Source organism: Martes martes (assembly GCF_963455335.1).
Source record: "Martes martes genome assembly, chromosome: 2".
NCBI lineage: Eukaryota > Metazoa > Chordata > Mammalia > Carnivora > Mustelidae > Martes > Martes martes.
The window spans coordinates 80,184,373-80,450,880 of record NC_137889.1 but is presented as its reverse complement, the minus strand read 5'-3'; the positions used below and the strand labels follow the sequence as shown (position 1 = coordinate 80,450,880).

The window sequence follows — 266,508 nt, the reverse complement described above, 5'->3', positions numbered from 1 at the left end:
TTTTAGTGCAAGATAGTTACGATTAAGTTGAAATTTTATATTAAGTGCTAATATGTATTGCATGTTTACTATATGTCATGAGTTTTCTATATACCGTATGTTGATTTATTTCTTTTTAATTTTTTTAAAAGTTTTTATTTCTTTTTAAAAGGTTTTATTTACTTATTTGAGAGAGAGAGAGTGAGTGAAAGAGAGAAAGAACTAATGGGAGGAGGGGGAGCAGAGGGAGAGGGAGAAGCAGACTCCCAGCTGAGCAGGCTGCCCAATGCAAGGCTTGATTCAGGACTTATACTATTTAGAATAAAACTTCATTAAGCCCAGAATGCTGTGTTACAAAACATACTTGATGTATAAAAGGTAGCATAAGGATTAGGATTACAATAGCAGTTTTCTTCTCCACAGTTCAAAGTGACTCGCAAATATTAAGTTCTGGTTTTCCTCACATACTGAACAAACAACCAAAAACCATGTGACTATTTCCTGCCACCTTTCGGCATTATTGGAAAGAATGTGGGTGGGGTGGAGGAACTAACTATATGAGAATCATGTGCTCACAACATTTCAAGCTACAATTTGAAGATATTATGTATGCGCTTACTGGGTGTGGGCTTTCAGCATGCTACAGGTTCGACCTGTTTGCAGAGCTCAGTGGCAAGTCTGAGGTCTCTGCCTACCAGCAGAGGTTTCACAAAGAGAACACAGTGTTACATCAACCTAAGCTCATGGCCAGTAAAATGTGCCTAAGAATCTCCTGAGTGGCATTTCTTGTCAATGGAGAAAACAGAGCATTCAATAAATGGTGCTGGGACAAATGGTTGGCCATCTGGAAAAACAATAAAATTGGAAGTATATCTCACATCCTGTACTAAAATGAATTCCAGATGGATAAAAGATTTAAACGTTAAAAAAAAAAGTATGACAAAAAAAATTCTCTCAGGTGGGAGATATGGTAGGTAGGGCCTTTCGTGGTATGATACTATACTCAGAATCCACACAAGAAAATACTGATGAATTAGACTGCAATTTTTAAAAATCCTGCATAGAAGAACCCACCATAAATAAAGTCAAAGACAAATGACAAACTGGGAAAATTTTATTCTAACTCATATGACAGACTAGGTATTCACTTCCATAGCATATAAAGAGCTTCTACAAATAAATGAGAGACCAACATTGTTAGAAAAGTGGACAAAGGATATGAACTTCCAATTTTCAGAAGTGGAAATACAAATTGCTCTTAAATTGGTACTTAAACTCTCTCATAAGAGAAGAAATGAAAATTAAAACTACACTGTGATTGTCAAAAATTCAAAAGTTGCTAACGGCCTCAGTTGGCCAGGTTATGGGGGAAACTTGTATACTCATACATAATTGGTGAAAGTAATGCGGTAATATTTTAATATTTATCAAAACACAAATGCTTATGCTCTTTGACTCCTCAATTTTACCTCTAGAGAAATGTAATTTTAAAGAGGGTGGTGAGGAAAGGGCTCATTGAAAAGGTAGAACATTTTACATTTTGAAGGTGTGAGCCACACTGATATTGTGAGAAAAACATACCAAGCAAAACACCAAATGCTAAGGTAAGTTGAGAGAAGGTATGTGAAAGAAATAAGAAGGCCAGCATGGCCTGAGTAGGGGGGTAGAATATTGGGAGAAATGTCAGAGAAGTATTAGAACAAGATACATAGGGTCTTGTGGGTCATTTTAAGAGCTTCAACTTTGACTGTAAGGAAATAGGGAAATCAATGGAAAATTTTGAGCAGAGGAGTGACCTGATGTGGCCCACATTTAAAAAAAAAAAAAAGATCATTCTCACTGTTGTGGTAAGAACAAAGGGGTAGGTCAGAGATCAGTTAGGAGGCTATGGTAAGAGGCAAGAGATAACAATGGACTGAATCAAGATGACAACTGTATAGGTGGGATTTGCTGACAGAGTCTATCTGGGGTGGAGAGAAAGAAAGTGTCCAAAATGATTCTAATATTTTTGACCTGAACCACTGGAAAGATGGACTTCCTATCAAATGGGATAGAGAAGTCTAAGAGAGGAACAGATTTAGAGGAAGGTCAGGTGTCAAATTATGGACATAATCAAGTTGAGGTGCTTGTTAGACACTCAAATGGTTATGTCGAATAAAGAGTTGGCTATATGAATTTGGATTTCTTGTAAGAGATTCAGGCTAACGCTATAAATTGGAAAGTTAGCACGTATAAAATGGTACTTAAAGTCAGAGAATTGGATGAGATCACCAATGGACTTTGTGCAGATAGAGAACCAAAAAATAATCCTATAGCATTCTAGCTTTTAGAGGTAACAATGGCAACTAGGAGCCAGCAAAAGAAACTGAAAAGGAGCAACAAGTAAGTCAAGGTAATACCATGACAGTGTGGTGTCCTATAAGCCAAATAAAGGAAATGCATCAAGGAGGATGAAGTGATCAATTCAAATACTGCCAATGGATCAAGGAAGAAGAGGGTTGAGAATGGGCCATTAGATTTAGCGATATGGGTTATCAATGAACTTGACAACACACACATAGTAGTAGTAGGGGGAATGTGTGACTGGAATGGATTGAAAAAAGGAGAGAATCAAGCCTCAAGATATGACTACTAGTTTCTAGGAAATAGGGGAGAGAAGAACATGCTAGATGACATCATGAGGATGCAAACAGCCAACAACAGAATGTGGAAACTTACGGCAGGAGAAAAGGGTAGACAGGAAACTGTTAGAGATGAAGAAAGACTTAAAAGACATACCAGCCAAATATAATGTGTTTAGAGCCTGATTTGAGAAAATCTGTTATAAAAAGATGCTTCTGAGACAATATAGGAAATTTAAACTCTGATCATTCATTTAGATTTGTTGGATATTAAATTGGTGTTGTGACTGTAATTTTTTTAGTCATTATCTGTTAAAAATATATGCTAGAGTATTTACAGATGAAATGATGTCTGGAACTTTCTCTAAAATAGGCCAAAAGAGAAGGTGTATCACTATGTTGTACACCTGAAACTAATGGAACATTATGTGTCAACAATACTCAAATTTTAAAAAAGAGAAAAAACAGTACAGACAATTTAGGGAATGAGGATGGATGACATAAAATTGGCAAAATGTTTATACTATTTAAACTGAGTAATAATATATGGAGGTCTCATTCTCCTGTGCCTCTGCCCTTGAATATGCTTGAAATTTTTCAAAATAATTTTTTTAAAAAGAAAGTAAGATGAAAGTTAAATTCAAGAAATATAGATATCTCTTTTGGGCTTTCTTGCTTTAAACAGGAACAGAAATGAAGTGATAGCTGGAAGAGAAGGAAGCTTGAAAAGTTGTGTTTGTTTTTTTTAAATTTCAAGATGGAGGGCCACTTGGGAGGCTCAGTAAGTTAAGCATCAGCCTTTGGCTCAGGTCATGATCCCAGGGTCCTGGGATGGAGCCCTGCATCAGGCTCCTTGCTCAGCAGGGAGCCTTCTTCTCCCTCTGCCCTCTGCCTGCCACTCCCCCTGCTTGTGCTCTCTCTCTCTCACTCTCTCTCACTCCCTCCCATCTCTCTCTCTCTCTGACAAATAAATAAATGAAAATCTTTTTTAAAAATTTCAAGGAAGAAATACAGGTGTATTTGTATGCTGTGGTACAGATGGAACAGAGAGAGAACATTGGATAATGCAGGAGAGAAAGGAGAACCACTGGGGCAAAGTCTTTGAACAGGGAGGAGGGATGAGATGTGGTGCAAACGCAGAAGCATTGGTCTTAAATACAAGTATGGATAGTAGTGTCATTTGCAAATACCTTCTCCCATTCTGTGGGTTGCCTCTTTGTTTTGTTGACTTTTTCCTTTTTATCTTTTTATCTTGATGAAGTCCCAAAAGTTCATTTTCACTTTTGTTTCCCTTCCCTTTGGAGATGTGTCTTGAAAGAAGTTGCTGTGGCCAATGTCAAAGAGGTTACTGCTTATGTTCTCCTCTAGGATTTTGATGGATTCCTGTCTCACATTGAGGTCTTTCATCCATTTAGAGTTTATCTTTGTGTACGGCGTAAGAGAATAAGGGCTGATATCCAAGATCTATAAAGAACTCTAACTCAACACCCAAAAAATAGATAATCAAGTCAAAAAATGGACAGAAGACATGAACAGACACTTCTCCAAAGAAGACATACAAATGGCTAACAGACACATGAAAAAGTGTTCATCATCATTAGCCATCAGGGAAATTCAAATCAAAACCACACTGAGATACCACCTTACACCAGTTAGAATAGTGAAAATCGACAACGTAAGAAACAACAAATGTTGGAGTTGTGGAGAAAGAGGAACCTTCTTACACTGTTGGTGGGAATGCAAATTGGTGCAGCCATTATGGAAAAGAGTGTGGATGTTCCTCAAAAAATTAAAAATAGAGCTGCCCTATGACCCAGCAATTGCACTACTGGGTATTTACCCAAAAGATACAGATGTAGTAAAAAGAAGGGCCATATGCACCCCAATGTTCATAGCAGCAATGTCCACAATAGCCAAACTATGGAAAGAGCCAAGATGCCCTTTAACAGATGAATGGATAAGGATGTGGTCCATATATTCAATGGAATATTACTCAGCCATCAGAAAGGACGAATACCCATCTTTTGCATCAACATGGATGGGACTGGAGATTTTGCTGAGTAAAAGAAGTCAAGAAGTAAAAGTCAATTATCATATGGTTTCACTTATTTGTGGAACATAAGGAATAGCATGGAGAACATTAGGAGAAGAGAAAAATGAAGGGGGGGAAATAGGAGTGGAAGGTGAACCATGAGAGACTATGGACTCTGGGAAACAAATAGAGGGTTTTAGGAGGGAGAGGGGGTGGGGGAATGGGTAAGCCTGGTGATGGGTATTAAGGAGAGCATGTATAGCACGGATCACTGCATGTTATATGCAAATAATGAATCATGGAGCACCACATCAAAAACTAATGATGTACTTTATGGTGACTAACATAACACAATAAAAAATTAATTAAAAAAAGGAGTATGGATAATTTACCCATAGTAACAGAAGGCAGAGCAAGACAGAGCAGGTGGGTACAGATGTGAGAAGATAGGAAGAAGAGATAGGAGGTTGTTGAAACTCTCTTCTGAAGCCTCAAACAGAATGCAGGGTTATTAGGTGAGAGTGAGGATGGGAAGAAAGTGTTGGATGTTTGAGAAAGGAGAATCCTTTATCTAGAAGAGTGGGAGACTGAGTGTACCTAGGAGATATGATATGATTGCCACGCAGCATTAAAAGCTGAATGCAATTCAGTGTCCAAGATTTGAAAGTAAGTACGACTAAGCAGCAGGGTTTTCTCTGCGCAGCGTCCATGAATGGTTTTGCCAGGTGAGTATGAGCAAATGATAGATCACCAAGGGAGTGGCGAGTTGTGTTGTTTAGAATAGAGCTAGGTTACTGTAACAAGCAAACCAACATTAATTCTGTGACTTAAAGCAGATTTTATTTCAATTTTAAGCAGAAATGCCATTCCAGGCCATTGAGTCTCAGCTTCAAATGATCATTTAGGGTCTGAGGGGCCTTCTACCTTATTTCTCTTTCATGACCTAGGGCTTTTTTTCCTCAGTTAAATCCTAGAAACTGGGTAGCAGGCACACTTTTTACCAGTTATCCAGAGGGGGAAAGAGAGTGTAAGGAAAAAGCATTGCCCTTGTTTTAAGGGTCCAGCCTGCAGGTACCACATATTACTTAGGCTCATATTCTATTAGCAAAATTTTTGTCCTATGACTACAATTAAATGCAAGGAAGCCTGAGAAATGTGGTGTGTATGGTCAGCTCTCTGCTTAGCTACAGTGCTCTGATTTTGGAACAAGGCTAGATTTTAGCAAATAATTAGAACTCCCTGCAAGGAAGTGATTCTAATAACTGACCAAGGGATTTAATGCTAGGGAATGAGTCTATGAGAGGATCTGAGGAGAATGAGGTATAACCCATAACTGAAAGGTGGTAAAGTCAAGGGACTGCAGATGAGAGGGCTATTGGAGTTGGGGCTCTGAAGAAGAGTAGTAGTACAAGAGGGATGCCCAACATTGAGACCCTGAAGGAATTACTGTTACAGATAATGCCAAGGTCTACAGTATGATTTCACAGTGAGTGACTGATACACGGGGAAAGGCAAATTTATAGGAAGAAGAGGTCAAGGAATGCAGTATATCTGAAAGCTGACCAAACGGATATTGAAATTCCCTAGATTATGTTAGGAGTACAGCTGGAGAAAGCGACCATGTGTCAGCTGCTAAACTCTTTGAGAAATAAGGGCAAGTGACAATAAGGGACAGGAGGTGGTATATCTGATGACATGAGGTTCAAAGCTGGGATTTGGGGGGAGGAAGAGTTTGAAAATGGCAATGAGGAGCAAGGAGTACCCTCACTCTGTGGTTGGGTAGGATGTAGTAGAGAGAATAGAGATAAAGGCCACCACTAGAGAGGGCTACAGGGGAGGGAGTAATCTCCTGGGGAGCTTCACATTTCAGCTAGAGCAGGACAGTGAAAGAGGACCTTCACAGAGCAGGTTGAGAGTTTTAGGAAATTTGCTGCTGACAGACTGAGCATCACAGTGAGCACAGGGAATGCATTTTGAGAGTAGGGGAGAATGGGAGAAGGGAGGAGAATGAGATTAAGAGCTGCACGGGGATTGGAGTAAAGAAGGTGGAGGGTGACCTGGGTGTCCACTGGCTTCTTGCAGTGATGATGTCAATGGGGATAAAGGGATAATGTGACTAATCCTGATGGTTTCAGGGTAGATTATGTTAGCAAGGCTCTGCCTGTTGTTGGGTAGGGAGGACTGAGGTCTTTCTAGAAAGACCACCTCTTTGCTCCCACCACGCCACTGCACACAAAGACGGGGGAAGGAGCAGAGTGAATTCCTTCAAAGACTAAGAAAAATACCTGCCATGTTAAAGGACCCCCTCCCCCTCTCTGGAGGAAGGGCAGGGCCTCAGGCTTCTGGATGAAAGCTTCTGAGGTTTTCTGGTGGCTCCTCAGCTTCACTTTGGGACCACACAGCACCAGGGGAGCCTGCAGGAGAAGCAGCAACAAGATCAGTTCTATCCCCACACTCCCCAGGCTCTGTTCATGAAGCTGTGGCTGAAGTCTTGGGGTCAGGGGAACTTTGCTGTCAGAATGAATTCCTGCTGCCTAAGAAGTTTTATTAACTTTAAATTTCTTACTCCGGAACACAGAGGGTCTCTTCTGGTGCAACCTCTCTAGAGCCTCAAATACGTATGCCTTGCCCCGCCCGAAGTGCAGTTGCCCTGAGCCCTTTTTCTTTTCCAAACCCATGGCAGTGTCTAACTGAGCTCCATGGCTCTGTCTACAAGGAAACAGGTAGGCAAAGGAGGATGGGAGCAGTTTGCAGTGATGATATTTTTCAGGCAACAGACTGAATGTGAGTGGTTGAAGTGACAGACAAAATGTACAGAAGGGCTCCCCTCAAAAATCCCTTCTCCGCCCTGATGTCACTTAGTCTTTGGGTTTAAAATGTTCCTTATTTAAAAGACCAGTTAAGTCTGTGACATTTAGGCAGCAGACATCCTTCTTAAAAAAAAAAAAAAAGTTTAAATTATCCTTGATATTCAATACTGTTTCAGAAAACCTCACAGCTAGAAAAACTTTAGCATTTTTCTTAAAGTCCGAGAAAGTCAGAAACATATATTTATCTCCTCTGGATCTCTAATGAATCCACAATAGCAGAATTTATCTACTATCTAGGTCATTTTGTCTCTTTAATTAAAATAAATAAATTAATAAATAATAAATCTTTATTTTATATATGTATGTTATTTATATATTTATATATTATATATTATTTTTATATATTATATATGATAAGTCTTTATTATATATATGTTATTTATATATTTATATATTATATATTATTTATATATACTATATATGATAAATATTTATTATATATGTTTATTTATTTTAATTAGAGAGACAAAAATGACCTAGATAGTAGATAAATTCTGCTATTGTGGATTCATTCATATAATTCATATAATATATTATATATATATAAATATATATAAATATATGTATAAAATAGCTTGTCAAATCTGTCCTATGATATAGCCAAGCCATAATTTGTCATCTATTTTAAAGAATAATTCTATTGAGGTCTTTCCTGGAATATCCCCCAGATTCTTCCTGTTGCATTTCTAGTTTATGAATCAAGCCTTTCATTCATTTATTTATTCAACAAGTATTTCTCTCCTTAGCAACCATCCTAGCGAAGCTTTAACCACTTAGGAGGTTAGAAGAGTAATCCATTCCCAATCCTGTCCGAGTTTCCAATTTATTCAGAATAGCAAGAGAAAAAGACAAGGAAAGAAAAAAGAAAGGGAGGACAAAGAAAGAAGAAATGCATTTAAAAAGGTCAAAATGTTTGTGTTATCCTAAATTCAGGAAGAAATATATGAAACCCATGAAAAGAAAACTACAAAACCTTACTGTGGGATGTGAAACAAGGCTTGCATAAATGGAGAGATTTGTTGAGGTCCTAGATGGGAAAACTGGGTATTGGAACAATATCAAATATGTCCAAGTTAATCTAAAATTCAGTGCACTTCAATAAATACACTAACCCCAAATTTTAAAACTTGATAAGCTGATCATAAAAACCTTTGGGAACAGTAAATATGAGCCAAAATAATTTGAAGAAGTGAGGGACTGGCCCTTGACAGATACCAAAATATTCTCTAAATCAATAATGATTACAGAGTATGATAATTAACTGGAAAGAAAAGATAAATTGAAGAGAATAAAAAGTTCATTAAAAACAGTTGAGACTTAATGCTAATCTCCAACAGAGGGTTTTTCACATGCTGAACACCAGTCTAATTTATTATGAGAGCACACAATGATTTTTAAAATAAGACTTGGATGGAAAAAATGATAATGTTGTAACAAAGCTCCTTTAATTCTCATCTCCTTATTTATGTAAATAAAGTTTCTCAGCATTTGTAACTATAAAAACAAACAAAAAGCATAAATTAATGTTGAACCTGTCTCATTCTCATGATGAGTAATCTTTATCCATAAAATTGAATTTAGCTCCATCTGTCACTGAGAAAATGCATTTACAGCACAGTTTAATTTCTTGTTTAAGAATTGCAAATTTGTTGGGGCTCCTGGGTGGCTCAGTTGATTGAGCATCTGACTGTGGCTCAGGTCATGGTCTCAGGGTCCTGGGATCCAGCCCTGAGTCAGGCTCAACACTTGTTGTGGGGGAATGGGGGGAGTCTGCTTCTCTCTCTGACCCTTCCCCCATTCGTGCTTTCTCTCTCTCAAATAAATAAATAAAATCTTTTAAAAAAGAATTACAAATTTGCTATATTGATAAATTTTGTACTACTAATAATTAAACTGATAGAGCATTTTAATATTTAGAGCTTTAATTAATCCAGAAAATCAATTAATACTTTTATAGAGTATAACAATCAAATAATCAATGATTTTCAAACAGAAATGTTGTTTTAATTTAAGATAAAATCACGTGGGATGGGGCACCCAGGTGGCTAGGTCAGGAGAGCCACCGACTCTTGGCGGCTCAGCTCCTGATCTCAGGGTCCTGGGTTCGAGTACAGGGAGTCTGCTAGAGATTCTCTCTCTCCTTCTGTCTCTCCCCCAGCATGCTGGCTCTCTCTCTAAAATAAATAAGTCCTTAAAAAAATAAATAAATAAAATCACACGGAAGAACTGAAGTAGAAATATTAGTTCAAGAATATCAAACAATGATGCAAAAATTTCTGGCTATTAAAGAAAAGCTACCACTTTCTTAGGACGCTTAGATTTCGTATGATGTAAGTTCGTTGCACTGATGTAATATGGTTTAACATTTTTTTTTCCAAAAAATGAAATGTAGTGATATTTAGCTCTCATTTGCACCTTGACTGGAAAACAACTGAGAAATGTAGCTCAAAGAATAAGCATTTATTGGGGATGGGGAGGAGGGGGGGTGAAATGGAAAGTGCAGGCATGTTAAGTAAGCATTTGGTAGAGGAAGAGTTGCCTGAAGGTGTCTTCCTACCACATCTTGAAAAAGAAGCTCAGGGGAGGCAAGTAAATTCGGAAGGCACTGAGAGAAGGACCCAGCGGAAAAGGAACGACGGAAATGAAAATTTCCAACCAATTCTTAGGTCATCGTTTCAGAAAATGTGTTCCCTGAAACATGAGGTTTCAAGATGTCAGTTGCTAGTTGTTTGGTGAAAACAATGAAAAACATTTTTTTGCATGGTGATATTTTTCTTTTAAGATGCATCTTTTAAAAAATCTATATATGAGCAGTTACTATATATATTGGTGTAATTGTTTATGTGATTGTTTTACATTAATATGCCTGAGGGGAGTATAGCAGATGCACTGCCAGGTTGTTGAGTTCAGATCACATCTCATCTGTTTACTGACTCTGTACAGCTGCGTAACTTTGTGAATCAATTTTCTCTTTTTTGTACACTTGGATTTTATTTTTTAAAGATTTTATTTATTTATTTGTCAGAGAAAGAGAGACGGAGAGATCACAAGCAGGGGGAGTGGCAGGCAGAGGGAGAGGACACAGACTCCCCTCTGAGGAGGGAGCTGGAGGAAGGAAGGCCCAGAGCGCTGGGATCATGAGGGGAGCTGAAGTCAGATGCCTAACTGACTGAGCCACCCAGGCTTCCCAAATATCAGTTTTCTTATCTGAAAATGGGAATAATAATAACACTTCCCTCATAGTGCTGCTGTCAGAGTTAAATGAAAAACCACAACAAAAATGCTTAAAACAAGGTCTGGGACACAGTAAATGCTATGGATGACCCTGCTATTATTTTTAAGAATGGTGTGCCACCTCTAAGAATATCAGAGATGACTAGATATATGGAGAAGGGACATTTGATATGCAAATTGGTGCATAATCACCTCAAATAACTAATAATGGTCATCCTGTATGTTATTGTTTGTACAACAAATATTAACTTGTTAGCTACTGGTTTGTGATGGTTTTTATGATTTATCTTTTAAAATATTTTATACCTTTTATAGTCTGTAAAATTAAAAAATTCATTTCTCTTATTGTATTAACTTTAAAGAAAAACATAAAATAAAGTCAATTCCTTCCAGCAATTAATCTGAAATCATATTTTGTTGTCTAGTTTAATCGAAATCATATCTCATGAATTCTTGTAATATTTTATAGAGAAAAATCCATTTTTAAAAGGCTGAAAGCCTAAGTTCGAGGAAAATTGAACCATAAAATTACTAAACTTGTTAAAAATACAAGATTGCCAAAATACCTGCATTAAATTTTCTATTTGGGACTCTGGTACCATTTATATGGCACTATTATAGCACTGTTGTAGTTATTATAATTATATAATAACTGTATAATATATAATATTCTTAATATATAACATAATAATTATATTATTATAACTATGGTTATTATAGCAATGTTATAGGTAACATTAAATGACCATATACAAACATTTTTTTTAGCTGCATAAATTTAACTATAGATTTGGTCAACACCACTGGTAGGTACTAATGGATTTGTATTAACTTTTTCAAGCTGCTAGATTTATATTCAATTCACTGCAGTAGTAATGCACTGGTATTTACTTTGGTAGTATACTAAGCCATTAACTAAGAATTTTGCCAATGCTTTCAATACATATGCTTATGTAATGAGCTTTATGAAGTGTTTAATTCACTTTAACAATAATTAGCTATGCTTTGACCTTAAATAATTAATGGAATCTCAATTATTCTTAGAAGGCAGACATAGAATAGCAATTTTCTAACTTTTTTGGGTTTGAGGAATCAAAGAGAATCTAAAAATTATGGACTTCTTCCAAAACACTGCACCTTCTTTTTTTTTTTTTTCAACATATAATGTATTATTTGTTTCAGGGGTACAGGTCTATGCATCATTACTCTTACACAATTCACAGCACTCACCAAACACATACCCTCCCCAGTGTCCATCATCCAGTCACCCCATTCCTCCCACCCTTCTCCCCTCCAGCAACCCTCAGTTTGTTTCCTGAGATTATGAAACTTTATATATAATTTCAGGGGATCTGGGTGAGATTTCTCAAAGAATCATTCATGAATGATCTGCATCCAAATTTCTAGTTAAAAGTTCAGATTCCTGAGTCCCAGTGCAGACTCACTGGATTGGACTCTCATAGGATCAAGCCCAGAAATAAGATTTTTAACAATGTCCACAGGTGAGACTTTTAAAAAATAACCTCTTTTTTAAAGATTTATTTATTTGAAAGAGAGAGGAGGGTTGGAGGGAGAGGAAGAGAGAAACTTTAGCAGACTCCTCACTGAGCTCCGAGCCCCCATGTAGGACTTGATCTCAAGACCCGGAGATCTGGACCTGAGTGGAAGCCGAGAGTCGACACTCAACCAACTCTGCCACTCGGAGGTTTTTAAACTGTTGTTGTTGTTTTTTTTTTAAAGACTTTATTTTTAAGTAATCGCACCTGATGTGGGACTCAAACTCACAATGCCAAGATCAAGAGTCACATGCTCTACCAACTGAGCCAGCCAGGCGCCACACAAAATAAACTATTTTTTGTCAAAGGAAACACACACACACACACACACACACACACACAAGCACATTACATGTGTATCATTTTAAAAGTCAAATAGTATTGCAAGGCTTATGATATAAACCAGCAGTCTCCTACCCCACCCTTCCCCATGCCCACTCCCAACATGACAGGTTAACACCCTCAACCTTTCTAGCTAGTTCCACTGATAATTTTCCTCCATATCTTTATATGCTTATGTCACTGTTCCTTGATTTGCCTGATAACTTCCTGCTATTGTGAATAAATACGGAATATTGGTTCCCAACTCCATTTTTCTTCTTCTATCCCCCAATATAATTACATACAATTTTTTGTGAAATCAATAGTCAGCATTACCTCATTGAAACTATATAAATATTGTTCACTGAGCCAAGTAATGCATTGCAATCACACCTCTTTTCCTGTATGAGCTTTCCATTTTTCTGAAGTTAATAATTGCCTCATTTTATCATTTGTTTGGTTTTCCATCTACCTATTGTTAATTTTCCCCCAATGTTCTGGCATCTCTGCCATATACTTATTAATAATATGTTCTTCGTGCTCAAAAACTTCAATTCCATTTTTCTGAGTTGTTCTGGGAGCCTTCTTCCCTCCTCCTCCTCTCTGACCTGGCTGATTTCTAGAAGCCCTGTGACATTCCTTCCTACCACCTTACAACTTTCCCTGCTGCTTTTCTTTCTAAGATCTTCTCTATCTTCTGTTTTCATATTTTAATCCCCTATTTTGCTAAAATACATCTTCCAGCTTCCCAAGAAAGGAGGTAATGTTTGAGACCTTGTATATATGAAAATTGTGTGTATTCTATGTTACTTGAGTTACAGTTTAGTTTTGTAGAGGATTCTAGGCTAAAAATAGTTTTTCCTCTGAATTTTTAAGGTAGTGCTTTATTGTCTTCTACCATCAAGAATGGTTAGTAGAAATTCCAATGTTGCTCTGAGTCTTTCCATTTTTTGTGATCATCTTTTTTTCTCTGAAAGGTTCTAGAATTCTTTTCCTTATCCAAGGTGTCTGAAATGTAACGATGATACGCCTCGAAGTGGGTCTTTAAAAAAATTCATTGTTCTGGGTGAGTCCTATCTGGTAAATTTCCTTCTATTATTTCTGATTTGTTCCCCTCTGTTTTCTCTGATCCTTCTTCCCCCCCCCCACCCCAAGATTTTATTTATTTATTTGACAGAGAAAGAGAGAGAGAGAGATGGAAAGAGAGAGCACAAGTTGGGGCGGGGGGCAGCGGGGCAGGAGTGGCAGGCCGAGGGAGAAGCAGACTCCCCGCAGAGCAAGAAGCCCAATGCAGGCCTGGATCCCAGGATCCTGGGTTCATGACCTGATCTGAAAGCAGATGCTTAACCAACTGAGCCACCCAGGTGCCCCTGATTTCTCTTTTTGAAACTCTTATTAGTAAGTCACTGAATAGATTCTATAATGTTCTCATCTCTCCTCTTCTGTTTTCCATCTTTCCCAAATCTATCCTCCAGTGTTTGTATTGAATATTTAATTTACACTGCTATAGATTTTATTTTTAAGAGCTCTGTATGTGTTTTCCTTTCTTTTTTTTTTAATCACTTTTTATTTTTGTTTTAGAAATATATATTCCTTTGTCTCTTTGGTGATAATAATCAAGTATAGTTTTTTGAAGTCCTTTTCTCCTTGCATTGTTTCTATTCTCTCCAGATCCCTTTCACTTTCTTGTGTACTTTTCTTACTATGTTGGAGGCATTCATCAAATTTCTAGTGATTCTTCAGTTGCCATTCATATTTAAGAATGAGACTCAAATTTTATTAGAATTCCCTGTGTAGAGTACTGATCTGGGAAATTCACAAGTAGATGCTCTAGTAATGAACCAGCTTTTTATTGGACCCCCCAATTGTAAATGTCTGGAGAGTTTTTTTCTGTTCTCCATCATCATTCTTTTTCTCTGGGAACTGAGCATTCACTTAATGCCCCATTTCTGAGCCACTGACCAAAAGTTGTCTGCCTGGGCAGGGTAAGTATAGAAAGGAACCTGGGGGTCTCTTTCATATGTAGACTTTAACCTATCCCTCCTATTTTCAGCCTGTACCTGATCTCCCCTTCAGGGACCTTGCAGGTCCCAAATGCTGAGGTTTTACAGATCTTCTGAAGGAAACTGGCCCCCATCTTCATTCTTAGGTTTTGAATTCTTCGTCCCTGTTCAACTACTACTACTCCATCTACTTTCCATCTACCAAACACTTATCTTTGGCCAAACACTTAATAAAATCTGTAATCATTATCTCACCCTCTTCTTACCATTGTTCCTTGTAAGCTAATGCCTTTTTTAATTCATTTGCTGTCATTTTAGAGAGATTTGAAGCAGTGGTGGGGGGACAGCTAGAAGCCAAATACTCACAGACAAATCACTGTTTTAAGCAGAATTCTAAAGTATATCTTGGGCAACACACACTTGAGGGCCACTGGCTAGAACTTAGTTGGAATACTGGATGACTGTTGACTTAAATACATGAACTGATGAATTTATGCAAAATTAATGATTTATGAAAAACAATGATGTATGTTGAATTATCAACCTGGGGGAATCAATAGATCCTGAAACAAAAATTCTTGTCAAACAAATGAATAAGAAAGAAAAAAAAAGGAAAGAAGGAAGAAAAATCACAAACATGTTAACTGTAGCTATTTAAAAAAAAAAAAGAGATCTTACATTATTATTTTTTTAAGTAATCTCTACTCCCAACATGAGGCTCAAACTCACACCTTTGAGACAAAGCCTCTCATGCTCCACCGACTGAGCCAGTTAAGCATCCCTAACTGTAGCTATTTCTGTCTATCTATGGACACATTATTATATTCATCTTCGTACTTTTCTATGTTTTCTAAATTTTATGCACTGTAGATCATTACTTTTAGGGTGTGAATGAGTGTATGGGAGAAAATTTCTGTACCTTTCCCAATACCTCAACTATGGAGGTGAAATAAAGTCCACAGATTAACTGAACAAGCTTTTACTGCGTGCTTAGACCAAATTTACATACCTCAGAGGCAATAATAAATAGGTAAGTATTTTCTGAATCATGATCTGAAAAGAAACTGTTTTCAAAAAGTTTAGAAGAAGGAAGTATCTTGTGGGCAATTTTTTAAACTGAAAAACAATAGTGTCTTCCACAATTTTACATGTAATTTGTTTAAAAACAAAAAACACGTATCTGGTGCCTATCATCTCACAGATTCCATGCATGGAGTTGGAGATCAAGAATTCATAATCTGGGTGCCTGGGTGGCTCAGTGGGTTAGGCTTTTGCCTTTGGCTCAGGTCATGATCTCAGGGTCCTGGGATCGAGTCCTGCATCGGGCTCTCGGCTTGGCAGGGAGCCTGCTTCCTCCTCTCTCTCTGACTGCCTCTCTGCCTACTTGTGATCTCTCTCTGTCAAATAAATAAATAAAATCTTAAAAAAAAAAAAAGAATTTATAATCTAGTGAGGCCTGGGTAGATCAGTCAGTTAAGCATCTGCTTTCAGCCCAGGTCATGATCCCAAGGTCATGGGACTTAGCTCTGCTTCGGGCTCTTTGCTCAGCAGGGAGCCGGCTTTTCTCTCTGCCTGCCTCTCTTTCTCCCTGACAAATAAATAAGTAAAATCTTAAAAAAAAAAAAAAAATCCATGGGCTAGACTAAGAATCCATAGTGATGGTGTGGTGGGTTCTTGAAAAACACTCAGAAAATACACCTGCCTGCATTTTATGATGTATAAATGAATGCGTATGTGGCTGATTCTCTTGGTTTTCTACCCAACAGTCACTTTTCCACTCTGCATTTCTCTTTGTTAGAGCCTTGATTTTGTTCCAGTGACAACCCTCCCCATATGTGACTTAGGAAATCTCCCCATTAGTAAAAGCTAATCATGGTAATGCCATATTTCCCTTGCCAATGATTAAAATCTGTAGAGCTTTTGAGAAACTAAGACACATGGGAAGAGACCACCCCCATCTTTTGTTGGACTTTGTTGCATCTGCACATAATCCCAGGAGCTGAGGGGACCATACTGCTATCAGCCTGAAGAAGAATCCAACACACAGAGGAAAACAGAGCCAAAAGAATCCTAGAGAAGCAGAATCAGAACTCTGATGTACCATGCTTGGACCCTGACCTACCTTTGGATCTTTGTTTTCTGAGAAAAAACATCCCTTTATTGTTTATTCCAATTTAGGTTGGAGTTTCTGTTACTTGCAGCAAAAGGCATCCTAACTGATACAATACGCTTTGTCTCAGGAAGGGGCTTTGGTGCAAGGGGCTGATGAGAGAAAAAGCAGTTGGTACTATTAAATGTTAGGCAAATTAGACACACAAAACTGACACCTGGGGCAGGATTCTTTGCTGATGCTCAAGCAAAAAGGCTTTGTTAAACCAGGAAATTAGGAACAAAAGTGTGAGCCCCATAAATGATCAGTTTCCTAATGGGGTCTTAAAAGTGGCCAGCACTGATCTTTTTTCCAACCAAAGCAAGTAAATGGGAAAAGTTCAGGAAGTTTTCCTCATTCAGTGATTATTTTTTTTTAAAGATTTTATTTATTTATTTGAGAGAGAGACAGCGAGAGAGAGCATGAGAGGGGAGAAGGTCAGAGGGAGCAGACTCCCCATGGAGCAGGGAGCCCAATGCGGGACTCGATCCCAGGACCCTGGGATCACGACCTGAGCTGAAGGCAGTCGCCCAACCAACTGAGCCACCCAGGCGCCCTCATTTAGTGATTATTACAGAGAATTCTTTTGTGAGGGTCTAGAGCTTACATGCAGTAGAGACTATGAACTTCATTCATTCATTGGCTCACACATTCATTCATTTAGTCAACAAATGTACTTTTGAGAAGACACCAAGTGCCAGGCATATTAGTCAACAGGACATAGTCCTCTGACCTAAGGAATTATTTGTCTAGTGGGAAACAAAGGTGTTATATATTTATTTATTGGTTAATTATAAATTGTGATAAATGCTTTAAGTTTTTATTTATTTATTTGACAGAGAGAGACAGAGAGCATAAGCAGAGAGGGGGAGCAGAGGGATGAGGCAGAGGCAGGCAGAGGGGGAGTGAGAAGCAGGCTCCCCGCTGAGCAGGGAGCTCAATGTGGGGCTCCATCCTAGGACTCCAGGATCATTACCTGAGCTGAAGGCAGATGCTTAACTGACTGAGCCACTCAGGTGCTCCTGAGAAGGGCTTTAAAGGAACAGAAAAGGGTGCTATAACAAACATAGGAGGGAAAAAGTATCCTTAACTGAGAATGGAGACTGAGTGAGTCAGACAGTCAATATGAGTAAGTGACATTAAATTGAGAACTGAAAGATAATTATTCAGAGGGAATTGTGAGCTAGGGGTGGAAGCATTCCTGGCAGAGGAGACCTGGTAGAAGAAATGGAAATACACCAGTGTGACAGGAGGTTAGTAAATGAGTGGGAGGGGGATGTAAGGTAAGTTTGGAGAGGGAGGGAAGGACCTAATTATATGGAAGGTTATGTGAAGAATTTTGGATTTTACTAAGTGCAATGGGAAGCTACTAAAAAGTTCTAATCAAAGAAGTGACAACAAACAATTTATATTTTTAAATGATCCCTATGGCAGCTGCATGTTGAATATATTTGAGATGGGGCAAGAAAGTAACCAATTACAACAATTGTAGGCAGGAGATAATGCTGACTTAGACTAGGGTTGTAACAATGGACAGGGAGAAAAATGGAAGTGAGAAATATTTTGGATGAGGAGAGAGAGCAAAAGGTTAAGGATGCTTCCTAGGTTTCTGTTGTAAACAAATATGTAAAGGCAGGTATTATAAACGTGTAAAGAGGGAAAAGGCAAGAGAAGTAGGCTTTGGAACAAGAAATGGTTGAGTGTTCAATGTGGGATGCCTGTCAGTTATCCAACTGGACATATCAATTAGATAGTCGGTTATAAAGATCTAGAATGGAGGTTAGGATTGGAGGTAAAAGGTTAGGTATCATCAATATAGAGATGGCATTTAAAGTCACAGGAATGGATTAGTTTACCTAGGAGAGGGAGAGTATGAATGAGAGGAGAAGAGAAGCCCTGAGAAGTTTCATATTTTAAAGGGTGGGGAGCAGAGGACCCTCCAGAAGAGGCTGAGGGAGGAGCTGGTCAGGTTGTTTCAAACTAGTAGAGGTCTATAGTACTAAAAATGAGGGTTTCAAAAAGGAGGAAGTGGTCAGTTATATAGATTGCAAAGAAAACAGGAAAATGTCCCCTGGTTTTGGCATCATGGAGGTCACTGATTGCTATAGCAAGATTATCAAGTGTATTGAGTTCTGCTGCAAATATCAGAGAATCAGTTTACTGTGAATTAACCTTTGCACATCAGAGTCCATTGGATCCAATTTTAGAGTTTGAGTTTCTTTTCTGAGAGGTTCTAACTATTTATAAGGATGGATATTTCATGAGTTTACTTAAACTGCTATTTTTTCCAAAAAACAAGAAGAAATGTACTTAAAAAATGTAATAACTCATTCTGTTTTACAATTACCATTTGGGTACATTGAAATCTTTCATAATTAGCAGGATCTTAGTGATCTTAATTTTCCTTAGCTTTATCCATTTTGCTATATTATCACTCTAGGAACTATTTCAACATTACTCAACAGCTATTCCCAACTATGCTAGAGAAGACAAAATAATAATAAAACAATTTGGAATTGCCTAGAAGGTTGATTCAATAGTAAAATAAATCATCATTATTACATCATTTTTCTACTATTTTATTGTATTGTTCAAAGCACTGCATCATCTTGTAAGAAGGTATAAAAAAATCTGGAGATATGATTTTCATAGTTTTTTATTAAACCTTTTATTAATCACTGGTGAAAATTCAGAAATTTCATATTTTGTTCCATAATGGCAAAGAAAAGAAAACTGATAGAAGAAAACACTTCAAAAGTATTAGAAAAATCAAAAAAATAAATGCAAAAAGACACTAGACTTTAATGATGATGGTGAAATTTATCACACAAGTGGAATACCAGATGATGAGCATTTATTTATTTATTTATTAGAGATTTTATTTGTTGTTTTTTAAGTAATCTGTACACCCAATGTGGAGCTTGAATTCAAAACTGTGAGATCAAAAGTCGCATGCTCTACCAACTGAGCCAGCGAGGCAGCCCCAAATGAGTCTTTAGATGATGATATCCTAACTTTTCTCACACTCAAGAATTGATAATTCAACAATATATATTCAAAGACAAAAAGGAAATATGGTATTCCTATCTATTCAACAGGAATGACTTTATTATTCAATATTTTACAACAAGAACCCAAGTCATCCAAAACACATGTCATGCATTTTGTCATCTTTTTTGATATTTGCATCATTTATAGTTGATATAGTTTGAAGTCAACAAATGCTAAAGGCAATGTATATGCAAAGATGACTGGAAGGAAATCATGGTGTAGGAGGAAAAACTGATTGAATTGCTAGATCTTTTTTCCTCCAGTTTTACTGAAATACAGTTGACATACATTATATAAGTTTAGGAAGTCCAATGTGTTTAAATTGCTAGTTCTAATTGTTGTTTATAAATCTAAATATGAAAATATTTTATAGCTAAGAAGATGGTTATCTTCTTTTCAACAAGATTTCAAGCCACCTATATTTTCAAAAGTATTTTTGTTGATTCAAGGGCAAGAAGCAACAAAAGTAAGAATAAACTAGAACAATAGAGATGTATTTTTAATTTGGAATCAATATTTATGAGATGATTTTATTCCTGGTTCATACACATTGATCAGTAGTTGTATGTAAAGGATATGGTTTGGGGTATGTAGCCTCAGTTGGTAGAGCATGAGACTCTTGATCTCAGGGTTGAGCCCCATGATGGGCATAGAGATTACTTAAAAAAAATGGCCCACTTTCCGCCCATGGACGCCGCTGAGTAAGCATCATTAAAGTCTCCCCTCCCACCAACGTCATGTCTAAGTCAGAGTCTCCCAAAGAGCCTGAACAGCTGCGGAAGCTCTTCCACGGAGGTCTGAGCTTTGAAACAACCGATGAGAGTCTGAGGAGCCATTTTGAGCAATGGGGAACACTTACGGACTCTGTGGTAATGAGAGATCCAAACACCAAGCACTCCAGAGACTTTGGGTTTGTCACATATGCCACTGTGGAGGAGGTGGATGCAGCCACGAATGCAAGGCTACACAAGGTGGATGGAAGAGTTGTGGAACCAAAGAGGGCTGTCTCAAGAGAAGATTCTCAAAGACCTGGTGCCCACTTAACTGTGAAAAAGATTTTTGTTGGTGGCATTAAAGAAGACACTGAAGAACATCATCTAAGAGATTATTTCGAACAGTATGGGAAAATCGAAGTGATTGAGATCATGATTGACCGAGGCAGTGGCAAAAAGAGGGGTTTTGCTTTTGTAACATCTGATGACCACGATTCTGTAGACAAGATTGTCATTCAAAAATACCATACTGTAGGGGCGCCTGGGTGGCTCAGGGGGTTAAGCCTCTGCCTTCGGAAGCTCAGGTCATGGTCTCGGGGTCCTGGGATCGAGCCCCGCGTCGGGCTCTCTGCTCGGCGGGGAGCCTGCTTCCTCCTCTCTCTGTCTCTCTGCCTACCTGTGATCTCTGTCTGTCAGATAAGTGAATAAAATCTTTAAAAAAATTAAAAGAAAAAAAAAGAAAAAGGAAAAGAAAAATACCATACTGTGAATGGCCACAACTGTGAAGTAAGGAAAGCACTCTCTAAGCAAGAGATGGCTAGTGCTTCATTCAGCCAAAGAGGTCGAAGTGGTTCTGGAAACTTTGGTGGTGGTAGTGGAGGTGGTTTTGGTGGGAATGACAACTTTGGTCACGGAGGAAACTTCGTGGTTGAGGTGGCTTTGGTGGCAGTCGAGGTGGTGGAGGATATGGTGGCGGTGGGGATGGCTATAACGGATTTGGTAATGATAGAAGCAACTTTGGAGGTGGCGGAAGCTATAATGATTTTGGCAATTACAACAATCAATCCTCAAATTTTGGACCCATGAAAGGAGGCAATTTTGGAGGCAGAAGCTATGCCCCTTATGGTGGTGGAGGCCAATACTTCACCAAACCACGAAACCAAGGTAGCTCTGGTGGTTCCAGCAGCAGCAGCAGCTACGGCAGTGGCAGAAGGTTTTAATTACTGCCAGGAAACAAAGCTTATTAGCAGGAGAGGAGAGCCAGAGAAGTGACAGGGAAGCTACAGGTTACAACAGATTTGTGAACTCAGCCAAGCACAGTGGTGGCAGGGCCTAGCTGCTACAAAGAAGACATGTTTTAGACAATACTCATGTGTATGGGCAAAAAAACTCGAGGACTGTATTTGTGACTAATTGTATAACAGGTTATTTTAGTTTCTGTTCTGTGGAAAGTGTAAGGCATTCCAACAAAGGGTTTTAATGTAGATTTTTTCTTTGCACCCATGTTGTTGATTGCTAAATGTAATAGTCTGATCATGATGCTGAATAAATGTGTCTTTTAAAAAAAAACAAAAAACCAACCAACCAACCAAACAAACAAAAAACCAAAACAAAAATGGCCCATTTAGGATAATGTTTCTATAATTGCAGAAAAATATAAGATAAAAACTTGAATTTGCTATATTTAAATTCTTTTTTAAAAAATTTATTTATTTATTTATTTATTTATTTATTTATTTATTTATTTGACAGAGAGAGAGAGAGAGAGAACACAAGCAGGGGAAGCAGCAGGCAAAGAGAGGGAGAAGCAGCTCCCAGCTGAGCAATGAGCTTGGGACCCTAGGATCACGACCTGAGCTGAAGGCAGATACTTAACCAACTGAGCCACTCAGGCACCCCACACTGTTTAAATTATTAAAATTTATTTTAAAATTGTTTCACTACCATCCTTTATTTTTGCTTCTTATAAATGATTTGCAAAATGACTTAAAAACATGAAAAAAATAGGGTCCCTGAGTGGCTCAGTTGGTTAAGCGTCTGCCTTCGGCTCAGGTCATGATCCCAGGGACCTAGGACCGAGTCCCACATTGGAGTCCCTACTCCGCAAGGAGTCTGCTTCTCCCTCTGCCCGCTCCCACTCATTCTTTCTCAAATAAATAAAATCCAAAGACAATTTTAAAAATATATGAAAAGATAAAGCAGGTCCATTGGTGATTATTGGTATACTGAGGGTTCAACAAGCAGGAGTTTATTTATTTCACATAACAAGCAATAGAGAACACAAAACAGGACCCTCTTATAGACTGCTTTTGGCTTCATATAACAGAAATATTATCTCATCAAATGTGGAATGTCAGCTTAGGGTAGATGTTTTATGGCTCAACAGTATTATTAAGACACAGCTTGTTTCCGCCTCTCTGCCCTGCCATCTCCAGAACTAACTGGTTTCACACCCAGGCTGCTAGTAAGATAGCTGTAGAATTTCATGTAGACAAACAACATTCAAAGGAAGAAACAACAACAACCCACAACTCTCCTTATAGTTCTCGATTAAGAGTGAGAAATCACTCCTTCTCTGGCTCCTTTTCTTCTTTCCTCCTTAGCTAGATTTGCCTCACGGGCTTATTCCTGAACCAGTACCTTGCAAATGTGTTGGAATTACCCTCAGATCATTCAGCTGCTTTGGGGATAATGTCAGTTTACCTGAGGCCTGCTGGCCTAGGGGAGAGATGGACACCTGAACAAAACTGGAGTTCTGTTCGGAAGAAGGGGTAATAGATATTAGGTAGGCTACAGAGTACAAGGCAGTCTAATGGTACAAGCGAAAACTCCTAAACCAACTTCCAGAACATACATTGACTAACTGGAGAGAACTGTCACCAGGACTCAGAACAGAACAGGGTAAGTACGTAAGCCCTTTTACAATTCCTCCTTTCCTGTATTAAATGTTATTCTGTCATCTCCCAAGAATTCTGGATATTGCTTTACTCCCTTCTCTTGATAGCTACATACAGGAACAGCCAACCAATAGATTTTCTAAGATGGAGTGAGTGGGATGAGGCAAATGAGATGTATGGAATTGGGAGACAAGCCACACGACTGAGCTGGAGACTGGGAGTATGACAAACTTATGGGATGAGGCAGTGACCAATGGATGACAGGCAAAAGACGGGGTTTTTGAAGAGGCCTTGAACAGACAAAAAGAGAAATAATGAAACTGGGATAGGAAAGCTGGCTACAGCAATCTCCCCACATTTTGCTGGTCAGGATTTTTGTATGCTTTTAAAATTAAGAGCGAGAGGTGTGGCCAGAACCAGAATGAGGAAGAATGTGGTGTTGAGAGGAAGCAAAGGGAGAAAAAGAGAGGGAAGGGAAAGGGAACCATTTCAGTTCCTTTTTTTCTCACCTAACTGAAGTCTGTTCTTAATAGTTTCAGATGCACACACCCCCTTTAGAGTTGCCCAGTGAAGATCAAAATTGAGGGTGATGTCTGGGGCAGGCTGATCTTTGAATTGCCTCTTTTGGGTAATTCTGCACACTTGGACTGGGGCTGGAACTGAAATAGTCCTTGCAGGTGGGGGGGGGGGGAAGGGACACAATGCCGAATTCCTCTTCAGTGTCCAGTTACAAAAGCTGTAGGCATAAGAGAATATACTTGAGTTGGGGGAATAAAGGACATTTTCTGAGCAAGTATGGGGGAAGGGAGGGTGGTCAAGTGCCAGCCAAAACATGACCTGGGACCATGTCTTAATAAACTCACAACAGATGAAGCCACTACCTGTTAGATAGGATACTGACCAATACTGCCAGTTCCATGAGGTAGATGCTTCCAGTAAATAGAGAGAGATATAGAAGTTGCACATCAGGATTCTGTATATACTCCATTGTGCAAAACAAGGATTGCTTACTGGCATGAACACTTAATCCAACCATTTTAATAGTAGAAATCTGAAAGGATTTCTTTCCGTTACCTTTGTGAAATTTCAGCACATCATTATTCACAGTTTCCTACCAAAGCCAGAAAGAGGTATTTTTGATTACTTATGTTCATGGAAATACATTTGCCTTTTTGAGTTTCCAAGGGTCCTCCTCTGAACAAGTCTAAGAGAATCCAGGTGAGTCACTGTTCACTGCTCATGAGAGAAAGCTAGGAGAGGCAGGGTTGGAATCTTAACTTTTATCTCTATTACTCCTCATCAGAAAAACTGGAGCTAAAGCTATAAGGCAGATTAAGAAGCTGCTTTGAGTCTGGCAGTTCCTTCACCACCAGAGGCTGTTTCGAGAGTTCTACACCAGAGGCTGAAGTTCTCATGGTGGCTGGGTGGGACTGGGTAGGAAAACCAACTCAAATACGATTAACTCCTCCCTTCCCCAAATCAAATAATATCTATCTGCTGTTGCCATCAGATTATTATGTGCCTTGACTGTTAAATACGTATTAGGAAAGCATTCTCTTTTTATGAAATAGCTTCTCAATTTTCTAAATCAATGTAGTAAATTCCATGTGTTTTTTAATTTCACAAGCAACTTTTTATATAACTATAGTATAGTGACCCAAGATGCTAAAGAGCAAATAATTCGACTAAACAGTTTAAATTAAAAAACAAAAACAAAAAACGGAGAGCTCTAATCTGGATATGGTAGAAACATGCCAATACCTTGGGTGTCGTGAGATTCGAATCAGTCCTGTGAAACAGCAACCTCATGTTTTTAAACCCCCCCCCCCCTCCGCCATGGGCTTACTATACACGAGCACTTGCACCTGCACAAAGCGAGGACCCAAGTTCAGGGCTTTGTCTCAAAAGAACAAAGATCGGCCCCGCTGCGCCCTCGCTTTGGAAAGAACGCAGCCATCTCCGGCACCTCTCGCCGCTAGCTGAGCTGAGCCCCTCCGGCAGCCCACCCCGGCCGCGCGGCGCCCGCCCCCGCCTCTCGGGCCTCTTTAAGCCCCGCGCCCGCCCCGCCTCCGCTCCCCGCGTGCCGGGAGCACAGGACCGCCTGATCCGGGCCTCGCCTCCCGCCGGGGTTACGTGAGCCCGGGGCGGGCGGCCGCCGGGCCAATGGCCGCCGCCCGGGAGGCCGCGCTCCTCCCGCGCCGCCGCCACCGCCGCCGCCGTGGGGCTGCGGGCTCCTCCCGCAGGAGATAACTGTCAGCGCGCGAGGCGGCGGCGGCGGCGGGCCGGCTCTGTCATATGACCGGCCTCCGGCGGCCCCGACGCGGAGCAGAGTTACTCAGCCGCAGCGGCCCCGCGCTCCCACAAGGCTGGGCGGCCGCGCCGCCGCCGCCGCGATGGCCCCGCCGCCGCGGCCGCCGCCCCCGGCCGCGCGCTGAGCTGCCGGCCCCCCGAGCGCCACGGCCGGAGCTGCAGCGGCGGCGGCAGCATCATGGCCCCGACCCTGCTCCAGAAGCTCTTTAACAAAAAGGGCAGCGGCAGCGGCGGTAGCACCGCGTCGGCGTCTGCCCAGGGCAGGGCTTCCAAGGAAGGACCCGCGTTTAGGTGAGGGGGCGCTGGGAGGCGAGACTGGAGCGGGAACGGAGTTGGCTTCGGTGCCCGCCGGGAGAGGGAAGGATCCGGAGTGGGCCGCTCGGGACGCCGCAGCCCATCGCCGGCACCGGGTCCCGGGCTTGTCATCGTGGACGCGCCTGATCCGAGTGTGGCTCCGAAACCCCTTTGACCGGGAGGGTTCTTTCCTCTCTTACTCCCCTTCTTCCCTCCCTCTCTTTCCCCACTACTCAGGGTCCCTTCCTCCTTGCCGAGAGTTCTCTTGTGCTCCTTGGGATTCCCAGGCGTGCGCTTCCTTCGCTGTGGAGGTGGGAGATTGGCGGTGAAATGGGGTGAACCCCTTCCCGGCAGAGCCGCCTGGGCGCCTCTGCAGGCGCTGCAAAGCTGTGAGCTGTCATTTTGAGGGCAGCTTCAACCTATTGTGTACGTGACAGTATTTTGAAGTTAGGAAGGAGCAACAGTCAAGAAAAAGGCATCTTCCTTCTTTCTTGCTGTATATGACAGGCTTTCAGACGGATGAGTGAAAGTATGTAATTTCCACATCATTTTGAAGGTTGATGCCGCCTGATGTATGGAAAAGGGGAGTAAGCTGCTTTTATGAAACGGTTCAGTGTTTAATTTAACAACGCTGATGCATATATTTAATAGATCCGACCTTGTGAACACACACCTTTGAATAATAATTTCTAGTATTTATTGAGCGTTTACCAACTTAAATGGTTTATGCTGATTTCTTTCATTTATTTCTTTAACAACCCTGTGAGGTAGGTGCTATTACAACTCCCATTTTACAGATGAGGAAACTTAAAGTCACAGGGAACTTAAACAGCATGCCTAAGATCCACTGCAGTAGTGGCAGAGCCTGCCTTTGACCCAGGCAGTCTGACCACGGAATCCAGTCTTTAAAATCCCAATGTTATTCTGCTTTCAAGAGCAAACTTTTAGAAGGTGACTTAAAATGTCCTGTGTTGCCTTTCAGCCCACATATGTAATAGGTTTTGTTTATGTACTTTTAACAGTTTTATTCAGTGAATTTTTTAAATTATCTGCTTCCAGCTGTGACACAATGCTACACGTTTTCTGACCAAAATGTCTTGCAAAATTAGTTTATGGAACAAGTCCAGAACCGGTAGAATAAACCTTTTAAAAGTTTGAAGTGAAACTTTGAATACATTTTGGGTTAAGTTTTATATTCTAGATTTTGCTTATCTTGAATCCCATTCATTTAGAACATAGCCCCTCTTGCAGTTATGTGAATATTAATTATCAGTATTTTGTTGTGTGTGGGTGTGATTTTGTTTGGAAGGTAAATTGTGAGGACTTTCAACTACCCTAGTTAAATTCTCATGTTTCCTTTAGACTAACTGGATCCTTATAATTTGAGTAGGGAATCCTATTCCTTTCACTGCTTTGAGTACTAGTGATGTTGTGTCCCTTCTCAGAATGGTAGAATTACTTCAGACCCAGGGTATGGAATTTCTTTTCTTCCCTCCCAGTAACCCAGACTTGATCAAGGGAACAAAGCCTGGAGAAAAAAGGGCATGTGTGTTACTAGTGTCTTTACTTTGGCAGCCCTTGTCAAGGACATTTAAAGCCATTTTAATGCTGGTGGAGATAGTGGAGTTACACTGTCATTGTTTCCTGTGCTCTCTGCCCAGTTGCCCACCACCATTTCCTCCATCCACAAGTTTAATTGAGTGTATTTGAACAAAAAATTTGTGGCTATATTTAGGGCTTGGCCATATTAGGGCAATTGATTCCCGCTTTGTGGGAACATTTTCAGTATAATGTTCTGACATCCCATTGGTGTATAATGAAGAACACAAAAGTATGCCAAGGACTGTTTTGTTTTTTTTTTTCCTTGACCTCCTTAAGATTTCCTGCAAGTTTTTTGAGGTAGATTTTTGAGGTAGATTGGGAGAATTGGAGCAGTCAGTTGAACATTTCACTCCTGAGGCCCTTTAGCTGTGTCCCTGCTAGGGGTCACCATGGAAAAAGAAGTGAACTAACACATGTCTGGAAAGACGCAGGAAGGTGGGGACAAAGCAACCAGTGCACACCAGATCAACTAAGGATACCCAAGCAAGTCTTTCCTCCTGCTCTCTCCACCTTGTCTCACTCTTAGATATATATAATATATTATGTATAAATAATTATGTGTAGCCCTCCTGGGAAAAGTCTCTTGGAAAATTTCCTTTTCTTTCCCTTGTGCTTCAATTTATCCATTTTATCCATATTACCAGACAGAAGCTGGCATGTGCTTTTTGGGGAAGTGGATGTCTTATACAGGGGATTAGCTGCCCTTAGGAACCCACTTCATAGTTGAATAGATTTTCAGAAGTTAAAGGAAAAACCCTTAGGTTAAAAGTCTAGTATTCCTAACGTGAATTTTTATTTTTCAGTGCATTTAAATATAGCATGTAACTTGTGGATCTTGGGAATGAAAGCCTTCTGAGAAATCAGATAGACTTTTTGGGCAGTTTTGTAGCATATATTAACATATATTTTGGAGAAAAGCCCAAGTAAAAATAAGATCAACTTTATATATTTTTTATAAATATATATATTATATATATATTGTATATATAAAGGCATACATATACACACACACATATGTATATTTGTTCTAGAGTTTTTAAAAACCTTTTTATATCTCTTCTGTTCCCGCGATGGGCTTTCACTAGTTATTTTAAACTTTTCTCCAATTCTCTGAAGTTTAGCCTTTCCGCAAGTTTTGCCCTCTGTTTTGCTCTGTGTACTCTTGTGCATTTCCTGGGCATTTCCCTCGGCTTCTTACTGTTTCTTCTCACTCCACCGGTTTTCACATACTATAATTGATTAGAGAGGACATTTTTTGTCCAGTATAAGTAGCTTATCTCATAGGTCATTTTCACATCTTCATGCTTTCTGGTGTTCCATCTAAATAGAGGAACATCACAGTCAAGATTTCTTCTTAAGTGTGTTTCGTTTGGGATCTCAGCAAAAGCCCTTTCATTGCTTTGAGGAAAGAGCCTTCTAGGAAAACAAAAGAAATCAAAAGAGATTGACTTTATATGTTTAGGAGAAGATATGATTATGGTATTGTGAAATGTAAGCTCTATTTAAAGTTATACAATTCATGGTAAAGTTATAAAAATCATGGTCTTGAAATTTGAGAATAATCTTTATTTGCTTGCTTTCAGAATACTTTCACTTTTAATTAGTTGATACATAAATATGTATTTGAACAACCCTTTGTTCTAGAAGGGTAAAGTAGAACAAAAAGAGGTACTTTGTCTAGTGGCTCAAGTCAGAAGTAAAATTAGGTTCCTTGTTACCTTGGATTTGAGGTCAGCATATTCACATAGGAATTTTTAAAAGCCAAGGTACGCCCATTGACTTGCATGTCTGGTTCAAGTTTGAGGTTTTATCTTATGGTGGTTTTTTTTTTTTTTTAATGTCTCTGTTAAATTAGTGGACGGTTCTTCTTCTAAAATATATATGGAACAGGTAGGTGAAAGGATCATGGGTAATCAGCTGTTTTATTTTGGACCAGTTAAATGAGGTAAGTTGATATATCACCTGGGACCTGAGGAGTAAGTAGAAGCATTTCAGCTGCCTGGTAGCCAGCGGTGTAAAGGCTAGAAGTAGATTCCATTCCTTCTCCCCTCCAGTCCTGAATATCTAAGGCCAAGTGGCCTAGTTAGTACTAATCCACATTGTTCTGTAAGAATGAATTTAAGTACTCTGTTACAGGGTTAGTATAATTTAATCTACTTATCGTCATTATCAAATAGCATCTGATGCCCATGTACTTGTGGCCTTGTACTCCACCTGTACAAATCAAGGTAGAACACTCATGGTCCTGCCTACTGCAGTTTGCAATCTAAAGGATAACAGATTATTTACCAAGATGAATAAACAGCAAAGTACTCATTGGAAGCTATAACAAGAAGATAACTGAAACAGTGATAAAGAGTAAATCTTTATATTAAGTACAGCATTAAGATCTGACTGTTCTTAGACTAAGTGTGACTGAGGGTAGGAATATAAATTCCCTCCTTGGACAGAAGGAAATTACACAGAAGTGCTTCTTCCCCTCCCACTGCCAGCTCCCAGGACATACACGTTTCTAATGAGATTTTTTTGAAGTAGAATGTTCTGGAGAAAAAAAAACAGTGTAGTTTCATTATACTCATTTTTAATTCCTATAACGTCAGACCTGTGACACATGTGGCATTAATAGTAGTTTTGATTTCTTTTTTTCTACTTTCTAAAAGACTTCCTGGAGGTTTCCTTGCCTGCGGTTTTGGATTTATTGGTGTACTCATTACATCATACCTCCTTGTCCTGAAACATGCCGTACACTGTGGGGGGTTATTAGAGTTTTTTGGCAGAGGTAAAGAAGGGACTGTTCCAGCTAATGCAATGGGTTCTGTTAAAAGCACTTAGAAGACAAATTGAGCAGACCATTGATTTAGTCCTTCCTCAGTCACTGTGTCAACATGGGCCTGGACAAGTGTCTTCATTTCTCTGGTTCTCTGTTTTGTCATTTGTAAAGTCACAGCACCATCCTATGTTATAGGGTTACATAGGTGGTAAGGAGGTAATACAATAGTTTGAAAATCTTTTGAAAAGGATCTAGTGCAGTGCAACATGATTTTAAGTATTACCCAGAGACTTTTAAGTCATGGAGTTCGGTATTATTCACATTGAGGCTTTATTAATAATTGAACCATTTTTCAGAGGCTTGAGACAGAACTGAAGTGACATGTTTTTATTTACCTTTTTTTTTTTTTTTACTTTGATGTTGTCAGTGGTGAAATAAAGAACTTAAGTTTTTAGAGTGTATTAAGACACCCAACAGGCTGTAACTCAGACCTGGATAGAGGTGACTAGGAGTTCAGGAAAATTTTTAGGAGTGTGGTGTATTTGTTTTTCAGAATTATGTTTTTTTTTTCTTATCAAGAAAAAAGTCTTATTTAGCTGATGAGAGAACTACTGTTAAGCAAAATAATACCCATCGCACCATGGATGATACTCTGCAGCAGCCAAATCAGTATTTTATGTGTTTGTGTGTGTGTGCGCATACATGTGTATATATATGAATATATATATGCGTATATTCACACATATATACACACACATATACGTGCACACATGGGCATATACATACACAGAGGTATGTATATACCCACACAGAAAGGAGTTCTGGATAGAAAAAGTGAAAACAAGGGCGCTGGGGTGGCTCAGTCAGTTAAGTGTCTGCTTTCGGCTCAGGTCATGAACCCAGGGTCCTGGGATAGAGTCCTGCATCAGACTCCCTGCTCAGTGGGGAGCTTGCATCTCCCTTGCCTGCCACTCCCCCTGCTTGTGCTCCTGCTCTGTCTCTGACAAATTAATAAATAAAATCTTTTTTTAAGGTAAAAACAAGATATAAACTTACATGATTAGTTTTAAAATATGTGTGACTATGCATATATGGAAGAGAGATAGCAGCATTGTACACCAGCCAGGGGCAGCCAAGGGGTGGCTGAAAATTTAATTTTACTCTTTTGTATATTGTTTTTTGTTGGTATTTTGGATTTTGCTCTGATGAATTTGTGTGGCTTTTGTGGTTTAAATTATTTTAAATGTTAAATAGTCTTTGGACTACTCTACCGCTGTGAGATGGAGGTGGATGGGTTAAGGATAATATTTGTGGAGAAACCTGATTTGAATGAAAACTCTTCATAGAAATTTTCCTCTTCATTAAAATAACTGGTAGTTCCTGTTATTAAAAGTAATATGCTGTGAATTTTAATGTGCTTAACACCTAAGTTCATTACGAGACTTAGGAGGCCAATTTAATTGGTGATACTGATAATTGTTGGCAATGTACATATGCACAATTTTTACTGGTTGGGTAGAGTCAGGGCTTCCCCCACACTTCGGACTCCACTGTAATCCTTACCATGGCTCAGAGCACAGGTTAGGAGCCATGTGCAGCTCTTCAGCTGGTGACAGAGAGAGAGAGATCAAATTAAGATTTATTTGAAATACGTTTAGAAAGTGACACAGCCTTTTAGATTTTGGGAGAACTTGGAGAAATGAAGGGGCTTGAAATAGATATTTTTATTTTTTATTTTTTTTTTATTTTTTTTTTTATTTTTTGAAATAGATATTTTTAAAGCTAAGATATGTATGATAATTTTGAGTTCTGAAATGCGGGCTGGTCATGTTAACACATTGTGATTTGGCTTAGTAGGTGGTATCAAGAGATGGGTCAGGCGTGTGGTGTTTTAATGCACAGTCTATAGATCTAAAGAGAGCATTGATTTTTGTCATTGTGGCTGTAGGTTGTGTTTCTCATGGTTTAATTGTGAGGTCAGCTTAAGGAAGCCACTTTGCTGTTTTGTTTCCTAGGCAAAGGAAGTTGTAAAAGATTGTCTTTGCACTCACGAAATGCTTTGGCTGTCTGTGTGAACTCCTGGTGGGTGAATCTGATTTGGGAACTGGCACTGTGCTTATTTCTCCAGCCACTGTTTTTCTTGGTGTGGGCGAAAGGAACAAATGTTTTATCCTGATTGTACAAGTCCCTTGCCTAGTGTGAATTGTTAGGCCTGCACTATGAGGTCATGTCCTTGGCTGTAAAAGTTAAGTCTTTCCCTTTTGCATCCGAGTGCTGAAATATTTGGTGAGTTCCTACTTACTGAGTATTCTTTATCTCAGGTTTGTGAAAAATGATTATTATGTAAAAGAGGAAAAACAGGATGGACTTTTCCAGCTAACTGGGCATGTAATAGTGATTTCCCTCAACTCCACCCCATCTGTAAATGGAACATCCATGACTCACTTCTTAGGGCCACACAGGCACTTTTGTAACCAGTGCTTGAATGGGAGGGTGGGATGGGGATGGAAGGAGATGGGCTGGCATCCCACTTGTGTTTAGCCAGAATCTGTCCAGCTGCCTTTATAATGGACTTCTGAAAAGGACAATGTGCCTTCTCACACACCATGCTACATATTTTTTTTCTTATTGCGCTGTTTGTGCCAAAATAATGCAATGTATGAAATGTAATAAATGTCGCCATTAATACGGTAACGTTGTGGGTAAGTGTTGTATAGCGGAGTGTTCCTTCTGTTACATAAGATTTTAGTATTAGCATGGATAATCTAGATTCCTGACTATCACATTACTCTTTTTTTTTTTTTAAAGATTTTATTTATTTATTTGACAGACAGATCACAAGTAGGCAGAGACGCAGGCAGAGAGAGAGGAAGAAGCAGGCTCCCTGCTGAGCAGAGAGCCCAATGCAGGGCTTGATCCCAGGATCCTGATCTCATGACCTGAGCTGAAGGCAGAGGCTTTAACCCACTGAGCCACCCAGGTGCCCCACACATTACTCTTTTTAACTGTATGACTTTCATTTATATATATTTAGAATATTTTTCTAGTTATTTGTCCCTGTACTCTTATTTCATTTATAGATTATACTCTAGAATTTGTGCCCAGCATAGTGTTATAAATATGTATACTGCTTTATGAAGATGATTTTATCACTACACCTGACTTTTTAAAATCATAAATAAGAGCACTTCTGTATTTGTTATAATATATCTGTAAATAAGTGATCACTGGTGTTTGATTATCCACTGTTTTCTAATTGAAAATGACTACCAAGTCATGCAAGGTCCCGATGTGAGAGTAGGCATAGGTGCAGTAGAAATTTATTCCCCAAAACTGTGGGGGGACAGATTGAGAAACCACATATCTGGTGGGACTTCAGTTTCCGTAAGGTTAGTTTGCATGTTGGAAGTTAATGATTATGCAGCATATGTAAACAGCCTAAACTCTGTGTGTTTATGATGGAAATGTTTTTTCTAAAAAAAATTGACAGTTCATGTATTTGAATATTCCCTAGATTGTGTTGTGTAATAGCTATAAGTAGAAATTAAACATGTACATGAATTTACCTGATAATTTAACATAACAAGAAGTAAACTTACAAGTGTCTGCTTTTTCTTGATTTAGGACTACTTGAGACCTTGTAATACTAAATGCAGCACTGCCAAGATTTAATAGTCAAATGGTTATTGCCCAATTTTATTTATTTGTGGCTGATTCTAACAAAAAGATGTATGTATATGTTTAATATTTTATCCATGAAACTTTCCAGAGAATAGGTTAACATTTACTTTAATAGTTTGACAAACAGAAAAATAGAATTTGCTTAAAAGTACACATGTATCAGTTAAATGGCATTGAGTGGATTTTTGCATTTCATTTGAGAAATTCTTCTAACTAAACTTTTCATTCAGTTGTCATGGCAACTCTATTTCTTCACAAGTTGAAGACAAGTTAGATGTTAACCTGCACGTTCCTCGAGAGATGAAACAGGTGTTGATTTAAGATGTGTTAGGAAGAAGCAACAGAATCACCAATCTAATCTATTCTGCCTTTAACACCTTATAAATACTTCATACTGCCAACTCTATCTCCCTGGTATATCCAGAAGATTGGACATTTTCTTTTTTCTTACATGTGAAACGGGTTAGGGTTATAGAAAAAAAATGTGTGTTACCAGTTAGCTCTTAATTATCCTCATTTTCTCAAGGTCTTTTTATAAAATATGATTGAGAAATAGTAATAAGAATGTCTTTTAAATTTCCCACTTTAAAGCATATATTTGAAAATAATTGAATGAAACAAGGAAACATACATGCTGTGGTTAGAGCGTTGATGTGGGATTTCTTCTAAATCCTAACCATGTCATTGTGTCTATAGTGCTTAATGCAGTGCTTGGCAGGAAGTTGCATTTAATAAATACCTGTTGAATGAGTGAATGAATGAATGAATGAATGCATTTTAGAGTTTTAAAGACCGACAGTCCTTAAAGATTCTCTGGTATTCCAGAATCTGATCTCTTGAAATATTAATGCTTTTTTTTTGTAGGGAACTTCTTTTCTTGATGTTTCTGGTATGCATTGTGGCATTGCTTAAAGGTATCTCATTTTACACAACTCAGTTTCTTCTTTCTTTCCATTAATTATAATGAAAAATTTTCTGGTATCAAAATCATAGGATAAATAGTCTAAAGGGACCTGTCTCCTCTTCAAAAACAAAACAAAACAAAAGAAACCACACAACTAAACTAAAAAAGACACCTAAGTAATATTTCTGAACCCAGTTATAAAATCTCACAGCTGCTGAAAATAACCTGTGGAAAAAGTATTTAAACAATGTGAACCTTTCAAATTATTAGCTGTATTGATAAATGTAAAACTCTGTTCTATACTGTTTAGATTTGTTTTAATTCTTGTGTGGCTTGGTAAACCTGAAATACGTTTTACAATAACATTGGCTCATTGGTTTTTTCAAATTTAAGATAATAGCACACTTAAGTATAAAAACAATATTGGTCTCCTGAACCTGCAGAGACCATGTTTGCATGTTACATGAAGTGGGTATTTCAGAGAAGAGATGGAATCATGTCTGCCTTCCATTTGAGAAACTAACTTAAACGTGGGTTACAAATCTGGCATGTTCTTTAAGAAGTGTATAACCCAGACTAACATACAAAGATGACCTACACTGTGTGAGGAAGTGAGCTATGAGTAAACATTTTGACCAAGCATAATAGGCAATGACTATTTGCTTTAGAATGGTACACTGAGTAAGTTAGTTGCTAGGGCAGAAGGAGGTAGCAGAGCAGGAACTACTGTCTCTGCCCAAAGGGCAAAGAAGTACCCCTGGTAGCCACTTGGTTCTTTCCAAGTATTGTGGGTCTTTACGGAGACCCTATGAACATTGCTTCCTGGCCCTTGCTGTGGGATACTGTACATTTTTTAGTGGCATATGTTCTTGAAAATTTTTTCTATAAATTATGATTTTATTTTGTTCAAGATTATTTGAATTTTTGAATGAATTTGAATTATTTGAATTTTTTTGAAAATTTAAATGCACCTGATTAAAAAATGAAACAATATAAAATGATATACATTGAAATAGAAACCTTCAGTTCACAGGCCAGTCTCTCTTCCTAAAGGCTACCATTATTATAATAGTTTCTTTTATATCCTTCCAGAAATATTCTATGCAAACACAAGGAAAAAATGTTCTTTTGTTCGCGCAGAGTGGTAGTTGCCTGTGTACTGTCTTTTGCTTATAATTACCTAATATTCCGTTGAATAAATGCATGTATGAATACTTAAACCCCCGTGGTTCTTAAATCTGGTTGGACGTTAAAGTCACGTAGAGAGGTTTAAATACCCAAACTGCTCACTCTCTCAGAGATCCATATTTAATTGGTCCGGGTTAGGGCCCTATGTGTCTGTCTTTATGAAACCCTTCCCAGGTAACTTTAGTGTGCAGCCAAGCACAATAATATCAACTAGTCCCCCATTGAGGGATATTTCGATTGTTTCCAGGCTGTTTGGTTGCAGATAGTGAACTGCTGGTCAGAGGTCTTATGCATAAGCTGAAGTATGTTTCTAGGATAAGAACCTGGAATGGAATTTCTGCTACGTTGCTCTTCAGAGATGTTGCCCCTATTTATACTCCTACCAGTAACGTACAACAGTGGCTGCTTAGTGGCTTCAGGTACCCTAAAGAAACAATGCTGACTGGTGGGGTGGTGGCGCAACTGGAGCCTTAGCTTGCTCTTGGTAGTTGTTGATCGCTTCTCTAGTCCAGGGTCCTGCCTATTGTTTTAAGCTCCTTTGTAATTCAGTTCAGCAGTGCTAGCTAGACATGATAGTGCTTGCCCTTTTTTGACCCTAGTGATTTACAAAAAAAGTTCTCTGTATGAACATGTTTAAAAAAGCAAAGTAACTTTAGTGCATAGAGATGCTCTTTAGACATTATCATTACAATCATAAAATCTAAAAAGAATCTTAATAGCTGTCTAACAGCAGAAGAGCGGGTAAATATGATGTTAGTTTCATAGGATATTATATGATAGTTAAATGATTAGGATGACTTATTAATATAATCAAGTCACAAATATTTTAATATAGTTAATGTTATACTAATGTTTTGATATATGATCATTAATACATAATTAACATATTAATTTGTAATATAACAGTAATATAATAAGGGAAAAACGCTGATGATATGATGGGGTAATGAGCTTGTGGGTAAATGCCCTTACATTTTTAAGGATAATTTAAAAAATTATCCTTCACCATAATAAAATTGGGTAAAAGATAAAAATTAGGGAAAACATCAAATTCTTTTATAAGGCAAATAGCCATTTATGGTTATAAAGATGTATTTTCATATTGTGAACATCATTAATTAGTGGAGACATATTATAGAATATGTATGTAAATGGCTTATTTGAAATCTTTTAAGATGCCTGTAAATATCTCCTTCTCAAGAATTTTAAGAGATCCATTCTCAAATATTAGTCGAAAATAAAACTTTACTATGTACTGGGTACTGTGCTGAGTTGCTTCTACTTATATCCTCTCACCCATGTCTCATAGTTCTCCTTTGAGGATAGGTATTTTTATTAGCTAATTTCCAGATTATAAAGTCATAATATTTTATAGGTGAAAATGTTGAGGCTTGCTTGGGATTACTGAGTGGTTAACTAGTGATGCTGGGAATTCAAACCCATGCCTGTGAATTCTTTACTAATACATGATCTGTATCCCCACTTTGCAGATTATTATTTGAGATACCTGAGAGATTAAGATTCTGGTACATTCTGTCAGGTTTATAAAGAAGCATGTAGTCTTAAGTGTTATTTTTAGGGAACTTCCCATTTTAGTTGTGCAAGAAATAGATAATAAGTGTAAAAAGCTAAGTGGTAATACAGAGCGGTGGACTCCAAGGCCACAGATCCAGTGCCAGATTAAGATGAAAGCAAGTAGTAAGGGCTCTTTAGTCTGAGCTGGTTAGGGGAGGCTTTACAGAGGGGATCAGATCTGATTGGAGAATATCTATAGAGAGATGAAGAGGGTGAAGATGTTTTATCTTACGTGTGTTCTTGGGGTAATGAGTGGACTGGTGTTTTGGAAATAAGAATGCTCTAGTGAGGCAAGATCCATTGGGATGAGATTGTGCAGAGCCTTGAAAGCATTATTAATTTTAAGTTTTTTTGTTTGTTTGTTTTAAAGATTTTATTTATCTGACAGACAGAGATAGCGAGAGAGCACAAGCAGCGGGGGCAGCAGGCAGAGGAAGAAGCAAGCTTCCCACTGAGCAGGGAGCTCGATGTGGGACTCTCAGGACCCTGGAATCATGACCTGAGCCAAATGCAGACACTTAACCTACTGAGCCACCTGGGTGCCCCTAATTTTAAGTTTTAATTTAGGTGACCCCAAAGAGTCAATGAGAGGTCTTCAATCTATGCTACTTTGAGGATCAATAGAAAGAGTAGGAACTTTGTTGTGGGTTTGCATTTCTTGAATTCAAACCTGGCTCCCCCACTTACGATGTATGCCATGTTACCCTCCCTGAGTTTTTTTCATCTGTAAAATGAATGTAAAATCTCTTTTCTTGCAAGGTTGTTCTGAAGACTAAAGATAATATATGTCATTTGTGCCACACAGCCCTTGGCACTTAGACGTTTGAAAAATGGTAAGTCTTGTAACACTCAGAAACTGAAATACTCTTCTAGCTTCTCCAGCTACTTCCCTGTCTTAATCACATCTCTTGGCCGTCTCCAAATTGTAGGGAAATGGCAAGTAGCTGTCTTCATCAAAAAGTGGAGTTCCTTCTCTGAAGGCATTGGGGAGCCACTACGATTTTGGGTAACGGATTGGTGAAACAGCTTGCTCAGCACCGGTGCCTTGACCTAAATTTTGGTGCTGGGATCCAAGATAGTACAGTTTTACTATATATGATATCTGCAAGCAGAATGTGTCTGTATTTCTTAGTCTTCCTGCTTTTCCCCAACCCTAGGCCTCTCTCTCCAAGGGGAAAAGCCACAAATCATCACAAGCCAGTAACATTATATTCCTACCTTTTTGGCTTTCTTCCTAGCCTATGGCAGAATCCATACTTGGTAAACAGAGTTATCTGTTTTTTTGTTGTTTTGTTTTGTCTTTTTTATTTTCTTTCAATAAGTACCTTAGTTATTTAGAGCAGTTTTAGGTTTAAATAAAATTGAGGAGAAGGTATAGGGATTTCTCATACAGCCCTGCCCCGACACATGTAGAGCCTCCCTCATTATCATCGTCACTCACCGAAGTGGTACCTTTTTACCAAGGATGAACCTACATCGACACATTATATTCACCCAAAGTCTATAGTACACCTTAGGGGTTCACTCTTGTATTTTACATTCTATGAGTTTGGGCAAATGTAAAATGGCATATATCCATCCTTATAATATCACAGAGAGTATTTTTCACTGCCCTAAAAATCCTCTGTGCTCGGCCTAGTCATCTCCCCCCCCCCCCATGCCCAGATATCTCTTTTTATATCTCAGGACATCTTTTTTTCTCTAAGTAGTCTCCTGATAGTTCTGCTTTGTGTATTGATTAGTTTCCCAAACATTTGTGAAGAGCCCATTTTGGCTGTGTCGTAAAATTCCAGACTTACACCAGAGAGAGGAGTTTGCGTTTGAGGACTAGCTCAGTTACTCATGATAGTCAATTTTTTTTTTTTTTAAACAAATGGAAAGTGGGGGAAAGGGGAAGAGAGAGAGGGGCATTTGCCTCAGAAACTAGAGAAAGGAAAAGCTTTTAATTGTCCAGTAATCTTACCTTATTGAAGTGCTGCCTGACCCTGAGAATTACTTGGATTATCAGTCTAGATAATGTGCCATGAGAAGTGTGCAACCTCTGTGTGTTCCCAGTAAAGCTGTTAAAAAGCAGTCTAGGGGCGCCTGGGTGGCTCAGTCGTTAAGTGTCTGCCTTCAGCTCGGGTCGTGATCTTGCGGTCTTGGGATTGAGCCCCGCATTGGGCTCCCTGCCCAGCGGGAAGCCTGCTTCTCCCTCTCCCACTCCCTCTCCTTGTTTTCCCTCTCATGCCGTGTCTCTCTCTATCAAATAAATAAATAAAATCTTTTTAAAAATTTTTTATTTATTTATTTGACAGAGATCACAGGTAGGCAGAGAGGTAGGCAGAGAGAGAGGGGGGAAACCATGCTCCCTGCTGAGCAGAGAGCCCAACGCAGGGCTCTATCTCAGAACCCTGGGATCACGACCCAAGCCGAAGGCAGAGTCTTTAACCCACTGAGCCACCCAGGCGCCCCAATAAATAAAATCTTAAAAAGCAGTCTAGTTGCCACACTTTATAATTTGTTCGTCATTGTGTCTTCCTTCTTTCAGTCTTCTTTCCTTCAAGTCCAGGGTTGTGTTGGACTTTGATCTTGCAGCTGATTACTGTGTTATGTGGCTCTTCAGATTATTCCAGTGAGTACTGAGTTTTATAGCTTGGACCCTAAGAGTCAATATTGTGTGTAACACAGCAGTAGCAATGTGAGTTCTCCTGAGCTTGCCTAGACCCACTAGCATGTTAAGTAGCTGCTTAAGAGGAAGCTTCTTTTCAGAACTGTGTTATAACTAGCACTTGATGATTGTCAGAATTGCTGTGGTCCAATCAGCAGACCATAGTAGGTATCTTCCCTGGGATTAAAGTATTGCTGTAATGTGAGACCTGTGCTCTTTATTTTAGAAACCTTTATGTGCAAGGCACTTGGTCTCCAGTACCCCAGAGATATTTTTAGTCGGGGAGCGACAATTATCCTCAAGGAGAAAATAACAGGGTCTCTCCTCTCCTTCCAAACAAATCCTGAATTATTGTTAATCTATCAGTTATCATCCCTCTGTTTAGAAGACTCCCTTTGTCTTCCTATCCTAGAAATATTTGGAATATGGGGCCTTGACCAACTCTGCCTTATGTGTTGGGGCAAGTAGTGTCCAAATTTCTCTTCTTTTCTTCTTTTCTTTTTCTTGGCTGGCTGGGATTCCCAACAAGGGTTTTTCCTCACTATCAGATTAGGTCCTCTGTGACCTTTTGAGGGCAGAGGAGGAGGTCCTCTGACCTATGTTGGTTTAGGCTCTGGGTGGCCTAAAATCCTCACAGCTGGAATTCTCCATCTGGTCCCATCCACTTCCAGAGCCTGGCCCAGTCCAGCTTACTGAGACCTGAGTCTGAGATTGGGCATCAAAGCTTAGCAAGTAATTAAGGGTTTATAGATCTTCCATTGCTTTCTCTGAATGTAGTTTCCTTGGGGACCTAACTGGTATGCATGGAGTTATGTGAGGTATATTTTAGAGGAAAAACTGGATGGGATATTAAAGAGAGTGAATTGTAAACAAAAAGAATAAATAATTTTTTAAAAGTATAATAATTGGGGTACCTGGCTGGCTCAGTCAGAAGAGCATACAACCCTTTATCACCGGCTTGTGAGTTCAAGCCCAATGTTGAGTGTAGAAGTTACTTAAAACAAAACAAAACCCTTAAAGTAGTAATATAAAAAATAATTTCAAGGTTTTGAGCCTGAGTAACCTGGGAGAATAGTAGCATAAATAATGGAACTAGGACAGCTATACGAATAAATTTACTTTAAAAAAAAAAAAGGCTCCACACCTACCATGAAGCCTAACAGTGAGCTCGAACTCATGACCCTGAGATCAAGACCTGGGCTGAGATCAAGAGTTGGATGCCTAACCAACTGAGCCACCCAGGTGCCCCTATACTCACTTTTTCAAAAGTAATTTCTCCTGAGGGGCCTGGGTGGCTCAGTTGGTTAAGCATCCGACTCTTGAACTTAGCCCAGCTCTTGATCTCAGGGTCATGAGTTCAGGCCCAAGTTGGGCTCCACGCTGGGTGTGGAACCTACTTAAAAATACAGGTAATAAGAAAGAGAGTACATATGTTTGGTTTTGCACATACTGAATTTAAGTGCTCCACAAATAGTGCTCTTCATGAGGCAGTGGTTATCAGAGCAGGTAGTAAGCCGGTATTTGCCAGAGGGCTCAGGAGATCCATATTTTGCTCTTAAGACTTTTCTTTTTCTGTTCCCTTCCCCAAAATAACTTTTGTCACAGTTCTGTTTGTACTTCCAAACTCTGTCCAGATGCCACTTCTGATTGTCTTTGCAGATTGCCCTGAATGTACATGCCTCTGAACTCCTGAATTTGGTGCTTTTCTTTTTTTATGGCACTGACAGCCATCTACTAGCTATTTTTATTTTATTTTTTTGATTATCCAAGCATTACCAGCTTATACCTTAAGTGCAAGGAACATTGTATGTATGTCCCTGTAGTACATAGCATAGCACTGAGTCCATTAATAGGAGCTCAGCAAATATTTAAATATATTTATTTAAACCTGTTTATTTTCAGCCAATACCACTACTTAAGAGAAATATAATTTATTGTTATTTAGAATTCTTTTTTAAACTTTTATATAAATTTTCCTCTTTGAAACTTTTGGAACATTTCTTAGAATTTAACCAGCAAATATGTTTATCCTGTCCATACCTCTCACTGTGTTTACCCCCTTTTTATAATTTGTTTTCAGTTACCAGGTGATGTAATTTTTTTAAACCCCAGAGACTCTTCTCAATAAATCATTTCATTTTTTCTATACCAGTTTCAGTTTATGTTTCTGAGGTTTACTGCCAAGAAATGTATGACGTATTCTAGTAAGAATATACTTTTTTTAGAGCTTTGGTCTGTCGTAAGAATAGCTTGACCACCATCTTTACCTCAACTGACCAGACTTTTGCTCAAACCAAAATTCATTTGGCACTTACTTATCTTTTTTCAAAGAACCCTGAAAGATCTGTTGAGTGTTCCCTTTAGTTGGGCATTTTCCTGGTGAAAATGTTTAGTGCCTTTTATAAAGATGGCCCTATCCCTGGCCACTCTGTCACTCATATCAGTTATAAAAATGTTAAGTTTAGGGGCGCCTGGGTGGCTCAGTGGGTTAAAGCCTCTGCCTTCAGCTCAGGTCATGATCTCAGGGTCCTGGGATTGAGCCCTGCATCGGGCTCTCTGCTCAGCGGGGAGCCTGCTTCCTCCTCTTTCTCTGCCTCCCTCTCTACTTGTGATCTCTGTCAAATAAATAAATAAAATATTAAAAAAAAATGTTAAGTTCAGTCTTCACAACAATCACTAAAAGTTCACTGTTTATATTTCTTTTTCCAGAGAAATGTTTGTTTATTCCTACTTTTGCTTTCTGGTCTGAATCCAATTCTCTGTCCAAGATAAATATTTTACTGGCTTCACACTATTTTATCCTCATAAAAACAAGTGGCCAAATACCTGTGTACTAATACAGTTCACATAATGAAAACATTAATGGCAAATGAGATTTAGGTGAATAAAGGAATATTTGTTTTGGTTTCTCATGGACATAGTTAAAAAAAAAACCAAACTAAACCTAAGTTTACTAGTACATAAATCATTTACTATTACAACTTCAGTGGGCTATCAGAAGTTCATTTCTCCTATTTGAATTTTGTAGGTATCAGTTTTGAAATAAGTGGACGAACCAGAGCTTGAAAGTATTTATTTTATCCCTAAATTGCAGCTGTTCTCAAATGGTAATGAGTTGACAGTGATTTTTATCATATTCCAAAGAATGCAGCTTAGGGAAGAGGAGAGGTTCTGATAGTTATCCTCTGCAACCTTTATTCTGCGAGATCTCTTGCTCCCTGTTTCCTAAAAAAGTAGTGACAAATTAAGTAAATAAAATCTTTAAAAAAAAAAAAAAGTAGTGACAAATTAACCAGAGTCAAAGGTATTACAATTTTGATCTCCTGGGGTTTCCTTTTCCTTATGATTCTTTGTGATTTCTTCTTTATGATGCTATTCCTTTAATTTGCCACTTTAATTTACTTAGATAAGGTAATGTCTTCGTGGGATAGGGATAGGAAACACCAGAGGGAGAGATTATTTTCTGAGTGTTGCTTTTCAAGGCCTTAAAATTCGTTCCCATCCCCAAGTCTTTGAATTGAATTTTACCCCTGAGATAGAAGCACCTGTGTCTCGAGGTGGAGGCTGTCATCTCCTAGTAGTCTGGGAGGGGGGCCATCAGGAGTTGGAGGATCTTGTACTTAGATGTTGTTGAGAAAGTGAGGAATGCTCCCTGCCCCCTGTGAGTGGGATTAGCCAGAGATCCTCTTAATTGAATCATTTCTTTTCCTAGGCAAAGACAAAGAAAGATCTATTTATCCTATGCAGTGTTGTGGTGATGGTTTCAAAGCAGAAAGAAGCCACGCTGTAGTTTTAGGATGCCAAAGTTACGCATCCTAGCCAATTTTCCCTATGATTTTCTTGTCTAAAAATTGTGGAGGAAAGATGCATATTGGTTAAATGTGCAGCTATGTATTAAAGATCAGTATTTCAGAGAAAGGGTAATTACTTAGTTGGGCTTACCTGTATTAGTTCACATTTACGTGAGTTTTATTTTCCAAAGCAGTTGTGTTTATTTTATAGAATAGAATACAGGCTCGATGGCCAAGGCCACAGAGGTAGTTGCGCATATGGGTAGGGCCAGATCTGGAACACAGACCTGAGGCATTGGCCTTAGCCAATTTTTAGTCTTAAAAGTGTGGCAAGTTCCCTTGTTTTGGACTTAATAAAAGCTGCTAGGAATTTGTAGCTAAAATGTATCTTTTTTACTTTTACTTTTTTTTTTTTTAAGATTTTATATATTTATTTGTCAGAGAGAGAGCGAGAAAGAGCATGCACATGTAGGGGGAGCAACAGGCAGAGGGAGAAGCAGGCTCCCCATTGAGCAAGGAGCCAGATGCAGGACTTAGCCCCAGGACTCTGGGATCATGACCTGAGCTGAAGGCAGCCGCTTAACCGACTGAGCCACCCAGGCATCACACATCTTTTTTATTTTTAATGATCATAATTCTGCCTTCTTCTGTGTGCTGAACCTTTGTGTTGTTTTCATTAGATTTGTGCCATTTTCTGGTATTGAGGTGCTCAGAACTGTGACATGTTAAGTCTTAAAAATCAACTCCAAACTCCTTTACATGCCTGGCCCTGTCTCATTTCTCTTTGCTCTTCCTTCCCCTCACACTTAACACCAGTCAAAGTGAACTTGTCTCAGTTCCTCAAACAACTTTGAGCTTTCCCTTTATAAGGATTGCTTTGCGTGGAACTCGCTTCCTCTCTTCCATCTTAACCTACTGACTCCTACCTACTGTGGTGGTTAGGAGTGGGTGTGGACTCTGGAACCAGACTTCATGTTTCCAGTCCTGACACCATCACGTAATAGCTGCAAGATCTTTTTTTTTTATTATTATTATTATTTAAGATTTTATTTTATTTACTTATTTATTTTTAAAAGTTTTGTTGTTGTTGTTGTTGTTGTTGTTTAAAGTAATCTCCACAACCAACTGAGCCAGCCAGGTGCCCCAATAGGTGTAAGATCTTGAACAGGTTACCGAGCAGCTCTGTACTATGCTGCTGTTTTCTCCTTGGTACACTGAGAATAACAGTAACCACCTCAGGGTGGTTATGAGATTTAAATGGGTTGGCTTTTGCGATGTTAGAACAGTGCCTGGGACTTGGTAAGTGCTGATAGCTAGAAGCTGGTACTGATAGTGTCCTGACCCTCCAGTGCTCTTTCTTATACCCAGCATTGTGCTTTGTACCCTACCCCATTGGACTGGAATTGCCTGTGCATGACTCCCCCACTCTAAAGACCAGGGATGACCAGGCCGTTTTCGTGTTGTTCACTTTGGGATGCAGCCCCCGTCACATATATAGGCACTTGGGAAATGTTTGTATAAATGAATAAGCAAGGCTCTGTTAACTCTTGTGGTATGCTTAATGTCTTTGACCTCAGTTTTCCTTTCCTCTGCTTTTGTGAAGACCTTTAAGCTTTTATTTGAAGCTTGACAGTTTTATTAATTTTCAGATTTTTTTAAGTAGGCGCCACACCCAACGTGGGGCTTGAACTCATGACCCTGAGATTAAGAGTCCTGTGCTCTACTCACTGAGCTGGCTTTACGCTCCTATTTGGAGTTCTTGATAAGGGGTAATTTTAGGACAGGGGAGATGATAGTTTAGCCACAGTTTCTTTATGGGTTTTGGAAGTTAACACTTCATTGCTTAGTGTGGTTCATTCTGTTAGAGAAGAGGCTGTACATAAGGGTAGGGCTCTTGAAAAGCTGCTGTGTTTTTTAGGAAGAGTTAAAGTGGGTTCCACATAGAACAGACTAGACTCATGAGAACACCTGATTCATGTTGAGCACAGTCTGGATTTAATCTAATAATTGTCACAGCCTCCCTGGAAATCACAGGATTTCCCGGCATTCAGCCTTTGTTGGCAATCAGGTGTGCCTATGGCTATCACATAGCAGTAAAAGCTGCTTGACTTTTCCCTCCTACTAGCTCTGTCTTTATAGTCAAGAATAAAAACAAGGTAAAAGGATAAGCTTATGTAAGAGTAAAATAGTTTCCGGCTGAAAGTAACAGACTTTTTTTTCCTACTCTAGAGGTAGTAGTCATCTGGTATAGTCGTGGCAGGTCCCCTGATGGTGGGTTGTTCCAGGTGAAAATAATGTCTTACTTGGGGAAAAGGAAGAAGGAGGAAGGGGTTTGCTCTGCTGCCAGGATTCTTTTGATTAAAGGCATTAAAGATTTGAAGTACTAGAAGAATGAGACAATTAATTGCTGTAAACTTTACCGGATTTTCAAGGGGCAGTAGTAAAAAGCAAAGGGTAAATCCAGACTGGACTTTCACAGCAGTATAATTTGAAAAACAAGTTCCGTTTCTTGAGCTTGTTCTGCCTTCCTGCATCTAATCTGCCCTAATAGAATAAGGAAAATAATAAAATTTAGTGAGCACAGCTTATGTACAGGCAATGTTCTAAATACTTTCTATATATAGCCAATGTATATATGTTCAGTATTCACGGTATTTTATTATTATTTATTTATTTATTTATTATTTTACTATTTCCAAAGAAAGCAAAGCAGGATGTGTAGCAGTTAAGAATGTGTATATGTGTGTCTTCTGCCTACTAGCTGTGCAATTTTGGGCAAATTACTTTCCATCTCACTTTTCAGATCTAAAAACAAATAAAGTCCCTATTAGATGAGGTAGTAAGAGGTAGTAAGAGCAAAGTTCTGTGCTAGACAAGGCTCAAAGTAAGCAGCTGAGTTGTGTTAGCCAAGTAATTAACCATTTGTTATATTGTCTTCTACTGGGAGTAACCTTTGATTTGATTGGTGTCCAGGGAAATTTATGAAAATTTTCAGAGCATTTCTACTGTGACTCTGACTTGGAAGTTCATTAGGTGCATTTATATGTGCTTCTGATGGTGTTACCATTGTCTACCAATAAGAGATGAGAGCACTGTAACCTCTGCTTTTCTGACTTTACAAAGAAATAAAGAACCAATGACAAGGGTCTTTCTCGATCTCCAGTGATCCCTTGTCATTGGTTCTTTATTTATTTGTAAAGTCAGAAAAAAATTGAGCAGTGTGTTTCTTTACACCAGGAAGTGATGGTCTCTCACTGAACCACCCAGAGCAAGAGGGGACCATGATGTATTCACAGGTCTAAACCACTTCCGATTACTCTTCTTAAAGCTGTACTTGTCCAACAACTACTTCTTAACCTCTTGGTATTTGAGCAGTCTCCTGCCATCCTCTTCTATACTCAGAGCCCGTAAAAGAGCAGGATTGGTGTGTGTATTTGGGGGTGTGTGTGTGTCTATGTGTGTGTCTATGTGTGTCTATCTATGTGTCTGTGTGAAATAGTAGGCTATTACCGCTTGGAAGACATTTTCCCATAGTTAAGATGTTAAAGATGTTATTGTTATGAAGAGCAGTTAGTTCACTTATTCATGAGGATAATGGCTGTAGTTAATTTGGTTTTTGTAGGATAGCCAGGAATTCTGGCCACCCTTTATCATGATGTTTCTGATACTCTGAACTCTAAAATTATGAATGAACTTGTAGACCCTATACAATAAATCTTCATTCAAAAACACCTACTTATGGGGCGCCTGGGTGGCTCAGTGGGTTAAACCTCTGCCTTCAGCTCAGGTCATGATCTCAGGGTCCTGGGATTGAGCCCCACATCAGGCTCTCTGCTCAGTGGGGAGCCTGCTTCCCCATCTCTCTCTGCCTGTTGCTCTGCCTACTTGTGATCTCTTTCTGTCAAATAAATAAATAAAATCTCCAAAAAAAAAAAAAAACACCTACTAATTATCTTTGGCATTTCAGATATAATGAGTTGGTAGAATATGAGAATGAATAAGACACATCCGTGCCCTGAGCAGTTCAGTTCCTGAAGCTTTGCTGCATACTGTTCCATTGTAATGTGTGTACTAGGACTAAAAGGTCAAGGCAGGGAGGCTTACAAAAGTGCTCAATAGATGGCTGACTAGAGTGTCCAAGCTTGGTAGATTTCTTTTTCAGTTCTTTTTTTCACTTAGCACTTTCTTAGCTTTTATCCTTCCATATGGAGAATTAAATACTAAATATGTGTAAGTCATTCTCATTCATTTGAGCTCAGAATTTTCTTTATTCTTGTTGTCTTTCCATTTTACCTGCAGATGATTTTCTAAACATCAAAACTAGGTTATCATGATCAGAATTTGTTTATTATTGAAAGTCTTACTATGGAATGGTGAGCGGTGAGGGTGATGGGTGTGTCTACAGGAGCAAGCAGCAATAAAGGAGAAGGTGGGCTTTTCTTTTTTTTTAAAAGATTTTATTTATTTATTTGACAGAGAGAGACATAGCGGGAAAGGGAACTTAAGTAGCGGGAGGGGGAGAGGGAGAAAGCATGCTTCTTGTGGAGCAGGGAGCCTGGCTCTATCCCAGGACCTTGGGATCATGACCTAAGCTGAAGGCAAATGCTTACCGACTGAGCCAGGCACCCGAAGGTGGGCTTTTCTGATCGGAGTTTATCTTCATTCTTTCTTTCTTTTTTTTTTTTTTTAAACTAATTGGCTTTATTTATTTATTTTTAAGATTTTATTTATTTATTTGAGGAAGAGAGAAAATGAGAGAGCAAGCATGAGACAAGAAAGATCAGAGGGAGAAGCAGATCCCCTGCTGAGCAGGGAGCCCCATGTGGGTGGGACTCAATCCCAGGACTCCAGGATCATGACCTGAGCTGAAAGCAGTTGCTCAACCAACTGAGCCACCCAGGTGCCCACTTTCTTTTACTCTTCATAAATACTCTAGGCTTTAGATGGGTTTGTTTTTTGTTTTGTTTTGTTTTTGCATTGTGAACATTTAAGGAGTTTTCATGTTGGTGTGTTTGTGGTACTAGGAATTTTACCAGTCACAGCTGGCCACTTTACGTTCAGGAAATTCTGTTTTGGAATGTCATTGCTTTCCACAGGCTCGCAGAGGGTAATGCCTCCTCAGCTGTCAACATACGCCGTCAGTAATGACCCTGTGTCTTTCATTTCCCAAACTATGCAAAGTTTCAAATGAGTGGCAAGGTTTTTTCCTGCACAGAGTACAACATACACCGTCAGTAATGACCCTGTGTCTTTCATTTCCCACACGTTCTCTGCATCGTGTAGAATAAGAAATGAAGGTTACATAAATTGATGATTTTGAGCGCATTATTAAGGGCTGAAAAGAGGCAAGAGATGGTGGTGGTGGGGTGGTGGAACTGATAGAGCAGTGTCCCTGAGCAGGTCAGAGACAATGAGACTCCGCGATCAGGGTCTATCTAGTCTTGTTCTTAGACTAGAAAAATGAAGGTTTTTCTCATAGGAAGCAAAGGTGAATGTGGGTAAGTGGTTTCTGTATGCCAAGCACTGTGCTAGTTTCTGGGAAGACATGAAGGACTGAGACATGATCTGCTTTCAGGAAGGTTACAGTTCAGCAGAGGAGATGGTCAAAAAAGCCCTATCAGGTACTAAGTACAGTCCATCTTCATTATTCGTGGATTCCAGGTCTGTGTATTCTCCTACTAACTAAAATTTATTTATAATCACCAAAGTCAATACTTGTGATGCTTTTATGGTCATTCAGGGACATCCACAGAGCAGTAACATATTGAAGTCACCTAATATGCATGTTCCTAGCACAGGTCAGGCAGCACAGCCGTCTTCTGTCAGCTCTCATACTGTAAACAAGTATTGTTGTTGTTGTTGTTTTCAGTCTATTTAGTGTTGAGTTTGGGGTTTTTTTGTTTGGTTGGTTGGTTTTTGTTTTGCATCTTTGTGCTTGTCATTGGTGTTTTTGCTGTTTGAAAGGGCCACAAAGCATAGGGCTGAAGTGCTGTCTAGTCTCCCTAAGGGAAGAAGGCTGTGATGAATTGTGCTTACAGAGACCATCTGTGTGTTAGGTAGGCTTCATTCAGTGATGAGTTATAGTGCTATTGACTATGATTCCAATGTTAATGAAGCAACTATATCTATTAAAGTGTCTTTAAGTAGAAACCCACATAAAACAATATTAAGTATTAATCAATTGATTAATTAAAAACATTGTGGCTACAAGGCTTGTAGGAACCTAACCCTCTATTTCCCCTAAGAGCAATGGTTTATTATTCAGTAATTCAGTTGTCACAGAGACTTCATAGAACATAAGTATTGCAAATAGTGAGAATCGATCGTACAGTGGAAGTACTATACAGCATTCATCAACTTTAGAGTGGAAAAGGTAAATGGACAACTGATTCTGAGTTTTAGGGGCTGTTCTAACTGAGGGAATGGTGGCAGGGGGGCATCAAAGTGTTGATTTGTAGGGTTGAATGGTCGAGAAGTAAGCCAGAATGGGCTTGATACAGGAAGAAACTGGAAGATTATGTAGAGTCAGAGTTGAGGCTCAGAGGGAGTAAGATAGCTGTAAGAATAGTAGGTTGTAGTCAATATTAGAAAATGGGTAGGGGTATAAACCAAGGCTGTTTTTAAGGAAGGCAGAAAACAGCACATTTGTTGTTGGATCGACCATTCATGGGAAGGAATGTTGAGTTCCCAAGGGATGATGTAGTGATCAAAGAGCCCAGAGAGCTAACAAAGATAATTTCAGTGCCCAGGGGGTGTAACCATGTGCATGTTTCCAGAGGTCCCAAGAGTCCTGAGACATAATTCAGGAATCTTAAAAGGCCAGGTGTAAAAGCAGATATAAAGAGGCGTATGCAAAGTTTCAAATGAGTGGCAAGGTTTTTTCCTGCACAGAGTACAATACATTTCTTTAGTTTACAAGCCCCACCCTCTTTGTACCATGGGAAGGACATGAGGAAAAATCAACAAGATCGTTTGTTGATTAGATTCAGGGAGAGGAGGAGACAGATGGGGTGAATGGTCAAGAGTTGCTCCAAAGAGTTGACTAATTGTCATGAGATCCTTTTTCTTCTATAGAGGAGATAGGTTGATGTTATACTTCCAGAGTGTTCTTTGTTATCTCTTGGTGCCCCAAATTCTTCAATTTTCATTTCCCTTGTCCTGTGATTTTCATTATTACGGCATTTGAGATTGGCGAATGCGTGTACTTACTGTTTGGTAAATAGAGGTAATGATTCCTCTCAGTTCTGTTTGCGTGGGGGTTGGGAGTGAGCCCGCTTCCCCTTGACTGTCTGTAAGGTTTCACTGACAACTGTGGACGCTCTGACTCTGACACTAGTCTTCCAAATTTTCCCACCAGCCACCAGCTTAGGTTTGTCTTTTTTCACTTTGGTCATTTTGATGGGGTTTAGAAATGAAGGAGAGGCAAATTATATACATATACCACCACTGTAATTCTTCTCAAGAGTTTTCTAGAGCTGTGCTGCTCATCTCAGTAGCCACATGTGGCTCATGGACTCTTGAAATGTGGCTAATCGAGGTGTTCTTTTTTTTTTTTTTTTAAGATTTCATTTATTTATTTGACAGAGATCACAGGTAGGCAGAGAGGCAGGCAGAGAGAGAGAGAGAGAGAGAGGAGGAAGCCGGCTCCCCACTGGGCAGAGATCCCGAAGTGGGGCTTGATCCCAGGACCCTGGGATCATGACCTGAGCAGAAGGCAGAGGATTTAACCCACTGAGCCACCCAGGTGCCCCTGAATTGAGATGTTCTTGAAGTATAAAGTTCACATTGGCTTTCAAAGACTTAGCATGAAAAATAGAATGGAAAATAGCTCATTAATTTTTACACTGATTACATGTTGAGATAGGATTGTGTATATGTTGGCTAAATAAAATAAATTGTTAAAACTCGCTTCACCTGTTTCTTTTTCCTTTTTTAAAATGTGGGTACCAGAGGGGTGCTTGGCTGGCTCAGTTGATAGAGCATGTGATTCTTGATCTCAGGGTTGTGAGTTTGAGCCTCACGTTGGGTGTAGCAATTACTTAAGAATAAAACCTTAGTATCTGAGAAACAGGACAGAGGATCATGAAGGAAGGGAAAAATGAAATAAGACAAAACCAGAGAGGGAGACAAACCATAAGAGACTCAATCTCAGGAAACAAACTGAGGGTTGCTGGAGAGGTAGGGGGTGGGAGGGCTGGGGTGACTGGGTGATGGACATTGGGGAGGGTATGTGCTATGGTGAGTGCTGTGGATTGTGTAAGACTGATGAATCACAGACCCGTACCCCTGAAACAAATAATACATTATATGTTAATTTTAAAAATGAATAAAATAGTTCTACAGATTTGAATTTAAAAAAAGAATAAAACCTTAAAAATGTGGGTACTAGAAAATTTTAAATTATACATGGGGATTGCAACATATTTCTTTTTTTTTTTTTTAAGATTTTTTATTTATTTGATTGGCAGAGAGAGAGATCACAAGTAGGCAGAGAGGTAGGCAGAGAGAGAGGGGGAAGCAGGCTCCCACTGAGCAGAGAGCCCGATGTGGGGCTCGATCCCAGGACCCTGAGACCATGACCTGAGCCAAAGGCAGAGGCCCAACCCACTGAGCGACCTAGGCGCCCCTTGCAATATATTTCTGATGGACAGTGTTTCATTGCACCCTTTAAATTTCCAGGGAATAATTTGAAAATGACTGTTTGATGGTACTACTTTTAAAGGCCAAAACTTTGGGTCCACTTGTATTTGTAATGCTATTGAAGTTGTTGATGTACCTGAACGTAGCTCTTGTAAACAAAACAGTACTGTCATGAATACTAGAAATTCTCCCTGCTAAGAAAACTTCCCCCTAAGAAGTTTTTTCTTTTTCTTTGGAAACTCTCCTGTTATAAATAAAGTCAGTGTTCATGACAGTTCTACTGGATGGAAGATAACTAAATCTCTTTAAGAAATGATAGGAGGATTACCATTGGATTGTGTTTTGGACTAATTAAATACAGTCAGATTTTTAAATGCATAACTATTTTTCAAAGGAACATTTGAATCTGTGTCACCTTGAGCTATAGTGTAAGAGTTTTGTTTTCCCTGAGAGAGTCACTGTTTCCATAATTTAGGTGAACAGCTATTTTGTGAGGCAGCATTAGTAAATATGACAGAAAAGAGGTTAGTTCTTTTTTTATTTTTAAAAAAATTTTTAAAAAGATTTTATTTATTTGAGAGAGAGATCACAAGTAGGCAGAGAGGCAGGCAGAGAGAGAGGGGGAAGCAGGCTCCCCACTGAGCAGAGAGCCCGATGCGGGGCTCTATCCCAAAACCCTGAGATCATGACCTGAGCAGAAGGCAGGCACCTAACATACTGAGCCACCCAGGAGCCCTGAAAAGAGATTAGTTCTAACTTAAGCATCGCTTACTAGTTGCCTTCTCTCTGCTCGGTGTTAGCTGAGCTACACAAGTCAAACACAAAAGAAAGTAAAGATGTGGTGTGTGTGTCCTCAAGAAGTCCATCAATTGGTTTAGAAGTTCCTAACAGACATTCTAACATTCTGTATGTGATGAGGTATGAGGAGAGATTTATATGTTACAGTAGTGACAAAGTATTAAAATCTGGAAATTTTTTATTATAAGAATGCAGATTCGTGGCTACTTTGGATAAACACCACTTACACATGTGTTCTTTTGTGGGAATTGTACATGGCCTGTAGCTGTTCTTTTTTACACCATAACCATGGCAGTGTATAAGGGACAGGGACTGTCATTCTAAGGTATAGCCAATGGAAAGGCTGAACCATGGTTTTTGGGAGATTCTGTACTCTAAGAAACACATAGAGAATCCTTCAGAAGCATTGTGTATAGAGTCCATTTTATCTTCCCTTTATAGATACTGAAACATCTTCAGAAAAGGGTCATTGTGGTAAGTTTTTATGGCGTAGACGGCCCTTGGCTTGGGTCCTGAAAAAATTTTGAGGATTTGACTTGGAGAATTAGAGGAAAGGTATTTTAGGAGGGAACTGGTATGATTGAAAGTACACAGGGGGTGTAAAAGAAATTTATCAGTGGAAGAAAGAATGCCTTATGTTAATCTGAAAGCTAATTATTTTGTAGATGTAATTTTCTAGCTGTTGCATTAATTTGTTCTAGAGTTTATTTCTCCCAAGGCACTTTGCAATGAGTCTATTTTAGAGGGCTTAATTGCCTGGAGCTTCCAGAGAATTGGCCATGCTTCGGGATAGGGGAATGGAGAGGTGACTGAGTTTCTTGGATAAAATTATTTGCCAGATGTCACTGTGGCCAAAGTTATTTATCTTGGCTTCATGTTGTATAAATAGTCATCTATGAGAGTAGCAACTCAAATAGGACAGTGAGTATTTTCAGACATGTGCATTAAAAAAACTGCATTTGCTTAAAGCTGTACAGTTTTTCAGAGGGACTTTCACATGCTCATATTTAATATTTTTAACATCCTTCTAAGATAGGTGGAATACATATCACCATCACCCATTTATTTCCAGCTGGGGAAACTGAGGCTTAGCGAGGCTGGATATCTTTCCTCAGAGTCATGTGGCTAGTGAATGACTGTGCCAGAACTAGATATAGCTCTCTCCTTCTAGTCCAGGGTTCTTTTCCCTTGTATGACTCCCTCTCAGCAGAGACACATCTGACAGTGACTGCTCATCTGGTTGCTGGCATCTCCTGAGTTCCTAGTACTCAGCCTTGTCATGAGGAACTGACTCAGAGAAATGAGAGTCTGCTGATTCAGAGCTGAATATCTTTTCCCAGCCTCTCATTTCCCAGCTTTCTCTTCCCTTAAATTGATTTTGATCCACTCCTAAGCAACCGTTTTTTAGTATGTGTCGCTACCAGGGTGGTAGTGGTGGAGGTTGTGGTGTAGGCTGCCATCTCTTTAGGCAGGGGTCACCACGGAGCCAGAAGCACCACAGGCTCCTTTTCCGAGCTTTCCTGTCCCCAGTGGTGAGTGGAGAGATAGGCCTCAGTGCTTCGGGTACTTCTAATAAGTACCCCCAAGCCCACAGCACTGTAGTCCTGTTACACCATCACTGCATCTTGCCATGAGACTGTTAGCGCACCAATACCATTTTTCTTGTATCATCAGCATCTTGAGCAGGGCCCACCTGGCACATCCAATATTTGAAAGGATAAGTAAATGGAGTCCTTAGTCTTTAGATAGCATATACTGAAGGCAAGTTGGTAAATTATTCTGTAAAAGTAATGAAATATCTTTATAAATTGTAGAAGACTGTAATAAGCTTTTTATTTTGTTTAATCCCATTTGCTGTTTTATTTAATTACAGCACAGATTAACGAATAACTCATAGTAATTGTAGAATTATCCCAGTGGCTATGATCGTTATAATAATAATAGTATTGTTTGTGTAATGCCATTTATAGTAATTTAATTGACTGATTTATTCTTCTATTAGATAGTTGTATCCTGCTGTTGAAAAATTACAAATGGTTTAAAAATATTTTTTTGAAATGTTATAAATATAAGAGAGAGGGAGAGAAAGGCCTTTCTTTCTTTAAAGATTTTATTTATTATTTGACAGAGAGAGACTCAGCGAGAAAGGGAACACAAGCAGGGGGAGTGGGAGAGGGAGAAGCAGGCTTCCCTGTGAGCAGGGAGCCTTATGTGGGGCTTGATCCCAGGACCCTGGGATTATGACCCAAGCCGAAGGGAGACACTTAACAACTGAGCCACCCAGGCACCCTGAGAAAGGCCTTTTTACAATAAAACTCTTCTGCAGGAAGACTCAGAGAGCGGTCTAGTGTGGGACACAGGTTAGTTTGCCTGAATGGAACAAAGCATAGAAGAAGGTACGGAACTGGGGTGCCTGCCTGGCCCAGTTGGTAGAGCATGCAACTCTTGATCTCTGGGTTGTGAGTTTGGGCCCCATTTGGGCATGGAGATTACTTAAAAATTAAAAGAAAATCTTTAAAAAAAATTTAAAAAGTACATGCAGAACAATGAGAAGGCTTATCGCAGAGGGTCTTAATGCTCAGCCAGAGTGGCTGAACCTTTAGCTGTGGCTTGGGCATGTGAGCTGCTGTGTCTCAATACTGACAGCATTTTAGGACTTGGTTTTGGAGTAATCCAGGCTGATTTTGTTTGAAATCATCAACAGAAAAGTTTCCTTAGGTTATAAATATACATCCAAACGGAAGAGGGATGGAGATATCTGAGAGTTCTCCACTAGGTATTTTTTCCTAGTATGCTTCTCATGAATTATACAATTTGGTAAGAATAGTGACAGTTTTGATGGGGAGAGTGGGAACACTGAACACTGGCAATAACAGAGCCATTTTTGGTCAGATAGGTAGAGTGAGCCAATATGCTGAATTGGAATTTCTGCAACAGTTCTTCAAAGTAACTTTTTCAAAAAAAAAAAAGGAATTCATATTTAATAATTACAGGTTCCATGCCCCACCCCTCCTCTTGCCCAGGCCGCAGCAGAGGTGGTACAAGGAGTGGAGCCTATGCCCTCAGCAGCGAGGACAGCAGTCTCATGAGTGATTTTCCAGAAAATAAAAAAGGATCCCAGGGGCAGGCAGCGGTGCCCCCTCAAAAGACCCACTAGATTTCAAGACTTTATATATAATTTCTGTGCCCCAGGGGGTGGAGAGGGACTCCTGGCAGCATCCTGGAGGCGGGGCCCAGGGAGGCCCGCGCTCTCTTGCCTCTTCAGCCATTTTATTAGCTCAGACACATTGCACTACAGGCAACCACTGCCACTGCGGCCAGCGCCGCCCCCTCTGCAGTCTGGCTGACTGGCCGGGCCATCCCAGTGTCCCTGGAACTCACAAGTCCCTGGCCCCATCCGCCCTCAGTTGTGGTCAGACTCCTGTTCTTCTTTTCTTTGTAACTGGGTGCCCTGCTCACATGCTTTGCAGAGAATCAGAGACCTGTGAATGTTTTCAGAGACGATGGCCCCAGCCCAGTAGCTTGGTTTCCAGCATCTTAAGCAGGTTTGGACTGCTGATACTTATGCTAAGGTCCAAATGCTAGTGACAACCCAGCTGGACATCAGAGTTAAACTTTAACAGTTGTGTAATATTTTGTTGCTAATATGTTTCTAACTTAGGAAATCTTAAAAGAAGTTGTGTGGTTGTTATTAATTTCAGTGAAACATGGGGAGGAGTTGCAAGAATCATGCATGAGGAGAAAGGATTGTAGATTGAGGTCTGATACTGACCCTTAAAAAAAAGAAGTGATGAAAGTTTGTAAGTTTTTATCTAAATGGCTGGTTATCTAGCTGATTCCACAAGGGGTGAATCATTTTACTGAGACGAAAGGACAAGCAGTGACCCTTCTCGTGGGCGGGGAGTTGACACAACAGAGCCTTACAACCTTGAATTAGTAGGCCTGGCCGCCTCTTTTTCACATTAAAGTTTAGATATGAAATTGGTACAGCTGCAGTTTATTCTAACTCTCATCCTCAGAGCCACTGTTTCATTTATTAGGTTGAGGAGCTCCCGGAATCTCGTCTTTCTTTTCCTTATCTATGTTGTAAGCATGCTGGTACTTGGTTAGATAGCCTTTTGAATAGCACTTAAAAAAAAAAAAAAGTGCAATGTGTGTAGCTTAAAAACCTGTCATTGTTATGTATATTGTATTGCTGCTAGGTACTAAAACTAAGTCTCCAAATAAAGGGAAATTGGGGAGTTTTGTTTTTGGTTAGATATTGTAAAAGAGCATATAGCTAGAGCTATATACATTTTGCTGGCCTATATAAATCTTAATGATAGCAATTACGTTGAAGGACAAATAGTGTGAGTAGAACTGCATTCTTACAGGGTGACTGCTTTGCTTTTCCTTTCAGCTGTCTGAAATTGTTTTGACTCTGATAATTTCCTTACAATAAAGCCTGCAGAATTGTTATAGAATAAAGAAATCAAATTGTTTTGATCGTTACTGGTTTGGCAGCAAGGATTTAAAAAATAAAATAGGTTTACCCATTGTTTGTAAATAATACCTACCCAAAAAAATGCAAAGTAGAGAAGAATAAAAGGAAAAGCCTTCTTAGTCTTGCCATTCAAAGACTTCTGATATTACTTTCTTGTTCTTTTTTCTAGGTTTGCTTTTTTAAAGGCACACTTGTTATCAAAAGTACATATATAATTTTGTATCTCATTCTTTTTATTTAACTTTGTAATAGAATTTTCTGGGGGCCCCTGGGTGGCTTAGTCCGTTAAGCGTCTAGCTTCAGCTCAAGTCATGATCCCAGGGTCCTGGGATAGAGTCCCATATCAGGCTTTCTGCTCAGTGGGGAGCCTGCTTCTCCCTGTACCTGTTACTCCCCCTGCTCATGCTCCCTCTTCCTCTTGCTCTCTTTCAAATAAGGAAATAAAGTCTTTAAAAAAAAAAAAGAATTTTTCTGTGTTTCACAGATTTCTTGAAGATATGCCACTCATTCACTCATTCTGTCAGTTGCTTTTGGGTGCTGGGTAACAGATGCTTTGTTTTTCAAAGTATGGTATATAGGAATGGAAAATAATCTGGGATCATAATTATGTACTGTAAGATCATCCTGAATTGTCATGTAACTTTTATCTAAATCTGAAAGCTAAATTGTCTCCCAGGTAGTTCCTCATTTTAAGTCAAAGAAGTAATACTGTTTGATTTTATTGTACATTTGAGCTAACTTTGTATGGATCAAAAAAATCACTCTGCTTAGGAGTCTGTCTCTCAGCCAAAGTATTGCACTGGACAGGGTCAAGAGAGGAGGGCAGAGTGGGCATCCTGTGGGATGGCTGGTGTGCTTGGCTCCGGGACAGGGATTGTTTACCAGAGAGCAGGGCAGGGTTCATGGCAAGGTGTCTGACAAGAGACTTAGTCACCCACAGTGCACATGACAGGCCTTGTCCTCACAGAGAACTGAGTTAGTGAGAATCTAAACATTGTAAGTGGCGTGGGACTCAAGATGTAGAAGATAGAATTTGACTTAATTTGTCAGTTGGTGATATTCAACTGCTTCCTCCCTCACCTCTTCCTAAATCAGTCCTCAGATGTTCAGGTGCAGTTGTGCCCTCCCTTCCTCCAGGATAGTGGGAGAAGGAGCGGTGGGGCTCGCTTGTGAGCAGGAATTCCTGGACTTCCATCCTGGCTCTGTCTCTGACAAGCTGCGTACTTTGGACCAGTTCCTTAACCTTTCTGTGCTCCCTTCTCTTCCTCTGTTAAAAGAAGGTATTAGTGCTACCAGCTTCCTGTGATCAGATGAAACATTGTGAGAACAATGCCTCGCATGTAGAATAAGCACTTAATAAACCTAGCTGGTTATTATCTACCTTGCGTGACTGAGATTGTGCATTTTGCCAAATTTCCTGGGTACTGAGCTTGTCATTTAAGTTTAGATGGCATCAGGGCAGGTATAGTATTTTCTGATTGCATACCAAACTGGTGTTGTGAGGATGGGCTGCTGCTTAGGTTTTGGGAGCTGTTCATGATCACATATCTGAAAACAACCAAATATTGACAGACTTGGTCTTAATCCCCGGATATGTTTATCTGTTTCTAAAGCCCATTCCCCAAAAGCACACTGCTTCAAGAAAGCTATCTCGTCCCCTTGCCTTAGTCCATTTGTGCTAGCGTGGCATGAGTGACTTTTAATAAAAAAACTAAACTTTGGGGCACCTGGGTGGCCGAGTTGGTTAAGCATCCACTTTGAGCTCAGGTCATGATCTCGGGGTCCTGTGTCAATCCCCAGTTTGGGTTCCCTGCTTAGCTGGGAATCTGCTTCTCCCTCTTACTCTGCCCCCCACCCCCCAACAACTTGTGCATGCACTATTTCTCTCAAATTAACAAATCTTAAAAAAAAAAAACTTCAAATTGAGCTATAATATACAGACAGAAAAGTATACATATTTTGCTTGCTACATATTCACAGCATCAGCACTCAAATAAGAAACAGTATTTGCCAGCATCTCATAACCTTTTTGTGTCTCTTTCTGGGGATCTTGCTTTGAAAACTACTGGTAAAAAGGCTTGTGATCAGTTGTTTGTGGATGTGGAGAAGGTTTAATGGAAGAGAGGGAATTACCCTAATAAAAGGAGGGTTGGTTATAATAGTTGTGGTTATAAGAGCTGTCTCACTCCCTCCCCTCAATTTACTGTTCTTTTTTTCTCATTAAGGTAATGTGAATAGGCAGTGAAAGATTCCTTTTTTTTTTTTTTCTTAAAAAAAAAAAAAGAAAAGATTTTATTTATTTATTTTAGAGATATAGAGCGAGAGAGTGTGTGGGTCAGGGGGGAGGACAGGAGCAGAGGGAGGACAAGCCAACTCCGCACTGAACTCAGAGCCTGATGCAGGGCTGCAGGCCTCCATCCCTGGACACTGAGATCATGACCTGAGCGGAAATCAGAAGTGGGATGCTTAACTGACTGAGCCACCCAGGCACCCCAGAGAAAGATTCTTTATAGAAAGGTACATTAGATAAGAAAAATTAAATTGGACTTTCTGGGAACTATGTTAGGCCTTCACTTTTCTTTTTAAAAGATTTTATTTATTTATTTGGCAGACAGAGATTACTAGTAGGCAGAGAGGCAGGTGTAGTTGGGGGGGGGCGGGGCGCGTGGAGAAGCAGGCTCCCTGCTGAGCAGAGAGAGCCTGATGCAGGACTTGGTCCCTAGACCCTGAGATCATGACCTGAGCCGAATGCAGAGGCTTAACCCACTGAGCCACCCAGGCGCCCCAGGCCTTCATTTTTTCTTTTTTCTCTCTTTAAACCCATCTCTCTCAGTTGTGGCTTTTGAGTTAATTTTTCATTACATACAGTAATCACCGTTTTTATCACCTGGAGAGTGTGAAGTCAAGGGAATGCAGAAATGCCTTCCTGACTTTAATGAAACCTTCCTGACTTTAATTGTCCCAACACTAAACAGGCATGGGAATGGATTTTTCCTCAATAACCAGATCTTTTGGGTTGCAGTGGGTCCCAGCATTGAAGGATTTGCAGAGGAGTCTGGGCACAACAGGAAATAGCATTCTGGTTGATTAGAGATTGGCCAATGGCAAAAAAAAAAAAAAGGATTGGACTAGTATCCTTATTACCAGGTATTGGCCTTTTATGATCTGAGTGATACTTATACCATCTCTGGACTCCTAAACTTAGCGCTCTTCTCTCAGACTACTTAGTGGTGACTATGAGATTGGAAGAAATACATATAAAGTTTAAAAAGTTGAACCAGGGCCACCTGCTTGCTCTGTCAGGAGAGCACATGACTCTTCACCTCCGGGTTGTGAGTCCGAGTCCTAAGTTGAGGGGGGGAAAAAAAATTGAACCAGTAGTCTTCCTTCCTTACATCTGTCATGTGACCTCACATACTTCCCTAATCCTCCCCTCTAACATCTGATGAAGTTCATGTGTATTGTGAAAGTATCTGTGGTGACAGCAGCAGTTCCAGTCAGTGTACTGAACTGCAGGTGGAGTGTGGGAGGCTCGGCAGGGACTGTAGATACTTTCCTAAATGTGGAAACATGGCTGAACTGTGTGAAGGAAATAGAGAACTCTACCATGAGTAGCACTGCAACTAGGGATGATGATAAATTTTGTATGTTAGTTAGTACTTAAGACCAGGATATCCAGCATGATAATGAGTCAGAGTATGGATACCTACATGAGTATGATTCCATTTCAGGAAGCAGAAGATTGAGAAGAAAGGAAGATCAGATTGAGGTACAAACAGAATTTGAGGCACCAAAGATCTGAAGATACCTTTCTCTCAGCTACTATATAAGCTGTTCTAATTATTGTTGAAAGCCAACCTCCATGCTTTGGAGCCAAATATAACATGAAGACAGAGTTTGGGATAAAGAGGAACAATAGCTTTATTGCTTTACGGGGCTAAGGAGGCTGCTGCAGACTGCGACCTTCCAAAAGTGCAAGCCTGCCCCAAGGAAGGGGCTGAGGGGTTTTGTAGGGAAATACAGGCTCTAGCTGGTTTTGGCAGGAACTGTGCCCACTTTGTCCTGTCTTTAGGGTAGGACTGGGTTCCTGAAACAAAAGGATAAGAAGGGAAGAGGGGAGGTTTGCAGAAGAGACAGAAAAGATTACTGCAAAACCAAGCTTTGCTGAAACATTAATGCAGCCATTTTGATTTTTGTTTAACTTTATGCTTTTAAGTGGTTTCATAATGCCTCAGAAGAATGGTTGTGATGATACAATTAGTAGTTGTTTTTTCATTTACTGAAGAAGTTTTAAAACTCCCATTTTTACATGTAAGGAAATTTGGAGTCATATAGAGACATCTCTCTTAAGTACAGTGGTTGTGGTTTTGATATACATCTCTGTTACATTTTATCATATTTTGAGCTGTGGAATTAAGGATTATCAAGGGGAGGGACAGAGGAAATGGCTTTTTCACTTTTAAAGAGTTTTATATTTCTTTCTGTTACCATATGGCGTGAGTCCCATTGATTGGACTGAACACAAAATGTTAAAGGTTCTGAAGGAACTTCTGCCATAATAAATGAAAGGAAGAGAGTGTGTGTGTTTAAGCACAAGCACCCTCTTGGGCAGAAAATAAGCATCAGATTGTTAAAGGAGTTCACTGCTTGGTATAGGTAGGTTCTTATATAGGTTTAATACCACTGAATATATATATTAAAATTGTCAAAAAGTTATCTGTTGAGCATGTACCAAATGTAAGACCTGTATGAGGTGCAAAGATGTATGTTAAAATCCAGTTTTTACACTGAGAGAATTTATGATCTAGTTAGGATCATATGATATGCATGCTACTCTGTTGCAAAGCAGTTATGTGTTAAGTGTTAAAAGTGTGGTTTAGGGGCGCCTGGGTGGCTCAGTGGGTTAAAGCCTCTGCCTTTGGCTCAGGTCATGATCCCAGGGTTCTGGGATCGAGCCCCGCGTCCGGCTCTCTGCTCAGCAGGGAGCCTGTTTCTTCCACTCTTTCTCTCTGCCTGGCTCTCTGCCTACTTGTGATCTGTCTGTCAAATAAATTAAAAAAAAAAAAAAAAAAAAAAAAGTGTGGTTTAAAACAAATTATAGAGGGGGATGCCTGGGTGGCTTAGTTGGTTAAACATGCGACTCTTGATTTCGGCTCAGGTCATGGTCTCAGGGTCCTGGGATTGAACCCGTTATTGGGCTTCTTGCTCAGCGGGGAGTCTGCTTGAGGGTTCTCCCTCTGACCACCCTTCCCCCCCAACATGCTCTTTTTCTAAAATAAGTACATCTTTTAAAAAAAAACTCATAGAAGAATTCAAGGGAGAAAAAGATCTTCCAGCCTAGGAAGTCATTAGGGGGAAGACGAAATTTTTACCAAAGAAGTATTTCTCAAATGTGTGGTTCCCAGACAAGCAGCAACAGCATCCTTAGAACTTGTTAGAAATGTACATTCTCAGACTCCACCTCAGAACTGCTGAATCAGAAATCCTGGGGGGTAGGTCCAGCAATCTGTGTTTATTAGCATACTGTATGTGAGCACCACTGAGCCAAGGAAGTAGTGGACGAAAGGTATGCTGACTGATTTTAGGGAGAAACAGTGACTGGTGTGTAGTGTTTAGTTAAGGATGGCTGGCTGAACATGGATGGAACTAGAGAGTATTACGCTGAGCGAAATAAGTCAATCAGAGAAAGATAATTATCATGATCTCTCTGATATGAGGAATTTGAGAAGCAGGGCAGGGGGTTTAGGGTGCAGGTAAGGAAAAAAGGAAATAAGATGGGATCGGGAGGGAGACAAACCATAGAGATTCTTAATCTCACAAAACAAACTGAGGGTTGGGGGGGAGGGTAGGGAGGGATAGGGAGAGGGTGGTTGGGTTATTGGGACATTGGGGAGGGTATATGCTATGGTAAGCGCTGTGAGATGTATAAGCCCGATGAGTCACAGACCTGTACCCCTGGGGCAAATTATACATTATATGGTAATAAAAATAATAAATTTAAAAAAAAGATGGCTGGCTGAATGAAAGAAGCATGCAGGAGGGGTTTAGCTACTGTTTAAGGGAATTCCTTCTCAATGCAGTTTGACCCTTATTTCATCCAATTATTCTTTGTAACTATGTTGTCATTTTCGTATTTTATTATTCTGATCATTTAAAATGTTTACATCATCTGGATAGGGGATAACATTTGCATTTTATAACAGTATTTGAAGCCTTTAGAAATGTAAAATATCAGGATAATTGAACAGCTTTGTGGCTAACTACTAGGTTAAATATTTGTTCAGAATACCTATTTTAAAAAAGGGTTTCATGGGGTACCTGGCTGGCTCAGTCTGATAAGTGTCCAGCTCTTGATTTAGGCTCAGATCATTACTTCAAGGTTGTGAGATGAAGCTCTGCCTTGGGCTCTGCACTGGGCATGGAGCCTGCTTAAGAGTCTCTCTCTCCCTCTCTTTCTGTGCCTCTACCCCGCTAACCCCACTGAAGAAAAAATAAAAATAAAAAGGATTTCATGTCCTTTTATTAGTTCCTAAATAAATATTTTTTAGAGATTGCAGTTTTAAAACTTTATTTTTTACATATAAAAAATGGGATATATTCCCTGAGCATTTCTACACATTTTATAAAATTCAGCTATTTTGGCATTTTTACAGATCCTACCCCATCAACATTGAACATGTTAAAAGGTAAAATTCAACAAAGTAAATTTGAAGATCTAATTGGCTTTATTAATGACTCATGAATCAAGCAGTATCCCACCTTGCAAATGGAGAGGGGTATTCCGAGGAGCTGTACAAAATGGAAAGTTTTTATAGGAAGGAGAGTGGAGCAAGAAAGGTATAAGTATAAGAAAAGAAAAGAAAGGAAGGGCAGGGGACTTACTGAGCAAATTACCTCGACTTCCTTTGTGGTGGAGGGGACCCGTTTGATAGATTTCCTCATTGGTGCTTATCTGAAAATTCCTGATTGACAGGTTGAGACAGAATGCTCGGGAAGGTTGAAACTGCAGTTAAGTTAGTTATTAAGCTCCTGTTTGATGATTTGGACTGGCCGGAGAAACACATTTTGAGGCATGTGGTTTTCTTTTTGACAAACTATACTTTCATTTCTCCTGTGATTTTAGAGGAGGTAAACCCTAGGTGAATAAGAGACACTGATTTGGGGTCTCACTTGGGTCGCTTATGAAGTGGGCATGATGATGGCGAAAGGAGGCTTTCCTTTCAGCTCACCCGGCTGCCCTGTGCCTAAAATGTGGAAGAGTTACTGTGCTTGCATAAGTGAGCTTCTGATTCTCTGTTAAAAAGAGAAAGTGATTTTAAAGACAGGGGAAAAGGAAGAACGCATGATCACATGGTGGCCATACAGTTAAGCTTTAAGGTCAAAATGTGTTCCCCTTCCTGGAAAAATGAATTCATTTTCTACTAATCTGGTTTTATCTTGGCTCTATCAGTTTATTACGTGCACAGAGAAGTGCAGTCTTTGTTGTAGGTGTGTTGCAATCTATTTCTCAGGGGAGGGTGTATTTAAGATCTTTTTTTGGTTTGCTATAAAGGAACTTTAGGGTCACATAGAGAATAATGTCTTAAGGTAATTGAGGCCTCTGCCCCAATATCAGTAGATTTTTTTCACGGTTGTGGGGTGAAATATTTGGCTGCCATGTATAAAGACATTTTTAAATCCTCCTGACACTAGAGACCCAGCCAACGGTTCGTCAGATTTTGGGGATCTATTAATATTTTCTTCAGCCAAATTCAGGGTAAGGAAGAGGAATAGGAATTGAGACAATCCCTTATAGTTTTTAAGATCTGCCTATATTTTAGGGACCTATGCTTTTTATTTCTTCTTAAAGAAAAATAAAAATTACTTTTCCCATGAACTCAGTACTATAGAAGAATCATGTTGATTCTATAGCTGTATTTCATTTTACAGATAAAGTACATTAGTGTCAGAATTAAAATCTGAACTGCTTTTGTCCTTGTGTGCTGGTTCAGGGCTTTCTTATCCTGAATATGTCCAGGAATTGGGAATTCAGTGCAAGAATTGTGAGAGAGTTTATGGCTTCTCATTTATTTATATTTATTTCTTTTTCTCATTTATTTTTCTTATGTATGTATGTGTGTGTGTGTTTGTGTATTTATGGCTTCTCACTTATTATTATTTTTCTTACATATGTGTATATGTAAATTTTTTCTTACATATCTACATATGGGTATTTGGTGGTAAAGCAAGGACGTGTCCATACTCTCCCTTCCCCACATCACCTCCTGTACATTGAGCCCTACCATCTCCCTCACTTGCTATGGGCAGAGTTTTGCAAGGTTGCAGAGTAAGATCTGTCAGCTGACACTTGCTCACATGAGAGCCATTAAAGAGGGTGGTGTGGCCAATGTCAGAGCAACCTTGCAGCTGAGGGCAAGTCACCGCATTTGCCCAGAGCCATATGAATAGGTCTTATGACCAATTAATTGACTACTACATAATCTCCAACAGGGGAGCCCAGATGGAATGAGTCAGACCAAGCTGCTCAACCTGTTGAGTGTTTTGTCTTTTGCTGACCAGAGTACAAGCTTAGGAACAAAAGTAGGAAGTGGGATTTAGATTTGTCTGTTTATAGTGGTCCTGCTGAGAGCGTGTTTTATAACATGATGGATACATTTGACTTCCTAATACTTTGGCAGGCTTAATTTACGTAACAAATGAATGTTCCTTTTTCTCTCTCTTTTTTTTTTAAATTTTGAAAGAGGAAATTAGTAGGCTGCTGCCAAGTAGCTCGCCTCACCTACCGTATACGCAGTACAGTGATTAATTAGGACGGCTGGTCAGTGTGGAATATCCCTCCAACAACAGAGAATCTTCAACCTTTTTGTCCCAGGTCCATGTTGATAGTCAGGATAAACCAGAAGCAAGCTCATCCACTCAGGAAATGTGTGGCGGCTCGTCGAAGACTGCAAATCGGCCAGGGGTCTGGCAGGAGTCAGCCAGATGTGTGTGTAATGGCGGTTCTGGTGCTGGGAGGAATTACAAGGCACTTTTATGCACAAAGATTCGAAAACGTGCCAGGGTAGGAGGGGGCGCTGATCACACGGAACTCAGCAACAGGTTTGAAACTTTAGTTCTGTTTTAAAGTCTCAGAGAAATTTTTATTTAAATCACTGAGTACCAAACAGATGAAATTATATTGATCTGCAAGTTGTTTTTCAAGAGTACTTTTAGTAGGACATGGGGTGGTTGGTGGGTGTGTAGAAACAAGTCCGTTTCTGTGTAGAAAAGGTTATAGGTATGGTTATTTTTTTTCTAAGATTTTATTTATTCATGTGTTTGTGTGTGTGAGAGCGAGAGAGAGCACAAGCAGGGAGAGCGGCAGTCAGAGGGAGAAGCAGTCTACCAGCTGGGCAGGGAGCCCGATGCGGGATTAAATCCCAGGATTCTGGTATCATCCGAAGGCAGATGCTTAACCACCTGAGCCACTCAGGTGTCCCAGCAAGGTTATTTTTTTTGACTGTTTCAATTCTACTACTCATATGGGTTTCTTTCTTAAATTTCATTACTTCTGCTGGAGCCAGCTTGTAAGAAATGGTTATATCCTTGTCCTGTGTTGAAGATTGAACAGTACTATTCACAGAGATTATCAGGAAAAAGAGTTGCTGTCCTGAAGTACCACCGCAGCTGGTAGATGGGGCACAGGGCTGGAAGTTCTCACTTCGTAGTTTGAAGGGTAGGTGGAGGCAGGGTGGTCGGAGAGAGTCCAGTCTTCTGGAAAATTATCTCCATAAGGATGGTACTGTGCTGAACTAATTTTAATAATGGAGCTTACATAAAGAGAATAACATTACGTTTGCTGTATTGTTTAAGGGTGATGGAAGAATTTATTAATTTAATTAGGAATAGCTCTTAATTGAAATATACTTGTAAAGAATTTTATTGCATATCAAGGAAAAGGAAAACTCTTTTGAGAATTGCATTTCATTCCAAAATCTAATGTAGATAGGTAGAGAAGAACCAAAGTTAAAAGATAAACTTGATTCCCATGGTTAGTCTAAAAGTAAATTTCTAAATTCACTTAAATATTATTTTTTCTTTATAGAAGTTTTGTTACAATTATAGTGTTATAAACGTTACCCATCAATACATTTCTTGATTAAAAATCAGGATATTGTTTCTGTCATATAAAAATCATTGTCTTTCTGTAGTAGAAACTTAACAAAATGGTGTATAATCTATTCCAGTATAAGAGCCCAGCTGATTGAAGGGTTAGGGGAGAAATGTAGAAATCATTGTATAGGTGCTGGGTCACTTGCCCGTCCACTCAATTGAAGAGAGATATATAGAGAGGAAGTGGTAGTGAATGATGTGGTACATTAGAGAAATACATTTGAGTGTTCAGATAAGAATTTCCCTTTTATAGTATCCTTTTTTTATCTCTTATCAAGAAAGTACATTTGAGTGATAGGAAAGAGTAATGGATTGGTACTCAGTTGATCTGGATCTGGGTTCTGATCCTGATCCCCGGCTCTGCTGCCCAAGAGCCTTGTAACCATGTGGGAATCTCCTGGCTTTTCTGGTCTCACTTTCAACTCCAGGCTATGAAGTTGGTTCAGATTGTTTAAAAAAATCCTTTCCTCCTCTGAAATTCTAAGATGTAGCATCAGGACCTTTTGTAGGCCCTATTTTTGTTATTCATACAGTACTGTATGTCCAAAATAGGTATTCAGAGTGAGGGGGACAGCATCTATGTAAGAAAATATTATGCAGGGTATGCAGGGCCACACAGATTTTTTTTTTTAACTTCAAAACATTTTGGTATGAGCTTCTGCTTATCACTTTCAATGAACTTTATATTCTTCAGTGGATTTTAATCATTTTTAACTAAACGACAATTTAACACAAAATTTTCATATCCATTATTGCCCTTTCCAATTTTGACTTCCTTTAGATGTAGTTCTTTGGTGCTGAGGTGTTTTTTTTTTTTTTTTAATTCTGTATGGTGATGACATACACTTGTCATCAATTAACTGGAATTATTTTCTAGGCAAACCAATTGTCTTGGTAGATCTTATACACTTTCTATTCCCCTTCCTAAGGTCTTGAAAACATATTTGTTATTTGCAGTGTTTTATTTGGTTTCCTGAATTGCTTTAGGACTTGGGCCAGTCTCAAGGGTAGAGTGAATTATTGACAGGAGTTTACACTATAAGGATCTGGCTCCAAAGTGTTCACGAGTTATCTGTTTGTCCAAGTCAGGTGGCAGTCAGTTAAGTATGACTTCCAACTCCCTCTTTGCTCTTGGTTATCTTAAATCAATAATTTTAGGTGGTCTTAGCTGACTACACTGTTAAGTAGGTTTTTGTTTTGGTTTTTTTGTTTGTTTGTTTTTCTTCTATCCTTTCTCATGATTTTCTAGTTACTGTAAAGGTGAAGAGAAAGATTTCCACAAACACAGAGGAGTCATGTTGGATACCTAACAGTGACTGGCCACAGTGTAAAACTGACACAGTCCAGTGCAGAAAGAAACATTTTGATCTTTCCCATTACAGTTCATGTGGAATGAAACATTTCAGGATATAAATCTGTCCTTCTTAACTTCACTTCTTTTCTCCTTAATCTCTAGAATGACAGATACTGGAGTTTCATTTATTTCACAAAATTTCAGAACCAATCAAAACCTGCAGAGTTTGATGAAACATTTTAAGTGGTTTATCACTTCAAATTCTTCGCTAAAACTCACCTCAAATCCAGTAACTGACAAGATGCTGGGTGTATGGTATAGTCTTCCATAATCAGTTCCTTCTTTCCTAAGCTGCCAACCATAGCAAAGCTGTTAATGACTTGGTTTTTCTCACTTTGCCAGCAAATTAGATGACCACAGGGCTGTTTATGTGAGAAATCTGGAATTATTTGTCAAGCTTATCAGAGAACCACTGTTTCTCTGATGGCAAGAGAAAATTTGATGTAACCTTGTCTTAAGAAGTATACGTTACCCACACAGAAGAGGAACTGAAACAAAGCACTTCAGAGTCAATGGTGCTTTAAGTTTTATATCTTGGAATTTAGATTCAACAGAGACTCTTTGTACTGCTTTAGAATCACCAGGCTAGGAAGGGCTGGAGGATTAATGAGTGTATATATCCGGTTTGTCTACAATTTAGATGAACCAACTCTATCAAAAAAGAAAGAGACTCAGATTATTTGTGGTAATTGCTGAACAAGAAAAGAAGTACAGAAACGAAGGTTTATTTTCTTTTCCCTGGTTAACTGCTTCACAGAGATAAGCCAACCACAATTTTACTACCAGTCTTTATTTATAGCAGTTAGAACAACTGAGTAGGAAATACAAAGATAGTCGCAGATTTAGAGAGAGATATGCTAAGGCAACAGACCAAAGCATTCTATTCTGAAGAATTTAATGAAAAAGGGCTAAAGTCTAATGCAGGTTGTAGAGAAGGGGAGAGAGTTTTTCATTGTGTTCTTCACTTAGAAACACTGTGAAAGCTGTTCTTCCTTGATACTATGTAGAAAATGTAGCTGTTAGGTTGAATGAAGTGGGTAGAGGAAAAAAAAAGAAAAACCCAAACCCTAGTCAGCTGATGGTCTTGTGCTTTGCTTCACAGAGAGGTTGAAATTGCTGGGTGTGACTCTTTCAGACGCATGGAGTATTGCTGTCACAAGTTCTTCTGCCCTTTCTGCATTCCTTCCCTTTTCACTGGTTTTATGTGCCAGTAGGAATTTTCGTTGACTTGCTGAGTTTATTTCCACTGGCTGATGTTTGGGATTCAGAGCTGTAATTTGAGAATGAGTGAATGAATGAAGGAATGCAGTGGTAACTTGGTATTGCTGCAAAGTTATGTCTGATTTAGGTTTTAAAAAACATTCATCTTTTCCCTCTGAGGCCACATCTCTTCTTGGGAATGAATCAGAGCAGTCTTGGTATAGAGGATTGTGTGTGTGTGTGTGTGTGTGTGTGTGTGTGTGTGTGTGTGTCTGTGTGTGGTATGTTAAAGATTTTATTTATTTATTAGAGAGGGAGAGATAGTGAGAGAGAGCACAACCAGGAGGAGGAGTAGAGGGAGAGGGAGAAGCAGCCTCCCCCCTGAGCAGAGAGCCAGATGTGGGGCTCAGTCCCAGGAACCTGGGATCATAACCTGACCTGAAGGCAGATGCTTAACTGACTGAGCCACCCAGGCACCCCTTGCTAAAGCCCCTGTGTAGAGAGGTTTTGAAGGAAGTGTGAACTTGCTTCATGTAGACCAACAACTCATGTAAACTTTTGTCTGAGTCTCATTTTGCTAAGTGTTGATGACCTAATAGGGTAGAGTCCTTATTGTTAGTTTCCATAACTAATTATGTCCAGAATGACTGTGTTTCAGACAGAAGACAAGGATACTCCAGCTTTGGGGTCTGCAGGCCAAGTCATTGGGCAGCTTCCAAAGCCTTTTCCCTCGACTACCACTCAGCTATAAGCTGAGCTGGAATACTTGGCTACACATGTCCGTGATTCCTGGTTCTGCTGTTATGACTCCTGTTGTGAGTCAGGCTGTGGCTTAGCCCTGTCCTTTTATTGTTACAGTAACAAAAGCTGAATAACTGCTGAATAATGGTGTAGCAAGCCTTGGTGGGAATTGGTGAGAGCAGTAACCTGTGACCCATCTAAGATATAGTTAAACTCCCCATCACAATTCACCAAAGCAGGGACGCCTGGGTAGCTGAGTCGGTTAAGTGTCTGCCTTTGGCTCAGGTCATGAACCCAGGGTCCTGAGATTGAATCCTGCATCAGGCTCTTTGCTCATCACGGAGCCTGCTTTTCCCTCTGCCTAACGCTCCCCCTGCTTGTGCTTGCTCGTTCTCTCTATCTGACAAATAAATTAAAAAAAAAAAAAATTCAACAAAGGGAATCCAGTCTGTGGGTTCTAGAAACACCAAGGTTCCTGGCAATTCTCTTCCCCTTTTATGGGATCCCAAGTTTATAAGGTTATTGGGTATTAGACATATGTCCGTCCATCAGTGTTTGTATCTCAAAGAGTTTTATCCTTTTCTTACTAGTTTAGAAAGATTAAAACAACAACAACAACAACAAACCACAAGCTACTCTCACGTCTTTATAGAACAGATGTGAATTAAGATGCTCTTTTTTTTCTTGATGTGCTCTTTCCTTTCACTTGCATGCCTCACCCTGCCCAAAGGCAAAAAACAAAAAATTTAGTAATGCTAAGCTAGTTTTTTCACTTACTAATTTTTTAAAAAAATCTGGTTCTAAAATGTGAAAATCTAGACTGTAGTACCACGTATAGTGGAAGCATCTTTGATCTGGGGACCTTCTCTACACTCTACTCAGATCTTAAGATCTGAGGGTTCATCTCTGCCTTGAATTCACTGTGTCTTTCAGAGCATCATCTCATCCCTCTGTGCTTCTACTTTCTCTTCTACAAAAAAATAATAGAAGTGGGGGCACCTGGGTGGCTTATTTGGTTAAATGTCTCCCTTCACCTCCGGTCATGATCTCAGGTCCTGGCATCGAGCCCCGCCTCAGGCCCTGCACTGGGCTCCCTGCTCAGAGGGGAGTCTTCTTCTCCCTTTCCCACTGATCCTCCTCCCTGCTTGTGTACTCTGTTTCTCTGTCTCAAATAAATAAATAAAATCTTATTTATTTGTAATTATGTGGTAGGTCAGTGATCACTAAATATGTGACCTGTTTTTAAAAATGTAGCTTCCTGATCACCGTTTCAGACCAAATTTGTAGAAGTGGAACTGGTGAAGTTTTGTTGATTAAAAAACAAACCAATACCAAGAATTTCTGGGGTAATTCTAATGATGAGTCAAGTCTAGGAACCATCACATAGGTAGTGTCTAAGGTCCCTTTCAGCTCTAACATTCTGATTATCTGTGATAATCAGTGACCCTTGAGTAACAAGGATGTTGGAGAAATGTGAAGACCTTGGGTAATCAAGGAAACTAAAACTATCTTCAGTGGTCATCTTTTCCACATGAGGGAGCAAACCATGTGGATATTTGAAGAAGTATATTCTCAACAGAGAGACAAATAAGGACAGTGATCTTGAGACAGGATCATGCTTGCTGTGCACCCTAAAAAGAAAAATGTTGCCTAGGGGCAAAACTGAGGGCTGCTGGAGGGAGGGGTAGGGTGACTGGGTTGTGAACATTGGGAGGTTATGTGCTATGGTGAGCGCTGTGAATTGTGTAAGACTGATGATTCACAGATCTGTACCCCTGAAACAAATTATACATTATATATTAATAAAAAATTTTAAAAAAGAAAGTAAGTAAATGGTCCTTCCAGGGAGTGTGAATGGGCCCAAGGTGGGCTGCTAGATAGGGCTAGTGGCTGTATGGTGCGATATGAGGCAGGTGGGAGGTTGTCTGCTCCTTGTTTTCTCTCCCATTGACCCTTGCTTGATAACAACAATTCCTATTATTAGAACCTCATTTCTTTGTATTTAAACATTCTCTCAGAGCAGAAAGTGATACCTTAGTGTGAACTATTATGAGAACTTGTTCCTCTGTCATGCAGAACAAGATCATGTGAAAGGATTGGGCGTATTCTGTAGAGCAGCGTACGAGGGCTGACCTTCTCCTTTCCAGCTGAGTGGACAAGCTGAGGAGAGACAGCCTGTAACTCAGCTGAACAGACACACAGATTTTTGATGGCCATATCCAAAGCTTAAATAGTATGTCCTTGGTTTTCATCTTCACAGGAAATTCTGTAGCTGACTGTAACAGACCAAAATGACCTTCAGAGAATAATCCTATCCCAAACTTTAAAAACTAGTGCTCATTACTGAAAGTTCCTATATTTTGAAAGTTCCCTTGACAGTTGAAAAAGTTTTTTCCTTTTAAATAGACTTTATTTTTTAGGCAGCTTTAGGTTCACATTAGAATTGACAGCAAGAACAGAGAGTTCCTCTGTACTCTCTGCCCCACTTCACACGTGTGCAGCCTCCCCTACTATCAGTATCCTGCATCAGAGTGGTACGTTTGTTACAGCGATGAACCTACACTGAGACATTGTTGTCACTCCACACCACGGTTTAGATTAAGGTTCACTCTTGGTGTTATACATCCTGTGGGTTTTAACAATTGTATGATGGAATGTGCCCATCATTGTAGTATCAATACTGATTAGTTTCACTGCCCTAAAAATCCTGTGTTCTGCCTATTCATTTCTCCCTAACCCCCCGCAACGACTTATCTTTTCACTGTCTCCATACTTTTACCTTTTCTAGAATGTCATTTGGTTGGAATCATACAGTGTGTAGCCTTTTTAGATTGGCTTCTTTCACATAGTAGTATGTGTTAAAGCTTCCTCCGTGTCCTTTTCATGGCTTGATAGCTCATTTCTCTTTACCGCTGACTAGAAGAATTCTGTTGTCTGGAGGTGGCAGTTTATTTATCCATTCACCTACTGAGGGATAGCTTGGTTGTTTCCAAGTTTTGGCAGTTAGGAATAAAGCTGCTATAAACGTCTCTGTGTGGGTTTTTGTATGGACTGAAGTTTTACTCCTTTGTAAACATCAAGGAGTGCAATTGCTGCATTGTAAGATAAGAGTTTGTTCAGTTCTGTAAGAAATCACCATACTTCCATAGTTGTCGTACCATTTTGCATTCCCACCAGCAGTGAATGATGGTTCATGTTATTCCACATGCTTCTCAGTATTTGGTTTTGTCAGTGTTCTGCGTTTTGGTCATCCTAGTAGGAGTGTAGTGGTATCTCACTATTGTCTTAATTGTATTTCTCTAATGACATATGATGTGGAGCATCATTCATATGTTCATCTGCCATCTATATATATATATATTTTTTATGGGGCATTTGTTCAGATCTTTGCCCATTTTTTAATTGGGTGGTTCATTTTCCTGTCGAGTTTTGTGAGTCCTTTGTATATTTTGGATAACAGACCTCTATCAAATATGTCTTTTGTAAATATTTTCTCCCAATCCGTGGCTTATCCTCTCATTTTCTTGTTTTGTCCTCCACAGTTGAGAAGTTTTACATTTTAATAAAGTCCAGCTTATCAATGATTTCTTTAATCATGTGTGCCCATGGTCATCTTGGTTTTTCTCCTATGTTGTCTTCTAAGAGTTTTATAGTCTTTCATTTTACATTTAGGTCTGAGATTCATTTTGAATTACATTTGTGTGAAGGATTTAAGGTCTGTGTCAAGATTCATTTTTTTGCATGTCGATGTCCATTTGTTCCAGCACCATTTTTGGAAAGGCCGTCTTTTCTCCATTGTATTACCTGTGCTTTTTTTCAGTCAAAGATCAGTTGACTGTATTTGTGTGAATCTTTTTTTGGGCTCTCTATTCTTTTCTACTGATCTATTTGTCTCTTTATGCATCAGTACCATCCTGTGTTGGTTACTGTAATTTTATAGTAGGTCTTAAAGTTAGGTAGTTGTAGTCTTCCAGTTTTGCTATTGTCCTTTAATATTGTGCTGGCTATTCTGGGTACTTTAGCTCCACATATAAGCTTTAGAATGAATTTGTTTATATCCACAGAATAACTTGATAGAATTTTGATTGGGATTGTATTGAATCTGTAGATCAAGTTGGGAAGAACTGGCATCTTGAGTCTCCTATCCATGACAGTGGAATATCTTTCCATTTATTTAGTTCTCTCATTTCTTTTATCATAGTTTTATAGTTTTCCTCTTACAGATTTTGTATATATTGGAGGAGTGTGCTAATATAAATGATGTTGTGTTTTTAATTTTAAATTCCACTTGTTAATTGCAAGTATATGAAATATTGTAAAAAATATTTTAACAGGTGTATTTTCCAGAGCATGACTGCATTTATGTCAAGCTAACTACTTTCCCCTTTTCTTTTTATTTTATTTGGTTTTTTAAAAAGTTTTATTTATTTAAGTAGTCTCTACACCCAACATAGGACTTGAACTAACAACCTGAGATCAGGAGTCACATGTTCTTCCAACTGAGCCAGCCAGGAATCCTCTCACCTTTTCTTTTTAAATTCCTCCAACTTTTTCTTTTATATTGTTACTAAAATTATTTTGACTTTTCTTAAATATTTTTTCTGATTATCAAAATGATATATTTTTATTATAGAAGTTGGAAAGGTATAAGCATATATAAAAATGAGAATTCAAGTTACTCATAATGCTATCACACAAATTTTAGTACTAACACTTTTATTTTCTTGGAGTCCTTTTTTTTTTAGATTTTATTTATTTTTTTAGAGAATGAGCAAGTGAGCAAGGGGAGGGGCAAAGGGAGAGAGGAAGAGAATCTCAAGCAGACTCTCTGCTCAGCACGGAGCCCAGCGTAGGGCTCAAACTCATAACCCTGACATCGTGACTTGAACTGAAATCAAGAGTCAGAAGCTTAACTGACTGAGCCACCCAGGAGCCCCTTGTGCAGTCCTTTTTTGGTACATGGATATAAGCTGTACTATATTAACTGAATCATATTGTATCTATCAATCAGATTATATATAATCTGCTTTTTTACCCACTATAACATTTCCCCCATGTTATTTTTTTTTTAAGATTTTATTTATTTATTTGACAGAGATCACAAGTAGGCAGAAAGGCAGGCAGAGAGAGAGGGGAAGCAGGCTCCCCGCTGAGCTGAGAGCCCAATGCCCAGGACCCTGAGATCATGACCCGAACTGAAGGCAGAGGCTTAACCCATTGAGCCACCCAGGCGCCCCTCCCCCATGTTATTAAAATGTTTTTGTGAACAAATTTTAATTACTTCATAGTATGTTCTTAAATAGATGGCCTCAAAGACTTAGTATGTTCTGCTAGTGGATGTTTAGGTTTCCAGTTTTTGACTGCTAACAAAGCATAGAAAGAAACTTATTTTTATTCACATTTCTGACATTCTCCTTGGGAGATAATTTTCCTTGTAGGAAATTTGAGGGAGACCCTTTTTCTGTTCTCAATAGAATTTCAAAATTGAAAGATAGAAATTGGTCAGATAGATAGAAACCAAAATATATCTACATTTGGAAAATGGTTAGGGTGTATAACAACAAGGATCCGCCTAATAACCTCAAAATTAGATTTATTCACTCACCTTGTCATAAGCAGCCTAGGACACATATAAGCATTGTCACAAAGGGTTCACCCCTGTAAAACTTGATGTTGAGTAGTTGAGGATCAGATTGGCTTGTGTGTGCTGTGCAGGCAGATACATACCAAAGGATAAAAGAAAATGTATTAATCAGAAATCATTCTTTTTGTCCTGGGAAGGGCAGATGGAGTGAAGATAGTCAGGAGTGTTACCCTAATTGGGATTGTTGAGCCTCTACTTGGAAACCTGAAGCAAAGCTAAAGAGACCCTTCCAGCTCTAGTATCTTTTGTAGTTTGAATCGCCTTTTTTTTTTTTTTTTTTTTTGAGATCGATTGACTTAAGAAAGAGAGGGAGAGAGAGAGTGAGCAGACAGGAGAGAGGGAGAGGGGGAAGCAGATTCCCCGCTGAGTGGGCAGCCTGACACAGGGCTCCATCCCAGGACCCCAGAACCATAACCTGAGCCAAAGGAGACTAAGCATCTTTAGGTTGAATCACCTTTTAAAGAGTATGAGTGCAGTTTTTTTTCCTTAATGTTTTAAAAACAATTTGTCTATATGTCTTCAGAGATAGTACATTCACTTGGTACAACAATAAAAATATGTATTTGAAATATATTGTTCCCACCTCTTTATTTTTCCCCATCCCTTTAGGTAGTCAGTTTTGCTCATTTTTTACAAATCCTTTTTTTGTTTTTGTTTTTGCTCATTAGAAACCCATTTAGCATTTCCTTTTTTACTCCAGCATTCTCCCCTTTCCTGATTGCTCCATTTTGATCTTTTCTGAGTCCTCTTTTTATCTAGACCTGTTAATGTTGGTGTGCTTGAAGGATCAGTCCTTGGGCCTTTTTTCTACCCACACTCAGCTTCCTTAGTGATCTCATTCAGCCCTTGGCCTTAAAAACCATCTATATTCCAACAACTCCCACTTTTATAATGCCAGCCCAGACTTTTTCCCCTGACCTCCAGATTTGTATATCCAACAATTTGCCTCACCTGCTGCCTTCTCCATCTTGATGGTCCTAATTATGGGACTTGACTTCCCCCACCCCCTTCCTTACCTACTGTATCCAATCCATAGCATCTCCAAGTGGCTCTACCTGCAAATGCTACCCAGAATCTGGCTACTTCTTACCACCTCCACTATTACAGCCTAGTCTGTGCCAGCATCATCTCTCCTCCTCCTCCTCTTCTTCTTCTTCTTTCCCTCAATTTAACCGTTTATTTTATTTTATTTTTTCATCATGATAAATGTACTCTTTAATGTCCATCCCCTATTTCTCCCATCTCCCTCCTCCCCTCTGGTAACCATCAGTCTGTTCTCTAGAGTTCAGAGTCTGTTTCTTGGTTTGTCTATCTCCTTTTTTTTCTTTGCTAATTTGTTTCATTTCTTAAATTCCACGTATGAGTGAGATCATATGGTATTTGTCTTTCTCTGACTGACTTATTTCAGTCAGCATTATACTCCTTAGCTATGTTGTTGCAAATGGCAAGATTTCATTCTTTTTTATGACTGAATAATATTCAGTTGTATATGTACATACCACATCTTCATTCATCTATCAGTGGACACTGTGGCTACTTCGGTAGTTTGGCTATTGTAAATAATGCTGCAGTAAACATAGGGATGCATGTATCCCTTCACATTTTTTTTTTTTTTTTTGTAATTTTGGGGTAAATACCCAGTAGTGTGATTCCTGGATCATAGGGTAGTTCTATTTTTAGCTTTCTGAAGAACATCAAAGGGATTGCATTTTCGTTTTCTTATGAATTATTTCAACCTACAGAAGATGCAGAACATGTTACAATAATCCTATGTGTACCCACAACCCAGTTTTCTTAAATCTTAACATTTTGCCACTTTTCCTTCACATATATAATTAAGAACAAGAAAATTTAAAACACTAGAGGAACAGATGTTTCTTCCTGCCTAACCCTTGCTGGGCCTGGTTTTTTCCCTCTCTACCTCCCAGAAGTAACTACATTCTGAATATTTACCTCTGCATATTTTTAGTTTACTGGCCAAGATGTATTGAAAAAAAATACTTGGTCACACATATTTAACATTACAGAACAAATTTTGTACTGTACATACAGTACATAGAGAACTGTACATACTGTATATACAGAAGCTTATATATGTGTTTATATTTATGTTTTTGAGATTTATTTGTACTAATTCATTTAGTTCTAGTTCAGTACTTCTAAATTCAGTATAGCATGCTACAATTTATCCATTAGTCTATTGATGAACATTTTTTTAAACAGATTTTTACTATTATAAACAATGTTGCAGTGAATAGTATTACACTTGTCTTTTTCTGCATATCTCCACTCCACTGGGTGGAGTGGAATTGTTAGGAGGAATTTTTAGGTTTTAGAATATCTGCATATTGGGCTTTACTAGGTATTCCCCAAAGAAGTTGCCTCAAATCCTTTCCCAACAGTGGTGCAAGAGTGTTCCCACTGCTCATCATCCTTGGGTGGGATGGGGGAGGTGTGCAGAAAATGTATCTTGTTTTCTTTTGAAACAGCTTGCGGAGATGTAATTCACATACCACGCAATCCACCCATCTATGTATATGCTTGTATATGTGTATATGCTTGGGTGGATTTATGTGTATTCACAGATTGGTGCAGTCATCACCACTGTTCACTTCAGAACATTTTCATTACCCCCAGAAGATACCCCACACAAGATTTAACTGTAATTTACTATCTGTTTTGTGCACATTTGCCTATTCTGTACATTTTCTGTAAATGGACCCATACAACATACAGTTCTTTGTGACTGACTTCTTTCACTTACCATGCATTCAGGGTTCACCCATGTTCTAGCATATGTTAGTACTTTATTGCTTTTTATGACCAGGTAATACTCTATTGTATAGATGTGCCATGTTTTATTTATCCAGTGATGGACCTGTGACTCCCCCTCCCCCACCTTTTGGCTATAATGAATAATGCTGCATAAACATTCCTGTACAGGTTTTTATGTGGACAGTTTTTTGGATGAAGATATCACACTTTGGATGCCAGGAGCAATAGGCAGAAGTCACAGGTGTCTACCTGGTGCAGGTGGATGAGGAAGCAGCAGGAGTCTTTTCTCTAGCCCTCTTGGCTGCCATTGATCAGAACTTCCTCACAGTCCTCACCATCATGTGGAAGGTGTGACAGCATGTATACTTCCTAGCCTTGGCTACAGCCCCTCCCTGCAAGGGCCCGTGGCCACCCACTTGCCTTTTTGTGCATTAACAAATGTTCTGGCCTCCAACAGCATCTTTCCTCAACTATGGACTCCCAGACTGCCAGTGTCTCTCTCTAGGACAGCAGTCCAGTTGTCTTTTGAAAGACTTGTCTTCTCCACCCAACGAGGGAGAGCATTTTCAGGCAAATTTATCAACTATCTGGGCCATAAATTTAAAAACAATCTTAGGAAGTGCTGGGCAAGCTCCTGGCCTTATTTTGTCTGCTTTATCCCCACGCCTCTTCATGGCCAGGAGTAGACTATAAGATCTAGAAATTTATTTTAGAACTAATGGAAGGAACAATGATGTCTGATGAACTAATCTAGCTCTTTACCTGGGAGAACAGAATATTCTTGTGAGTTTTGCTTTCAGAAGTCAGAAATTTTCTCTCCTTTTCTACTTTTAAAATTCAATTTATGTAAACTAATTTTTTAATATTTCTTTTGTATAAAAATAAACAAATACAAATATGTATTCCTCCCTCTTACACAAAAGGTAGCATGCTATATACATGAATCTATTCTTTGCTGTTTGGACTTTCAATATCCTCTGGAGATCTAACAGGTTTTCTGTCATCCTTGCACACTCTCTATCACAGCTCCTTGGTATTTTGTTGTGTAAATTTAAAATAAATGATACAACTGGCCCCTACCAGTGTCTTCTCCAGTTGTTTCCAGCCTTCCACTCTTAGCAAACATGCCACAATCACATGTTTATATTTGCTTAGTTCCAGAAGTAGGATTGGTGGGTCCAAGGTTACAAATACTTGTAATTCTTATAGCTATGATGAATTGCTCCCCCAATGTAGTCATACCATTTTGTGCCTCTGCTTGTCTTAATCGAGTAAGGTGTCTTAATTTTTCGAATTTTGCCAATCTGATAAGTGTATGACTTTAATTTGCTTTTCTCTAAGAGTGAGATTTAACATCTTTTCCTATTTAAAAACCATCTTAATATATTTTTTTCTGTGAACTGTCTGTATCCATTGCTCAGGTTTCCATTGGTTTGTGAGTATCCTTCTTCAGTGATTTCTGGTCCTTTATATATTAGGGAGATTCATCTTTTGTCTGTGATATGAGCTACTAATTTTTGGTGAGCTTTTAAGACAGCTTTGATAGCAGGTTTTTTTTTTAACATATTAATGTTAACATATTAACATTCACAGTATTTCTGGGTTCTCCTTTCCAGTCTTAAGATTGTATCACCAGTATTCTTATTTTTCAAGTGTAATGGGGTTTTTATACCTCAGAAGGAAATGCAGAGGGATGTCCTGGAACATAGAGGCTGTGATCCTGACTTGTTTGCTACTGATAGGAAGGTGATGGTATCTCAGAGTTGGAAGAGCACAAAATTTCGAATCAGCAAACATTGGTTTGAGTCCTGTCTTTGCCACTTACTGGTTATATCTTTTTAATGGTCTCCTGATTTCTGTATAAAATATGAAATACAGGCTTTTACAGGGCATTTGTGAAGGTTAGCTCAGGTGAATTCTGTAAAGTATTTGGCAACCTCTCAAATGTTAGGCAATTATTTGTGTGTGTGCTGTGTAACTCTGATCACCAGCCCTCCCCCGCCTATATCCAAACATCAGACTTCTTGAAGTAGTATCTTTAGGCTCTGTGAGATTATGCAGTAAAAAAAGGGCAGTTATTGAATATAGTAGGAAACAATGTAATGCAGTACTAGAACAGTAATAAACTCAAAGGCCATAAATAGGTTTAATAAATGGAAAGAGGGATTACTTTTTAGAGAGAAACTTGTCCTATCCTTGGGAGAGGCAGGGGATGAAGAAGGGCAGGAAAATGTGATATATGAATGCTGACACGAAAGCTCAATAAATGTCATTGTCTAAAGCCAAACTACATATTTGAAACTGAATCTAAATGCCTTGAATTCATTAAGGTGGTTTCCCTGTAGGAGTTCACCCACAGCCTCATGCTTCAGCTACCAAGAAGCTTTTTAAAGCAAACAGTAATTAAGGTTGTTTGTCTTAAGGCAATAATAGACTATCTGATGGGTTAAAAAAATAGAATATTCTTATTGTATGCCTCAGTTTTGTAATTTATTTTTAATTTTTCAAGAGATAATACAGTTATATGGTTAAATATTCAAAAGATACAATGTCTTAGTACTTACAGCACACTTTCTGTGTGCTGGCTCTGCATTAATCCTCAAACACTTATGGAGTAGGCATTACTATTCCCATTTTTCAAGTGAGATACTGAGGAACAGTGAGGTTAGGTAACTTCCTGAATCACATAACTAGAAACAGGCAGAATGAGGACTTGAACTCGGCCTGCCTGGTTTCAGAGTCTATACTCTATGCTGTTTCGACCGCTGTGTATTAAATAGTCCTTGGGGTGCCTGGGTGGCTAAGTGGGTTGAATGTCTGACTTGGTTTCAGCTCAGGTCATGATCCCAGAGTTGTGGGATCAAGCCCTGCATTGGGCTCCGTGCCCAGAGAGGAGTCTGCTGGAGAGTCTCTGTCCCTCTCCCTCTCCCCCTGCTAGTGTGTGCAGTTGCTCTTTCTCTCTAAAAATAAATGAATAAATCTTAAAAAAAATAGTTCTAGACACAACCAGTCTTATAATCCATTATTCATCTTTCTAGAGATAGCCTGTGCATATATAATAAAATCCAGAATTTTTTATTTTTCTTTTTAAAAATACAGATGGTAACATTTTTTTTTTAAGATTTTATTTATTTATTTGACAGAGAGAAATCACAAGTAGGCAGAGAGGCAGGCAGAGAGAGAGGGGGAAGCAGGCTCCCTGCCGAGGAGAGAGCCCGATGTGGGACCCGATCCCAGGACCCTGAGATCATGACCTGAGCCCAAGGCAGAGGCTTAACCCACTGTGCCACGTAGGTGCCCCCATATGGTAACATTCTATGTGCAATATCTTGTACTTCTTCCTGAATGATGTCTTGGCTTATGATATAATTACGTAAGGTTCATCCTCATTTGTTGTTGTATCTGTATAGTACTCCATTGTATGGATGGACCATAATTTAACAATCTTGTGTTGACATTTTCAAGTCCTTTGCCATTCCAAACAGTGCTGCACTGAATACCTTTTTGTACATAATCATTTTGAACCCATGCAAATTGATCTGTAGGATTAATTCCTACAAATGAAATTGCCAGGTCAAAGAATATGTAAATTTGTGTGTTTGTACCCATGTCTTTCTTTTTTTCCCCCTTATTTTCATTCTTGCCTCTGCCCCATGGCCCGACCCTACAGTGCTGTGCTCTGACCACCCTCCACGTGCTCTCCTGTACCCGTTTCTTTTAGAGCTGATATTTTACAACCAAAGATAGGTCCCGTTTCTATTGATTTTGGCTTTGTCATTTTGCAAACAAAAAGCCTTATGGAGAAAAGCATGCTTTTGACCTTTGGAAACCTCTAGGAGAATAGAATTACCTTATCTGTGTATAATTTAAATGGGTCTGGAGTTAATATACAAACTAGTGTCTTAAATATTTATCTGTTATTAGTATATGATTTCCCTGGGTGGGTGGGTGAGGCAGGTGGGGGAAACCTTACTTTCAGGAAAAGATATGAAATCATGTTTTTGCAAGTTAGCTTTCAGCAGGGCCCTTGTGCATTTCAGTAATCCTGAAATATAGTAATGAATGTTGAGAGTGTTTTGGTTATGCTGACAAGAGTATGAAAGAATTAGCTCAGTGAATATTGACTTAAAGCATGCATGGAGATGAACAGCAAAGATTAAGATATATGTGTATATATATTTTATATATATATATATATATATTTTTTTAAACTAACCTCTATACCCAATGTGGGACTCAAACTCATGATTTTGAGATCAAAAGTCACTTGCGGGGCGCCTGGGTGGCTCAGTGGGTTAAAGCCTCCGCCTTCGGCTCAGGTCATGATCTCAGGGTCCTGGGATTGAGCCCCGCATCAGGCTCTGCTCAGTGGGGAGCCTGCTTCCCCCCCCCCCCCGCCTGCCTCTCTGCCTACTTGTAATCTCTGTCAAATAAATAAATAAAATCTTAAAAAAAAAAAAAAAGTCACTTGCTCTTCTGGAGGAACCAGCCCAGGCACGCCTGCCCCCTAACTTTTTTTTTTTTTTTTTAAGTAAAGGTAGCTTCTCATTTAAAGATACCGGAAAAGAACACATAGTACTCTTTCATGAATTACAGGAACTATTTTGGAAAATATGGACCATATTTAGAGATTCTGTGAATTCTTAAGGAGAAGAAAGGGGAAAACCTATTAATAATAACAGCAAAATCTGGCCGGGGTGGTATCCTAGTTGGTATAGTGGCATAGTCACCTGGCCCCTCAGAGTCCCTCTTGCCTCAAAAGAACTTGTACTTTTCCTCTGCAGATTTTGTTAGCATCTTTTGAAAGTTCTATCAATTAAAGATGTATTTATATTAAGAAGCACATTTGTTAAAGTATAGAGTACAGCTCGAAGAGGTGAGGGCTGACGTGCAGTAATGTGGATCAATTCATTACGATTGCTTTCCTCTTATTACCTTGCTGTGGTCATCTGTTCTAAATCACAGTGTGTATATTTTATAGATGATTTGGAATTCTTGTGTGTTAGATTTGGAAGGATAAGACCTTGAGGGATGATTTTTGCTCCAACCCATCATTTTTTAGAGGAAGGAATTCTGGATTACGAGATGAAGGGAATAGGCTATTGATCCTGCCTAGAACTCAGGCATTCTGATGCCCAGTACAGTGCTCTGTGGTTTAGTCAATGCCACGGGGGCTCTAGGATAGTGGGAGGGTGGGTATGATGGTGCCATGGGGCCATACATGAACTTTACCTGTTTCACAGTTTTACTTGATAGGACCCCTGAACTCAGGGAGAAAAAAAAAAAAAGGAAGAATTCTGTCTTTTCCTGCTCTGTACTTCATAGTTCATAGTACATCCTACCCAAACCTCAGGCTATTTTGTGACTCATAATGTTTTGTTATTGCTGTGTGAACACATAAAGACTTATATGGTTTTAGCTTGTGACCCTTGCAACCATTTATAGTACTGTTTCAGTGAGAGGGAGAAGCGAGTCCTGAGTTACAACTTACTTGCACATAAACTTTGATGGTTGTCTTTGTTAGGGATTGGTTATAGCTGGGATAAAGTTGGGGAACTTAATGTTACTTATTCCAGCCTTTTGACCTTCCCTAAGACATAGTAAGCATTACATTGGTCAATAACCTCTTATCCTACAATTCTAAAATCCTAAAATCTCTGAAAAGATTTTTGGAATTAACCTGAACTATTGTGAGGCTATGCATAGTTTCTGTCTGATCCACTCAGCATAAATATTCATAACTTGGCCTGATGTAATATTAATTTGTTTTATTTTGGGACTTGGTTATACCTGGAACCTGGGAGGAGGTATCACATAACATGTGGTATGAGATTCTTTCTAAAATATAAAAAATTCTGATTACTTAAACACCTGGCCCCAAAGATCTCAGTGAAAGGATTGTGTGTCTGAACTTATCTCTGATTTACACTTTGCAGGCCTAAGAGCACTTTCATTCTTAGTATCTGTTTTTCCCAACAACCTTGTGAGACAGATAAGGCAGATAGATACACTTTGGGAAGGTGACCCCTAGATAAGTGCTTTCCTAAAGTCACCTAGGTTGAAAGTGATAGAGCTAGAGTTAAAAGTTGTTTATCCTGGTGAATACCAATTCATGTCCCAAGGATCACATCCTCTGTGACATTCATCCATCCCTTACCCCTACAGTGTGGACTTGACATCTTCATCCTTTAAGTTCTATAAGCCATATGGACATTAATCTCAGTATCCATAACAGTGTAAGTAAGTGTTTGTATATTGGCCTTCCCATATCAGGTTGTAAGCCTTCTGAGGTAGGAACTGCATCCAATTAATTTCTATTCCTAGTATCTTCCATGGTACTTGGGTAAGCTGGATCCTAAAAGTGTGTGGAAGGAGTGAATGCATGAGTGTGCTTTGAGGTTCATGTTACTTATGGTGCTCTTTCCACGCCATACTGCTGATTATAGGGATTTATTCTTTCATTGCACACAGTTCTTCTACAAAAGAAGTAAAAAATTTATATATCACCTACTTTCTTAAAGACAGAGTTGCAGCCAATAACCAATAGGAATTTCTTTTGGTAAAGTAACGGTGCGATACATTTGTTTGGAATCATCTTAAAATTATATCTTTAGGCTAGCTTGATGTATTAAAGCTTCTGTTAAGAATTGGAATCTTTAAGTATTTTTAATAAATTATACGCTTGACCACAGAATAGCAATTCAATGGTAAATTTTTATGAGTGTCTCTGAAGTTAAATTTAGCAAGTTGTGCAGCAAAGATTTTTTCAGTATAAAATAAGAATGTCAACTAATTTGCAAATTACTTTTCCTGTTTGCTCTTTTCCTGAGAGTACTAACCCAGACCAAAAAAAAGGATTCCATATTTATTACTGCCACCCATTTTACATAATTTTTTCTTGAAATATACAGGGCTCTCTGTAAGTAGTCCTAAACTTTCTAGCCTCTTTTCCTGTGTGATTCTTCTGCCAAAGACATAATCCAGCCAACGAAGACTTTGTATCATTTGATATTTTGTGTTTATGCCATGCCCTTTTTCTGCAATGACTGACTCCCTTGTTTACGTGGAATCCTTGCCATCCTTCCTAACTTCATTGGTTCAAATATTGCTGCTTCTGGGAACTTTTTCCTGTTTTTTTTTTTTTTCCCCTCTTGCTTTCTATATTCTTCTTTGTCTTTTTATTTTCATGTAGTTTCCTATATAATTGTGTCTTCTAGATTTTAAATTCATTGAGGATAAGGACTTATCCAGTTCTTACCTACTGTATCCCATCTGAGTGCCAGCCTTCTTTGGCTTTCCTTGGCTTGTAGCAGCGTAACTCCACAATCTGTCTACCATCCATCACCTTCCCTCTGTGTCTGTGTCCAGATTTCCCTCCTCTTATGAGGACACCAGTTGTTGGATTAAAGCCCATCCTAATCTAGTTTGATTTCATCTTAACCTGATTACATCTTCAAAGACCCTGTTTCCAAACAACGTCATAGTCCCAGGTGTGAGAATGAGGAATTGAGGGGACAAGATTCAACCCACAACACGTGGTTATATGTATTTTATTTTATTTTATTTTTACTTTTTAAATTTAAATTCCATTAGCCAACATATAGTACATCATTAGTTTCAGATGGGTTATATATATTTTTTATTTTTTTTTATTTATTTGGGGGGGTTTATATATATTTTGAAGAGAATTCTGTTTTCTGTACTTAACTCCTTTGAACTGTTGCTTGTCACCTTTCAGGTTAAGTAATTTAGACTTTGGTCACTTTCTTCCTGCTCTTGAGTAGTTCCAAAAGTAAGATCTGGTTTCATTCCCTGGCAGATCTTAGCATCATGGAATCTTAAAACTGAAAAGGGTCCATCTAAGTCCTTTTGTTTAAGTTTTACAGTAAGAAAAGGTAGATAAACCATCTTATTTTGTTGTGCCTACAGTCCGACAGCTGCAATCACAGAGTAGACAAATTATACCAGGGACCAGTGTTCTCTCCTTGCTTTCAACCAAAGCAAAGAAATGAGGTAGTTCTGATTAGAATAAACATCTTTCAAATAGATATCTTAAGGCAAAAGCCCACGGCATATTTTTTCATACTTCTTGGAGTCATGCAGAGTTGCCCTCAGTGAAACACCAGGAACCGTGGTTGGTACTCACAGAAGCCCCACAGTAACTTTTGGTGGAGTGTTGAAGGAAAGGCGGACACGCAGAAGATAGATGTGGCATGTGATGATGACTAACCCAAGCCTCTATATATGGAGGATGGTAGGGGAAAGAGCTGACAGCGCGCTGGGAGATTTCCATAGATTATCTCCTTTAATCTTCACACCAGGCCCCGCTAGTGCTGCTTGGGGGGGGACTTGCCCAAGGCTGTCACACCAGTGGGAGGCAGAGCTGAGATTTGATCCTAGGCCTGTCTTACTTTGAAGCATTCAGTTATATCTCCTTTGTCCTGCCTGTATTTTCTTTGTCAAATTTCTCAACTGTAATTTTCTCCACTGATATTAATAATGACAGCTGACAAGAATTTAATTAGCTATTAAATAAAATATTCATATGGAAGGAGAGTGTAGTTTGCTTTACAGTTTATAAAACATACTTTTTTAAGGTATTTGGACAAAAAATTAGACAATCCAACATATGTACTTTCCCCTTCCATATCTTTATTTCCGTTCTTTTAAAATTTGAAAAATAGCATGAAACATTTAATAAGGTGTTATGATCATTATTTGATATTTGAGTCATGGTTACCCCTCAAAAAAAAAAAAGATTGAACAATTTCTTAAATTAGAAAGCTGTTTTGGCGAAGTGTAATTGCTGGGGCAAAACAGGTCAAACAAGAAAAAAGACAATTAAACCCTTTTTGTTTTCTCACTTTTAGTAACTTTAGCCTGTGTACTATTGGAGGCTATTTTTTTAAAGATTTTTTTTTTAAGTAGTCCCTACACCCAGCTTGAACTTACAACACCAAGATCAAGTGGTGCATGCTGTACTGACTGAGCCAGCCAGGCTCCCCACAGAGGCATTATTAATGACTTCGTGTAATTTTAAAATTTAGTGGTTTGGGGCACAGTCATCAGGACTGTTTGGGTTGTAAGTGATAGAAAACTAACTTCAGGAAGAGTGCTCACTCGGAAGCAGCTAGCTTCGACTGCCAACAAGAATCTGTCTCACTCCATTGCTCACCTCTCTTTCCTCCACACTGACTTCATTTTTAGAGATAGGTTCTCACCTCATAATGACAAAAAGCAGGCACCGTCAACTGTAGGGTATCATCCGCCAGCCAAGCAACGAAGTGTGGGGACTGGCTTTCACAGCCTAGCTGGGGTCTGATTGGCCAGACCTGGATCACAGAGGACTTGTGGACTGAGAAGAAAATGATTTCCAAAATAAACTTGGCCATGTTATCAAAATCAGGAGGAAGGGATGCTGGACATGGTAGTTTAGAACTTAGGTTGTTATAAGAACTTCATATTTTTTGGTGCTGGAATTTAAGAAAACTAATCTGCTACCTTGAAAGAATATATTCAATATTAACTATCACTGAAAAAGGGAAGAGCCAATAATGCACAATTTGTGGTTGGCTACCAGACACTGTATCAGTTTTTTTTTAAATTGTACCCATTAACAATTCTCTTAAGTAATTAGTAACATTTTGGAGCACTTACCATGTGTTTGCTTCCTCTACCTCAGTTGCTTCTCACCTTCCTGACAAGGGCTGAACTCATAAGAAATTCTGTCTGGCCTTCTTGCTTCCAGTCTTGATCTCCCTCACCTCTGTTTTCCTTAAAGGAGCTAGGTTGAATTTTTTTTTTTTTTTTTTTTTTTTTTTTTTTTTAAGTATAGACCTGAGCTTATCAGCGTTTGTTCATCTTGGCTTCTCATTGCACTTAGGGTATGATCTTGGCTCCTGCCTGTCCTCCCAGCCTACCTCTTGAGCTCTACTTCTCTGCTTTTTTTTTTTTTCTTTCTCTTCTATATCAGTGTTATAGTTTACCATAGTTTACCAGTCTTCCTACCCTGTTCTTCATTCTCACACTTTCTTTCTTTCTTTTTTTTTTTTAAGATTTTATTTATTTATTTGAGAGAGAGAGCGCGCGAGCAAAGGGAGGGGCAGAAGGAGAGGCAGACTTTCCGCTGAGCAGGGAGCCCAACTCGGGGCTCGATCCTAGAACCCTGGGATCATGACCTGAGCCAAAGGCAGATGCTTAACTGACTGAGCCATCTAGATGCCCCTCATGCTTTATTGCTTTAACTCTTACTCCTTCAAGCCCTGTTTAAATGTTAGTCCCTTAAATCCTCTGTTTTTTGTTTTTGTTTTTTTGCTTTCTTATTAGGCTCTACACCCAACATGTGCTTTAAACTCAAGACCCCAAGATCAAGAGTCACATGTTCTACCAAATGAGTTAGCCAGAACCCTGCTTCACTTCCTTAAATACTTAGGGATTTCCCTGCTTCTCAGATCTGAAAATATGAGACTCCTTCCCCTTTATGCACTTAGGACAATCTTTAATTGTCCTAATTGTAATTCATATATTATTAGCCCAGTATTCCCTGCTAAACCATGTTCTCTGTGAGAGCAGGGACCAGATCTGTTTAGTTAACTGCTGAATATCTAGCATCAGGACCACAGTGCCTGAATCATAGTAGGCACTCAAATATGTGTTAAGTGGATTAACAGTCTAATAACTGAAAATAATCCAAAGCAGTGCGTTTTATATTTACTCATTTTAAAAAATTTTTAAAAGTAAGCTCTGTGCCCAGCATGGGGCCTGCACTCACAACCTGGAGATCAAGAGTTGCAGACTCTACCACCTGAGCCAGCCAGGAGCCCCAAAGCAGTGCAGTTTAAATGATTACCCTTTATATAGTCTCACGTTCTCATTTCATTCATTACTCAAGAACAGACTTATGTTTAGAGCAGTTTTATCCCAGCAACTTTTGGTTTGCTAAGGAATGTTAAAGGACAAAATTAAACCAAGTAAATTTGAAGTTCTCATTGGCTCTATTAAGCAGTTCCTGAGTGGGGCAGCATCCCCTCCAGCAAGTACAGGGGTGCTCTGAGGAGTTGTACAGAATGGACGGTTTTTACAGCAAGGAGGATGGAGCAAGGAGTTAACAGCAAAAGAAAAGAAAGGATTGTTTCAGGCTAGGTCATTTTCCCTAAGGAGGAAGGACAAGGGTCTTATCAGGCACATAACTTCATCTTCTTTTAGGCCTGGAAAAGGCCCTAGTGATGGATTACCTCACATTGGCCAGAAAATTCCTGACAGGTTAACCTCTAGGGAAGGTTGAAACTGTTGTTAAGTTAGGTGTTAAGTCCTGGTTTAGTGACTTGGCTTAAATGACACCATTTTTGGTCTGTAGTTTTCTTTTTAAGAGGACTAAGCCATGCTTCCTTTATTGCTGATTATTATTGTTAGCAATTCAAATTCTCTACAGTGATGCACTTGACTTTTTTTTTTTTTAAGATTTTATTTATTTGAGAGAGAGAGAACATAAGCAGGGGGAGGGGTGGAGGGAGAAGCAGACTCCCCAGTTATCAGGGAGCCTGATATGGGACTTTATCCCAGCCTCGATCCTAGGATCATGACCTGAGCTGAAGGCAAATGCTTAACCGACTGAACCACCCAGGTGCCCCTGCACCTGGTTGTCAAAACTTATGTATCAGAGCCAGTTATAATAGAGGAAAATCCCACATTTTAGGATATGTAATTCCACTCAATTTTACTTGAGCCTGGGTGAGTGGGAGAGGAAGGGAAAAGGCCCCACTCACTCCAAATGGCTCCCTGGCTAGTAACACAGAAGCTTGAACACTCCTATACATCAGGTATGCCATCCCCAGAATGCAGGCATCCAAATTTAGCTTTCTCTCCACATCCTTGTGATTTTTTGGAAGGAGCTGCTTTTTCTCCAGTGATTTATTATTTACAGCAGTCTCCCCAACCTTTGTCATGTCCATTTGGCAATATTTGTAGGGCCCCTTTGAGGCCACAGGCGAGGCTGTCTGCCCCCTAAGTGTGAAGGGGTTATAATCTCTGCACCCTTGTGGCCCTCTGATGCCCTTAGACACATTGGCTGGGAAACTTACTCTCCGTGATCATTCTAAATGTTGTGGGTAATGTAACTCCTTTCTCCCTTTTGAATCCACAGCTGGTCATGTTCGGAGTTTGACCTGAATGAGATCCGCCTGATAGTTTACCAGGACTGTGAAAGGAGGGGCAGACAAGTCTTGTTTGATTCTAAAGCGGTTCACAAGATTGAAGAGGTGGCAACTCAGGTATGAAATGCAGATTTGCTTTCATCTTCTTTATTTATGTTATTAACCACCTCTCTGAGCAGTCATTTATTAATTCATTATCTTCTCTTTGGGCTGTATTGTACAGTACCAGTAATGGTTCAGAAGAAACATAAAGGCTCTGCGCCACCCTGCCCTGCTGCATTTGTATTCTTATTAATATACACAGGTGAGACTGTTAGCAAGGAATCATGACAGATGCTCAGTAGTGTACTATAAATGTTACTAGAGGTAAAGTTGCAATGCAGTAGGATTTGGATGCCAAACATGTGCTGTGTAATAGGAAAACTGAGAACTCTAAAATTCACAAAGTGTTAGCCTGAAGGGAAGTTAATAGATCATTCTGTCTAGTATTTCTCATAGATAATAAGAGGTATTACATTGCATGAGGTTAAACAAAATTAAATAGCTTTCCTTATCGTAGGGCTCTTCAGTATGCTAACATACACTTTTATCTTCAAAAGGGAGGGCTTCTCAAACCCATCTGACCAAGGAAGCTTTATTTATTTCCTGTTTTTAGTGGCGAGCAGGGTGGGGGTGATGGTGTTCTGGGATGGGGTGTGGGGAGATCTGGGATGGGTAAAGTGAGAACATTAGAGCCCTTGATCCCTTGTAGCCAGAACGGGAAAGGTAAGGTCATGTGTCCAGGTGAGGCATAGAGTCCAGACCTCCTGAGTCTTCTGGACATCAGCCCTGGGTACTTATACGTTGTCGCCTTTATTTAGACTTTTCATTCTTTTCATGTTCAATATCTTGCTATCTATACTGACCAAATTCTGGCAGTTCATAGAATGTGTAGCTAAGTAAATGAATAGTTTATTTCACTGTCTTTGTTTCATCAGGGCCCAGGGGCTGTTTTCCTGTTTTTGATAAAGATCATTTCTGCAGGAAGGACGTATTTGGTTAAAGGCAGTTGAGCTGGGTAGATTCCATAGTGCTCTAAAGTGGAAGTCTGCCAGGTAGCTAATCATTACAGTAGTTGTTGGGCTTGTTAGGTTGGGGGTCCGGGAAGGGGAGGGATCTCTCAGGTGATTCACCTGTAGGCTTTAATGGTAGATTTGTATCAAAGTTATAGTGAGCCAGCATTTGACCCTTTGATGGACAGGCCATGGTTTCCCCTTGATTTTCCACATCGTTTCCTGTTTCCCTGAAGCCCTGCACAGGTAGTTTGTTTAAAAAAAAAATATATATATATACACACACACACACACACACACACACACACACACACACACATATGTGTATATATATATATATTTCTTAAATATATATATATTTTAAAATATTTTATTTTATATTTTATATTTATTTATATTTTAAAAAATATATATATATATATTTATTTTAAGATTTTATTTATTTATTTGACAGGCAGAGATCACAAGTAGGCAGAGGGACAGGCAGAGAGAGAGGAGGAAGCAGGCTCCCCGCTGAGCAGAGAGCCCAATGTGGGGCTTGATCCCAGGACCCTGGGATCATGACCTGAGCCAAAGGCAGAGGCTTTAACCCACTGAGCCACCCAGGCGTTTAGTTGGAACACCTGCATGCCATCACTAGGGCACCTAATGGTGGTAACAGGTGGAAGGAAAAAATTCTCATTGGTTTTCAAAATGAACGGGAATTTTGGTATATTAGAGCAGTGATAACACTGGAGCCTGGACGTACTCATTTAATCAAAAAGGCACCTAGGTTCAGAGAGGTTTTGTAACTTGCCCAAGGCTACAGAGTCCCCCCCCCCAAAAAAAAAGAAAAAAGAAAAGTGCTCTATTCACTGTACCAGTTATTATCTCCAATTATAGATGCTCAGTATGTTGTACCCCAGCCACGGGGGTCGAACAGTGTGTGAGGCAGGTGTGGACTTAGTGCCACTTTAGGCTCTCTGAGGGGCTGTGTTTCTGGTATAAGTGGTATTAAGTAACAGCTAGAGCTGAAGAGGGTGTTGAAGGAGTGCCCGATACCTGAGAATAACCAAGTATGATTTTGAGTGCCATCACTGCTGGAGTGGCTGTTATGGACCAGCACAGTTTGTGTTTTCCTTACAGCCTTTTCCCATTTTCAGCCCCCCACTCCCTTGGCAAGCACAAAACGTCATGAGTTTGTATCAAGCACATGACTGCAGGCATTTGCATTAGACCACCAGTGTGACTGTCATATTGGAGATTAGATAAGCTGCAGTTGCATTCATGTTTTTCCAAGCAAAAGCTGCACACAAAAAAGCAAGTAAGATTCCAACAGAATAGAAACAACTTATCATAGATGGCACAGGACTCTTCTGTAGGGAGTAATATATTTTGGTGTAGGAGGAAGGGCAAAATTAATAAAGGTGTATCTTTATACCTATGTCACTGTCATAAAATTAGCAGTGAACTCTATTTAGGGACTATATAGTAGATAATCTTCTGTTACCCCTAATCTTTAGAGGCCACTTTTCCATCACATGATGTATAATTCACAGAAGCTCCTGTTTCAGAGTTTTGGTTCATCTTTCACAAATTTGACCTCATGATTTTCTCTCCTGTTACCTTTAAAGCAGTGCTAGAGAAGGTGTGTCATTAAAAATACAAACTCAGACTTTCCAAATTAGCAATTTTGCTTTCTTACTTAGTTCTGTTTGCCTGGTAACATTTTAAATTTGAAGCACTTTCTTTCTCCACGTCAATTTTATAGATTATGACTCTCCACAGTACTAACAGATCCTCAATAACCCGAACAGAGATGACTGGTTCAAGGTATGAATTGAAACAAATAACAGTTGAATTACTTGAGACTAGTCACACTACACACTACACCAGCCCTGTCTTCTGGCCAGTTTCCTCTCTTCATCATGCCTCCCTCCCAGGTATTACAGACTCTCAGGAACTACATTTTTGTACTCTGCAAGCAAGGGGAAAAAAGCCTCTGGTTTTCGTTGCAACTTAGGCACCACATAACAGAGTGATATAACAAAGAAATTCCCAGTGAAGCGCAGGCTGTGGGAGCCCGATACACTTAGCAGTACCTTATCTTGCCTGTCTGTCACCCCAGAAAACAGAGGATGTCCCTATTAAACTGTCAGCCAAGTGCTGTCAGGGCAGCGGCAGCAGTGGCGGTAGCAGCATCTCATCCCACAGTTCTTCCGGGGGATCACTACAGCACGCCAAGGAGCAGCTCCCAAAGTATCAGGTAAAACTGTCCCTACCGTGCCTGATAGCCCTGGGGCTGAGGCCACTTACTGTCACTTTCCACAGGGAAGAATACCTGCTTGAGGTTGCTTCTCCAGGAACATGAGCATAAGTGTTCAAAAACGTGCCCTTAGAGGTTTCATGTCCATGCTGTTTTCACACTTTGGTTTTAGTCTCTTGATAAAAACTATAATTGAGTGGAGGTGACCCAGTATAATACATACTGAGTGAGGACGAAATATTGCTAACGAGGTAAACCCTTTTGTTTTGCTTCCTTTGTTGCCAGAACCTGATAAAGAAGCACAGATTTTCCAGTTTTGTTATGAGAATTTCAAGGATTCTGGGAATGTATATGGGCATCCTAAGAAAATAGCACTTGCCGGTAGGAGGAAGAGAACCCGTTTTTGGATGTAACTTGAGTGTGAGAGATTCAGGGCTGGTAGCGCACATGTGTGTATGTGTGGTTGTGTGTGTGTAAGGAAGTAGAGGATAGGGATTAGGGTTATTGAAAAATACTGGTGTACTAGACATAAGGGAATAAATGTTCCGTGAATACTGAAGAGCGAGAGGGTGTAAACTGTTGGAGGATGTATCACATTTGGTTTTTACTCGTGGAATTTTCCATGTTGCTGGAAAAGCTAAGCCAGGTAAATTGCCAGCAGCAATTTGGTTAATTTCATGTTCAGGATTTGGGCCATGCATTTGCCCTTATTTCACAGTGCTCCTGGGTCTCGAGGCAGTTTGTGTTTTAAAAAGTATACAGTGAAATTTTCAGTTCGTTAAGAATTACAATTGTCATGTAGACCTTGTACCCCAGGAACAAGCAGATTATAAAATGGAGGTGGTGGGTAGAAGTTATTAATAAAAAATGTGAAAGACAGTTGGTTTCTGTCTGGATGGAGTGAGAAGAGGTTGGCGTGAGCCATAACCAAACAGAGAGGAGCCTAGTTAAACAAGGCTGATAGATGTATGTTTTTCTTTCCTTCTCTGCAAACATGTCTAAGTAGGTGTGCATATGTGCATTTGTGTGTGCATGTACTTGTGTGTATATATGTGTGTGTATGGATTTGTAGTTTAAAAAAGAGATTGAGAAGAGAATGTTAAGAACAATTCCCAGGAGAGAGGAGTCAAGATGGAGGAGAAGTAGCAGGCTGAGACTACATCAGGTAGCAGGAGATCAGCTAGATAGCTTATCAAACCATTTCAAACACCTACAAATCCAACGGGAGATCGAAGAGAAGAAGAACAGCAATTCTAGAAACAGAAAATCGACCACTTTCTGAAAGGTAGGGCCGGTGGAGAAGTGAATCCAAAGCGACGGGAAGATAGACCCCTGGGGGGAGGGGCCGACTCCCGGCAAGCGGCGGAGCAACAGAGCACTAAATCAGGACTTTTAAAAGTCTGCTCACTGAGGGACATCGCTCCAGAGGCTAAACCGGGGTGAAGCCCACGTGGGGTCAGCGTGGCCCCAGGTCCTGCAAGGTCACAGAAGGATCGGGGGTGTCTGAGTGTCATAGAGCTTGCAGGTATTAGACCGGGGAAGCCGGCTACAGAGACAGAGCCGAGGAGTGAGCTCTCAGCTTGGGGTTACCTTGAACTGGTCACAGGCTGGATGAGCTCAGAGCACGGCCAGAGGCCAGGGAGATGGGAGTGATTGGGCTCTTTTCTCTGAGGGTGCACTGAGGAGTGGGGCCCCAAGCTCTCGGCTCCTCTGGGCCGGGACTGGGAGGCTGCCATTTTCATTCCCGTCCACTGGAACTCTACGGAAAGCATTCAGGGGACAAAACTCCCAAAAGCGAACCTGAGCAGATTACTTAGCCCGGCCCCTGGTAAGGGCAGTGCAATTCTGCCTTGGGCACAGACACTTGAGAATCACTACAACAGGCCCCTCCCCCAGAAGATCGACAAGAAATCCAGCCAAGACCAAGTTCACCTACCAAGGAGAGCAGCATAATTCCAAAGGAAGAGAAAGCAAAGCACGGAACTCATGGCTTTCTCCCCATGATTCTTTAGTCTTACGGTTAATTTAAATTTTTTTTAATTTAATTTTTTTCCTTCTACTAAATTTTTTTTAACTTTTACCCTTTTCTTTTTTAACGTTTTTAAACTAGTTTATCTAATATATATATATTTTTTTCTTTTTTATATTTTTTCTTTATTTTCTTTTTTTAATTTTTTTTTCTTTTTTCTGAACTTCTTTTTATCCCCTTTCTCCCCTCCACGATTTGGGGTATCTTCTGATTTGGTTAAAGCGCATTTTCCTGGGGTCTTTGCCACCCTTTTAGTATTTTATTTGCTCCTTCCTCTACTCTTATCTGGACAAAATGACAAGGCGGAAAAACTCACCACAAATAAAAGAACAAGAGGCAGAACCGAAGGCTAGGGACCTAATCAATACAGACATTGGTAATATGTCAGATCTAGAGTTCAGAATGACGATTCTCAAGGTTCTAGCCGGGCTCAAAAAAGGCATGGAAGATATTAGAGAAACCCTCTCTGGAGAGATAAAAGCCCTTTCTGGAGAAGTAAAAGAACTAAAATCTAACCAAGTTGAAATCAAAAAAGCTATTAATGAGGTGCAATCCAAAATGGAGACTCTTACTGCTAGGATAAATGAGGCCGAAGAAAGAATTAGTGATATAGAAGAACAAATGACAGAGAGTAAAGAAGCTGAGCAAAAGAGGGACAAACAGCTACTGGACCACGAGGGGAGAATTCGAGAGATAAGTGACACCATAAGACGACACAATATTAGAATAATTGGGATTCCAGAAGAAGAAGAAAGAGAGGGGAGCAGAAGGTATATTGGAGAGAATTATTGGAGAGAATTTCCCTAATCTGGCAAAGGGAACAAACATCAAAATCCAGGAGATGCTAAGAACGCCCCTCAAAATCAATAAAAATAGGTCCACACCTCATCACCTGATAGTAAAATTTACAAAGCTTAGCGACGAAGAGAAAATCCTAAAAGCAGCCCGGGAAAAGAAGTCTGTAACATACAAGGGTAAAAACATTAGATTGGCAGCGGACCTATCCACAGAGACCTGGCAGGCCAGAAAGAACTGGCATGATATATTCAGAGCACTAAACGAGAAAAACATGAATACTATATCCAAGAATACTATATCCAGCTAGGCTATCATTGAAAATAGAAGGAAAGATAAAAAGCTTCCAGGACAAACAAAAACTGAAAGAATTTGCAAACACCAAACCAGCCCTACAGGAAATATTGAAAAGGGTCCTCTAAGCAAAGAGAGAGCCCTAAAGTAGTAGATCAGAAAGGAACAGAGACAATACATGGTAACAGTCACCTTACAGGCAATACAATGCACTAAATTCATATCTCTCAATAGTTACCCTGAATGTTAATGGGCTAAATGCCCCAATCAAAAGACACAGGGTATCAGAATGGATAAAAAAACAAAACCCATCAATATGTTGCCTACAAGAAACTCATTTTAGACCCGAAGACACCTCCAGATTTAAAGTGAGGGGGTGGAAAACAATGTACCATGCTAATGGACATCAGAAGAAAGCTGGGGTGGCAATCCTTATATCAGATCAATTAGATTTTCAGCCAAAGACTATAATAAGAGATGAGGAAGGACACTATATCATACTCAAAGGGTCTATCCAACAAGAAGTTCTAACAATTTTAAATATCTATGCCCCTAACGTGGGAGCAGCCAACTATATGAACCAATTAATATCAAAATCAAAGAAACACATCAACAATAATGCAATAACAGTAGGGGACTTTAACACTCCCCTCACTGAAATGGACAGATCATCTAAGCAAAAGATCAACAACGGAATAAAGGCCTTCAATGACACACAGGACCAGATGGACATCACGGATATATTCAGAACATTTCATCCCAAAGCAACAGAATACACATTCTTCTCTAGTGCACATGGAACATTCTCCAGAATAGACCACATCCTGGGTCATAAATCAGGTCTCAACCGGTATCAAAAGATTGGGGTCATCACCTAAAGGAGCTGGAGAGAGAACAACAAAGAAAGCCTAAACCCAGCAGGAGAAGAGAAATCCTAAAGATCAGAGCAGAAATCAATGAAATAGAAACCAAAAAAACAATAGAACAAATCAACGAAACTAGGAGCTGGTTCTTTGAAAGAATTAATAAGATTGATAAACCCCTGGCCAGACTTATCAAAAAGAAAAGAGAAAGGACCCAAATAAATAAAATCATGAATGAAAGAGGAGAGATCACAACCAACACCAAAGAGATACAAACAATTATAAGAACATACTATGAGCAACTTTACGCCAACAAATTTGACAGTCTGGAAGAAATGGATGCATTCCTAGAGACACATAAACTACCACAGCTGAACCAGGAAGAAATAGAAAACCTGAACAGACCCATAACCAGTAAGGAGATTGAAACAGTCATCAAAAATCTCCAAACAAACAAAAGCCCAGGGCCAGACGGCTTCGCAGGGAAATTCTACCAAACATTTAAAGAAGAACTAATTCCTATTCTCCTGAAACTGTTCCCAAAAATAGAAATGGAAGGAAAACTTCCAAACTCATTTTATGAGGCCAGCATCACCTTGATCCCAAAACCAGACAAGGATCCCATCAAAAAAAGAGAATTACAGACCAATATCCTTGATGAGCACAGATGCAAAAATTCTCACCAAAATACTGGCCAATAGGATTCAACAGTACATTAAAAGGATTATTCACCACGACCAAGTGGGATTTATTCCAGGGCTGCAAGGTTGGTTCAACATCCACAAGTCAATCAATGTGATACAACACATTAATAAAAGAAAGAAGAACCATATGATACTCTCAATAGATGCTGAAAAAGCATTTGACAAAGTACAGCATCCCTTCCTGATCAAAACTTTTCAAAGTGTAGGGATAGAGGACACATACCTCAATATTATCAAAGCCATCTATGAAAAACCCACTGCAAATATCATTCTCAATGGAGAAAAACTGAAAGCTTTTCCGCTAAGGTCAGGAACACGGCAGGGATGTCCATTATCACCACTGCTATTCAACATAGTACTAGAAGTCCTAGCCTCAGCAATCAGACAACAAAAAGAAATTAAAGGCATCCAAATCGGCAAAGAAGAAGTCAAACTATCACTCTTCGCAGATGATATGATACTATACGTGGAAAACCCAAAAGACTCCACTCCAAAACTGCTAGCACTTGTACAAGAATTTAGTTAAGTGTCAGGATATAAAATCAATGCACAGAAATCAGTTGTATTTCTCTACACCAACAACAAGACAGAAGAAAGAGAAATTAAGGAGTCAATCCCATTTACAATTGCACCCGAAACTATAAGATACCTAGGAATAAACCTAACCAAAGAGGCTAAGAATCTATACTCAGAAAACTATAAAGTACTCATGAAGGTAATTGAGGAAGACACAAAGAAATGGAAAAATGTTCCATGCTCCTGGATTGGAAGAACAAATATTGTGAAAATGTCTACACTACCTAAAGCAATTTACACATTTAATGCAATCCCTATCAAAATCCCACCCATTTTTTTCAAAGAAATGGAACAAATAATCCTAAAATTTATATGGAACCAGAAAAGACCTCGAATAGCCAAAGGAATATTGAAAAAGAAAGCCAAAGTTGGTGGCATCACAATTCCGGACTTCAAGCTCTATTACAAAACTGTCATCATCAAGACAGCATGGTACTGGCACAAAAACAGACACATAGATCAATGGAACAGAATAGAGAGCCCAGAAGTAGACCCTCAACTCTACAGTCAGCTAATTTTCGACAAAGCAGGAAAGAATGTCCAATGGAAAAAAGACAGCCTCTTCAATAAATGGTGTTGCTAAAATTGGATGGCCACATGCAGAAAAATGAAAGTGGACCACTTCCTTACACCACACACAAAAATAGACTCAAAATGGATGAAGGACCTCAATGTGAGAAAGGAATCCATCAAAATCCTTGAGGAGAACACAGGCAGCAACCTCTTCGACCTCAGCCGCAGCAACTTCTTCCTAGGAACATCGCCAAAGGCAATGGAAGCAAGGGCAAAAATCAACTATTGGGATTTCATAAAATCAAAAGCTTTTGCACAGCAAAGGAAACAGTCAACAAAACCAAAAGACAACTGATAGAATGGGAGAAGATATTTGCAAACGACTTAACAGATAAAGGGCTAGTGTCCAAAATCTATAAAGAACTTAGCAAACTCAACACCCAAAGAACAAATAATCCAATCAAGAAATGGTCAGAAGACATGAACAGACATTTCTGCCAAGAAGACATGCAGATGGCCAACAGACACATGAAAAAGTGCTCCACATCACTCGGCATCAGGGAAATACAAATCAAAACCACAACGAGATATCACCTCACACCAGTCAGAATGGCTAAAATTAACAAGTCAGGAAATGAATGATGCTGGTGAGGCTGCGGAGAAAGGGGAACCCCCCTACACTGTTGGTGGGAATGCAAGCTGCTGCAACCACTCTGGAAAACAGCATGGAGGTTCCTCAAAAAGTTGGAAATAGAGCTACCTTATGCCCCAGCAATTACACTACTGGGTATTTACCCTAAAGATACAAACGTAGTGATCCGAAGGGGCACATGCACCCAAATGTTTATAGCAGCAATGTCCACAATTGCCAAACTATGGAAGGAACCTAGCTGTCCATCAACAGATGAATGGATAAAGAAGGTGTGGTATATATACACAATGGAATACTATGCAGCCATCAAAAGAAATGAAATCTTGCCATCTGCGACGACGTGGATGGAACTAGAGGGTATTATGCTTAGCGAAATAAGTCAATCGGAGAAAGACAACTATCATATGATCTCCCTGATATGAGGAAGTGGAGATGCAACATGGGGGGTTGGGGGGTAGGAGAAGAATAAATGAAACAAGATGGGATTGGGAGGGAGACAAACCATAAGTGACTCTTAATCTCACAAAACAAACTGAGGGTTGCTGGCGGGAGGGGGGTCAGGAGAGCGGAGTGGGGTTATGGACATTGGGGAGGGTATGTACTATGGTGAGTGCTATGAAGTGTTTAAACCTTGCTATTCACAGACCTGTACCCCTGGGGATAAAAATACATTATATGTTTATTTAAAAAAATAAATAAATAAATTTTAAAAATAAATAAATAAAAGAGGAAAGGAAAAAAAAAGAACAATTCCCATGTTTCTGCTTAGGTGGACAGCGTATTAGCAGAGAATCTGGGGCTATGTGGGCTGGGTCAGAGAGAGATGCTTCTTTTGTCTTGGTCAAGCTGTGCTGGGGTGCCTGCAACTTATCATAGTTATACATTATCATTATACATATATGATAATATACATGTTACATATGACTTATTATATGTGATATGTAATAATATATTATGATATGTGAATGAATGCATTTGGATATAGGATTCTAGAGTTAAGGGATAGGTCTGGGCCTACAGATAAAGATGTGGGAGGTATTTCTATGTAAAGAATAACCAAAATTCCAAGAGTGGTTGAGAGTGCAGACGGTGAGTAGGAGTGCCCTCTGAGAAAAAACCCTGCTCAAGGGATGACCTAAGAAAGAAGAGATTCAAAAAAGGTGGGGTAGATGAAATCATCAGCTACTGTGAGAGATGCTTAAGAAGGCAAACTGGAAAGTGCACTGGATTTGACAGGAAGGCAGAGGCCATCCTAGGACAATTTGAGTAGATGAGGCAAATTTAGAGGTAGCTCAGGCCACCCTTTTGGATGACAAGAAAAACTTGTCAGAAGCTAGAGGGGTCAAATATTTTTGAAATATTTTTTGGTAAAACTTTCAAGGTATCAGACTGTCTGTTACCTTTTGGACCCTCACAAAACCCTGTGCCAACTGGCATTTTCGTTCAACACTGTTAATTATTTAGGTGAATAGTATTGAACTGTGTTTCTTTTCAGGATGTATTTTGGTACCAAGATAAGAGTTATCCTGTTTTCTTTTTTTTTTTTTTTCCAGAACTTAATCTTTCTCTTTATAGTTTATAAATAGAGATAATGCAAAATCTTTGTTTTTCATAACAAGGTTAAAAATGACCCCTGCTGAGACACTGGGATCCTGTATGGAGATATTGTGCGTAAAGATGAAATCATGAACATAAGTAGTAATTTGGGGAAAAATAGTCAATCGCTATTATGGAATAAAATGGTTAGTTTCTGCTTTGAGAAACAGTTTTAGTTACCTGCTACACTAAAAATGGACCTATAGATCAATAAACGTTATTTTCTGTTGCATTACACATCACATTGTGCCACGTACTAACTTTGATTTTGGTCTCTTTCGTGTGTGATAGTACACCAGACCAGCTTCTGATGTCAACATGCTAGGGGAAATGATGTTTGGCTCAGTCGCCATGAGTTACAAAGGCTCCACTTTAAAGATACACTATATACGGTGAGTTCAAGCGTCTTTTTCTACTAATTGTGAGAAGTGGAATGGTGTTACTGGCTTTTTAATTCAAAAATGCATTCCCTCCCTTTTTTTTGTTTTCTTCCAGTTCTCCTCCACAACTGATGATTAGTAAGGTTTTCTCTGCTAGAATGGGCAGCTTCTGTGGGAGTACAAATAAGTAAGTGTGGGGGTTTGTACCTGTCTTTCCCCCTTGCCTCCACTTTTTTAAGTGGCTATTTCTGGATAAAGTGCTTCTTCCAGGGCCATAAGTTCTTTTGAAATGAAGTGGGGAGAGGCCACATTAACAAAGGGATTTTAAAAGTGGCCCTTTTCCTGTACATAATGAGTATGAAAAGGCCTTTGACTTTATCAGATGGTCTTAAAGACAAATGACTGTTTATTTTCCAACATTATTTTATCTTAAAAAAAATAAACTTGTTGGTTACTTAGTTTGTTAACTTATTTCTAAATGAAGTACGTAATCAGTTTTTCCAGGCCCCTAGGCATGTGTATGACAGGATGGGTCTTATGTGCTCACCGTCTCTTCAGCCATCAGTGTAGCCTCTGGGATTCGTGGTTATTTGGGCCATGTTCTGTTCTGATCTTCACTCCTCTGAGTTTTTTCCTCCTCTAATTTTACACTTCTGAGTAGACTAAGAATACTGATGTGTCTAACTTAACTCTCATGCTGGTACATTTGTTCATATATTTCAAACTTTTCAAGCAGAAATAGTTCATATGCTTCATTTTTGAATAAAGCAAAACATTTGTTATACTTTGATAGGTTTTGGTTTTTTTTTAAGCTTTTATGTATTCATTTGCCAGAGAGAGAGAGCACAAGCAGGGTTGGTAGCAGGCAGAAGAAGAAGCAGGCTTCTCACTGAGCAAGGAGCCTGATGCTGGACTTGATCCCAGGACCTTGGGATCATGACCTGAGCCGATGGCAGACGCTTAACCCACTGAGCCACCCAGGCCCCCCTGAATTTACCTTGTTTGAGCATTTAACATTGGACTGGCATGACTCAAGCCAGTTATGGGAATTGATTTTTTTTTCTTGTGAGATATTCTTCTTTAGACTCTTTCAGTTATTACACTAGTTCCATATAATAGAATATTGAGCTCAAATTTAAGTAAAAAATGATTTTGACCTCACTATGCTGTATCTTCCTCAAAGTCTTGATATTTATTTTACTAGTTAATAAATAAGTAAATTATTAAAATCTGCTTCTCTCACATTTCTGTTTATGAGTAACTAACTTTTTAGATGTTGTGAAGTCAAATTCCTAAGGAATCCTAATTTCTGTACTATCGTCCTCCTGAAAAAAGTTGCCTAATTGCTTATAGATGTTAGCAAGAATGTTAACAAGACGTTAACAAGAACTAAGAGTTAAGATGAATTTTATTTTGAAGGTTTATGTGAAATTATCCTTGAAATGAATGGCAACATCTTGGGTATCAGTTACTAAAGCACAGTTCAGGGGCAAAGAGCAGTATCCTAGCTATCAGTCACCAGAGCAAAATTTGTAGAGTTCCATGCCCCATTACATCACGTGAAACTGTTAGGAAAGCATTGTTAGTTTTATAGTTTGGACTGCCTCCAGAAAGCTTTTCTTGTCTTTTCCTCCAGCAAATTCCCCTAAAGTTTGGTTTCCTTTGTTAGATGTGAGACTTTATTCATTTATAAAGAAAAGTCTGGGCAGCTGGTAAGTTGTCTATGTTTGAAAGTTTGTTAGAAAACAGCTTTATTTGTCTCTTGATTTTTTTTTTTCTCTCTCTCTCTCCCTTCCTTCCCCTCTCCGGATTTAGCTTGCAAGACAGCTTTGAATATATCCACCAAGATCCTAATTTGGGAAGACTGAACACAAATCAGAATAATTTGGGTCCTTGTCGTACTGGGAGTAACCTAGGTAAAATCTGCCACGTAACTGGGCTCTCTCTTTCTGAATACCAGTATTGTGGGTGTGTGTTTTGCTTTATATTGAGTTTGTTGTGCTGGTTTTTTTTTTTTTGCATTATCTTTAATCTGTGTTTATTTTTGTGTGTGTACTCTGTTTGCCCTCTTGTGTGTGTTTCTGTCTCCAGGTCTGCTGCAAGCATGCAGCAGCAAACTGCTGCAGGGCGTAGCTGAAGGAGGACCGCTCCGGCTCACCCGGAGTGCTTCTTTCTTTGCAGGTTTGTGTGGAATGCTGAGCACAGTGTGACCCACACACACATTAATAATAAATCCTGTGCAGGTTCTTAGAAAAAAAAAAAAATCCTATTTGGCACCTCTCTAGAAATCCAAGGGGCTCTTGAGATATTAGTTTCAAATGCAGCCAAGTTCATGGTGTTTTGAAAATTCCACCAAAGAACCTCTTTTGTAAATGTCTTTGCTAATACCCCGGTGTAAGCTGATTTTGATCTGAAATGAGCCCTTAGTGTTTCTAAGAGGATTATATTTTCTGATTTCCTGGGCCTCTTCTGCTGCTCTGAACGGTTTCCCTTTCTCATGGTATACCTTTGTCCATTTGTTCACCTGCATCCTTACCTGCACAGAGTTTCTTCAAAAGTCACCCTAATAAGAGCATGGAAGACCTCTTTCTCTTTTCTTCCTCGTTTCTCTCTCTCTCTCTCTCTAGCATTTAAGCAGTTTAAACACAGTTTCTAGGTTCTTTACAGGTATAATCATCTCGGTGTCTCTGAGTAGGTAAATTCTGAGATTTAACTGACCTTGCTAGCTAAAGCTGTGGAATGTCTGCTGTAGTCTGGCATGATTAACAAGTGTGGGGAATCTTCACTACTAATATGAAAGGTTACGTTTATGGCAAATGGTGTTCTTCATTCTGTTCTTCTTTGTAACCAGAAATATGCTAAGCACCATGAAACTGACACCATCCCACCTACTTAGAGTGAGGATAAGATGTTTATATGCTCTTTTTAAAACTGTGAAAATAAACATGCTTCAAAAATAGCTGGCAAGTATAATAATCAGGCAGGGCATTGGGCTTCTTATACATTGTAAAGCTTGCTATAGCAACATGCCATCTACCCCACAGCTCAGTGAGTGTATAGTTTAGGTGAATCTGAAGTCTATAGTACTTTAGTGTGTTTTCTAAAATTCATGCCAGGATATGAGTTTTTCTCAGTAACTACAGTAATGCTGGGCATATATGGAAAAGAAGTGGAGGAAGAAGTATTTGAAAATGGATATGTAGGGTTTTTTTTTTTTTTTAATCAGCCAGGAGAGTGGGTTATAAACAAAGAAATGTTTTTTAAATTTACAAAATGGTATTCAAGTATTTCTGTTCCCTCAAGTTGCCTACAGGCACTAATGAAACTGATTATAAAGCATTTTGAAAATACAGTGCTATTTAAGTATTACTGATAATGAGGAAAGGGGCTGAAAGTATCTGCCTGAGAATGTTTGTTCATTGTGTCAACTGCAAGAGTAGTTTATCATGGCAGTTTGTTTTAGAAATAAGCATCACTCCAAAAAGTGTTTGTGTTAACAACAGGATAAAAGCAGGTAGTTACCTGACTCTATCTTCTTTTCACTTATTTTCTACATATTTAATTTTGCTTTGTGGTTAATCTTTCTATGAACGTAGGCCAGTCATCAGCAGTAGCCTACCTTGAAATGTAAAAAGGACTACAGTCGCTTTTGAACAACTCATTCTTTGGGCATTTCAGTAGCATGTTTACCTTTTGCCTTTATCTCAGCACACAGCACTCCAGTTGACATGCCGAGCAGAGGACAGAATGAAGACCGGGACAGTGGCATTGCCAGATCAGGTACTTGTACTTCCCTTCATTGGTTTAGCTGGTAGGGTGAACTCTCATCCATGATGGGGAGGTAGGTGGGAAACAGAAGACAGGCCTCATCTTCCATCCATCTTCCAGGTTTTTTCCCTTCTCCACATTCTAAGGTTCTCTCACGTGTCTGAAGATCTAGAACTTTGATATACAGCATCTAAGAGTGTGCAAAATGGACTTGTTTTTTTCTAAACTCATTTTTTTCTAAGAGTCTCATAGGAGACTTTTGTACTTTGAGAAATTTCTTTCTTTTTTTTCAATTTAAATTTTTAAAATTTTTAATTAACATATAATGTATTATTAGCCCCAGGGGTACAGGTCTGTGAATCACCAGGTTTACACACTTCACAGCACTCACCATAGCACATACCTTCCCCAATGTAGAAATTTCTTTTTAAATTTTTTTTTTTTAAAGGGAGGCTTCCTTGAGCTAGTGTTACTGGGAGTTTGCCTGCTGAATATTTTTAAAGGGAGGCTTCCTTGAGCTAGTGTTACTGGGAGTTTGCCTGCTGAATATTGAATGTAAAATCAGAGGAGGAAGGGTGTCTGTGGAAGGAGGTCTATCCATGACTGGGGCAGGGCCTGCCAGTCACCCTCTCTCCTGTCCTAGAGTCAGGCTGATGATCTAGATTTTATTTTGGATACCCCTTGCTCTCATTCCTTCAACCCTGCAGCTTTTCTAATATTGCTTTTAAGGTCTCTTAGTTTCTGTTTTTGTACACAATTCTGCTATGATTTTTGATTTGTGGTTTAGATCTGAGGTAGATTCTGTGCTGTAGAAGAAGGGTAGTGAACCAGTGATCTGGAACCAGAGGCCTTGGTGGTGTTTGGGTTTTGCCTGATGAACATGTCATACATGCCACTTCTGCCTTCCACTAAAGACCAAGGGTACCCTGCTGTTTTTACCCGTGATACATGGCTCCATCACTGAATAAGCCAGCCGGTCGGTGCTTACGTGTGGCGGACTGGATCCAGCCCTCAGATGCCTTTCTTCCTGGCATTCCATTCATGTGAGCAGCCAGATCTGAATGTTTTCTTATGAGAGGAACTAGGGACTGACCAGATGTGGGAAAGAAAGACCAGTGTGAGCTTTATACCCCTGGTGGTGTTCAGCAGTTTGTTGATAAAATCCTCTTTATGTTCTTACTATAGTTAGTTCTCTTAGATCTCTTATACCCTCCTTACATTGCTGGAACCAAGGTCCTCATCCTGAAACAGAATAGGGACTCCAGGTGTTTGAACTGCCTTAGCAGAAGATGTAGAGAAATTAAAAACATGCTTATTCCTTTTTTCTATAATTTTTAACTTCATGTCTAAAGAGTTGAGAGTTGGGGAAATTTTTTTAAATCGATTTTATTTTTCAGAACAGATTTAGATTTACAAAAAAACCAGGATGAGTACAGAGAATTCCCATATAATCTGCACACAGTTTGCCCTATTAATAGCATCTTACATTAGTATGGTGAATTTGTTACAGTTCACAAATCAATATCAATGTATTATTATTACCTAAAGTCCATAGTCTTACTTATTTCCTTAGTTTTTATCTAATGTCTTTTTTCTGTTCGAGGACGATATTATATTTAGTTATCATGTGTCCTTAGGGCTCCTCTCAATTTTTTCAGACTTTATTTTTGATAACCTTGACAGTTTTGAGGGATAGTGTCCAGGTATTTTATAGAATGTTCCCTATTCAAATTTGTTTGATGTTTTTCACATGATTACTAGGGTTGTGGTTTTCCGAAGAAAGATCCCAGAGATAAAGGGCTGTTTCCATCACATCATACTAGGGTACATGTGTTTGTCCGGTTTCTCTGCTGTGATGTTACTCTTTATTTCCCCTTTACTGTAACTTAGGAAGGAAGTCCCTAGGTGTAGTCCACACCTAAGGAGTGGAGAGTTCTGTTCACCTTCCTTGAAGCAGGGTATCTGTATCTACATAAAGTATTTGGAATTCTTCTGCGTGAGAGATTCATCTCTTTCCCCTCATCTGTTCATTTTTTGATTCAGTCAGTCAGTAGTGCTGAAGCTGTTCCAGCTTTGGCCATGGAAACCCTGGAGCTCTTTTTGCTGGCTTCTGTGTTTCTCTAATATACCCCTATCGGCATGGTATGGATATATGTGCTTTTAATACTTCTTACTTTCTAATGCTATAAGATACTCCAGACTTGTACATTGTCTTATATATCTCCTACCAGTCATAGAATCAGCCATTGCTGAATGGAACCCTGTTCTTTCATTGGAGAATGAAATTAGATTCTAAGATCCAGACATTAGATATGCTCGTTACTGCTGGAATGTCATTTTTTTTATAGGTCCTGTCAGCTGACAAGCAAAAAATAAGAATTTATGCTAACTTTATATATATATAATAATATTGCTGGGTGTAATATTATGTATGTGTATGTTAGGTCAAAACATGAGTTTATACTGATATCTCCATTATCTGTAAGCCATTACCACATGGATCATTCCCTGGATGATGGAATTCATTCATGGATCATTCCTCCCCTTGGTGATGTGAAACTCCAAAATCCAGCAGTGAGACACCTGGGTCTCACTGTCTGCCATCCACTTACTTAATTGTGTACATTTCAGTATACGTGTGTAGTGATGTCCGAATTGTTAACCTGTACCCAGGAAGGAAACAACTTTATTAACTAGAGTGTAGTGCTTATATTCAGTTCCTTTTACCTTTAGTCTTAAAGATGTCTACTCATTTCCAGAGTTACTTAGGTCAGCTTTTTGGGGAAGATTTATTTATTTATTTTAGCGAGAGAGAGCATGGAGCAGAGGGGCAGAGGGAAAGGGAGAGAGAGTCTTAAGCAGACTCTGGGCTGATCACGGAGCCTGATGTGGGGATTGATCTCACCACCCTGAGATCATGACCTGAGCTGAAATCAAGAGTCAGATGCTTAACTGAATGTGCCACCCAGGCGCCCTGAGGTCAGCACCTCTTGAGATGGGGGAGTTTTTGTAGCTATATGTGCCAGTCCAGTAGAATCTCTGAAATTAGCGTTCACACCATTTCACCATATAAAGGCTTCATGAATTCTTCCCAGAATTCCGATTATCACAATTCAAGTCTGAAGAATAATTTAAGGTTCTTTTTTTTCCCCTCCCCCAGTAGTCCAGTAGAGAAGTAACTTGAGAAAAGCTTTTTTGTTTGTTTGTTTTTAAATCATTGTCTATACAGAGAAACTTGTTCCAGGATAAAAAGGAACTTTAAAAGAGAGTTTACAGTTCCCCATCGAAAAGAAACCTGGGGGTCTTTGTCCTATCCCACTAGTGCCTTCCTTATGCATCCCCTCCTGCAGGCAAACCTGAAAGGAGGGAATGGATATAGGAGCTTATTTCACATTCAGCAGCATACTTGTTCCATGCAGAGTATGCTCTGGGAATACAAAGAGCCATAGGGTTTTGAATTCCCAAGGGAGTTTACTCTGTTATTAGAAAACTGAATTATTTTGGTGGTTTTCACAGTAAGGCCAATTTGATACAGTTGAAATTAAGGGAAAGAGTTAGAAGGATAGCACTGATTCCTAACTAGCTGGTTATTAAGCTATATTTGTTTACTTATTGAATAGCAGTTTTTAGTCCCCTGTGTTGTCAGACTTTACCAGAATTTGGATGTTTTTGAAGAAGAGTAGAGTATAGCACGTGACCTCAGGAAGAGTTTGTGTAGACCAAGAGTTAAAATCCAGTGTGATAAGTACCACCTCATAAGATATTGTGGGAACAAAGAGGAACAGTAAGTCACTTCGCCTGGGAATTCAGGGTGATGGCCTCATGTAAGAGGTAATACTTGAGTGACACCTTGAAGGTAGAAAAGAGCTGCACCAGAGTTTAGGAAAAGAGCATTTCTGAAAATAGTTTGTGCAAGGGTGTAGATCCTTGAGAGTATACTGTTAGGATGTTTGAACAATGGCAGGACTAGAACGTGGGGTTGGGAATGTCAGCAGGTAAGTCTGGTTATGAAAGGCTAATTTTGAATGGCACCAGTCCCATGATAAAGAGTTTGGATTTAATCTTATAAGCAGGGACAGCTAAGGGATGTAACATAATTGACTCTATTTTTGAGGTCAAGGTGGTACGTCAAAACGGTGCTCCAGAAAAACCTGGACCAATGTATCTATTGCTAAAATACATGAATGGTGATGCTTTCTAATTTAGCAGGGCATGAAGGGGCTTAGGGTTTTTTTTCCCATTAACTTTTTTTCAAGATAGTTTTCTCAAACACTGGGACTTCCCACCACTGTGTATGTGTGTGTATGTGTGTGTGTGTGTGTGTGTGTGTGTGTGTGTGTGTGTGTAGCTAGTATAAAATGATTATCTGATTTAGCATAAAATTTTGAAAAACAGTCCATTGTTGTTGTTTTTTTCCTCTTCCCTTTTTTGGAATAGCATCTTTGAAAAATATACAACTTTTCTTTCTAAGTTACTCTTCATTTTAAATACTCTAGTGCCTTTTTACAAGCTTATAACACACAGAATAAGAAATAAAGCAATAACAAGAATAGCTAACTTTTTTAAAAAAGAAAAAAAGAGGGGCACCCACGTGGCTCAGTCAATTAGGTGTCTGACTCATGATTTCAGCTCAGGTCATGATCTCATGGGTCGTGAGATCAAGTCATAGACTATCTATGGAAGGGATACAAGCCTGGACAGATAAGAAGGGAAAATGCATTTTCATTGTATTCCCTTTTGGATATTTTTAAATGTGTGCTTTGCACATATGTTAATCTAGAAGATTATTTTTTGAGAGGTTGTTCTTTTAGTGGTTACCATTAAAAATTTTTGAGTAAGGTCTTGGGAGAAAGGAAGGGTGGATTTCAGCCATGCTAGGAGGTGGGATTGGCAAGGCTCGGTGACTAAGGGGGCACAGGATGTGGAGGACGCAGGAGGAAACAAGGGTGACTCTCCAGTTTCTAACTCAGGTAAATAAGCAGAGGATAATGGCATTAACTAGTACAGGGAAAGCAGGAGGCCAGTCCAGGGAGGTAGATATTCAGATAATTCTTTAGTTTAGAAGTGTCTAAGTTCCTTAGGTGTGTGAGTAGAAATTTAGGTGTGTGAGTAGAAATAGAAAGTAGAAATCTATAATTTAGAAATAGGAAACTGGCTCTGCAGAGATGGATTGGTGCAGAATTTGAAAGTCCGAGTACATGAGTAGAGTAAGGGTTGGAGGGCCAGGATTGAGACCAGAGCCACTGAGCCTTCTTAATCTATGACCTTAATTCAGGCTTTGATTCTCTTCTTCATCAGAATGTTCAAATCATTGACAAGAAAAATCATTTCCTCATTTACTGAACAATTGCATTTCCTCCATTCTTAAAAGTAGAATAAACAGAAGGTCAATATGAGAAAAACTTTGATAATAATGTACTTTCAAATACTTTTTTTTTCCAAAAATTTTAAATGTTTTTTAAGATATTATTTATTTGAAAGAGAGAGCAGGAGCTCATGCAAACAGTGGGGAGGGGCAGAGGGAGAGGGAGAAGCAGACTCCCCACTGAGCAGGGAGCCTGACTGTGGAACTCAATTCCAGGACTCTGGATCATAACCTGTGTCTAAGTCAGATGCTTAACTGACTGAGCCACCCAGGTGCCCCTTTATTCAGGTGTTTTAAAATGAACCTTCAGTGTAATCATAGTATTCAAATAGGACATGTGTTTTAGCCACTATACAGGTACAGAATGGACCCCCCCCCCAAAATACGGTTTCCATATCAAAACTGATGACACCACACACATGCCAAGATGATATGAAAATATTTACCATTCACATAATGATGCTTTCTGGTGAAAGCAGGGTGGGCTTCGCAAGCTGGTTAGCAAATGACTTGAGAGACAGGGAAAGGAGATGATCTTGGGGTTTTTTAATGGTGGTTAGGGGGTAGGGCCAGGGTAAGGGCTTCCACACATGGCAGAACTGCCCACTGGTTCCAAAGGAGAGGGCCCCTGGGCTTTCTCATCACCTTGCCCAGATTCGAGGCAGAAAGGGAAGGGGGTTGGGGGGAGAACCTGAAAAGGTATCAGCAGTCGGACGTGAAAAAATGGAGTCAAACTGTTGATTGCAACACAGGTCACCATTGAATGATGCAAACTGACATCCCATTTGTATCTGAATTCTTTATTGACTTAACTGCTGCAGTGCTTTGTAAAGAGGGGCAAGCGTCCAGGAGGGTCTTGCTCTGTTTGCTGTTGGGCCATGGCATCCTTGACCTTGCACGTGCACATACAGGCGAAGGCTTGAACTCGGCTTATCTGAGTCCTGGCAGTACAACTTGTACTCCTCAGGGAACACAAGAGAATGGGAGGCCTCCAAGGAGCTGCTGGGAGGTCATCCCCCACTCACTTCTCTCTCTCCGCTGGGAAGTTGTCATGAAACGTTTCTCATCACCTCCAAGGTTCAGATAAGATTTGGAGCTTTCTGCCCAGCCCACCTGAGACTCGAGGTCTAGTCTCCAGCTGGCTCCCCAGCACCAGGGTCTCCTAAAGATTGTGTGGCAGGCATCTGATCCCTTTTGTGTCAGTACTGTCCTTTGTGGTGTGTGGGGCAAGGATCACTAGGGACTAGCACTTTTGCTTTATTCTTCTTTCCACAGTCTGTGTAAGAAACTATCTCAATTTAAAAGTGTCTTGTTCTATCAGTACTGTCAAATCTTTACTCTGAGCTTTGCCTTGCCTTCTGTATATGAAGTTGTCAGTCTGTAATGTAGCTTGGACAGAACTCAGTTTTTTCATTTCATTATAATTCTCCTATTTCAAGTCAGACCTTTGATATTCTCCTGGAATGGATATGTTTCTTCTTCAGTTTCAGAAATTTGCTAACTTCTGCTTTAGCTTTTTACTTTCTACATTTGCATTCTTATTACCTGTTTAAGAAAAATTAGAATAAAAAAGTTATATATATATATATATATATATATATAAGATACAGTTATGGAGAGATATAAAAATTTGATTAAAAAAAGATAAGTGAAGGGGCGCCTGGGTGGCTCAGTTGGTTAAGCGGCTGCCTTCGGCTCAGGTCATGGTCCCAGCGTCCTGGGATCGAGTCCCGCATTGGGCTCCTTGCTCGGCAGGGAGCCTGCTTCTCCCTCTGCCTCTGCCTGCCACTCTGTCTGCCTGTGCTCACTCGCTCTCTCTCTCTCTCTCTCTGACAAATAAATAAATAAAATCTTAAAAAAAAAAAAAAGATAAGTGAAGTAAGTCAATCAGAGAAAGACAATTATCATATGATCTTACTCATATGTGGAATTTAAGAAACAAAACAGAGGATCATAGGGTAATAGAGGAGGAAAAAAAAACAAAACAAAACCAGACTAAACCAGAGAAGGAGATAAACCATAAGAGACTCTTAATCATAGGAAACAAACTGAGGATTGCTAGAGGGGAGAAGGGTGGGGGATGGGTGATGGACGTTAAGGATGGCATGTGATGTAATGAGCACTGAGTATTATATAAGACTGATGAGTCACAGGCCTGTACCTCTGAAACCAATAATATATTATAAATTAATTAACTGAAGTTAAATTTAAGAAAATGTTTAAAACAATAAAGTAAAAGAAACTATGTCTCAAAGAAAATAAATATGAATAGAGAAAGAGGTGAAGTTTCACAAATAAATATAAATTCAGTGTAATTTCAACTAAAATCCCCTGTGAAGCCAGACAAAATAACTCTTATTTATATGGAAGGGCAAAGAACCAAGAGAGTTTTTTTAGACTTCCCAAAAGTCTTTGCAGACACTTCAGTCTTAGACTGCAAATTATGGATTAAAAGACTTCGAAAGTTCAAATAATTTGGCAAATAAATGTGAAGAGTGAGCTATCACAAAGGCTGGGCTAGAGTTTATGTCTAGGTAAGGAATTAAAATTTAAGATGTTTTCAATGAAGTATAATTCAGTGCTGAAAAGTAATGAACTATCAAATCATGAAAAGATATGGAGGAAACTTAAAGGCACATCACTAAGTGAAAGGAGCCAATCTGAGAAGGCTACAGTCCTTCATGATTTCAGCTGTACGACATTCTAGAAAAGGTAACACTGTGGAAACAGTAAAAAAATCAGTGGTCCCTAGGAGCTGGGGACAGGGCAGGGAGGGATGAATAGTTGGAATATAGAGGATTTTTAGGGAACTGAAACTATTTTGATTGATACTGTAGTAGTGGGTACATGTCATTATATATTTGTCCAAACTCATAGAGAGTACAACACTAAGAGTGAACCCTAAGGTGAGGTATGGTCTCTGGGTGATAATTATGTTTCCGTGTAGGTTCATCAGTTGTAACAAGAATGAGGCTGATCACAGGGGAGTAGGGGCTCTATGGAGGGATATCTCCGGACCTTCCAATCATTTTTTTTTTTTCCAACCTAAAACTACTCTAAAAAATAAAGTCTATTTTAAAAAATTAAGGTGTTTGGAAATCATCATGGTGAGGATATTTTCTTTGTCTTTTCATTGAGGGGAGTTTGTGGGAATTTTATTAAAAGTTGAAGTTCCTGGGATGCCTTTAAGGACCCTTTATAGTCTTAAAATTACTCTGTGATTTGGTAACTACAATGTATCAACTTTTATTTGCCTAGTAATGTATTCGGTTTATTAAAAATGGCATTCTCAAAAAAATGGCATTCTCCTATCAGACAATAATCACAGCTCTATTAATTGACCTTTTTAAATGCTTCTATTCTTTTGTTGAGGAAGACAGCTGTTAAACTTTAAGGAACTTTATACTTCTTAAGTGTTTAAATAAGCAAAAACTCTAAGGGAAGTACTGTCAGTATTACAGTAAAAAACATCATTCCTGTCTTTTGGATGTAGAACCCTCTGTCATGCAGAGAAAGTGTTCAGGTTCAGAGCTACACCACTGCTGTCCACCACCACCATAAAACAAAACAAAAAAAGAATTTTTTAAAATGAAGGTAAGAGGAAAAGAGAAAATCCAAATGCTGTGTAGATAGCTTTGACCACTGGAAACTTTCCTCAAATTCAGACTTGGAATTCCTAGAAATTTGTTTTTCTAATGCTTTGTTTCTGTCATAATTATCGATCGAGACAGATGTCATTGTTCTTCACATAATCGTTGCTCACTCTTCATGCAGCAAAATTTCTTGAACATCTTATGTACCAGGCATTTTTGTAGGATATGGGGATAGATCAGTGATCAAATGGACATGATCCCTGATCTCGTGGAGTTTATATTCAATAAAGGAAACACAAATCATAGACAGTAAAATGTAGGTAAGCACTTATCACTGAGGAAAATAAAACATATGAGATGCTCATGGAAGGCCTCTTGAAGAAGGAGAAATATTCAGCTGGCTGGATTGCTGGTGGTAACAGGCTCCATGAAGATCAGAGCACAGAGCATTTTAGGCATGGGAACAGCTAGTGCAGAGACCCAGAGTGGAAACAGGTTTCGGAGCTTTGTGTATAAGGAATAGAGAGAAGGCTGGAATATAGTAAGGGGGGAGTGGTGTATGATGAGCTTGGAGAGGAAATAAGGGGCCTCATCACATTAGTATATTTTTTTGTTGTGATGGGATTGTTTCCAAATACACATAGTCTGGTGTCTGTTGAAGCTGCAGAAGAGACAGAAGAGTCTAGCCAACCATCAAATGCATTAAATGTTAATGGAACAGATAACTGAATCCACCCTTTTCTCATAAAAGTGACAATGAGTTAGAGGCCAAAATTAAGCCTGTTATTCCACTTGAGAGTTGCCAACTGTATTGCTTCCTAGAGTATATGACTGACAATGATATACCGTAGTATGTTAATGTAAAAATCATATTAAATAATGCTAAAATACTTTCAATAAGAAAGTGCTGGGTAGCCCTAAACCAGCACTTTAGCTTAGTATTTCATTTGTATACCTTACAAATTTTTATTCAGGATTTTACAATGAAAAAAGGAATATCGTCTCTGTTTTTTTGTTTGTTTGTTTGTTTGTTTTTTTAAGATTTTATTTATTTATTTGACAGACAGAGATCACAAGTAGGCAGAGAAGCAGGCAGAGAGAGAGGAGAAAGCAGGCTCCCTGCTGAGCAGAGAGCCTGATGCGGGGCTCCATCCCAGGACCCTGGAATCACGACCTGAGCCGAAGGCAGAGTCTTTAACCTACTGAGCCACCCAGGCGCCCCTCGTCTCTGTTTTTTTATTAATGTTTTCCCTTTCCCTTTCATGTGTCTATTACAAGTCCGAGGTTGTTTTCATGATTAACTAATCAGAACTAATAATGTTTTAGTACTCTGAAATGTCTTACTTAGTTTTCCTGTTCCAAGAATTTATCAGAGGGAGTCAATAGCCAGCATTTATTGTGTAGGCCACTGGGCTAAGTGTATTGATTTGTTTAATCCTCACAGGAACTTTATGAAATAGGTCAGTGCTTCTCAGACTTTTCTTTTGTCTGCAGTTCATGCTAATGCATTCTATATTATGATCCAGTAACAAACATCTTTATATATAACAAAAATTTCATCAATTAATATTAGCATTGCAATATACTCTTGTTTTCTTTTAAATGCTGGTGTTGGTTCACTAAATAATTCATAACTCACTAGCAGATAGCAGTTCTCATGAAAATCCTGAGGTGTGATGCTTTACTGTCCTCATTTTACAGATGAGAAAGCTGACAGGTTAAGTAAACTGCCCAGGTATTACAGCTGGTGAGTGGCAGAGCCAGGATTTGAATTGGGAGCCTGGGTTCTTACTCAGTTTACTAAACTGTGAATTATACAGAAATACATACAATTTCCAGAATAAATTTGGCCCTCAGAGTCATTTCCATCTTGCTTCTGTGACAGGGGAAAAGATGTTTATCATACAAGTACTACTACCCCTCAGCCCTGTCCTCCACCTGCCAAGAAGATGATTTGACCAGCATTAAGATAGGAAGAGAGACAGAGGACCCTAAAGATTTAGGAATAGGGAATGAAGAGCTTGTGTACCTCATGAGGGACTTTTAGAATTTGGGGGTGGGGCACAAATGTCTAGTTGGCATTTTTTATTAAGTAATTTTGTGTGGTTTTGAGGAAAAACTCTCTTTTGTCTCCCTTCAAAATTCTCAGTAAAATTACCCACCACTGATATTTCAAATGTGGATTTGATTTTTTGGAGATTTAATTCAGCTTCAGAGGGTGAAACCAGATCAGAACAAAGGCAGCCTGTTGGGGTCAGCCACCTCTGGGCAATACTTTAGTGAAGAAGTGCCATACATTCACTAAGTATTCATTAATTGCTTTATTAAGTTATCCAGGGAGCTGTCCTGGATACAAGGAGTACATAGATGATTTAGATCTTCCAAACAAATTTGTTATGGCTATGATTAGAAATATGTTATGGCTAGATTAGAAGAAAAGCATCTCAATATACCTCTGGTGTGGAAAGAACCTTGAGCCATTTTGCATCTAATTTGTAGCCTGGCAAGTTCACTGCTATTCACGGAGACTTGAAGCTCCATGCAGGCAAATATGCGTCTGTCTTGTCCACCATTGCATCCCAGTGGCCTGGCACAACACCTGGCACATTGTACACACTCCAGCATTTGCTTACTGAGAATTGAGTAACAGCCAAGTAACTCTTGTCATATTTACGAAATCAGGTCAGGGAGTCAGGTTGTTTACATCTGCCTATAAAAGTGTAAATTAAAATGTAACACTTCATATGGGGAAATGCCTTATCAAGTGATATCCATAAGCATAGTATACTATGTGTGCTCAATTCAATTTCCTTTGTCCTGTGGTTTGCTTCTGAAAACGTTGACCAGCATTCAGTTGGACCCCATTTCCTTTTCCACTGGACTGAGTGACATTTCAATATCTAATTCCTTAGCCTGAGGAAAGTAAAAGGAAAAAAGTCTGTCACCTTCTTTTATTCTTCCAAACTAGTAGACATCAGTCAAGCAGCTCTGATTTGTAAGAATCCCTTTGCCTACCATGAAAGGCACCAATCCCTCCCTGCCTGTTAGAGAAGTCTGGGCTGGCAGGTCAGCTCACACTGAGAGCCCAAGCATAGGCATCTAATACTATATAGCAGAGAGAAGCAGAGAGAGGCCCTGAGGCAAATAAGTAATCCAAGCAGAAAATATATTTAAGGCTAGAGGATGCTTTTTCACAGCCAAGGGAGTGGTGAAGGGTTAGTGAGGAAGCTGGTTGCTGGAGGGAAGGAAGGTCAGTATTGTATATTTAGAGATAGGGGATAGGAGGGAGGATACTCTGTGGAGGAACTACTTACTTGCCTAGATTTCACTTCAAAATAGGAGTGAAGAAGTAGTTAAGAGGAGAAAATAGTGTAAATAAACACTGTGTATGACATTGGTTATCAGGTAACAATATAAACAGTTATGCTATGTGGACCATTTTTATCAGAAATCTGCATTCTGGTTAAGTGAGTAATAATTATGCTGCCTTTGTGATGTAGGGCCTAATAATTGATGCATTTGATATGTCTGTAATCCCTATTTTTTTAAATTTATTTTCCTTTTTAAAGGATGTTTTCTTTGCAGTCCAAAAGTCTTAGTAAGAGAGGAGTTGTAGTCTCCCCCTGCTGGATATGGCTGGTAGAACCGGAAAATTTAGGTCACTTGGCACGCATGTTTTTGTGTGGCTACATGAGGGTTCATTTACCTCAACTTTCAACTTTCTACTTTTCTTCCTCACAGCCTCACTAAGCAGCCTTTTGATTACACCTTTTCCATCTCCAAGCTCCTCTACATCCTCTTCCAGCAGCTACCAGCGCCGCTGGCTTCGAAGTCAGACAACAAGTTTGGAAAATGGCATCATTCCAAGGAGGTGAGTTACAAGTTTGCTCTTGCTCAGAAAGGTGCTGGTTGTAGACTGCTTAAACAAACTGGCAAGACTCCCCTGTTTTCAGTGGGGAAAAAACCCAGACTGCTGGATTAGCTTCTGCTTAGGCTGAAAATGGGTAAATTAGAAGTTTTATAAATCAATAAATATAAAAGCTGAAAACCAGTCTGGTTTGGAAGACGCTGGGAACCATCTGGGTCATTGTGCCATGTACGAGCTAGATTTGGTGTTAATTTAAAAGGAGTTTCCTCGGGGCACCTGGGTGGCTCAGTGGGTTAAAGCCTCTGCCTTCGGCTCAGGTCATGATCTCAGGGTTCTGGGATCGAGCCCTGCGTCCGGCTCTCTGCTCAGTGGGGAGCCTGCTTCCCCCTTTCTCTCTGCCTGCCTCTCTGCCTACTTGTGATCTCTCTGTCAAATAAATAAATAAAATCTTTAAAAAAAAAAAAAAAGAGTTTCCTCTCTCTTTGAATTGGCTCCCTTCCAGATGTAGCTCTCGTGAGTTAGAGGGTTGAAATAAATCTCTTCCTCAGCTTACTGTGACACCAATGTGGTCTTTGAAAACATATAAACGCAAGGATTGTAACATGCATACTCTTCTCATAAAACTTAAATTCTTAAATGAAATGGTCATGAATCTGATTATGAAGACGGCATCGAGGTATATCCTGCCTTCATTGCAGTTGAATTTTAGATCTAAAGTTTGGTAGTTTTGCAAAATACTTAGTTTGGCTTATTATGATATTACATCAGTAGCTTCCACCTCCTCCCTATAACCCAAAACCTAAAAAGAGAATTAACATAGGTTGTACCTATAAAGATTCACATGTCAGTTGTTTGATTTAGTGTGTCGGCTGGTAATCACCGTGTGTAGGGGGTCTGTGAGGGTGTAAAGATGATTCAGATATACACCTGCATCTTGGGACCATTGATAGAGGCTATTGACTGGTGGGGTAGACCATACACACATAAATAATGGCAATAAGATGTTAAACTATAAATGCCGCAAGCCAGGGTTGGGGGGTCATCAAGTGCTTTGGGACTCAGTGGAGGGAGAGAACACTTGCGTTGTTAGGTGGGGAATTGGAGATTCTCTTTTTGGGAGAGGTGGTGCTTAAAGGACAAGCTGAGAGGCGAGGGTCAGGGCGTGTGTATAGCAAGTGTCAGGCTGCTTGCCTCTCTTCTGTTGTTCTCACAATCCTAGCAAGCTCGACCAAGAGAGAAAAATAGAGCTGCTTCACTCATCAAGGAACTGCTTTGTGGTTGATGGGCTTTGAGTGGAATGGTCAGGAGCTTGGAATTTGGTGTGAGAACAGGTGCTACTTCTGCCACTCACTAGGTGTACCGACAGTGAATTAATCTGTGTTCAAAGTGTTGCTTCCTCATCAGCATTATGATCATTGTACTAGTACCAGCCTCACAGTGTTGTTGGGAAAGTTAAATGAGATACAGCAAGTCAAGTCAAGCTAGGATAAGATAAGTAAAGAAAATATTGGTCAGTAGGACTTATTTACAATTATTATTGCCATCATTATCATTGCCATCACTGCAGTTGTCAGGAGAGGGCATCCCACCATCCTCACTGTCCTTACAACAGCTTCTGTGATTAAAGAGAATGATGAGTCATAGAAGCCTTCCCTTTAGACATTTCTTTACTAAAATGTTTTTCTATCCCTTCAAGGTTTTTGTTTTTAAAGATTATTTATTTGTTTATTTGACAGAGAGAAAGAGGCACAAGTAGGCAGAGCAGCAGGCAGAGGGAGAGAGAGAAGCAGATTCCCTGCTGAGCGGGGAGCCCGATGTGGGGCTCGATCCCAGGACTCTGGGATCATGACCTGAGCCAAAGCAGACGCTTAATCGACTGGGCCACCCGGGTGCCCCATCCCTTCAGGTTTAAATCCAAAGTTGAATAGCATTCTTCAATCCACTCCTCTGAAAATTCTTCAGAACTCTAATTTGAATTGAGATGTGGCTTTGGAAACTAAAGAATCTCTGCAAAACTTACACCTAAAATAAATATCTTTGGTTCAAAAATGAAAATGAACCCCTTTGTTCAAAAAGTGGGGAAGAGTGCTATTAAAGGTACTAAAATGTAAAGCTTTTCCTTTAAAAATATTTTACTTACAAAATGTAATAGAATAATAATGAAATATGAATAAAACATAAACTTATAAATTATAAGAAATAGTATTTTGGTATCATAACTTTATATAATATAATAAATAATGCTATATCTTGGTTCATCATAAGACTTTTCTGGCTTTCTTTTCTATCTTCATTTGTTAGGTTATCAAAATTTATAGTTTTTAGCAACTTTGCTTTCAATTGATAAAATTGAAAGCAGCATTAATCACATTAGCAAATGCAAGATGGCAAGTAATTTTTTTGACAATTTTGTGAGAAAGATCTTTCTGCTGATGTAACCTTTACTGGAACTTTATGGATTATGAAAACACTGGATTAAGTTTCTGATAAACTTTCAAAATATAAATTTCAGTACATCTAGATCTGATGATTCTTGTGGAACAGTTTTTCTAAAAAGATTTAATTCTTCACACAAATGCATTTTGTGTAAGGCTGAATTTAATTTTAAATGTAAATTTATACAAACTTATTTTAATGTCTCCTTTGACATTTTGAGTAACTCATAGAGGTCTTGCAAGCAACTGAAAGTGTCTTCACGAGTTGTATATAATTCAGAATGCCTGTGTTTGCATTCTATCACTGCATCTTCAATTACAAGGAAAATTAATTTTAGAATGGACTTCCTTATTAATAGTTTATCCGAAGCTTCATATGAAAATAGTAGGGTTTTTTTTTTTTGTCCAGTACAACAATCTTTACATTTAATTTGTTTCTATGCCTGTAGATATTTACTTTGCAATAGTTTTCAAAACTGGAGATGATAAACTGAAGAATTCTGGTTATTCCTGGATATGTTTTATTGCAATGTCCACTGTAGGCTCTTTGTGATAATTTACTGTCTTTGGGGCTTGGGTCAGAGAGTTAAATATTTGTGCATGCTCTATAGGGACAGATTCCAGTGATGGATGGTAAGCTAGCCTCACACCGTGGGTCACGCCACTACCCAAGTCCTTCCTCTCTCCCGTGGCTGTGGTCACTGCTCTTTCTGCTGCTGCTGTCCCAGCTACCAGTCTGGGCTCCAGTCCTGGCCTTGCCGCCTTGGGGCCTCCTGGCACCCTGGGCTTTTCAGACACGTGGGTGTGTGCCTAACTGCTCAGCCAGTTGCTCAGCCTCTGAGTTGCATGCCCTTAGGCCTGAGCCCACTGTGTACTCTGCAGCCTGGTGTCTTCACTGCTCACTCACATGCTTCATTGTCCCATCAGATTTCACTTCCAGAATACAGGCTGAAAGATAAAATTACTAAGAATCCGAGATGGTAACTGCAAAGCATTAAATCAAGCCTGGGGCCCATCTGGGAATGGGGCTCTGTGTGAGTGGGGTCTCATGCCCATGAAGCTGGCACACAGAGAATGTAAGTGCAGCTGATATTTTGAATTGATCACTATGCCTGTGAAGATCCCTTCATTTAAAGATGTTGCAGCTGATCTCTTACTTTTGGCAGGTATGCAGGTAGGAAAATTTTTGATGTGAGACAAAAGAATAGCACGTACCAGAAATATGATTACCTCTGGCTTTGAGAGAAAATCCACAGTAATCAGAAACTTCCTAAGAGAGTTGGAGGTAAAAAGGAAGATTTCACAGTCCTGAACATTTAGTCCCACACGGGATACTCCTGTCTCCAGGCCCCCTACTGTGCCGGGTGGTAAATTTTGGCTACTGGATGGGGAACCAGTTTGGGCATTTACCAGCTGGTGGGGAAGTATTGCCTATAATAGAAGAGAAACTGCAGAGATTTCATCCCTTAGTGAGGCGACAGAAACCCTAAAGGACCAAGGTATAAAGTACTCAGAGGAGCTTTTGATTTGAATTATTATATTGAACCAACCGTATAAAGTTGCTGCAGATTTGTTCTCTGACCTAGAAAAATGGCAATTTCCTATGTTCCAATATAATACATAGATTCAGATGAAGTTCAAAGCTGACAAAAACAATTAGACTAAGCCTGATATAAATTATAAGTCCTGATATCAATTATAAATTCTTGAGATTACTTAAATAATCACAGTTTTTGCTTTGCTTATGATCTTGAGGTAAAAGTAATGCATGTAAATGCTTATCCGTAAGTGTCAGCAAAATGCTATTTGATTTTTTTGTAAGGAGAAAGCTTAAGTGTGTAGCAGGGGTCTTTCCTTGACTTGAAGTCCTGCCAGCTGACGTGATCACTCCCAGCTATTTCTTCTGAGTGCTCCAGCTGGCAGGGTGCACCTGATGGTGTGAAGACCAGAAGACAGATCAGACACAGGGCACGGTCCCTGCTCGTTTCCAACATCCGGAAACAAGCCTAGCTTAGAAGACAGAAACCCTGGGTTCTAGCTCCAACATTGTTACTGAGAAGTTTTCTATTCCTGAGGCAAGTTAATGACTCACTCTGCCTCAGTTCCCACATTTGCAGAAAGGCCTATGTACCTTACATGGTGACTTGAGGGTGAAGAGATGATGATGTATTGGGTTGCATACTCAAGTGTTTTAAAACATTCTGAAACATTCTTTCATTGTGGAATGATTTTAAAAATATAATCGTAGTACTGTGTGAACTGATGTATTGTGAGACTATAGAATGAAGCTCAGTTGCTTTGGAATTCGGTAGAAAGATGCAGCGAAGTGAGGAAGAGCTATCCACGTTGTTGTAGCTGTGGAAGTTTTTCAGAAATGCAGTAGGTGGCACTCTCTGCTACATTAAGATAGAGTCAGCTATTGTTTATGAGAGTTGGTGCATAAACTTGCATAGGGTTGAGTGTTTATTACAATTTCATTATTAAGGACCACGTTGGCTGAAGATGAATGGACTGAAACAGTCATTTTACTTTCGAAAAAGAAGAAAAATAGATGCCAGACCAAAAAAAAAAAAAAAAAAAGTGTTGCAAGAAAATGTTGGCCATAAATAAGCTCAGAACTTCCTATATAAAATAGAAATAAACTGGTGCAAAAAACGAAGTTATACTACAGGTACTTTGGGGAAGATGAGTATTCACCATATGAAATTTCACTGTATGAAATTAAAATTCTAAGAGAGGCTCAAGATTTTTTTTCTGATGAGCAGATGATTAAGATCTAGGAATTTTTCATAAAAAACAGTTGATGGTTTACTAGAGTGCACAGCATTTACAACAGCACCTGAAGATCATGTCCAGCCCATGGCGTGTCTGTTAGTGAGAGCCTGTTACTGATTCATCATCCACATCTCCATCTCGGGAATCTTGCTTAAAGTTGAGAATAGAACAATAGCATGTCCTTTCTGAGCTTAGAACAAGATGTCTCTCTCCTTTCCTTCAAAAGTAAAATGGCTTTCCTGACCATAAAACATCTGATGTACGCGTGTTTTCAAAGCTATGGATATGTGAAAATCACAGTAACGTTATAGACTGTGAGTAGTAGAGCAGCAAATAAGTTTAAGATCAGGAGTATGGAGGCCTTGAGTCCTGCCAAGCATAAGTAATTTTTTTGTGGTAATTTGTGGTTAAGAAAACAGAGGAAGCAGTACCCTCCCATATTCAGTGGAGATCCGAGACTAAATGGTGAAAGTCTGTGAGAAAGAGAAAGTTAATTGTATACCTCCTGTGTGCCAGGCAAAGTACTTTCATGTGCGATGTATTATGGACTTTGCTTTTGGTATCTTTGTACAAAAAAAAAAATTATTTTCACTTTTGTTATTAGTAGCTATGTGGTAGTCAGTGCTGGTTTTTCAGAATAGTTCAGTAAGAGACAGGGTTAGACCGTATTTCTGAGTCTTACCCCTTAAGACAGATTGAGAACATACCCATAATTTACTGGTTTCATGATTCTCTTATCATAGAAGCAGAGTCTCCCAAAAGAATCTTAAGTTTTTTTGAGAAGTTGACTACCCGGCTGAGAGATATGTCTTTCTGCTTGGGGGATTTCCCAGAGAGCTAAATCAATTGAATGGCTTAATCTGAGCATTTACCAGACTTACTTCATCTAATGGTTTTAATAGCCTTGGGAAAGTAAGCCTCAACCATGAGTAAATTTCCAAACATGATGCACTGGTTAAACAGAAAACCACAGGATCATTTCCCTTCTAATGTTCCTATCTATTGGTATCTCTCAACCAAAACAAAGGGCCTGTGTTTTGAGTGACCAGATGTGTCTCCCTGCTCTCTAAATACCACCAGTCCGATGTGAAATAATCCAAGGGAAAAAAACTAAGAGCCTAACAGGAGGACATTCAAAGTTACTTTTAGGTTTTTTTTTTTTTTTAAGATTTTATTTATTTATCTGTCAGAGAGAGTGACCACAGGCAGACAGAGAGGCAGGCAGAGGCAGAGGGAGAAGCAGGCTCCCCGCTGAGCAAGGAGCCCGATGTGGGACTCGATCCCAGGACACTGGGATCATGACCTGAGCCGAAGGCAGCCGCTTAACCAACTGAGCCACCCAGGCGTCCCAGCTTTTAGGTTTTATTTAAACTTCTTTTCGCGTTAGAAAATACCGTGTTGTAAGTTGATGTTTTTCATTTATCATGACAGAGAATTAGAGAAGAGAATGAATTGGAAGCAGACAAACTCTTGGTTAAGACTCTGGGTGTTCTGGGTTCGCTTTCTGAATGTCATCCCCTGGCATTACAGTTTATCCTCAATGCGATTCTTGGAGGCATGGCAACTTTTCAAACTTATTTTTCCTTCAGGTCAACGGATGAGACATTCAGCCTAGCTGAAGAAACCTGCAGTTCTAATCCAGCCATAGTTCGGAGGAAGAAAATTGCCATAAGCATCATCTTTTCTCTGTGTGAGAAAGAAGAGGCACAAAGGAATTTCCAGGACTTCTTTTTTTCTCATTTTCCCTTGTTTGAATCTCACATGAACAGGTTGAAGAGTGCCATTGAAAAGGTAACAAGAATGTAGTTCTAGTGTCAAATAGAGACATGATCATGGCACTTTAAGGTGGTTAACATCTCATGGTTTATGTATCTGATCACTTTTTTAGAGAAGTTAAATTGTCTGCAACAGTAATGGACCCTTAGTCACGTTGATATCAGATATCAGATACTATAGTATTTTAGGAAAGGAGATCACTTCTTCGTGATGCCTGAAGTCATTACCACAGTGAATGTCTTGATTATAATATTATTTTATTAATAAAATCCCAGTAGTGGACAGTTATAAAGGAATCTCTTCTCAGAGAGCAATTTGGTTTGTTTTTTCTTCCATGTAGGCCATGATCTCCTGCAGAAAGATAGCAGAATCGAGTCTGCGTGTCCAGTTCTACGTCAGCCGTCTGATGGAAGCTCTGGGAGAGTTCAGGTGCGTTGACAACATCTGGCAAATCCCTGAAGATAGCTTGTAAGTGGCCATAGCCATGGCAGCCATGGATTTGGGGATACCCAGAGACCATTACTTGGAAGAATTGTGGGACTGGCAGTTAGTACTCACTTTGGTAGCTCCTTCCCCCAAGATGGAAATCCAGACCAACTGGAGCAAAAAGTTTGGGTCACTCCCCACTGTGTAATCCACACTGCTGCCTGTCATCCAGTCCTTGATTGCTTTTAACAGGATGAATAGAGAAAACTAATATTTAGGTGTCTCTTATAAGCCTGTTCATTATTTCATGTCCTCCTCACAAAAGCCCTAGGAGTAAGCACGATTAACTAGCCCCATGTTACAGATGTGGAAACCTGGGTTCAGGGCTGCTTATCCACAGGGTAGCTGGAGAGAGTGTCTATGTCAGGGATGTAGATCTTCCAGTCGGCCAGGACGATCTGTGTTTCTACCCAGTGTCCTCTCCTCAGTGTCCTGGTCTGAACCACAATTGTGTGTTTTCATTTTCAGTTTCTCATCCATGATCTTTGTACTCCGGAGACTGGTTTTCTATAGTCCTTGCTCCTAATATCTGGATAGGAAGGTGTAGTGTAGGGGGTGGGGTTCTCCTTCACCGTGCTGAGCTGGGATTCTCACACCATTTCTTTAAGCCAATTTCTTGATGGGGAGTGGAATCACACTCCAAATGGGTCATGAGCTAATGAGCCAAACTGTTATTCTGTAGCTGAAGGATAAAAATATTTTTTGTAGTTCTTAGAATTTTAGAACACTTTTTTGATGCTTAAGGTGAATTCTATAATGCTTCTTGGAGCAAAATCCCCAGTAGTTTTTGAATCCTGGGTTATATGTATAAAGTACTCAAATAACACATAAGTCATTATCTGGTGATTGTCAAGACCTAAGTCACAGAGTTGAGAAATAGGGTGAAGTTGTGCTAGTTTAATGAAAGTACTAATTTTTCAGAGGTCAAGAATCTGAAAGTACAGAACTAGAGAACCTCACTTGTTCATAGACCAGTCTTATTCTTACTTCAGTGATCTACCTCTCCAGAAATGGTGACAAAGAAAAGTGTTATCAGTTGGAGACCTTAGTTTTAGTAAAGAAATTCCTATTCCATGTGACTGTAACTTGTCCTTGCTACCTAACTCACCAAATGTTTTTTGGCCAAGGTGGAATTCTACTGTGTCTCAATTCTTTTAGGCACACAGCTAGACACTTGATCTTAGCCAAAAGGCCGAGAAGCAATAGGCACACAGCTAGAAAACCAAATCAAAATATGTCTCAGCTCTTTTCATTTGAAGTGGATGTATTCTACAGTGGAGATCCTAAGCTAAGTTAGTGTGTTCTTTGGAAAAACACTTGTGCATCATGACCTCACAATAGAGCCCTTGGCACCAGATGTTGGGAGACTTGAAGTCCTCCTGACCTTGTTGTTCATGCTTTTATGCAAGTAACTTAATTTCTCTAGGCCTGTTTCTGAATCTGTAAAGTGATAGAGCCATATTAGTCAGTTTTGGTGATAGCTTATAGTTCTAAGAATTTGATTCTGTTAGTGCTTATAAAAACTCGGCATACATTATAGTGAAGAAGAGCCACTTACATAATTTTTCCATTTGAAATGAATAGAGTGCTTTGGTTCAGAGAACTAAAGCACCAAATTGGGAGTGTTGAGTTGCCTTTAGTCACATTTTTGATGTAGTATATACTCCCTTTCTTCCTTTATTTCTTTACTATAAGAATAGCCGTCAGGACTCGTGGGTGGCTCAGTCAGTTAAGTGTCTGCCTTCGGCTTAAGTCATGATCCCAGAGTCCTAGGATCGAGTTCCGCCTTGGGCTCCCTGCTCAGTGGGGCATCTGCTTCTCCCTCTGCCTGCTGCTCCCCCTGCTTATGTGCACTCTTTCTCTTTCTCTGTGATGAACAAATAAATAAAATCTTTTTTAAAAAATGGTCGTAAAGTTCTATACTAGGTATCGTGAAAATAAATTGCTTTAAAAATGAATATTTTATATCACGGGTTAGTATACCTTTTCTGTAAAGTGCCTCTGTCGTAGCTACTCAACTTTGCCATTATGCAAAAGCAGGGACAGAGAATATGTAAATAGATGAGCATGGCTGTGTCCCAATAAAATGTTGTTTACAAGAAAGGTGGTGGTCAGATTTGGCTTGTAGATCACAGTTGGCTGATCCCTGACTTATATACTGCCTGAATCCCTTAAAGGCTGCATAGATTCACATTATTGTTTTCTTCTTTATTCCTTTATGAAGAGATTATGATCACCCAAAATGATAGCTGTGACAGTTTTGTGTATCCCTTTTCTCTTCTGTAGAGGAACGATCTGGAACTTGTATTCTGTTCCAAGGATAGCTGAACCTGTATGGCTTACCATGATGTCCAGCACTTTGGAAAAAACCCAGCTATGCCAGCGCTTTCTCAAGGAATTCACACTTCTGATAGAACAGATCAACAAAAACCAGTAAGTGTCAACTCTGGAGCCTCGGGTGCAGCTTCCATGGTCAGTGTATGTACTGCACGTGACATGCTTCTTCCTGCATGGGCTCATGTGGTAGTATTTTCTTCCATTTCTCCAAGGTTTTTTGCTGCCTTACTGACTGCAGTGTTAACCTACCACCTGGCCTGGGTACCGACCGTCATGCCTGTTGATCACCCTCCCATTAAAGCCTTCTCAGAGAAACGCACCTCTCAGTCCGTGAACACGCTGGCCAAGACACATCCATATAACCCTCTCTGGGCACAGCTGGGTTAGTACCTAATTTGACTATTCAGAGACTTGATGGGAGGGAATGGAGAAAATGCTCCAGTTTTTTTGTGAATATTGGCTCTCCATCCTGGCGATGCAGGAGATGTCATTGGGTGGACAGAAAATAGGAGATTGGCCCTCAGATTCTAGTTGTTTAAGTCTGTCTGTTCCTCTCCTTCCCACTGCTGGAGCTTTGTTGTGCTCTGCCAAAGCACAGTACAGGCAAATGGTTCTCCCAGACTACAGCGGCAGCTCACCCTGGAGCAGGGTTTCTTAAGCTTGGCCTCGCTGATGTTTGGACCAGATAATTCTTTTGGGGCAGGGTTGGGGGAGGAGGGATGGGAGGGGGTCTGTCTTGTGCATTGTAGGATGTTTAGCACTGTTCACTAGCTTCCAGTGAAAACCCCCCTTCAGAGTTATGACCATCAAAAGTTTCTCCAGACATCGTTCTTGGGCAGCAAGACACTCCTTGGCTGAGAACCACTGCTCTCAAGGATGGACTCGATAGGGGAAAAAAAAAATAGGAGAAAAAAGAAAGTAGTGCACTAAATTTTACTGCCTTTGTAAGTTTAGCTTAAGTTAGGAACCTTGTCTTTCTCTACACAGCTTCCTCACAATGAGTTAGTGGTGTTTATTTCCTTACAGCTTCATTCTTAAGCATGGTATAGGAACCTAATTCTTGGGCATATTTGGTTATAGAATTTGGGACTTGTGACATCAAAGTGGCCTCTCTGGGTTCATGTGCAGAACAGGTCTACCCTGGGACCTCTCACTCATCAAACATAGAGAATGACAAAGTTATACTTGCTACTCACTGTGGTCCAGATCTTATGCTAGATGCCAGGGATATGGAGTTAACACACGGCTTAGCGTTGGGAAGCTAGTAGCCTAATGGAGGTGGCAGATTTGTATTCAGACAATCTCACAACATCCTGATTACTCCTTTAATAGAAACGTGTAGAAGGATACAAGAGAGAGACAGTATAGTGCGAAGGTCAAGAGCAAGGGAGCCAGAGCCAGACTGCATAAATCAAATCCAGTCTCCATGAGCAAGTGACTTAACCTCTCTGTGCCTCAGTTTCTTCATCTGTAAAATGGGATGAAATGTTTGCTGTGGAAATTAGTTCTATATAGAGTACTTTTGTTATTTATGCTGCTGGTGAGAATATTGACTTAGACGAGAACCAGGAGACAGAGTTAGGGGATGGAGGGTATTTTCAAGGAAAGCACACTTAAGGAAATGTTTAAATGACATTTTCAGAAGTACAGACAAGGGAGGTGCACTCTAGTAGAAAATAGCATGTTGTAATAACAGTAATGAAAGCTGACCCTGTGAGCCAAACATTGTTTCTAGTGCTTTTTACATGTATTAATTAGTCAGATTCTCATTCCAAACCTATTATTATTGTCCTCACATTATAGATAATAAAGATGTCTTACTCTTGTATCCTGGATATAAGAAAAAGAAAATTTGTCTCACAGATAGGGGATAATAGGTACATGTTAAAAATGGATTTAACACAACCAGTAAGTACTGAGTTCAGAAAAGAACTCAGAGCGTGCCTCACTCTGGGTTATACAGTTCTGGGGAGGATGGAGCATTGTTGTTCTTGTTATGGAACAACAGTCTCTTCCCCCCTGCCCCGCAAAGATTTTATTCATTTATTTGAGAGAGTGTAAGAGAGAGCATGAGAGGGGAAAGGGTCAGAGAGAGAAGGAGACTCCCCGCTGAGCAGGAAGCCCAATGTGGGACTTGATCCTGGGACTCCAGGATTATGACCTGAGCCAGAGGCAGTCACTTAACCACATGAGCTACCCAGGTGCCCCTGGAACAATAGTCCTGAAAAAATGTAGTATCATTAAGTGGCAAAGGGAAGGGGGTTGATATTAAGGAAACATGGTGTTTCATGCTGCTGGGTCACCTATTTAAAAACAATGCTAATTAAGCAGTTTGCATTTAATTAGATAAATGTATTTATAATTAGACATGCATCTCATTTAAATTTAACTAATTGAGAGCCATTAATTCCCTGTGTTCAGTATAACAAGGCAAAGTCCCTTCCCGCGGTCTCACAGTCATGTAGTAGATCATGTATTATTTTTTTTAAAGATTTTATTTACTTATTGAGAGAGGGAGCATGAGTGCACTCACTCATGAGTGGGGGAAGTAGGGAGAGAGGGAGAGAGAGAATCCCAAGCAGACTCCCCACTGAGCTCCAAGCCCAACACAGAACTTGATCTCACGACCCTGAGATCATGACCTCAGCTGAAATCAAGAGTCAGACACTTAAGCAGCTGAGCCATAAGTCATGTATTATCGAAAGTTTCCAATCCTTCCCACCCCTAGACAATCCAGTTGGGGTTTGGCTGTTGTTGAGCGGTGTGAGAGGGGCTAAGACCCTAGCACAGAGTCATGTGGTAAAGCCAAATGTAAATGATGGTTGAGTTTCCATTATTACAGAAAATCAAGGGGCTTCAGTAATTTGACAGGAGAGCCCTTCCAATTATTATTATTTCCATTAAATAACAAGTCACAGTAAAGAAGAAAATATAAATTTCTGGGAATATACAATGATGTGGATATAATTTTAATCCAGGTTCTTAAGTAATAGAAAGGACTTTATCTTGAATTATTTCCAAGGCTTATCGGAGTGCTTGCCAGGACCGGTACCACTGCCGTGCCCACTTCTGCCTGGCTCCCTGGCAATCCCAGGGAAGGGAGGAGAAAAGCTGGAAGCAACCAGCGCTTGGGCCCTTTCACACCCTCCCTGGCTTATTCTCTGGGAGCTCCTCCCCACCTCTGCCTCATAGGAGCCCTCTGCCCATGGGCTTTCTAAAGGGATCACCAGCCATTGGTGGGTTGTAGAAGCAATTTAGTGTGTCAAAAAGCATTCAAAAGGGTCAATATAGTAGAACGTATCAGAGTGACACATATACTGTTTTGTAAAATGTTTCTTTCAGAGGGTGAGTGAGGCTTTGGTATAAATGCATTTCTCTCTTGGGATGGGTAGGCGTAGTTTGAAAGCCACTTTCTTTCACCACTGTTGAAGGAGTTCCATGCGGGTCTCTTTTATGATACTAATGACCTCAAGAATATGTGGAAATGAAAAGCAGCTTTTCTCCTCATAAAACATCTGGGATTGTTGTTTTAAATTAATGTAAGTAAAAATGTTTGAAATTTTTCATTTTCTGCTGAAGTTTAAGTTGTATTTTTCAGAATGCAGTGGAATTAGACTACAAATCAATATATATGATTTGTATATATGATAGGGAGAAAATTCCCACCTGCTCAGAAATTAAAACACCCATTTAAATAACCCAAAAGCCAAAGTATACTTCACGAGAGAAATTAGAAGATAGGTTGAACTAAATAATAATACCGGTACAGTAAATGACCACGTATGGGATTGGGGAAACTCTGTGTAAGGGGAACTCATATACACATTTATTAGAAGGTCATCTTGGAGTAAGTGGCCCTTTAAAAATTCTGTCTCAGTTTCTCCCCCCCCCCCCGCCACGTCTGTTTCTGCCTCCATATTCTCCACCTCTCCCACCCCCTCTCCATGTACCACCCTCTCTTTACAGCGCTCCTAAATTCTCAGTTTCTCGGCTTTCTAGTTTCTGTCTTTTCACCATCTCCTCGATACCTTTTCTTGTCACTCTTCATCCCCCCTCTGTAAGTGTCCCCCCTTCACTTAGTTGCATACCTCTTCCACCTCTTTCTGCTTCTCTCAGGTTCTCTGTTATTTGTACCTCTCCACTGCCCACCTCTTCTCTTTCTCCTTCTAACCCTTTTCTCTGTCTTGCCCTCCTCTTTCTGGACTTCCCTCTCTGTTCTCTGGGCCAGCTATGTCTCTTCCTCCACCTGCTCTTCTCTCCTCACTCCTTCCACTCCCTCCTGCTCCTTCCTGCTGGTGCCCTTTTGTGTCCTTCCCTTCCGGTCTCTCCTCTCCCAACCCAGTGCCCTTCCTGCTTCCCTGCACTCTCTGCCTTCAGCTTCTCTTTCACCTAAAGATACTCTTTTTTACCCCTTCCCCCCCCCTCTGTCTTACTCTCATTTTCTCTCTTTTTAAAAGTTCAATTTTCATTTTATTTTTTTATTTCTTTAAGATTTTATTCATTGGGGTGCCTAGGTGGCTCCGTCATTAATCATCTGCCTTCAGGTCATGATCTGAAGGTCCTGGGATGCGGCCCCATATCAGGCTCCCTGCTAAGGGGGAGACTACCTCTTCCTCTCCTCCTCTCCCTGCTTATATGTGTTCCCTCTCTTGCTGTGTCTCTCTCTGTAAAATAAATAAATAAAAATTAAAAAAAATTTTTTTTTTTAATTTGTGAAAGAGAGAGAGAGAGAACGCACAGGGCAGACAGAGGGAGAAGCAGGCTCCCTGCTGAGCAAGGAGCCCAATGTAGGGACTTGATCCCAGATCGTAGGACCCTGGGATCATGACCCAAGCAGAAGGCAGATGTTTAACCAACTGAGCCATCCAAGCACCCCTTAAATTTATATTTTAAATTGTGATTTTAAAAAAAGCCCAGAACAAGACATTTGCCATCTTAACCATTTCTAAGTTCAGTTGTGTTGTTTATTCTCACTGTTGTGCAGCTTCTTCATTTTACAGAATTATGCTCATGAAAACAAAGGAATCTACTTTGAAATTAGTAGCTTTGTCAGCCCAGGGACTCAAAAAGTTGTCTTCCAGTTCAGGATCCTGTAAATCTTTAATATTATAGGTCTATTATTTAAATGATGCATTATTTTATGAAAGTTGACCCTAAAATAAAAACACAGTTTCCACACAACATTGCTGTCATTACTTCATATAGTTTAAATTATTATAAATTCTATTTTAATAGCTTTCCTTGTTTTCTTTTTTTCATTTATGAGTTGTAATGTTAACTGCATTGCTAAAAAATAGTATTGTCATTCTTAGTGGCCTTTCTTTGTGATTCTTTTGTACCAGGTTTCAGATATATAATAGTTATCTTTTTTATTAACATGAGACTGATTTGGCAAGCATGCCCCATGCATTCCTGAGATGACTCTGACACCACGCAGCAATGAGCAGTCAGGAAAGTTTTCTCAAACAGAAGTACTCGTCCTAGCATCAGACTACAGTCTTGAGCTATTTTTTTAAATTCTTGAGTTGTCAGTTGCTGCAAAAGCCTCAAAGCTAAAACTCTGATAGCCTATAGTCTTTTTTATAGACAGGATCCTTTAAAGTCAGTTGTGTCCTGCCCTTTGCATGTGGTCAGGAGCAGTAACCTTACACTAGGGACCACTCTCCAGAGCAGGTACTTCCTAATGGTTCCCGTCACTTTTTCCTATCTTAGTCTATTGATTTAGTTAGTTTTATCTAGTATATGCCCTTATAAAAATGCATTCCCTCCTCTCTAGATGCATTCCTCAGATGAGTTTAACCTCCCGAGTTCTTATTTATACCTGTACCCATGTACATCCTTTCCTTTATTTAATGTCTTTTCAAGTTTTGATTTATTCCAGCCTTCTGATTATTCCCGTAACAGTTTCTAGCTCAGAACTGGTTATACAGAGGACAAACAAAATGAAACACTTAGCATTGTGCCTATGCAGTGAGTAAATGTTGGCTTTTTGTTATAATGGTCAATGTTATTATTAAAGCATCAAATGTACAATTTATCAAATGTAATAAGCAGATTATCAAATGCAACAATTTCAGTAGGCACTTAAATACTTTTGATGCAAAGCATATACTGCTGGGCTCATCGACACATTTGCCCTTATTTGGCCTTCTTCTACCTTTAAGCTAAATTTTTGAGGTTCATTAGGTAGTTTTTAATCAGCTTGTCAGGATATAACTTATGGGACATATTTTCGTCCAGTAGAATTGTCATGTGAAGTAATAGAAAATAGATTCATTTTTCATGACTAATTGATTTCTTGTTAATCAGATTGATTCTCCTTGGGTGGGGGTGTGTGTGTGTGTGGATGTGTGTGTGGTTGTGTGTGTATTGAGGGAATTTGGAGCTGTCCTTTTCATTAAGTATTTTGAATTGATTCACTGCACTTTTGTTCAGAGATCCCTGAATTTGGATTTTACCCCAAGGCCTATTGTCCTGGGATTCTTCTGGGAAAAAAAAGAAATCTCATCATTCTAGTTTCTACTTTACAGTATTTGATTTGGTCCCATGTTGAGGCTGCTGGCTTTAGAGGAAGCTGGCCAGTCCAGTGAGCTACTGGGAAGACCTGACAAGCACAGGGAGGGGCTGTGTATACCAGTGCTGTACCCATGCCCCGAGAGTGGTGGTCCTTAGCCTTTCCAGGCACACTTCCCATTAGAGAGGCAACATTGAAACATGGTCATTACCCAGTTTTTGCCTCAGTTTGTGGAGAAGCAACTCTAATTTGGGAGTGTAAGTTGTCTGTCCTTCTCTCGTAAAGGCTGACATATCTGTGACCTGCCTTGCCCCAGATGACTTTGACTTTGTGTCTGTTTTGCTCTATAGGTGATCTTTACGGAGCCATTGGCTCTCCAGTGAGGCTGACTCGCACCGTTGTGGTGGGGAAGCAGAAGGATTTGGTCCAACGCATACTTTATGTCCTGACCTACTTTCTCCGTTGCTCGGAGCTGCAAGAGAACCAGCTGACCTGGAGTGGAAATCACGGTGAAGGTGACCAGGTGTTAAACGGGAGCAACATCACCACAGCCTTGGAGAGGGGAGAGGTAGAGGAGTCTGAGTATGTGGTGGTCACGGTGAGAAGTGAGCCTGCTCTCCTTCCCCCTTTCCTGCCACTTACTATGGCTGAGGGAAGGAGCCCCAGGCCTGAGGGGCCGGGTGTATCCCCAGAGGGCACTGACATTAGAGACCTGTGTTCCAAACCTGACAAAGAAGGAAACAAAAGGCCAGAGCAGAGCTCTCAGGCCTGCAGCATGGGATTCCAAGAGCCAGCTTTGGACAGCTCTTGGGAACCTCAGGGCACATTTTGTGGGGAGGAAGAAAGTGAAAATGAGGCACCAGGAGATGGTTCTTCAAGACTGTCCAGCTGTGAAGGGCAAGGGGCAGGGGTGAAGATCATCCAGCAGACTGTCAGTGAGGAGTTGAGAAGGGAGATGCCTAAGAAACTCGCAGACCGGTCTGCAGCCTGGCCTTGCCCTGACAGACATTCCTGGGAGAAACCTCCCTTAGAAAAGGTCACTTTCCAGATTGGAAGCTCCGTATCTCCAGAGTCTGACTTGGAAAGCCGCACCAAAAAAATGGAGAAGAGGCTAACAGCCTGTAGACATTATCCAGAATTAGGCTGCCATTCCTTGGCTACGTCCGGGACGACCACTGACATGCCTCAGGACCCACCGGTTTCTAGGTGCTCCTTCACACCTGGCTTCCAGAAGAATTTCCACTGTTCTCAGAGTCCATCCTGTGAGAGGAATGAAGGTGAATTTGAGGGGGATTTTGCTGAGGACAGAGGCATGAAAACTGAGGTGGTAGCAGATGCTGCCGGGCCGCCCGGCCGGTCTGCTGACTCGCTGGCACCTGACGGCAGTGCGCCAGGAACTGGAACGAGGATGCTGGAGAAACCAAGACGTTTGCACTTGAAGGATACAGAAGGACCTTTGATACAGCCTGTTCCAAGCAAGTGTGCACAGCAGGACTCTGGCTTCTCGGGCACTGCAGATGTCCCCTGTGGGGATGCCGACAGGAAGGCCAACTTCAGGATGGAAGGAGACATTCCCAGAAACGAAAGCTCAGACAGCGCACTTGGAGACAGTGACGAGGAAGCGTGTGCTTCAGCCTCGCTGAATCTAGAGCACAACGATGACCGGACTGAAGGGTCCTTGGAAGTGGAGCTGCCTCTGCCAAGGTAACACCGGCAGGGGAAGCCGAGGGAACTGGGTTCTGATACTGTTTTCCTGACTTAACGTGCATGGGCACATGCGCTGCTAGCGGCTGTTTCACACATAACGGGTTTTTTCCCTCAGAGTATGAGCAGTGTCATCAACCCGATGCACACAGCTTCAAGCCCGCCTTTCTTCCAGGATGATCAGTGGCCTGGTGCATCTGAGCTTTCTGAGTGAGGAGGCAAGTTGTTGCCTTTACAACTGCTGTGACATTTGGGAAGCTAAAGGATGCAGTGGGGGTGAGGGTGGGGAGCAGGGATTTTAATTTTCTGTCAGCAGAGTAAAAGTGAGGTGGCTGGCAGCAGATGCCTTGCATCGGAGGTGGTGGATTACCCTCACCGTGTGGCTTCTCTCCTGCAGATCAGAGCAGCAGGAAGTGGTTGGGAAACAACACCTCTTCCTTAACACTCCATCAGGTTGATTATTTGGTCTGTGATGACTGAACGCAGTAATTAGAGGTTTCTTCTGTTCTTCTGCACTGTCGTGGGCACCACCCTGTGCAGATGTGTCGAGTTCCTAAAGCCAGGTTTTTGTCAACTTTCCCCCCTCAGTAGACTTTCTCTTTCTTCACTCGCTTGACACAGACTGCCTGGTAGATGTTTGATATGAACTTCAAGAACAAACTCATAACCAGCCATCAGAATACTGTTTTTCCTACCCCTCCAACCAAAAAAAAAAATTTTCTTTTTCTCTTCCAGCTCCCTTCCTTTTCCCACGTTGACGATCCGCTTCCTGGAGGACTGGTGAAATGGACCGCCCTGAATCTGTTTTTCTTAACTGTGTTACTAGAGTTTTTGTTCCAGTTGTGATGGAAGAAGGGAGTACATTTTTAATTGTGTATTCTATTGGACCAATGTTGTTTTAGGTCTCAGAGCATCAGCAACCCAAATGTAAGAAACTTTGGCCGCTCACTTCTGGCAGGTTATTGCCCCACGTACATGCCTGATCTGGTGCTTCATGGGACCAGCAGCGATGAGAAGCTGAAGCAGTGTCTGGTGGCTGATCTGGTCCACACAGTCCATGTAAGTGATCAGCTTGAAGCCCCTGGCTGCTAACCAGACGTCCACCAGGGTCTTGGCCAACAAAAGGTGTTTAGACTAAAGAGTGTATAATTACAGGATTGTTTCTAGAGGATGCAGGCAAGGGCTGGTGAAGCACCCAGGGGTTAGCAACAGCTGGAAGCTATGAGCACACCTGGGCCTGAAGGATAAGTGGGGTGCAGTGACACCAGAGCTGTAGAGACCTGGGGCTGGAGGAGGGGCCGGGCCACTTGGTGAGGTGAGCACTGAGGGAGGTGGAGGATAGCTCCCTGCCCTCTCTTCCCTTCAGCCTCTGAGCTCTTCTGTCCCTCCCATTGGTTGAGCCCAGCTGGAAGCCAGATAGCAAGGTCAAAACTGATGCTGCATTCCTGAAGTCCACAGAGGTCAGCCTCCTGGGGCCGGCACAGGACAGAGAAGGACAGGGAGTGGATCAAGAGGGCACACAGGCTGGGCAAAATAGAATAAACAGCACAGATGGTGGCAATTCTGTGTCATCATGGGAGGACTGAAGAGATATCACATATGGTTTACTTTTTATTTGATCCTTACAAGTTCCTGGGAGTAATTTATTTTAACTGATTTGTCATTAAGTTCACTTTGATGGCTACATGAGGATGACCGTATAAAGATTAACAAGTCTTACCGGAAAATTGTCTTGTGGCTGCTGTTAAGTGCTTTTCTGCTATCTGCAGCATGACAGGAACTGAGCAGTTAAGGAAACTATGGCAATCTGATGGGCCTGGTTTTAACTGAGCTGCTATTGGGCAGACGTGCAAAAATAGATGTTTTGCATTGGAAACATACTGTGTCTTGTGCAATAGGGAGAGTCCTCACTGCATTAAGAAAATTGGAATGTGGCCTGTTACCTACCTCCTTGCCCAGCAAGTATTTTTTGAGAGGTGGAGCAGAAGGCAATGTATGTTATCTTTGGCCTTGAGCATCTCCTCTGTGAAGACTAAACATACTTCAGACACAGGCTAAACACACTAAAGGTATTTTTGTGAAATGGGAAGAAGAGCTCAATAGTGAAGCAGGTGTCCTCATAAACCCTCCTGAATGAGGAGGGAGAAGAAATGGGGAACGGGTGATTGGAAGCTGGGAAGACCAGTCCAGCATACATTTATACCCAAACATTCCTAACCCCACCCTGCTTCGTGGTCGGATACCACCCCTCACCAGGATATTCTAGGAATGAGTCTATGAGGTTGCTTTCTTGTCTTGTAAAAAATGCCATAACATTTTATTTTCATGGTTGTAATGTACACTGTATCCTTGTTTATCATTTCAGAGGTCCCTAGGTCAGTGACATTAGAATAAGAACAGTGTCCTCATTGTGTGATGCTGTGGAGGTTCTTTTAAACCAGGGAAGTCTCAGTGATGTTAGAGACTCGAATATATTTTGTAGCATTTGGTAGCATTAAGGCAGGGAAGTAGAGGCTTTCCTTTTCTTTCTGTCAGCAATCTATGTGTTTATATCCATATATCTGAAACCTGTGGGTATTTTCTTTCTGTTCTGTTTCGGTTTGATTTGTAAGAACATTGGTGTTGTAGAGCACCTGGGTGGCTCTGTTGGTTGTGTCCCACTCTTGCTTTCAGCTCAGGTCGTGATCTCAGGGTCCTGGGATCGAGCCCTGCCCTGCTTTGGGCTCCACGCTGAGCGGGGAGCCTGCTTCCTCCTCCCCACCCCCCACCACCTCACACCCACTTGTGCTCGCACTCTCTCTTAAATAAATAAATAAAATCTTAAAAAGAAAAAGAAGAACATTGGTGTTCTTACTTGTGGGACCCTTCCTCCATGAAGCACTGTGCTCTGCTTCTGACAGACGCGCCAGGAGACCCAGTGTGAACTGGGGCGCCTTGTTTCAGTGCCATTGATCTTACCAGTTGGGGGAGGAGCGTGTTGCCCAAATGCCCCGGACTTGCTCACTTACCTCTATGGAAATGTCATTAATTGATTGATAACCCTCCTTGAACTTCTTTGTAAAACCATTTATGACTTTTTTTATAGTTTCCATAGGCTGACAGTTTCCAGTTTTTTGTATATTAGGTTTTAATTGTGACCATTGAGCTCTATAATTCTTATATTTGAAAAAAAAACAAATCCATGTTTCCTCTATTAGTACTCTTAAAGATTTTTCATATATCATTTTCCCTTCCTTTCAGAAGTAGTGTTTTCACACTGTAGGCTTTTTCATTTCCTTAGACTATGCAATCACCCTGAGAGATCGAAAGTTATTAAGCGTAATAACCTATATTGTGTCAAATTGTGGGTACATCCAAAGTGCAGCCATGCATGGGTGTTAATAGGAAATTGCAAAGGGTTCATAAAAATATCTTTGGAAATTTAATACATTCAGAATGTATCCAATTAGCATTAGTAGATTTCTAATTTCACTTGGCGCATTTATCATAATGAATTTTGCTTTTGAAGAGTAGTGTTCCATTTAAACTGCCTCTCAGATTGGGACTCTGGTCCGTGACAGTGTTTAAATAAAAATAACCTTACTTTCAACTGCCATTTACAAATATTTGTTGAAAAATAAATTGGTTTTTTTAAAAAACATTTTATTGAATTAGTGCTCTATAAAGTCTAGTAATTATTTAAATTCTTGAGTACGTTCCCAGAGAAAGAAGCCAAGATCCAAGAACAAAAATACATGACCACAGAGCTGAAATATAACTTGTTGAGTAAGAAGAGATTGGGATAAATTGCTTTACTTAACTTGCTTTCAGAAACCTATTTTTTGGACGTTAATAATTTTTAGTGTTCATGCAAGACTTCATTGGGCTTTGATATTCATAATCGTTTTAGTGAAGGATTTTTATTAACTGTTTAAAAACAGTTGACTTAAGTTATTGATCTATTTTCTAGACCTGTGCATGAGTGGATTGTAAAATCTGTCTTATGTAAATGTGCGCTTTTATAACCATGGTGGACAAATTCATGGAATTTCTTCTCTCATTGAGGGATTGCATTCTAGAGCTTCCAATACTAAGAATTTCTTTTTATGCATTTCCTTATTCTGGTCTCATTAAAGGAAAGATATATTAACTTTATTTCCATTTTTATTATTGGCTTTTCTATGTCAATATTGTGATGGTCTTTAAATATTTAAACATGTGTTCTTGTTTAATCCATATACTACCTCCTTTCTGTCATTTGAACTGTTTCTCTGTCTCCTAGCATGTAGATTATACAGCTGCCTTAAATTAGGCTAAAGTAATATTTAGTTTCACTGTTTTCCCCCTGTCATATCTAACTGTGCATTCTTTCTCTGTTTTCCTTTTGACTTTAAATGTTAAACTGGGAGAGAAAGAGTGAGAGAGTCTGCTTCCCGCTGTACCTATGACTCTCAAGTAACTTTTTCTCTCTTTTTTCCTCCTGTGTGCTTGTCTGGTATGAATACTGCTGCCCAGGGCAGTGTTAGGGGTATTAAGTTATGAAGTAGTGGGGGAGGAGCATTGATTCAGCATTGATGCCTTGGGTTCAAGTCTTAGTGTTACCACTCATTTGCTGGTAGTCAAGTAAATCAATTGGTATCACTAAGCCTCAAAAGAATATAGTTAGAGGAGCAGATGAGATTATAATCCACTGGTTAAGAGTTTGGCTTCTAAAGACAGACAAACCTGATTTGAATCATGGCTCACCCCTTAGTGGCTTTCCTGGCCTCGGCAGGTTTCTTTACTCTTCCAATCATCAGTTTCAGATTCTTTAAAATGAGCAGTATATATGGGTCTGGTTTGAAGACTCAGAGATAATGCATTTCATGTGTTCAGCACAGTGCCTGGCACATTACTAATGTTAGCTATTAAAATAATATATGTGCAAGTGCTTTGTAATTGAGTTTCCCAGGAAACTCCTGTTGGAAATCATGGAACAGAACCCGTATACACATCCATTCCGGGCTAAAAAGCATCCACTTCTCCTTGCTTGTGAAATCACAAAGAGCAGGCCAAGTGGCTAACTGCAGGGTAGGGTCATCAAACCCAAAATCAACATCACATTGTAATGCTCTTTAAAAAAACTGTGTTCCAGGGCTTCAGGCATTTTACAGAATAATCTATAAAGCAAAGTTAACAGTTGGATATTGCAGCCTCTTTCATTTAATTTTAAGAGGAGCGACAGATTGACTCCAGAAATACCATGCAGAAATCAGTCGCACAGATAAGAAGCTTTGCTAAAAGCTTGGCTGTGATATATGCTCATGAATACCTAATTAAACCATGCAGTGTAATCAACCAGGGAGACTACAAAAGAACAGCAAGTCACATCAAATGATAAATCATTTCTTAAGTAATGCAGACAGCATCAAGGTGCCTCAAGTCAACAACAACCTTAAAATCAATAGTGTTGCAAAGGAAGCATCCATGTAGGACAGATCAGCTATCTGAGAACACCTCTTGTCACTTTCATTTTCCTATAATGGAAAATGAGAATGGCAGTGCCATGGGCCTACAGCACTGTCTTACTGCTTTATAAAAATCTGTGTGTATATATGCATGTGTGTGTTTGTGGATGCACATGTTCACACATGTATAAGCATGTACATGGGGTTGTGATGGTTAAATGGATTTCTTATTGTGAATTGTGATTTTTTTTAAGTATTTGAAAAGAAATATTGATCTCTGGATATTGCCAACTCTAATCTGAAATCACTCCTTCTTCCAGTGACTACAATAAAGTCTTATTTAAGTTCCCCTTAACCTTCCCAACTAGAATTCTTTTTTTTTTTTTTTAAAGATTTTATTTATTTGACAGAGAGAAATCAGAGCTAGGCAGAGAGGCAGACAGAGAGAGGGGGAAGCAGGTTCCCGCCGAGCAGAGAGCCCGATGCGGGGCTCGATCCCAGGACCCTGAGATCATGACCTGAGCCGAAGGCAGAGGCTTAAACCACTGAGCCACCCAGGCGCCCCCCCAACTAGAATTCTTGCGTCCAGTTTTTCCTCTTCTAGTCATCTCGTACTGTGCCACAGAGGGCTCTTGCTAACCCCTGAATATGATCATTTACTCTTTTTGCTCTAATGGTTTACCATTCTTTTGAGATGTTAAAATATAAACTCCTTGGCTGGAGTTGCCCCCAAGTAGAACTTTACACCCGCAGGCTCCTTAGCACATTGTACCACATCTTTGTTCTGTTTCCAGTGTTTTTCTAGCACTAGGGCTGCCGGCCTCTGGAGCAGAGAAGGGAGACTTCCTTTCTTTCATACTTCCAGCTCCTCACTGTGCGCACCTACAACATGCTCAGTGATGTTAGCTGACTATTCCCTACAGACCTGGATTTAGGAATATGTGTTTATGGCTAAAACTGTGATGATTGGTTTATCTGTTTCTTCTAAAGAAAAGAGAAATGGCAGCTAGTCTTTTAAAAGTAGAAGGGAAGAGTAGTATGTTTAGACATGATTCCTTTGGCTCTGTGTTCATTTTCTTTACCTAAAGGAGAGTAAAAAGCTTGTTATAGGTCACTCAGGCTTCAGTGCTCTTGCATTTTGTAAATGTTAGACACATAGCTAATTTTCATGTTTTCTTAAATGTGTTCACTAGTGCGAAGTATTTGGACATCTATGCCATTCTTTGTACAAAAGCTATCAACCTTCTTGCATTTTATTTTGGAGTCCTGTGCATCATCACATGGCTTTAGTCTGATGACTCTCTTTGACCTTGAGCTCCTTTTCTGGACTTTAAATTGTTTCTTTTCTCAGCAAATGACAGGCCTGAAAATTAAATTGTGCCCAAGGTTGCATACTATATCTACAAGGTTGTAGGCTGAACTTGGGTGTCAGCCTGGTGAGCCTGGTGATGACAGCCACAGGCACAAACCCACAGAAGGTCAGATGTTTCCTTTGTAGCCCCTCCTAGATCACCTCACGAGACCCTCTCCTCCTTCGCTCTGCTAAATCTATGCAGATTTAGTCTTTAATCTTTAATCTTCCCTCTGCTAGATCCCTGTGTCTTCATGATGTCTTTGGGCTTCCCAGAGCCCTCACCTTGGTATACCTCTCAGGATCCCTCAGCAATGTCTCTGGTCCACAATGATTGATTTTTTTCTCTTCTTCTCCACCTCTTTACAACCCTTAAGCCTTCAGCAACTGGCATTGAACCTGTTTCCAAGAGAAAATAAATTCTGGTGGAGAAATGCTTACAGACTTAGCATAAGATCATGTAATTTTTACCTCTTCTGGTATTTTCATATGTTAACAGTCTGTTTGATATAAACTAGAAATCTCTGATGGTGGCATGTCAGGTGGTTTGGCTGACTTGTTTGGCCAAAAATGAGGCCAGGAGCCTGAACATGGGTTTTGGAGAAGAGAAGGACAGTCATGTCTTGGAAATTTACTTCCTATCAGAAAATACTGTGTGCTAGGTGCTGTGTTTACAGCCATGGACAAGGTCTGAGGTGGGAGAGTTCCAGCACCATGTTGTGCTGCTGCTAATGGTGCACCTCTCTCTAAAACTATAGACATGATGGGAAAGTATTACCATCCCCACCAGCCCAGTTGTTCTAATACCTGTGCATGAAGAAAAGTGGAAATCCTTTTGTGCCAGACACAAATCAAAATCAAAGCCAGAACAACCCCGGCCTTCTGGGGTTTCAATCTGGATACAGGTCCCTAGGAATTGGGTGCTGGGTTTCTAAGATCTACTCAGGATGAAAGATGTGGTCTCATATGCATATAAAGCTTGAGACCTGGAATTGAGCCCTTTATGTAAAGTCTGGAGCTCCAAACATTTATTCTTCCATGAAAAAGGGATTAGAAAACTTCAGCCATGAATAGTGAGGCAGCAAAGAAACAAGTTGGAAACTTGGGTGGAAGAAAATAAAGTCACCCGTGAGAAATCAAAGCCTAAGACCCATTCTATGAGTAGGTTGGAGGTCCAGATTTATTCTACCCAAGTGACTTGGGAATCCCTGCCCAAGAAATAAATGTAAAATTCAGAAGCATTGAAACCTCTAGGACTCTGGCGGAAGGAACCACACTGGACGCTTTCATAACCACCAGCTTATAAGACACTTTTCCTTATAAGATGCTTTCCCCCTTCTCCACTTTAAAATATTTAGTGACTGCCATTGAGCCTGTTTCCAAGTGACATACAGAGTACATAAAACAAATAACCACAATAAGATGGGCTCATGTGCAGAGATTACAAACCATGTATGAAGAAATCATGATGAGGAAGAGTAAGCCAATACAAGCTGGACAATTAGCACTCCCAGAACAATCTGAAATAACTATGAAGTCACTCTGTTTAAAACGGTTATGGTCATAAAAAAGAAGGAATTAGAACTTTAATAAAGAGATGGGATGAAGTGATAAGTGATATTTAGATTTGTAAAAGGACTAAAAAGAACTTCTAAAAGTGAAAATTATAGCCATTAGAATTTAATCCCACAAGGGTAGGTTGAAGAGCAGAGCAGATTAGAGAGAATTAGAATTTGTGGAGAGAATTAGAATTTGTGACATGAAGGCTAGGACAAGAAAATTTTATAGCATATTCAGAAAGTGAGAACAGAGAAGGCAAGGAAAAACAATATTTGAGGAAAGACTGACTGAGTTTTCAGATTAAATAAGCACGCTGACTCCCAAGTAAGTGTAAATACAAACAAATCCAGTCTTAAGCTATAGAGAACATCAAAGACAAAGAAAACTTGTAAGGTGCCCAAGAGAAGATACGGCACGTGTCCTCAAGGAGATTGAAATCTGTTACGGGAAGTACAAAGAAGTCAATAAGCAGTAAAAACAGTACAGTAGAGTCTCCTGTAGTGGGAGGCACAGGACAGGCATGGAAGGACTTCCTGGAAGGGGTGTCTATACCAGGAGGTCAGTAGGGGTGAGCATGTGGGGCCAGGGAGGGTTCAGGGAACCACTTGACTCTCTCAGGAAACCCAAGATTCTTCTGGCTGATCGTTGATGAGCATCTTCTTAGCCCGCAGGTGGAGCTGACCTCACCAGCACAGGAGTTTCTCTCTGTCCTGTTTCTTGGTAAAAGTGAGGTTAGGAAAGTCTAGATGCTGAGCAGTTAGCAAAAGACAGTATTCTGCATGATTTTATAGACGAGAAGAAGTGTTTAAGAATGGTGAGTGATAACCAGGCTCCTTTTCTCTGAATGAATGGTTTCTCTGAATTTCTCTGGATGAATGAAGGGTTTGTTTTTTTTTTTTTTTTTTTTGGTGTTTTGTTTGTTTGGTTGGTTTTACTAAAACCAAACAAAACTGGTCAGCAGTCCACACGTGGCTGCGGTCCTTATATGTGGCTCTCATCTATCCAGAGGTGGGGTGGGCTGGCCCAGAACTGTGTTACGTTGCTTAGGTCTTCAGCTCCAGGGCAGTGGAGGATATGGTGAAGCAGGTGGGCCTTCACTTCTAATGAGGTAGAAGAATAAAAAGGGGGCTCTGAGGACATTTACCCAAGAGCAGGTGCTGAGAAGTTGAATCTCACTGCATTAGTCATCCCGGTGTCTTCATAGGACTCCTGAAAGGCCTCACTTGAAGCTGTGTGAAAGCCAGTATTACTAAGTCATGGTGCTGTAACAGAATGGTGGAGAATCTTTTTGAAAGGCATTCTGTCATGTGGTATCCTCTTATTCAAGTTCAGTTTAATAAAGTTACAGAATGTACCAGAATTATCTTATATAGAATAAGGAATTGACACTCAAAATGATGCCAAGGAGTCTTATGTTTTATTCAGAATATTTCAGAGAAAAATAAGAGATACAGGGAGATGCTTCCAATCTCCTGAATCATAAATCACCTGCCCCTGTATGTTTGAAAGAGGCTGCTCAGTGGCTTGTCCCTGGTAATCAGACCCACCTCGCTATAACCAGTGTGCACATTTTGGAGCTGGTTATGAGTACAGAAGTCTGTCCACTCTCCTGCGGTCTGCAACACACATGTGAGCTGGACATCTCAGGACTGATAAAGTGTCAGCTCAGAGTATGTATCGCGCAATGCCAACAGTGTAAAGATGGGGAAGTTTCTTAACAAAATCTTAATAGAGGCAACTGTATTTTCTCCTATTTTGACATTAAGTTGAGACTGTCATTCACACTGTTTGCAGTCTTGTCTCCTGAGGGATTTCCACCCTGACAAGGTCCTAGGATTTCAAAGTAGAGGGCTTGGCAGACTCACTGAGCTAAAAGTTGGAAACGCTTGCATGAGTTACTAGTTTCTATTTCTGACATACCAAGATACTTAATAAGCTCTTACATTTTTTTGTCCTCAGTGTTTCTGTCTGTAGAGCAGTGCTATGTTCCTGGCCGTCCCACAGGAAAAATGGCATGATGAATTAATAAGTAGTTATAGGAAGCATATATGTGATAATGGTATTTTCCTGCCATTAAGTTAAAAATAGGTGATTACATGAAATGTTAGTCATTTAAATGTGGTACATGAAAAAGAAATAAATTAATAATTGTGCAGATGACTTAATAGGAACTAGTCTGAATCCAAAAATAAAGAAATCTGCATAGAGAATTATTCAACAGAGCCAGCACATGTTAGATACTTAGCACATGCCTAGCATTTTATTATGTTCATTTCAGAGGCTATAGAAGAAAAAGTAAATGTGATTTCCTTCCTTGAGTTACTTATATAATCACTGAGTATACAAGACAGATGTGAAATCAAGAACAAGTTAAGACAGTGTGATTAAATGTCAAAATGTAGATTGTAGGAGCACCTGGGTAGCTCAGTCAGTCAAGTGTCTGCCTTCGACTCAGGTCATGATCCCCAGGTCCTGGGATAAAGTCCCATGTTGGGCCAGGGAGCCTGCTTCTCCCTCTTTCCGCTCATGCTCTCTCTCAAATAAACTTTTTTTTTAAAGAATGTAGATTTGGGGGACCCTGGGTGGCCTGCTCTTTTAAGCGTCTGCCTTCGGCTCAGGTTATGGTCCCAAGGTCCTGGGATCAAGCCCCTCATCAGTCTCCCTGCTCAATGGGGAGCCTGCTTCTCCCTCTTCCGTTCCCCCTGCTTGTGTTCCCTCTCTCGCTGTGCCCTCTCCATTGTCCATCACTCAGACACCCCATCTCGCCCCCCTCTGCTTCAGCAACATTTATTTTTTTTTAAGATTTTATTTGTTTATTTGAGGGAGAGAGTGAGAGAGAGCATGAGAGCGGGGTGGGGGGCAGAGGGAGAAGGAGATCCCCTGCTGAGCAGGGAGCCTGATGTGGGGCTCAATCCCAGGACCCTGGGACCATGACCTGAGCCGAAGGCAGACGCTTAACCGACTGAGTCACCCAGATGACCCCAAAAAATTGAAAAAATTAGAAGGAAGTAGGGAAAATATTCCAGGCAAAGCCTGAGCTAAGAGGCAGGAGCCCTCCCAGACTGGAGAAGGGGATTCTTAGTCCTAGAAGTAAATACGTATAGGTGAATGTGGCCCACACTGTAAAGAGCTTTAAGTATGGAAAAGGAGAAGTTTGAATTGGGCACCTGAGTGTCTCAGTCGGTTAAGCATCTGCTTTCAGCTCAGGTCATGATCCCAGGGTCCTGGGATCGAGTCCCACATTGGGCTCCCTGCTCAGTGAGGGGGAGGGAAGTCTGCTTCTCCCTCTGCCCCTCCCTGCAGCTTGTGCACCCTCCCCTCTCTCTCGCAAAAATAAATAAAATAAAATCTTTTTTAAAAGAGAAAAAAAAGAAAAGTTAGAACTTAGGTGTTTGGGTGATAAGTGCTAGAGTAGGTTTTTGAGTTAGCAAGTTAGGCAGAAGTCTTGGGTATATAAGCCAAGGTAGTCTGTTTTGTGTACTCAGAGCTCTGATCCAGAACCCTGAAATTGGAATGTCCTGGACATCTAGAACTCCTGGAAAACAGACCCACAAATTCCTAGTGGTTGTGAATTTGTTGATGATTCAACAAAATACGGTAGCCAAAAGATATTTGAGAAACCTTTAAAGACCTCTAATACAAAGCCTTTCATTTGTCACTTTATCTTGAGAAATCTGTACAGGAAAGTAGATTGGATAAATGAGATATTGACAGAGTGGAACTAAAGAAATGACTGTTTCTAACTCCCATAGAGCAGAGCAAGGCAAAAAAGATAATTGGCTTATGGCGGAGACTTCATTCCTCTGACAGAGATTGGCTTCCACCCTGACAATCGCCTACAGCTCTCTATTGATCTCCAGGGTTCCCTCATCCTCCAGTCTCTGTCAGAAGTTTCTCAGTTGTCTGATCACGTCTCTGAGGGAGGCACAGACATGGAGGCTGCTGGCAGTCATGTGGAAGGGGTGGCAGGAGGGCCAGCAGGGGCAAGAGGGCTGGCAGCTCTGCCTTGCCACCCGGGTCGTGGGTGTGTGCTCACCGGGGTGTGGGCACTTGTAAGGGTGAGAATAGGGCAGCACTTTTGGAAGTCTCAGATTATGGAGAATGTAGAAACGTACTACAGACTCATTCTTTTTTATTTTCTTAAAGATTTTATTTATTATTTGTGAGACATTAAGAGGACGGTGGGAGGAGGGACAGAGGGAGAAACAGACTCCCTGTGGAGCAGGGAGCCTGACTTCGGACTTGATCCCAGGGTGCTGGGATCATGACCTGAGCCAAAGGCAGCCACTTAACTGACTGAGCCACCCAGGTGCCTCTGCAGACTCATTCTGATAAGAGAATTTAATGAACTCTGTGGACAAGAAACTTACCTTGAAATTAATTCTCTTCAGTTTGAGAGAGAAAAGGAAAATTGATAAATAACAGTGTCCCTAAAGTTGGTAAAGCTTTCAACCAAACAAGCATTTTAAGGGAAGTGACTTTTAATATTTCCTTCAGATTTTCATTCCAAACTCAAACATCAGAGGTCCTGTTTAATCTCAGACACTAATGGTTGGGAGGAGAACTTTTAAAGGGGTAAATATATGATGGGGCCTTTTTTGGTTTTCTGACATTTAGTCAAACTAACAAAGTGCCCCCCACCCCTTAAGGTTTGTTTGTTTGTTTGTTTGTTTTTAAAGATTTGTTTATTTGACAGAGAGAGACACAGCAAGAGAGAGAACACAAACGGGGGGGGGGTCCGGGGGGGGAGTGGAAGAGGGAGAAACAGGCTTCCTGCTGAGCCTGATTGCGGGGCTTGATCCCCATGACCTGAGTTGGAGGCAGACACCCAAGTCTGATTCACCCAGGCGCCCCTAGGGTTTTTTAACATTAAGAAGAGGAATCTTACTAAGTAAAATTAATGCCCAGCCGGTAGCTATCCATACTGTATCTTGATTTTCTTAAGATCCACAGGAGGCCAAAGTCTCCACCAGGATGTTGCCATGCCCTGCCTCTCCTGCCCATTTCTTTTTTTCTAGTTTCTACACCCAAACTCCAAGCCCTAAGGATAGCAGATCAGGCTTTTAATAGGTGTTTGAATCATTCAGTCTTAGGTTTTACAGCATTTCTTAAAGTACTTAATTTCTCAAAGGTACTGTTCCATGTGTGTTACTACTGCTGCTCAGTGTATATGTTTGTGTGGATCCTGGTATACATGTGGACTTGATAAAATTGTGATCTTAAAAAATCACCCTGACAGGGGCACCTGTGTGGCTCAGTGGGTTAAAGCTGCTGCCTTCGGCTCGGGTCATGATCCCAGGGTCCTGGGATCAAGCCCACATCAGGCTCTCTGCTCAGCAGGGAGCCTGCTTCCCCCTCTCTCTTCCTGCCTCTCTGCCTGCTTGTGATCTCTGTCCGTCAAGTAAATAAATAAAATCTTTTAAAAAAAAAAAATCACCCTGACAGATCCCACTGTTAATTACTTCTGTAATTAAGATATAGCTAATAAGAAAAAGTCAGTATTAAAAAGAAACCTACATGCAAATTTTTTGTATATTGTAGTTCTGCATGTGCCTTAAAAGTAGAACCTTTCCAAAGAGGAATTTTAAATTGAATACCAGGGCATAGGGTGCTTATGGGTGTGTGTTTCTATGATGAATCCAAACATGGTCTTCTGGATCTTAGAGTTCTTTAAATTGTAAAAGCTTGTAGACTGACTAATAGACCAAATCATAAGCCAAATCTTTTTAGTGGGGTTTGCATTTTCTTTGCAAAGATATACGTTAGAAATCTCCAGAATCATTGGAACTTAATTGAGCTTCAACTCTCTGACCCCGTAGAAGTTTAGACCAGGTCAGGGATGGACTACCAGTAGCCCCGGCACCCCTTAAATTGTAACTAAAGTAGTTGCTCATGATATTTTTATATCTTTTTTTGCCTTGACTAATTTACATTTTCCTTTACTTCCATCTTCTTTTAGAAAGTGTTTGTTCTTGGGGCGCCTGGGTGGCTCAGTCAGTTAAGCATCTGCCTTCAGCTCAGGTCATGATTCCAGGGTCCTGGGATCCAGCCTTCTTTTCTCCTCTCACTCTGTCTGCTGCTCCCCCAGCAGACACGGTTAAATCGTTATTTAAAGAAAAAAGAGTGTTTATTCTTCAGTAAACAAGTAAGTAGCTACTAAATGACATGGTTAGATGGAGACATTGGGTTTGCCCCGAGGATATATTCAGGGAGTTATGTGTTAGCTATGTAGTAGTCTGAGACTGTGTCTCATGCTTCAGGTATTTCTTTTAAGGTACTCTTCTGTAAATGTTTGGCTGGTTCTTCTCTGTTCTAGAATCTGCAAACATAGAAGTCAGCAATACTATGCTGTGTTAGGGAATGCAGGGTGCTCATCATCTCTGTCATTTGCTTGTACTTAACCTGTCTCATTTTAATTTAGTAACATTTTTCAAATGCCAGGTCCTGTGCTAGGAGCTAAGAATTCAGGCAGAAAAGATTCAGGTCCCTCCTTCAAGGAACAGGCTCACAGATTCCCCACGGTTTGTCTCAGCCCTTGACCCCTTTGTCTTGAGTCTTTTCTCTTTGATCCAGTGACTTAAAAATGACTCATTCTCATTTTTCACGTTTGATTTTTTTTTTTAACATTTCTTATACCCATTAAGTTTCTCCTTTTCAAATAATTGAGCCAACATCTCTGTCCCTTTTTGTTATCATATCTGGATCTGCAGCCTTCTAAAGTAACTCATGTTTGGAGAATCCTCCATCCATGACCTCCCCAGTGAGCCACAGTGCCCTTATTCCAGGTGCTGGTGATAAAGTAGTTACACTTGGATCAGTTTGAGGACATTAATATTTGTTTGTTTGTTTGTTTGTTTGTTTTTTAAGGCCTTTTTCTTGATCCCGTCAGTGTTTACCCCGTTTGCCCTATGTCACAATTCACTGGTGCTCAACCTGCTCTATCTGTAACTACAGAGTTACTGAGAATTTTGTATTTTAAATTACTCCTCAGTAGCCATCGTTTGACCTTTTGGACTCCTCTAGATAAATTAGTCCCCCATCTGATTTTAGTTGGTTGTTTAGAGTTGATTTATGTATGTAACACATGGTCACTAAGTAAATAGTGCTCAGTGATTAAAGCTATAACTTTAAGGGAATATTAAGTTGCTCAGACTAAGCTTGTTTTGGAGAAATGGCAATAGAATCCTACAGCTTATTCTAATTTTCTCCATTTTAAAAGGAGAGTGCAGTCTTTCAAAAGGAATTTTACTATCCTGGAATGTAGGGAGGGCATGTATCTTTTCACTTTTCTGTGAACATTAACAACATTTATAGTGTACTTCCTGGGCGGAAGGAAAAAAATACCACTTAAATGCAATTTTTATCACATGAATTTCAAATGACAATTTGATGACACTCCTATTTTAGTCCCTGTAACACTCGCAATTTCTGTAGCTCCTGCTGGCAGCTTATGAACTGTTAGGGTAATGTTAAATTACAGAAACATTCTGGACATTCTGAGTGCCACTTGGCAGTGCTGTGGAGAGTTGACCCCCTGTGTTTGTCTTCCAGCATCCAGTGCTCGACGAGCCAATCGCTGAAGCAGTCTGTATTATCGCAGACACGGACAAGTGGAGTGTCCAGGTAGCCACAAGTCAGAGGAAGGTGACGGACAGCATGAAACTGGGCCAGGATGTCTTGGTCTCGAGTCAGGTGTCCAGTTTGCTTCACTCCATTTTACAGCTCTACAAGCTTCACCTCCCTGCTGATTTTGTAAGTATTTGTTCTCATATCACCAAAGAAAGATAGTTACAGCACTTCTACTAGTACTTTGATTATAAAATCACAGACCCACATGTTTTGTTTTTAGTATGATTGGACATTAGCATAACTAAAAATAGAACATGCAACAGAACACCGGCCAATGGGATAGATTTCAGTAACAATAGCTCGTCCACGAAACAACACGCAGTGACATGGAAGTCTTTTTGAATAAGGTATATGGTAAAAGAAAAAAGGTTTGGGGGAAGGGATCAGACATAAAAGGAAATTTAAAATCTTCCTTTGGAGAACTCATTAGTTCTCCTTTATCGGACCAACATAAAGCAAGTGAGTTTCTGAAGGGATCCTAGTTCCTTTTGTTTAGGGACTGTTCCTGTAATATTGTTAAAGATAAAATGGAATATATTTGTATAAAGACAGTTTTGAAGTATTATACCCATAGAAGATGGTATCAGTTGTTCCTTTTCAAATCGGGTTTTAAATTGACTTCATCACATTATATTAAACACAGCAAATAGAACCTGTAAACTCCTAGGAAATGATTAACCGCTCTACCCCCACCCCCGGCATTGGAATGAATATATAAAACAGATACTTTTCAATATAGTGTGTGTGTGTGTGTGTGTGTGTGTGTGTGTGTACAGAGAGATTGAGAGAAAATATATTTTGAGAGGGAGGGAGAGAGGTCTCAAAAGTGGAAGAGAGGCTCAAGGGCAGATAGCTAGGAGAAGCTAAGTGAGCTGTCCGACCTCGGGGATTTGCGCTAGGTGAGAGAGTGCCCTTCTCCGCTCATTCCCTCCTGCACTCAGTTGCCCTCTGTAGTATACCCCCAGACCAGGGTATCCATAACCTCCCTTCTGGCCTCCACAACAGATACAGAGCTATTTAATAACAAAGGAGGAACCAGAATATTAATTACCTACACTAATTGCAAATGGAGTGATAATTTTCCTGAGGTAATTTTCCCACATTCCTCAGAAAGTCAAGACTTCTGTGGTCTTCAGGAAGGTGCTTTGAAATACTGTGTAGTTGTCATCTAAGTTGTGGAAGTGTGTCACGATAGGGAGACCCCCTCAGTGCAACTGGGTTGAAGTATAGGCTTTGCCATCAGTGAGTTGTGTGATGGTGGGTGGTCCTGAGCATCTCTGAACCTCAGCTTTCTCACTTGTAAAACGAAGATAGTACCCATTCAACAAGCATGTTGTGAGAATCCTTTGAAAATTAGGTCTGAGATACTGCTTTTTAAAAAACTGGCAAAGCACTCTGCCAATATGAGACACTCCAACAGCCAGTGTACACAGCAATGGCCCGTGTGTGGCCTTTAGAGTCCAGTAGTCTAGGGTCAAATCCAAGCTCTACTACTTTCTGTGTGACTTCTCAAATTCTCAGTTTCTACATCTGTAAAGCTGAGGAGATGATGTAGCTTATCTCAGATGGTTATGAAAATGAAATTAGATGATTCAGGTAAAGCACTTGGAATGCATTACATGTCATGAGTTCTCAGGAAACAGCTACTATTAGAGTGATTGCTAATAGTTAGTTTCATGAAATAATTTTACTGGCTGTAAAGACTGACAACAGCTTTTCACCAAAATCTTTTATTTATTTGGGGTTTAGACTGAAGCATACTCTTGCAGGACCTCTGTCCCAAGGGGGTAATGTGAGAAGCACTTATGGGTTATGATGATCTTACTTTTGTTCTATATTTGCAGGCACTTTTTCTTCCTAGTAGCAAGCTGCATCGCGCTGATGTAGAGTCTGAACTCTCTTTTTCTATAAGGAAAGACAGATACATTCGATTTTATTATTTTTTACTATTATAAAATTTGCCAAACTTTCATATTTTATTCTGTGATACATAAGTCTTATGACATAGCTACATTTGACATCTTAGTTATCCAGGCAGTAAATTTCTATAGCTAATTCTTTTTACTTCGTTTTGACAGAAGTATGTTTGGCCACTTAATACTGTGAATGACTTATTTAACCTGACAAAACCGAGGTCAAAGAAAATTTCGTCTGCGGTTTAAAATTCTCCTTAAAAAATCACTTGAATGAAACACGACTAAATGACTATTAGAACCTTTAGTATTTTCAAAAGGAGAAAGTGGCTATTTAAAATTTCAGAAGTTAAAAATTGAAGAAATCCATCTCGGGAATAAAATGCCAGGAAGGGAAGGGCAGAACACAAAGCAGTTCAATTTGATAATCAAACCTTTTATTAAAAAATTCTGAATAATTTGATTTCAAGTTCCATATAGACCAGTGTTCTCTTTATTTCCACATTACAACATACAGTGTCCATGGGGATGATGAAAACACCATAAATTAACCATTTAAAACAAAGGATGCCATGTAATATGAAAGTTCTTTTTAATATTTTATAACACTCTTATTAAAAACCTTGTATTTACTTCATAAGGAACTGAAACTTAGCAGGAGATCCTTTTACCACTTAACTCTGTTTACTTGGAGGAACATTTTCATGAAAATTGGTAAAATCCTCCTTGCTTTGATTATTGCTCTTAGTCACTTACCAGTTTTTTCATCCACTCAACAGAGTGCATTTAAGAATTTAAGCCAATGAAAAACTGAAAAGATTGCCTCTTGAATAGATACTTTTTTCATGTCACTGATCAGCCCAGATGGTCAAGATCAACATTTTCAAATGCATCTGTTAATCTTTTTACCTTGAAAATAACAGGCGTAATGGTCTAGAAGAAAATTATGTATGATGGAATTACCCTTGCCAAAGCCATCAGGTGTCTTACTGAAGATGCTTGGATGGCTCTGCCTGCCAAATGCAAAAGCATTTGCCTCTGGTGAAAGACACAGATGGTTGCTATTCTCTAAAAAATGAAGTTGGACATAATTCCAAGGGTAGAGATGTCCTGAGAATAATTGCCTTTTCTTTATTGTTATTAAAGACCTAGTTAAAATATACTCTTGAGAGAAATGAAGATTTAAAGTAACCTTGTTCCATTTACTCTACTGTTGAGGATGCATTTCGCCAAAATAATGTGAGCTATAGGAAAACAACAAAGATATTCTTTAAAAAGTTATTTATAGTAGCAAAATCTCAGATTGCCATGTGGATACATAAATAATGGTAATTCACATTCTCAAAAAGTATTTAATGATAAAAATTACATTGATAAAGATTTATTAATAACATGGGGAAAGGATTATTACAAGGTTTTTAAAAAGTAGGAAATAATTGCATTTACAGAATGATTTCAGCTATGTTAAAAGTGCTTTTTTTAAAGATTTTTTTATTATTCATTTGACAGAGAGAGAGAGAGAAAGGGCACAAGCAGGGGGAGCAGCAGACAGAGGGAGAGGGAGAAGAAGGCTCCCTGCTGAGTGGGGAATCTGATGCGGAGCTAGATCCGGGACCTGAGATCATGACCTGAGCCAAAGGCAGGCTTAACCAACTGAGCTACCCAGGCGCCCTGTTAAAAATGCTTTTTAAAAAAGACTAGCATATATGTATGAAAATCTTAATAGTCATTAGAAAAAGTAAACTGTTGTTTTATAAAAAACCTTTTCTTCTACCTACCAGTGGTTTGATGTGGTTTATAATTTTCAAGTGTACTGGGAAGGAATGCAATTATAGCTGTGTGCTTAGAAATGAATTAAGAGCATTCCAGCTCTTAGACCGTTGGCAGAGACTTGAATTCCAGCCCTCATTGTGAATGTTACTGGCTTCGCAGTGCATCATGCATCTTGAAGATAGACTACAGGAGATGTACCTGAAGAGTAAGATGCTGTCTGAATATCTTCGTGGACACACACGAGTCCATGTGAAAGAATTAGGTGTCGTACTGGGGTGAGTGCTGTGAAGTGCCACTGTTTCCCCCGTGATAGGGCTGACCCTATCACTGCACCCACTGACTGACCCACTTAGCCTGTCTCACCCAGAACCCGTGGGCCTGGTGCCCCCTTGAAATGTGTGGGGTTCATGAGATTTGTGCCTCTGCTGCTTTCCTTCTTCGTATCTCTGATACTGGAGTTTCATACCTGCAAACAAATGCAGAGTGCTAAGCTAGTGGTAGTCTATGTTAGTCTCCTCCCTGGATTATTTTATGCTTGAAAGTGAAAAATTTAATCCCTTTCTGCCTGCCCATTTCTAGTCATTTCGGTAAGATGTCAAAGGCGCAACCCGTCAGACATGCAGCAGAGCTTGGGTTTATATTTTGCTCCCTGGAGGAGGCAAGAAAGGCTTTCTGGACTCTCAGGGGCCACCTACATGTCCACTGGGTGACTGTACTTTCCCCTCCTTCATTAGAAGCCCCTTGGGAAGGGAGATGTGCTCATGTGATTGACAGTGTAGGTCATCTTCCAGAGGGTTGGGGCTTGGCCATACCTTCTCTTAGAGAAGAAATTCTGACTTGTGTTACTCTCTGCTTAATGTTTCAACAGAGAACTAACAAAAAGACATTGTGCCCATGGGGAATTGACCCCCTTCCCTGTGATGATGACTCCCCTAATTTGGGGCAAGAAAATATTGTGTATATAGTGTCAACCTTGAAATTCTTTATCAAGCCTGCTAATCAAAATATTATTTCAAGACTCGGGCCTTTGCATTCTTGTCAGACTTTTCATCTTTCACACCCAGGATATGACTTACTGTATTGTTTGGCTCTTGGCATTTCCTGTCATACATTTTTTTTTCCCCATACTTTATTCAAAAAAATGTTTTTCCCTTTTGAGGCATTTGCTTTTGCAGTTAACTTGCAATGTGTATTTGTTGCTGTTGTTGTTAGTTGTTGCTCACATCTCTACCAGCCTCAGCCTTGAGTCCTGCCTCACCAGGTTTTCCATTGCCCCTGACTGGCAAGTGTCCATCAACACTGTTAGAAGGATCTTGAGGATTTATACACCTTCCTCGTTTCTCAGTCCTCTTGGTACATTATTAGTGAGGGTCACACCCAGCCTCACTTTTGCCCCTTCCTCTCCTAGTCAGAACCAGCAGCACAAAAGGTACTAAAGAACTTCTTATCTACCCTGAAAGGAGATCTGTAGGCAGCATTACTGGAGAAAGCATAGAAAGTCCCATGAAGTAATGCCAGCTACCTTTTTAAATTTTATTTTTGAATTTTCATTTTTGGAATTCAAGGGAAAAAAAAATAGGACATATTCCACGGACTGAGGCAGTCCTAATTTTTTTCAGGACATTTGGCAGTGTTGAGCCAGTGACCACGCTATATCCGCCTCTGCTGTAAGAGGCAGCCAAAGCCGCGTCCCTTTGATGCTATGATTCTCTTGACTGAGTATCTATTAGTGTCACTTTGCTCTCAGAATCTTGTAGCTCAGATGCTTAGTGAGGATCTAAATTGTCTAACCTGTTGAACAAATTCCCAAGTTTATGGAAAAAACTCCCACCTTCATCATTTTCCTAAGCCTGAGTCTAGCCTAGGTGCAGAATTTCAGTATGTGTTCCAGAGTGCTGACTGGAAGAATGAAGAGATACTGGAGAAGACATTAGAGTACAACGCAATGACGTTGTCGAGGAATATAGAAACGTTCTGGGCTTCATCTGGGTGACTCCAGCTGTGGGAAGAGCAGCTTTGTGTACCCCCTCAACACACACACACACACACACACACACACACAAACACACACACACCACACCTGCATCCTTCTCTGCATCGTCAGGCGGCGGTCACTGGGAGATTGTGTTAAAAGAACAGTTTTAGCATCTTTCCACCTCTTTGTCATAGTTTTAAGCAAGGATCTGGCAAGCTTGGTACCTAGCAGTTATACTTTCCTGTAAAATCATGCTATTTTAATATTCTTTTCTTTTTTCACTATTCAGGATTGAATCCAACGACCTGCCTCTGTTGACTGCTATTGCCAGTACTCATTCTCCTTACGTCGCGCAAATACTCTTATAAGCTAAAGCTCAGGACGGTTCTTCCTTGGAAGAAAAAAAAAATCAGATTCTCAACCGAAGATGAAAGGAGTAAGCTCTCTGTGACGTCAAAAGCATGAGAAGAGCAAACAGAAACAGTCATTCCACCGCTTTGTTTTGTTTTGTTTTCTTGCTTTCAAGCGGATGCTTCGTTGGACGACTTAGGTTTACTTGACATTATATCATTTGTGTTTTTCGTGAATACTCTTTGGCCTTTTGTTACCCATGAATCAACAGAGAGAGTGACCTTTTTGGTAGGAGGAAATATAAACACTACAGTAAACACTAAGCTGCTGGTACAGATCACCTTGTATGTTTGGGCAGAATGACAAGGGAACCAGCGGACATACCATTCCAGTAGGACAACATTTCAGAGTTTAAGCATGAGCTCTCCAAAGTGGAGAACACTTCATTTGCTGTCCTAAGAAGACAGTCAGAGCAAGGGATTTGGAGTCCAGGGCAGAGTTTGCTTCTTACAGAAGGTGAAAGCAAGCAAGCCACATTGTACCATCTTCCGCTCCGGTGGCTGTAGGCATTACTGCCTGGCAGAAAACAGGAAAGAGGATCGACCGTTGAGCAGAGGGTGCTTTAGGGACCCACTCTTTCCACATCTTGGAGTTTACCTTGTTGCAGATGCAGCCACAGGTAGGTTAGAGATGGACTGTTGGTGCAATAAACCCAGGAACCAATGTAGCATCTTAATCTCATCAAGATGTAGTTCAGAGCAGCAGAGTGCACAGTCTGATACCATATGTTTTATCCTCATACTTTAGAGCTTTCAGCAGCCTTTTTAAGAGAGGCCATTTACCAAAGTTATTTCTATAAGCTCAAGAGTGTTTCTCTTGCTAAATTCTTCCAGCCGAAGCCACTTTCTTCCACAATAGTTAATACAAACGACTGTTTGTACTTGCAGAGGCACAGCGGGCCTGGCAGGAAATGAACCTGCAACAGTTCAGGACGACTAATGAAAGAAATTGGTTTGTACATCTACCAACAATCCATAAATGATCTGTTGTTACATTATCATCTCTGTGCCTTCTAACCCCTATGTCCTTTGCAAAACACCTCTCCAGAAATTAACTCAACCCATGATAAAATCTGCCAAAATGAAAGATTGTTTATTAGCATGGTTCACTTTTTCAAAAACCTTAATGTAAAAGAAACTTTACTTGGTTTACTGGCCATGAACTCTGGCCATGTCAGACCACATACTGACGTCCAGGGTAAAGAAAAAGACTTTTCAAAACTGGATTGTGAAAAGACAGGCGCTAATCTCACACATCAGAACATTGTTAGCCCCTCGAAGATCTTGAATACAATTGATTATAACCAGGCTCTGATTTCCTTTCACTGTTGTAGAAATTAATTCTGGTCCTTCTCATGTACCCTTTTGTACCTAAGATTATGAAGTAACTTCCCTTTTAGGGGTTAGAATGACTTCAGGTTTTTTATTTGATAAAATCCTGATTCTAAACACCCAAGTTACATAAATTTGTCTATTCTTTTACAAATGCAAGTTAATTGTTTGAAAGAGTATAGCAGCAGTACCAATGGAGAAAAATAGGTGTAATAATTCTTAAGGAATAGGTCAGAACTGCTGCCTTCCCCTCTCTCGCTCTCTCTCTATGATGTGAACTGTAGGTGGGTGCATTAAGGCTCTTAAGAGCTTTGCTTTTTATTTTACGTCTTTCTTTTACAGGATTGAAGTTTTCTGTCCTTTTTTATGTTTATCTTATTTCCTCTAACATCTGAGTTTGGTGTTTTTAAGTCTCCAGTTCCGTGACATCACTGCTTGCTGGTGTGGTAAACAGAGAATGAACCTCACCTCTGGCTCGGCTCACTCATCGTTTGTTTCTCGTTATGTGTGAATAAATTATGATAGCTGATGTTACAGCATTCCCATCTGTACCGGTGTAGACCATTCCCTTCATCTCTCTTTCCCCTTTCCTTGTTTACATGTTTTGAGCACTTTCCCTCATTCACCATTTTCCAGGGATTCATAGAAAATAACTAGAAACAAAACTAGTTTCATTCAAAATGTGTATGCATAGCAGCATGTTAAAAATTAGACCCATGTAGGGGGAAATTGAGTTTAAATGGCTAATTCTAAACTCCACACATAAAAATTTAGCCCAGTCCTCTCAAAGCCTGAGAAAATTTAATTTGCCTCTTAATCTACTGTTCTAAAACTCTCTCTCGGAAAAACGTCTATTGGAAAACTACAGGTGGGTCACATGTGGGGGTTGTCTCAGTGACACTCAGGATTCTAGTCGGAACCTAATCCTCACATCTGTTGCCTACAAAAACAGACCAGGAATGTTGCTGCTCTTTTATAATCCTCCTTTAAATAACACTCAAGTTTTGTCTTAAAATTCAACCTCTTCCTGAAAGTGGAAAAGAAAAAAAAAAAATCTCATGGAATTGCGTTCAAATACACCCACACACACCACCCGGTGGCTTCATTCTGTCGTAGCCCAAGAGGCAAGAAAGGGATCCCGCCCTCTCCCAATGCCCACCTCAAGAAAAAAATTAAAATGAAAAAAACAAAACAAAACAAAAAAAAAAAAAGAGAAAACTACCTCAGTTGACAGGATTCCACCTTTAGGGTTTCTTCAACTTTTAAGTCTTACCTGTTGAGTGTAACTTTTGTAGCATCTTGCTTTTTTAAGCAAGCTAGTGAGGCATGACAGAGCAGAAGTGTGTAAATGTTACTGTGATGGACCTCTTTCTAGCATGTTGCAGTTTTATTTTTAATAGATTGACGAGTGATATGAATGTAAAGATAATTGTGTATGTTTAAACATGACAATGAAAATTTAAAATGTAGCTTCCATACTTGTGCATAATTCCAAAGTATTTTATTTTTATCAGTGTTAAATAGCTTTTTGTACAGGCTTCAATCCATTTTTCTGAAGTGTGCTGTTTTTTAATAAAAGTAACTATAATCTTTTCACATCCCATGGAACTGCCGTTTACACATCACAACTTTTTAAACTTACCATATTTTTCAAAAGGAACTTTTTTGGAGGGAGGAAAGTCCCCGCTTGCTAAGTGATACTAAACTGTTGTTTAGGCTCTTATAATTAGGTCCTGAGATTTTATAAAAAATTTAGTTGGTAGCTTTTTAGGTTATTCATTAGAGTTGGTTGTACATAAAAATAAAGAATATAAAGTGACCCTAAAATTCTTTTAAATGTCTGGATTTTCCCACTAATATGTACTTTTGAAAGTATTTTGTTGATGCATACTTTCACCATTAAATTGAAAAATTCTTTAGCTTCTCTTGGTAAATGTGAACCATTTGTTTTTTATTGTGCTGTGGGGGAAAGGGATATTTTAATATAATATTTACCTAAATCAAGCAGCCCCCTCTGAGTGTTAATTTTTAAATGTCAAAATTTTGGTGACCATATATCTTCGGAGCAAGATTGCAATATGTTTAAATTTAAGTGATGTTTAAAAAGAGAAAATTCTGGGATTTGTTATTATTGACGCTCCAGAAGACAAATTGATAGGACTTTATATTTTTGATCAGGTAAATAGATATCAATGTCAATGTATAGAAATTTTTTCTTAAAATTTGTTCTTGTATTATTTTGATCCATTTTTCTGTGGCATTTGGTGCAATAAACCTTTTGAATTTATCTTGAAGATCTCAGTACTGCATGTGACTTGTTTCATTTAATCTTAGCTCTTAAAAACTTAGAGGTCTCATTTCCATTAATTCATGCTGAAATGAGTAGTTATATATGTCAGTGATTTTCAGCAGGGTTGTTTTGGAAGTGTAGGGACATTTTTGGTTAGCATAATGGTGGGTGAGAGTCACTGGCACATAGAGGATGGGGGCTGAGGATGGTAAGAGAAATGTCTTGGAATGTATGGGACACCCCCACAGAGTGAGGAATTGTCCCCCCTCCTGCATGACTTTTAAATGTTCTGCTGGGCATCCATGTGGGTGAAAAAGCTGTATATAATTATCTAAGCTAAGAATTTAATTCTGCTTTACATAAAAGCCCAATGTGTTTTTCACATGATTTTGATATATGCTGAATTTTCCAGGAATGCCACCATTGTATAAATTGAGGGAAGATTTTACTTTGTAAGATTCAGGGTTTTTACAAGAATTAACATAAACTTGGAAAACAACATTAACAACAGCTACTGTATTAATGAATTTGAGTCATTTGTATATCCATCTTTACTTGTAATTGTAGCATTTGTGGAGACTACATATAGATGCAAGCCTCTGCCTGCTTCATTATATTTTCTATTTTAAGCTAGTGTTTCAATGTCTCCTTATTAAAATATATTTTAATGTTACTTTTTAAATAGTACATCTAGGGCATTATGTTGGTTTATTATAAATTATGTGTGTAAGGAGGTTATATTCCTTATGAATTTTATTTTAGGAAAGTAAAGGACATTATATAATATTTGCTATGTAAAGGATGAGATCATCCATATATATAGTCTCAGGAAAAAAAATGCTTTTAAGTAGAACTTTTGAAACATATATAATGCCATACTGAATTATGTCATCTCAAAGACTATAGGGAGAAGTAACCTTCGGTATTTCCAACTCCTTTTGGATTAAATGAAAATTTCAAAAGTGTTTTCTATATTCCCTCAAGCAACTTTAAAAGTATTGTATTGATAAAGAACTTAAACACACACACATCACATTGCTTTTTGGTTCTGTGGTGCAGGGACAGTTTTGTCAGGAGCTTTATACATGAGGATTAAACTCACATCTGAATGAGATAGGTACCGTGATAGCTCAGTTTACATGTCAACTTGGTCAGGTCATGGTACCCAGATATTCGGATCGAACATGAATGTGGAAGTTGCTGTGAGGATATTTTAGATGTGATTAATATATTTTTTTAATTTTTTAAGCTCGATTGATACATCACCTCCTTTAATCCTTATCCATTCCCTTAGCATTCAACAAATATTTAGATGCTAGGCACTGGTTGAAATGCACAGGACAGAAGTGGAAAAAGCAGTCCAAGTGGGGTCTTCCTGGTAGCTGAGGGGGTGGGGGAGGTGCAGGGTTACAGATAAAGCACCTATAATAACGTCAGTGCCTATGGCAGCTACGGAGGAACTCAAAACCAGGTTGGAAGACAGAGGGGCACCTCAGGTGGGGGTGGGAAAGGAGGTTGCTCAAAATGGGCCCCATGTTAGGTTTTTTTTTTTCTAAAGATTTTGTTTGACAGAGAAAGGAGAGAGCACAAGCAGGGGGAGTAGCAGAGGGACAAGAAGCAGCAGACTCCCAGCTGAGCAGGGAGCCCAACAGGGGTTTCAATTCCAGGACCGTGAGATCATGACCTGAACTGAAGGCAGACACTTAACCTACTGAGTCCCCAGGCATTCCCCCACCCCACCCCGGGCCATGTTAGGTTTTATCAGGACCCGGTTTTCAGCGAGGAGATGGAGGTTCAGGGAAGTGATTGACAAAAACGCTGTTTCTCTGGAGTGTTTGCTACTTGAGGACCGACTCCTGCCAGGCATTGATAGCCACAGAGGGCTTCAGAGCTAACCCGTCAGGAAAGTAACCTTAGAGTCCTGCTAAACTCTGTGCTTCCCCCAAGAACAAGTGAAAGAGTGATCATCCCCTGCCCCACAGGAGGGAGGGAAAGCCGAGGCCCGAGGCCCGGGAGAGTCACACAGCCAAGAGCCACAGCAGGGTCAGGCCGGGACCATATATTATCTGCCTTCAGCAAAACCATCGTGTTATAGGCCTCTCTCCTGCAGACCCCTGTGTCCGACCAGCAACACTTCTCCCCTCCAAGGTCTACGTCCTGTTCTTAAGGCTCCATTCTGGTAGACTCCATCAGTTAGCAAGGCTTGTGCGCCAGGCACAGGTGGTGTCTTTGGATGGGGTGAAGGTCGCAGATCGGCTGCCTACTAGCTGTGGGACACACTGGAAGAATTTCTCAGCCTCTCTGGTCTCGTTTATCACAGCTGTGAAGTCAGGGTGATAATAACTTCAAGCTGCTCTAGGGTCCTGAGGATCCAAATGGATACCGAAGCCTGCAGCGCCGTGCCTCTGGCTCGCCTGCTGTGCGAGCAGGCTTCTCTCCCCGCAGGGGGCACAGACCTGAGGAGTCCAGTAGGCTGAGGGCCCGCGCGGTGCTAGGCTCACAGTCCTCACGGCTAACCTCAGGCCTGGCGCAGAACCGACCCAGGAAAGAAATAGAAGCCAGGGAGAGGGGGAGGGGCTCAGTGACGCAAGGCGGGAGGGCAGGTGGATGGCGTAGAGACCCGCGCACAGTCAGGCATTTCCACCCCCGCCCTAGTTCGCTCCGGGCCCCAGGTCGTGCTCTGCCTGGTGGCCTGCGAGGAATGCTCTCGTCGCCGATGCTCAGCTCTGGCCCCAAGGCTTTCTTGGAACCCGAGGACTGCTCTCATCCTGCAGCTCGCCTGGAAACGGGAGGCGGGGGGGGGGGGGGGGGGCATCTCCAGAGCCCACACCCTCGTGCCCTGCGGGCCACCGTAGGGATCTGCGATATTCACCTTTAACTGAGTAGATTTGGAGTAAAGCAGATTACCCACCATTATGTGGGTGGGCCTCACCCAGACACTTGAAGGATTTAAGGGATTGATGTCGCTAATGAAGAGGGAATTCTGCCTCTGGACTGCCTTTGGACTTGAGCTGCAACGTCACTCTCCAGCCTGTTGGCCTACCCTGCAGATTTTGCATCTGCGAGACTCCAAAATTGTGAGTCCTTAAAATCAATCAGTCTGTCTATCTGTCCATCTTTTTGGTTCTATTTCTTGGGAGAACCTTGACCGATAACAGGTACTTCAGCTGTCAGTCAGATGATGTATAGGATGTCCCCCGAAAAGGAGTTGGGTAGTCAGAATATTGTCATACCAGACTATAAGTAGTAGACTTCGAAGCAAAGATCTCTAACACGGCACAGATTCCTGTCTGACTGGCTGACAGGCAAGTCACAATAGTCTCTGGATATGAGGGGCAAAGGAGATGTGGGAGGACAGGAAAAGCATGAGTGAGAAATAACCCTCTGGGATGGCAAGAAAGGAGATGACACTCATTCAGAGTGGGAGGAAAATGCCCCTTTCCTGTAAAAGATTAGTCCCTGCCATTGTATGTTAATTCCTAGAGCTGTACGTCTCCCTCTGCTTTCTGGGGACCTCAAGACATCAGTTATTGTTCCTTTTTCTCATCTGTAAGTGCTCAATCTACAGACTTTCTATTCTAAGTATAGACAGAAATTGTTTCTCCCATGTTTTGCCCTGTGTCTCCCTGCCTCATCTTGATCCCAAATCTCTCTTCCCTTCGACAACTGTGTTTTCTGGAGAGGTTACTGGTCCCCCTCACTTCTTTGCTTCCTACTCATTCTCTACTTGTTGCCCCTGCCTCCCCCACTCCCCACGCCCCCCATGGCTCACAAACTCTGCAGTGCAGTTTGGCCTCCGTTTCTGTTCCCATAGAAAGAGCTGTCGAGTCTACTTTCTCTGCATCTCAAATGCGTCATCTTTTCTCCTTTCTCTTGCCTTCTTTTAATTCCTCATTTCTCAACTGAGTTACCAAAACGCCTCAAAACTCGTCTCCCTGTCATATCAAACAGATCTAATCAATCTTCCAGGCTGATGTCTGAACCCCTCCAGAATGAAAGCTTAACACTATAAACTTCTGTTTGAAAGCCAGCCCTGTAAAATCCAAGTCCCTTGGCACTGGGCACTCAAATGCCCCAGCTGGTTCCTCTTTCCCAGCCTCCTCACCAGATACTGCTCTTTGTATGCTATTATTCAGCTGGATTAAACCAAAGGCACTACATTAGTGTTACCTTTGCCCAGCTGTCCATCCTTCCTCGTCTCCCTCTCCCTTTGGTCCAGGCTCGTCCTGTTCATAGCTCAAACTGCAATTCAGTATCAAATTCTCAAGCACCTTGCCACTCAGGGTCTGGACTAACAACAGCTGCTTTTCCTGGGAGTTCCATGGAAATGCAGATTCCCAGCCCAACTGATTCAGGATCTGTGCCTCCATTTGACTTCTAAGTGATTGATATGCATTTTAAAATTTGAGAATTATTGCCTTTGGATTCGATGTGAGTGAATGGATTAGGGAAAGGAAGTACCCATCACTGAGATTGTGTCCATGTATTGGAATAACAAGCGGGCAGTGAGTTCTGCAAGCCAAGAAATGAGATAGGAATGGATGGTGTTAAAAGCGTATGTAACATACATTTGACAACACATAAGTAGCTATTATTTATGTGAGGAAAAAATTGAACCAAAAGTCAAGAAGGGAAATAACATATACTGTCAGATAGAACTTGAAATTAAAAAAATAAAAAACTGGGGAAATATAGTAGAAGAAGCAGTTTAGAAATGTGCCCAACTTTGAGAGCATTTCATTTTGGATAAATGAATACATGAATGATATATACTGTTAAATATCATAAATTGCACTTTTAGAAACGTTGTAATTAAGCTCCAAACTTAGAGTTATAAGTAAAGGTCCAAACTCAAGAATGCGAATATGAAATATCCCCATTTTCAACCATCTACCTTCATGAGAAGAAGGATTTCCCTCAAGCCCCCAATACCATTGACAGTTATTTAATCTACTCTATTGAGGCTGCTGTCCATGCGTGGCTTGGATTCCTTCAGCATAAGAACGGAAAATGTGCTGACATCCCCACTATGTACAGTGTTATAGTCATGGCAGCCACTCGTTGGGGGCCAGTGTAAAGCAGTATGTTGGAGGCTTTACACACATTTTATTCGTAACTTGCTTTGGAACATAAAAGAACACTTGCTTCACGTTATCTTCCCTGAAGAGAACTTCTATTACAGAGGGGCAGGCTTGAGTACATATTGAAGTATCATTCACAAAAATCCTGTGGGCTGGTCCAAGAAATGGACTTAGGGAACAAGTTTCTAACATGTATCTAGAAATTTAGAAGAAAGCCTAGTTCATAAAAAAGAGAGATTATTTGGGGTAATATAGTATTTTGTCGATCTCTGGAAGGGAAAATATGTGACCAGGTGCTCAATTAAGCTTCCCAACAATGAGTTAAACTGACATCAGGTGCCTCTTTGATGTGATGCATTGAGAATGACATAATGTGACTTAGCTGAGATTCCTGCCAAAAACATATAACCTGAATCTACTTGGGAGAAAAACATCAGATAAACCCAAACTAAGAGATATTCTACAGAACTGGTCTGTACTGTTTAAAGATGTCAGTGTTATAAAAGACCAAGACCGAGGAACTGTTCTAAATTGAAGGAGACTGAAGAGACATGAGGACGTAATGTATAAAATCTAGATTGGCTCCTGGATGAGAAGAAAATACAAAGGACATTATTGGGTCAATTACTAAAATCTGATTATGAACTATAGATAATAATACTGTATCAATGTTAAACTGTGGATCTTATCATTGTACTGCAGTTATATGAGAGAACATCTTTGTTCTTAGGAATACACTCTGAAATGTTTAGGGTTAAAGAAGAATCATGTCTGCAACTTAACCTCAAATGATTTGGAAAAACAAATATGTGTGTGTGTTTATGTGTATATATGCACACATACACATTTAGAAAGAAAGCATTAAAGCAAATAAACAATGGACTCTTCAAAGTTCACTTTGTACTGTTCTTGCAACTCTTCTATAAATTTGAAATCATTCCAAAATGAAAGTCTTTTTACAGTTTTTTTTTAATGCACAAAAATATCTCAATTGGATTTAGCGAATGATAGAAGGAGGCATTTGAGATTTTTCAACCTATGATAGCTTTACACAAAAACTAGCCCAAGCCTCCTGCATACCCATTGCAATAAATCATTTCATTTGGACCCAGTCCAAAAATCAGACCACAGAGGAATGTTAGCAGCTGAACTGCTCCCTTTTTTTTTTTAATACAAAGTGTCCCTGGGGTCAGGACCTACCAAGGAGGACTTCCAAGGCTCCCTCACAGAATGTTTCAAATAGATGTAATTAATTGCTAATGAATCAGATCTCTAGTGACAAAGGGCAAGCAATATTCTAGGGAGTTGGCAAGATTTTTGGATGGAGCAAGGAGACTCTCTCATGTAGGATATAAGAAGCTCTGAATTATTCCAAGCTATCCCTTTCCCATTCTATCATGAAACTTAGTAATACTTCATATAGAATGACTACAAAGTGCATTTTGCTGTGGGGTTATGCTAAAAGACCCTAGGAAATAGTTACTGATTCACATATATTTATTCATTTTTTACTCGACTTTCATGATCACTTTATCAGATATTTAGTACAAATACTAATCCCCCATTTTACTTATAAAAAACCTATAAAGGGGGGCATCTGTGTGGCTCACTTGGTTAAGCATCTTGCCTTAGGCTCAGGTTGCGATCCCAGGGTCCTGGAATCAAGCCCAAAGCCCCGCATCCGGCTTCCTGCTGAGCCGAGAGTCTGCTTCTGCCCTCCCCTCCCCACTTGTGATTTATTCCTCTCTCAAATAAGTAAATTCTCTTTAAAAAAAAAAACCCTCATTAAAAGTATGGAGTGGAAAATCAAATGCACTTTTAAAGAAAATTAAAAATTAAAAAAATTAAAAAGCCACACAGGGAAATTATGCAACCTGCTCAAGATTTCATAGATAGCAGTGGGAAACACTTGAACAAGTATACTCTTACTCTGCTAACGAGTCTGCAAGAGTTTTGACATGGCTATAGATTTACCTCCATTTCACACACTGAGATCTTTCTCAGCTTTTGCAAATCAAGGAGATGGCCATTCTCCTCAGGTTCACTCATATGACAATGAAGTAGTTGTAAGGACTGAACTCTACAACCTCTTGTTTTTTTCAGCTATAAAGTACCCACCTACCCACCTACCCAAAGTACGGACATTACTGTGGAAATCCAGTATTAATTCCAAAATGTTCTGGTAGGTTACAAGGAGCTATAAAACTGGTTATTAGTAGTAGTACTACTAAATAGCGTTCTCTAATTCATCTTAAAATAATTCGATGTTTTCTGTGATGATTCAGAAAAGCAAATGATGGTACCTCCTCCTTTCTTGGCACCTTGGGCAACTTAGGTGATCTGGAAGCTCTTGGCAACGCTGTTGTGCTCTGCCTGACAAGGACAGATCTTCTTGAATTTCTCTCATTGACGTTCTCATAATCCCCCATATGCCAGGCGATAGAACCACGACTGTATTTTCCTTGCATATCCATAATATCAGGTTTTGGTTGCCTGAAATTGGAACAAATTGGTTGGTTCTCAAATTCAAAAGATCTCGAAACAAGTCCATTAGTTTTCAGATAGTTGAGATTTGTCTGTTTCCCTCGATTTTTAGCTGTGTGGCTCGAGAAAGTTAGGGACCTGAGCCATCAGCCAGTATTCTAAGTTAAGTTTCCGGACTCTGCCTCCTCCAACAGATGTGCGGCTGTGGAGGCTCAGGAAACTACCTCCCAGGATAGATACTAAATCTAGGAACCTTGCTGATGAATTCACCCCTGTATCATAACTGATCCTCCTTCATTCTCTTGCCCCATTGAGATCCTTATCTAGGTTCCAACATCCCTAAATTAGAATACTAAGTCCTGCCTTCCCATTACAAAGGGCCAGCCCTGGGGGAAAAGCAAAAAGGATCAAAGGAGAGAGGATTTGCCATCTCCTCTGGAAGTCTGTCGTTCTGAAGAAGCTCTTAGAGCTTCTTACCGAACCATCCCTTTTCCTGAGTGCTCAGAGCCTCTTGGTCACTGCAAATTTCCCTTCCTAGCATCTGAGCTTTATGGGTTCCCAAGTTCTTTGGACCAAGTTCTTTGGCAGGTTTGCCTTACCCTTTGCTCATTTGAGAAGATAGGTGCCCTTACTGTATGCCCGTCACCCGACTAGGTGGTGGGGAGACAGCAATAATGGGCAGACAGCAAACAGGTAAGTCAAGTATTTAGGAAGTATCATGAAGAAAACTAAAACCAGATAAGGAATAGAAAATGCCAGGCATGCTGTTTTTGTGGGGGTGGGCTGAGGAGTAGGAGGTATCCCTTGAGCAGGGAGCTAGATGAAGGGAGGGAGCCAGCCGTTCTCACAGTGCCCTGGGGGTCGGACACTCCCTCCCACTCCCTAGAACCACAGATCCCTGCACTGGGCAGGAGCTGACCCAGTCGTTCTCCAGCAACCCTCCGCTGACACTCCATAGCCTTCAGAATGAAGTCCAAATTCCTTAGCACAGCACACAAGGGTGTGTGCTGCTGCTGTTTGTTTTTCATCTGTTTTCTTTCTTTCTTTTTTTTTTTTTCATCTGTTTTCTTTTTTTAAATGGCTTGCCCACATGGGCCTTTCTGGTCTGTACTCAGCGCCTCCCTCCTCCCAGACACCCACACAGCACTCCATTGTGCGCTCACCCGTCCCTCTGTGAACTCTGAGGAAGTCAGGCTTTCAGACCTCCAGCCTTCTGCTGCAACTTTTCCTTTTGCTTGTAATTCCCTCCCTCCTCCTCCTCTCCTGACAAACTGCAGCCAAGGCTTTAAACCTCACCTTTTCTGGAAAGACTCCTTCCTTATTCCTATCAGGTAGCATTTTTTCTCCTCTGATAGCACATTGCATGTGACTTCCTTTGTAGAAACTATCAGTGTCTGCTTAAATGTCCTGTGCGGCAGTCTCTCTCCCTCTGAACTCAGCGCTCCTTAAAGAGCCCAGAGTGTCTCTTTCATCACAGGATCCCTAGTGCTCATTACCTGGCCTGACTCACCTGGACACTCAGCTAGTCTGTGATGGGTGCAGTAATAAGGAAGGGAGGGAGGAGATCAAAGCTGAGTTATACTGAAGGTTCCTTCCTTCTTACTCTTTTCCACTTGACTGCTTCTGCAGCCTCTCTCTCTCTCTCTCTCTCTCTTTTTTTAAGGATTATTTTTGTTTATTTGAAATAGAGCATGCAAGAGAACAAGAAGGAGAACCAGGAGCAGGGAGCAGAGGGAGAGGGATAAGCAGAGCAGGGAGTCCAACCTGGGACTGAATCCCAGGACTCCGGGCCGGATCACCACCTGAGCCTAAGGCAGACGCTTAACCCATTAACTGAGCCGCCCAAGCATCCCTCCTGCAGCCTCTTTTTCCCTCCCACCACCAGCAGGTGTGGAGGAGCAGATCACAGTCTGGTTTGTCTGAGTGCTTTTATTTACAAACACATATTAATAGCTGGGAATAATTCCAAGAAAGTTTAAAGGACAAGAGAGCTAGTGAGTAAAATGTATGGGGCAAGTATTGTTTATAGTTTATAATAGCTTGATTAATGATTCATAAGAGAATCATTTCATGCAAATGTGCCATATTTTCTATAAAAATAATGTATTACAACTGAAGGTAATATTACACTATATATTGTTAACCAACTGGAATTTAAATAAAAACTTGAAAAAAATTAACAAAAATAATGTATCACAGAAATAATTATACTGAATAGAAAAGGAAAATCCTTTTTTTTATAATCTTCTATTTCAATTTCAGAATATCCTATGTCCCTGAATCTTGAATCCCCAGGAACAATGGAAAGCTAAAAATTAGCTGTGTTTCAATGAGTTTAAAAGTCTTATAAAAATAATAGACACAGTAACTGTGGAGATTTACACACACTATATTGAACTTACAACTGAGCCACAAAAGTTGAAAGACGTAAATCCAGGAGCAGAAGGTTTAGCTCCAGATTGGTTTGGTGCATAAATGCTAGGCCATCAGCAATGATTTGATGTTATACAAGCACACAGCAGCAAACACACACACCAAAATAGATAACAAAGATTGTTAGTGTAACAATCTTACTATTCTTATGTTAAGTAGGCCCCTAAGGGTCAGATTCTTTTCTTTTTGAAACAATTTCAAGCTTATAGAAAAGTAGGAGCACATTACAGAAGCTTTTTTTCCTGAACAGTTTGAAAGTAGACATGATACCCATCACCCAAATACTTGAGTGTGTTAATTCCTACCAATAAGGACATTCTATATAACCTCAACATAACTGACACAATCGGAGAAAATCAACACAAGCAATAAAAGCAAAAACAAGTAAGTGGGACTATACAAAACTAATAAGCTTCTACACAACAGAAGAAATCATCAACAAAGTGAAAAGACAGCCTACAGAATGGGAAAATTTATTTGCAGGCCATATATCTGGTAAGGTGTTAATATCCCACATATATATCCAACATAATTCATACAACTCAATAGCAAACAAGAAATAATAACCCAATTTAAAAATGTGCAAAGGACCGGAATAAACATCTTCCCAAAGATAGACAAATGGCCAAGAGGCACATGAGAAGCCTGCTCAACATTAGTAATCATTAGGGAAATGCAAATTAAAGCCACAATGAGATATCACCTCATGCCTGTTAGAATGGCCATCATCAAAAAGACAAAGATAATAAATGTTGGTGTGGATGTGGAGAAATGGGAAACCTTGTGCACTGTTGGTGAGAATGCAAATTGGGACAGCCACTATGGAAAGAGTATGGAAGTTCATAAAAAAATTAAAAATAGAACCACCATATGGTCTAGCAATTCCACTTCTGGGAATATATCCAAAGGAAACAAAAACACTAGCTCAGGAAGGTATCTGCTCTCCCAGTTTCACAGCAGCATTATTTGCAATAGCCAAGACATGGAAACAACGTCAATGTCCCCCGATGGATGGAGGAATAAAGAAGTTGAGATAGATAGATACATATATATAATGGAATATTCTTCAGCCATAAAAAATAAGGAAATCCTACCATCTGTGACAACATGGAGGGGCCTTGAAGACATTACACTAGGTGAAATAAGTCAGACAAAGAAAGACAAATAATGTTTGCTCTCACTTATATGTGGAATCTAAAAACAAAGACTACCAAACTCATAGAAAAAAAAGAAATCAGACTTGTAAGCAGAGGTGGGAGTTGAGGGGAGGGGAAGTTGGAGGAATGCAGACAAAATGTAGAAGCTTCCAGGCACAAGATACAGAAGCACTAGGTATGTCATGGGCAGCATGATGATTAAAGCTAACACAGCTGTGTGATGTATAGGAAAGTTGTTAAGAGAGTAAATCCTAAGTGTTCTCTTTACAAAGGAATTTGTTTTTCTTTCTTTTTCTTTTCTTTCTTTCTTTCTTTCTTTTTTTTTTTTTGTATCCACATGAGTTGATGGATTTTAACTAAATCTACTTGGTAGTCATTTCATAATATATGTAAATCATAAGGAACTATCATGCCTTACATCTTGGACTTATGCAAGGAGGTATGTCAATAATTATTCCCCAATAAAACTTCAGGAAAAAGTAGAGGAAATCAGAAAATTAACATGTTTGTATTGCTATTACCTAATCCTCTCATACACCATTCCAGTTTCCCAATAATTTCTGTTTTGCAAAAGGATCAATTTAAGAACCACACATTGCATTTGGTTTTCTCATCTTTTTAGTCTCCTTAAATCTGAAATCCTTTCCCAATCTTCCTGTGACTTTCACATAGCTTTGGTACTTTGGGAGAACACAGGCCAGTTATTTTGTAGATGTCCCTCGGTTTGGGTTTATCTTATGTTTTCTCTTGATTAGATTCAGGCCGAGCATCCTCAGGCAGGAATAACGCAGGACGGCGATGGTGTGATTTGTCCCATTACTGGCGAGGTTCACTAAGGTCACTTGATGGAGGTTGTATCTGCCAGGCTTCTCCTTTGTAAAATTACTTTTTCCCATTCGTTATTGGTATTTTGTATTCAGAAATACTTCGGTATTTTGGTATTCAAAAATACTTTGAATTTATGTAAAAATTTCATCCCATGTCAAATATTCAATTACTTAATTAACATCAGTATGGACTCAGGATTTCCTGTTTTGTGCAGTGGACTATGATCCGTTCATAACACTCATTTTGATGCTCAGATTGTCCCAGATTCAGCTGGAGGGAGCTCCTTTAATCTCACTTCTGTGTCCTTTTGATTGCCCCCATCCTTCTTTGGGCATTTCCTTCCTTTTTAAAATGAAAAGATGTTCCAGGTTCATCTTTCCTTTCTCCAGCCCTGGAATAATCCATTTCTTGAAGGAACTCTGGTTCCTTTTAGTGGAAAATGGTATTTACAAACCAAGATCCAGGTGCTAGATATTCCTCTTAATGTTGAGGTGTCACTGTCACACAACCTTCTCAGATAACATTACCCAGGATTTATTAGGGTGTTGGTTCTACTTTTTTCCCTTTCCATATTTGTAGCTCTCTTCTCCTACAGTGAGATACTTGATTCCCATTCTCTTTATGTATTTACTTATTTGACTGGTTTTCCTGTCGATAACCAATGTCTCACTGCTACCACCACCCCCCTCTCCACTTTGTGCATGTTCTCCTTACCCCATTTGGGACCCAACACCCCAGCCCAGGATGCCATCTTACAGTCTTTCTCACCCTACTCTGAACTACCACAGTTTGTCTCATCATTCTTTGTTAAAAAATTAACAGTTCAAATAATAATGTGTCAATTCTGGAAATGAGATTTCTTTCCCTTCCCTAGAGCTTGATGTTGTTGCTATTTGTTGTTTTTGGTGGTGGTTTAATGACTTTCTTGGACTAATTGTCTAAATTTTGTCATGTGTGCCTCCTGAATTTTCTGCTTGGTTAGCTTAGTGGTCAGCTAATGATTGGGTAGAAATTTCCTTAAATGTCTCAAATCAATATGTCTTCTGGCCTTTGTGTGTGTTGAGGCATAGCTTCAATGCTCGGGCAGGCAGCTTACAACTCCACCTTAGCCTTCATTTCCTACTTGCATAGAGTTTCAAGATTAGCCAAAGGCGAGAGATTAGGACCTTCTCAGGTTTTTCCTGAGCAGGTGCACAGCACTGCACACGTTCATAGCCTTCTATATTTCCAAGAATATGTTGGAGCCTTTCAAAATCCCCTATGGATGTCTCATTTCCCAATTTTTCATTTTAAGATTTTTAATCTACTCTTTCTTTGCCCAACTGGTGGTGTCCCCTCAGGCAGCTGTGGTATTAAACAGTTACTGCTGATGATTTTTGACTGATGATTTTGCTGATGATTTTGAATCCTCGTAAGATAGAGCTGTTCACACAGAATCAGGTCCTAAGAATGGCCTTTTTCCAGGGATTTGCAAGATGGATCAAATGTGACATTTCTCTGAGTATGATACTTTTCAAGGAGCTTCAAACCCATGGTTCCCCTCCAGTGACTAATAGGCTGCTTGTTTTCACAGTTACTATGGTTGTGAGGCCATTGGTTTTTTCAAGGCAACCATGGAGCTGGCAAGGAAGGATGGGAATAGAGCGATTTGTTTTTTGTATTTTTTATTAAGGTTTTAATGTAATTCAAGTATACTTAACATACAGTGTTCTCTTAGTTTCAGGGGTAAAATATAGTGATTAAATGATTATATACATTACTCAGTGTCGTCATATGTATACTCTTTAATCCCCATTACCTATTTCCTCTATCCCCCCCACCCACTTCCCCTCTGCTAACCATCAGTTTGTTCTCTATAATTAAGAGTCTGTTTCTTGGTTTGTCTCTGGGGAATAGAGCAATTTAAATTTAAAATTCCCAAAGATCAGGGCACCTGGGTGGCTCAGTGGGTTAAAGCCTCTGCCTTAGGCTCAGGTCATGATCTCAGGGTCCTGGGATCAAGCCCCGCACTGGGCTCTCTGCTCACCAGGGAGCCTGCTTCCTCCTCTCTCTGCCCGCCTCTCTGCCTGCTTGTGATGTCTCTCTCTGTGTGTCAAATAAATAAAATCTTAAAAAAAAAAATGCCAAAGATCATTGTTCTTTCTGAGATTCAGTGATTTTTCTTTTTTTTTCAGTGCTTTTTCCTAAATAAATACGTCATGGATTTTGGAAACATTTGTTTATTAACTTCCAGTGCTTTGGAAAAAAAAAAAAGTAATTTTGACAATTTTTGCCATTGCTCTTATTTCTTCTTGGAGGAACAGATTTTTGGAGGTACTTACTGCGCCATTCCCAAAGTGCTTCCTAAACTCAATCATTTTAAAGTAAAATGGAGACTCACTATTTAAGGAGGAATTGCCTGTGTCTTCTGTTTCCATTTGTTCATTTGCACCTCCTCCATACACTGCATTCTGTTTTGTGTTGCCATTACTTCATTGTGATGATTCTTACTTCAGCCAACAGCAACCTCCTTTCCATCTGCCAGATCAAATCATCTCTTTTCAGACTTTCTAGAATGACTTCCCAGAAGCTTTTGCAATTGTTGACATTATCCTCCTCCTACTTTTCCATTTGGGCTTCTAGAGCTCTTCTCTTTATGTCTCTCCTCCTCTTATATTACCTCATCTACATTTCCTTTAGAAGAATCTCTTATTCTTTTTGCTCCTTTATCATTGGTATTCTCCCAGAATTCCATCCTTGAGTCTCATCTCTTGGTATACTACCACCCATCTCCAAACCAGGAAATGGCATTTATATCCAGTGACCCAACCAACATCAATACACTCATGTTTGAAATTTCTGCTTTCACCTCTATAACTTAAACAGAAATTCCAAGCTCCTTTCTGATCATAGAGCCAGGATATCTCATAGCTAGTAATAATTTCTTGCATTCATTAAGATATATAAGCTTCCAGACACTATGCTAGTTGCTTGATATGTATTACTGCTAATCTTCATAATAATCCCATATGGTAGATATCATTTTCTGCTTTTTTACATCTGAGGTTAGATTGATTAAGTAATTTATCCAGGATCAAACAGTTAAAAAGCTGTAGAGCTGGGACTTGCCCTCAAGAGTTGTTGGATTCTAAACTTATGTGATCCCATCTGTAAAATGGGGATATTAGTAAAATACTAACCTTTATGAGAGTTAAATGAGTTAATACTTATAAAGCACTGAAAATAGTATCTGGCTCATGGTAAAAACTCAATAAAGTGTTGGCCATTTATTGGTTCTCAACTTATCTCCCCATTTCCTATCTCCCTCAAATACCTTCTCCTTCCTGTATTTCTGTTTATGACTTAACCAAATACCCAGCCACCTAGAAGAGACCATCAGAATTGCGTTTGATTTTTCCATCTCCCCCATTCCTCCACATTTAATTGGTTGCCAAGTGTCACTGAGTCTTTCTCTAAATCATCTCGTTGTCCCCACCTCTATAATTCTGGCTCCCTTCATTGTGATGATGACAATATCACTTAACTTCTTTTCCATCCCTCGGGCTCCCCTTTCTCTGCTCGTCCATTCAGCAGTTTTCTACATCCCTTATGTGCCAGGTATCCTTTCTAACACACAGATTTGATTATATAACTTCCTTACTTAAAAACATAAAAACAACAGTTGTTGCCTACAGAATTAAGCACAAAAATCTTTAGCATGGAATTTGCAATAGTACACAATCTGGACCCTGTGCTGCAATTCCAGTATTGCCTCCCTCCACACCCCTAAACCAGTACCCTGTTTGAGCTACACCAGACTCCTAGTCATTTCCTCAGCACATCGTAAGGGTTCACTCCTCCATGCCTTTGCTTATATGATTCCTTCTGGCTGGGTGTTCCTTTCCCAGCTCTAGTTCGACGCCCTCCTTTTCATTTCCCAAGCAGCCTTCATAATGTAGCTCGCGTTACCTCTCCGACAAAGCTTTTCTGAATAGCAGCCTGACCTTCCACAGTGGGCCGCAGTCATGCCCTCCTTTGTTCCCCGTACTACTATTACTGTGTTGTTCATACCAATTATACTTGGAGTCGTCGTCGTGACTCTCAGTAAATCTGTAAGTAAAGGGAAGGAACTGTTTCCTACTTTTTTGTGTTTTCAATGTCTAGCAGAGTTCCTGACACAGAAAATGTTTTCAGTCAGTTTTGGTTGCTTCTCTAAAGACAGTTTAAAAAAATGCTTTGTCATCATCTCCAGCGAGAGGGTCTGTGATGGTACATGATAGAAGGTTTGGTGTGAGGTGGAATTGATTTAAATTCATACTCTCCCTGTTGCTGTTTGAATTTTTTAAACCGCAAGCATGTTTTATTTTTATAATAAAACATGTCTGAGTTTTCCTTAAAAATTGTTGGTTACTTGGAAGATGACCAAAATTGTCCTCACAGCCTGGGCAGCATAGAAATGGGCTGAGAAGATAAAACAGACTTCAGCGCTAAGTTAGGAAGTGACTGGCTGGGCCTCGCTTATGTAACTGTCTAAAACTGAGGGGACAAACAACTCTCATTTAGACTCTTCTGCCAGAGAAAATACTCTGGAGAGCTGAGGACAGGGTTCTGCTAGGGGTGGGGCTCCGCTTGGTCTTTGGGTTCCCGCCTTTTGTGACTAGAGTTGGACCCATAGGAGGCTCTAGGACAGCCACTTTGATTCATGACCAAACAAGTCAATGAAGTCTCAGTATGTTGGCGAAATAACCAGCCTGAATTAATATGTTTACTTAAACGGATCAAAATAACTGGTTACTCTGGATATTGACCATCCAGCATCGGTCTTGCCCAGGAGTGAAGCTTTTTCCACTATTTGGACATCTTTTGGATTCCCTTTGGTTGGCTAAAAATAGTGCTAATAAGTGGTAAAATTACAGTCTTCTGGATTCCACAGTTAAGGAAACAAATTACTAACTGTTTAGGTTCCAGTGAGTCAGTCTGGTCGCCTAATATAGACCCAGAAAACAGTTACTCGCTTGAGTTTCAAATAGAGAAATATGTGGACGCGTCCCTTGAGGGCCTCAGTATTTTCTGTGTAGTGTCACAGGGTTGGAACAGTGCCTCTCTAGCCTGTGAGGAGACTGGTGCGGTATCTGGTCACCATATATGGTGACTGAATGACCATATATTGTCAGCATATAGGGTGACGACCTATGTTCTCGGCACGTTAATTACCTTAAATGTTTGCTTTCTCACAGGGCCATTGATTTCTGCTCTTTCCACTTCCAGAAGTACTCAAAAGCCGTTGATGGCACATGGAAATTTTTGAAAAACACATTTAGAAACCATTTGGCAGGATCTCTGCTTTCTGGGAGACTAAGCCTTCTCTCCCTGTTATTTTCTCTTTGGAACATTCGCAAGAAAATACGACCCCTGTTTTTGAAAGATCTTTCTGAATTTATGGTGTCGTCTACACCTAAAGTCGGAACCTGCCAAGAAATTACCATTAGGCCTTTAAAGATGTTTTTAATTGTATTTTTCCTTTTTTGAATTGGCCTTCTACATGGATGGAGTGGGTGTTCCTGCTGACATAGGCAGCCACATATGTCGTGTGATTTCAGAGACACCAGCTGCCTGAGAAAATACTCCCTTCGACCCTCCCTTGCTATTTCCTTTTATTCCACAACCAGAGACCAGGCTTCCAGTGCACACGGTTGGGGAGAGGCACTATAAAGCATTTTACCTAGCCCTTCTAGAGAGAATGTATTTCGAAGGGGCAGTACCACGAAGGAGGAACTGAGGAAACTGGGGTGCCCCAGGTCAGCTTTAGCCATACCCTTGTTTAGTTAAGTCCAACCTTATTTCTTACACATTGATCTTCCTTCTCTCCCTGGTCCTATAGAATCATGCATGATGATGTTGTGTCTTGTTTCCAAAAGACCTAATCTTAATCCTCTGGGTTAACACGTGTTTGATCCTAGATCAACAACTGTCATAGAGCTGATTAAAAGCACGACATTTTCTGGGTATTTCATATTTGAACAAACAAAATGAGTGTGCAATTATATTTAACAATTATTAGTAGAGAAAAATTTAATGCTAATAGAATTTATACTAGGTTATTTGTTGCCCAACAGATTCTTACTGAGTGGAAAGAAAAAGAGGTTAATGAAAGAAGCTAATTTTTAGTAATTCATAGCCAAAGGAAGGAGCTTATAGAGATTTAGCTGGAAGGCATATGCCATGTCTACTTGTTTAATGTTCTGTCTTCCGGATACTAAGAAAACTGACAAGCTACCTCTGAGTTGTTACTTAACCTTTTTAAGATAAATGTCCAAAGTAATATTCAACTGAATGATTAGGACAATTTGAGGTAATTTATAGCACTGAAGATCCAGAGCTTTCTATCTGTTAATCCTGTCTTTAGACAACTAGAGTCTTAGCTAGAGTTTTTTGACCAAATACCTAGTATGTATTTCACAATGTAGCAGTTTCTCTGGGAGGCCATACAGAAAGGTGATAGTCTATGTAAAATGGACACATGGCAAAAGGACATTAGTATATGAATAAACAATTGTTTATTTACGGCTGTGCCTATGAATGAATGAAATGGTTACTGAGAGGTTATTTGATTATAATCAACTTCGTGATGAAGTTATCATTCATGAGGAAATGTAGAACCATTTTTAGATTTGAATCTTTTATACTTGCAAAAATGCCTATGATCAGTCTTATGTCATTAACAATTCAAAACTAAACTTCTTAAATGGGTTTGCTTATCTGTGGGCACAAACTGTTTTGCTAAAGTAGGTAGGGTTATTTAAATTCATAAACAAAATGTGTTAATTCACATTAGTATGAAACATATACTGTCTCAAGGATAAAAATGAGATTGCTTCTCAAAGAAGTGTTTGGGAAAACACAAGAGAAGTCTTCCCAAACTGCCAGCGTATTTCCAACATAAGATTATTGCTTAAAAGCTATTTTTAAAAGACCAAAAGAGATCGCTAACTGTAAGAATATTTTTCTTTTAAGTAGAAAAAGCCCACTCTCAGACTTTCTTCTAGAAGGAGAGCATCAAAGGCTTGTGCCGTTCTGTAAAATTACACACACCATATGCTTCAGACCTCAGATTGCGATTGTTTGGTTTGATTTATTGTTTTATTTCATAGGAAACACAACTGCTTTATTCAAAAGGCTTGTTAAATATTCTACCACTATATTGAAGTAAAGAATTAATTGAAACAAGAAAGATTTTGCATTACCCTAAATGAACACTTTTTCATGGCTTTGCCAGATTGTCTTCTTCGAGCTCCAGAATGTGAGAAATGCTGTCCTTGCCACAGTGATGTCACCAGCACGTTGCTGGTTGCCCTTATGGGGCCCAGCTGGGCTTCCCATTCCACGGGTTATGCAATCAAAATCAAACGCGTTGTCTTCCTGTGCGGAAAAATGTCCTCCAAAAGGTTCCTGTTGCCAAGAGTGTGTCCACAGTGTAGGAATACACAGAGGTGTTTATTGACTCCCATTCTGTATTTTCAAATGATTTATATGAAGTGACTATTTCTCAGGCACATGGCCTCAGAGGCAGCTGTCCAAAATCTTACCAGAAATGCAGCATATTGGATGGATGCGGGTCACCTCTTAGGAATGTTAAATATAATTCCTAGTGCTAGAGATATGAGAGATTTTATATAAGACATTCAGGAAATTCTGCCAATTTCAGCAGCTAAGGACTTCTGAAATATCAAGTTCAAGGTTTCTCTTTGTGCTTTCCTGGGCATGCCTTACTTGTTTGTGGGCGGATCAGAGAACGGCAAGGGGACAAAGGAGAACAACATATATTTCAGCTGCTTGGAGGCAATCCGGGTGAAGGTCAGTTGGGAGACTACAACAGTATTGACTCAATCTCATTTTGGACAAGTTTTATCTATCCAGATGGTGAATCTTGACCTTCATTAACTAAGGATAAAGTTGATACAATTTCTTTTTAGTTACTTTGGAGATTTGAATATATTATACACAAAAATAGACAAAAGAGTTTAAAGAAACCTGGGTACCCATCACCCAATTTCAAACCTTTTCAATTGGTAGCCAATCTTATTTCATCTCTATCCTACTTACTAATCTTCCCTCTCCAAACGACCTATCTTACAGTTATGACTCTCAAAAATTTAAAAACTGTTTTTCTTTAGCATAATCACAATGCCATTATTTTTCTGGAAAATTTAACAATTTTGCCATTATTCAGCATTTAAAATCTTAGTTGCCTCATAAACGCTATATTTTTGATAGTTTGTTAGAAAGAGAATCCAAATAAGCTTCACACCTTGCAATCAGTTGATCAATCTTTTGAGTTTCTTTTCATTCATAGGTTCTGTTTTATCTCTTAGCTCCTCCTCCTTCTTTTCCCCTTCTCCCAGCATCCTCTTCTCTTTCCTTTTCTTTCTTGCTATTTATTTGTAGAAAAAATTGGGCCACTTGTCCTATAAAACTTTGCACAGTATGTACTATAGTCATGGTTTCCGTTTCCTTCTCCAGATCCAGAATCAACCAATTCTCCAAAAGCCCCAATTCCTTTTAGTGGAAAAGTTATTTGAAGAGTAGAATCTGAGGGCCCTGGCTGGCTCAGTTGGTAGAGCATGCAACATGCTGAGATTGATCTCAGGATCATGAGTTCAAGCCCCACATTGGGTATAACACTTACTCAAAGACAGATAGACAGATAGCAGAACCTGAGTAGTAGAGGAGCTCACAGCTACTGAGTTCCTTCTTATGTCCTCTGTCAGAGTGGATAGAGCTAGGAAAAAATATATGTAAATACATACAATCATACATACATATATGTATATATATAGCTTCCAATCACATTCAGGGACTGTTTTTCAGCTCCTTTATCTTAACATCTGTATTTCCCTTCTCCCACTCCAGGAATCCTGGTACTCAACCAAACCGGGAATGATTGAATAAGAACATCACATTCTTGCTCATTTGCTTTATCCCACAGTACACCCACAACAGAGTCAGAGTAACACCACCAACACTTCCACCAAGCATTTTGCAATTCTTTTTGTTCTTGGAGTATACCCCACCAGATATTTGTACTCAAATGACTGTGCTTTAAAGTCTCTTGGAATATTCCCTCTTTGTAGGTTAAACCATCAACTAGGTACACGTCTAGTTTTTTTAAGATTTTATATTTAAATTATTTTATAAATGAAAGGTAAGATGGAAGGTAAGATATAGATCTTACTTGTAAGATATGCACATGATTCCAAAGTCAAACCAAGTATTGTTTTCCTTTCCTTTTCTTGTCACCATACGCATGTGACCTCCAACAAAAAGGGTTGGATGGTGTCATGGTAGATTTGTGGGAGGAGGTGAAGCCTCAGTCACGTCCTACTGAGCAGCTGCAAAGAGTGAATTAGATTCTGGGAAAAACTGTCTTAAGGCCTTAGCTCGGCTCAGTGAAGAAAACATTTGTTCTGTCACCCACCATGTAATTCATCTTTGAATTTTAATGAGTTAGCCTTTAGGCTGCTAGACGGAAAATAAGCTGCAGCATTCTGTGAAGTCCTGCCATCTTTATGCATTGCAATAGAAGCCGGAAATGAAAAGTTCTTGTCAAATATGTGGTAATGTGCTCCAAGGTAATGTGTCTGAATAGGTGATGCTCCATCTCTGAAGTGATAGCAATCCCACTAGAGCAGTTCTGGAAGCTAACTCCTAACGATCCTTCAAGATCAGGGGATCTTATGGAGCCTTTCTGACCCTCCCACAGAGTTTTGTTTCCCGCTTACATGTTTTCCTTGTACCTCCTAACATACTCCCTATTGTAAAAGGCACGACAGACACTTCATTGTTATACTTTCTTAAGTATCTAAACACAGCACCAGACCTAGCCAGGCACAAATAGGTAATCAATAAATATTGATTCAATATTTCTATCACTGTATCCTAATATACTCTAGTGTAATTATCTGTTGATGTGTCTCTTCCCCCCATATGATAATTTCTTGAGGGCAGGAATTGTCTTGTTTCCTTGGTATTATACTTGCCCATAGGTTAACTGGCACAATGAATAGGGGTGATACTATTGAAATTGAATTAGAATTCTTGAGTATAAACACAAGATGCTCTTGAGGATTATAAGTATGAGGCAACATTAAAAGACAAAGTCATGAAAAACATGCTCATAAATTTTCAACTGTGGCTTAATGCTACAGCCTGACATCTGTACCCTCAGACTATATAAACATAATATGAATGTTCCTGTATATTTCACTCTATATTATTTCACTTTTTTTAAATAAGATTTTATCTATTTATTTGACAGAAAGACAGCAAGAGAGGGAATACAAGCAGGGGGAGTGTTAGAGGGAGAAGCAGGTCCCCCACTGAGCAGAGAGCCCAATGCAGGGTTCAGTCCCAGGACCCTAGGATCATGACCTGAGCTGAAGGCAGATGCTCAATGACTGAGCCACCCAGTAGCCCCTATTTCACTTCTAAAATAGTTAATTTTTAGTCCGTCTGGAATTTATCTTATTGTATGTTATGAGATATAGGTGTAATTTTACTTTTTCTAAAAGTTGAGCCAGTTGCCCCAACTCCAGTTTTTCTTGGGTCTTGTGTCAAGGTGGATAACTCTTCCCTGGGACATTGGGTATCCTTGCTGATGTAGACCTGTCGTCTCCAACCTTAGGTGAGCCTTCAGTACTCTACAGAGCAGCAAGCTTTTTACTTATCCTTAGTGCACATCTTCAACAGCCATCCTAGCCCTTCCTTAATTCCTCAAGACTCCTACTCGCATCTCATTCCCACTATTTTCATTAGTCCTCCAGAGGACAGAGCCTTGCATAACACTTCACGGACTACTGAATTGTACAATAAAAATGATTAAAATAGTATATTATGTTATGTATATTTTACCATTCATTATAAATAATCTACAGACAAAAAAGAGTCCATCAAGAAACCTGAGGCCATCAGATCTATACTCCTTCAACACCACCATCAATGCCTACCCCACACTTACATGTACAAGAACATCTCTACCTACATAGCCATGGAAACCATTTCTCCTTCCTTTCAGTCTCTGGAAATGAGGAAGTTTTTCTCATCTGGGGTCTCCACATTGACCTGGGCCATTTCACGCCTAGCTGCATCACCACTTACCCATCACTCCAAGCAGTGAAGACTTCTCTAGGATAACATTTCTCCTAACCTAAGAAAACCTAGAGTTGACCCCTCATCTCCTCCAGTTACTATTTATATTTTCTTATAGTTTCTTTCTCATCCAAATTTTTCAAAACGATGCCTGTACTTGTTGAGTACTTCATACCTCAACCCATTCTACTGGAGCTTCCATCCCTCTCTTCCTTTCACTTCTCCCAAATTGTTCTATTTGTTCTTGTCTCATTATGGTCTCTGATGACTTTCTGTCTACTTTCTTCAGTGGACAGTTTTCAATTAACATCTTATATCACTTTGGACACCTGATTCTACTGGCTCTCCTCCTTTCTTCTGTGTCTTTTTTTTTTTTTTTAAGATTTTATTTATTTATTCGAGAGAGACACAGATAGCGACAGAGAGCACAAGCAGGGAGGAGAGGGAGAAGCAGGCTCCCCGCTGAGCAGGGAGCCTGATGCTGGGCTCCATGCTTAACAGACTGAGCCACCAGGTGCACCTTCTATGCCTTCTTTCGTGGTTCTTTTCTTTTTTCAAACAGCAGGAGTTTGAATTCCCTACAATTCTATCTTTATTTCTCTGGTCTTCCTTATTCTCATCCACTCACATTTTTTTCAGATACAACATAATTATGATGACAGAAAAAGCTCCTTGGCACAGCTCTTTCATGTAGTTTCACATACTTATCTATCTGCTTCTTACTGGATGTTCCACAGGTACTTCCAATCCACCTGAACTCATCATCATCACCTTCTTCCCTTTAATGGAGATGCTTCTTCTGTGCTCGTCTGAGTTGGTCCATTGTCAAATCATTCACTCAGACTAGAAATTGGAAGCCCATTGCCTCCATTATTACTTTCATCTCCTACATCCAATATCTAAGTCCTGCCAATTTTTGTCCTTGTTAATTCTGGACTTTATTCCCTCCTCTCCATCTTAACTGCCATCTCTCTAAATTACCATCATTCTCCTGGGCCTAACAGATAGACTCCTGCCTGGACTTCCCTATCTCCAGTAATGTCCCTTCATACCCATCCCCTATCCAAAATCTAAGCATGACTTTATCACTTCGGGTACTACATAAAAAGGAAGGTGGGTAAATTTAAATTCCTTCTTGGGGTTCTCCGTCCTCTAAAGTTCAGAACTAAGAGTGAACTCTTGAAACCAACATTACAGTGTGTCTTAACTAACTGGAATCTAAACAAAAACTTAAAAGTGAACTCATCTAACTCCTGACTCAATTCTGGCTTCACTTGCCCCTCCAGCATTCATAACACTTTGGGATCCAGTAGCACTGAAATATTTAGGCATCCATTGATGTTATCACTTCTGAACTTCTATTACCGGTGTCTGCTCTTCTTTTTTTCTTTTTTTAAAGATTTTATTTATTTATTTGTCAAAGAGATAGAGAGCACGCAAAAGCAGGCAGAGGCAGAGAGAGAAGCAGGCTCTCCGCTGAACAAGGAGCCGGATGCAGGACTCGATTCCAGGACTCTGGGATCATGACCTAAGCTGAAGGCAGCAGCTTAACTGACTGAGCCACCCAAGTATCCCAGTATCTGCTCTTCCTAAAACACTCCTCTGCAACCCCACTCATCTTGTATTGCCTAACCTCACCCTTTCAGACTCCTCCCCAGACAGTTTCCCATAACTCCTCTCTCACCCCTGTGCTGGGTTATATACATAATATCCCTGTGTGGCTATAGCATTGCTCTGCCCATGTTTCAGAATTATCTGTATGTCTCTTTTTCCCACTATGCTATGAGCTGTTTGATGGAAAGAACAACATCCCAAACATATTTGATTGACTCAATAAATGAGTGATCCAAGTAACGGCTATAAACCAAAGTAGTTAGAAAAGTGTATTTCCTCTCAATATCAAGGAGACTATTTAATTTGGAATAAAACTTATGCGAACAAGAGCTTTCCTTCTGATTATCAATAATTTCAAAACATTCCTGCTACAGGGACTCTTGTAGGTTTTTGCTTGTTTGTTTGTTTTGTTGTTTTTTTATTTCCTCCAGTCTTTTAAATATCCTGTCTGAGCACTGCAGCTCTCTTTCTCATCACTGTGGCCAGTGAACGTTTGGGGAAATGCACCAGTCACAGGCCTCACGATGATAGATGAGAAATGATACTCCACAGATAATAAATTCACCACTACTCACAGCTGAAGTTTTTCCATACTCAAATTTTTTGAAATAGTTGGGCCCCTTACAAGGAAGATGGTAAAAAAAAATTTTTAATCATCATTTTTTTAAAGCAGAATGCAAGTAACGTACCTCAAAACAGTCTAGTGCTCCTAGAGAAAATTTTATAGAAGAGAGTAGAGTTAGAATTTATCACTTTTTAGGTGATAGTTTTCAAAAGCGAATAGAAAGCCTTAAGTAGTAGCTAATTCTGTGGTCAATTTGGGACTTTCTTAAAATGGGGAAGAAAGCTAATCTTTTATGTGTCAGATCCATGCTGGGTGCTTGACTTCCGTTGACTCTTCATTCTCAAGACAACCCTATGGGATATATATTTTCACTCCCCCCTTTCTCTTGAAACTGAGGCTCAGAGAACATCTACATTTCATAAGATAAGGGAATTAAACCCAACTCTGCCCAGTTTCAGAGTCTTGCTCTTCCAGGTAAGGGAACCTGAAGTTATGAGTGGGCTTAAAATGAAAAGTAAAAGAGGTAATGAGGGGTGTCTGTGTGGCTCCGCCAGTGAAGCCTCCAACTCTTTTTTTTAAAATTTTTTTATTTTTTTATAAACATGTAATGTATTATTAGCCCCAAGGGTACAGGTCTGTGAATCGCTAGGTTTACACACTTCACAGCACTCACCATATCACATACCCTCCCCAATGTCCATAACCCCACCACCCTCTCCCTCCCCCCCACCCCCAGCAACCCTCGGTTTGTTTTGTGACATTAAGAGTCACTTATAGTTTGTCTCCCTCCGATCCCATCTTGTTTCATTTATTTTTTTCCTACCCCCCAAACCCCCACGTTGCATCTCCAATTCCTCATATCACGGAGATCATATGATAGTTGTCTTTCTCTGATTGACTTATTTCGCTAAGCATAATACCCTCTAGTTCCACCCACATCGTTGCAAATAAGCCTCCAGCTCTCTTTTTTTTTAAAGATTTTATTTATTTATTTGACAGACAGAGATCACAAGTAGGCAGAGAGGCAGGCAGAGAGAGAGTGGGGGAAGCAGGCTCCCTGATGAGCAGAGAGCCCGATGCGGCGCTCGATTCCAGGACCCTGAGATCATGACCTGAGGCAAAGGCAGAGGCTTAACCCACTGAGCCACCCAGGCACCCCAAGCCTCCACTCTTGATCTCAGCTCAGGTCTTAATTTTCAGGGTTGTGAGTTCAAGGGCCCTGCTGGGCTCCATGCTGGGGGTGGAGTCTACTTAGAAAAAAAAAAAAGATTGCGTTCAATTAGCCAACATACAGCTAATTGAACATTAATAATAAAAAATGAAAAGCAGAAATGATAATAAGTAGTACATATTAAATGGACTGGAGTGATTACTACTCTGTTGCTTCGTCTGGTAATATAAATATTAGCTAAGAGATACTATTGATCTTCTGTACACCATTTATGTAAATGTTGGTGATGTAAGAATGTTTAAAACTACCATGATCAGGGCATGTTTGTGGCTTCATGAAACTGAACAGGTAATAGTAAAAATAGAAGCAATCTGAGCCCTTGTAACATACTTCATCCTTGTTTTTCTGTGTTCTTTTCAGTGCATAAACTCTGTTTACCCCAGCCCCAAATTTTAGCTCATCTGTTTACTATTAGTTTGCAGTCCATGCAAGAATTTCATTGCCATAAACCATTTTGTTAGGCCCAGCAGCTGCTCTCTCGGTAAGCCTGGTCTCTTGAACAGGTTCTAAGAACTACAGTTCTGATATGCTGAGAAATTATAGATGATAGGCCAGGGAATTAGTAATGTCTCTTTCTTACATGTGTCAGACATCTGTAGCTTTCTTACTTTTCTTTTTTTTTGTTATTATTTTTTATTAAGTTCAATTAGCCAACATATAGTAGTACATCATTGGTTTTTGATGTGGTGTTCAATGATTCATGAGTTGTATATAACACCCAGGGTTCATCAGACCACCTGTATCTTTTGTAAATTATCCAGAGAGTAATGCGTGGTCAAGAGCCACATTCTGAAATGAAGGAAATGTTTCCCCTCCTGGGCATCAAGTTTCTTCTTAAGAATAACAACACCATCTCTTTGGCTAGCTTTTCTTTCAAAAACAGTAGATTTTTCAAAAAGTAGTTGCATCTTACCTTGTTGCTCAAGAGCTCCAACCTGTGATGAGGAATATTCATTCATTCCATCAGAAACATTTACATGCATCCTGCATTTCTTCCTTATCGCACCTTCCACAATTAAATTTTCAATCATATCTTGGCTGTTTCTGTCCTGCCTTGATGATAAGATACAAGTACTACAGGAATTATGTCTGTTTGGTTCGACCTGAATCCCCAGACCTCACACTGTGCCTGGTACATGGTTGGCACTTGAATATTTATTGAATGGATAGTTGTGGTATTGACACAGTGACTACCATGGTAGTTCCGTGTTGACCTGTCAACACCTGCGGCTTCAGCAAGAGCCCTCCTCCCTCCCCACAAAGCTGAAGAGGAGGCTGGGGCAGGGAGGTTTGGTGGAAGGAAGTGCAAAGACAATTTTTAGGTAATGGACCAAGAGGGCAAACGTAGAAGCAGGTACTGATGATCTCAAAAATTGCAGAACTTTCTTACTTGACGCTCATGGAAATCCCTCCAATGGGTCAGGCACAGACAGCCTTAAAAATAGCTGTCAAGATTTATAGCTGTTTTGAGGAAAACAACTCCAAGAAAAAAGCACACATTTATGTACCAATATATTTTTAAAATAGTGGCTGTCATTAAGTCTGTGCTAGTTTAACAACTGGTTTTGGCAGTATTTCATTATGGAATAAAATAAGCAGTTTTCTGCATACCCACTCACTAATGCCAAATACAGGCACACCTTACACATTTTTGAATAAACAGAAAGCCCTGTTTGTTCAGGTCAGTTAATATTTCTTTCATACCAAAATCTTAGTTTTAGACAGAAATTTTTTCAACTTAGGAGCCCAAATTACTAAAATTCTGGTTGACTATTGTAATTTAGTGTTACTTTAATCAAAATAAAATGCTTGTACTTTGTACATAATATAGTGCTAGTTTTTTTCAATTTTAATGAAATAATTTAGGCACATATATACAATACAGATAAATAGTACTAAAAAGCTCATAGTAAAAAACAAAAAAACAAAAACAAAAAAACTTTTTCTCCCTGCTTCCTGTCCCAAAGTTTTCTTCTGCAGAAGTAAACAATTTTTAGCTCATTTGGTTCTTTTGGAATTTAACGTAGTATTTGTATACAGTAAACATGCTCTCTAAAGCCCCTATTTGTCCTGTTCCTGTCTGATTTGATAGTTCCCTAGGCCCTGCATGGCCGTATTTCTGGTACTTTCCTTTAACACCATCTTTGGAATCCCCTTTGCTTGTCAAAGGCAATGTGTTTCTTGCTCTGTCTTCTTTTGTCTTTTCTTGATATATACCTCCATTGTCTTGCTAGATAATATTCTCTGGTTGCTTCCTAGGAAAAAATGCTTTGAGGTACAATTTTTTTTTGAGTACATATGTGCCTAAATACATGCCCGAAAATGTCTCTTTTCCACCTTCCTTCTTAATTATTTGGCTGGGTATAGAATTCTAGGTTGAAAGTCATATTCTGTCAGACATGGAAGGCATTACCCCATTGTCTTCTAGAGTTCAGTATTGCTATCAAGAAGTATGATACCTTTTGGATTCCAGATCATTTGTATATATCCTGTTTTTCCTCTTGAAGGTTTTAAAATAGTCTCTTCATCCCTATCACAGCAAAGTTTCACAGTGATATATGACTTGATACATTTTGTTTTGGATGGGGTTTTTTTGGCTTTGATGGAGCCTTTTAATTTGGAAACTCATATTATTCCCTTCTGAGAAATTTTCTTGTTTTATTGATTTCCTTCCTTTTTTTTTTTTTAAGATTTTATTTATTTATTTGACAGAGACAGAGAGATCACAAGTAGGCAGAGAGACAGGCAGAGAGAGAGGAGGAGGAAGCAGGCTCCCTGGGAGCAGAGAGCCCAATGCGGGGCTTAATCCCAGGACCCTGGGATCATGGCCTGAGCCGAAGGCAGAGGCTTTAACCCACTGAGCCACCCAGGTGCCCCTATTGATTTCCTTCTGTTTTCTCTGATCTCTTTCTAGATCTCTTATTGGTCAGATATTAATCTAATTTAATTTTAATTGATTTCTTCTTTTCATATTTTTCCCTTTTTTCTTTTCCATCTCTTTCCTCTCTCCTACTTTTGGGAGGTTAACTCAACCATATAGTATGAAATTTGTATTCCATACTAAATCTCTCTACTGATTGTTTTTAGCTAACAATATAATAAGAATTCTAATAAATGCATTTGCTACATTATTTCAATGTACTTCATTTATTTAACCAATAATAACATTTATTAATAGATTGGCCTGATTTGTTCATTTTAGTTTATTGTCCAGGTGACCAGTTTGATTAGCTTTCTGTTTCACTCTCAGAAGTATCCTGTTTTGGATGATAAGTTACATGGTCACACTATTTTCTGAGAACTTAGCATGTTCCAAGTATTGTTTGATTTGATTTGATTGATTGATATTTAAGATTTTATTTGTAAGTAATCTCTACACTCAACAGGGGGCTTGAACTCAAAAGCCCGAGGTCAAGAGTTGCATGCTCCACCAACTGAGCAGGCCAGGCGCTCCCCAAGTCTTATTTTAAGTGCTGTGTACATAACAACACATCTATACAACAACCCAATGGAGTAGATTCTGTTACCATCATATAAATTTGGAAATTGAGGCATAAATAATTTAAACAATTGTACAAGATGTCACAGATAATAGGTGGTGAAGCTAAGACTTGAACTCAGGAAGTCTGTCCTCAGAGCCCAGAACTAGGGCTTTTTTTTTTTAATTCTAAGATTTTATTTATTGTTGTTATTTCCGCTCATTCAAACTCATGCTGCCCTTCTTTTCATGGCTGGCATCGAGTTTGTTTGTCCTTACCTTGGACTTTGCAGTCTCCTTGACAACTGCCTTCCATCCCCAGCTACTGTCCATAGAAACTTGAAATGTTCCTTAAGACATTATTACTAAGATAAATCTTGGGCCAATACCATGGGCCCTGGTTGGCACAGAGGCAACTTTGTCATGACATTAGGTCAAAGGCTGGTCAGCAGCTCCTTTCTGGAATGATATTTGCCTGTGAAGAATTCTGTTATATCATCATCTCAGCAAGTCTCTCATTTGCATGGAAAAAAAAAATCCACCCAAGTAGGCAGCCAGAGATTTTCCTAAAATGTTCCTTTAAACCCAGCTTAAATTTAGTCTCTCTCAGGAAGTCCTCATGGCTTGAATCTCTCCAGCTTCTTTGGTCTGAGCTGTAACAATTTGTGCCATTATGAGTATAAGAAGTGGGATTTGTCTTTTATATCTGATTCAGCAAATATGTATTGAGTGCCCATTCATGTCAAGCACTGTGTGAAATGTAAGGAAAAGAAGAAGAAAACAAAATATTTCCATGCCCCACATTCTTCAGTTATGGTGTATAACTTCTATAGAATTTACTTGCCTCTTGTTTAAAAATTTTATTTAAATTCAATTAATTAACATATAATGTATTATTTGTTTCAGGATACAGGTCTGTGATTCATCAGTCTTATATAATACCCAGTGCTCATTACAACATATACCTTCCCCAGTGTCCATCACCCAGTTACTCCAGCCCTCCACCCCCCATCCCCTCCAGCAACCCTCAGTTTGTTTTTTTATGATTAAGAGTCTCTTATGGTTTATCTCCCTCTCTGGTTTCATCTTGTTTCATTTTTTCCTCTCTTCCCCTATGGTCCTCTGTTTTGTTTCTTAAATTCCATGTATCATTGAGATCATATGATTATTGTCTTTCTCTGATGGAGTTATTTTACTAGTTCCGTCCATGTCATTGCAAATGGCAATTTTCAATTTTTTGATGGCTATGTAATATTCCATTGTGTATACATATACCACATCTTCTTTATCCATTAATTTGTTGATGGACATCTGGGCTCCTAGTTTGGCTATTGTGGACATTGCTGCTATAAACATTGGGGTGCAGGTGCCCCTCCGGATCACTACATTTGTATCTTTGGGATAAATAACCAGTAGTGCAATTGCTGGGTCATAGGGTAGCTCCATTTTTAACTTTTTGAGGAACCTCCATACTATTTTCCAGAGTGGCTGCACCAGCTTGCATTCCCACCAACAGTGTAGGAGGGTTCCCCTTTCTCTGTAACCTCACCAACATCTGTCATTTCCTGACTTGTAAATTTTAGCCATTCTGACTGGTGTGAGGTGGTATCTCATTGTGGTTTTGATTTGAATTTCTCTGATGCCAAGTGATGTTAAGCATTTTTTCATCTGTCTGTTGGCCATTTGTATGTCTTCTTTGGAGAAATGTCTGTCCATGTCTTCTGCCTATTTCTTGATTGGATTATTTGTTCTTTGGGTGTTGAGTTTGATAAGCTCTTTGAAGATCTTGGATACTAGCCCTTTATCTGATATGTCATTTGTGAATATCTTCTCCCATTCTGTCAATTGTCTTTTGGTTTTGTTGACTGTTTTCTTTGCTGTGTGAAAGCTTTTTATTTTGATGAAGTCCCAATAGTTCATTTTTGCCTTTGTTTCCCTTGCCTTTGGAGACATGTTTAGCAAGAAGTTGCTGGGGCTGAAGTAAAAGAGGTTGCCACTTGTGTTCTCTAGGATTCTTGTCTCACATTTAGTCTTCCATCCATTTTGAGTCTATTTTCGTGTGTAGTATAAGGAAATGGTACAGTTTCATTCTTCTGCACGTGGCTGTCCAATTTTCCCAACACCATTTGTTGAACAGACTGTCTTTTTTCCGTTGGACATTCTTTCTTGCTTTGTCAGAGATTAGTTAACCATAGAGTTGAGGGTTCATTTCTGGGTTCTCTGTTGTGTTCCATTAATCTATGTGTCTGTTTTTGTGCCAGTACCATACTGTCTTGATGATGACAGCTTTGTAATAGAGCTTGAAGTCTGGAATTGTGATGCCACCAGGTTTGGTTTTCTTTTTCAACATTCTTTTGGCTATCTTGAGTGTTTTCTACTTCCATAAATTTACTTCTTAAAACAAAAGTCCCTGCTTGTTTCACTGTTTTTGGTACATTCTCTTATGACCTCTTTTAATTTGACTGTAAATGATTCCTCCATTTCCTATCTGTGGTTTTTAGTCTTCTTGTTGAAATTGGAAATACAGTACAAATGTATTGGAAAACACTGAGTTGCAATTAGAAGAGGCCATATGAAAACTAGGTAATCATTGGTTTATATATCTAGAGAAACTTAAGATTTTTTTAGAAAGAGAATGTTTTTTTTAAAGATTTTATATATTTATTTGAGATAAAAATAGCAAGAATGAGTGAGCGAGAGAAAGAGAGAGGGAAGGGCACGAAAGGGGGAGGGGCAGAGGGAGAAGCAGATTCCCCCCTGAGCAGAGAGCCCAATGTGAGACTCTAACCGGGGTTCCATCCCAGGACCCTGGACTCGTGGCCTGAGCCAAAGGCAGATGCTTAACTGACTGAGCCAGCCAGGGGCCCCAAGAATGTTTTCTTTAATTCAGAAGGGAAAAAGGAGGTAACCCACACCCTGTTACTACAGTTGTTCTCCATCAAGCTCTATTATACCGAAATCTTCTGTTTACATCTCTCTGTGAGCTACTTGAAAGTAAGGACCCTGCTTATTAATTCTTTAATTCTGAACGTCTGGCACAGAGCAGATTTTCATTTCAAGTTTGTTGAAGTTTATCTTTCCTGGTCTTTAGGATGCAATAAATTGTATAACACACCCTTGATTTAATAAAAACTTTACATGGGAGGAAAAAAGGAGGCACCACATCTGTATAATACATTTGTAAATAGCTATTATAAAACACATCCTGATTTCAAGAAAGTCAGAGTTTAAAAAGTATGCCTCAGAATGGAGGAAATCCTTTGATTGTCCTTTATTGGACTTCTGGGCCCCCAAACAGAGTGGACTCACCTCCATTATGTCCACAGGCAAAACTTATTTTTTTTTCTTGGACAAAAATTCTTTAGTGCTGGTTTTATTGACTCAGATCATCCTACTCTTCCTCCAGTGCTTTTTCTGAGAAGACTATTGACTTCCAAATATTTATCTGTTATTGTTTTCTTGGATTTCCATTTCCTTGTAATAGGCACTTCTGTTCAAAACTCTTCCCTGGCTTTATGGCCTTCTATTGTCTCCAAGGCCCTTCCTCTAAGGCTCCTTTCTCCTTCTGTAGCTCTCATTCATCTTGTCCCCAGTGTGGGCACTTTCCAAGGCTCAGTTCCCTCCTTCTTCAGGCTTCAGGAGTGGTCTTCGATCCTGGCTCCACAGCAGTATCACTCAGAGAGCCCTTCTAAAATGTCTAAGCCCAGATCCCAGCCTCGATCAATGGGATCAGTCAACTTGGCTGGAATATGAGTGCTGTGACCCTTGGTCATGTAACTGAACCTTTGAAATTCAATTTATTCACTTGTAAAATTAAGATGATGTTAAACTCTGCTTCCACAGAGTGCCTAATATATTCTTATTCCCCATGATAACAGCAAATATCGTCTCTTCTTCTTTTCTTTCATTTATTTAAAGCCTACGCTTTCTTGAAAATTCAACTCAAATCCTTCCTTTCATTTATTGAAAACATGTGTTTTCTTGAAAATCCAACTGAAATCATGAACTGGATGGGATAGGGTATGATATTAACTTTTTCTTAATAAACCTCTATATTGTTTGATTTGTAACCACAAACATGAATTATATGTGTAAGGTTAAAAGTTATTAAAAAGCATGAGACACAGCATAATGTTTTTTAAAAGTCATATAGTTGTTTAATGTCTGTCTCCTCCCCTAAAATACAGATTCCAAGAAGAGCATACGTTGGGCTTGTCTAGTTCACCACTGTGGCCACAGAATCAACCTATGCTTCAAACAGGAGGTACTAGATTTATTGAGCGAACACCATTGATTGAGAAGGACAGGACATGAAAACTGAATGGGAGGCTAAAGCACTAAACTTGCCCAGAAAGGAGATGGCTCTTAGTCCCACTTAGAGAACACGAGGTGGTGGGGCACACCTGGGCCTGTCCAAGTCAGCATCTTATTCAAGAGCACCCACCCAGCCAGAGACTGGGGTGAGAAGCCTCTTAAACAGTGGATAGGGTTGAAGTCTCAAGAGGGAGACAGCATTCAGGTTATTGGCATCTGACTAGTTAAAAGTAGGATCTGGGCCAGAGGTTACAGGCAAATCTAGGGGTTCATCATTATACTTTTTAAAAAATTCTGAACTTTCCTAATTATCATTTTGTAATGATAATTGCCTTCATTATGCATTTGGCACTTTACATATGCAAAATGATTTTATAATTTATACAAATATATATCCAATCTTCAATTTCCCAGTTGAGTATGAGGTCTTTGTTTATAAATGTTTACATGTCTTGATCTGGCACAAACCATATCATATTCCCTAGAAATGAATATAACTAACATTCTTTCACCTAAGGAAACTGTTCAGAGCTTCAGTATTTCTCAGATCCTTTCTAATGTTTGATGTTAAAATAAATGCAGTAAATTTTCACACTTATATTACCAGTGTTTGTAGAAGTTTCTTTGATTTTCAGTGACTTTTAATGGGTTTCTTTGGTTTAGAAATTTTTCATAGAGCACTTACAGATAGATGCCTGCAGTGTTATCTGAACAAATTAAATTGATATTTTAATAACATGTGCTTTGCAAGCAATAAACTGTAACTATTTCTCTATGGCTTTAAACATAAGGTATGCTTTGTAAGTTACAGGAATTGCCCAGTGAGAGCTTTCATTGTCCTGGGATTCTGTTGTGGTAACTAGTAGGCATTTGACATGGGGTTTGAGGGCTTTTCTCTTTTTGGGGCAGCTTATGTTGTGCTAGAGCAGAAGGAGACTGGAATTCATTCATTTTGCTCATGATAATAGCTGTGTCCTTCAACAAATAAAAATGAGTGAAAGAGGCTCCAGAAACTCTCACTATCAAAAATCTAAGGATAACAAAGATATATTGAATCTGCAGTCTTATAAGAACAATGCTGATTGATTCCTTCCCACTTAGGAATCAGAATTACAGATGATAAGCCTAGGTTTTGCTCTTTTCCCATAATTTAACATACCTTGAGGTAAGACATTTTTAATTTAGTTTGCCTTAAGATAGCACGAATTCAAGTCATTGTGTGACTTCAGTAGGATTACGTTTATTAACCCAGGTTACCCATGATGAGGGTTTCTAGGCCAACAGCATGAAATAAGGTTTTCTTTTAAACCAAAAAAAAAAAAAAAAAGTGTGTTGTTACTATTTCACAGACAGAATTATTTATATAGTTAATTCTACCTTACTCATCCAGTTGGTGTTCTCAATAGCTGCCGGCTGGCTCTCTTTTTCTCCACTTGCTTATTCTCACAGTTACTTACTCTCTGCCTGCCTTGCCCTAATTAAACCTAACAGGCCATGAAAATTTTATGTTTTTATTAAGAATAAAAATTCATGATTTTACAAAGAAACCCACCTGAAATAAAAAGAAATATAGTTGTAATATACTCAAAAGTTAAAAAAAAAAACCGTTACTAGTTTAAGAAGGAAACATATCAATTAATTAGCTAAATAATTAATTAATGATGTATTAGCATGTGCTTACCATGGGTTTTGGTATCTGTGGCTTATTTTATCAATAGAGGCTTGACTTAGTTCTCCATACTGTAAAAGAAAGAAAAATTATGTAACCTAACTTCCAGGTAAATTGGCACCAGCATGTCTAATAGTCTATACTCCTAGTCAAAAAGGAAGTCAGGCTGGGAAATGAAATAAGAGATGGTAAATACAGTTAAAAGAACATAACCTTTTGATTCTTGATTTGAGAAAAAAAAAATGCAAGAAGTAAAGCAAATATCATGCTGTGTGCTTTATTTGCCCTCTCTGTAAAAGGAGAAATATTACTAGTAGGAAGAGTGTAGCCCATAGTTTCAAAACTCCTTTCTGTTTTTATGGTTCTGTCTGATAATGAGCAGGCATCCTAAACCACTATTCAAACCCAAATAGTCTTAATTCTTTTTACTTCATCTTATCCTCACAGAATTAGCAAATGTGGTGGCAATAATGTAGGAAAAACTGGGTTATAGACAGCCTGTGGTAAAGTGTAAATCTGAAAACTCCTTTCAGGAAGCATAATTTAGAACACTGATAAAATATTTTTAGTTTAGGACCAGTTCCCACATAAAAAAAATAATCGCCACACTCTCTCATGTACATTGAAATGATCCATTATCACTGAACAAATGGCCTTTCTATATGGGCTCCTTTACCCCAGGAACTAGGCAGTGGATGGCACATCTTGTGAATAAGCAAGGGGAATAGGGGTGTCAAATTTATATTGGAAAGCCTTTTGGTCTATAATCATTACTCAATTTTCCATACTTGGGTTGGGAAACAATGATCTGGATTATCAAAAGTATCTCACTTCAGTTTTGGAAACCATTTTTCATTTAAATTGATGTGGGATGCTATATTCATAACATCTCGAAAAGTAGCAAGACTGAATTATAATTTCATCATCAGAAGAAATACTTAGTACGTTTTTTTTTTAATCCTCCCCTTTTCTTCCTTTTCCCTCAAGCTTTACTTTAGGACTTTCCTGATCAAGTCCTTCAGAGTTATTTGTGTTGGGAAAACATCTATCTGTCATCTTTTCAGAGATGAAGTTGAAACCTTCATCACTTCTACCTCTTTAATATTCATATATAAATAAATAAAATCAGGAACAAGAAAAACAAAGTTTAGGGGCACCTGGGTGGCTCAGTGGGTTAAAGCCTCTGCCTTCGGCTCAGATCATGATCTCAGGGTCCTGGGATCAAGCCCCACATCACCCGCTCTCTACTCAGCAGGGAGCCTGCTTCCTCCTCTCTCTCTGCCTACCTGTGATCTCTGTCTGTCAAATAAATAAATAAAATCTTAAAAAAAAAGAAAAAAGAAAATCAAGGTTTAAATGCAAGGGTGGCCCATTATTCCATAGAAGATTTGAAAAGTAGTAATCTGTACAGATCATGGTATAACTTTCTCAGTTATTTCTGACATGTGATTCCCTAAAATGACCTTACCAACTGACTTATAAATAACTTTGTTATCAGCATTTTGACAAATTTTCCAGGAATTGGACAATCTTCTTTGATCTTTGTTACCATTTTTAAAACACAAAAATTGCACTGACTTAATCTGGGAAGACTTTTATTAGAAATAAGCAACAGATTCTTTTGCTACCCCCTCTTGTCCTTTAGTTATTAGTGTATAATGTCATAAAACATTTACTTAAAATAAGCTGTCCCTTCTCAATTTATTAATGAAATCCACCACAGTTTATTTGGATAATCTTGCTGCCTGTGGTGTTATATCTAATGAAATTCAGAATGAAAAAGATCTTTGTCTTTTTTTAAAAAACTGGTCAGTTCATAAGAGTAAAGAAAAGACTGAATCAAAACCTAGCTCAGCATCTTCATAGAAACAGGTAACAATGCATTAGTATGGTCTCTAGCTTAATGAAACCAGTTAGTTTGAATATTTTAACAAGCACAAACAATCATAACTCAAAAGTGGGCATTTCCTATGAAGCGATCTTTAAAGAAGGGAAGTATCTACTAACTACATTCAGGTACTCTGAATTAGCTATTATCTCTGAAATGGGTTAAAACCTGTTAAATTTGAGCTAATTGCAGACCTACGGGGCCCATTACAGTTCACAACTGAAATTGTTGTTTAATACTTTCACTTTTAATCTCAAACCACTTCTAGGTTAGTCCTGACATACTTAAGAAATCTTTTTGGGACTGATCATGGAGGAAGCCTCTTGCTTTTCTACTGTACTCGAGTCAACATGCTTTTCTTAATACATTCAATTTTGATTTATTTATTTATTTTTTTTACTATAAAGAGCTATTTTCCATCTCTGTAACTGTGAGGTCTTTCTTACCCGTAGAATGAATACAATGGCAATGCATTTCAAGAATGCATAGACAATAGGGTTTCTCTTCTCTATCCTCCTCCTTGGTAACATAGAGCTCTTAGTACCAAACATTTGAGTGGAAAATTCCCTAAGGCTACCTTTTCTTATGCTAATGTATTTTTTCTTCACTTGCCTCAATTTGCAAAATATTACTGTTAACCCCTTAGGTGTCTTTCTTCCCACAGCCTGTGAGAAGCATTCTCATTGTTGTAGCTGGATCACCGAATTGCATAATGTTGCCTATTCTAGACTAGAACTATTGAAGGGTGAAAGGGGGCATAAAGGCTTTTGTATGAATGGCGCATTTGAAGTATTCATTTTATATTCAGGGCATGAGTAGAAACAAAACAATTCTTTCTGAAAAATGTCAGTATTTAAGGCATGGACTCTGCGATGCGTTTTTTGTATTAAAATGCAAAAAAAAAAAAACAAAAAAAAACAAAAAAAAAAAACCAGAGACCCATACTTCATTTTATGCTACATTATATATGGGCTTAAGTTCCAACATAAATTATATCCTGGTATCTCTTTTTTTAACTGCAGTGTTTTTAAATAATTTGAATTAATACATCATGAGGTTTTATGAGTTTTTTGACTATGGCCCCTGCATCTCTGTTTTCTGTGGAGTATCCAAATAATGAGCAACATCATGCTTCTAATGTGCTTATAATACTATAATTCAAAAATCCATGTAGGCAAGAAAATATGGTATATATAAACACCAGTGATACTGGATCCCATTATTGAGACATTCTCCCAGATACTATGATAAGAGTTTTACATACATATCTCTCTTAATCCATTTAACAATACCATATGGTATTATTATTATTATTATTATCCCTATGGTAGGCAGAATTCTAAGATGACCCCCACTATTCTCATCCCTTGGTATATACATCGCTTGGTATATACATCTTCTCCCAGATAGTCCACCAAATACTGATCTAATTACTGCTGTGAAGGGATTTTAATTAAGACCCTAAATCAGTTGACTTTAAGAAAGGGAGATTATCTTCCCTGGACCTTCCTTAATCAAGTAAACTCTTAAAAGGATCTGGGCTCTTCCTGGCAAAGGGAATTTGAAGTGTGAGAGGGATTTGATATGGGGGAGACTCTCTGTGCTGGTTTTCAAGATGGGGGGGGCTAACGTGGGAAAGAATGTAGGAAGCTTCTAGATGCTGAGGATGGCCTGCCGCTAAAAGCCAGCAAAGAAGTGGGACCTCAATCCTACAACCACAAGGAACTGAAATCTGCCATAACCACATGAACTCTGACGAGACCACAAGCCTCAGACAAGATCACAGCTACAGCGGACACCTTGATTTCAGTTTTCTGAGACCCAGGCAGAGAACCCAGCCATGCCTTCCAAGACCTCTCACCCACAGAACTATGAATAAAAAAAAATGGGTGCTGTTTTAAGCTGCTAAATTTGTGGTAATTTGCTATGCCCAATAGAAAACGAATACAGTTCCCATTTTACAGACAGGAAAATTGAGATGTTATGAAAAACAGGCAGCCAAGCATGCAAAGGGAGAAAAAAGGGGAAAATGAAGAGTTCTTCAAGTGGCTACTTTTGCTTGTAAGTCACATTCAGTTTTTTGCTAAGTCCACAATCATGCCCTGAAAAGCACTAGGAATGCTAGTTGTCACATTTATTCTCAGAGAGAAGGCAAATATCTGTTATTTTGTCGCCATACTTCTCCAGGACAATAAGTGTTCTCCTTATTCATTCTCTATTCAAGATACCCAAGGACTTTCGTTTAAAGGAAGACTAGAGCTTTCTGTTGGGAATCATGAGGCTTTGTGATGAGCAGCCATTCTACCACCAGCCCTTCCTCTGGAGTGGGTTGATGATCCAGGCTCTGAGATCTGCACAGATTCAGCTAGTGGAGCTACAGAGAAGCTACACAAGAGCTTCCTAGGTCTCTGTTTGTGCTCAGGGCACAGTTTCTGAAATATAATCAAGTGCATGTTTTGCAAGTGTTCTCACCCTTGGAGTTTTCTGATGTGTTGGCACAGTTGTTAATTCAAAGGTTACAAAGTGTGCTTCTCCCAAGCTAATTGTCCAATTAGCTTTACAACACAGAATTACAGAAGGGGTGGCAGCTCAGGCTGTAGGACCAGTAATGGTATAACTAAGTCTCAGGAAAAAAGGGAAAAAAAGATGGTAAATAGTTTTCAAATGCCTATGGAATAAGCTAGGAGTACAACAGTTCTCAATCAAATGCACATCAAACTTCATTTCTTCCCTTCTGCAACTTGGTCTCTGCACAAAGACACTGCGTGAGAAGTGAAGCCATCTCCATGCCTATCTCCGATTACTTATTGATAATCATCTACACCATGCTAAGCAGTAGGAAAGTGGTGTTGATGTTGTCCGTACAAGATTAAATAAAACAGATCTCAGACCTCAAGTTGCTTAAAGCCATTTAAAAGGTGGCATCTGGCCCCCAATGTTTATGGCAGCAATGTTCCCAATAGCCAAGATGTGGAAAGAGCCCAGATATCCCTGGACCAATGAGTGGATAAAGAAGAGGTGGTGTATATATACAATGGATTATTATTCATCCATCAAAAAGAATGAAATCTTGCCATTTGCAATGACGTGGATGGAATTAGAGGGTATTATGCTAAACAGAATAAGTCGGTCAGAGAAAGATAAATACCATATGATTTCACTCATACATGGAATTTTAAGAAACAAAACAGATGGACATAGGGGAAGGGAAGGAAAAATAAAATAAGATGAAAACAGAGAGGGAGACAAACCATAAGTGACACTTAATTCTGGGAAACAAACTGAGGGTTGCTGGAGGGGAGGTAGGTGAGGGGAAGGGGTAATTAGGCGATAGGCATTAAGGAGGGTAGTTGACGAACTAGGTGTTCTATGAAATGGATGAATCACTGAATTCTACCTCTGAAACTCATAATACACTATATGTCAATTGAATTGAAATTAAGAAACATATGAGTAAATATCCAAATATATCATTTTAACAACATTAAAAAAATCAAATGTGTCTGGGCTTGTGCTGTCCAATTGCTGACAGCTGTCACACTAAAAATTTCAACAACAACAAAAACACCAAGACACTTTGCTGTAATTTCTTCCCCAAACAGCTGAGGGAGCTCACATGGATCCTTAACAGCAACTACTTTTAGATCTGTTTTCTTTCTACCCAAGGGTGTAGCTGGGACAGCATAGCAGGGATCTCCTATATTTAAAGAATCATTTTCAGTTTGCTTCATCAAGATTTCTGGATATCCTAAATTCAGTCCCGGGAAAAGAATAGATTACTCCAGATTGCTAGTCTTGTTTGCTACGCATTCTGGGCATTTTTGTCAATACCACTGAAGTACTCTGGGAGTGTTGGACCTGAATAGTAGGGAAAACTATAATCTTCAATTTATAGTAATTTTAGAATTTCTCCCAAAGATCTTTAAAAACCAGGATAAATGCCAGATTTTTTTTTTTTTTAAAGAGGGTAGAGGCAGAGGGAGACAAGGAGAGAGAATCCTAAGTAGGCTCCACGCCCAGCACAGACCACAACACAGGGATTAATCTCACGACACTGAGATCATGACCTGAGCCAAAATCAAGAATCAGAAGCTTAACTGACTGAACACCCGGTACCCCTAAATACCAGATTTAGAAAACAGATGTTCTGGTATTTTAGCCACCTGTGTTGGGGGTATTAGTCACACACAAATTTCACAATTCTTTGACAACATAGTGAAAAGAACTTGGCTATGGAGTTAAACCACAGGTTTACTAGAACACATTCTAATTTACACAGTCTTTTCTAAGCTTTGTATTTCCCTATCATCATCAAATAATATTTGTTGAAAATTGATGGCATATGCTGAATTACTAACTTTAGGTAGTATGATTAAAAAAAAAAAGTGACGTTTACCATTAGACACATCCTCAAGATGTTACATCAAGCCCTGTAAAAGTTTGTAACCAGCATGGCATATTGTAAGCCTTCCTTAATTAAGGAATAAAATCACCCCCTAGGCTCTAAATTACAGAATTCCCTCTCTCTCTTTCTTTCTTTCTTTCTTTCACATTTCTACATCCTAACAAAAGATGTGAAAATTAAGATGTATTTTTTTTTCCCAATTCGCCAATGATTTCTATAAAGTCACCTCAACAAGAGAGAGAAAGCTGTGTTTGGTTAGGGCGTCAGGTCACCAGGGCGGGCTGCCCAGTAAAATGTGGCGTGGCAGTGTCCCTAGCTACCAACACAGAGGCTTCCGTCCCAAACATGTTATTCTTCACGGAACTGCTCTGAACACAATACAGAATGCAAAGCAGTGATACATGCCTCCCTTGTTGTTTTCATGGTCTGTTAGAGAAAGGAAACATCAAACGTAAAATCTTTTTTTCCAGAAGTTCAGCTACGAGTAAGATTTTATAAGGGAATTAGTTCCTTCAGTTTATCCGAGGCATCCTATAAAGCCGTGCTTTATAAAACGGGGAAAATATAACATCTATGTATCAGGAGGTTAGTGGTGTTACTATATTATTTTCGAGAAAAGGGAGGGTTGTTTGGCCTCCCTTACCAGTGTTTCTCCTCCCTCACAGATGGACAGCATGTGGTACTCCCGCATGGAAGACTTCCTCTGGTATCAGAAAATGCATGACTTTATTCAGCACTTAAGGACGAAAGGTGCTAATGTAATTATTTTTATATTAAATCACAAACTGTTAGGATGCAAATAACTCTAAGAAGTATAAAGTGAGAGCTAAACACACGCCCATCTGGGGAAGAACAGCAGCAATGCAAAGGGAAGCCTAATTTTAGAAAAGCTATTTCTGTTTTGCTCTTATAACTTGGTTGATAAAAGGAGCTTATTATCTTTTTTTTTATTTAAAAAAATTTTTTTTTTATTTGACAGAGAGAGAGAGGTCACAAGTAGGCAGAGCAGCAGGCGGGGGGGGGGCGGGGGGAAGCAGGCTCCCTGCTGAGCAGAGAGCCCGATGTGGGGCCCAATCCCAGGACCCTGAGACCATGACCTGAGCCAAAGGCAGTGGCCCAAACCACTGAGCTACCCAGGTGCCCCGTTTATTATCTTTTTAAAATCTTCCATATCGATAATAACATCTTGAGTGCCCAGGAGGCTCAGTCAGTCAAGCATCTTGCATTCAGCTCAAGTCATGATCCCAGAGTCCTGGGATCCAGTCCCGCATCGGGCTCCCTGCTCGGTGGGGATCCTGCTTCTCTCTCTGTTTCTGATTGCTTTCTTTATCTCTCTCTCTGTCAAATAAATAAAATCTTCTTTAAAAAATCTGGAGTTTAGGAATGTGAGATCCTAGGAATTCTAATGAGACCGAATGGGATTTACCCAAGTAAACCCAGAAGTAAATAAGAAATTTGGTGTGGAAAACACTTAGAAATTCTGAAATATGTGATTGGTGGTCTACATACTGATCACCTCCACACTGGCAATCCTTTTTGCCAGGTGAATTTGAAGATTATCCAGGACCCTTTTGTGTGAAGATGGATGGTTTAGAAGAACACATGGAGTTGTGCTAGGACGAGAAAAGAAGGGGCAGTTCACTAGGACCTCACCGTCTTCTTTTTTCCCATAATGCTGAAGATTGTACTTGATGCTATGTTTTGAAGCAATATAAAATGCTTATTTGATAGAAATTCAAAAATAACTAGTACGAAGCTATTTCTCACTATATCAAATATGTGGGTGATAGCTACTCAAAATGAATCTTAATAGTGTCAATGAAGCCTCTGGGGTGCCAGTGAAACAGAATGGAAAGCTGGGAGAAAACTGAGGGAACCTTGAGGAAATGATGCACATTCTGTAAGAGAAGGCAGTTGGGACTGACCCCAGCCAGACCCTGCCTCACAGAATGATGATCACGCAGATGTTAGCTTCACACAGTGACTCTGAGTCGAAGGTTCTGACTTCATTTTCAGTCCTTTCATCTCATAAACGCTGTACCCCCACAAAGCCCTGTGAAACCACAGCCTACGTTGAAATCCTGATTCTACCATTTATTAATGTCAAGGCCTGGGACAAGAAACCCTCCTGTCAATACCTCCAGTTTCCTCAACCTAAAACAGAACTAATCACAGAAAGTTCCTCACATGGTAAACACTCAACATCTTTTTACATTTGCTTTCTCTAAATAAATTCACGGAGAGAAAAAAATGTCTAATGAAGCAACCAAATCTTGATTGGTTTATTCACAGCCATTAAGAAACTTAATGTCTCATTATTGGTCTGTTCAAATAGCCCTAATACTGTCACAGAGAATACCTCTGCATTTTTTTTTTAAATAACGGAAATTTTTTAAAAAGATTTTATTTATTTATTTGACAGAGAGAGACAGAGAGCACAAGCAGGGGGAGCGACAGGTAGAGGAAGAAGCAGGCTCACTCTGTGGGACTTGATCTGAGGACCATGGAATCATGACCTGACCCTAAGGCAGTCATTTAACCAATTGAGCCACCCAGGTGTCCTGACCTCTGCATTTCATAACCCTGGAATTTGTGGCATTTACAAATAAGGCAGAAGTTTCAAAGTCTTGAAGATGTTACTTTTTATTACACTATACTGTATCACATATAAATATATTGATGGGTTCCCATAAAGTTCTCTTTATTACTTTCTGTAGATTTTCAAGTTGTTAGACTCCATGACATATTGCTTGTAATATAGGTTATGATTAATTGGTTTAATATTGTCTTTGGGATCACACCTATGAAGAATTAGTCATTGAATCCAGTATAACCTTGTTTTTGTGGGAAAACCAAATGACTTAAATCATTTGGTCATGAGGCCAGAGTGCAGGAGCAGAAAATGGCACTAGGAAACCATCTGATACTATTGAGGTTTGGGTTAAAAAGAGAACCAAGGGGAGGGAGAGATGCTCAGCTAGGAAGGAGTTAGAAAGTCCCCTTAGTTTAGCATGGGGTTGAAACCAAAATTGTTTCAATGGTCTTCATATATTCTTTTCTTTGTGGGCAGCAAGGCAAAGTTTATTGACTGATAATAAAGTGATAGTGCAAAGCTCCCAAAGAGGAAGGAGACTCGAGAGGGTTGCCTAGTCTTCATATAATTCTTGCAGAAACGTCACATACAGTTTGGCAGAGACTAAATCCATTTTTTAATAGAGGAGAAGAAGAATGTACTACTCTTAAATCTGAGAGAATAACAAAAGCAGTGAACTTTACTGGTTTATATATACACGTGCTATGATGACATTGCAGCCCGTATAAACATGAGTAGGAAATAGCTAAACATAAAAAGATCCAGAAAAGAAACCCGATATTGTGATCTTTGCTGACCTCTTTGATGTGGGGACATTTTTCAGGTGTCACCCAGTCTAGAAGTTATTGTCTTTCTACCAAAATGTAGATGACCTATAAAACCCTTCCCAGTCCCCAAACAGGAGAGGCCATTCCCAGGTAGGAAGCAGCTGCCCCAGCATCTTACCAAGAGTCTAATGGAGGTGCCTGAGCATCGGTAGTTGCCAGTCTCCTGCAAACCTGGAGTGGTGGATTAGAAAGAATAGCTGTTCAGGCTATAGAAACCCACTAGATAAAGGTTTGTGCTGAAAAATCAGAGCTCCGAGCAACTGCAGTGAGAGACCCTGAGGAGTCCCTGAAGTTAGGCTGAAACAGAGCGCTGTCTTCATCGGGTTATGCACAAGGATGGTGGAGGGATGGAGACGGGGTCCACTAAAGACAAGGAACCAGAGAAAAACAGGAGGTACCTTGAGGCATTTCTCCATTTCCCTAAGTTACGTCAAACTAAGGAATGAAACCAGCTCCCTGGTGAGGAGGGGTGTGAGCGACACGGCCTCTCATATACCGTTTGTAATTAGGAGCTCATTTTTATGCATGGAGTGTGTGTGTTTGTGTCAACTCAAATGTCAATTCATGCCAAGTCATATGGATCAGAAGTAACTGCCTGAAGCACTGGGTTGGTAAGGAATCTGAGGCTAGACTGAAAAACGAATATTGCCTTAGATGTAGACAGCTATGCCTAGGTGCTGAGTGGAAGATCAGGAGCCTTGATGGCCAAGTCTAGACCCTAACTGGTGGATAAATTATAGATGGTTATTTGCTAATAGGCACAGTTGACCCTTGAACGACATGGGTTTGAAGTGTGCAAGTCTACTTTCATGTGGAATTTTTTTTGACAAATACAGTACAGTTCTATAAATCTATTTTCTCTTCCTTATGATTTTCTTAATAACATTTTCTTTTTTTTAGTTTATGATAAGGATACAGTATATAATACAAATTCAGAATGTCATCACCATCATCATCAACTCTTTTCTATCATCCACAGGCTTGAAGGTCAACAGTAGGCTATTAGTAATTAAATTTGGGGGGAGTCAAAAGTTATACGCAGATTTTCAACGATTGGATCAGCACTCCTAACCGCTCCATTGTTCAAGGGTCAGATGTACAGTCAATCTCCATGAATCTTGTTCTCCTTCCAAAGATCTGAGTCCAAGGACTCCTATAAGATCTTGTTGAAGATCGTTATGAGGTAGGTACATCTTTGGAAACAATTCCTGTCAAAATGCCAGGGCCAGGAAGGTGCACAGATGATAGGTAACAGTTCCCATGACTTGTGCCGAACAGGACCAGCTTCTGAATGTGCCACAAGTTGGGGGAGAAAAACCATCATGCGGCTCAGACTCCGTCTCACAGGGGTTAAGTAGACAGTGCTACGGAACAGAATAGTGGTTTAAAGCTGCCTGTGAAGTATGAATGGAAGAAACAATAAATTCTTTCCTGGAAGGCTAGCTCATGGCTACTGTCTCTTTTAGATTCACAGCTTGTTTCAACGTCCAAGGAACACTTGAATATGCTTCATTTGAATAGGCAAATGTGTTCTTAATTTAAAGATAAAGAAGGAAGAGAAGCAATACACACCCAAGATGGCCAGACAGATACATGGTGTCACCCAAAGAGAAGAAAAAAGCAACAGACATTTGGACTCTTTCAAACCAGCTGCCTCGCCCGGGCTGTACTCTTCCTGCTGGTGGCCAGTCTTGGTATTTCTGACCTTCATCTTTCTTGCTTAAGTGGAATGGGACACCGTTTAAGAACCTGAATATCTGTTCCATTAAATGACACTAAGTAACATTAAGTACAGCAAACATACCTCTAAGAACTGACATCTGGATGTCAGCCACGTGCCAGGCATCATACCTCAGGTGTTCCTTGTGGTCTCATATTTAATCCTCACAACATAACAAAAATAATATTTAATACAAAGAGGCCTGATATGTGCCAGGCACTGTTCCCAGCCCTTTACGAATATTAACTTGCTTGATGTTTACAGCCGTGCAGTAAGGTAAACACTAAGACTCATAAGGAAGAAACCAAAGAGGTTAAGGAACTTGCAAGGCCACCCACAGCGAGTAGGCAAGTAGGCGGCAGAAGAGGTTGGGATTTCAGGTGGTCTTGGGACGCGGGCACTCTACGCACTCTTGTGTGGAACGGAAGGGAGCAGGGACCCAGAGAGCAGAACTTACTCGCTCAGGGTCACAGAGCAAAATCTAACTCAGAGTCAGGATTTGAATCCAGCCCTGTCTGACTTCAAGGACTGAGCTTCCAAGCACTTTCTCCCACTGCCCTAAGTTGGGCCAGAAAAAGGTTTTTTCTTTTGTTGACCTTTACCATATGAGGCGGTCCCATATTGCCTTACACATTTGAGGAAATCCAGTTATTTCATGGTGGATCCATGTTCAGTTTTCAGATAATGCAAAGGTCTGCCTGGGGGGAAAAAAAAGTCTGAATTCTCAGATTTTACTTCTAAAATCACCTGGGTTCTCTTGTCTCAGAGGAGACTGTCTGGACTCATGCCTACATCCACATCAGCAAAAGGAACTAAGACAAGGTCTCAAAGCACCCTTCCACTAATTACCCTGAATTATGTGGTACAAAGGCATTATCAACACAGTGCATCTTAAAGAGCTGGAACTCTCTGTTTCGGCTTGTGGATGATGTCCAGCCCAGGCTTCTTTTATACCACCCACTCAGAATGCAGTGCTAGGATGGGGGAAGTACGTGTGAATGTCGCAGCATAAATGTGAATCTGAATGCATTCCAAAGCCAAACACAAATGCTTTTGGATTATGCATGGCTTCCTTCTCTTCACACCTCTCCTCTCATGTATTAAAGGGCCTAAAAGGGAATCATAGCAAGTCCATTTATTCACACATTTCTTTTTCTGCAAAACTCAAATTCTAGTACTTTTCAATGACAAATCAAGAACATGACATTTCCTGGGGAAGCTTACTCAGAAAGGATTCAAGTCAGAAATGATCCGTTATGAAGAGCGTATTTAAGAGCAATACCTTGATCTGAAAGCCAGTCCGAAGCCTTGTTTGGTTGATAAAATCATACTCTGGTATTCCCCAACCAACTTCACCAACATACTCGTATTTATATTTTGCTGGTAAGTTCCCGTTTGAGGCAGGCCTCCATAAATATCTGAGATCTCCAGTCTTTTCCAATGCCGGACGTTTTTCTCCTATATAGGACGTGTGCTGATGAACTTTAGGTAGATGATCCTTTATATAATCTGGACCTTAAAAAGACAGAAAGACAGACTTTTCAAAAACTCTACACTTGGGGCACCTGGGGGGGCTTAGTTGGTTAAGCGTCTGCCTCTTGATCTCAGCTTAGGTCTTGATCTCAGGGTCCTGAGTTTGAGCCCCGCACCGGGCTCCATGGTGGGTGTGGAGCCTACTTAAAAAAACCAAAACACCACCAAAAAAACCTCTACACTTTATTCCGAAGTGCTCTTGTCATTTTAAATGGTGAAAATAATAATAGCTAATGATTATATGGCATTGACCAGATGCTAGTTGTTCTTATAAGCCTTTTAGATATATTAGTTCAGTTAATCCTTATAACTAAGATACGTGATACTGTTTTCACCAATTTATAGGTGGGGAAAATGAGGCCCAGAAAGACTGGTTACTCTTGTAGAGTCACAGCTAGCAAGGTCTTCATTGCCAGACAGGCTGTCTCACAGGTTGGACTCTAAATCGTCCCCCACTCTACTGCTCTGTTTAGAACCAACTTAGTACAGACATGTCTTAGATACTAAAAACCCTCACTCGTGCCACACTTGTAGGCTGTGGGCTTTTAGACATTGGGGTGTTTGATGTAGATAAAATCCTGAAATGAGAATGAGCAAATTTCCCAAATGTAGCAGAAGCAACTGGAAAATGGAGACTCTCAGATGAGAAGGGCATTGTGTCACAGGTGATGACCAAAGATGGGGATATTTAATAAATATTTGTATTTTAAATGTAAGGCAGTGATCAAAAAGGAATCCATGAATTGTGGAAGTGGGTAGAACAAGCAGAAATAAGGGAAGGTCTGGGAAAAGATTACTTAAGTAAACCTGGTATTGAAAGTTGAGGATGTGAAACGTAAAGGGGAGTAAAGACCTGTGGGCAGAATGGTACTGATGTAAAAAAGAAAGTGAGCTGCTGGCCAGGGAGTGTTTCAGAAGTCCCAGACCTAACACAGCTGCAGACTGTATGGACAGGTGAGGGGTGCAAAGGAGAAGCTTCATTCTCATTCCCAGAACTTGACCAAAGACATTGGAGGCAGAAACTGTGCTGTGGTCATGATGTCACCTGGTCCCTCTCGGTCCTGTGGCTCCTTTCATCTGGCTCTGGGCTTAGGGAGCTCAGTGTTTGCAGAGCACACAGATGCGCCTGGGCTTTGACAAGGTACTCCGACGGGATGGTCAACGTGCTAGCAAGTCTGGGCTTACAAAAGTCATCTAAGCTTTCCTGGGAAGTTGGGAACATAAGAAATTGCTCTTCAGACACATGATTTGGGCAGATGTTTTCACAGCTTCCTAACCGCCATCACTTCCTAGGATGCACTTGAGTATTCACTGTGGCTAATTTCCCTTGATGAATTCATTGGCTCTTCCATTGTATTCATGTCTGGGTTTTCCCTCAGGTGTAATGACTTTGGTAAAGACTAGAATGGCCAGAGTATGAAATAGTGTTTTTTGTTTGTTTGTTTTGTTTTTATGTGACAAGACTGAGGTCTTACCTATAAAACTCCTCTCATAGGGAATTTTTGCAGGCTCTTCTGCACGCAACAAAATACAGAAGAACTGTGGTTAGTCTTGCTGAAATTTCAGTATATGTTTAGGGCAGTATTTTCCCAAATGTTTCATCAAATGCTGCTCCCGTGAGGGTACCATGAAGATATATGTAGGGGCGGGACAAGAGTGTTCTTTAGTCAAAAACATCTGGGAACACGGCTTGCTACCTTTGCCTTTTATATAGTAACATATGAAAGCATAATAAAAGCTCTGAGAAATCCTGTAGTAAATAAGCCCGTTTACAATGAGGTAACCCAGTGTTTCCCAAACTTATTTAAACATGCATCTCTTCTCCCCGCTGGGTCCCATTTACACATTCTGCAGATACCAACGGATTTGGGGAACATTACATTTGTGTAATGTTTCGGTTATCATTAAAATGTTGTCATCACCACATGTTACTACAGATGGGAGAGAAGATACATATCTGTAGTTAGTTCCTTAGTCACTCTGTGGACTGCTATTCGTTGTTTAAAAGAGCCGTGACTTGACAGCAGAATCAAAAGCACTTACCTGTAGACAGTGTAGGGGAAGGTGCCCATACTCTGCAAACTCTGGTTAAGGGCTGATGGGGTAGGCAGGGGGCTCCAATCAGGGTTCTCTGTGGCTTTAGTCAGGTCGCTGGATTTTTCCAAACTCCTGTCTCCTCATCCATGCTTTAGAAATAGTTTGACACGATAGTCATGGCACAGGAGATTCCTGGGAAGACCCTGCCCTGGGCACAGAGTGGAGTCGGGCATCTGCCTTAAGGGACGGAGGCGGCTAGATGCCAGAGCCCAAGGCAGGCCCCGTGTTCACAGCAGAGGCCCCAGAGCCAGCCCAGGGTTTACCGGACCCAGACGTCCACATATCACTGCCCGAGCAGCGACACACAGGAACGTGCTTTCCTTAGTGAGAACGCTCGGCTTGAAGTGAGCCATTGTGCTCTCCCAAACGTCATCCTCCAGATCCTAGACTCTATGCTGGCTGTGATTCCCTGCTTAAAAGTAGAACTTCCAACTCATGTGCCGTCCGCAGTCTCTTTATTTTTCCGTTACCAATGATCAACTCTGTTCATCCACAGTTGCTACATCCCTTAGGGTGTTTCTAGTTTTTCTTTTTCTTTTTCTTTTTTTCATCCTATGGCAAGTTTTCCTGGATCTTTCATTCTCTTCCCCAAACTTCAGCCTTGTTTTGCCAACAGTGAGATCAGCAGCCGGGGGTTAATAAAGTCCTCATTTGCCCATCTTCTTTAAAGTTCTCTTCTGTGTCTGAAGGCTTGCTCTAACGGGACAAGGAGCAGCTACAGCAATAACACATAGCTGTCCTGTGCCGGTCTGTCACTCTGAACTCTTCTCCACCGGGTAGCCCCAGTATGATGGGGAAAGGAGATGTACTTCCATTAAAACCTGTACCAGGCTTCGTGGCTCCACGCTTCTCTGTCTTCTTGACCTGGAAAGACTGTGTATGTTTCCTCTCCCCGCTACATGGACCCAATAGTATTCACTCGTTTGTGTTGAGATTCTAGATTTACAGTTAAAGTTGTGGCGTTTTTAAAAAAATTTTTAAAAGATTTTATCCATTTATTCGACACAGAGAGAGGGGGAACACAAGCAGGGGGAGTGGGAGAGGGAGAAGCAGGCTTCCTGCTGGGCAGGCAGCCCGACGACTGAGCCACCCAGGCGCCCCAAGGTTGTGGTTTTTTAATCTAAACTGCTGAAGGTTCAGATCCTGGCTTTGTCTTAGGCTGGCTTTGTGACCCAGGAAGAGTTCTTCAGTCTCTGAGTTTTAGGCTCCTTATCTATAAAATGAGAATGGTGATGCCTACCTATCTTGTTGCCATGTTGGATGGAGAGGAGGGGATCAATTTTATTTAAAGAAGTGCTTAGGTGAGAATGTGGCATACAGTATATTGCTAATATTACTATTAGTGTTTTTTCCTCTTTTTTGTTTGTTTTTTAATTTTTATTTGATGTTTTGTCTCACCTTTTAAAATTTTTAAAAATATATATATTTTTTAATTTTTAAAAAAAATTTTAAAAATATATTTTAGGGGGGCGCCTGGCTGGCTCAGTGGGTTAAAGCGTCTGCCTTCGGCTCAGGTCATGATCCCGGGGTCCTGGGATCAAGTCCCATACTGGGCTCTTTGCTCAGCAGAGAGCCTGCTTCCCCCACTCTCTCTCTCTGCTTGCCTCTCTGCCTACTTGTGATCTCTGTCAAATAAATAAATAAAAATAAAATCTTAGGGGCACCTGGGTGGCTCAGTGGGTTAAAGCCTCTACCTTCAGCTCAGGTCATGATCCCAGGGTCCTGGGATCAAGCCCTGCATCGGGCTCTCTGCTCAGCGGAGAGCCTGCTTCCCCCTCTATCTCTGCCTGCCTCTCTGCCTACTTGTGATCTCTCTCTCTGTGTCGAATAAATAAATAAAATCTTTTAAATAAAAAATAAAATAAAATAAAATCTTAAAAAAAAAAAAATATATATATATATATATATATATATATATATATTTCAGGAGCATTCCCTGATGAGCAATTTATTCCTATTGTGAACTTCAAATCCTTTTCTCTCTAGGGGCTGGCAAACTATTCTTAGGAAAGGCCAAAGAGTAAGTAGTTTTGGCTTTGTAGAGCATACTGTCTCTGCCTCAACTACTTAACTCTCCCACTGTAGGGCAAAAACAGCTGTAGACAACATGTGAACAAAAGAGTGTGGCTATGTGCCCATTAAACTTTATTTATGGACACTGAAATTGTAATTTCATTGAAATTCACATGTAACAAAATATTATTCTTCTCTTGCTTTTTCCCTAACTATTTGAAAATGTAAAAGCCATTCTTTATTCACCAACCTACAAAAACCGGTGGCAGGACAAATTTGAACCAGGAGCTGTAGTTGGCCGACCTCTGCTGTTGATGGTGGGATCATGGTGGACCTAAGAAAGCAGATCACCACAAAGGCTGAAAAGAGCACAGACAGGCCAGTCTGGGAGGTTTTCCAACAAGCTTCTTCTGTTGCCAGCCCTTGAAAAGGACCCAGCTATGGCATGAGTCAGTAGAAAAAGAGAAAATTCCATCTCTGAGGCAAATGTCTCTTTCTGACCTCTTGACATTTCCAGTGTTTCACTTAATAATCAACTCATTCATTCATTCATTTATGCTTTCACTTATTTATTTATTTTGTTTTAAATTAAATTTTAAATTAAATGTTTGTTGATCTCTATATCACTCCCTGTTCTGCATGCTGGGGGTATAGAAGTGAGCAAAGCAAGCACCTTGCCTTCAGGAAGCTTACATTTCCTTGAAGAGGCAGGCAATAAAAGTAAATAGTCTTTCAATAGCTTTCATTTGACTTATCACAATAACCTCCTAAACTAGTCTTGGCTCTGGTTTCTATCCTGTCCAATCCATCCTCCACACAGCTGCCTAAAGGGAATGAAAACTTAGTTAAAATAAATGCCTCTTGGGGCACCTGGGTGGCTCAGTGGGTTAAAGCTTCTGCCTTCAGCTCAGGTCATGATCCCAGGGTCCTGGGATGGAGCCCCACATTGTGCTCTCTGCTCAGCGGGGAGCCTGCTTTGCCCTCTCTCTCTGCCTGCCTCTCTGCCTACTTGTGATCTCTGTCTGTTAAATAAATAAATAAATAAATAAATAAATCTTAAAAAAAAAATCCTCTTCTCTTGAAAAAACATGAAATGATTTTCTACAGTGCTCATAATTTTTTCCACCCAGATTTCTTAGGATGGCTGATGAGTATCTTCATAATCTGACCCTAATCTACTTATTTTTACCTTCCTTCATTTTTTCTCATTATCAAAATTCATCTTTTAAGGTTTATTGTGAGTGATACTTTTCTAGACAATACCCCTACTCTCCTAAGTCAAATTAGACACTCCCAGGCTGCCTTAACAGTAGTTTCTTTTAATTTCACTTTCCTTTTTATATAATATTTAAGCTCCTAGAGCATAATGTCATATTTATATGATATTTATGTGATATTTAATGTCATATTTATTAGATTATATCATATTTAAGCTCCTAGAGCTTACCCTCCAAGAGGGTAAAGGCTCTATCTTATTTATGTCTATAAACTTTTAAAAAAGATTATTTAATTGAAATATATTTGATACATAACTGTGTAAATTTAGAGTGTACAACATGTTGATTTGATACATATATTGTAATATGATTGCCATTACTGTGATAATTAGCACATCTATCCTGTCACTTAATTATAATTCTTTTTTAATGGTTGGAATAGTTAATATATGGCGTCTTGATAGGTTAGATGAAAATAAGACATTATTATTGTCTATATTTACTATGCTGTGCATTAGATCTCTAGGACTTATTTACTGGTCTTTGCAAGTCTCTGCCCTTAAATATCTTCCCAGTCTCCAGGCCCTGGTAACCACTATTTTACCCCATATTTTTACGAATTTGGCTTTTTTTGATTCCATGTATAAGTGTATCATATGGTACTTGTCTTTCTCTGTCTGACTTATTTCACTTAGCATGATATCCTCAAATTCCATCCATATTGTTGCAGATGGCAGGATGGTCTTCTTTCTCATGGCTGTATAATATTCCATTGTCTGTATTTATTACCTCTGTAAACTCCTACTTGCCAGCACTGTACTTTGAACCCAGTTGGTCCTGAAGAAGTATGTGTCAAATGCTGAAATGAGTTGTTAGTTGAATAAATGAATTTGAAAATTCTATCCAAAGCAGTGTCTGGCTGGCTCAGTCTGAAAAGCATGCAACTCTTGATCTCAGAGTCATGAGTTCGAGCCCTGTGTTGGGTGTAGAGATTACTTAGGATAAATAAATCAATAAACTTTCACAGAAATCCGTCATAACATAGGAAGCGTATAAACTTATATTAAAAGAGAAGCAAACACTTATTTAAGTATCTGAAGAGCAGTCTACTCTCCAGAGCGGCCTTAAATCCTCTTATTTTGGATTTTATGATATGACACTTAAGGGTAAGGTCAGAGGAAGAACTGCTTTTCACAACATTTATTTTTAATAGAGAGAAGGATGAGAGTTCATAGTAATATTACTTCATTTTATAATATTGCCTCATGAGGCCAATTCTCCACTTCAGTGACCAAAATGAAACATTCCAAGGAAATAAATCGAAAGGAATCAAGTGGAACATGGAAATGAGTGTTTTAATAAGTATATTTGAAAATCTGTTGACAATATGGGCATAAATTTGCCATTACAGATGCGCTGTGCAGAACAGCTGGGCTTATTGGGAGATTCAAGGCAAGACAGAGGTCAGAGGTGACAGCGGGAATGTGAAACTATGAAATGAACACTAATGGATACATAGCACAAGATACATCTCTTTCCATGTGGGAGGAAGAAGAGAGGAGAGGATGCTGTAAATTAATTTTTGCAACTGCTAATGTGAATAGGACTTTCCAGTTCCAACAATTACTGCAGAATGGACCCACAGACTGGAAAAATTTTAAGGACTTCATTTCAGTCCCACTGGTGCAGTTATGCAGTGGGTCTAACCATTAAACGAACTGAAAGATTAAGTTTGTGAGATTTCTGAAAGAGCCAAATAAACATCAGGCAGAAACATCCTTGCTCTGTACATCTGTTCTTCTCTCAAACAATAAACCTCCTGTGGATAATCTGAAAACATTGGGGGAAGCCTCCAATAAACTCAAACTGCGTCTAATAAATTCAAGGGACTATTATATCAATAAGGTAACTTATATGATAATTACATATGAAATTATAAATTGGAATTTAGAGTTATAAAGAAATTGAGATTTCAGTTGAGACTTATGCACAGTTCAGCTGATGGTTGAACTCACATTGATGGCACCCTACTGTGTGCCCGGAGCTGGGTCAGGCTGAACCAAGATTAATAGCACATAACCTCTGTCTTTCTGCTTTTTCAAATGCTATAGACTGAATGACTGTGTCCCCCTCCAAGTGCATATGTGAACTACTAAGGCCCAACGTGATGAGGTTTGAAAATTGGGCTTGTGTGAGGTGACTAGGTCTTGAGGGTGGAGCTCTCGTGAATGGGTTTAGTGCCCTCACCAGAGAGACCCCGAAGAGCTTTCGCCCCTTCCGCCATTTGAGGTTAGAGCAAAAAACACAGCCATCTATGAACCAGGACGTGGGTGCTCACCAGACACTGACTCTACTCTCACTAGGTGCCTTGATCTTGGGCTTTCCAGCCTCCAGAACCATGAGAGAGAAATTTCTGTTGTGAATAACCCAAGGCAATGATATTCTATTACAGTAGCTCCAAACAGACTAAGACACCATACAGTCTAAAGAAGACTATGTTCATCTCCACTAGGAAACATTGCTCTCTTGACAAACAATGGCATTCATTTAAACTTTAAAGTACAGTTTGGTCTAGGTTTCATATGCCTGCTTAAGTTTCCTAGCTGTTTCGTGAGTGTGAGTCTTGTCTCTCTGCTTGTCAAGCCAGCCCTTGTTAGTTCCATTTAGAGACACGAACTGTCTTCTGTTTGCTTTGTAACTTCCACAGCATTCTAAGTAGTGCAATACAGTAAGCAAACACTTGGTAATATTTCTTGAAAGAATGACTACTTTATCATTCAAGGTGCTGATATAATCCAAAAGTATAAAATTCTGTATTTTTCCTGCTGAGTGCAGAAAGAAGGCAAGATCAAAAGTTTTGTAGATATCTCCGGACTTTTACTTGGAAAATAAACGAACAGATTTACCCTGACAAAAGTTTGCAACCAAGTGATTTGCTACAGGTTCATCTCACCTGAAGGGGAAATGTAAGTAGATAATAATAAATAGGTTTCATTTTTCCTTTTTGGCTTTTGTCTTGGGAATTTTCCTAGTATAAACATGCATAGTCAATTGTATTACAAGAAATTGTATTACCACTCATGGAAACAGGCTCTAGGTGTCCCACTGAAAAAGGATATTTAAAAGATTTATGTATGTAACACTAATAAGAACTCATTATGAGTACTGTAAATAACAGGGAATCCATGGCAAATGGATTAAATAATAAGAAGAATTGCTATGTCATGTAATAAGATCTTTTGCGGTAGGAAGATTCTGTGGTTGCTTAATTCAGAAGCTCAGTGATGTCTTCAGAAACGCAGAGTCTTTCCACCTGTGTGCCTTCAGGCAAAGCTCCCAGTGAGGTCCCAATGAGGCTGTCAGTTCCTGGTGTCAAACAGAGATACCATAATGCCCATGAGGGCGGGGTGTGTTTTGTCAGTGGAGAAGCCTTTCCTAGAAAACCCCAGATGAGTTGTTCTCTCATTTTATTGGCCAGGATTGAGTCATTCATTTCTTCTGAAAACTAAGCACTAGTAAGAGTGACTGGCTTGAAGGAGTCAGGGTTTAACCCTGAGTCATGCGAGGTGGGTGTAGACACCCAAACAAAATGGAGGTGCTCTAAAAGGAAGAAGGTGTATTGCCCTCTGAGTTGTCTGCTACAAAGCATCTAGGGAAATGTTCATCATAGAAAAAAAAGAAAGAAATAAAGAAAGAAATCTCTCACACACATATACAATACAACTTTTTCCTGTTTTGTAATCTACTTTTAAGACTGCGTGAATTATTTGAAGTTAGTACTTCACCTTCCTTTGGTCTCCATCAGAACTCATCTTCTCAAAATGCAAGGGAAAAAGAGCAGTTGCTGGTGTTCCTGTCTATTTAAACCTTAAAAAAAAAAAAGATTTTATTTAATTTATAAGAGAGAGAAGAGGGGAGAGAGAGAAAGAGAGGGAAGGCAAGAAGACTCCTTGAGCACAGAGCCTGAGATGGGGCTCAATCCCAGGACCCTGAGATCATGACCTGAACTGAAATCAAGAGTCAGATGCTTGGGGGTGCCTGGGTGGCTCAGTGGGTTAAGCCTCTGCCTTCGGCTCAGGTCATGATCCCAGAGTCCTGGGATCGAGTTCCGCATCAGGCTTGCTGCTGAGCAGGGGGCCTGCTTCCCTCTCTCTCTCTCTCTGCCTGCCTCTCTGCCTACTTTGTGATCTCTGTCTGCAAAAAAATAAATAAAATCTTAAAAAAAAAAAAAAAGAGCCAGATGCTCAGCCATTGAGTCACCCACACACTCCTCAGAGAGAGAGCAGAGGTCTGCAAACTCTTCTGTAAAAGACGGCGAGTAAATGTTTCTGGCTTGTGGGTGATACCCTATTGGTCACAATTCCTCATCCCTCCCCCAAGCAGCACAAAAGCAGCCACAGACAAGATGTAAACAATTGTGTGCCTACATTCCAACAAAACTTGATTTACGGACCCTGAAGTTAGAATTTTATGTCATCTCATGTCACCAAATATTCTTCTTTTAATTTTTTCCAACCATTTACAAAGTTAGAGACCATTTTTGGCTGCATAAAACCAGGTACCAAACCAGATTTGGTCCGCAGGCTGTAGTTAACTAACCCCTGATCTAGCGTGTGTCTCATATTTGCCTTTTATTTGACATAAGAAGCTACCATTAGATGAGAAGCTGCCATTTGTATTTTAGATAGGAAGTTTCTATTCTGATTACTTTACAGCAAAAGTTAGTGCTTAAAAAAAAAAAAAGAAACATTTCTTTTAAATGCATTATTTTGCATGGAAGTATTCACTTTTTATTTGTATAATAGGTCCCAGTAAAGACCATTGCTTAGTTCTATTTTGCTGATGTTAATTTGGCCTCATTTCATTTCTGACTTTGTGATCTTGATTTTGTTATTATTAGGATTGCCTAAGTGACCAGTGAGGAGAGGCAAATGTAGTTAACCTGCCAGGGCAAATAAAATATAGAAACAGTGGGGTGGAATACTAAATTATACAGGTAGATTGGAAATAACATCAGGTAAGAATTACACTGGTTTTACCCCACCAGAAAGAGCTGAGAGAGTACACATTGCTCCATTAGTGCTCTGAGTAATGATGATAATTGCCACCGAATCCAAAGAGAAGAACATAGCTAACACTGGCCTGGATAGAAATGGCTACTCCAGTTGTGGGACTATGAATTACAAAATGTACCGTTGACTTAATATCAGGTTGGCCTCAAAAGAGAAAAGAAAAGAAACTCACCACTTTAAATGCAGATATTGATAGTAAGGTACATCATAACTACGGACAAGTTAAAATGTAATTTATTAAAATAACACTTTTTTAGCCTAGGTGAAATATGGCAATTTCCTTCTCTATTTCCTTGATAAACAGTGTATCAGGAAAGAATTGTCTATTTCTAGATGCCAGCAAGTGAATTCAATTTAGACCAGGGCAATTTAGACTAGTAACTGATATTTCTCACCTTGTAAATTATATAATAAGTACAGGAATGCCTGGCTGGCTTAGTTGGTAAAACATGTGATTCTTGATCTTAGGGTTGTTGAGTTCCAGCCCCACACTGGGTGTAGGGATTACTTAAAAAAAAAAAAAAAAAGTAGAAATGGCTAAAGGTATGCTATAAGGAAAACATATGACACCTGCTATTTGAATTATTGAGAAATATTTAATTATAAAAAACAAGAAAGCATTGATCAACAGATAGGTACTCTTTATAGTTTTTTTTTTATCTTTTTTGTTACACCTTTAACCCTTTCTACTTGGACCCCTTGGGGACTGGTTGTGCGCCCAGACAGTTAGAAGGATTGAAATAAAATGACTGCTTACTTATTCCTAGAATAGATTTCACTGGGCTACAGAGCTTTGCTTTCGAAATGGATTTGTGAACAGGTGAACTATTAGATTCACAAAGCCACATGAGAGCAGAGATTTACAAATTATAAGTTAGTTTAAATTTCCTTATCACTCCATACCAAATAACCTTACTCTGGGGTCTATTTTCCATCCCCGTGAGCAAACATTTCCTCTAGAATCCACTGGGTATAATAGAAAGAGCACTTGGGAAGGAGAATGGCAACTGGGATTTTGGTTTTAGCCTCGCTGCCATTGGCTGTGAACTTTGGAAAGTCATTTTGTCTTCCTTGTTAACCTCAATTTCTTCATCATTTTTTTTTCAACAACTTTATTGAAGTATAACTAAAATCAATAAACTGCATATATTTAAAGTGTATAATTTGTTAAGTTTTATATGTACACATGTAACAGGTTTGCCAGATAAATACAGGATACCCAGTCAAATTTGTATCTCAGGTAGACAATGAATAATTATTTTAGTATAGGTATGTTCCAAACATTGTGTGATACATATGCTAAAAACTCTTTATCTGAAGTTAAGTTTAATTGGCATCCTCTATTTTTTTACTTGCTAAATCTGGCAACCCTAGTCATGAAATATCCACCACCATCAAGATAAAGAACATATCCATCACCCCCAAGAGTTTCATCATGCCCCTTTGCAAATTGTTTTTCTCACTCCCTACCCTTTTCCTGTACCCCAAGCAACCACTTACCACTTTCTCTTACTATAATTAATTTGCATTTTTTATAATTTTATGTAAATGGCATCAGTACAGTGTGCACTTTCTTTTGTCTGGCTTCTTACACCAAGCGTAATTATTTTGAGATCTTTATTATGACATGTACCAACAGTCTATTCTTTTTTATTGTGAGCAGTATCTCGCAATAAAATAAATAAAACTGTATGGTAGGCAACAGTTTATCCATTTTCCTGCTGATGGACTTCGAGGTGGTTTTCAGTGTGTAGCTGTTACAAAGAAAGCTGCTATGAACAGCTGTGTACAGATCTTTGTATGGAAATGTGCTTTCATTTCTTCCAGGTAAATACCTAAGAGGGAAGAGCTGGGTCATAGGGTGGTGTATTAACTTAAGAAACTGCTAAATTGCTTCCCAGAGTGGTTGTATCATTTTACATTTCCATCTGCATGGTATGAGAACTCTATTTTCTCCACATCCATCACATCCATGTAATACTTAGTAGAGTTGATCTTAATTTCTGCCATTCTAATAGGTGTGTGGTGGTATCTCATTGCAGTTTTAACTTGCATTTCTCTAATGACTGATAATGTTGAGCATCTTTTTTTTTTTTTTAAAGATTTTATTTGACAGAGAGAGACACAGCAGGAGAGGGAACACAAGCAGGGAGAGAGGGAGAGGGAAAAGCAGGCTTCCTGCTGAGCAGGGAACCCGATGCAGGGCTGGATCCCAGGACCCCGGATCATGACCTGAGTGGAAGGCAGACACTTAATGACCGAACCACCCAGATGCCCTGATAACGTTGAGCATCTTGTGCCTATTTGCCCTCTATATGTCTCTTTGGATGAATTATCCAAATATTTTGCTCATTTTTAAATTGCGTTGTTTTCTTATTGAGAGGTTGAGTTATTTATATATTCTGGATACAAGTCTTTTATCAGTATGTACTTTGCAAATATTTTCTTCTAGTCTGTCTTTGTATATTTATATCCTCTTAACAGTGTCTTATGGAGAATAATTTTGATACAGACCATTTTATAAACGTTCTTTTATGGATCACACTTTAGATGTTGAATCTAAAATATCTGTGTCTACCCCAAGGTCACAAAGATTATCTCCTATTTTTCTTTTAGATGTTTTATAATTTCAGGTTTTCATTTGGGTCTATGATCTATTTCAAGTTGATTTTTATAATGATGGGAGATATGGTTTGGAAAATACAATTTTTCGTATATGGATATTTAGTTGCTCTAGTACCATGTTTAAAAGATTGTCCTTTCGGCCAGTATCCAAAATCTATAAAGAGCTTAGCAAACTCAACACCCAAAGAACAAATAATCCAATCAAGAAATGGGCAGAGGACATGAACAGACATTTCTGCAAAGAAGACATCCAGATAGCCAACAGACACATGAAAAAGTGCTCCACATCACTCGGCATCAGGGAAGTACCTAATCAAAACCACAATGAGATACCACCTCACACCAGTCAGAATGACTAAAATTAACAAGTCAGGAAATGACAGATGCTGGCAAGGATGCAAAGAAAGGGGAAACCTCCTGCACTGTTGGTGGGAATGCAAGCTGGTGCAACCACTCTGGAAAACACCGTGGAGGTTCCTCAAAAAGTTGAAAATAGAGCTACCCTATGACCTAGCAATTGTACTACTGGGTATTTACCCTAAAGATACAAACGTAGTGATCCGAAGGGGCATGTGTGCCTGAATGTTTATAGCAGCAATGTCCACAATAGCCAAACTATGGAAAGAACCTAGCTGTCCATCAACAGATGAATGGACAAAGAAGGTGTGGTATATATATATATATATATATATATATATATATATATATATAATGGAATACTATGCAGCCATCAAAAGAAATGAAATCTTGCCATATGCGACGACGTGGATGGAACTAGAGGGTATTATGCTTAGCAAAAGGAGTCAATTGGAGAAAGACAACTATCATATGATCTCCCTGATATGAGGAAGTGGAGATGCAACGTGGGGGGTTTGCGGGATAGGAAAAGAATAAATGAAACAAGATGGGATCGGGAGGGAGACAAACCATAAGTGACTCTTAATCTCACAAAATAAACTGAGGGTTGCTGGGGGGAGGGGGGGTCGGAAGAGGGGTTATGGACATTGGGGAGGGTATGTGCTATGGTGAGTGCTGTGAAGTGTGTAAACCTGGCGATTCACAGACCTGTACCCCTGGGGATAAAAATACATTATATGTTTATTAAAAAATTTAAAAATTTAAAAAAAAAGTTTGTCCTTTCTCCGCTGAATTGTCTTTGCTCTTTTTTTTAAAGTGACATATCACTAACTATACACATCACTAAATGCACACACACACACACACACACACACACACACAGAGTGGCAGTTTACTGGGTCCCTGTATAAAGTGTATTTCTTACTGTGGGTTGCAGTCAGAAAGATTTGAAAGCTGTTGATATAACAGTCACTCAAATTACTTTTTTCTCTCTCCTACTTTATTTCTCCCCACTGAGTTTATATCACTCTCCCTGTGTAATTCACACTCTGCCCTTTCATTCAATATGTCTTGTGGTTTGCAGGTGGTTTATGGCAAACCATTTCCTTTCTCATTTCTTTTGTTTTGTTGGGAGACGTCATGATGTAGAGAAAAGAGAAGAGACCATACCTCATCTGAATTCTATTTCATTAGAGGTTTGTGTCTTTGTTCAAAATGCTTTGTTTTCTGGCTCACTTATCTGGAACCACATCTAAAAACCTATACGATTGTTGCAAGAATTGAGAGATATTGTATGTGGCATGTGTATGCCATGCCTAGACATATCATTGGTACATAACAGATGCCTGATGATGGTTATTATCCTATTACGTACCTTCTGACCACCATTTTTATTACTCCCCTCACCTTTTGCCAGGCCTGTTCCTTCTTCCGTGTTAATGCTATTGTAGCCTCTACAAGATTAGTCCTGTGATGAGTAAATACACTGCCCTGGGCTACTGCAGTGAGAAATGTTTAATGCTATTACACATGAAGTGTCATGGTGCCAAACAGATGGAAATCAGATTTAATTTTAATCTAAAAAAGAAAAATTCTTCTTCCACAAAAGAAACCTTAAAATTCTCCCTGCCACTGTCAGGGTAGAAGAAAAATACTCTTTAGACAGAACGCAGCTGCTAGAAATGTAAACCATTCAGCTAAAAGGACCGAAGCTGTAGCTGAAACTACCATTCCCCAGAACCTAAAGACAACAATTAGAATGTTCTGTGATTGCCAACAGGGGCAAGACTATTCTATTGTCTTATACCAGATGAGAAAATGTCCGGCACTCAAGAGAAATTCGAACTGAACCACTGTCTGTCTAAGAATTATTATCTGGTGAGTCTGTTGCAAAGAGGAATTGGAGACTCTATTTGTTGTGTTTACTTCCTTAAATATTAAAAATAATCAAGGAACCACTCTATGAATTCCTGCATTCCTAGCCTAGGTAAACACAACCTGATTATACGTAGTTGAAATTCTGGAAGCTAATATGGTTGTTCTATTTTTGCACCGTATCACAATTTTAATAAATGTACTCATTTTTACTTACATGTGGTAAGCGTCTAGCTGTTTCACTGTGATTAATTTGTTCAGTCATCCTAATTATAAACAATGGCCTGGTATAGAAGCTACAGGTCAAGAGTGTCTCGTTGATACCTCATTCCAGAAACTTAGTTCAAAACCCATCAACAGGAGTGGGGTTTGGATATTTGGATGTTCCACAAAAGTTTTGATCTGAGCTTTCACAGGTCTAGAGCTGCACCTTCCAATATAGCACCCCTGGCCACAACTGGTATGAAGTACTCAAGCTCCTAGTCCAAACTGAAACATGCTATAAGTTGAAAATATACCAGACTTCCAAGATTTAGTACAAAAGAAAGAATGCAAAACATTGCACTGATACTTTTTGATATGGATTTCATATAGAAATGATAAGAATTTGGATATATTGGGTTAAATAAAGCATATTATTGAAGTTATTTCACCTATTTTAACTTTTAAAATGTAGCTACTAGGGAACTTTGAATTATATATTTGTGGTTTGCATTATACTCCTATTGAACATTGCTAGTCTGGAGTTTGGAAACTTGTGAAATTCTATGATCCTTAAGTTGGTGGATAATTATAAATGTGGCTTTTAAGATGGGGAATACTTGTTGCAATGTTTGTTAGAGAGGGCGAGGTTTTTGTGAGCATAACTCACTGAAGAGTCAGACAGAAGCCATCTAGAATGGTCTATTCAGGAGACTAAAATGAAACTAATTTGAGCAACTGTGTTTATGCAGGGGAAGAGCGAGTGGCTTTAATGTGTGGATAAGCGACCACGCCTTGTCAGTGCAATGTAATGTTCAACTCGTTACTCATCCCTGAAACCTGCCTTCCAGGTTTCTGTGGCTAATTGCTCACAGCTGGATCCCTTTTAGAGTGAGATTACACTCCCTACAGGATATGTTGCACATGCTGATATCTTGAGAGTTTCTAAGTTTTCACTCCACATAATACTCACTTTAGGTCATGTTATGGTTTTGGAAAAAAAAATTTTTTTTAAAGATTGTATTTATTTGTCAGAGAGAGCGAGCATGAGCAGGGGGAGCGGCAGGCAGAGGGAGAAGCAGGCTCCCTGCTGAGCAAGGAGCCTGATGTGGGACTGTTTCCCAGGACCCTGGGATCATGACCTGCGGTAAAGGCAGACGCTTAACTGACTGAGTCACCCAGGCATCCCAGGTCACGTTATGGCTTTGAATGAAACACTGAGTATGAAAGATGATTATAGGTAATACAAGAAGGTGACAAATTGAGATCGCCTGATCTCTATGAGTTGTAATCAGATAGATACAAGACAACTTTAGGGACAGAAGGTTTTTTTAAGTCAGAGCAATCACAGACTAGTAATTACCTAATAAAGAGTATAAATTAAAAATATGTCAAGCATAGATAGGTCAACTTCATGGAAGCATATAAATTAGGTAGTCAGAATGGCAAACATTGATAGTGTCTGCTAACCATAAAAGAGGGCTGAGGGGTCTCCTGTTGAGAGGTGTTGCTCAAAAGAGGAGAGTGAAGAAGATCAGGCCATTATGGTTTAGCCCCATTGAGTCAATGTTGTGCATTGTTTTCCTTGGAAGGCCAGTGTTTTTCTAGCGTAGTTCTGTGAATGATGATGTTAGCAGTATTTTCTTCTAATATTTAAAATATATTTAAGAATATGGGGATTAATAATAATGTGGTTATTGTCAGTAAACTGTCTTTTAAAAATGCTGTATTTGAGGTTTTCAGGACATTGCACGTGAGTTCACCTGATACGTAGCTGCCAGATATTCCATACACATATACCTGCTGTGACTCAGTTTTTTATCTGTAAAATGGCGATAACAAGATCCGTGGCACTGATTTTTATAAGAATTACGTAAGATAATTCATGTAAAGAATTTAGAATGGTGCCTAGCACAGTCTATACTGTCAATAAATATTAGATGATGGTGATGATGATGATGATGATCTGATATATACATATATTTAATGATCACTGGTCTGTTCATTTTCATGTTATAATTTTAACATATATTTATGAAATGGATCAAATGTTGACTTTCTGATATATAGATGTATTTAATGATCACTGGTCTGTTCATTTTCATGTTATAATTTCTATATTTATGAAATGGATCAAATGTTGACTTTTTACAGCAAATCATTAATATAGTAAATCATATTTCATCATCTGCTTTAATCCAACAGTAGACTTTATTTTGTTAACTCCGTCCTTATTAAATCTTTCAACGCATTATAATTGAAAAAATATTGCTGCGGTTACAGAGCTAGGACTCAGGAAACATCCATTAAATCCATGAATGAGGTGAATGTGAGCAATGTTGCACTGGATATTGGCTCATCCAGTATTTTATTTCTGGCTCCAAGTCTGTAGCCGTGGTTTCCCGGCTCTCAGAGGAGAAAGCTATGATTTTAGCATTTACGTTTACCAAATTTTGTGATGTCAGTATTCCCACCACGGCCAATTTAAAACGCTCAATCTGATGTCATTGAATGCAGGGGTGGAAAGAGCATAGCATCACCTGAGAACTTATTAAAATTGCAAAGTCTCAGGCCCTTCCTCCTGTCCTGAAACAGAAACCATGAGGATGGAGCGGGGGTAGGGTGCGGCGCTAACAATCCGCGTCTGAATGATCCCTCCAGGTGCTTTTGAGGCTTACTAAATTTTGAAAGCCACGGCCTTATGCTACTGCTGTTGTTTCCGAGGGAGCAAAACTGCTAAGTAACTTCTAACATATATTAATTAGCGTGCTAACTAATGACTAATAATGTTGGTGTTTTGATTCTTAAAAGCATCTAATGATGGCCTCTGAAATTTAACTCATATATTCAAGAAAGGAGACCAAGCTGCTACTCTTATGGGGAGGGAGAAAGACAATTTCATCTTCAAATATTTCCATGTTTCATCCGCTACTCAGAGTCTCTGAGAATGGGTCACTAAGTGCTACCGGTTGTGATTTCCGGTGGCTTCGGTAGTAGAGACCTTGGGCACAGTTCCTGTGCTAAAATAAATAATGTCGTGTTGCGTTAGTGGATATATTAATCAACTTGGGTTGCCAGTTGGTTTTGGAAATCACATTAATACGGCCCTAAATCCAGTTATTGCATTCACAGTATTGGCAGAGTACTACATGTTTGCAGCAGGATCTGGTGGCGGGGGTGGGGGTGAGAGGTGGATGGCTTTGGATTGGTACAGCCTCTAGAGGTCAGCAGGTACAACCTTGTACCCTAGGTTGGATTCCTTCCTGAGCCTGGTGGTCATCCAACCACCAGAATATTTCCAGCCACAGAGCACATTCTATTTTTGAACAGGTCTAATTATTCTTCCATATACTGAACTGAAATCTGCCTTCCTGTAACAGTCATCTAAATTCTGAATCTTATTTAATAATCTCTTATTACAGCCTGTCAGATAGAGGAAAGGCTTGCCCTAGCTTCTTATGCAAATTAAGTTCCTCATTTCTTTGGGGTATTCTTCATGTAATATGATTTTCAGACTCTTCACCATTCTGTCTCTTGATGCTCCTCAATATATTAATCTCTTCTTTAAAATGTACCACTCATCACCAAAAATAATGCTACTTACCTGACCTGAGTTGGGCTCATCTCGAATCCCCGCTCAGCCACAACCTCTACACCAAGTGATTACACAACACGTTAGCTATTCTTCACTTGTATTGTTGATTTTTAACCCTAAGTGCAAGGTTCATATTTATTCCTGTTAAATTGTGATCTTGTTAGTTTCAGCCCCCAATTCTAAAATACTATCTTTTACGACCCAAATCGTCGTCTGGTTTAATTCTCTCTCTCTTTCTTTCTCTTTGTCTCCCAGGTTTATGCCTTCTACAAACCTAATGGCATGCCTTCTCTCTATTCAAATCACTGAGAAAACTGTTGAACAAAACAGAGCTCACTCCTGCTCTCCTCGCTCAATCAATTATTAAACATCAAAGCTTGAAACTGGAATACAATGTCCAGGGGATGTACTAGTTAAATATTGACTTTCACTTGCCAATTGTACCTCAGTCTGCCTTGTAGCCAGAAAAACAAAAATGCTGCAATCGCTGTAAATAATTCCTAGGAAACATTTAGGATACTTTATTTTTTTTTTTAAACAAGTATAAGAGGCTTTTTTTTTTTGAAGACTTTATTTATTTATTTGACAGAGAGAGATCACAAGTAGGCAGAGAGGTAGGCAGAGAAAGAGAGAGAGAGGAAGGGAAGCAGGCTCCCCGCTGAGCAGAGAGCCTGACACGGGCCGATCTCAGGACCCTGAGATCATGACCTGAGCCGAAGGCAGAGGCTTAACCCACTGAGCCACCCAGATGCCCCTAGGATACTTTAACAGATTTATTTGACATATATATCCCTATCCTTTGATGTGTGCAAGAGACAGTTTAAGAATAATATAGAATAATTAAAAGCTTTAATCATAATCCCGAATTAGTTGAGGTACTTAGCATTGATATGAACCGTACTAAAAACGTTACTACAAAATCTGTTTCTTTGCAATTTTCTTTGAATTGTTTTTATGTGTATGGAAATTTTTCCTCAAGTGGCCCCGTAAATCTGTAAAAATTGAAAATAGTGATAAAGATTTTTTAAAAATCTCCTGTTTAGTGCAGAACGTAGAGTTTACAGGCTGTGTGAAGAAACTTATTCCTAAACTCTATTTATGAGCTACATGGTTATGTAAAATGTGGAGCTGAAAGCAAATAACATCAAGATCACAAATGCCATAATTCAATTAAAGGGGCGGTCTCTGAGGGATATCTGATCAGGCACCTTTAGACTACCCAGAGTGGAAAGATTAGAAAATATGTTTCAGATGACCCTCGTGAGGGGGCAGGGGACGTGACTTTTTCTTTTAAATATAAACAACCCTGAACAACCTAACATCACAGAATTTTGAGATAATTTTGCAAGTAATGCCAATGCAAAATGGCATGAAATAGTCCTGTGTATTTTGAATCTCCCCTCAAAAGCGGTATCATGTACTGTTGCATCACGGCTTATAGGAAAGCAAATTCCTTTTACACATTTGAATAGGTGGTCAGTAGTCCCAAGTCTATAGTTATTACTGAGTAATCATAGGTTCCTCACAGTAACCAAAATATCATATTTATGTGTTTTTAAAGTAGCAGACACAGGGCAGTTGGAGCCCTTACACATTGCTGGTGGGAGTGTAACATGGCATAGCTGCTGTGGAGAAGGATGGGATGATTGCTCCAAAAAAATCAAACATAGCATTACCATATGACCCAGGAATTCCGCTTGCATATATGCCCAAAAGAAGTGAAAGCAGGAACTGGGACAGGTCTTTGTACACTCATGTTCATAGAAACATTATTTATAGCAGCCAATAGGTGAAGCAACCCAAGCATCTACTGATGGATGGATGGATTTAAAAAATGTGATATGGAGCACCTGGGTGGCTCAGTGGGTTAAGCCTCTGCCTTCAGCTCAGGTCATGATCTCAGGGTCCTGGGATCACGGCCCGCATCAGGCTCTCTGCTCAGCAGGGCGCTTGCTTCCCCCTCTCTCTCTGCCTGCCTCTCTGCCTACTTGTGATCTCTCTCTCTCTGTCAAATAAATAAATAAAATCTTAAAAAAAAAAAAAGTAAAATGGTGGTTGACAAGGGTGGGGGAGGGGGAGATGGAGAGTTAGTGTTAAATAGGTACAGAGTTTCAACTTTGCAAGAATGAAAAACTTCTGGAGATGGATGGTGGTGATGCCATACAATAGTGTAAATGTACTTAATGATACAGAGTTGTATATTTTTAGGTATTTACTATTTTATGTTGTAAAGTTTTAGATTGACCATTTTATGTTTGTTTATTTTACCAAAATTCAAAACAAAAGTGAAAAAAGCACTCTTGGATTAAACCATTCGTGTTTTAGTATGTGACCCAAGTGGCCCTTCCCCTTGATGGATCTGTTTCTGCTGAAACACATTTACATACACATACACTATGTTACCATGATGTGCCATCAGCCTATCAACCAACAGTCTAATTCTTTGTTTTATGCTTTTTTTCTATATTGTCTTTTCAGATGTATAAAGTGGGTATTTCATCATCTACATCTACCTTTCCATAGGCTCTCCTAAATTTTTATGTGAAACACAGTTTTTTTCATGTATCATCACCACATTGATGGTAATAAAACTGTATATTTACTGAATTATGGGAAGATCAGTCTGGGGACTTCCAGTCCTACAAGAATGTAAATAATTTAGCAATATTGTTAGATGTTAATTGACTCTAAACTAACAAAATTGGGAAGTCCCAGATTTATTTTCCCTTCGGTATCTTTCCCTTCTTCATCCAATATCCAAATGCAGGGAATGCCTGGGTCCTGGCATGCAATAACTATCTGTGGGGGAGGGGCACTTGGGTGGCTCAGTTGCTTGCGTGTCTGACTCTTTATTTTGGCCTCCAGTTGTGATCTCAGGGTCCTGGGATTAAGCCCCAGGTTGGGCTCTGCACTCAGCAGGGTGTCTGCTTGAGATTCTTTTTCTCCCTTTCTCTCTCTCTCAAATAAACAAATAAATCTTTTTTAAAAAAATCTGTGGAAGAAATGAATAAATGTGGGATATGTATGTTCTACAAAGATTCCCTTGTTGAAGAAAGGGAAAAATCCAGTGTCTCATGCAAACCAGTTGGGTGTGAACGTCTAAGCTGAGTGTGAACACGTGTTGAAATAGTATTATGTTATTACAGGAATAATTCAGCTTTGAAAATACAGCTAATAATTTTTGGTTTATTAAGATTTTTTTCAAGTGTAGTAGAGTATTTAGAAATTAAAATTTTCAATATCCCTTAGCTGTTTTTGTAAAGCAAAAGGCAGGAACACTGGTGTGACTTCTGGGTATCTGTCTTAATGTCTTTGCAAATACCGTAATTCACAATTTTCAAGTTTTACTAGACCCAAAGGGAAGAGAAACAGTCTATCCTGTTAGAAGAAGAGAGCTGGAACAAAGAAATTCAGCTTTTTGTAATGCTTTGTGTAGTAGTTTGTATATAAGTATGAATACCATTTATTAAAATGCTGGCCAAAGATAAAAACCTAGAATTTTGTGCAATTAGACTGATTAATGATTATAGCTGTTTCAAAGTTATATTAAGTGTGTACTACATATACAGTGTTATGCTGACAGAGGAGGAGGAGACAGAGGAGGCAAAAGGATACGGCTTGGCCTGGCCCTCAATGATCTTATAATATAAATAAATATAATATAAAATAGTCTTACATGCTGAACAACTAGAGCAAACCTGGGTAATGCTGCCTTTCATTGAAAAAAAGTTCAGAGAAGGGCATGATTAGTGAGAGGTAGTCATGGAAAATGTAGCTTTTGTGCAGGACTTGGGCAGACCAATGAAGATCAACACACAAATTTAAAAAACTAGAATTTGTAATTTAAAAATTGTGAGTATACAGTCAAAGGCATGTGAAATCTGGGTATGGGAATCTGTTAAAGTTTTCTGCTGTCCACCTAAAAGAAATGGAATGTAAAGCAGATTTCCAACGTCACTACCACTCTCCATTAATCAGACCGTTATGAGATAAATAGGTTCATATAAAAAAAAAAACTCATAGTTTTTTCCTCTCTTCAAACACTATTTCTTACAGCAGATGAAGAAATTAAAGCAATAGTCATGGACCAGTTAACAGCACTCTCTTTAGCCCAATTAGTATTGCAGGGTTCACAAATTTCACGATTACTTACCTTTGTTCCATCAGGTGTTACTTTTTCGTATTAATTATTGTGGAAAAAATGCAACAATTTAAGAATTACAGATCTCTTTTCCCCCTAGTTTCCAATTTTCTAGTTAACAAAAAAGGGGAGGGAATTCTTTCTTAAAAATTTTGTTCCTTCTCTCTTAGGGAGGCTTTCTAGATTGTCATCTTTTCTGTGTTCCTACCTTTTCTCTGGTAGCCCCTTGTGGCTGTAGCCTGCCTACTTCACGCCTGTGTCAGTTTAAAAAGGCTAAAGTGGAGAGTCCTATTGTGCTCTCAATTTCTCGTTTCTAACAGCAGCCTGACCCCCATGAGGAGACACTCCGTGAGCAGCAGCTCGGCCCCTGGAACAAGGAGGGGTTAAATCCATTCCCTTTGAACTTGGATGATTCCCTGACATTGCTTCCCACTATGCCTCTGCAATACCTTTATGTTTCCATTTCTACTAGAAAGCAAATCCAAAGGAGCCTGAACGTAAGTAACCATCACTCTGGAAAGCTCTGTAGGGAGTGCAAGGGGGTAGAGGGCTGGGCGCATGGGGTATAGATTGGAGGGAGCAGGTGGAAGTTCTGTCTGAAATCTGTTTCCGGATGTTGTTCTTAGCAGTGCTGTACTGGCAAACAAGTCACAGAAATCATTGAGAAAGTAGTGTTAGAGGAATTTTCCATGAAAGAAAGAAAATATCATGGAGGGCTCCTCTCCTTTCCACCCACGCATATTTTCTCTAGACAAAGAACTAAAGAACTAAAAGAGTGAACAACAGTGTGTTCTCTCTGCCTTGTCCTTTTATGCTGAGATAATTACTGACCCAGTTTAGGAATAAACTGATATCCAGAAGGACTCTTTGGGTAGGAGAGTAATCGGTCAAGTGTGTAAGGAAAATACCTAGACTGCACATTTCTCAAGGCTTTGTTAATCAGTTCATGCACCCCTTCCTTCTGCAGATTTTTTAAAAGAGATTTTATTTATTTATTTGACAGACAGAGACCACAAGTAGGCAGAGAGGCAGGCGGGGGGGGGGGGGGGGGGGCGGAGCTGGTTCCCTGGCAAGCAGAAAGCCCAATGCAGGGCTCGATCCCTGGACCCTGGGATCATGACCTGAGCCAAAGGCAGAGGCTTAACCCACTGAGCCACCCAGGCACCCCTCTGCAGAATTTTTGAGAAGGTGCTCTGCTGGGCTGCCCTGAGTCCTAAAACTATCTCCCTATCCTTTGAAGCTGGAACCAGAAAGATGGTGGGTCCCAGAGGTCCCAGTCCCCCAGCTGGAACTGCCCAAATAGTCAGCATCACAAGAAAGACTGTGATATACCTCCACACATAATCAGTCCACCCACCAGCTCAGGAAAGTAATTCAGACAGATTATCTAGTAGTAGTCTGGTCACCACTGGACATCTACCTAGGGATCCCTGGGGAAATAGCCTGAACCTTTTCATCTTATTCTGATTACAAGAGAGGAAGTTAGTAAAGGCCTATATATGAGGGAACTCTTACATAGAACCCTGACATCATGAACACTTTTCCTACTTGCATTGTGTAGAATTCCAGTAATGAGTTCTATCCCACCTTGAGGTGGATATATTCTGATTAGGGAGGTTGGCCTGGCCAGGGCAGCAACTAAGGGTCAGAGTTTTAGCACTGAAATTTCAGTGTCCCAGGAAACCCTTCACCTGGGGTAAGCTGGGACAGTTGGCCATGCCAAGACAGAATGCTGGTGTAGCTGGAAAAAGAAGGTCTCAACCTGGGCGGTAGGAGAAACTAAAGCCAGAGGAAAGGTAAAGGAAATGTACAAGGAGGTGGTAACAGCCATCTGGCCTGTTGGATTTGCCGGTTGGAGGGAGGCAGACAGTAAATCAGCTCTGTACTGGAGCTGAATTTCAAAGCTCTAATCAAGATTCCCTAAATATCCTTCGGTAGCTGTTTAAAAAATATATATATAAACAGAGACCAAGTAGGGTTTGTGATTATCTATACGCAGCTTGTTTTTCTCCTCATTTTTCTTTGTCTCTGTAACTGTAGAAGAGAAAAAAATAGAGACTGGGGAGTGGAGGTGGGGAGTAGACACAGAGGTTAAAGGTATATCAGTCATTTGGTGAAGGTAGGAGACTAGATGATCTGAGGTCATGATCCCAGGGTCTTGGGATTGAGTCCCACATTAGGTCCCTGCACAGCGGGGAGCCTCCTTCTGCCTCTGCCTGCCACTCCCCCCTGCTTGTGTTCTCTCTCTGATAAATCAAACAATTTTATAATAATAAGTTAATATTATTTTAAATATTATTTATTATTATAAATTGTTATAAATTATAATGATTAAATTTATTAAACATTTATTATTTATCAGAAAAAGAGAGGGAGAGCGCACAAGCCGGCAGAGCAGCAGGCAGAGGGAGAGGGAGAAGCAGACTCCCCTCTGAGCAGGGAGCCCAATGCGAGACTCAGTCGCAGGACCCTAGGATCGTGACCTGAGCTGAAGGCAGACGCTTAACCGACTGAGTCACCCAGGTGTTCCTAAATAAGTAAAATCTTTTAAAAAACATTTATCTACTCTGTTGTGACTAGCTGAGATGTAAAAAGGTGTGTGGCAGGAAACTGAAGTACCCTTTACCTTAGGTGCTCATCTTTGGGCCAGGTAGGGTGGGTGGCATTTCCTTTCCGTTCATCTGTGGGGTGACACTATCCCACTTTCTGTGAACTTTCTGCTTGAATAGAAGGTTCGGACTTTTTGTACAATACATCATTTTCCTTTGGGCACCATCTCAGCTTCAAATGTATGTTTTCAACTTCAAAACATTTGAAGCTGAAGCACTCTGTCATTATTTTAGGTGATTCATAGTGGTGAAGTAAACGTTTAGTGTACAGTTTTTGTCTGTTACATCATCGCACAAAAATGGATGGACAAACGGCCGTCAAAATTTGAAGATAATGTTTGAGACGGTCTGATTTGAAATGAAGGCTGATGTCGCAAATAAATACCACAGTTTTCCAAAGTCACATTAAAATTGGGACTGCCGATTGGAGAAGCCACATCAGGCTGCTGATCGTGGATGACCACGACCCTCAAGCCCCAAATCACCACGGCTTTCAATTTCCCACAGTGACTGTGAGTGGGTGGCTTCTCCACACTGCTGTTTATGCCTCACGGTGTTCTGGGTGAGTAGCAGCAGGAAATGATTGATCAGGCCATGATTAATGAGGTTCTTGACCAAAATATAGACTAATGTAAATAGCTTCCTACTTTATAGTCCACCCAGGCCATCTATACCTACAGACAGCGTTTCCATTGGACCTCTCCTCCCCCAGAAGCAGAGGGAGAATGATCACAGGGCTGGGGATTTATTGCAAGTTCATTTCAATCTTTATCTCCTGCGTAATTATATGCCGAGGTCAATGATGAGCAATCATTTATTTTTTGGGCCCATGTCAAGGAAATCTAAGACAGTTGGTTTGAGGGGGAAAAAAAATGATCCCTGAGACCTAGAATGGATAGGTCTTTTTTGTTGTTGTGTTGTGTTTTTGTTGTTTTGTTAAATCCCTGCAGACGAGAAGGATCTGCAGGGCATTTCCTCAGGTCCAGGGCACGTGTGTGAGCCAGTGTATACACACGCACGCGTGCACAGCCTGTGAGGGGCAGTGATGAAGGGGGGGATGTCGGTTAACGCTGGATCCTGTGTCCCGAGTACTGACACAATCCTCAGGAAAGGAAATGAGTGAGATTTCCCACATCAGTTCCTAGGACTGTAGGATCTTATGTTTGGCTTTTTGTTTTTTGGGTTTTTTAAAAATATTTATTTAACCCACGTGACTAGCCTGTGTACTTTGTTCTGTTTCCATTTTGTGAAAAAGAGGGTGGTGAGAGCTGTTTAGCTTGTAGACTGAAGTTTGAAAGAGTCTGGAAATCCCTAAAATAAAGAGATGTGGGAGGTATTATTTCCTTGCTGTGAACAAAGAATTTATGTAACCCAATGGCTATCAGCATTTATTCACTAATTTTCCCTTAACTTCAGATCGCTTTGTTTGCATGAGTTTTGAATACTTAGATTCTTGATTATCTGTCATCAGTGCCATAATTCATTGGGCTGGAAAACATATATTTTGTTTTTTTAATCATCATTTACAGAATGATACAAGGCACACTGATTTAAATTACACAAATGTTCCATTCTTTTATTCTTTTAATTGTGGGCTTTTAAACTACTTTTAAAAATCAGTCATTGTGAGCTGAGACTTCTGATCTTTTTCTGACGAAAGACAAGTTCGAGCTTATGGAGTAATAGGATTGGAGCATATGTGAGCTTCCAGGAACAGAACACAGAACAGTTTGAGCACCCGAGAGTCTCTGCCTTCCCCAGTCGCGTGGACCACCTGGATCACGAAGCCTTGGTATGTTTGTGTCCTGTGCAAGGCCCAGGAAAACTCCAGATTTGGGGTATTCTGCATTCTTAGCAGTTTCTGTAAGTGCTCCTTAAGCTTATGACATTTTGAGAATCAGTGCCCTGCATTTGGGATTGTGGTTAGCTCGGAGTCCCCTTCAGGGAGATCTTAGTATTGCTGGCAGCAGAATGGGACCAAGAACCCAGAAACTGGGGCTGATTCACACTTCATGGCACCCCGCGTCTCTTTTTCCCTTAGTAGCCACCTCCTTCTCCTAATTATGTGTTTGTGAGTTTTGATCATTGTTTCTTGCACTTGGGAGGTACCGCATTTTTCTGACCCCTCAGGGTTCCTAGCTGTGCCCTCACGCCCCCAACTTCCATTCCCAAGGCAATTCACTTACCTGTCAAGAATGAGGCTTAGAAAGAAACTGGGTCTCCCCTTTCCTCTACCAGATTTCCTGAAACTGTTCCAGCTCCCATCAGAGAAACTCTGCCCTGCTCAGACTCTGCTTGGCAATGAAGTACTGGTCTTCCCTGTGAGGTCTGTCTAGTTCAACACCTAATACAGAACAAAAGCCATCACGCTGCTCATTTATCCCCCTCAAATGATCCCTTGTGATCCATTTTGATGAAGAGACTACAGGAAAACCCATCCTGGTAGAAGTTGTCTTTGAAGCTACCTTATGTTGGAGTCACTTGCTCAACGTTTTATATTCTCAGTTGTGTCTAGTTGAGATGTGAGAAAGTTAAGTGCCAGGAAATTGAGTATCCATCCCTGACCGTGGACCCTGTCCAGTAATTCTGTAATTCTGTGTACACAATCCTGCAATTCTGTAGTTTTCCAGAGTGATTTCCTTTATTTTAGAAAGTGCTGCCCCAAGTCAACGATTTGACCAAATAAATGATTTAAGGTCTCTTTCAGTACTGTTTTTAAAAGGCGTGGATAATCTTCTATCTGCCTCAGACTTTCCCCTAGAGTGTATTTTTCTAAAAGATGATGTTTGTGGTCCAAGGGGCCTTTTAATTGGTGCTTTGAAAGGTTCTACCTTTTCTGAGATAATTGCTGGCAACTGGGGTTAGCAAGACAGTGAGGCACTTTATCCTTTATCGCTTGCTGTGAATGAAATGGACTAGGATCGTACACAGCAGGTGCCCAGGGAAAGTGCTTCCCGCTGGATGTCATCATGCACTAACCCCCCCTCCTGCAGGAGAGGGAGGAAGGAAAGAGAAATGGACTCCAGCTGGACAAGCAAAGGTAGGTGCCGGTGGAAAAGACATCCTGCCCAGAGCACCCTAAGGAGATCTTTCTACTCTCCCTGACTATAGAATGACATATAGTTTTCACAAACTAAGATTATATAAACTAATGGGGCTTACATGTCATATTCCAAAATCTGCCATTCCACTATAACATCTTTTTAATGGAACTTGTGTTTTTTAGTATGATTTAGATTAGATTTATAGGAAAATCCATCTATGGCCATACCACTCTGAACGCACACCATCTTGTCTGCTCTCAGAAGCTAAGCAGGGTCAGGCCTGGTTAGTTCTTGGATGGGAGATTTATAGGAAAACCCAAAAGGCCAATAGTTAGCAGGTTAAAAAATGTGTTTTGTGAGGGCTCTGATTATTAGCCTCACAAATAACTTCATCTTCTAGGCCCAGGAGCCGGCAATTTTGTTGTATTGCTGGTGATCTGTATCAGTCGGCAGCAGTGACACATGTATGGAGCTTACCACATTCTATTTTAGTATATGTGCTGCCGAAGCGAGCACTGGCGCTTACCACATTCTAGGCACTAATTCCTTGATGTGTGCTAACTCACTTTAAACTCTCAGCAACCCTGTGAAGTAGATATTATTACTACCCTTTTACAGATGGTATAACTGAGGCACAGAGTGGCAAATACGTTGTTCAGGGTACAACAGATAGCAACGGGGAAACCAGAAACATTTGGATCCCTACTACTCAAGGTGGGGTCCCTGAACCAACAGCATGGGCCCCACCTGAGAGCTGGATAGAAATGCCCAACCCAGAACTTTGGAGTCAGAATCTGCACTTTGATAAGACTCCGGGTGATTCCTGTGTACATTAAAGATGAAAAGCCACTGGCTTATATAATCTTGAATTATTTCTCTTCATACCCATTACAAACCTACTAATGGCTTCAAACTTTGGGTGATAAAGTGTACTTGGCTTGCTTGTTGTGGAAGAAAAAAAAAAAAGGATTTGAGAATGATTTTTGTGTCCTCTCCTCAGTACATCTATCCTCTAGCTAATCCCCTTCTCAAGGAAAAAAAAAATAGCTTCTTTTTATTTTTTAATAGCGTCTTTTAACAAGTTCAAAAGGTTATTTGTATTCTCTGCAGGCCACTTTCATTTCATGAACTCGTAGTAAACCTTATGAAAGAGGTACTATTATTCCCAAACTACAGATGAGAAAACAGAAGTTAGAAAGGCTGAGGGGCGCCTGGGTGCCTCAGTCGGTTGAGCGCCCACTCTTGGTTTTGGCTCAAGTCGTGACCTCAGGGTCCTGGACTCAAGCCCCACATCGTCCACGCTCAGTGAAGAATCTGCTTGTCCTTCTCCCTCGGACTCTTTTCCTGCCCCCACTTGCATGCTCTCTCTCACCGCTGTTTCTCAAATAAATAAATAAAATCTTTCGAAAAAAGAAAGAATGGTTAAATTTGAGAAAAGCCAAGACTGACGCTTGAGTTTCCTACAGTCCTTGCTTCTTGATGCGGGATGATCACGTTTCTCTCTTTCCTAGGAGGTAGCCTAGCACCCAGCTCAGAGTAAACACTCAGCTAAGCTTTGAGAGAAAAAACGATTTTTTTCAAACCCTGTTCCATCAAAACAAATTTTTTTTTTTGCTCCATCTCTCCCTGATTTAAAGAAGTGATGTTAATGTAACCTACACAAAGGATCAACTTTAGAAAATTAAATGAAGGGGGCACCTGGGTGGCTCAGTGGGTTAAAGCCTCTGCCTTCGGCTCAGGTCACGATCTCAGGGTCCTGGGATCGAGCCCCACATCTGGCTCTCTGCTCAGCGGGGGGCCTGCTTCCTCCTCTCTCTGCCTGCCTCTCTGCCTGCTAGTGATCTTTGTCTGTCAAATAAATAAATAAAATCTTTAAAAAACAAAAAAAGAAAAAAAAAATTAAATGAAGGTCCAGAAAGACAAATAGATGCTTCTCCTTCCCATCTTAGCTCATTTAATAAAAGTGCTTGTTGTTTAAAAAAAAAAAAAAAAAAAAAAAAAAAAACCAAATTAAAAAAAACAGAGTATAGGACAAAACTTGTCCCGCTTTTCAAAGTGATAGCAGCAACTGATGGTTTTGTTTTTTCTTACAAATCACAATGGTGATGATGCAGTTGACCAATGAGTTTAGGTAAGATCGATTTGAAACTGCTGTCCCTTGTAGATAAATTTTGATTCAGGCAAATCACATGCTATGTCTACAGAATAAAATGCAGATTAGTCAACCAAATGTGTTAGCACCATTAAAATGCATAAGCTTTTGTCATGAATTACTTTTCAAAAATGTAAAATATTTGCATCGTGAATGATAGTGATGAGACATCAGCTGAATTTGCAGTAGGACAGTTTCATTCTTTCTTCAAATAGGAAACCACTGGCAGTTCAGTGTGAAGTCATTTTCTATTTTTAAAGTAATTGAATTTGAGACATAACTATTAGTGTGACAGTTTCACAGGGCAAAAAATGAGATGAATAAATGGGTCTGAAACCCAAGCTAATGGAGCAGTGCTTTTCAAAATTACATACACATTTATGTACTTCTCCTACCACTTATAGTTTCATTCATCATATTGGGTTTTGGCCATTTCCTTGAGAGTATTTCCAATTCTAATATATTTCTAGCAGAAATCCCTTGCTGTGATCACTCCTTTGTATGGTAGGATTTTATAATATTCCTGGTTTACACTAGCAGATTTTCTAGTAGGTAAATGATGGCCGACTAAATATATTAATTTTTTATTCAGTCAGTAATCTGGATATAGTGCACATAAATACGTCATATAAATGGTGGCAAGTGCAGGCTTCCACTTTCTGATCAAGGCTGTGTGACCTTCAGCAAGCCACTTGGCTCTCTGATCCTCAGTATTTCCATCTGAAAAATGAGAGGTTAAATGAGATCATCTTTTATGCTGCCTTTTTAATTTAACATCCCATATTAATTATTCCATCTCTTTCTTTAATTTGGAACAAGCGGGAATTATGAAAAAGTCTGAATGAAAGAATGTATTTCTTTTTTTTTTTTTAAATTTAATTCCAGTATAGTTAACACACAGTGTTATTTTAGTTTCAGGTGTACAAAATAGTTACTCAGTAACTCCATACATTACTCAGTGCTCATTGTGATACCTGTACTCTTAATCCCCTTCACCTATTTCACCCATCCCCCCACGTGCCTCCCCTCTGGTAACCATCAGTTTGTTCTCTATAGTTAAGAGTCTGTTTTTTGGTTTGTCTTTTTTGCTATTCTTTTTTAATTCCACATATGAGTGAAATCATATGATATTTGTCTTTCTCTGACTGATTTATTTTGCTTAGCATTAATACTCTCTAGATCCATCCATGGTGCTGCAGATGGCAAGCTTTTTCTATCTTTCTTATGACATATATATGTCATAAGAAAGATATATATATATGTCATAGAAAGATATATATATGTGTGTCATATATATGACATATATGTCACAAGAAAGATACATATATATGTATATATATCGCCATCTTTTAAGAAAGATTTTATTTATTTATCTGACAGAGAGAGAGAACACAAGCTGGGGGAATGGTAGACAGAGGGAAAGGGAGAAGCAGGCTCCCCACTGAGCAAGGAGCCCAATGAGGGGCTTGATCTCAGGACCCCCGGATCATCACCTGAGCTGAAAGCAGACGCTTAACTGACTGAGCCACCCAGATGACCCGATACTATTCTTCTTTATCCATCCATTTATTGATGGACACCACTTGGGCTGCCTCCATAATTTGACTATAATAAATAATGCTGCAATAAACATAGGGCTGCATATATCATTTTGAATTAGTGTTTTTGTGTTCTTTGGGTAAATTGTAGTGTGATTATGGAATTATAGGGTAGTCCATTTATAATTTTTTGAGGAGTTCCCATACTGTTTTCCACAGTGGCTGCACCAGTTTGCATTTCCTACCAACAATGCATGAGGATTCCTTTTTCTCCTGATATTTCATTTTAGTTTTGATCTGCATTTCCCCCAACATTAGCGATGCTGAGCATCTTTTCATGTGTCTGTTGGCCATCTATCTGGATGTCTACTTTGGAGAAATGTCCTTTCATGTCTTCTTCCCACTTTTAATTGGATTATTATTTTATTTATTTTGGTGTTGAGTTGTATACATTCTTTATATATTTTGGATACTTTTCTTTTGGCTATGTCATTTGCAAATATCTTCTTCTATTCCATAGGTTGTCTTTTAGTTTTGTTGTTTCCTTTGCTGTGCAGAAGTTTCTTATTTTGATGTAGTTCCATAGTTGTTTTGCTTTTGTTTCTCTTGCCTCAGAGGCACAACTAGAAAAATGTTGCTATAACTGATGTCAAAGAAATTACTGCCTGTGCTGCCTTCTAGGATTTTACGATTTCAGATCTTTAATACATTTTGTGTGCGGTGAAAAAAGTGGTCCAGTTTCATTGTTTTGCATGTGGCTGTCCATTTGTTCCAACACCATTTGTTGAAGAGTCCTGTCCTTTTCCCACTGCACGTTCTTGCCTCTTTTGTCAAAGATGATTTGACCATATAATCATGGGTTGATTTCTGGGCTCTCTATTCTGTTCCATTGAACTGTATGTCTATTTTTATGTCAGTACCATACTGTTTTGATTACTAAGGCTTTGTAGTACATATTGAAATCTAGGATTGTGATACCTCTAGTTTAGTCCTTCATTTTCAAGATTGTCTTGGCTATTCAGGGTCTTTCGTGGTTCCATACACATTTTAGGATTATCTATTCTAGTTCTGTGAAAAATGCTGGTGATATTTTGAAAGAGATTGTATTAAATCTATAGCTTGCTTTGTGTATGGACATTTGAACAATATTTGTTCTTCCAATCCACAAGCATGGATTATATTTCCATTCATTTGTGTCACCTTCAATTAGAAAGAATGTATTTTAAAATAAATGTTATTTTTAAACTTTAAAACATAGGACCTAGAACTGGGTAAACCGTTCTTGTTTTTTGTTTTTGTTTTATAAATAGATGTTTTAAAAATACACAATCATGCTCTAAAACATTTTTTAAATCTCTTCATAATTTTGTTTATGATATCGGCTTTCATAATAAGATCTCTGTAATGCAAAAATAACATATATAAAATCTCCTCACTATGTAATACAACTTAACAAATTGCTAGCAAATCCTTTGTGGTAGAATAAACCAGCAAATAAAATGTTTTAAAAATATAGATGACTAATTTGCCCTATCAGATTAAACCTACAGTTATCAAAAACATATGGATTACAGAAAGTGGAACAGTGTTTGACTTTGGGAGGACTGACTGGGAAAGAGCATTAAGGAAATTTTTAGGGTGATGAAAATGTGCCCTATCTTGATCTAAAAAGTAAACACATAGACACAATGTTCAGTTTATAAAATGTCATCAGGCTGAATACCAGCTTAATGTACTTTATAGAGTATATGTTGTTAAAAAACAAGATTCAACTGAGTAAATTTTAAAGATCTTATTGGCTTTACCTAACAATTCATGAACTGGGCGGCCTCTGGTCTGGCAGATAGAGAGATGCTCCAAGGAGCTGTACAAAATGGAAGACTTTACGGGCAGAAGGAAGCAAGAACAAGGAACTTATACTAGGAAAAACTGGGTTTTGCAGGTTTGCTTTCCTTTAGGGGATCACAGGCAGCTGTTAGGCCGGTTATCTAACTACCCCTGATCAGGTGGCTCCTGGTAGACTGGTTTAAGATCCATTTCTGAGAAAGCCTGTGCTGTTTGAACCAAGTCTCAGTTTGGTGAAGTGAAGCTTTGCACGAGTGACTCCATTTTGGGCATTATCTGTTTTTAACAGTTACATATCAACTTTTTTTTTTTTTTTTAAAGTTTTATTTATTTATTTTTTTTTTTAAAGATTTTATTTATTTATTTGACAGACAGAGATCGCAAGTAGGCAGAGAGGCAGGCAGAGAGAGAGGAGGAAGCAGGCTCCCCGCTGAGCAGAGAGCCCGATGCGGGGCTCGATCCCAGGACCCTGGGATCATGACCTGAGCTGAAGGCAGAGGCTTTAACCCACTGAGCCACCCAGGCGCCCCTTTTTTTAAAGTTTTAAAAAAGTTGGAGGAACACCTGGGTGGCTCAGTCAGTTAAACGTCTGCCTTTGGCTCAGATCATGATTCCAGGGTCCTGGGATCGAGCCCCACATTAGGCTCCCTGCTCAGCAACAAGCCTGCTTCTCCCTCTGCCTGCTGCTCCAGGCCCTGCTTGTGCTCTCTTTCTGTGTCAAATAGATAAAACCTTTAAAAATAAAGTTTTAAAAATGGGACTTACTGACAGTTTTCTGAAAGACTCTCTATCCCTTTATTAATTGTAAACTAAATACATTCTAAAATCCACCTATAGTGTCAGAGGTAATTTATGCTCTAATTGCAATACTCAAAAAGGAAAGAAATGACCAGGAAAAACGAAACAAAATGTGTGGTTTAGTTTTGTGGAGTGCATTGTGATATAATTTTCCTCCTTTTCTACTTCTTTTACATTATTTCTCAAGGCCTTTGGAGTTAGATTTGTGTCTCCTTTCAATACCACACTATGCTGTGGTGGATATTTAGATTAAACAATTAGGGTAACAGGATAACCTATAATGTTCTAATCAGATCTACAGATTATAAATTTCTAGAAGAAAAAGAGCATCTTATTCATGTTCATTTCTGCATCCTCCAAAGCTCCTGGCCAGGTTGTTTTTGTTTTTTTTTTTTTACTTATTTTTTTTTAAGTTTATTTATTTTTTTAGTAATCTCTGCACCTAACATGGTGTTCAAACTCACAACCCCAAGATCAAGAGTCCCGTGCTCGCTCTTTCTTTCTTTCTTTTAAGATTTATATATTTATTTGAGAGAGAGAGAGAAAGCAGGGGGAGGGGCAGAGGGGAATCTTAAGCAGACTCTGGCTGAGCATGATACCTGATGTGGGGCTCAAGATTGAGACCCCGAGATCATGACCTGAGCTGAAACCAAGAGTCAGATGCTCAACTGACTGAGGCATCCAGGTGCCCTTCCCCATGCTCTTTCTGACTGAGCCAGCCAGTCACCCTCTCCTGGCCAAGTTTTTAGAATTCGGTAGGGATTCAGTTTATATTTGTTAACATTGAATTTCAAAGCAGTATGAAAAAAATTAAGTCTCAAAAATATATTTTAAAAGAAAAATATTAAATTTGAAGACAAATAAAAATTGATGAGTTGTCAAATTAAATAAGTAGTCAAAATACACCAAATAATACACCCTGAATTATCATACAGAATAATGCAGTCTTTGGGGGCGTCAGTAAAGCCTCCGACTCTTGGTTTTGGCTCTGAGCATGAGCTCATTGGTCATGAGATTGAGCCCTGCATAGTCTCCGTGCTCAGCTGGGAGTCTGCTTGAGGGCCTCTCCCTCTGCACCTCCCCACTTGCTCTCTCTAAAATAAACGAATAAATCTTTTAAAAAGTAGGATAATGGAGTCTTTATCTTTAACATGCTAATTTCATTCTTTGTAAATATACCATAAGAAAGTAACAGAGAAAAATAATTTATGTAAAAGTATTCATGTGGCTTTATTATAATGGTGAAAATTTGGAAATTAAATATAAAATACAGAAGAATGTGAAATTAATTATTGTATATCAATATGCTGAAATCTTTCAAAGGTGACAACTTGGAATTATGTAAATACATGAAACTATACACTGACATAAATTAGAAGAAATTTTAAGTTATCAATGAAGAACCACAGTTGCAAGTGACAGAAAACCTAACCCAACGTGGCTTAAGGAAAAGAGGAAATCTTTTGGCCGATGGAAATGAAAAGTTTAAGAAATACAAAATCACTGCCAAATGGATCATTTACCTAACTGAAAACACATAATTGTAAACTAAGACATAGGAGAAAAATCTAAGTGATCTTGGATTTGGTGATGAATTTTTAGATATAACATCAAAAGCATAATCCATGAAAGAAAAAATTGATTAGTTTTGCTTTATTAAAACTAAAAATTTCCTCTGTATAAAAGGCGATGCTAAGGAAATGAAAAGACAAACCACAGGTTGGGCAAAAAAAATCTATGAACACTTATCTGATACAGGACTTGTATCTAAAATACAGACAGAACTTTAAAACTCAACAATAAGAAAACAAAAAAGGATAATTATGAAATAGACAAACATTATGAACAGACATCTCAACAAGGAAGATACACAGATGGCAAATAAGTATATGAACATTAGTCATGAAGGAGTTGTGAATTTAAACAGCAGTGAGACGTGTGAGATGTAACTACATACCTATTAGAATGGCTAAAAGTGAAAAACAAACAAAACAAAATAAAACAACAGCCCCAAAACAGACAAAAACAGATGCTGACAAGGATACCAAAACAACAGCCATGCTCACCCTTTGCTACTGGGAATGCAAAATGGTACAGCTGCTTTGGAAGGCAGTTTGGCAGTTTCTTACAAAGCTAAACATAGCCTTGTCTTATGATCCGGCAATCCTAGTCCTAGGTATTTACCAAATTAATCTGAAAACATATCCACACAAGGGCCAGCATCCAAATGTTTGTAGAGGCTTTTTTGCAGAGTTGCAAAAACCACAGACAAGCAAGATGTCCTTCAATTGGTGAATAGAAAAATGGTGGGACATCCATACGCTGGAATATTTATTTCTAAATAGAAACGAGCTATCCAGTGATGAAAAGACCTCAAGAAAACTTAATACATATTGGTAGTGGAATAAGCCAACCTGAGAAGCCTAGATCCTGTATGACTCCGGCTCCATGACATTCAGGAAAAGGCAAAACTATAGATAGTGAAAAGATCAGTGGTTGCTAGGATCTCAGGGAGAGAAAAGCAAGCAATGAATAAATGCAGTTCAAGAGATTTTTAGAGTGGTGAAACTAGTCTGAGGGTGGAAACTAGTCTGATGGTGGATACATGGCTTTATGAATTTGTCGTTAGACTTCACAGCATGGAGACACCTGGGTAGCTCAGTCGGTTAAGCATCTGCCTTTAGCTCAAGTCATGATCTCAGGATCCTGGGATTGAGCTCTGTCTCCCTCTCTTTCTTTCAAATAAATAAAATTTTTAAAAAATAGACTTTACAGCACACAGAGCAAACCTCGATGTATACAAATTAAAAAAAAAATCATTTAGGAAGTTGGGGGATTCCAGGAAGGAATTCATACTGTGACAAGAGTCTAACTGAAGGGGGCAGGAGGGAAAGATGCCGACCTTTGGAAATGAGTAGAGTCTGTTCGTCTAAAAGCAAAAAGAACTGTAAGAAGGCACCATCCTCTAGTTGATAAGGTTTGTTCCCATGGAATACAGGTTAATAACTCTGGTACTTATATACTTGTATACTGGAATCGAACAAGTTAGTGGATGGCAAATAGTTGGAGCCGGTTTCTCAAGATTGAAGTGGAAATTTATAGACAGGCAAGAAGGTAAGCTTATAAGATATGCTCATGATTTAAAGTTATAAAGGAAATAAGATGAAATTTAGTTTATTTCTTATAGACTTATCACAATTAGTCATATTCTATTTAATTACATTATTATAATCCCCCCCACACCGCTCAAATCATTTAAAACAAATTGAACAAAATGCAAGCCAACAATTGTACTAGGTTTAATGTACATCTTGCTCAAATTTTTATTAACCAAATATTTCAAGTTTATAAAAATATAAGAAGACTAAATTGGTAATAATTAAAATTTGATCAAAAGTATACTTTTTTTAAAGATTTTTATTTGTTTATTTGAGAGAAACAGAGCAGAGTGAGAGGGAGAAACAGACTCCCTGCAGAGCAGGGAGTTGGATGTGGGACTCGATCGAGGACCTGGGATCATGACCTGAACTGAAGGCAAACGCTTAACCCACTGAACCACCGAGGCGCCCCCAAAAGTATACTTTTAGTTAACATCAAAGTAGTTCCCCTTACACAAAACATAAACTTTATGATATAAAAATGTTTGTTTGTTAAAGTTAGCTTAGCTAGAGTGAAAACTGGGATGTCGCCGATCTGTTTACGGCAGCACAGTATTGGTGCCCAAACTGTGTGTGTAAGGGTAGCAGTATCATATAAAAGAAACATATGTGATGATTTTATTCTTCCATCCATTATGTGAGTATCACATGTGAGCATCATAGAGGTGAGGGATAAAGAAAGTATGGATTTCCTTGTGAAAGCATATGCGAAAACTCTTTACCTGTCATGATCATCCGTTTTCCTACTGTGGCAGATATTGGCTCTCGAAATGATACAGATGCCATGGCGAGGGACTTCACTCTGCACCTAGACTTTCTTCCTCAGTTTCCTCAGCCCAGTTTGCCCCAGAAAGAGTCAAAGTCTCTGGTCTCTCTGTCTGTGTCCTAAAACTAGGTGGTTGCTAAGGACTCTTTATGACGGGGAGATAGGGTGTTCCTTCTAATGAAGTTCTGTATTCCAGTCTCTAAGAACGACGGATACAGCTGTAATGTTCCCAGGATCTAATAATATATATTTAAAAATCTGTCAGTAGCAAGTCAAAACAGACCTGTTCAAGTACTAGATCTAGAGCAGGCTTATGTCATGGACGACCTGGCAGGCTCAATCGAGACTTCTTTCAACATTTCCCAAAGAATATTCTGCAGAGGGGTGTTAATGTAAACAAACAAGCAAAAAACAACAAGCAAAACCACAAATCACAATTAAATGCATTTGAGAAACACTGGCTAGATAAAATACAATACAAAGTTATATTAATGAATGAAGGATTGTATCTGTATACATATCTGTCTATCTTCCCAGCCCCAATTCCAATACTTAAAATGTGTGCCTTGGTCATATCAACTTATTTAGGGTTTCCATAACATGTGATGCTCTTTTATCCTTCTCAACCTTCTACACATGCAATTCACTCTTCCTATAATGTTCCTATGGAAATATTTCTTGTCATCTGAGGGCCAGAGTGCACATCTCCTCCTCCAGGAGGATGCCTGCAGACATAGCTGAGTATTTTGTTCTTCACGACCCTTAAACTTCTATGGCACATTGTTCATACCTATCTTTTAAACTCTTACCATTTGTTTTAATTGTCTATTTAATTGTCTGCCACCCTACTAGAATCTAACTCCCAAGAGTTCATGGGAAAAGCATCTTTGTTCATCTTTTCAATTTCCAGAGACTTCCATGCAATAGATATTAAAAAATGTTTCTGAGATAGATGGATGAACGAGCAGCTAACTTCAGCCTGCCCAGAAATATAATACTGACCACCTGACAATCCATGGAATAGAAATTGTAATGGTAATTTCAAACACTGAAATGGTAATTTCAACACTGAATGTATGAAAAGGTAATACCTTTTCTTTGTTGAAAGAAATTAAATAAAACCAGTCTTTATTGACTAACTGTGGTGAGGTTTGGTAGCCTGGTAGGCAGAGAGATGCACCACCCACTTCCCTTCAAGGAAGGGCTTGCCTCCTCGCTGCAGGAAATGTGGTCAGCCCACAGCCTTCTGCTGGCAGCTTCTTCAGGGTCTGCTTTCGCGGCAGAACGGCCTCTTCTGTTGGAGGTCGAGCCCTTTCCAGGGGAGCCTGTGTCAAGTGACTAAACCAGGTGGGAGTACAATGGCCAATCATTTCTGTCTGCCACAGGACAAGTTTTTGGCCAGACGGGCCAAGGTTTTGTTGAGCCCTTGTCACAGTTCAGCTTCTCCTTCTGCCCAATTCTGCTTCTGCCTCTTCCTGCTCATGCGTGTAGATCCCAAATAACCATCTTGCCCCCCACATTCCAGAGAACCTGATGTGTGAGGACCAGACAGCATAGACACACACGCACAAACGTGTTATTCAGAAAGACCTCTCATTTTAACCGCTCAACCCTTCCAATCAGAAACTGATTCTATTTCCCCCGTGTGGGCAACTAGAGTCCGTCTTTGTTTTGCTACTGATCTTGGGTGTTATTTTCTTTGATCCTGACCCGCACTTCATTCTTCCTGTCCTCTATATGGGCCCTCTGCAGTTCCAGAAGCTTTTCTGCTCTTTCTGAAGTTACTAGTTCTGGTTATTATGGCCAAGGTCTCCCTATCCTTAGCTGAAAGCTTCTCTCAAAAAATCCCCTATCTGGGGCACCTGGGTGGTTCAGTCAGTTAAGCATCTGCTTGTGGCTCAGGTCCTGATCCCAGGGTCCTGGGATTGAGGCCCATGTCCATCCAGCTCCCTGCTCAGGGGGGGGGTCTGCTTGTCCCTCGCCCACTCTCCTGTGCATGCACACGCTCTCTCTCTCTCTCTCTCTCTCTCAAATAAATAAATAAATAAATAAATAAATAAAATCTTTTTAAAAAATTCCCTATTAGTGTCCTTGGATGTATCATTTTGCAAGCTCAAGAGGTCCAAATTTGAAACCTACTAATGGAATGTAGGAACCTGCCCATTTAGCTATACCACTTGTGATTTTCATGGTGCTGGGAAGAGAAAGGAAGGAGGAAGCGGAATGAGGAAAGGTAATTCTTAACTAAAATAAACAGAAAATAAAGGAGACCTTGACATTGGGCTGAGGACCTCCCATTAACCCATCATGGGAAACACATGCTACCTTACAAACTGTTGCAAAGTTTACATCTGCTGTGGGCTCAGGGTCTACAAATCTGATGGCAAAAGGCTGCAGGGAAGGGAAAAACCAGTTCTTCTCCGTGAGATTATTCCAACAATTCAATACATATTTAGGTTCATTTCTTTTTCATTTTGGGGGGATTACAAAATTATTTTATAATTAAGTAAAATATTTACATGGTTCCAAAGTAAGATCCTTAAAATAAGAAATATCTAGAAAAGTCTAGTTTTTATTCTTGTCATCTCCATCTTGTTATTTTTTTTCCTTACACTTTTAAAAATTATAAGTAAATATATCCTTATATCCTCCTTTTTCTCAGAAAACCAGTAACAAACTGAACATGTTTTCCACCTTACGCATCTGGCAATTACTTTATTTCTTAAAAATTTTTAAAAGATTTTATTTATTTATTTGACAGAGAAATGGTGATAGAGGGAACACAAGCAGGGGGAGTGGGAGAGGGAGAAGCAGGCTTTCCACTGAGCAGGGAGCACAATGCGGGATTTGATCCCAGCCCAGGGATCATGACCTGAGCCGAAGGCAGACACTTAAGAACCGAGCCACCCAGGCACCCCTGGCAATTACTTTATAGTATTAAAGATATTTCTCATTTTTGTATAGCTTCAAAATACTTTATTGTGTAGATCTGCCATAATTTATCCAACTAGTACTCTATTAACGGTTAATATGGGTTCCAACATATTATTGTATAAAAAGAGCTACAGAGTATTGTTCTCCACATACATTTCCTCAAATATTTTGCAGTACACCTTTGGGATATATTCTTAAAAGTGTGAATGCTGGACCAAAGAGTAAGAGCATATATAAATTTATTTGCTGTTGCCAAATGTCTCCCCATAATGACTGTACCAATTCTATTCCAACCAGCAGTGTATGAGAATGTCTACCTCCACACAGCCTCACCCACAGAATGTGTTGTCCAACTTTTGGATTTATGATCGATAAGTAATGGTAGCATAATAATTGACATTTCTTTCGTTATTATCAAGATCGAGCATCTTTTTATATGTAGAACAACGCTTTGCCTTACTTTCTGTGACCCTTCTGGTCATTTCTCTTGTGCATTTTACTCTCTGGCCATGGACCTTTTTCTATCCTACTTTTTAAAAGCATGAGCTAACATCCTAAAGGAGGACAACAGACACATCAACAGAGAGTTACAATGAAATATGGCAAGGTCCGTGATGATTACAGTTTTAGGTTTAATGAATACGGGTCCCCCTCACTACCCAAAGGCAGAGTGCACCTATGAAACCTGCTGTAACCTGAAATGGCATACAAGTGAAGGCTCCCCTGCTTTCTGAACGTTAACTCGTGCTTGCTTTCACAAAAGACCTACATTAGTACCTGCTTTCACTAGCCGAAAGAAATCATGAGCATATTCTCATGTTTATGAAAAGGTGAGTGCACTAATACAAGAGAACAGAGCCCTAGGAGGAGCCGGAGGGCTCACAGTGTGGGGAAACCGGGTTTCCTAAGGAAATGACATCTGAACTGTGTGTCCAAGAATGGCTAGGATCTAGGTAAGGGATGAGGGGTTGGAGGGTGGGGTGGGCAGCGAGGATCTTTGGATAAAGGCAACAGCTTGAGCAAAGGCTGGAAGGGGAGAAAGAGCCAAGATTCAAGTTCGGTGCTAGTGAGACAAGGAGATGGGTGACAGGACTGGAGGGGCCCTGCCTTCTCTGCTAGGAGCTGGGACTACTCTGTGGACAATGAGGACTCTGAAGGATTCTTAATGGGTGGAGACCAGTCAGGCTTTAAATGGGGTTTAGATAGAAGATGTTTGATTGTGTGGAGAATGAGCTTGAGCAGAAAAGCCTGTGGACAGGGGACCCTAGCCGGCAGCTGTTGAACTGATCCAGGGAAACAAGGAAGAGGGCCTGAACTAAGGCAGAGGTGACTGGAATGGAGAAGAGACACGATCGGGAATGTGTTCAGTAGAAGTTATAAAGAGTCAGGGTGACCCCAGTTTTCCAGCTTGACTGAGTGGCAGTAATGCAACAAAATAAAACAGGGGAAATAAGGGAAAAAGAAAACCAAGACCAATTAAATAATTAAGTGGGTGTGAATTTGTATCTGCTGTACACCAGGCTCATGGGACAGTTAAAATTAAGCCCAAATTGTCATACAATGTTGTGACAGCTCTTGAACTCATACTAAGGGATTAAAGAGGATCTCCTGAGGCCACCAGAAGCATTTCTGTTAGAGAAAATCCCTATTGTGTATGAACTGGGACCAGCCTCCTCAGATGAAACATGTTTGCTGCTTGGCACAAGTGAAATTCTGGCTATTGCCTGACTTCACTAGTTTAACAGTTTCACTAGCTTCACTAGTTTAACAGCAACATCAGAATACCCACTTCAGCGGTACAGCTGCCAATGCCATCGCAGCGGCCCCTGCAAAAATATCTTGTTCTAACATTTGGGGAGCATCAAGCTTCACATTTTAATGACGCAAAGGCGATACAGACCAGAAACTTTTATAATATAGCAATGGTATGAATTTTCAGGTGAATTCAGGTGAATTTAGCAAATTCAGAATTTACTAAAATTACATAATGATATTCAAATGTCCTATTTTTTAAAAGATTTTATTTATTTATTTGACAGAGAGAGAGAAAGAGAGAAGGAGGATGAGCAGGCAGAGCAGCAGGTAGAGGGAGAGAGACAAGCAGACTCCCCGCTGAGCAGGGAGCCGGATGCAGGGCTGGATCCAGGACCCTGGGATCGTGACCTCAGCCGAAGGCAGACGCTTGACTGACTGAGTCCCCCCAGGTGCTCCTTTTCCTTATACTTTCAAGCACCAAATGTTTTTGTTTCCCTTCCCTATATTCCTGTTTACAGGCAATAATCTAGAAAACACATACAATGAAATCACAGACTTGGCTTCCAGTCCCAACAATTGTTGGGCGTCACATGGACAAACTGGTTTTCTGTAAAATGAGAATGATTGTGCTCACCTGGAAGGAAAGGGGATAGAGTACGTGAAATGTCTGTCACAGTACTTGTATATATTCGTTATAATATTAGTCTCATCATCCTACCCTTCACCTTTGCCCTTCCCCATTCTCCTCTTAGGAAATACAAACAACTAATACAAATTTAAACTGTGACCATAATAACCTTAATTTTTATATTTGGGTTTGCAAGACCAGCCATGAAGCTGTCTGTACTCTTCCTCCTACTCATTTAGCTATAGTTCCAAATGTTAGCACCAGGAGTATAGTAGTGTTATTCCGTGTTCGTCTAATCAACCCAACTTCTCACAGTTGCAGTTAATTTAATTGGAGATGATGGCACACTTTTAAGTTTTTTCCATAAAAACTCAGTTTTTAAGGATTAAAACCATAAAAATTATCATTGCTATCCCCTAATTGTTGTACTAGACATTAAAAAAATAATTAAAACCAGTTTTTTAGCAACAATAATGGTCATATCTCACAAATATGTAAATTGTTTTTGTTCAAAATGACCATAGCCATTATGGAGACTGAGCCCCTCATTTTTCCCTCAAGCAGTCTGATCCTGGGAGAGGTTAGCTAAGGAACCAACTAAGTGTGCAGGGGAGCTGGAAGCAGAACCAGGACAAACCCATCCTCCTGATCCTCAGTCCAGGGTGCTTTTCTCCCTGCTTTACCCTATAAAAGAATCTGGCAACCCCTATGCTCATGTGTGGCACTGTGGATATCAACAACTCTTGGAGTTTGCTCTAACATTGTCATGTGTGGTTTTTATTTGGCTACCAGTTTAATTTTCTGGCAAAATCTTCTTCACTGAGCAGTGAACAAATATAACTGGACACTTACTATGTGCCTAACATTGTGCTAAACACTCCCCCCAAAGTTTTCTCATTATCTGCACAATAATGTTATGACACAGAGTTATTATTTGTGATTTATTAATGAGGTCAGTGAGTTTCAGAGAGTTGAGTGTCAAAGTTTTGTCTTATTGTACATTCATGATAGAGAAGGTGAATTCCCCAAATCTAATTTTGGGTGGGGGGTGCTGTTATAACTGGAATCTAAATTTGATCTTCTGCAATCATTACCTGTCAAATTGTTACTTTTAATATGACTGAAATTCTCCCATATGAAAAGGTGATCATAAGTAGAAACTGTTCTCTCTGTGCTATTACAGGTCCCCAGCCTATGACTACGAATGAGGTGATGGTAACCTTCAAACCCAAATATTCCTAGCTTAATAACCCTCTTCTCTTTATTACCACAGAAAATCAGTCCCCTATGAAATTTCTCCTCTTCTCCCTCAACCAGCATGAATCTCTGAAATCCCTAAATGCCCATCCAGCCTTCTCTAGTCTCTGCTTTAAGCTTTAACTGTGGCTCAACCACATTTTGCTTAAGCTTCTCCACTGGCCAAAGTGAAATTCTGCTAATCTCTGATACCCAGCTCAACCTATTGCCACTGGGCTCCTGGCTCGCATTCCATTCTCTGTACCGTCACTCTGACTCAGACTTCTTGACAAGATGGGAAGGGAAACAAGTCCTTTCCTCTATGAGTTGTCCTCCTAGGGGCCGTTGACAGACTTTCTTGGGTTCCAAAGGACAACCCAGTTTTAGATGACAGCTCTTTTGATTATTTAATAAGTGTACTACTGACTGAATGGGTCAGAGTAGGTGCTTTTGATTTGGAAGCTCCTCTCCTCCAACTGTTATGTCTTTGGTTGAATCCAATGTACTATGCCATACTTAGTCTTTGCTTGGATTAATTCTCTCTTCTGCCTGGAAAAATCTACCTGTGAAAAATTTCTTCCATCAGTGTCCTCCCTCTACACAACTCCCTTTTTTCCTATCGGTCATCCAGCTCACCAGACATGCTTCAAGTTATTTTCCCTAGAAACTCCCACGTCCCTTTGAAAACATTGGATACAATTAGCAACCAGGAGGGAGGTAGGGAGGGAAGGTTTCCCGAGTGCACAGCCAGGAACCAACCCTTTCCAAGAAAATGTATTTTTATGACAGACTATAAATATTTACACTTATGGGACGAATAAGCAATTAAATGTCATCTCCAGTGATAGGTGTTCTTCTGTAAGTTTTTCTACAGCTCCTCCTCAGAACCAAGGTCTGAAGTTCAGTGTATCTTCATCTGGCTTCCTGAGGTGAAGCATGATTTACAGCAGTTGTGCATTGTAATGTTTCGTATTAATGTCAGACCTTTGATATTGATATGAGCTATAGCTTCTTAATATTTGCCAGTCGTTGAGCACGCCATAGAATGAGGATTCAGATATGATCCTCAAAGAGGGCCTCATCACTACAAACACAAAAATCATAAAAGCTGTTACATTGTACTTGATGTGGATTATACACAAGTTTATAGAATGGGTCTTTGGTGTAGTCTTTTTTTTTTTTTTAAGATTTTATTTATTTATTTGACAGAGATAACAAGTAGGCTGAGAGGCAGGCAGAGAGAGAGAGAGGCAGAAGCAGGCTCCCTGCTGAGCAGAGAGCCCGATGTGGGGCTCGATCCCAGGACCCTGAGATCATGACCTGAGCTGAAGGCAAAGGCTTTACCCACTGAGCCACCCAGGTGCCCCACTTTGGTGTAGTCTTAAGAAAAAACTCCATTTCTCTGAAAAAATTTTTAGCAAATTCAGCAGGATTTTGATGGGGTAATGACTTTTGTTATATATTTTATTAGAACTTTTTAACATCATCCTTTTATTAAACCGTAAAGTAACATTTAGAAATGTTATTTTAAATGGCTAGGAACAGTGTGAGCTGAGGAGACAGTAACAACATCTAGGAAAGAGCACATGAATGGGCCTGGGGCCTCCTTACTGGTAGAAGATGAGACCCCTCCCCACTCCTCCCTGTCACTCAACCAGATGGGGAAAGTGTAAACAAAACCAAGTTAAAGTGCTTTGTATTAAGGAAAATTAAGGTACTGGTGGGGAGTAGATCTGGGGCCTTTTAGACTGGAGGAAAAACAGCCAGACAGAAGAGAAATTTTTGTGGATTAGAGGGTTCACTTAGGGAAGGGCACACAAGAAGACCCTGAGGAGGACAGTCAGGACATCCCCATGCTGCAGTTCTCCAAGAAACTGGAGAAGTCTAATTTCAGAAAACATCGAATTTTAATTTTAAATTGTTTGTTATTGGTGTTTGCTATCCTTCCATTCAGTAGCCCTGTGTTGGTGGCATCTCAGGGAAGTTGAAGAAAGTAGGGCAGGGCCCATCTGAGAACAAAACTCTGGCAGGAACAGAACCTCAGCCAGCAGAGGGTGGCAGACCACTGGGGGAGGGGAGTAATTCCAGAGAGAATTGGGACTGATGGGAGTAAGAACCTTCAGGGTATCCTCCAAAATCCTGGATGAGTGAGGAATTTCTACAGTCTGAGGAAGGGGGTGGCACAGAGCCTTTTATTTGAGGTTCTGAGATAACAGCTGAGCCCAGAAGGCTGAAAAACAGAGATCAGGAGTGGACAACTCACACTAACATCTAACAATGATCCAAATCAAATGGTAGCCCCCAAATAACTAAAATATTTGAAAATGATTTGTTTTATTACTATCAAAAGTTTAAATAAACAAGGAATGTAGTATTTAGTCATCAAAGATTTTAATCTCAATTTTATAAAATGTACCAAAGCTAGAATATTTTTTTTCAAAGCTAGAATATTTTTAAGTTGATGAAATCATAGATACATCATTTATTTTGGGTGACTCACAGTTTCTTAATATAAGCTGGGAATTGTTGTTATAGCAGCTAACACTAGAGTTTCTCTTTGGTTAAAAACTTCCTTTATTATTTTTGGGCCATTTAAGGTGGAAAGGAGAAGCCCTGAGGGTCTGGTGTAAATCGAGCCTGTGAAATAGAGATAGTTTTAAATTGTCCACAGAAGAAGTAAAAGGGATGTGGGGGTGGGGGATGGCCATGAGAGATGGGCACAGTGCAGGAAATGAGAAGTTGGGCTAAAGAGGATGGAGGGGTGCCACCGGGTGGAAAGGTGTATATGTTATCTGTTGCTGCATAACAAATTACCCCAGAACTTAGTGGCTTAACAAAACAGATATTTATTTCCTCACAGATTCTGTGAGTCAGGAATCTGGGTGCTGCTTAGCTTGGCGCCTCTGGCGCAAGGTCTGTCATGAGGTCGTGGTCCAGTTGTCGGCTAAGGCTGAGGTCTTCCTGGAAGGCTCAGTGGGAGAGGGTCTAATTCCAAACTCACTCACACAGTTGTTGCCAGGGTTCAATTCCTCAAGGGCCGGTGTGCTGTGTTGTGTGCTTCTCCCTAGGTGCTTACAACATGGGAGCTGGCTTTCTTCAGAGAGAGCAAGTGAGAGAGTCTACCCAAGACAGAAGCAACAGCCATTTTGTAACCTAACCTAATACATGACATCCCATCACCTTTGCCACATTCTATCTGAATCTAGTACAGGACATCCCCATTCACCTTTGTCACTTCTTTTTAGCAGAAACAAGTCACTAAACCAGCCCATATTGAAGGGTAGGACCTTACACGAGAGCATGAATACCAGGAGGCAGGGATCACTAAGACCATTTAGAAGCTTTTTGTCACACATAGCCAATGAGAGATCTTCAGGGGCAGTGTGGCTGGGATGATAACTATTGAACTTTTGTTGTTTCTAAATCTGCTTCGGCTGCTTAAACATCAACACTGACTCTTGCACTGTCCATCAAGTGCTGGGAGATTGACATATCCCTGGTGGGGAGGGGGCCGGTGTGTGGGAAGGATTGGGTTGGTGGATAGAGAGTTGGAAATTTTCAGACTTTGATATTTGGTTGTCTCATTCTTTCTTTACTGTATTTTCTGAGGCCCTTTTGGAACATTCTCCATTAGTGACCATGACTCTATCAGTTCTATTAGACCACTAGCATTCAAAAAAGTTAAAAAATATTATTCATGTTTTTCTAAAACAAACATGTATTCTTGTGTATTTTTTGTATTTTTTTTAAGATTTTATTTATTTATTTGACACACAGAGAGAGAAATCACAAGTAGGCAGAGAGGCAGGCAGAGAGAGAGGGGGAAGCAGGCTCCCTGCTTAGCAAAGAACCCAATGTGGGACTCGATCCCAGGACCCTGGGATCATGACCTGAGCTGAAGGCAGAGGCTTAACCCACTGAGCCACCAAGGCGCCCTATTCTTGTGTATTTTTAAGGGTATTTTTTAAGGAATTACAAAAAGTAGGTTGTTGTTATTGACAAACTAATCCACTTCTGAATATATTTACTTCAAAAAAATTACTTAATCCTAACGGGAAAGGGAAAACCCTATACATACATACATACATACATACATACATACATACATTGTCTGAACCCATTTATACATCTACTTAAGCAGTACTTTTCTTCCTTAACTGTGTGTTTAAGGAATTCCCTCTGCTTCTTTACATTTTCTCTGATTTTGTTAAGGGCAAAATTTACACTAGATTTTAAATTGAAAAACATTCCTCTCATTCCTGCCTTGTTCCATTACTTGATTGATGACATTTTTTTTTTATCTGCTAATGCTTATCATCCGTTCTTAGGAAACACAGTCTCCAGCAGTGATCTGTCTTGATCTCTTTATCGGCTGTGTCACAAAGTCACATTACAACAGATTCTTGGTAATCTAAAAAATACCACGATGCTTCTAGATAACTGACAAACCCAATGAGTAGAATTTCCTGCACCCACCTAACCAGGGCTACAGAAAGAAAAAAGCTAGGCTGGAACCAGATGTGTACAGCAGGCTGCTCAAAGCGCAGTATGACCAGCCTGGCTCCCTGGTGTTCTGTGATTTTTGTCCTCAGTTTTGTGAGTTTCTGTAGTGATCTGAAATAAATTAAAATGTACAAGAAGAGGGGTTTTCAAACATGAGAACCATGATATGCTAGCACATAATGGAATAGCACTTAATAGAGAGAAGCACAAAGCCTAAAAGTGAAAGGGTCCCAACGCCCAACATTTAGAGAAGATGACGCTTACGACACAGGTGTGCTTACCTTCACTCGGAGATGTCTGTTCCTTCTCCAGGTGATTTCTGTCATCTATAAAGCTACTGATTTGCCCTTCTCTAAGCCCCCTGAGCCAGCCAAGGACCCACGGGATATTCCTCTACCTCCTCCAGCGCGTGGTATTTGAGAACAGACCTGGCCTCTGTTTTGACCGTTTTGTGTAACCACTGGGGAGGCGGGAGGAAAGCTTTTCCGAGCTTCTGACCATCTCCCATTTAAGCCAGTTTATTCGCCTCGTGCGCAGGGTGCGCTGGAATGTTTGGCAAGTGGAGCTCAGTGAAATGCGTCATTGTGCGGCTCTCCCCAGCGCATGTTTTCCCACGTAGAACATTCAAAATGTTCAGTTCCCTGGAAAATGTTCTAAAGAAGTTTCACTGTATTAGGCTTTGTCTTCTCATCTTTCACAAAGCAGTCAGCTCTCTGTGGAGAACAGGCTTTCCTTTCCTTAGGCATTGCTGTTGGCACCGAGCCACATAGACGTGAGCTACAGCCACTGGGCTATGGGGCGGGGGGTGGGGGGAGGAAAGCAGGGGAAGAGGACGCCTACAATCCCCCCCCCTTCAATATACAGAAGAATGCTGATGTGAAAATGCCTATCCATTTGCTCATGAAAACGTCGTCAAAGAAATGTGCTTACAACGATAACTAATAATTATTTTAAAGAAGCAAGATCATTTCCCAAATGATAAAGAATTCAAAAAACGTATTTAACATCAGAATATAAAACAGGATGTTTTAGGCTGAAATATGTGTTTGGAAGTCTTTAAAATACTGATGTCAAATGTTTAAGGTTATGTCACATATGTTCATTAGGCTTAAAAAGAATCCCAATGACTGATTTTTACAGAAACAAGTTTTCTGATTATGGTAAATTTATAAAAATGATAGGGATTTCTGAAAAGCTGCTGTCATGAAAGATAAAGTAACATCAGTTTGTCACATTTCAGTGGATTGTACATCCAACACAGATTAACTTATTTTTTTAACTTGTTTTTAGAAAAACAAGAAGACACAGCTGGACCAATTAAGACTTTTTTTCTTTCACTACACACAAAAGGCTAAAAAAAATTTTTATTGCTTCCCTGAAAGCACCACAATAAATAACTCAAAATTGTTGAGAAGTTGCAAGAAAGGAACTTGAAGTATGGAGATGATATCAACATTCCCAGAGATCGATTAAACAATGGAATGCGAACTGAGTGATTTTAAACACATTCACTTGTTTGATCCCAACTTGGGATTTTCAGTCAACTTTTCTTGAAAGTATTTGTTCTTTAGAATGTTTTGAATTTTTATGATTCTTTGGGAATATTGGTCACCTGTTCTCAATTTTTTATATTAGGTCAGGTTCTACTCAAAAATGAGTTAAAAGCCACATGAATTCTGTGTTTGTCTGGGAAATAGGATTTGACTTCCACAGATGTCATAGAGATCCCAGATATACACTGCATTACATCACTGATATTTTCCCTGTCACAGAAGAGACAAAAGTACATTTGATACCGGGGAGGTCAGGGTAGGAAATTGGCACTGAGGTAAAGGCTATATTTGACTTGTAGAATTAAAGCTTCTTGATAGATACAGGGCAATCTTTTGGTAACACATCAAGTAACTTAGACATTATTTTAAAAATTGTGCCTTGCTAAAAAGATGCCTGCAGTGTGAAACGCATGGCTCTGGTCCTGTCCTGCTTCTTTTGACCCAGCGGGGGAAGCAGTGGAAATAAAGTTAACAGTGGCATTAATCAAAAGTCTCTTAATTTTGACAGCATCTGGATTTCATTCTTACTGGGTGGCACTACCGCTGATCTGTTTTATTTTTTGACTGTGCTTACCGATAACCCTTTCAGGATTGAGAAGTAGGAAGACAGGTTGGCCACTTAACTTTACTGTTGGTCTGCTGAACTGAATGGGAGAGAGAAGTGACTGCATTTTAATGAACACGTATGAAGTTCATGGTGGTGTGAGTATAATAATAATAAAAAAGGGGGATGCAGAAGAAAGGAGTGTGATTTAGGAGAATTTACAGATTCAGATAGCCTTAAGAGTAGATAAATATAAACACTTTTATTTTTAAAATCGTAAAGAGGCTTCCAAGGAAATGCTATTCCAAGAAAATGCTATTCTTTGCATTTTCTTACGAAATAAGAAAACAAAATGGCTGTAGAGCAGGGTAACAGTTTAAGTAAATGTGGTTTGAATTATGTTCAGACAAATGCAAAGTGATATGTTTTCTGGGAGAGGTGTCTAGTACGTAGATTTTTGTGTTCCTTGAAACTGTTTAAGATTTGATCTGGGCATGGAAGGAGCTTCAACCTTCTTGCAAATCTAATACCACTAGACTCTAAGCTGCTCAGAAGAAAAGATTACCACCACCATTTCCTGTGCCTCCCTCCACAGAGCCGGCTACTTTGTACACAATAGGAGCTAAAAAATATCGTTGCCTCAATTGCTGAAGGGTCACATTCAAAAACACTTTCATTAGCAAAGACAGAGTAACCCCATCTACAGGACAGTTATTTCTAACATCTCTTGTTGCTAATTAAGGAAATCATATCTGCCATGAGATGTCACATCTATTTAGAATGGCGGAAACAGAATCTCTTTCTTTTATTGTCATTCTCCTTCCACCATTTATTTGTTTCCATAATCACAAAAGCATCTGCCCCGTATTCATTACTCAGGTTTTTCTCCCAGCACTGTAAAACAGTCTGCAGTGTCAGAAGAGATGTGTTAAGCTCTAGTACCCAGCTGTGTGCTGAAAGACAGTCAGCTACTGGCATGTTTATCACAGTTCCTTTGTGGTCCATTACTCTCTGTTGCATTACTATGTAATATTTTCTAAGAGAGCCGTCAGCTCCATCCTTTCATTTCCTCTCCTTCTCAGGCAGCCTGGGTGCATGGCTTGTCCTCCTCCTTTCTTGTTCTTCCTTCCCTGCCCCCACGCCTTCTAGCGGTCCCCTCTCTAGCTCACTCCAGTTCAGGCTGCTGAAAAGCCAAACAC

At 39.7% G+C, this 266,508-nt stretch overlaps 2 protein-coding genes and 1 pseudogene across 3 annotated transcripts; 2 read left to right on the top strand and 1 right to left on the bottom strand.

The window, feature by feature from the left end:
* The first annotated feature begins 20,553 nt into the window (after positions 1–20,553).
* LOC308338823 (heterogeneous nuclear ribonucleoprotein A1-like) lies at positions 20,554–21,975 on the top strand (annotated as a pseudogene). The gene is made up of 2 exons: positions 20,554–21,060; positions 21,295–21,975. The product of its transcript is annotated as a heterogeneous nuclear ribonucleoprotein A1-like (transcript).
* Positions 21,976–25,820: 3,845 nt separating this feature from the next.
* On the top strand, positions 25,821–162,981 carry FNIP2 (folliculin interacting protein 2). Its single transcript, XM_080797492.1, has 18 exons — positions 25,821–26,027; positions 92,121–92,247; positions 95,290–95,427; positions 103,741–103,841; positions 103,945–104,016; positions 105,645–105,745; positions 105,921–106,010; positions 107,538–107,609; positions 120,297–120,426; positions 127,223–127,424; positions 127,750–127,838; positions 130,182–130,328; positions 130,445–130,614; positions 137,097–138,450; positions 139,353–139,509; positions 154,339–154,539; positions 158,262–158,377; positions 160,367–162,981. Exons 1-18 carry the CDS (start codon positions 25,915–25,917, stop codon positions 160,443–160,445), a joined length of 3,459 nt encoding a protein of 1,152 aa, XP_080653618.1. The 5' UTR covers positions 25,821–25,914; the 3' UTR covers positions 160,446–162,981.
* Positions 162,982–166,687: 3,706 nt separating this feature from the next.
* On the bottom strand, positions 166,688–252,176 carry SPMIP2 (sperm microtubule inner protein 2; the record flags this gene model as incomplete). The annotated part of the gene is made up of 5 exons (XM_080796325.1): positions 166,688–166,987; positions 171,494–171,683; positions 200,100–200,158; positions 212,803–213,035; positions 252,113–252,176. 5 exons carry the CDS (start codon positions 252,174–252,176, stop codon positions 166,688–166,690), a joined length of 846 nt encoding a protein of 281 aa, XP_080652451.1.
* Between the last annotated feature and the right edge of the window lie 14,332 nt (positions 252,177–266,508).

What these genes read in the sequence shown, in the direction of transcription:
- FNIP2 (XM_080797492.1), top strand. Translation starts at nt 25,915, where the DNA reads ATGGCCCCGACCCTGCTCCAGAAGCTCTTTAACAAAAAGGGCAGCGGC. An exon ending in GAACAGATCAACAAAAACCA is followed by an intron (nt 130,329 to 130,444) that starts GTAAGTGTCAAC and finishes CATTTCTCCAAG; the next exon opens with GTTTTTTGCTGCCTTACTGA. An exon ending in CCCTCTCTGGGCACAGCTGG is followed by an intron (nt 130,615 to 137,096) that starts GTTAGTACCTAA and finishes TTTGCTCTATAG; the next exon opens with GTGATCTTTACGGAGCCATT.